The sequence below is a fragment of the Candoia aspera genome, chromosome 7 (genome assembly GCF_035149785.1).
Source record: "Candoia aspera isolate rCanAsp1 chromosome 7, rCanAsp1.hap2, whole genome shotgun sequence".
In the NCBI taxonomy this organism is placed as follows: Eukaryota; Metazoa; Chordata; class Lepidosauria; order Squamata; family Boidae; genus Candoia; species Candoia aspera.
In genome coordinates this window covers 47893410-48143162 of record NC_086159.1, presented here as the reverse complement: position 1 = coordinate 48143162, position 249753 = coordinate 47893410, and the positions used below count along the sequence as shown (strand labels likewise).

The 249753-nt window shown below is 38.7% G+C and overlaps 5 protein-coding genes and 1 non-coding gene across 11 annotated transcripts; 3 read left to right on the top strand and 3 right to left on the bottom strand.

Moving 5' to 3' along the window:
• Positions 1-29547: 29547 nt before the first annotated feature.
• SRGAP1 (SLIT-ROBO Rho GTPase activating protein 1) lies at positions 29548-143741 on the top strand. 2 transcript variants are annotated; one of them, XM_063309261.1, is made up of 22 exons: positions 29548-30477; positions 83395-83590; positions 85131-85293; positions 89128-89190; positions 95481-95663; positions 96689-96817; positions 98651-98872; positions 106809-106910; positions 108293-108490; positions 108618-108702; positions 111828-111855; positions 114128-114158; positions 118490-118550; positions 119219-119296; positions 121362-121496; positions 127918-128023; positions 129875-130099; positions 132563-132642; positions 138623-138803; positions 139597-139731; positions 140068-140413; positions 142811-143741. In XM_063309261.1, the coding sequence occupies exons 1-22, from the start codon at positions 30411-30413 to the stop codon at positions 143186-143188; spliced, it is 3192 nt and encodes a 1063-aa protein (XP_063165331.1). In that variant the 5' UTR covers positions 29548-30410; the 3' UTR covers positions 143189-143741. The 2 variants fall into 2 exon arrangements, with proteins under 2 accessions (XP_063165331.1, XP_063165329.1); XM_063309259.1 differs by having other exon boundaries at positions 114125-114158.
• Positions 143742-150560: 6819 nt separating this feature from the next.
• Positions 150561-160119, bottom strand: KICS2 (KICSTOR subunit 2). The gene is made up of 3 exons (XM_063309258.1): positions 159869-160119; positions 157803-158091; positions 150561-156619 (listed from the first exon to the last, which is right to left on the bottom strand). Exons 1-3 carry the CDS (start codon positions 160101-160103, stop codon positions 155803-155805), a joined length of 1341 nt encoding a protein of 446 aa, XP_063165328.1. The 5' UTR covers positions 160104-160119; the 3' UTR covers positions 150561-155802.
• Positions 160120-162132: 2013 nt separating this feature from the next.
• RPL18A (ribosomal protein L18a) lies at positions 162133-170429 on the bottom strand. Its single transcript, XM_063309257.1, has 5 exons — positions 170322-170429; positions 169353-169532; positions 165972-166101; positions 162982-163091; positions 162133-162279 (listed from the first exon to the last, which is right to left on the bottom strand). The coding sequence occupies exons 1-5, from the start codon at positions 170337-170339 to the stop codon at positions 162187-162189; spliced, it is 531 nt and encodes a 176-aa protein (XP_063165327.1). The 5' UTR covers positions 170340-170429; the 3' UTR covers positions 162133-162186.
• LOC134501693 (small nucleolar RNA SNORA68) lies at positions 163197-163325 on the bottom strand. The gene has a single exon (XR_010068379.1). It is a non-coding gene; the product is annotated as a small nucleolar RNA SNORA68 (small nucleolar RNA).
• Positions 170430-175462: 5033 nt separating the features above from the next.
• Positions 175463-214566, top strand: XPOT (exportin for tRNA). Of its 3 annotated transcripts, none has more exons than XM_063309256.1 (25): positions 175463-175594; positions 182346-182473; positions 183842-183924; positions 185106-185162; positions 185537-185606; positions 185754-185972; positions 194581-194765; positions 195377-195545; positions 196212-196448; positions 196582-196620; positions 197388-197450; positions 199127-199251; positions 200196-200337; positions 200430-200549; positions 203945-204039; positions 204491-204560; positions 207773-208011; positions 208683-208968; positions 209566-209755; positions 211047-211163; positions 211337-211452; positions 212134-212181; positions 212722-212793; positions 213433-213489; positions 213969-214566. In XM_063309256.1, exons 2-25 carry the CDS (start codon positions 182414-182416, stop codon positions 213993-213995), a joined length of 2886 nt encoding a protein of 961 aa, XP_063165326.1. In that variant the 5' UTR covers positions 175463-175594; positions 182346-182413; the 3' UTR covers positions 213996-214566. The 3 variants fall into 3 exon arrangements, with proteins under 3 accessions (XP_063165326.1, XP_063165325.1, XP_063165324.1); XM_063309255.1 differs by lacking the exon at positions 175463-175594 and adding an exon at positions 175606-175921; XM_063309254.1 differs by lacking the exon at positions 175463-175594 and adding an exon at positions 179689-179909.
• Positions 214567-216639: 2073 nt separating this feature from the next.
• TBK1 (TANK binding kinase 1) lies at positions 216640-247548 on the top strand. Of its 3 annotated transcripts, XM_063309252.1 has the most exons (22): positions 221284-221604; positions 222390-222447; positions 223708-223816; positions 224118-224258; positions 224974-225103; positions 226724-226905; positions 228759-228919; positions 230972-231082; positions 232630-232809; positions 232974-233170; positions 235307-235365; positions 236104-236195; positions 237650-237751; positions 239227-239290; positions 240228-240349; positions 240681-240757; positions 241328-241367; positions 242701-242806; positions 242895-242987; positions 243443-243549; positions 244069-244140; positions 246776-247548. In XM_063309252.1, exons 3-22 carry the CDS (start codon positions 223730-223732, stop codon positions 246825-246827), a joined length of 2175 nt encoding a protein of 724 aa, XP_063165322.1. In that variant the 5' UTR covers positions 221284-221604; positions 222390-222447; positions 223708-223729; the 3' UTR covers positions 246828-247548. The 3 variants fall into 3 exon arrangements, with proteins under 3 accessions (XP_063165323.1, XP_063165322.1, XP_063165321.1); XM_063309253.1 differs by lacking the exons at positions 221284-221604; positions 222390-222447 and adding an exon at positions 216640-216774; XM_063309251.1 differs by lacking the exon at positions 222390-222447.
• The last annotated feature ends 2205 nt before the right edge of the window (positions 247549-249753 follow it).

Below are 249753 nucleotides of genomic sequence, written 5' to 3'. Positions count from 1 at the left end.
AGACCCAGATGTGATGATGCAGCTAGCTCAAAGCCAAAAGGACGGCTAGCGGCCGACGGTGCTGGTGGTGAACGGCAAATCCGATGTTCTAAGGATCAACACACCATTGGAACCTGGAATGTTAGATCTATGAGCCAGGGCAAATTGGATGTGGTTATCAGTGAGATGTCAAGATTAAAGATAGACATTTTGGGCGTCAGTGAACTGAAATGGACTGGAATGGGCCACTTCACATCAAATGACCACCAGATCTACTACTGTGGACAAGAGGACCACAGAAGAAATGGAGTAGCCTTCATAATTAATAGTAAAGTGACTAAAGCAGTGCTTGGATACAATCCAAAAAACGATAGAATGATCTCAATTCGAATTCAGGGCAAGCCATCTAACATCGCAGTGATCCAAATATACGCCCCAACCACAGATGCTGAAGAAGCTGAAGTAGAGCAGTTCTATGAGGATCTGCAGCACCTACTGGACAACACACCTAAAAGAGACGTTATTTTCATCACAGGAAACTGGAATGCTAAGGTGGGCAGTCAAATGACACCTGGAATTACAGGTAAGTATGGCCTGGGAGAACAAAACGAAGCAGGACATAGGCTGATAGAATTTTGCCAAGACAACTCACTCTGCATAACAAACACTCTCTTCCAACAACCTAAGAGATGGCTTTATACATGGACTTCACCAGATGGACAACACCGAAATCAGATTGACTACATCCTTTGCAGCCAAAGGTGGCGGACATCTATACAGTCGGTAAAAACAACACCTGGAGCTGACTGTAGTTCAGATCATGAACATCTTCTTGCACAATTTAGGATCAGACTTAAGACATTAGGGAAGACCCACAGATCAGCTAGACATGAGCTCACTAATATTCCTAAGGAATATGCAGTGGAGGTGAAGAACAGATTTAAGGGACCGGACTTAGTAGATAGGGTCCCGGAAGAACTATGGACAGAAGTTCGCAACATTCTTCAGGAGGCAGCAACAAATACATCCCAAAGAAAGAGAAAACCAAGAAGGCAAAATGGCTGTCTGCTGAGACACTAGAAGTAGCCCAAGAAAGAAGGAAAGCAAAAGGCAACAGTGATAGGGGGAGATATGCCCAATTAAATGCAAAATTCCAGAGGTTAGCCAGAAGAGATAAGGAATTATTTTTAAACAAGCAATGCGCGGAAGTGGAAGAAGACAATAGAATAGGAAGGACAAGAGACCTCTTCCAGAAAATTAGAAACATTGGAGGTAAATTCCAGGCCAAAATGGCTATGATCAAAAACAAAGATGGCAAGGACCTAACAGAAGAAGAAGAGATCAAGAAAAGGTGGCAAGAATATACAGAAGACCTGTATAGGAAGGATAACAATATCAGGGATAGCTTTGATGGTGTGGTCAGTGAGCTAGAGCCAGACATCCTGAAGAGTGAGGTTGATTAGGCCTTAAGAAGCATTGCTAATAACAAGGCAGCAGGAGAGGACAGCATCCCAGCTGAACTGTTCAAAATCTTGCAAGATGATGCTGTCAAGGTTATGCATGCTATATGCCAGCAAATTTGGAAAACACAAGAATGGGCATCAGATTGGAAAACATCAACTTATATCCCCATACCACAAAAGGGAGACACTAAAGAATGTTCAAACTATCGAACAGTGGCACTCATTTCACATGCCAGTAAGGTAATGCTCAAGATCCTGCAAGGTAGACTTCAGCAGTTCATGGAGCGAGAATTGCCAGATGTACAAGCTGGGTTTAGAAAAGGCAGAGGAACTAGAGACCAAATTGCCAATATCCGCTGGATAATGGAAAAAGCCAGGGAGTTTCAGAAAAACATCTATTTCTATTTTATTGACTATTCTGAAGCCTTTGACTGTGTGGACCATAACAAATTGTGGCAAGTTCTTAGTGGTATGGGGATTCCAAGTCATCTTGTCTGCCTCCTGAAGAATCTGTATAACGACCAAGTAGCAACAGTAAGAACAGACCACGGAACAACAGACTGGTTTAAGATTGGGAAAGGAGTACGGCGGGGCTGTATACTCTCACCCTACCTATTCAACTTGTACGCAGAACACATCATGCAACAAGCTGGGCTTGAGGAATCCAAGGCTGGAGTTAAAATCTCTGGAAGAAACATTAACAATCTCAGATATGCAGATGATACCCCTTTGATGGCTGAAAGTGAAGAGGAACTGAGGAGCCTTATGATGAAGGTGAAAGAAGAAAGTGCAAAAGCTGGCTTGCAGCTAAACCTCAAAAAAACCAAGATTATGGCAACCAGCTTGATTGATAACTGGCAAATACAGGGAGAAAATGTAGAAGCAGTGAAAGACTTTGTATTCCTAGGTGCAAAGATTACTGCAGATGCTGACTGCAGTCAGGAAATCAGAAGATGCTTAATCCTTGGGAGAAGAGCAATGACAAATCTTGATAAAATAGTTAAGAGCAGAGACATCACACTGACAACAAAGGCCCGCATAGTTAAAGCAATGGTGTTCCCTGTAGTAACATATGGCTGTGAGAGCTGGACCATAAGGAAGGCTGAGAGAAGGAAGATTGATGCTTTGGAACTGTGGTGTTGGAGGAAAATTCTGAGAGTGCCTTGGACTGCAAGAAGATCAAACCAGTCCATCCTCCAGGAAATAAAGCCAGACTGCTCACTTGAGGGAATGATATTAAAGGCAAAACTGAAATACTTTGGCCGCATAATGAGAAGACAGGACACCCTGGAGAAGATGCTGATGCTAGGGAGAGTGGAGGGCAAAAGGAAGAAGGGCCGACCAAGGGCAAGATGGATGGATGACATTCTAGAGGTGACGGACTCATCCCTGGGGGAGCTGGGGGTGCTGACGACCGACAGGAAGCTCTGGCGTGGGCTGGTCCATGAAGTCACGAAGAGTCGGAAGCGACTAAACGAATAAACAACAACATAAACATGTATGACACTCTACCAGTAAAATGCTGTTATTTAACCCTGAAGTTGTCTGCTCAGGATGGCATTAGAGACTGACAGTGTTAAGCATCCACATACTCTATCAAGCATCCCATTGCTAATCCTTGTAATTCCTTCTTTCTCTTGCTGCATGTTAACAGCCTCTCTCAGCTGTGAGCCATAAAAACAGGAAGGAGAAATGACCTGCTCATATGGTCCTTTCCCGTTGGGACTGGGCCAATGAAGAAGACAAAGGAAAAGTGGTAAAAGAGGAAGTATGTCCTGGTGCTCTCAGCTGCTATATAAAATTTAGGAGAAGAATGTTGATGAGACCATACATAAACACTTATAAAATGTCACTAGAAATGGGGGAGGGGGTTAGTTATCTTGCAGAATTGTGCAGGTGAACTATATGCAACTCCTAAGAACTTGCAGAGTCTGCAGAAATTAGAGAATTTTGTCATTGCACTACAGTATTTCATGCACAAGCACGACTGGAAAACAAAAAGTCTGTTCACGCTTTTAAGCAACTTCTATTCATTGCTTTGGTGCTCAGATACAGACTGTTTGTAGTGAATGGTAACTATAGCAAATAAAAAAGGTTATGCCTCTTTTGGAACTGAATAGGTTATGATTCTTTTGACTATTTAGTAAATTCTGTTGCACTCAAAAGCACATCTGAATTCTGTGATGAGGAATAGCTTTGAATGTTTGTCTTGCTATTTCTGGGATGTGGTCATGATGCTTCACGTCAATGCTGACTTCTCTAGGGGTTAACTACTACTATTTGTAGTTGAGGGGTGTTATATTCTTTTATAATGGCAATATGTAAATCTAGTTTTCCAAGTTTGTCCAAGTGTTTCTGATCCTTTTTGTGTCCTTTTCTGACAAAACAGAAAATGCTTGTGTTGCCTTTCTAAGATAAATTTTTACTTCTAAGAAAAACTTAATATTCTTCTTTAGGTCATTTCTAGCAGCAGCTAGAAACATTATGACATTAAGAAAAGAGGACTTAGCTACTTTTCTCACAGTGATTTTGAAAAAGGCTCAAAAGGAAGTTTCTCTTTTCTCTTCAGCTTATTATCCCTTTTCCTTCTTCTAAAAGGTTGTCAAATGGCAAGATAGTAATTTTCTTGTTAGGTATACAACAGCACTTAAAATTGTTATTTCTCTTTGAACAGAAGAACTGTCAGTTCCCTTGATAGATAGATTAGACTCCACCTCCTGAGAAAATAACTTGCTTTAAAATCCCATTCTCACTGGGACATACAAATGGCCAAATCTGCTAAAAATGTGCTGTAAATAAAGAGTGCTTGCTCAGATCATTGCTGATCATTATTTTAGTTTCACTCAATCTAGCAGATCTTTGGGGTTTAGAACAGTATTTGTATTTGGTGTTTTCTAAATAGGTTCCTGAAATTCAGATGGAAAATAACATCTGGTATTTTTAAAAAATAGTCACATGTTTAAAGCATGAACAGGCATTTATGAAGAATATGATAAGGAAACATTAAAACGTCAACTGAGACAAAGATGACACAATAGGAAGCTAAACAGCAAGGCAAGAAAATAACACATGGTGGAATATATGTGGATGGTTTCAAATTTATGTCTCACTGAGGTCCATCTTGAGAGATAGAAGAATAGCAACCATTTGGCCCAACCCTCTCATCTCAAGAAGGGCTAACTCTTGAAGTTAAGCATTCTGCTTAGGATCAGCCCTATCATTAGGCTGACTAGGGTAGTTATGTAAGTTGGATTTTAAGTGTTATGAAAAACTTACAAATGATCATTTCATGTGTTTATTATTTACTTATTGCTGTAAGTCATGGGCAGAAGTGTATTATCTTAGAGATACCAGATAAGTTTTCCCTTACTCCTCTTCAACAACAACAACAACAACAAAACCCTTTTACTCTGAAAATAGGCCTGTGAAAAGGTGTCTCTTCCTACTTTGCCACATGCACAAAATAACCTGGCCCAACCTTGTTAGTGTTTAACAGCAGTTCTAGGGACAAGGTTAAGAACAAACAACTAAAATAAAGCTCTAAAGTAAAAAAAGCATATTTCCATTCTTTGTTTTCTAGTAATTGGTAGAAATAAAGCAATTTTTGTTAGTTTTCCTCTTTTTTTAAAAAATGTTCATCTTTGAGTTAAAGGTTTCAAAGAAAGAATGCAGTAACATAATTCTGAATAGCTGCAAATATTTTGTCAAGTACACAGTGATCCTAGAAGGTAAATTAGACTTAGGAAACAGTAAATTAGGATCTGATTACATAAGGGACCACATTTCTTATGTCATTTCTGACTGACCAGTAAGATCTGGAAGAATTGGTATGCTGCTGGTCCCAGCTGTAAAGCAATGTCATCTAGTAGGAGGTGCAAAATAAAAATGTTCCCATGATATAAGAGTTGCATTAAAAAAGCAGATTCCAATGCTTGGAATCATTAAGAAGGAAAAAAATAGATATTTCCTATCTAAATCTATTGTGATTCATTGTATTCAGTTCTGATCACATTCAGAAAAGGATATTTGGGAGGCTGGAAAGATACAAAAAAGGACAATAAAAAGGTTAAAGGAGCTTCAAGCAGCTTTTCTACAAGGAAAAACTACAACATTTGGATCTTCTTAGCTTGGTGGGAAGGTAAGAAAGGACAATGTGATGGAAGTATATAAAATCATATGTGATATGAGAAAGATGGATAAAGGTTAAGTCTTTTCCTCTCACAATATCAGATAGGAAATCAATATTAAAAATAAATGTGGACAACTTCAGGATCAAAAAAAAGACGAAAGTATACAACACAAAGGTAACCTGTAGAATTCTCTTCCACCAGATATGGAGATGGCCATCAATTTAGACAATTATAGAGGTTGACAATTTAGTTACCAGTGGTTACAAATCTTGATGGCTGTAATCTACCTTCTAAATCACAAGTATAAAATGGCTTCATTTTAAAAAATTGCATTTATAAACATAAAAGAAATAATCAGAAAATGAAAGATGGTTACAATTGCACAAAAACTTGCAATCTTTCTTTAGAACATTTTCCTTTGCATTAAATTAAATTTTAAATATGCAGATTTACAGGCATTTTAATCTCAGTAGACATGCAAAGTATTTCACTGTTAATATTCTAGGCATGTTTAAACATTGTAACACACTTTTTATTTGAGAAAGCTGGTTAAGTGTAATAACTAAAGTTACACAACCTAATTTGTAGATTAATGTCAATATTATAAGAAATATTAGGATTTTAATTATTTTGAATGTTGTATGAGATATCATAGTTGATTTTATGTGTCCATATTGCTGACCTCTTCAGCAAAGGCTCATTACCTTGTCGTGGTGCTGGAGCTTGAGCACCTCAATGATGCCATGAGCTAAACCGTGAAGGGCCACCCAAGACGGGAAGGTCATGACAGAGAGGTCAGACTAAATGCGATCCCTGGGGAAGGTAATGGCAACCCACCCCAGTATTCTTGCCGTGAAAACTAAATGGATCAGTACAAACAGAGATATGTCGGTATACCATCGGAAGATGAGACCCCCAGGTCGGAAGATGGTCAAAATGCTACTGGGGAGGAACAGAGGATGAGTTCAACTAGCCCCAGACGTGATGATGCAGCTAGCTCAAAGCCGAAAGGACGGCTAGCGGCCGACAGTGCTGGTGGTGAACGGCAAATCCGATGTTCTAAGGATCAACACACCATTGGAACCTGGAATGTAAGATCTATGAGCCAGGGCAAATTGGATGTGGTTATTGGTGAGATGTCAAGATTAAAGATAGACATTTTGGGCGTCAGTGAACTGAAATGGATTGGAATGGGCCACTTCACATCAAATGACCACCAGATCTACTACTGTGGACAAGAGGACCACAGAAGAAATGGAGTAGCCTTCATAATTAATAGTAAAGTGGCTAAAGCAGTGCTTGGATACAATCCAAAAAACGACAGAATGATTTCAATTCGAATTCAGGGCAAGCCATCTAACATCACAGTGATCCAAATATATGCCCCAACCACAAATGCTGAAGAAGCTGAAGTAGAGCAGTTCTATGAGGATCTGCAGCACCTACTGGACAACATGCCTAAAGGAGATGTTATTTTCATCACTGGAGACTGGAATGCTAAGGTGGGCAGTCAAATGACACCTGGAATTACAGGTAAGTATGGCCTGGGAGAACAAAACGAAGCAGGACATAGGCTGATAGAATTTTGCCAAGACAACTCACTCTGCATAACAAACACTCTCTTCCAACAACCTAAGAGATGGCTTTATACATGGACTTCACCAGATGGACAACACTGAAATCAGATTGACTACATCCTTTGCAGCCAAAGGTGGCGGACATCTGTACAGTCGGTAAAAACAAGACCTGGAGCTGACTGTAGTTCAGATCATGAACGTCTTCTTGCACAATTTAGGATCAGACTAAAGACATTAGGGAAGACCCACAGATCAGCTAGACATGAGCTCACTAATATTCCTAAGGAATATGCAGTGGAGGTGAAGAATAGATTTAAGGGACCGGACTTAGTAGATAGGGTCCCGGAAGAACTATGAACAGACATTCGTAGCATTGTTCAGGAGGCAGCAACAAAATACATCCCAAAGAAAGAGAAAACCAAGAAGGCAAAATGGCTGTCTGCTGAGACACTAGAAGTAGCCCAAGAAAGAAGGAAAGCAAAAGGCAACAGTGATAGGGGGAGATATGCCCAATTAAATGCAAAATTCCAGAGGTTAGCCAGAAGAGATAAGGAATTATTTTTAAACAAGCAATGCGCGGAAGTGGAAGAAGACAATAGAATAGGAAGGACAAGAGACCTCTTCCAGAAAATTAGAAACATTGGAGGTAAATTCCAGGCAAAAATGGGTATGATCAAAAACAAAGATGGCAAGGACCTAACAGAAGAAAAAGAGATCAAGAAAAGGTGGCAAGAATATACAGAAGACCTGTATAGGAAGGATAACAATATCAGGGATAGCTTTGACGGTGTGGTCAGTGAGCTAGAGCCAGACATCCTGAAGAGTGAGGTTGAGTGGGCCTTAAGAAGCATTGCTAATAACAAGGCAGCAGGAGACGATGGCATCCCAGCTGAACTGTTCAAAATCTTGCAAGATGATGCGGTCAAGGTAATGCATGCTATATGCCAGCAAATGTGGAAAACACAAGAATGGCCATCAGATTGGAAAACATCAACTTATATCCCCATACCACAAAAGGGAGACACTAAAGAATCCTCAAACTATCGAACAGTGGCACTCATTTCACATGCCAGTAAGGTAGTGCTCAAGATCCTGCAAGGTAGACTTCAGCAGTTCATGGAGCGAGAATTGCCAGATGTACAAGCTGGGTTTAGAAAAGGCAGAGGAACTAGAGACCAAATTGCCAATATCCGCTGGATAATGGAAAAAGCCAGGGAGTTTCATAAAAACATCTATTTCTGTTTTATTGACTATTCTAAAGCCTTTGACTGTGTGGACCATAACAAATTGTGGCAAGTTCTTAGTGGTATGAGGATACCAAGTCATCTTGTCTGCCTCCTGAAGAATCTGTATAACGACCAAGTAGCAACAGTAAGAACAGACCACGGAACAACGGACTGGTTTAAGATTGGGAAAGGAGTACGGCAGGGCTGTATACTCTCACCCTACCTATTCAACTTGTACGCAGAACACATCATGCGACAAGCTGGGCTTGAGGAATCCAAGGCTGGAGTTAAAATCTCTGGAAGAAACATTAACAATCTCAGATATGCAGATGATACCCCTTTGATGGCTGAAAGTGAAGAGGAACTGAGGAGCCTTATGATGAAGGTGAAAGAAGAAAGTGCAAAAGCTGGCTTGCAGCTAAACCTCAAAAAAACCAAGATTATGGCAACCAGCTTGATTGATAACTGGCAAATACAGGGAGAAAATGTAGAAGCAGTGAAAGACTTTGTATTCCTAGGTGCAAAGATTACTGCAGATGCTGACTGCAGTCAGGAAATCAGAAGATGCTTAATCCTTGGGAGAGGAGCAATGACCAATCTCGATAAAATAGTTAAGAGCAGAGACATCACACTGACAACAAAGGCCCACATAGTTAAAGCAATAGTGTTCCCCGTAGTAACATATGGCTGTGAGAGCTGGACCATAAGGAAGGCTGAGAGAAGGAAGATCGATGCTTTGGAACTGTGGTGTTGGAGGAAAATTCTGAGAGTGCCTTGGACTGCAAGAAGATCAAACCAGTCCATCCTCCAGGAAATAAAGCCAGACTGCTCACTTGAGGGAATGATATTAAAGGCAAAACTGAAATACTTTGGCCACATAATGAGAAGACAGGACAGCCTGGAGAAGATGTTGATGCTAGGGAGAGTGGAAGGCAAAAGGAAGAGGGGCCAACCAAGGGCAAGATGGATGGATGATATTCTAGAGGTGACGGACTTGTCCCTGGGGGAGCTGGGGGTGCTGACGACCGACAGGAAGCTCTGGCGTGGGCTGGTCCATGAAGTCACGAAGAGTCGGAAGCGACTAAATGAATAAACAACAACATTGCTGACCTAGAATAATAAGAGATAAGAAATAAAGCTCACTCAATAACAATGAAATCTAGTTTGCTATTGGTTTTTTTTATATACATACAAAAGTAGAAGGGAGATGAAAAGGTGCTTTTTCAATTTTCTGACACAACCTTAATGCCACTTGAGGGAGCTATGGTACCCAAAATAGTGTAATAAAGAAACAACTAAAGTTAAGCAGTTTTGAACCTGTTTTATTTAAAAGGCAAATTTATGTAAGTACCTGCTTAATATTTCCATGGAAATGAACAGTACTTTAAAATGCGGTATTATATATGAAAATGTATTTGTTTTTAATGTAAATATGTAACAATGCACGTTCCACAGATCTTAATTTTTTGTCCATGTTCTCTGATCATATTAGCGGATAAAATATTTTAAAACTTGATGATGCAATACTCAGTTGTTAGAAAATATAAGAACATCTGCTGTTATTACCTGTACAATTCTTTTAGTTTGCCAGTAGGTTTTGATTAAATTAGATCTAGGACAAATGGTCCTTTACAGCAACAAAATGGTATTAGAAAAGGGAACATGCAATCAACATTTTACTGCAGTTTATCTTTACCAGGATTTTCTATTTTACTGGAGGACAAACTTCTATTTATAAATTCAGCAGTATTTGTCTTCTTGAATCACAGTGTGCTTAGAGTGAAAACTGTAAAAGAAAACAGAATGGATTAATAGACATGATAAAAGTCACTTAGTGACAACTTCATATGTGGAGGAAAATTTATAATTGATGTAAATATTTATAATTCAAATAAGAATGGAACAAATGTCATAATAAAATAATGTTTGAAAGTACAATTATAATGGATAATATGAAATTGGTATGATGGGTAATACAAAAGGTAACCTCAAATATATTGACCCAAGAAAAAATTTAATAGCTTAATAGGCATATATAAATAGCTATTATTTTAGGAAGTATATTTTTTAAAAGGGTAAAATCCACTTTATAATTGTTATATGATAGCAAAAACATACACATTTCAACAGCTATTATCAGTTATGCATCTCTGGATTACATCATAGATTTGGTGAGGAAAGACACAAAAAATGGTGTTCTTCAACCTTTCATTAAACTAATCGATGGCATATCCTGAAAACATGTATCAGCCTTCCCCAATTCCACAATCTGGTTGAGACTTCTCAGAACATATAAAGAGAACACCTATTTAAGGGAGATGGATATATATACCTTGTTCTGATAAATGAAACCCTTGTTCTATCAGTCTTTTTATGAATGCCACCTCAAAAATTCGAAGTTGCAACAGAACAGAACCATAACAAAGTTCATTATATGCCACAAGATATAAATAACCATTTCTATGTCCCTGGGGTTTCCAGTCTTCACTTACTCTTCCCTCAAACTTGTTTGCCCTGTCACTGTCATTTATGTCCTGCCAATTTCTCTAAACCATAACTATCAAATGCTAAAAGGAAAGAGAAGAAATATGTTTGCATGCCCACAGCTAATTGAGTACAACTACACGTCTTGATTACACATATAGTAGTGCATCTCCCTACAATGGTCTGTAAGGAGCCTCTGCTTGTCTCTTTGTTCAGTTCCATCAGCTGAATTGCTCCCAGCTGCATATATGCTGTAGTTTGACCACTTTTCCACAGTGTATCTGGAAATGTTAACGCAGTGGACACCTCATTGTTCTATTCCACACTGCCTTCTTCTACACATGCTTAATAGACTACTTATTTTTCATTTTTAGGCCGTAATGTTCATTCCAAAAGTAAAGGCTAAGAGAATGCACCATTACTAATCATAAGATTGAGGACTTTGCTATGTGGTCTGAAGCACCTTTATTCACAAGGAAGTCCCGCCCAATTCAGTGGACCTTCCTAAGGAAAACTGTCTTCCCTTTCTGTACAATATTTATGGTCCTTTAATTATTCATTTCCTAATTCATTTTCTCTCTAACAGCCTTCCCTGACCTGGTAGTCTCCAGGTGCACCAGACTTTATGTTCCACAATCCCTATCCAGGTAGAATGACTCTTGCTTGGGAAAAGCTGAATTAGCCCACTTCTATCCTAAAGTAAGTATCTAGGAAAAATTAAACCTCTAATGGCTAGGTACCACAGAGTGCAGGATTGCTCTCTTCCTAGTCAACAAGCCAAATATTGTAGTTAAAGGAACAACACTCAGGAACATGAAACTGTGAATCTCTGCAGTTGCAAGTCTAGGTGAAAAGTGATCCTGCTCTCCAGCAAGTCCTGGCAAGTGGGGACAGATACTTAGGCCTCCCTCTCTTTTTCCTGCCCCAATCTTTTTTGCCAGGTGCAGACTGAGATGTGGCCATAGCTCTTTGCTGACTGTTCCTAGGTTGGGTGAGATAATCAGGTGCTTCCTCCTTCACCCATCCACCCCTTTGTCCCTGCTATTGTTGCTGCTCTCAGCAACAAACACCTGAAGGTGTTTACTATTAACTAAGAGGAAAATATGTGCAGGGTAGAATCAGTTACAGAGAGTGAAGAGGACAATGATTTTATCAGTGACACCCCTAACTGCTTCACCATCCCCTCCTCTACTAAGTGAGCCAACAGTGCTTTGTCAATCCACTCCTGAAAACCTGGCACTATGTTTGCTTTGCAAGTATGAAAGATTACAAGAAAAGTTTTCCAGAAGGTGGAGGAGGGCAGTGGAAAAAGCAGAATGCAACAATAGAGCAGCATTGTCTGGATTGCCCGGAAAACCTCCAGCAGCCAATTGGATTAATCTTAGAGGAAAGGGCTATTTTATGGAAGTAACTGGATACTAGTGGAGCATGTTCTACAATCCAATCACCAGGCAGGGTACCGCCAAGACTTGGTTATGGCAGAAGTGCCCAGTGAAATATTGTTGTGATGAGATCTAAGGAGGCTTCCCCCTTGACACTGTGGTCATGAATACTGGGCACAGGAATCAGTGATGTTCTACGCTGTATATGCCACATTCATATCAGTAAAGGAGAAGATAATTTTAACTGAGAGTAAGTGAACATTAATAATATCCTATCATATAGATACACTTGAGTTCCCTATGCTACAGCTCATTAAACGTTTTGTGATTTGGTCCTTCATGTATTGCACTTTTGCATTCTTTATTTATAAAGACAAAGTAGTCTAAACAGAGAGGAAGGGACAAGCAATTATAAAATAATGTATTCTACACTATGTAAAATAAGAGAGTAAGTGAGCCAGATCAAGGGATTACTAACCCCTAGTGTTAGTCTTGGCCAAATAATTGGTTTTCCATAGATTGCCATGAAAAGAATAATATAAAACATACCTTGTGAAAAATTTGAATAATAATGGTTGTGATGAAAGAGATTTTTTTGCTAAAATTTTCTAGTACTATGATATATATTATTAATAATGAAGCCATAATATTGTGCATTATTAAAGAACTGTGGGTTTTTAAAACCGATAGTGAGAGTTTCATTAATGTATTCATATGATGATAAAAAGAAGAAACTGCTAACACAAACATTTCCAACATTTTCCTGAATAATAGGGGCACAAATAATGGGCCTGCAAAAGGTAATATCTAATAGAAAATTACTGACACTGTAATGGCTTGCACATTTATTTTAAATGCATATCTCTGAAGCTAGTGATGTTAGTATATCCCTATAAATGTGCTTTTATTTTTCTTTCTTTTTTCTTTAATATAGAAAAGAAAGAAATAAACAACAAAAAAGGAGCACTTATCTTCAATCTAGGATTTTAAATCCAGTTTAAAAAAGCTTCTTTCCATTGAATTAAAACAATCTTTGTGACTACACTGCAAGCCCAATAAATCCAGACTTCTTCACAAATTGATAAAGTAACGGTAAAATGACATATTCTATAGCAGTGTTTCTCAACCTTGGCAACTTTAAGAAGTCTGGACTTCAACTCCCAGAATTCCCTAGCCAGACTTCTTAAAGTTGCCAAAGTTGAGAAATACTGCTATAGGAAAAGGCAATAAGACAGCAGGCCAAAAACAAGAAAAGTGACGGGAGGTCTGATTCTTAATTCCCCTATGCTACCACTGGATGCCAAACCAGAGCTAGAGAAGAGAAATCAACAGGGAACTCTTTAAAAACTAAGAGATAACTCTCTTTACATGGAATCTGGAAGAAGATTGCCATCTTTATCCTGTTGAGACAAAATACCATTTTTATCTTTTTTGTGCAGATACTCTTTTGTTTCAAGTGGAAATGACACCTCAATCTCTAGAAGCCATTTATCTACATAGCTGCTAAATATAAATGGAAGAGACTATGTCATAGAAAACATGATAAAATGATACAAACATGTAAGACGTATACTAGTGATTTACTCAGAGGTTTGTTCCATTGAGTTCACTGAGACTCACTATAAGGAAAATTTGTGTTTAAGAAAATCTATTACTTGATTCAGCTGAATGTCATTCCTTGGAATATTTGATTGTTATGTGCCATCAAGTCAGTTTTTAGCAATTCTTATCAATCACACAGATACACCTTCTCCAGGATGATCTGTCCCTGACTTGGCCCTTCAGATGTACTCATTACCACTGCAATCAAGTCCAATCACCATGTTCCTGGACATCCTCCTCTCCTCTTTTTTTCCACATTTCTTAGTGATGAATTTCTCAATAGAGCAGGGTCTTCATGTAATGTGTCCAAAATATGATAATTTCAGCCAGTCATGTGTGCCTCAAGTGAGAACTCTGGACTGATTTGTTCTGTGATCCATTTGCTTATTTTCTTGGCGTTCCATAGTTGTAAGGATGGAGAACCCAGGGGCAATGGTTAATTGCACCTGGGTGCTCTAACCTTACACATCAAAGGGAAGGAAGGATAGAGGAGAGACTACAAGCAATGAAGGGGCAAGGGATAAGAAGAGAGCAGATGACAGCAACCGCATTCACAACTGAGAGACTGAGAGGCCACCATCACACAAGCTGTCAATGCAGAGGAAGGGGTGGGACAAAGAAAAGGTGGGAAGACAAAGGAGGGAGGCAGGAGGAAGTGGAGCCAGTTGTGGCTTTGACAGTCTGAGGTAAAGACCTAATAAAGAACTTCGCATATCCAATGTGGCTTGTGCTGTGAGTTTCTGAAATTAGGCCTTAAAATAAAAACCTCACAGAAGTACTCTAGAGTCTTGTCCAACACCAGAGTTCAACAATGTCAATATTCTTTCCATACTGCTTCTTCAAAGTCTAATTTTCATTTCCATAAATGTGGTAGAGAAAACCATTGCCTGCACAATTCTAATCACTGTAGGTGTAGACATGGCATGGCATCTGAATATCTTTTCCAAGGCCTTTATTTCTACCTACCAAGTGAGCAGCTGTGGTGTATTTCTTGACTGCTGGTTTCTTTACTGTTCCTACTTGATCCTAAAGGGAAAACCTATCCACCCCTTCAATGTCTTTATTGTCAGTTTTAAGGCTGGTTGCTGTACCTGTTGTCATTAGTTTGGTCTTCTTGTATTTAATCATAGTCCCATTTTTTTCAATGTGCTACCTGACTTTCATTGCTATAGCTGGAAGATCATTTACCTTTTCAGCTATCAAAGTAATGCCATCAGCAAAGCTGTAATGGGAAGTAGGAATAACCTTGAGGAATAGGAGGAAGAGCTGCAACCAAGACAATGGTCAGATAAAAGAAATCTGAGTCTTGGGCAGAAATGTAATTTGAGTAAGCATCTCAGACATGACTCTCCTTAGCTGTCATGAAAATAAAGGGAGGGATGGAGGAAACACATCTAGACTTGCACAATTTTGCATGCTTTTGTTACTATGATCTTATAATAAAGTAGTATTAGCATTCATAACTCTGGTGTCCTAGTTTGGACTACCTTAAAGGGCTGACAAAAGCACAGGTTATTGATACTTCTTCCTCTGTCATGTTCACCGTTCCAATGTTACCGTTAGATCGTAATGTTTCGTATGTCCATTTGGCTGATGCATGTTTCGTCTGGGAGGGGAGGAGGATTCCATCTAGTGGGATTGTTATATGTTAGCAGCTGGATTGGAATGTGTTTGGGTTATCTCGTGTGTTCAAGGTTCCTTTCCCAGGACATCAGCAGAAACGGTTAACAGCACCTGGGGGCAGGGAGTTTGCAACGGCAGGGCGAGGGGAGGGATTATGTTTGAGCCGAGGGTTTTTAGTTTGTATTTGGCGCGCTTTTACTCATTCTCAGCTTTCTCTGTATTTGCATACTATTCTTTAATAAATCAGATATCATTAAGTTCCTGCTTGTGAGTCTGAGTCTATTAGAGTAGGCAATCATTACATAAAGCTGAGAATCCAAAAATTTTTTCCGTTAGCCCCTTTCCAAATTTATTTTGTGAGGGAGAAGTGCTAGCGATGAGCAAACCAAATCCCCAAACCACGGAAAGCGAGGAATCGAGCGAGGGGGAACCCAACTCCACAGTGATAAGAATGGAGAAAGTCCCTCCTCGAGAGCCCTCAGAAGTTCAAGAGGGGTTGAACTCCAGCCTAGGAGAAGAGGAGGTTGGAGGTAAAAGAGCCCCTGAACCGACCGGTGAATCACCAGGCGAGCTGCTCACCTGAGATGAAACACAGGGATCCCTACCAGGGACATCCAAAATGTCTTGGAAGCAGCGATACCCGATGTCCCCAACCATGGTGAGGCAGGAGGGAAAGGAGGATTCCCAAACCCCTGATCGTATAAAACTGGTGGAGGCCAAATTGGAGTCACTAGAATTTATGTTCCATAAAATGTCCATGGACTGGGGTCCCCGGGAGAGGAGGAGAGAGGAGTCCAGTAATAGGTATTCGACTCCTTCTTTGCCCCCACCTTCCCCGGGGGAAAGGAGTAGGACCCGGCACAGAGAGGAAGTAAGAGCGCTGAGGGTGAGAATTTCAAGGTCCCCTCCCCGTGAGTGGAGTTCCCTGGGAGCTAAGAGGAAGCCCGACCGGCCAGCTGTGGTGAAGGGACTGCCCGGAGTGGGGGCTAAGGACTTTACCGTTAAATTTGATGGAGATCCAACTAAGCTATCATTCTTCCTTACTAATGCAAGGAGTTATATGGATGAATGGGAACAGTGTTTCCGCTCAGAAAGAGCCAAGATTAATGCCATTGCCACTAAGCTCAAGGGGCGAGCTTCCGATTGGTATGTGCAGCTATGTCAATCGGATGCCCCTGAGCTGGAGGAGTTCAAAGAATTCCTGTGGGCATTGAAACTACACTTTGAAGACCCATTAGCTAAGGAAAGGGCAAAACGGGCATTGAGGGAGCTGTGCCAGGGGCCACGATCGGTGACAGACTACGCTCTGGAATTTAAGGCTCTGGCTGGGAAGGTTGAGGATTGGTCCCAATCCACATTAATAGAACTTTTTAAGGATGGTCTGAATACAGAGGTCCTGAGGTGGTCGCTTGGCAGGGACGACCCAGATACCCTGTATGAATGGATACAGCTGGCAGGGAAGGCTGAGCATGCCCATGAGACTTTTGCTCACCGGAAGGTGATGAGATATGCTGGGCTCAGCAAGGGTTCCCGCACTGCTGCACCCACTGGAAAGACCGGTCAACGTGCCTGGGAAGAGGAGAGAGAGCGCTGCTATGCGAAAGGACAATGCCTCTGATGTGGGAAGGAAGGTCACCGAGCGGCGGTGTGCCTGAAGGGAAAGACCGATGATCGTCTGGGAAAGTCGTCGGGGAAATCTCCCTCTTTAACCAGGAAAATGAAGGCAGCCATGGCTGAAACTGAAGTGGAGGAGATTCCTTACTTCGGGGACGAGGGGGAGCCCGATCTACTCCAGCCGGCGGAAAACGCCAGCCACCTGCTTTAAAGAGTGCCTCTGGGCAGGTGGTGGAGGAGGGGCGTGACCATATTTCGGTGAGTGGCAACTATCCCACACTGACAGTGAAAGTGAAGCTAGGCTCCTGCACAAGAACCATTGAAGTTTGGGCATTGATCGATTCTGGGTGTTCACGTTGCTTGATGCACCCTGACATGGTGGCTGCTTTGGAGTTACCCAGCTTTCCACTAAAACGTCCCATGATTTTTACCCAGCTGGATGGTTCTACGGCGGGGGGGAAGCCAGTCACCCATTCCACGGGCATGGTGGCGTTGCAAATGGGCAGCCACCGTGAAGGGCTGCCGTTTGTAGTGGCGCCTGTGGGGGGTCCCTTAGTCATTCTCGGGATTCCTTGGTTGGTCCAACAAAACCCATATATAAATTGGGTGCACAGGACTTTGACTTTTGGGGATGGTTTCTATCAAGCCCCTGGGGAGGACGACGCTCTGCAGGCTGCAGTGGGGAGGGCGGCGGCAGCAACCCCGCATTTCGCTGTCACCCCACTGGAGGGCTTGCCAGAGCAATACCAAAGCTTTGCGGATGTGTTTAGTGAGAAGGAAGCGGACCAACTTCCACCTCATCGAAAAACTGACTGTGTGATAGAGTTGGTCCCCGACGTGCAACTGCCCAAACCAAAAATTTATGCCATGACGCAAAAGGAACTGGCAGTGTTGCGGGAGTTTGTGGACAAAAACCTGGCCAGGGGTTTTATTGAACCAGCAAATTCGCCAGTGGGCGCCCCCATCTTGTTTCGAGCGAAGAAGGATGGGACATTGAGACTTTGTACAGATTACAGCGGATTAAATGCGGTCTCTATATTAAACAAATATCCTCTGCCAATAATAAAAGGCATGTTAGCACATCTGGCTAAAGGGAAAATCTTCTCTAAGCTAGATTTGAGGGAAGCCTATTTCCGTATCCGCATACGGGAGGAGGATGAGTGGAAGACTGCTTTCAATTGTCCTCTGGGTTCTTTTCAGTACAAGGTTTTGCCTTTTGGGTTGGCGGGGGCGCCAGGGGTGTTCATGCAATTGATCAATGAAGTGTTACATGAACATTTGTTCAAGGGTGTACTGGTCTATTTGGATGATGTTTTAATTTATACTGAAACGGAGGAGGAACATGAGCACTTGGTGAAACAGGTGCTTAGCAAACTGAGAAAGGCTGAGCTTTATGCTAAACTTTCTAAGTGTGAATTTCATCAGACTCAGCTTGACTACCTGGGCTACAGGATCTCTGACAAGGGCATTGAAATGGATCCTGCGAAGATTCAAGCTATTTTGGGGTGGGAGCACCCGCGTACCCACCAGCAGCTCCAAAGTTTTCTTGGCTTTTCCAACTATTACCGCCAATTCATCCAGGGGTTCGCAGAAATTGCATTGCCTCTGACTGATTTGTTATGTACGAAGGGGTTGGGGGACACACGCAAGGTGAAGAACCTGGGGGCATTGCTCAATTGGACACCTGAATGCCAGTTGGCTTTCAACAAACCCAAAAGCCTGTTCACTGCTGAACCCATTCTGCAACACCCTGATCCCACTAGACCCTTTGTGGTTCAAGTGGATGCTTCCAATTTCTCAATTGGAGTGCTCTTGCTGCAAGCGGATGCTGCTGGCCACCTGAAGCCCTGTGCGTATCTGTCCCGGAAATTTTCCGAGATGGAAAGGCGATGGCATGTTTGGGAAAAAGAAGCTTTTGCAGTCAAGGCTGCTTTGGAGGCATGGCACCACCTCTTAGAGGGGGCTAAATGTCCTTTTGAGGTTTGGACTGACCATAAAAATTTGGAAGCGCTCAGCACGCCCCATAAGCTCAGTCCTAAGCAGATCCGCTGGGCTCAATTTTTCAGTTGCTTTGACTTTAAGTTGAAGTTCATTCCAGGCAAGAAAAACTTCCTGGCTGATGCGCTTTCCCGCCTGCCCCAGGACTCGGTCCAGGCACCTGACGTTGTGGGTACGGTGTGGACAGAACCCCAATTGGGGTTGCAAGCTGTCACACGCAGTCAGACTTGTGCACAGCTGCCCCCAGCTTCAGTTTCACCGGCTGGAGGAAGAACACCAATTCCCTCGCAATTGCAACAACAGTTTCTGCTACAGCTGCAATCTGACACTTGGTTGCAAGCGAATAGAGACAATGTTACATTTGACAGAGGCTTCACTTGGAAGCAGAACCGCCTCTATGTCCCTGACAGTTTGTGAAGGGAAATATTGATTTGGTCTCATGATGATAAAGTGACTGGTCATTTTGGGTTTGTCAAAACCTTACACCTCGTGCGCCACCAATTCTGGTGGCCCACATTGAGTTGTGATGTAAAAAGTTATGTTGCTTCTTGTCCTGTCTGTGCCATGTCTAAACGGAAGGGGGGCAAACCACAAGGGCTACTGCAGCCGGTGGCCAGCCCCTCCCGTCCTTGGGAGGAGGTTTCCATGGATTTCATTGTGGATTTGCCTCCTAGTCAGAGAAAGACTGTGATTTGGGTGGTGAAGGACTACTTTTCTAAGCAAGCCCATTTTATTCCATGTGCTTCCATTCCGTCTGCACAGCAATTGGCCCGCCTTTTTCTAGTCCACATCCAGCGGATTCACGGGAGTCCCTCCCGCTTGATCACGGACCGCAGAACACAGTTTACTTCCCAATTTTGGAGGGCATTTTTGTAGCTGGTGGGCACCAAGCAGGCGTTGTCCACTGCGTCGCATCCAGAGACTGATGGATCTACGGAGGCTCTTAATTCGACCCTGGAGCAATTTTTGCAGGCATTTGTCAACTATCAGCAGGACAATTGGGTTGATCTGCTGCCTTTTGCTGAGGTGGCTTATAATAACGCCGTCCATCAGAGCACGGGGCACACCCCTTTCTGTACTGTGTTTGGCCGGGACTTTGTTCCCATTCCTGACTTGCCTCAGCCCTCCACACAGCCTTCCTCCGCTTCTGATTGGGCTGCTCACCTGGCTGATTCATGGCCAGTAATTCAACGAGCGTTGGCTGATGCCCAATCTGCCTATAAACTGCATGCCGATAAGCGACAAGCCCTGCAACCTGCTTTTAAAGTTGGTGATAAGGTCTACCTTTCCACCAAGTTCATTAAATCCCCTCAGCCCTCAAAGAAGTTGGCTCCTAAGTTTGTTGGTCCTTTTCCCATTGTGGGCGTTGTGAACCCTGTCACGTTTAAACTGGATTTGCCACACAATCTGAAGCGTTTACATCCTGTTTTTCATTGCAGCTTGCTCAAGCCTGTCAACCACTCCGATCATTGGCATCCGCAACCCCCACCTCCTGCTCCAATCATGATTGACAGACAGCAACATTTTGAGGTGAAGGAGGTCCTTGATTCTCGCAGACTTCGTGGCACCCTGCAGTACCTCATTCGGTGGAAACACTTTCCCCACCCTGAGTGGGTGTCTTCCTGTGATGTTCAATCTCCTCTTTTAGTTTGACGCTTTCATCTAGCTTATCCTATGAAACCTGCTCCTTGATAATTTGGGGGGGGGGGTATGTTAAGTTCCTGCTTGTGAGTCTGAGTCTATTAGAGTAGGCAATCATCACATCCTCCAATTGTAAAACCACATTCATCTCCTTCCAATCCAGCTTTCACAGTATATATTCAGGAGAGTATACAGATTTCTCTCATTGCTTTGTCAACCTGAAGCTAGTCTATTTCATCATATTTAGTCTAGACTGTGGTTTCCTGTCCTGTGTATAAATTTCCACAAGGACAATGAGATGTTCTTGGATTCCTATTTTCGTAGGGACATTCCACAGCTTGATATGGTCAACACAATCAAAGGCATTTCTATAATCAATGAAACTCATTGACATCTTTTTGGTATTCTTTGGCTTTCTCAATCATTTATTGTGAATCAGCACTAACATCCCTTGTTATCCAACCTTTTCAAAAACAGCTTGAACATCTGGCACTTCCCTTTCCATGGAGGGCTTTAATCTGTGTTGGGTGATCCTAAACTTTATTTTGCTAGTATGTGAAATTGAGGATATTGTATGATACTGTAGCTTGCACACTCTGTTAAGTCTCCTTTTTTTTGGTATTGCTATGTAGACTGACCTCTTCCAATCTCCTCACCACTCTGTCATTCTCCAGATTTCCTGCCATAGTTACTGATATTTTACTGATTTTCTTCTGCTTCTTGCCATATTATTGTAGATATTCCATTAATTTCTCTAGCCTTCCTGCTTGGTAATGACCACAGTGCTGATCCTTCATCCTCTAGCACTAATAATTCTTGTATATAAGGAATGTCTTTTAATGGGTATTGACATCCCTACTGCATGGAATTTGAATATATTTCTATTTTTGTTTGATCTTCTTTGAGTCAGTTACTATCTGTCTATTGGCACCCTTAAGCATACCAATTCAAGATTGGAACCACTTTCTGAGTTTCAAAAGGTTTTGAAAAATGTCCTTTGTTTTTCTGTATCTGTTTCCATATTCAGTGTCTTTATAGATGTCATTACAATATTGTTTCTTGTGTCTTCTAAGAAGTCCTTTAAATTATTTGATAAATTCCTTCTTGAGATCTTTGTCTTTCTTGGCTTTCACTTTTTTTTCCTCTTGGCAATTTCCATTGTCTTTTTTATATCCAGTTTGGTTTCTTCTGTTTCTTGGTCTTGGTCTTTTGACAATTTCTTTTCATATTCATCCTTAACCAAATCATAGCTGATTTCATTCCAGAGTTCCTCTGGTTCCCTACCAATGAGCTTTGGGACTTCAAAGCAGTTCCTGAAGTTTTCCTTGAAAAAGTTGGGCATATGCTTGAGATCATGTAATGGAAGATGATTTGGTTTGTTATTTTGCTTTAGCCCGATTTGGAACTTGCACATGAGCAGTTTGTGATCTGTTCCAGTCAGCCCCTGGCCATATCTTTTCTGTTATAACTGAACTTTTCCACCTTCTTGTACCAGTAATATTGTCAATTTTATTTCTGTTGGTTCTGTCTGGTGACATTGATGTATATAGGCACAGTTCTGGTTGTCTGAAGAATGTGTTAGCAGTGAAAAATTGTTGGATTGGCAAAAACAGATAAGTTGCTCCCCTGTGTCATTTCGGTTTCCTAGGCCATACAGTCCAACTATATTTTTCTCATTATTTCCAACTTTGGCATTGCAGTCTCCAATCCCAAGCAGTACATTCTGCTTGCATGTTCTGTCAATTTCAAATTGAATTTGACCATAAAACTCTTCAACTGCCTCTTCTTCTGCCTCAGTGGTTGGAGCATAAACTTATATAAACATATTATTAAAGGGTTGTCCTTAAGTCTGTACTGTAGCCAAGTACTGCCTTTGCTATATCCTTCATGACTATAAAAGCAGCACTGTTCTTTGTCTTGAGTAGCAAACGGTATGTCCAATTCCAGTCTATTACAATTCACTGATGCCTACATTATCAGTGTATAGTCAATTTCATCTGTTACTGTGTTGAGCTTTCCCATGTTCATGCTTCTTACATTCCATGTTCCTATAATTTTGTCTTTGCAGCTTCAGGTTTTCTTTTCCAGCTTTGGCTTTTCTTTTCTTTCTGTCATGGTAACATCAGTCACTAGATATCCCAAAGGCTTTAGTATAGCCACATCACAAATACTATTAGTATTCTGAAAGATTCTCAGCTTTTCCTCAGTAGCATGTTGAATGCCATCTGGCCTCAGGGGCCCATCATCCAGCAGCATATCGTCAATCACTTTATATTGTCTATCCAGGAAGCTTTCTCGGTAAAATGCAGGAGTAGTTTACCAATGCCTTCTCCCACACAGTATGAAATTATGCCTTTGCCAATGCTTCCAGCCTCTTCCTACATCACTGCTGCCTGATATAAATCCAGGCTTGCTTTAGATGGGCAGCTGTGATGACCTTCATACCTTGGGTGACCCTGCTGTTAGTATACACTTTTGGTGTACTGTCCCAGCATTCTTTGTTCATCCCTCCCAGGAACTACCCTCTCCATCATCAGGGTGAAGAGCAGGATCTGGAGGGGGAGGAGGTTGGAATGGTTCCTCAGAAATAAATGCCATCCATCTCAGATACATTCCCAGCTACCATAGGATTCTTGCTGGAATGTAAAAACTTTCCTGCAATCAATATTAAGGATTCAGTTTGTCATATGTATAGTTTTAGATTATCCATCTAGTTAAAAAGATGAAATTAGTACTTATCCAAACATTCAGTGAATAACATAATTCTCCATTCAGGTTCTAAAACCATTCAGAAAATAACAGTGCTGTGTTACAAACAGAGTTCTGTCTAGTCATTTTTAAAAAAAAATATCCTTAACACTACTGAACTTTTTCAAATCAATTCTAGTTCATTAGTCAATCTTTTCATCTGGCCTACAGACCACTAAATATCTAAGTGGAATGAATGAATGAATGAATGAATGAATGAATGAATGAATGAATATTTCAGTTGAAGTGTCTTGCTAACATTGTCTGAAGAAGAAGGCAATGGCAAATCACTTTATATTGCTGCCCCCAAAAAATTATATGTACATTTTCCAGGAGTTGAGCTTGCCTTGACTTTATTGATTTTATATAAATAGACCTTTCTGGAATGCATTTTAATTTAGCTAACCCACCTGTCAAAAAAATACTGAGGGCATCTTTCCTTATTTTTACATGTCAAAGTTAAATATTAAACTAAAATCCACAGCGCAAAATGAAATGAATAAACTCAAATCTACAGTGCAAATGAAACAAACAAACATCATGTTGCAGATTAGTAAAGTTCTTAATTTTTTTATAATCAACTGAAGGAGTTGTATCCAAACCTGATTGTACAGGAAATCCACTGAAATTAATAGAATTTTCATGAATTATCAATTATTGAATCCCAAACTGAGAACTATATTCTTAGCTTTTTGTTATTTATAGTATTTGTGTATACAATAGAAATTAAATAGAAACATTAGTATTTAAAGAAAAAACTTCATTTTAAACATAAGTAAATCTTTAAGTAAATCTGAATTCTGTTTACATACTGTATATATTAGATGCTTGTTAATTCTGCTAACACTGTACGTGCACATTCCTCATAATAATGCTGACAATTATTTTGGAAATCCTAATAAAATCTAATTAAAGGCCTAAATGACTAAAATTTCTTCTATCATTTCTGCATTCTGCTCCCTTGAAAATCAGTTCCAACTTTCTCTTTTAAGGACGCTAAAGGCTTCATATGATGGAATCTTAGGCAATCCCAGTGATATTTCAGGAAAGGTATTCAGAGGATGTCTTTTTTCTTAATAGCATAACCCATAAACTGTTTCAACAGCTAATGAGAACGTATAATGAAAGAGTGCAATGCAAAAGCTTTTAGCACTATTTTGTTATGCTTATGCATTTATAGTTATGACATCATGTGTTTAAACATAAATCACTGCTTTTATGACAGAGAAATGTGTGCTGATCCCTATAATTTACAGCTCCAGAGTCTAAAGGCACATCCAGGAGGCTGGTTCAACATGTCCTGCTCCAGCCGGTGAGGCGACACAAAGTAGGCCAGCGTAATTTGCTGTCTCAACAGCTGATCTCTATTCTGCCTCAGTAACAAGGCTGGCAAATGGTGCTGTCTCGACAGCTTTAACGTGCCACAAATTAAGGGAAGTGATCAGTAGATTTCCTGCCAACAGCAAAAAAACATTCCCCAGTTCTTCTACCTAATGTTGAGTGGGAGTGGGAAAAGAGATGAGTTTTGACAGATGGGTTTAGCCTTCTCTCTGAACCTGATATATGGGATGGATGGGGATTTCTGCCTCTCCTGCTTTACTGGGAAGTCCACACTTACTCCATGGGTCACTGACTGCAGCTCCTGCCTCATAGGGGATTTACAAATTATCACTCTGTCTCATTGTCTCCCTCACCAATATGCTCAGACATTCTTCTTCACTCAACTCTTTCCTCACCTTCTTCTTCCTTGCTTTTCTTCTCACTTTCTCCCTGTATCTTCACTCATTGTCCTTTCTTTATCACTTTCTCCATCACTCTGTCCATTGCCGCCTCTCCCTCTATTGCTCACTCCATCGGCCCACTCTATCGCTCACTCCGTAGTGTGCTCTCAAAGCAGCTGCTTGGGGTGGGGGCATTAATAGCCACTGGCAATTAGACTCTCTCACTCCAGTCAGCACTGCTCTGATGAGGGAGTTTTTAAAGGTTAATAAAAGAACTCCAAGCAGCAATCTTGCAGAGTAGAAGCATGAACCAAAAAAGAGAACTTGCACATCAAGCTTAATGCTGTTCAGTCTTCACACCGTACTTAGATGAAGAAAAATAGAGATAGCTTACTTTTATTCAGTAGATCTGGATACAGGTAGGTTCATAGTAGAGAGCATTTAATCATTACTGGTTCTTTGTAGACACTTTCTGTGTGGAATAGAAAGGGCAAGGAGCTTCATTCTGCAGCCCCCCTGCTTGCATGTCTGCCCACAAAGTAATGGAGATTGTTAATCCCCAAGCCCAAGAAGAAGGAGGAAGTGGAAATCAGGTGATCCACGTGACATCCCACAAACACAATAGAGATATGTCTTGCTAGAGAGACCCCCCTTATGCTTATGAGACAATGCTGAGTTGACCCCTGATAATTCCAACACCTGACACATTAAGTGACCTGTCAGTTGGGTATTTATCTACCTGCATAGACAAGGAGCCAGCACAGTGAAGCCTTAGTATCAGATGCCTGGTGCCTGATCACTCTTGCTCCTCAAGCAAAGAGGCCACGGACAGAAGTCATCAGTGATCAGTGGGGAGGGACGTCCCTGCTGTAGCTGAAAATGGCCAACAGGAACAAGGCAAATCTCAGTGAAGTAGCACAAACTGTGCTTCAGGAGAAGATGGAAAACACCACTTTAATACTGGATCAAATAAATATGAAATAAGGTGGCCTCAGCAATGGCCTGGGGCTGAAGAGAAGGCTAGTTCACAAGGTTTGTAAGGCATCTTATAGTCATAATTAAAGGGACATGGGGTGAGCTCTTAGATCCCCTTCTCCTATAATCAGATGAAACTACTCCCAAAACACCATATAAGGCCATTATACCAGCCCATGATGTTATGAACACCCCTCCTGAAAACATAAACTAATCCTTTACTGATTGCTAATGAATTCATTATTTATACTAACTTTGAAGAGGGATCACAATTTAATATTAAAATGCATGTTTTGCCTACAGAAACTTGCAGATTTGAAGGGAAAACCCCTGCCTGAACCCAGGGGTGGGAAAGCTGTCTTTCTCAATTAAATTGGCTGCTGGGAGCTGTAGTTTAGCCACATCCAAAAAGCCACATTTCCCATGCCTGGTGTAGGTAATACTGGATAGATAGCCCAATTTCATATCCTTTATAAGGTAGCTTACGCTGTTTCTTCTTGCCATCTTAACAGAATTTTTTATGCATAAACAACAGGCAGATCTTTCATCAGGGAGTTTAATATCTTTAATAGAAGAGCTTATACTTGCATATGCAATCTTCTTTCTGACAGTACAATTATTACTACAACTTACATATAAAGAGTATGTGCAATTTACATTAATGACTAGGGATGCTGCCATGAACTACTCATTCTAGATTTTGCCTACTGATAAAGTGTCTCACTTTTATAGGTCTACCTTGTGTAAATGGAAAAGGATTTAGCAGAAAGTGAAGAGATCTGTCTGTAATGAGATAATCACACTAGGAGGAAAAATACAAAACAAAATAGAATGAGCTAAACTTCAAACAGATCTGCATGTTAATGAAGGTGGGTCAAAAACATAAAAACATAAAAACTTAAAAATAAAAGCTATTTAAGTGAAAGCATTACTTTACAAGATCGCCTTCATGACCTCCACCCCCACCCCATATATATAAATCAAAGTAGGCTTTGAAGAATGTGAGCCAGTTTGGTCTAGTGGTTAAGGCAATGGGCTAGAAACCAGGAGACTATGAGTTCTAGTCCCACCTTAGGCATAAATGCTGGTTGGGTGACTTTAGGCCAGTCACTCTCTCTCAGCCCAACTCACCTCACAGGGTTGTTGTTGTGGGGGAAAATAGGAGGAGGAAGGAGTATTAGGTATGTTGGCTGCCTTGAGTTATTTATAAAAATACTAAAGGTGGGATAGAAAATAAATAAATAACCTTGCAGCTGTCCTCAACATTCTTATCTAAATTCTTTTATGACTTAGATTATATGATCCAAGCATGATTGCTTGTCATGTTAGTCAGAGCTGACTTCAGTCTGAAATCATGAACTTAATAACTCCTTTAAACAGCGTGGAAGAACATTGCATCATTATAACAGCATTCAATCCTTCAATTCTTAGAAGATGGTTATTCTAATTAATTTAGCCAGGCTATCTTAGAATCCACATATAATTTGGCAACTAAGCTTTGCCTTGATTATCTGAAGAAAGATAGCTTCAATCTCAGACATGTTTCCCATGACTATACTGTAACATGAAATGCACACATCAGCCTATGGCTATCTTTGGGAACTATAGCTGTCCCTCATATGCTAATAATCCTGTACTAGAATAAGTAACAATTATTCTGGTATTTAATATAGAATTCCCTGAAAGTGATGGTTCAATTAAAGCCTCCATAGAAACAAAAATCTTTTTAAAATAAAAGCATGTTTGTGCTTTAAATAATATCTCAGTGTATGATGTAGTGCTTCTAATGGGATGAATTTAAATTGGTAGAAGACTCTTCTTCTTGCTTCATCCACTTTTGAGCCCAATTCTGAGGAAATTAATAATGTTTTAAATCCAATTTGGAAAAATAACCCTTATCACAGAAATTCATAGTCTGATTATTACGTTTAAATAGTCAAACTGAAAGCCATGGCCAGATTATAGATATGAGCTGGAATTAGGGTTTTTCTTCTTCTTCTCATGCTGAATGTATATACACTTCCCTTCTATCAACTGCCCAATCTAAAGACCTGGTCAATCTCTTTACAGATAGTGCAGACATAAGAAACAATGCTTCTTTAAATCATTGTCAACTCAGTGGGTGAAATAACCATCACCACCAACCAACATTATTCTGCATTTGATTTTAGTCTTTTCCATACTGCAGCTGTCCGGATACGTTGCATTTCTCAGCCAGCACTGTCAAAATGTAGCGTGTTTAATTGGCAAACTTATATTAGGGAGATTTTGTTTTAACTCTTATTCTGCCATGAAGCCCACTAATGCCGGACACAGCTGAACTCTCACAGAGTTATTGTAAGGGTAAAATTGGTTGAGGAGGTCATCACAGCTCCTTGGAAAAACGGGTTATACATGAGATATATATTGTTAGTATTTTGCTGAATTGCCATAAAACATCAACTTCAATCACCAATCTTGGAAACAGCTTAGAAAAACAAAAAATCTGAAAGATTTCTGTATTCCTATAATTGTCCACAACTTAAGGATAGCAACAGAACAATTATTTTTCCGCCACACACTCCTTTAAGAAGCAAGCTACTTAAAGCAAGCACCAGTGTACTATTGTATTTGGCAAGCCGAGGGCCTTCTCCGTGGCATTAAGTTATTCCTTCGGCTTCGGATCTGGACTGTGCACGCGTGTCTTCCACAAAGATGGGTGTGGTTACTTCGTACACTTCAGGCGCATCAGTGGAAGATATAAATATAGATGGGCGCGCGCGCACACACATTCTTTCTCTGCGTAAGATCATCATAATGCCCTATAGTTTCCCCTCCCAATAGCTATTTAATAGGATACTTAAAAGGGACAAGGGATGGCGGAGACACCTAAATGAACACGGTTTTCAAACGAACAGAAGGAAACAATGCTCTGGTGATCTTGCGACAAGGTTGCAGACGTGATCCCCAAACTAAGCAGCCGCCCTTCTCTTTCCTCCTCCCACCTCCCTCTTCCAGCTTTATGTCTTCCAGACAGAGGCGCATTTAACTTTCCACGCCGGGATCAAGCGCTTTCCAACACCTTATCGTCGCCTCGCATTCCTTTCCCCAGCAAATCCCCGCTCACCAGAGGCTCGCGGGGCGAGGGAAGAGGAGCAACACCGCGCGGCTGAACTGCCGTCCCTCCCCCTTTGCAGCTGCTTTGACTCCCGCTTAGCAGCGCCGCGTTTAGCAAAGCCGGCGCTTAAGCACAGCTTCCAGCGCCAGCCTGGGCACAGGCCGCTCGCTTCTTCACCCCGGGAGGCACTCGGCAACCTCGCTCGCTACGTCCCACCTTCTACTCTCCACCATTGGGCGGCAGCGGAACTTGCGTGGCTGCGGTTGGCTGCGAGAGACGTCGCTCCGCGCAGGGAGGGGAAAGAACCCGATAGGCACTTGGACACCGCTGGGCAGGAGGGTAAAGTCTTTCTCTTTGCTTGAGCGCCTTCGGATGGGCTGTTCGTTTCCCCTTTCCCGTTTCAGGCGAGCAGCTGAGGCGGCGGCGGCGGCAAAGCGGTGGGTCCAGCCGAAAGCTTGGCGGCAGCAGCAGCCGGAGGAGGAGAGGCGAGTGGGAGCCGGCGGAGGAAAGAGCGAAGCGAGTGGGTGCAAGAACTTTGTTTAGAGGGCGAGGCTGCGGACTTCTCCGGGAGACGCTTTGAGGGGCTGCTGGAGATCGAGGTTAGACGGCGCCTCGCCCAGGTCTCTTGGGAGTGGGTCGCCTGCGTAGCTCTTGCTCTCCGGGAGGAGGCGACAACAGCAATAACAGCTGCCGACAGAAATCTGAGTGCCGCCGGACGCGCCGGAGACTAGCCGAGCACGACCCGGGATCCATCCCTTCTCCCCGCGAGAGTCAGGCGATGCTTCGAGGGGCCGCTCGACGGTGCCGCTGACTTAAGCGAGGCTTCGGAGAAGAGCAGCCGCGGGAGGGAGGGAAAGGAGGCGAACGCCCCGCCGCTTGCTGCTCTCCCTTACCCAATTCTTGCTGCTGGAGATGGTGCCCGCCCCAGGATTAGTGTAAAGGCTTATCTTCAGCCCCTCTTTTTTGTGGAGGTGAGCTGGGAGGACCTGCGCCATCAACTCCGAGAACCGGCAGGCTCTGGCGTGGGACGCGTTGCTTAGTGCCGCGCCTAACCCCGTCGGTCCCCCTTTCTCTGTGGGAAGACAATAATCCTGTAATCCCAACTCCGGAGTCTTCTCTAGCGGTGTAAGAAGAAAAAATCGTGTGGATAATGTCATCCTCAAGCAGATTCAAAAAGGACAAAGAGATCGTAGCCGAGTACGAAAGTCAAGTGAAAGGTAAAAAATCTGGGGTGGGTCAGGATGCTTGTAGTTTGTTTCCCTCTCTTCCCCCATCGCCGCCACCACCACCTGTTTGGCTGCGCCTCCCTGCCCTCTTCGCGCCAAGGACAGAGTGCAAATCCGTCCTTCCGGATTAATCAGCCTGGAAAAGATAGCTCCGGCATGGTCTGTGTACACAGATACTAAAGTGGATTACAATCTTGGCACTCTTGAGATAAATTGCATTGGTTGAAAAGGTTGACAGAAAATCCACCTTTGTATCACTCAAGCTGTTGATGGATTGTGGTAGGATAAATTGCTGTTGATGTGGGCAGCTCTGTCATGGGGTAAAATTAAACCATTTTAGGTGATAAGTGCTCCAACTTTCAGGAGAGACTCATCCCAGAGTCATCCAGTTCGTCAGTCAGTCTCAGAGGAAAAGGGGTGGATGGGACACTGGTAAGAGACCCTATACAGGCTTACCAGCCATCTTTACAACAGTTCCTGAGCAGTGATCTGGAAGAGTCTAATTTTTTTGATAGTTCATTATGCATTTATAATGACATGATCACAATTGCTATGCTTAATTTCCCTTTCTTTAAGCGATGTGCATGAATTTGTCTACTTAACCTTATTTTTATTAAATTCTGTTGGATATTAATTTGAGGAAGGGAGGGTTGTAACTGGTTCACATCTCCCATATATATTCAGTGAGTGAGTATTCACTTTTCATTCAATCCATCAGGACTGTTCAAAATTCTCTTAAAATCAAGCCTGTTAGAGCCAAAGAGAAACATAGTGCTTTGGCTATTTTGTATGTTTTTCTTCAGTTGTTACTTTTTTTTCATGTACTGAATGTGTGTTATAAAAATTATATTTGAAGAACTCTACTTTTCATTCTATTTTCTGGGTAGCAGCTGTTCTTCCATACACTGTGGCAGTTTTCCAGTAAATGTATATAGGAAATAATCAAAATCTTCCATCTACTTATCTGGAGTTCACAGAATGGGAAAAATAGAAATACATGCAGTACTGTAGTCACTTTTTAAAATAAAATATATACAATTTGGTTTGCTCACAACATATATTTGATATATACAGTTGGAAAGTTTATCCATTCAGTTACAAATGGAGCTACAAGCTGTGGAACTCTAAGGGTCGTCTCTCCATTTTTGTTTGTTTAAAAGTAAAAAAGTTTAAAGTTAAAAACCAAACAAACTATCAATATTGTAGTAAACACATTGTGTTTTCTGGACTTTGTCCTCCACTGTATCAAATGGCTACAGAAAGCTCATTTTCAGAAAAAAGATAGAAAAAGTAGTGATGGGAAGTTCAGACGACATGAGTTGTCACATAAAGTCTTGTTTAACCGGTTTCATTTCTGAACCTGAAATACTGTCAGCAATTTCTATTGCTTTTGAATGTAGCCATCATTAAGTAAAGATTTTCTACCCTTTCATTTATTAGTTTAGTTCTTAATTTGGTGTATTTTGGACTATTTTGCATTGCATTCAGTTCATAGTAAGAAATACTTCATAAACATTTTTTTTTTCTTTCTGGCTTTCATGTCTCTATTAAAGGATCCAAGATGGTGGTCATTTTGAGTTTTTATAACACTGTTTATCCAAAATCTTAATATATAGCATGTTGATAGAGAGAGTGGTGCAGTAGAGGCTCCTGTTATCCAAGGATTCAAATTGGGATCACAATAACATGCTTTATTAAGAACTATGCTCTGTTCTTTCATTCTACTCCATCTCATTCTGTTCATTCCACCTCCTTTCTGTACAACTCCCTCACTAAAACAGACTTCTAATTCAAAATATAAATGCACACATAACACACATACCATCTTTTTATAACTATTAACAGACCTGCAAGATTCCATTAAAAACTTGTGATGAAATACTGAGAACTCTTTAGCAGCTTTTTATGTATTCTTCTAAACTTTCTTTGTAATAAGATTACTGAATGATTTGTCTTCCTTGGTTAAGATTTGTTTTTTAATTTCGTTTATTTGTTCAGTAAAACTAAAACAAAATTCAGAGCAAAATCCTTTTTAGATTACTCAGTTATTGTTTGCTTGATTAGTCTTAGGCAATTATAAAATGTTTCATATCTAATTTAACTGAATCTCCTGAAATGCCACTGAATTATCTTAGTCCCAAATACTGGGACACCCTTTCTTCATTTTACAGACCAGCTTGACCTCTACCATAACTTTTGTTGGAAGATACGTCTTTGGCACCCTTTTAAAGGACACAGTGCTTGTTTCTCAGCTGTTTCCTCTGGACTCAGTTAGAAATGTCTACTTTGACAGGATAGGTTGTTGTACAAAACCTTGTAAGTTGTTCCTGATGAGTCAGTTGTACAAAGGCTTTATATATTTTCATCAGTTCAAATGGTGATCTTTCTATAGTAGAATGAGTAGTAGTTTAATAGGCAATAGAGTTTCATGAATTAGTGTTGGAATGTGGCTAATGATAAACTATTACAGTTCTCTTCATTCTTTCTACCACCCCTTTGGAAGATATAAAGAAATAGCTTTGTGTTTTACCCCTTTGTGCCAGAAGTATTTTTCCATTTCAAATCAAGTAAGCTGTATCTAATCAGTTGCTATTTTATTAGGAAAATCCTCTCTTGGAAAAAAAAAGCAAGCATGAAATGAACTGAATTGCTTTGTTTATAGGCCATTTGGAATGATGTTCTACCATTATTTGTTTATCAAAAGTCCATTAGGCCCTAAGCAAGATTCTCCTGTGGACCATTATAATATTCTACTGGAGTTAATGGGATATCAAATGTTTCTGAGTTCACCTCTTGAGGTGTAGGTCAGATAGTTCTTAATTGCTTCCATAATGTGCTTGTCCATTTCTGATCATCAGTAGTTTTTCTGGCTCACTGTTTAGTCAAATTAACTACTCTTGCTTGTAAAGAGGCTGGTAGTATTAAGTGATATCTCTGTAGCACCCAGTCATTACAATTAGACAGTTGATGTAACTCAACATCATGTATGTTCAGTTACTGTATAGCATGAAAATCTTTTGAGATATTGTCTAGTATTAACAAATATGTGATCATTCTTCAAGGGTGCTATCTGTTCTGAAGGCAAAATGAATTTACTGTTTCATGCATAACTTCCATAACATTTGTAGAAACAGATTGTCACATATTGCAATTGCCAGGAAGGTATTAAGGTTGGAAATCAAAGTTCATTCATTTGCTAATTCATTCATTTGGCTATCTTTGGAATTGTACAATTCAGTCCTCATATTTTGAATAATTTATTATTTACACAGTTTTTATTTTGCCCCATTTGCAAGATTCTGGGTGGTTGACAAAATACAAAAAAACATGATATAATAACAGTCAATTGAAACCACCAGAAATTACTCATTATAAATAACATTAAAATAGAATATAAAATAAAATAAAATTAACTAGATGATCTCCAAGGAACCTTCAGAATTCCTTATGTTCTGTAATTCTAAAATTAAACAAAATAGCATAAGACACAAATAGCCACAATAGCCCAGTATGATGGCTCTTGAGCCTCAAACACATGGTGGGAGAGCACTGTCTTCACCACCTTTTCTAACTGTTAAGAGCTTTGGAGCCATCTGGGCTTTGTGGAACAATCTGTTCCACTATTGAAAAGGCCTGCTTCCATCCTCTCACATTCCAGGTTGGGAGATCTGAATCTTCCCTTCCCAGATCAAACACACAGGATAGGACAAATTCTATTCAGAGAAGATGGTCCTGCAGGTAACTCAGACCCAAGCCATGAAAAGCTTTGTAGGTCATAACCATCACTTTGAATTGTTCTGGAAACATATTGGTAATCAATGCAACTTCCACAATACAGGTGTTGGTATGAGTGAAGTGTTCTCTAGCCATAATCTCCACCTGCTGATCAAGAAGAAGGAAAATCCTAGACAACTCCCAAGTTGTGGACCTGCTTCTTTGTAAGGAATGTAATCCCATCCAGAGCTATTATTGAAGTCAACAGTAAATCAGTTGGTTTCTGGACAGACAACAACTTCATTTTGTTGGATTCAGTTTAGCTTGCTTCATCCCATCCATTTCCTCAGAACTTCCAGACATGGTAGAAAGGCATCCAGGGTATCTCTTGCTTGACCATAGACATAGGGCTTCACTTGCATACTGATGATACCTCACCCTGAACTGACATATCTTTTCCAGAGGTTTTACTTAGATGTTGAACAACATGGGGAGAAACCCAAGATCTGGAGCACCTCATAAGTAGTGGCCAAGGTTGTTCAGGTGTTCATTCACTATCACTACTGACTGGAACTACTCACTAAGGAAGGCGTAGAGCTACTGTAAAATTGTGGCCCTGATACCTGAACACTTGCAGGCAGTCCAGAGAGATAGTGTGTTTGGTGGTATCACTACTAATTGGACTAGTAGACCCATGGTGGCTACAGTCCCTTCATCCAGGTCCCACTGTAGGTCATCTGTAAGAGCAACAATTGCAGTTTCCATCTATACCCAGGCCTGAAATTTGACTGAAAGGGAACAAAATACAGGTGGTCCTCACTTAATGACCACAATTGGGACTGGATTTTTAGTTGCTAAGTGAAGCAGTCATTAAGCAAATCCTATCCGATTTTATGACCTTTTTTGTGGCAGTCATTAAGGCAATCACCCTGGGTGTTAAGTGAATCATGTGGTCATTAAGCAAATCACATGGTTTCCCATTGATTTTGCTTGCCAGAAGCCAGCTGGGAAGGTCGAAAATGGCGATCACATGACCACGGGATGCTGTGACGGTCATAAATGTGAACTGGTTGCCAAGCTCCCAAATTATGATCTCCTGACTGTGGAGATGCTGCAACGGTCATAAGTAATTTTTTTCAGCACTGTCATAAGTCCGAATTATTGCTAAACAAATGGTTGTTAATCAAGGACTACCTGTAATTTGCTTTGTCCTGTGCAACTGATACCATATTGTATTCTCCAGAATCTTTCCTACAAAAGAAAGGATTGGGCTGAAATTCACCAACATGACTGAATCAAAGAATGGTATCTTTAAGAATGAACAAATCACTGCTTTTAGGGCAGTAGGTATTAGCTCCTCCTTTAACAAAGCATTGACAGTCTCTTGAATCTTCAAATGTGGGTACCTGTGGAGCAGGGTATCTGATCATCACTAGGCCTGTTGTATGATACTCGTCACCTTGGTTCCCAGTCTTCGAATTGTAGCTGCAGGTACACTAAACTCTGTTGGCAGATCTCAAATAGGGCTTATCTGCCATGCTCTGCCAATGCGGGCATGGTTATACATGCCAGCTCTATGTATCTCTCTCAGACAGGGTTGGGAAGGAGTAATATCTTATTACACAAGGAGCTGGCATTCACTAATAGCAGCCTGAGGCTAAGGTCCCTACCAATCCAACAACCAGAATCTAGAAGCAAGGCAGCCGCTGCCTAGAAGAGGAGAACCAGCAACAAATTGCTGATCCCTCCTAGAACAAACTACCTAAGTTAAGGGGCCATCACACTCTGTCCATCACAGTGTAATTCTCCCCTGCACTCCTGATGTTCCCATGATCGGTTCCAGCTAACCGTTGAGGTCCTTAACACTTCCTCAGATACTACCTATGAAGGTTTACCTGGCTGTCTGGCCAAAGGCTGTCTCTGCCAATGGCTCTCTCAACCACTGAAATGACAACATAACCACAGCTTGACATTCCTCCTACTCCTTGGCCCCCTGCTTCCATTAGGACTTCATGAGCTGAGGGAATATTCTCTGTTCTGGCTCTGGGAGGCCCTGTACAGCCACCCTCTGACTCTCACACAATCCCCAATCTAACAGCAGGCAAAAACATGGGAGAAAGCATAGTAGGTCATGGGCAGTGATGGCCTGCAACTATTTTGCATTTCCAAATAAATCCTTTACTTAGCCAAAGGCTATAGTTGCAGCAATGATGGGGAAGACAAGTTTCCAACCAGCACTGTACTGAGCTGTTCTTCCTCCTCCTCCTTCCCTGACTTCAAGTGGCGACAATTGCAGTAGCATCTCCCTCCCCCAGTGACTGCAGTGATACAGTAGCAATAGCAGCAGCTGCCTTGCCTTTCAACAAGGGTGGAGAAAGAGGCACCAGCACTCTTACCTCCACCAAAGCTTATGTCATTGGCCAGTGACATATAAAACCTCCATGACTCTTGGCCCTCCTCTAACTCTTATTCATCCTTTAGCCTCTCTTCTTTTGTTTCTCACTTATTCCACCCATCATGTTCTCATCTCTTTTCTTCCTTTCCCATATTCCTCCATCTTGGTCTCAGTCTTGTTTCTTTCTGCTTTCTGTTCCTCCCTGTTCCTGTCCTTCCTCTGCACACTTGAGTCCTTCCCATTCCATCTTGTACACATTCCTTTCCACGTTATTGATATCCCTCTTCCATGTTCCTCTGAATCCCTTTGCTTCCTGTAAACTGCCTCTTTCTCACCTCCACTTTCCTTCTTTGTTCTATTCCTTCACATATCTTTCTTCTCCACTCATGTGTCTCCTGGTGTTCAGAGAATTCAGCAAGAATTCCAGACTATTATTGTGCCTACAAGCCTTAGTATTTTTCCTCATTATTTTCTCTACCCTACTTCAATACATGTGTGGGAAATGTCAAGGTCAAGTTGTTATTGACTACAAGTGTGATAATAATTTCAAAATAAGTTTATGATCAAAGTGAATTTTCTACCACACAAAGAGGTTCCAAAGTGTCACACAGTCCCAAAACATACTAACAACTTTTTCAAATTTTGTTTTTGTTAATGTTCCTGATAGCACTAGATGCTGAAAAATACAGATTCTCTGTCTTGTTTGTGTCAATATAGCACAAGAGTGTTCAGAATTGTCCATGGTTACAGTTATTTGCGTGATGGCATCAAGAAGAATGAAGTAAAATTTTAGCAGTTGTTAATTAATTTAGAAATTATTTCAAAATCATTATTTATTATGATACTTACGATATATTTCATGCAAGGGTAATTTTCTCTTTACCCTTCAAAAGGAGGCTCAATGGAGTTATCTTAATGGCAATGTATTTAACAAAACTTGAATAATGTAAAGTCCAGAGAGGATAAAAGGCCTCTGTGTTACATGGTTTTGGCAACTCTTAAATAGCTTTCACTAGGTCATAATTACTGTCTTCTGCCCATACACAGTTACATTTTTAAAAAATAAATTCTATTTTTTGTTTCTGTTTTCCTGCAAATTTTGACTATCCTATTACTTCTGGAACATTCTGCACGCTCTTCCATTTGATTTCTAATCAGCGAAATGGGTTGTATATTTTTGAGATATTGTATGTTTTAAGGTATAACCTGTGGAGCTGAGGTATTTAAATTCATATTGTACTCATTTAGTTGTATGATCTCAGCCCTAATTAAGATCACTGGTGAGAGATCAGTGGTCAGCACTTTCATCGTTTCCATGTGGATGACCACTTCAGATGGCCATGCTGCATCCCTTATGTCACTGAAGATATCAGTGGCTTCTGTTAATATGTTTTCTACTACAGATTAAGGTTACTATGGTAACTAATCATTTTGGCCAGGTGAAGAGGTTGAATTTAATTGTCTTTTCGGATGTTAATTTTTGCACCTGGGGGGAAGAACTTGCCTGGACTTGTTTTAGTTTCAGTTTCCCTTCTGTGTAGGCATGTAGAGAGTTAAGCAGCTCTCACTGAGAGCCTGTAAATATGTTTGCTTACTGTAAATAAAATTATTTTTATAGAAATGCCTGGTGTGTGACTTTTCTGATCTCTCCTGGGCCAAATTGCTTTCCTAGCAATCTGCCAACAGCTTCCACATTTTCATCAGCAAAAATTGCATTGTCATCTGTGTATAAGAAGTTGATGATGTTCCTGGCCAAATCAATTCCATGTGATGACATTTCTCAGGATGGTATCTCAGGATGGTGCCTTTTGCATTGGAAAAAGGATGTGTCCTTGGCATCCCCCAGTGCAGACTGGGAGCCCTCTGATAACTCACCTTTGATTCAAAAATCTCAGCTGCATAATACAGGAAAAGAAGATCACCTCGGTAGGTGAAGCAAAAGAACAAATAGGTACCACCACCACAGCTTTTGGTTCATTCATCTGGTGCCTACGGGGAAAGCCTAACATTACCATAATACACCCAAATATGAATGTTTTAGTCACTGATACTACCAGTGCTATTATATGGAGCTGAATCTGGGCTATAGCCAGAGATCCAAAAATGGGAAAGCTTTCATATATGCTGTCTTAGAAGGATCCTTATTACATTGATGGACTGCATAAGAAATGAGAACCATCTGCCAGAGATATAGAGGATCCTTGATAGGATCCTTGGCATGACATTGATGGACTGCATAAGAAATGAAACCATCTGTCAGCAATGCTGACCAACCAACAGTAGCCAATTAAATCCAAAAACAGTGGCTGAAATGGTTTGGGCATATTTGCAGAATGGATCCAGTTTGCTACCTATACAAGTACTCTGGAGAAATGATTCTATGGATAAAAAGTTCAGGGCAGGGCACCAAGGAAAACCTGAATGAGGCAAATTGAAACTGATCTAGTCCATGATAAACTGGATTTGAATCAAGGTAAAATCACAGCAATAGACAAAGCACTTCGACAAGGATAGTGGCCTTGTAGCACCCACAGCAGCACATTGGTTGCAAAACTGTACTCAGCCAATTGTGTGCTAGGAAGAACCAGTAGTAATAATAGTAGTAAATCTGTAACCAAATTTGTGCAAAGCTGATACTTCTATGTGCTAGTTCTGTGTGCATGTTGTCAAAACGTCTTCATACATACGTAGAGAAAGCATCATGCTCAATGGATGGTCTTATCATACACTAAAACATAATACTGGAAGTATGCTAATTTGTTATTATCATAATTACTGTCTTCTGCACATACACAGTTACATTTTTTAAACATAAATTTTATCTTTTGTTTCTGTTTTCCTGCAAATTTTGACTATCCTATTACTTCTGGAACATTCTGCACACTCTTCCATTTGATTTCTGATCAGCAAAATGGGAGAGTCCCTTTCTGAAGAATCCTTAGGGTCTATTATGTCATCACTGTACTGCAAAATCTCATCCTTAAGCAGCTAGTGTATAGTTATAGATACATTCCTCCACTTATATTGGATATAACTTTAACTTATGTCTGATGTCTGAAATGTGTTCCCATGCCCAAAACTTCAGCAATCACTCTGCAGATGGAGGCCCTGGCAAGTTCAGTACTGGGTTTATGCTGTTTGGTTCCAAAAGGTTCCAAAGATCTCTCTGATGATTCCACCCCAATAATGGAGCTCTTTTCTGTGCAAGATCCATTTTTCTTTTGATAGCATACAGTATTCTTTATATCTTAAAAGTGAACTGTAATAGCCTTTTATGCCCATTATTAAGAATATTAAACCATATTCTTATGGTTTAATATCAAGTGGACAGAGACATATATTCAGTGCAGCAAAATGTTTTCAATAAAGTTACAAAAAAAGTAGCATAAGGACAAGATAATCAGCATTACAGTTGAACTTTCTGACAGGGATCGTTGCCTGATGTGTTGGAGAAAACAGATAATATTCTGTGACACTCAAGCCACCCCTGGAGGAGTATTATATTTATTAATATTGGAAGATGTATCCATGAGAGCTTGGACTGTAGATTTGCAAACTTTGACAGGCATGTTTTCTTTTCCTACATGTTCATGTAACATTGTGTGGTAAACAGTGATATGATCTTGCTACATAATGCATTTTTTGGCACTGATAGTAAAGAAGAGGATTTAAGTTGGGCAGATTTGGAGAAGATCACTTGACTCTCAGAAGATAATGGGCTGTAAGGGAAGTAGAGGAAGAGCCCGGCTATTTCATTAGTTTTGTCCAAAGTTAAGTTCCATTTCAATAACAGTTTCTCACACAGTTGGAGGCAATTTGTTTCCATCAGTAAAATTCCCCAGTGGCGCCCAAAACTCTGACATAGTGATTAGTGGGTTCATCTGGCAACTGAGATAAAAAATAAAACTTGGATGTTCAGCAGTGACCTTCAAGGACTAAAACAGTCATATGAACTTCTCTAGTCAGTTCATATGGATCAGTTTCCACTTCTATTTGAAAGGAGAAGAGAAATGATTCTTTGTGTTTTTAGAGCCCAAGCAGTGAAAGAATTGTACGTATTTTTCACCACAGAGAACATACCTGCTACAAATAAGGTGAATAATATGACATCTAATGCTTCCAAAAAATTGGAGGCTCGTTTGGAATAAAATGGAAGAGGAAGAGGTGTTTGAGTCAAGAGCTGCCAAGGAACTAAACCTAACCAAAGAAAAAGACAAGCAAATAAACTGTATTAGTGCAGGGCAAATAGCACTAAGTTAGGCAGTATAGCCCAGAACAAACAGCAAGGCAAACTATTCAACAAAACTATACTCAGAACTTACCAACAATATTACAGGACCCTATTATTTTGTTGCCATCTATATGTGTATAATCTCCTTGCTCTTCCATTTTAATTCAATATCCTAGTATTGCCCTATTTATCTCATAGGAATATGAGTTATTTTCGCCCCACCAAACAATGAGTAAATTGAGGGTGGGGCTTGTCTTCAATTTAGTTAGAATGAGATGCTGCTCAAAATGAGCGATGGTAGCTATTTGTAGCTCAGACCCAAGCAGAGTCACCTCTCTGATATACATGTTTTATTAAAAACTTTATTTTATCAATTCCATCAATTTCTTTCTCTTTTCCTTATCCTCTTCACTAGTTCCCCTGTATGTTTAGTTTATCAAGAAAAATATTTTTTGAGATTTGTGCTGGCGATTGCCTATTTTTAGATTTCTAATATAGAATTGCAGTCAGAAAACATCTCAGTATACAGTATAAGCTGTACCAGTAGTTATTCATGAGTTGAAAACATAGGAGTAACCTGAGACAAATCCAACAGAGCCCTGTCCCTGGTAGCTGACTATTTTATCTCACAATAAGATAAGTGGGGCAAGTCTTCATCAAATTACCATAACTAGAGTAGGGATTTAAACCAAACAACTGTAAACAACTGGGAAATTATAGGATTCCTAAACAATGTACATCTAATGTCTTAAGCATTCCACTTAATATTCATTTTTTAAAGAAACAAGTTTCTAGCCTGTAATCTTGCAAAGATTGCCTTGAAAGTTTAGGATAACTAATAAGGGAAAAGCAGATGTTTCATGAATGGGAGGCATGGTTACAACACTTGGCATCATGAGGTAGAAATCAGTTTCTCAGAGTAATAGTCTTGAAATACTTCACATTTGTTACAAGTCTTTTTAACAAATCCTGAACCAACACTTTTCAGATGTTTTGCAGGGAGATCCTCATTTTCTACCCTTACTGAACCACCAAATCTGCAAAATTAAAAGCATTCTATAGGAGCCTAAAGTAAACTCTAAGTTTACCATACCACTTCACCCCATTTTAGCTTTTTTGATGTTTCAGAAGCCTCATTCATCCTTCTGCACTAAAATGCTACCGCCCTCATCCACAGTGTTACACTGATGCAGTCTGTGGAGACCTGAAGCGGTATCATTGACAGTAGTAACATCATTTGGAATTTGTCAGAATGTCAACTTTTTAAACACAATTTTCAGGAAGACAAGAGTAAGGAGGAAGCAGCCATTTAACCAAACATTTGTGAAATTGATTTACATATTTGTTGAGGAGTGGTTTCAATAAATGGCTTCTCCTTCACCTTTCTTTTTCCAGATAATTTTACTGATTCTTTTGGTTATTTATTTGGGATTTAATACCATTGTATTTATAGGCTGCAGTTTTCTCATTTCCACTTTCTTGTCCATAAGTATATTTCTTGGCTTTACACGTGTCACTGAGCTAGAAAGAGCCACATTCTCAAAAACCTTACATTAATGGCTTTGCATGATATATGAATCTATTTACACACAAGATCAGCATGGAAAAGCATGGATGACTTTTAAGCTTTGAATTTTCTTTGAAATAATTATGATGGAGGGTGGAATTTGCTAGAACATTTTTGCTGTTGGTTTTTTTCCAACCCAATGGAATATTGGATAGAAGTTATGTAAAGGGACTCAAGACTCTTTATCCATCCATCAGTGGTTTGTCTCTTTGTCCATCCATCAGCAGGATAACTCTCAGAAAACAAAATAGAAAGGACCAAATTTAGTATCATGAGAGAAGCCGGTGAAAGAAAGATTGAGTTAAAAACACGGGTCAGATCCAGCTTGGGCTTACATAGAAAAAAATTCCAAAGCTCCCCATGGGAGAGAGATTCGGGCAGTGCCTTGGACTGTTGCCAGATGCTCCATTCTAAGCCCCTACCCTCCTGATCTCATGACCCAGAACATATGCAGCCTCCTCTTTGCTTCCCAGTGCACACATTCACAGAACAGGCAGATGCAATATGAGGGGAAGATGGAAGTACACGTGCGTGTTACTTTGTACCACAACAAACAAACATATATAGATATATAGATATAGATATAGATATAGATATATAATATAATATTATATATAATATATACGTGCTGCATATGGCCACTGCTGGTAAAAGGATTGGAAAGAATTCCAGAACCCAAAGGCTATGCTCTGCATACCTTCCTTACTTTGTTTTTAATACCAGTGTTGGGTAAATGGCAGTAAGATTGTGGGCTCCATTCTGTATATGTCTTTTCCCAAGAGTCTTGCTGGGACTAATATCGTCACACTGATCTTTTCAGCATCATGTAAACACATTTCTCGCATTCCAAGCTTCCATTTCGAGAACATTTTCATATCTTGAATTGATTAGTTATTTTTATATATTATTTGTTGTAATTGTTGTTGGATTTTATTGCATTTTTATTTTGTACCTTCGGGACTTCTATTATCAGGTGAATTAGGAACATGGCAGATAGTTAAAAAAAATACTTTGCCTAATTGTTCAGATGTTAAAATAGGATTGTGTGAAGCAGCACATCAGTGCTCAGATTTGCCTTTTCTCTGCAGAAGTATTTAATAGTGGATACCTTTTAGATTAAAGTTAATGCCTGAGGGAAAAATCCACTCTGTAAAAGTGTTTTTCTGTTTATTAATAAAACAGTTCTCTTCAGTGAAAGGATGAAATAGCCATTTCTTAAAGTTAATTCTTCATTAAGAAAGATTCCCAGGAGTGCTTTCTGGGTAAAAGAAACTGACCACACTAACTCAGCTTCCAAAGTAAACTTTCCTCATTCCTACAATATTGCAAAAATGCCAAGCCAATTTTAAGAAATATATATTTTATTTATTTATTACATTTATATCACCTTTCATTCAGGAGGTCAAGATGGTCTATATTTTTTCCCCACAACAGCAACCCAGTGAATTAGGCTGGACTGAGAGAAAGTGATAGCACAAGTGACCTAGTGGGCTGCTGTAACCAAGGCTGGACTAGAATCTGGGTCACAGCAGTTTAACCCCTACATGAATGAAAAAGATGAGAAGTGCTCCATATTGATATGGGACAGCCCCAAAATAGAGGAAAATGTATTTAAAATATAAAGGATGTGTGTGAGTATTCAACTGGAGCATAGAAAGGAAGATGAATGATTGGAAAGCTACTTCATTGTCTGCAGATGATATAAGCCTAATAACAAGAAGTCTGGCATTTTCATCTTTTAAAGTCTTTGCCAAATTTTGAGATTGACTTTTAAATGAACTGAATGGTGTTTTCACCATAGTTCAAAAAGGTTATAAAATTATAGCAGTATTAAAAAGTGTAAATCAACACATAGCAAGAGCTTTCAACTCCTGTCTATACATGTTGGCACTATATTTGTCAGCTATATCACTGTCTTTATTTTATAACCTGCAATCTTCTAAGTTCAATAATACAAGTAACTTTGAAATCTGTATGAACATAGAGCAAATATTTACAATAAAGATATAGAATAACTTATTACTCTTCATAACAGTGAGTTAGTTATTGACTGAGGCTTTCATAGTTATATATGCATGATTTGAAATCAGTTGTGTTTCCTTATATTGATACTATATCCTAACATGCTATCTGTTCGTAATACCAAACTAATATTTCTTTATTCATTACTGCTATAATATTTTAATATGAAAAGTGGTAGGTATGTAGGATCAGTTTCTCAAGTGCTGCCAATTCTTTATTTTGGCAGGCAAGTCAGCACAGAGCTATAAATGTATTTCTTTCATTGATAAAATACAATCACTGTATGTTCATAGATTAGTCAAATTACTAGAACTCATAGATCACTCAAAATAATAGCAATTCACTTAGCCTTTTCTGTAATGATTCACCTACCTCAGAAAAGTTTTGTCCTTGTTATATAAAAGACTGACACTGATCACAAGGTTAAAATTAATAGCATATAGTCTTCAGAAAGATAAAAGCCTGTGCTATGTTTTACTTCACCATAGAATGGGTTTCTATGTAATCAAAGCAGACACAGGCCAAAATATAAAACAACTGAATGAAGCTGTACAAGACTGTAAATCATGGAGAGAGCTGGCTTATGGAATCGCCAAGGGTCAGATACGACTGAATGGATAATTCAATTTGATTCGAGAATGGCTTTCATGGATAACCTAATAATGAATTATAATCTTGATATACCCTATTATATCATTATTATCAGACTATTTTTTTGTTGTCAATGTCAATGGACTTTATATATTTTATTTAAGATTAGTAACAATTTTACCATAACTTTCAATTAAATGTCTGTGTGTAGCCAAATAGTGTTTTCATCTCTTATGTCCCTCTCAGTGACAGAAAAAGAAATAGTAAGTTATTATACCCACCCTTTCCTTCTATATTATGTAATCATGTTCTGTAGGAGGGGGGGAACTACCTTTTTCACCCTAGGAGTGCCTTTGATCCTGGAAAGGTTACATGTCAGTGGTGGGTAGGGATGAAGCCTAAATTGATTTACTCATGCGCGTACCACCATTCATACACAATCATCCCATTCTTTCTACTTTTCCCTCCCTCCCTGTCTGTCTGTCTGTCTGTCTGTCTCTTTCACATGTATACACATGCAGTCTCTAGGAGTTGGGCAGCATATATGTCATGCGCTGCCTCCCCCTGAATAACATTCAGACACTGTCTTGCGAATCAGGCTCTGGTTTATTGCAGGGCAGGTACAGCGTTGGTAGAAAAAAGCTGAGAGTGACAGGAGCGCGCCGGTGCGGGGTTTAAATACCCCGCGCCGGTCAGCGCCCCCTCGCTCACGGTCACGTCACCCCCCTTTGTCCCATGCGTTGCCCTGCCGGTGGGTGAGGGTTTCCGGGATCGCCCATCATCAGGTTTCCATTCTTCTGCTGATTGCTTTCAGCTGGGCGATCCCCGTTGTATTGCCGCTGATGGTTTGGGTGGCTCCGTGATTCATTTGGCTATTGTTTGTTGGCCGTTAGTCGTTGTAGGTTGATGGCTACTTAACTTGTACCCCTTCACCTATTTCCTTGTCATTGTCATGAGTGCCATTGCGCTGATGACTTTAGCTCAACGGCACTCATGACAATATACATCATGATGATGATGATGATAATGGAGGGCAGTAAGGAGCTGCTGTTTCAGAAACTGTAATTTTAAGACAGAACTCACTTCATTCACCATCTGGTTTTCCTACTGAAAAAGCTGAGGGCAAGCTTAGCCAATAAGAAAAGCTGGAGGTAAACAATGCTGATTGAACTGTAACTTCAAAGCACCTGGAGACAATAGCAGTATGTTAGTTTTGATAAGCTATGGAAAGTGGAGCAAGATGGTAGATCCAGATTGGGACATAAGTGATGTGATTGGGGCAGATTATATGTTGATATATAAGTCAGCAAATGAAATTTATTTGTATCTAAGGTCACTTTCAGATGAGGTCTTGAATCTACTTGCAGAGTAAACTGACACATTCCCAACATACAGTTTAGCCGATGCCACTGCTGGGGGTGTGTGATTGCATCAGGTTATAACTTTCTCTTGCTTTAGTTGCTAGTTTTTTTTTTTGTAAGACATCACACCACTTTTGCAAAAAACTTACCTATTTCCAAGCAGTAGACAGAGGTAGCTGGGTTTTGCTTTGATTTCCATTGCTGGCCTACAGTTTGAACACAGATTGGCTGAAATATCTCTACTAGCTTATTGGCCAGGAAGCACCAAATGATGGGTTGTTGGTTCCCTGGAAGCACTAAAGAGTTGACTATAGCATCCTTTTTTGAGGGGTGGTAATTTGAATAGAATCTTGTCTCTCTCAAATATTAACTTAGAAGACTTGAAGGTGAAAAAGCTTCCTCATCTGGAAATGTTTTAAATGGACCTAGGATTGATACTTGCAAATGGTTGGCTGTGTTTAAACAGAATTATTTTTAGAAAGGATTTTGAAAGAGATCCTTGCAAATTTAATGAATGTGATAGTTATTTTTGCTAGATTTACCACTAGTCAGGTATACACATTCAGCAGCTTCAGGTTTCCAAGAGATTGGTTTTATTTTAGCAATCTGGTATTGTTCAGATGTGAAGGATTAGAAACCAATTATGAACAGTTAGCTTGCTGGGTGGAATTAATGAGAATTTACCCAAAAATATTTCCCTGACTAGGAGGGGCTGATTAAGAATTTGTAACCATAACATACCAAGTTGTTAAACATTTATAGAATTTCCTTTATAGTTTAACCTATGCTAGGAGTTGACTTTCATAATTAAGGGTTTAGAAGTTAATATATACAGTATTATTAAAACCTGAAGTAGCACTGGCCCAAGGGTTAGGGTTCTCTCAGTATGTTAAAGAAGAATAGTAGGGAATGGTTAAAGGAAAGGATAACAGTTTGGAATCTAGCTTGTAAATAACTTGGTAACTATGTGGGACTGTAGAATTAATTTATTGCTTACACAAAGAGTAATTTAAGTCTGGGTGCTATGTTATCCAGGTATGTTATTATTGGACTTTTTGCCTAAACTACTGCCATTATGTTATATTTTAAAATATTTATTATTCCCTCTCAAGACATGATTTATTTTACAAATAGTTCACTAGCTTTTTATGTACGTTCTCTACCCCTGTCCTCCAGTTATTTAGGAGAGGAAGTTGTTCTCAGTAGTCATATCTAGATTATGAAGCCTCCTATTGAAGGACCCCATTTTTATTCCTGTATGAACATCTTTTTAAGGAAGGCACTTAGAATTTAATATCCACCTGTTTTGTTGTATTGTTCAGTGATAAGTTTTTATTGCAATTTGGGATTTTGTTTTTTGGGGGAAGTTGGAAGTTTAGAAGTCAGAAATATCAACATTTTTACGACAAAATATGTTGGCTTTTGACTTCTCCCTTTCTATTGGATGCAAGTCAGAAGATAATACAGTCCATGTGACAGAGAATGAATAATTCCAGAATATGGAGTTTGCTTTAGACAAGTAATCTCAATTTTTTTTTCACCAAGTTGAGGCTATCTTGCATTGAGATGTCTAGTAGCATACATGTTTTCCCTAGTTTTCAGGGTTTTTGGTCAGAGAGAAAATGATACAAAAAATGTAAATTACACATACAGAGATACAAATTTAATTTTCATTTGTATTTCCTTTTTCTTTTACAGTGACTATGCCAGGGTACAGCTATTCTGAGATCTCATATTGATTTTTCATAGGGTTAACAGTAACTGAAATGCTTTGCTGTGGTAATTTCTATATTTATTTTGCTAAATAAGTGATTTAAATAATTAAAGGCATTCTAGGATCCAGAATAAACTTGTCTGAAGAGCTGTCTGATACTTTAAACATTATGTCTATATACTATATATCTCAGAATTCTTTTCTAAGATTTGTTGTTGTGAGGTATATTTACTTTTACTTTGACTGATTTCATGATAACCTGAATTATAAAGGGGAAAGGCAGAGTATAAATATTTCACCTGAATAAATATTTAATACATTTTAAATATTTAATACAAAACTCTACATCTTGTCAGTAGGTAATAAAGTAAGAAAAATATTGGTTTCCTAGTGTTGCACAAGATTTTTGCTTGTGCGTTATCTTAAAAACTATCATTCTTAGGATAAGTTGCTCAAATCAAAGATGTAATAAAAGGAGTATATGTCAAGGAAGAAACAAAGCAATTTATCCTATGTTGTACTCACCTGATTTGTACAATTAATCAAGTTCTGTTTGACATAGACCATCAAACAGGTGCTGGTAATACCACTCAGCTTCCCATGGTAGATAGCCGGAGATACACTCTGGCACCAGCTATGTATCTTACACAAATCAGAGAAGGGCCTTTACCTTAGCCTGATGTAATGCTCTCTCTTCTGGCTGGAAGATATAAAAAGACACCATATCCATTACGAGCATGTCCTTGTGACTCAGGACAGGTAGAAACCATCGAATGTGTTCTTCTGTATTGCCAGTTTTATGCAGGACCTCAAAACACCCCAATTACCCCACTCCTGACCAGCAAAACAGGATACAACAATCAACAGCATAAGTGCTTTCTGCTTTCTGACATCAACCCTGAAATAACACACAAGATTGCCAGGTTTTGCGTGGTGGCATGCAAAATCAGGCAAAGAATAATTAAGAGCAGTTTAACCTGCCTGTGTATGGATAGCCAGAAATGGCTCACACTCAGCATTAACCATTGGCTACTTTTTAACTTATTTTATGCTTTGGTGTATACATGCAATGTCAGCTGTTATACTATATTCTTCCCAGGATTGACGGGATAGAGACTTCTGTAAGAGAAGTTTATAATTCTTAAATCCCTTTTGGATAATTTCATTGTTTTATTTAAAAATATGCATGTGTGTGTGTGTGTGTAAATGTATATGTATGTGTATGAGTAGGTATATGTATTATATTTTGTATTTTGTATAGCTATTTCAAAGTTTATATTACCTGGATTGCTAATTTTAATCTCTTTTTTTCTTGTTGCATATGTGTAGCCTGAACAAGCCTCTTAGCATATTTTGGCCAAAATTCTTTGTCTGTATGTACTTTCCCTAATTATCCTGATAATGTCAATTTAGTTTTGGATATTTTGGATATTTGAATACCAATTCCCTTGTACTGGTTAATGACTGCAATAAAGTTACTTATTTATCAATCAAGTAGCATAAATAAAAACTAGGTTAGTAACATGTATATTCTGTTAAGACTTATGAATCCGAGGTAGCAAAAAAGAATCAGAAATCATATGCATCTGTTTGAAGATGAAAGTAAGCAAAGACCTATTAGCTATGCTGTAAAACAGTGTTTCTTAAACCTGGCAACTTTAAGATGTGTGGACTTTAACTCCCAGAATTCCCTAGCCATGGTGGCTAGGGAATTATGGAAATTGAAATCCAAACATCTTAATGTTGCCAAGTTTGAGAAATACTGCTGTGAATAATGAAGAATTGCTAAGATTCAGGGTCAACAGTGATGAGCCCTTCTTTCTTTCAAATCCAGAATGTATCTAAGTTCTTCAACTTTTCCATAGTTCAGAAATTTTCAGGAGGAATGAATGTGGTGGCACTGATTTCATACAAGCTGCAAGAATATTTCAGAGTTAGTGTTTTGGTCATTAAAGCTGCCGTTCAGATAACATATAAACTAACAGAAAAGAGCATTTTTCTGGCCAGATAAACAGGGTAAGTATTTATAGCCCACATTTTTTAAGTGGCTGTTTTAAAAATGTGTGAGAAAAGACAGCAAATGCATGCTTTTAAAAAGCCCTTATTTCTTAATCCTCATCAGAGGAATAATACTGTCTAAACTAACTGGCTCTCTGGCAGACTTCTTCGGCCAGTTACGTGCTGGCGGTCATATGTCTGACATGGACCTGTTTTTTTCAGTGCTTAAGCAAACTGATCACATCAGAAACTTTTACTGTGCACACCTAAAATTGTTAGGGTCCCTATTATTTATTTAGTTATATTTCATATTTTGTCACCACCCATCTCACTAAGAGCGACTCTGGGTGGTTTACAATAAAATTAAAATAACTACAGATTGCTCACAATTACTAAGTTTACTTCTTAATTTATTTCTTCAAAAACTCAAGGCATCCTTGTATGGTATTCCCTCTTTCTGTTAGTGGCTCAAGACAGTTACAGCATTAAGAAATATTTTAAACAGAACAAAACCCACAATATTTTAAATTTCTTTAACTACAATTATTATATATAAATCAGTGAAATTATCTATTAACCGAATCTGTATGGGTTGACCCTGAACAGGCTCATTCACAGATGCTTGCACAACACATCACTTTTTATCCCTTGATTAATCATAGTTTATCTGTCCTGAATACATGAGCTGATTCAACTGAAAAGCACTGCTGCTGCTGCTGCTTCTTTTTTTTAACTCTTTGCATCATAATTACTGAATAGATTCTCTGTCTCTGTTCATTTGAAACATTCTAGAACTGAGCAAAGTTTAAAATTCCCGACACTACCTTACAGTTCAAGGGATAACAAGTGATGTCTTTCTTGTCTGACAGCTTATCTCTGACCACCCCATCAGCAATATTATTAAGAATATTTTCTCAGCATTTAAAGAGAGAGGCAGATTTTGTTTTTTATTGTGTTAAGGTCACCTTCTTGTACAATTTATTCCTACTTATGAAGCCGTGATAAGGGATGAAACATGCCTCCTGATATGCTGACATATCAAAAGGGAAGCTTATGTCTGCCATGCTAATAATACTTTTTTATAAGTAGGCTGCCTGGTAAGCAAATTGTGCATTGTGGGAAGCTCTTTGTGGATATTTGCTCCTATAGTGAACTAAACAAGGGCACAGGAATACATGCTTCAGGGAGTTCTTTGCTTCAGGACAGCTGCTTGTATACAAGCTGTTTGGCCAATAATACAGCTAAGAATTTTGCAGTAGAGCAAAGTACTTCAACCACTTGCTTGAAGCTTCTAGAAATAGTCATGTCTGCATGTTTTCCCCTCTAGCATGAGTAAGATTCTGCCAGCACTGGAACTTCCAGCCAGTTTTGTAGTAATTGTTGCCATGCTAATGTGAATTGAATGAAGAAAGGGGGGGGGGAAGAAAACAAAGAATCAGAAACAACTCAAAATGTATTTATATATTTATTAAATAAATAAATAAATAAATTTCTGTTGACTTGGTATTTACCTACCTAGAATCAATAGCCATGATCACAGTATCTCTTGCCCTTCTGTTCACTTTTCATCTCTTATATCTTGGATGTCTCTTCTTCAAATGATATTATATAATGACAAAACTAGGAAGTTGTGAGACATTGTGTTTGCTTTGTGATAATTCATTCACACCCAAACGATCAAACCATGAATATCTGTAAATGGATGGAACAGTAGGTAATCCTGGACCAAAAGAGACCTGCTGTTGATCTCTGTAATCCATCTGGTTAGTTACCCTAGAGCAGTGTTTTTCAATCTTGGCAAGTTTAAGATGGGTGGACTTCAACCTGGCTGGGGAATTCTGGGAGTTGAAGTCCACCCATCTTAAACTTGCCAAGGTTGAGAAACACTGCCCTACACAATAGTAATGTTCTGAATGAGAGCTCCTTCATAATATACTGGCATAGGCTTTCACAGCCAGTATCTGTTGGGCAGTGTTGGGCTTCAAGAGACCACTTTGCCTCTGAAGATTCCAGCCACAGTTGCCGATGAAACATCAGGAAATCTGTTGTTTACACCATGCCGCCCAACACTGCCCTCCTTCATAATATTTTTTCTTCCCTTGACTGAAATCCACTAAGTTTTTTGTAAAGCTCAGGAAATAGTTTTGTTGTTCTTTTCCTCTAATCCTCTATATCAACAAGAAAAGACTGGCACAAGATGAATGGCAGAAGGGTGCTTTATTTCTTACTAGCAATAATTTTCAGGACAAAAATGGCAGAATTAATTCATTAGCCAATTAAAGGGGAATATTCATTTTGCCAGGATCATGATGTTTTCTCTCAACTGCAGCTCTGATTTCTGCTGGTTGGAATAATTCTCCTATGGGAGAATAGAGATATCATTGCACATTTTGCTGCATAGACTTCAAAATATTGCAGTATTTACTGCATAGAACTGGAGACTATGTAGACCTAGTAATATGGTTCTACAGTGGATCTACCCAGGATCTGCTGTCTTTATTGGAAGTATCTGGCATATTCTTCAGAATATACCGGAGAAAGTACTCCTTGATTTTTGTAATTAAGATGTGGAAGGTCTGACTTTGTATTAATTAAGATGTGGAAAGTCTGACTTCCAGGTGCAGGAGTCCCTGCACCTGGAAAGGTTCAACTTCTCTGTACCTCCAGACAATACAGAGAGCAGGAATTCATGGTGACAGCTTCCCATTTGCACTATACTTCCTGTTTTTTAAGTCAATATCTTACTATTCCTTTCTGAATATCATTGAACAAAAGTTTTAAATTCAGTTTGTCTTCTGCTTACCCAATATTCATTTCTTTGAGGAATGTTTTAGGACCTACATGACCATTTGAACAAAAATACAGGGTACAAAAGTATTCCCCCCCCCCAATTCCTCTAAATGTGCTTTAGCTGTATGAAAAGAGGTATTCAGCAACATGAAACTGCACTGTGTCTTGCAACTCCATACAGCTGCTTTGCAATGATAAGGAAGCAATGATGCATTCATGCTGACCTTGAATCCAAAGAAACTGTCCTGTAACTACTGAAAATAAGGAATAATTTCCTGTGATGTACAGATAATGTTGGCATTTTAAGGGGAATAGAATTAAATCCCCATGCATGATGTATAGTGTGTCTAACCACACAGGATTTCCTGTGTTGGAAGGGAAGGGAAGCCTTGTGGAAGCCACATTATTTTCCTCCTCTTAATTCATTCAGAAAAGCAGAGGTCAGCAGCATGAATGGATGTGGCTACTGTGGCTGTTAAAAGCTTAATTCAGCAATTGCTAATGGATGCAATGTGATTCCTAGAGGATTTCAGCTGAGTATAATATAATACAGCTACTGCAGGCTGCATTGTTATTGTCCTTTTAGTTTAGGGGTTTTAAAGATTTGTAAGGGAATATTTTTTTTAGATTTTTTTTTTTTCTGCCTTTATTATTTTTATAAATAACTCAAGGCAGGGAACATACCTAACACTCCTTCCTCCTCCTATTTTCCCCACAACAATCCTGTGAAGTGAGTTGGGCTGAGATAGAGTGAGTGGCCCAAAGTCACCCAGCCGGCTTTCATGCCTAAGGCAGGACTAGAACTCACAGTCTCCTGGATTCTGGCTTGGTGCCTTAACCACTAGGCCAAACTGGCTCTTTTCCATTGATCTGTAGTTTATTTTATTTGCAAACATATTTTTAGTTGATTCTTCTTCAGCTATGCATTCCAGGCATCTTAAACTGTCATCCAGAGCAAGTATGTCCTGGTCAAGGATAATGGGAATTGCAGTTCAATGTGTTTGGAGACCATGTAGAGAAAGACTGCCTTAGAGGAATCAGAAATTGTTCACCATCTAATTGCATTTCTTGGTATTTACATTACTTTGCTCTTTATCAAATATACTTTCTGTATTCTCTCATTTCCATCTTTCCTCTAAAACATTTGAAGTAAGCAATAGGCAACCCTATATTTTATTCAGATAGAAACTTTTCCAAGGCAGCTCAGAAACAAAACAGGGATTTAACTTGAAATCTCCTTAATTCATTATATCTTCTCAAACATAAGTATTCCTGCAAGAATAAGTCTGCTTCTTAAACTATCTTTCTCGACAGTGATTCATCTTACCTTAATGTTAATTGTCTTTATTAAGACATTATTTCATTTCATTAAAAGATTATTTTCTCTTCCTTAAATTGGTTATCCAATTCCCAAGAATACAGTTGAGAGTCTTACCTCATTTTACTGGAGCAATTATCCTATGAAGCTCTGCCAAATGACAGCACCCTCTCAACTGCCCCCATCCCACCAGTCTCAGTGTGAGGCAGCTGTAATAAAATTTCTCCACACACACAGTTACAGGACGTACATCCAGAAAACCTAGTCCTGAGCAAATGTGGAAGATGCAACCTCAGTCCTATCTTAATGAAAATAAGAACTGGTCAGTAATGCCATTTGGCAGGCAAGTGAGTTTATGCCTATGTAGAATAAACATAGTCTATAGGCTATGTTTTTTTCTTCCTGCCTTTCTTTATTTAAACAAAAAACAAAAAAAAGGAAAACAAATTTTATACATAAAGGCACGTCATGCATGTATGTACATGTATACAGGTTTACACAAAAGTTCCAATAAAGACTGTTTATTACTGCTTATGTTGGTAATCATTTGTTTTGACTACCAGAGTTCCTGTGGTAGATGGATGGCTTTAATAAATTAAATAAATTAATTAAATAAATAAATAAATAAATAGTCTTACTTGCTTGGCCCTGCAAAAAGTCCCAGCCCTACTGGATGCCTATCATCTCTTCTCTCGGAGCCTTTCTTCACTATAGCTCTTCTCAACTTGGTGCTATCAAGGTCTACTGCATTGCATATGATGCCACTGCAGTAGGTTTGGGTTTATATCTGCCAGGCCTTACACCAGTGTTTGTAGTAAATCTCAGCTCTTGAGACATTTAACCCCTTATTCAGGAATTGACTAGCTTGCAGGCTCTCAAGTCACAATTTAGATTAGATTCTTTACTGCAGAAAGAATAAAGCTACAGAATATACAAGTTTTGTGCTGTGCAGCATAGGTTTAAGCTCTGAGTCCACCCTGGCCTTTTTTTTAAGTGAATGGATAATAGACCATTCTCTTGATGGTCATATTTTTAATCTTTTCAGGACATACAGGGTTTGTTGCTTGCCTTAGTACTACATTTTTTTAATATACTGTGTATTATATGATTGTATTGTACATTAATGCCAGAAGACAAGGCTCTGAGTTCTCCCATTTCTAAAAAATTAAATATTTGGCATTGAACTGTTGTCTGAAGGAAATATCAGTTTGGTTTTTAAGAGCTTTTGCTTCTGGTGACTATTGCTACATCTGTTATTCTGCAGTTCCATGCTCTATGACTCACCGGCTTATTGTTCTTTTTCTCCTTTAAACTTACAGGATGTATGACATGGTTTAAAACTTCATAGGTCATCATTTCTCAATTTTATTTAGCAGGAAATTTTAAATTGAAAAACCTTCTGGTAGTTCCCACTGTATTATTTTTAGATAGTTAACTTCAATTTCCGTTGAAGTGTAAATTTCTCAAAGCTGTGTTTCCTTCCCTACTTATTTTTCAAGCTCTAAAATATTTACTATTAATAAGAATTGTCCATTAGAATAAACACAGTGATTCCACTGTGGTACAAGCATGATGAACCACATCTGTAAAGGGATTTATTTTCTTGTTGGGAATAAAAGAATCTGTATATGAGAAACATTTCTTTTACTTGACAGTTCCATTTCATTCATATATTTAGAAGTCTGTATGCTACTTATTGAAAGAATAGGATATTTTCTTTTCCTTTTTTAAAATAACATGGTACTGTCACTATTTTTTTAAATCATTACCTAAAAGTCATAGTTACTGTTTCAAATTGAATGTTCATTTTATAACCATTAAGCAAAATGACATGATTGAAATAAAGATTGTGTTGTATCAGGTTGGATGCTAGAGAATTGGCTTTTGTGGGGGTGGGGGTATGGGAGTGGGATGCATGTATAATTGCATACCAGGCAGAAAAAAATAATATAAAACCTCTTCATGACTTTATGATCTGCAGTTAATTTTTTACATATGATAGCAATCAGACAGATTTATTACATGTTTATTGATGTAGTTATTTATTTTACTCAGGCTTCTATTTACTCAGGGCCCAGTCAGTCAAAAGAAACTAACATTCCACATGCAGCAGAACTGATAAAAACTCTGGAACCTCAGTCTACCACACTTTGTTCTGCATTTAAGACTCCTCCCACATATTTTGTGAATACCATGTATGACAGGATCTGATCCTTTTGTAGAAATGATAGAAGCAGCATCATGCTATCAACTGCAATTTCTGCGCCTTTCATTTCTGCATGAAACAACATGATGTACTTATTAAAGAGGCAGAGCTTTTATTGCAACAGCATGATACTGGTTTAGTCATTTGCCTCTTTAGACCTTCCTGATGATGCCTCCAGCACATGGGCTGACATAGTGCTTGGTTCCATTCACTATATATAATTCTGCAAATTATATGCCTGCAAGAAATACCAGGGGTTATTACAATGGTTCATGGTTTTTGCCTTCTGGGCTGGTAACATGCTGACACATAAAAGAACCTGCATATAGTAGCAGGTGTGCCTGTCCATCCAAAACTGGAGTATTGTATTCTTAACAAAATATATAAAGGGAACTATCTGATTTGAACAGTCAGACTTTGGAGAATATGAAAGAGCTGCCTTCTCCATGTGATTGGAAGCATTTTCTTAGGTGTGGAATTGTGGTCATTGGAATTCCTGCAATTCAAGGTACTTCTGGAGCATTGCAACTATAGTTTTTATCTTCTGACCTGCTAACATCTATCTTTTAGCAAAGGCACTCAGACAGAAATGCTTCTGGTATATTTCTCTGGAAACCTGGTATAACAGTACATAGACACTTGTAAATGAACAGCAGCAATATGAAAACACATAGCATGTGAAGTGTCTAATGACTAAAAATATCAAATGTGTATTACAAATTTATGTCCAAAGGGAGGAAGCAATTAGATTATTGATGGCATGCAAAATGGTGCCAGTAATCTTCAGTAAAAGGACATAAGTAGTAACTAAAATAAGCCATTTCTAAAAAGCCAACTACTACCACACTGAGCCTGGATGTAACATATAAAATTCCTCTAAGTTTTAAAATGTTAATACAAGTGAGACAGTGATTTAATCAAGCATTCACAGAACTTGAACTGTTGGTGAGTCATCAAGGCAGCAAGCAGCAAACTGATAATAACAGTGAAAACCCTTCAGGGAGAGAAATCAAAAGAAGTTGGTGACAAACTTTTAACTTCTTTTGGTGAGTTAGTAGAAAAATAAAAATATATAGGAATATACTTGAAGCACATTAGTTGTTATAGTTCAGGATGACTTTGCCATTAGTTTGTTGTCACCTGCAGCTAAAAATATTCTCTCCCCTGTTTTTTTGTCTCGCACTGTAAACGTGATTCATATGTCTGCCTTACAATGGTAAAGAATTGGGAAAGCAGCAGATTAGTAGAAGCTGACGTAAATACTGTATTGTGTTCCTTACATGTACATCTCCCTATTCTCAAAGGTATAATGTAAAGTATGTACCTATAAGATGTATAATTTACAAGAGCATCCTAGCCCAAGCCAAATCCAAAAACACTAGGGAATTTCTGGAAGCTTGGCATTCTGACAAATCAGCCATCAATAGACACATAGAGATAAGCCACATTTATACACCATTCAAAACAGACAACAAAAAGTTAAGAAGGAAACAAAAAGACCAGAATACACCATCTTCAGCAGCCAACACCCAGATAAGCAGGGATTAGCACTAGACAAACAAGCAGAAAACAACAGCGTAATCAAGGACTTAGCAAGGAGAAAACCACACCCCACCAACACTTACTTGCAGGGCAAGCTACTGTATATGAACAGGGAGCAAACCCCACACTCTCTCGCACTGATGATGTTACCTGGTTGGGTAATGAAACATCTGCAAGCAAAGAACCAAGCACAAAGAGCACCAAGGGCACTATATATGACTTTGTGCAACTTTTTAAAACCCAAGATTTAGAAATAGACAAATGTTTTTGTAGTTACGTTGCTACAAGATTGCAAAGTGAGAGGCATAGATATCCAGTGACGGGTTTGGGATGGTACAGCATCTAAAATTCTGTAATTTGACAATTTTCTAGTTTTTCAGAATCTGGCATAAAACAAAACAAGACAAAAAATGATGTGCATCAACCTCAAGTCAGTATTTGTGGCTGAACTGTTCATCAGAGTCCTAGGGAGTTCTTTATCTAGAGAATAATTACTTTTCATTCATTGGTAAAATGTCTTTAAACAATTCCTAGAATTAGTTTATTATCCATGATGTTGTATCCTTGTTAATAAAGATTAAACTTTTTAAACTTGTGTTCCACAGTGCAGTATATTGTTTTGTTATCCCTCTTTTTTGTTAAATGCATATACTGAAGACGCACAGGCTTTTTAAAATTGCTGTTTAAGGATAAAACAATTTTGTTTGAATTCATTGCTATTTTTTTCTTTAAACATTTGTAGAAAACCTGTTCTGAAAATGTTGACTGAAGCAGTAGATTGCTAAGGCATACCACATAGCCCACAGCTAGTCATGGCTGCAGTGCCTTCAGTCTGCATTGTGATTTTTCTAAACTGGTTGATATTCTGTAGTAGGCAGTAATGAACTGAAAGGCAGAGTGTATCTATCCATTAGCAATCTTCCTATTTTAAAGGTACATCATTGGCAAAAACATATTCTTTTAAGTAAGCACTTTATATTGGAAAATACTTCACACATCTTTTGTAAATGTAGCTCTGATTACATATTTATAGGTGTATCTCTGAGCATGGAAAATATTGCAAGGGCTTTATGAAATGTTTAATTTGTAAATTTCTTGAAAAATGAAAAAAACTGATTTTGTAAAAGTATCACAGTGATGATTACTCTTGAGTTATTACTTTAAAAATAAAGTGACATGACTCTCAAATCATCCCAGTTCTGGCTGCTTTGGAAATCTAGCTTCCAAATTAGTGAACTTGGCTGTGGGAGCCTCTAAGAATTCCAGAGTTGCTGACCAAATACAGAAGTTGAAAAACATCCCAAGCAATGTAATAGCAAACCACATTCATAGAATTGCGAAGAAAATTGCATGGACGCAGTTAGCAGGAGCTGAACTTAACTTGATGACATCTCTACTTTTTATTATATTTTATTTTTATTATATTTTATTTTTATTATATTTTTAGGAGATATAGTAAGATGCTGCTATTTGTGCTATTTCACAATGGATGGCAAAAGAAAGTAAAGGCAGCTATAACTATTGATTAGTACCTTTTATAAAACAGCCAGAATTGTCCTGATAATATGCTTAAAGGTTGATTCACAGTAAACAGAACCCAGTGGTTTACCAATGCAAGTGGAGTAGGTTGGATGTGCGTGGGAATTAAAAAGGAAAAAATTCTGAATGTCTGAAGCCCAAATTACGTATTTAGCAAATTTATTTATTTCGTAAATTTATATGGCTGCCTATCTCACTGAATGTGACTCTGGGTGGCATACAACCAGCAACAATTAAAACAATATCACGACCATTAAGACCATTAAAACAATAAACATAAATTAAAAGCAAGATTGCAGGAGAATAACAACCATCTAGGTACAATACAACCATCTCTCAGGCTCTCTGTAGGATCCCCAAGATTGCTGGAGAAACCATGTTTTAAGGGCTTTCCAAAAGGCTAGCAGGGATGCGGCTAACCTTACTTCAGGGAATGATGTTCCAGAAGGCGGGAGCTACTGCCAAAAAGGCCTGTTTTCTGGGTCCTGCCCTCAGATGGAACTCTTTAGCAGATGGGACCTACAACATACTCCTCCTGTTGGACCTCATGGGATTGGTAGATGTAATTGGGAAGAGGCGGTTTAAATATATTAAAAACACAGTTCTGTCCTTTCAACTCTAGGCTCCTCACAATAAGGTATATCTTGCTTTCCTTTTTACAGATTTCCACCACCTAACATTTCTACTTTTTGCTTGACTTTCCATTTTCATGCTTCCCTTAATAAATCATCCTGCTTCTTGGAAAGCATTTTTGTTTCCCTTTCTCCTGTATCATACAGCTTCTTCAGGCTTCCATTTCTCTTTTGACGTCTTAAATGCTATATTTCTAATTTCCTCAACTTGGTACTCTCCAGATGTGTACTACAACTCCCACATTTCCCAACTTGGCCAACTGGAAATTCTAGTCTCAGTATATATGGAAGATACCAGGATTCCTAATTTTAAAAAAGCCAAATTGATTTACAGCTAGACAAATTTCAAGCACTGTTGTGTCATAGCCTTTGTGGATGGCCCTTCATCCAGTGAAACATAGAGTCAAATGAACCATTACAGGTTCAGTTCTGGTGAGTCAGAGTCACAGCAGAACAAGGCTCCACAGCTCCTAATTCTGCACCCATGGATTCTGAACTTAATACTGAGACCGAATCTCTGAGCCACTCAGGGTACCAATAGCAACATGTTGAGAAGCAAACAGTAGAGAGGCAAAGGAGTACAAGATTGCCTGGAAGAGCACCTCAGGAGAATCTGCTCAAAATAGATTCTGCAGTCAGAATGCTAGCTACAATCAGATGGAAGCATACAGCTTTGAGCATCAAAATAACCACCTCAAAGCAGTTAGATATTAGTTGTGTTGATTTGTTCTTGTATTTACTATCTGTCCCTTGCAAATCCTGTTGTGCTGCTTCATCATGAAGTGAAATGTTCCTGGGAGGGATGAGTGAAGAATGCTAGAAGTGTATGCCAAGACTGTATGCCCAGCTAAAGGAAGCAAGCACCTATATTGGGCGACAGTGATATAGAAAGATGCTGGAGGTGGAAGACCACTTTAGTGACAATGACAAAGGCATCATTTCATACTGCATAGGAGAAGGCAGTGCTAAACCACTCCTGTATTTTACTAAAAACCACAGATAGAAAACATAAAATGATTGACAATATAGTGCCAGATGATGGGCCCCTCACATTGAATGGGATTCAATATACTACTGAGAAAGAGCTGAGAATCTTTTGGAATATTAATGGTGTTTATGGCATGGCCACATTAAAGCCTTTGGGACATCTAGTTGCTAATGGGCCATGCAAGAAAAGAAAATCTAAAGTTAAAAGACAGAATTATGGTGGGAACATGGGAAAGCTCAACGCAATGATATCTCAAGCATCAGCCAAATGAGATGGACTGGAATCAAACACTTTCAGTCAGAAGATCACACTGTTTATTCCTCGGGACAAAGAAGGATCAGTGTTGCTTTCATAGTTAAGAAGCATATAGCAAGAACAGTAGTTGGCTACAATGCTATCAATGACTGAATAATATCAATTAGATTTTGTAGACAATCCTTTAACGTGACAATTGTCAAAACTTATGTTCTAACCTCTGATGTGGAAGAAGAGGTTAATGAATTTTATGTTCAAATTCAATTTGAAATTGACAGAACATACAAGCAATATCTGCTGCTTGTGGTTGATGACTGGAATGCCAAAGTTGGAAACATTAAAGGGGAAAATGTAATTGGGCTATATGACTTAGAAACCGAAATGAAGCAGGACAACAATTTATCATGCTAATCCAATGATTTCATCATTGCTAGCACAGATTTCACACAATCAAAACAATCCCTATATAGGCATTGTTTTGATTGTGTGAAGTCTGTGTTAGCAATGGCAAATTATACATGGACATCACCAGATGGAGTACACATAAATCAAATTCACTATATTATTGGTTGAAGGAGGTCAAACAACTCAGTCATAACAGCAAAGACATGGCTGAGTCTGACTGTGGAGATCACCAGTTACTCATGTGCAAGTTCCAAGTTAAACTAAAGCTGAAAAAGAAAACCAACCAGTTTCTATGATATAATCTGGAGCACATGTGTGCTGTTCTCAAAGACAGTAAGTCTTCAAAAGTTCTCTAAACTCAGAAGGGCATTCTGGTCTCGAATTGGTATGCTAAAGGATACTAATGGACAGACAGTAACTGATTCCAAGGAGATCAAACGAAGATGAAAGGAATATACTGAAATTCTGCACAGTAGAGTTATCAACATACAAGATACCTTAGAACATATTCCCTACTTACAAGAACCTCTACTACTAGAATATGAAGATAGATCAATACACCGATCATTACCAAATCAAAAGGCTACAGGAATTGATGGAATATCTACAGAAATATGGCAAGTAACAAAAGAAGAATCAGCAAAGTTTCTAACAAACTTTACCAGCAAATCTGGAGAACGACACAGTGGCCAACAGATTGGAGGAAGTTAATCTACATACCAATACCAAAGAAACAAAACTTAATAAAATGTGCTAACTATTGTAATATCCTTAATTTCACATCCTAACCAAACAAGAGATTGAGACAAGATTGTATAGTTTCTCCTTATTTATTCAACCTGTATGTTACATATTGAGGGAAGCTGGCTTGAAAGAAGATAAGTGTGGTTTTAAAATTGGAGGAAGAAACATCAACAACCTGCCCTGTACTGATGATATTAAAAGCTAAAAATGCTGAGGATTTGATAGCTAAAAATACAAAGGATCTGGAGGCTGTAGTAACGAAAGTCCAGGAGCACAATGAAAACATGGGACTAACATTAATATAAAAAAGACCAAACTAATGACAACAGGTTCAGCAACCAGCCTTAGAACTGACAGTGAAGATATTGATGGTATGGCTAGCTCCTGCCTTTTAGGGTCAGCTATCAACATAAAAGAAACCAGCAATCAAGGAATACTCCACAGTCTAGCACTTGGCTAAGTAGCCATGAAGTCCTTGTAAAAAGTATTCAGATACTGGGATGTGTCTATATCTACAGTGATCCAATTGGTGCAGGCGATGGGTTTCATCCTCACCCTCTATGGAAGTGAAAGTTGGACTTTGAAAAGGAGGATAGAAAGAATATTGATGGTTTTGAACGTTGGTGTTGGAAAAAACTCCTAGGAATACTATAGTTAGCCAAGAAAACAAACACTTGGATCATTGAATAAACCAACTGAGAGTTCTTACTCAAGGAACAAAAGACCAGGCTCAAATTATTATACTTCAAACACATTATGCAAAGGCCTAGCTTTCTGGAGAAGTCTATAATACTGTACTGGAAAAGATGGAACAAAAGAGAATAAGAGGAAAACCAGCAGCAAGGTGGATGGATTCAATTACAGCAGCAATGAGTGCACGGTTGGAAGCCTGAAAAACTAGTTTGGGGACAGACCCTCCTGGAAAAAATCTATGTGTATGTTTCTGTGTGTATATAGATATATTAGCCCTAGAAAATCAAAATAGTAAAAGGTATAAAACATGTAGTATAAAACCAGAACTCCTTAAAAAGCATACATATGAGTGTGTGTCTGGCTAAACACAAAATAAAACTATAGAAGGATTTGCCCAGCTGCCAGTAGTAACAACTTGCACACTGTTGTAATTGCTACCAAAACTTTAATGATAGACTTTATTATACTTTTGTGGGTGTTACCAAGTTAAAAAAAATTACCAAACAAATGTTCTTCCAGAATACCAGGCTGATGAAGGAGTAACAAGTCTGTATTTCACAACAAAAAAAGACTTGGCTCTAACATGCAGCAACATTTTCCTTCATAAGCAAAAATAATTATCATTTGGGATGCCATTTAATTTGACCAGCCAGTAGGACAAGAATTGTTTCTTGCCTTAAAGAAGGCAAAATGCAATTTGGGGACAGTTAAGTGATCTTAAAATGTCTAGCACATCTGAACCTGATTACAGCATTTAGGTGCCTTTGGTTAAATGCAATTCTATTCATGCAGAACCTTTTGGAAAACTGAAAATTCTTCAAAATATTATGTACTTTTAATACTTTTTAGTGGCACCTTTAGGTGTTCCTTTAAAATGGCTTTTAACATAAACTATGAATTGGGCACAGGCAGTATCTAGAGCATATGAGAGAATAATTGGACTTGTTATCATAGTGATACTTACATATTGCTTTTACAATATATAAAAACTAGGTTAAATAGTTTTGCCATAAACCAAGACTGTAATTGAAGCTTCAAAAAGTGTAGCTAATATTTCATATGAGTATTTAATGCCTACAATATAAAGTACTACTTTTCAATACCCCTTAGCTATTAGTAAGGTTCATTGATTGCTGGATGTTTCAAAGATGAAAGATTATAATAATTTCTACATTGTTAAAAATAGTTCGTGTTGCATTGTTTTCTTGGGGTAATTTCATTTTAAACTTGCAGTTGTGATCTAACTAAAATTCCACTCCAGATGGGGAGTTGTAACCATGTCCATTTTCATTTGCTGGCCACTATTATGTTTGGTTTTTTAAAAAAATGATATATTTTTAAAGCACATTTTCACCTTCTGGACATTTATTCTTCTGTACTCCTGATACTTGGAGTAAGTTTAATTTTTGCTTTAGTTGCATATCCTTATAGTATATAATTGTTTAAACTGTATATTTCATTATGCGTGGAAGATATTTGTAATGTATAAAACCCTGTACTTCATTAAAACTTAGTCCAATGTCCATTATTTTATGCAAAATATCTGCAAAGTTATACTAAATAAAATTGTTTCTTTAATTTGCATATTTGCTTCTAAAATAAAAATTCACAGTGGAATTAGAATTCCTGAAGCACTTTCATAGGCCTACAAATATATTTGAGTTGAATTTAATAAATAAAAACAAAAGAAAAATTATATTTCATAATGAATGAATAGTAAAATCCAAATATATAGTATATTTTATAATTATTTAAACAAGAGTAGTTTTCTGAAATCCAAAGGAATTTACAGGTAGTTGGAGGGGAGGGGGGAAGATGATCAAATTGGAGTATCAATGACAAATCTGAAAACAACTGAACTTCATATGACTATGGCTATATTCTTGGCTTCCAGGCAGTGAATGTTTAATTTGGCATTTCTTGTCCAAGATCCATTTTCAGCCATAACTCATTACTGCTGGTCTCATTTATCACGGCTGTTATGCTTCAAGTTGAGCTCAACTCCTTACAACTTAATAGATGCATTCCTCCTGCCATATTCCTCGGCAGCAAGAAAAAAGTGGCTTGTCATTGGTTTCTTCTGAGACATTTTCTCCTTTTTTTGGCTCATCAGTCCAGCCTTCAGCCTTAGTTTTTCCCTGGAACTTTTCCATCTAACCAGGCCTATTCTTCCCCCCACCAACCTCAACCTCACTTTTTTGGCAATCCATTCAAAATATTCAGAGAAGAACAAGGTGCACCAGAACAGGGAGCTTCTGTTTCGGTAAAACTTAAACTTGGTCTCACTTCTGATAGCACAAGTTAGTTTCATTTGAAGATGATGTCACAAAGTCAACTAGTATTGGTTGTTTCCATTGTCCAGATTTAAGAGCAAATACTGTAATCAGTGCGGGAATTAGTACTGATCTAAAATACAAAGCAGACTGCCACAGCATTGGTAAGATGAAACAGGTAAGGATTTTTTAAGATGCACTGGATGTGATGAAAAGGTGACTTTTCCACAGTGTTTTAAATATTTATCAGCCTTTGAATGTTCCAAAATACAAATTTAGGGCAGAGTCTATTGGAAGGCTTCATTCCAATTACTCTTTGAAATGGCCTCCTACACATAGTTTCCTTTACAGGAATGAAATACAACATATGCACATCAGATGTAAATTGATACGTTTAGGATCCCATTTCCTTATTCTTTCCTGGGCATTTGGTTAAGATAGGGAGAATACTCCCATTGGCTGACCCCATCCTTAATCACTGTTTTAAAATGAAATTGAGAAAGAGCATCACATTCCTTACGGAATTTTTAGTTACAAATATAGGCTCTAAATGTGGAGTCTTTTCTTCTTCTTTTTGTGCAAAGGCCATGGCTAAGACTAGCATGATCCTATAATTCCAAATATGCTGACTGCATTTGTGAGGGTGAAGATGAAAATAAAGTTCACAAGGGTATCAGCCCTGTGAATTGTTTAGATATGCAGTATTTGTTCCTTATTTGTGCAGGTGGCTTTTGTTATCTATGGTTTCATTATTCACGATTCTAAGTATCTGCATTTGGAAAATGCAGATCAGGCCTATTATCCATGGTAAAGAGTTTAATTTATCCATCATTGGTTTGGGGTACATATTTATGTATTTTATCCATGTGCAAATTGATGGATGGGCTTTTGCAACTCTGTACACTACATTTTTTCATGGTTATGTTATTTCAGTCCTGTTGTTAGGCTGATATGGAATCCATGTGAATAACAAAGGCCATCTGTATTGCATTTCTATCCATCATGCATTATGTGATGGACACTGCCATCTGTAAAGCATTGTTTTTGTGTTAGAGACAGTAACTTGTACAAAAGGTATATGGTAGATATTTGTCCTCTATAAACTTCATAACATCATCACACATAGAAGACTTTAACTGGCTGGTCACATCTTCTACATGGAGAACAACCGGATCCCTAAAGTGGCAATGAGTTGGACTCCTCCTGACGCTAAACGACAACGAGGATGCCCTCAAATAACATGGTGAAGAACACTGACACAAGACCTGAAGGCGTTGAATATCACATGGAAGGATGCCAAAATACTTGCCCAAGACCAAAAGAGCTGGAGAACCCTTACTGCCCGATATGCCACGTAGCATGGACCCGGGAGAAAGAAAGAATAGATCAAAATAAGATCTCACAATTTGCATAATTCATAAAATTACAAACATAAATTGTTGCAGATATTTTTTAAGCTCAACCAATACATACATTACTGTGTTATTTGTTGCCAACAAGCAGCAGAAATATTTCAAGACTCCTGAAAGGCTCCTGTAAAAATTTCAATGCTTTTTTATTGGATCTTTTAATATTAAGTAAAATTGAGGATGACAACTTGCAGATGATCTAATATTGGAGTTAAGTTGTAATAATGGAAAGTGGGAGTCCTTAACTTAGTTTTGTTTTAAAAAGGGGAAATGAATATCTATTCAAAACAGGCTGTCCCTGTGTAATAACTGCAGTTCCACTGGATTAGCAGTTCCACAGCAATCCACTCAATTGCTGACTGTGCAGGTAGACAGCTGCCAGGCACTCCAAACTTGTTTTAAACTTGACAAGCCAGCAGATATTTATGTGTTGGTTGAACTAACAGAAACACTGAATACAACTTTTGACAATTTTCATTACTACTTCTGACAGTCAGCTTGTGTACCTAGACAAAATGCTTCCTGTGTTCATTCTTGAAAGAAAAATAATATATAAAAGCTTTAGGATTGGATATTAGATATGTACTTCTGAAGCAATAGAAGCACTTGAAAGCTTATGGAGATCATTTACCTATCCCTTTTTACTATCTGTTTAGTTGATAGCTCCATTAGTAACTCCATCCCTTTTAACTGTAGCATGTTCTGGAATATATTCTCTAGGCGCTAAAATCTGAAGGAAATGATATAAGGGATGTAACATTCAAAAAATCAGCACTGGCTTTCGTTCTATCAGAAGTAGTGAATAACGGATCCTCAGCAGATACATTTTAGAAATAAGAATATGACATAATTGATACGATTTTTTTTAGACAAAAAATGGGCATGAACTGGCTAGAATAGAATTTTTGTTATGGTCACTGACCAGAATTGAAAATAAACACATTAAAATAAAAATAAAGTAAAAACGAAACAAGAAACAAGTGGGTTCATCAGTGGACAATCGAAGTTTGCCTACTTTTAACAGGCATGAACTGGCTTAAGTTGAGCACTTTTGTGTCTCTTCATTTTCAATGGCAAAGTCTCATTGCACATTTTTCATTAGTATACAGGCTTTTGGCTTTCATGGTCTCTTTTCTTCCCACTGTCCTCCTCTTCTTCTGTCCTACTTCCATCCTCTCTGATGTTCTGATTAATGCAGACCATAGTTATACATACATCTAAATAAAAAAACTATAGTTTGCACTTGTCTCCAGACCACCGTTGGAAACAAAACATAATTTTCAGTTTTGTTCACAAACAATATAACAAAGAGATTAATTTTATTATTTGGGACACAAGTAGAAGTGCTGATTTGTCTGCTCAGGTGTAATGATGATGGCTGGCATTACTGAAGCTAGGGAGGAATAACCTTAACATAATTTGGCATGCCTCCTCTTCAGCTTGTAAGACTTCAGAATGTATAACTAGTTCAGTTTTGCCCAAATATTTTGCTCAACTATTTTGTGCTTAGTTCACACAACATTTATTTCTGCCCAGATTAATTATGTACAACTTACAGTATTTTGTAATAAATTAGAGTATTTTTCTCTGCCTTTATTTTCTTAATGCATAATAACACAATAGCTAAGAATATTCTCCAGTTCATATAGTTTTCTGCACTTTTTGACTTGCTTTTATGATTGTACTTTTCTTCAGAACTTAATCCTATGATAGTTGCTGGATCTCAACAGGCTGTGGCTTCTGTTTCTGTTTCTAATAGTAGTTATTTCTCTGCAATTAAAAAAAAATGTGTGTGTGTGTGTGTGAGTGAGCTATCTGGTGGTTGACTCAGTTAACTAACGCTGAAAATAATGTGTGAAAAAAGTATGTTTTGTTGGAGATTGTACTTTTCCCTGTATGTGAAATCAGGACCCGTATCTGTTATTGCTACTGTAAATTGAAAGTGCCTTCTAGCCTTCTATGGCACTTTCAATTTATCATATGATTGTAGTGGAATCAGGAAATTGGACTTTGACATCAGCAGTACAGAAAGTGTTCGATGCTCCAGCTGTTATCATCAACATATTTATTTGATATGCTCCTTTACTGTGGCACAGAACAAGGCAAAGAGACTTGGTACTTGCAAAAAAAATAATAATCCAATATAAATGATATTTATGATTCACAACTTAAAACCAATCCATAAGGTGACTATTTACCAATAAAACAAACTCAAACACAACCGTACATATGTAAAATGCTGTAATAGAGCAGAGTGCATATATACAACAACAATTAATATAAAATATATAATTTTATGCTTCTAGTATCAATATCCTAAATTGTAATTAATATTGATGTAATACGTATTTCTCTTTCCCATACTCCAAGTTCTCTTTTCTTTATTTCCAATACTCCCAAGTTACCTAAACAATAGAATGTTACTAATTTTAATTAATACTGTACAAATATAATTGAAACAATATAATGCATCAAGATTTGTAACAATATCATAAAAGGGGAAAAAGATTTTCATAGTAGCAAATATATAATTAATATAAGATAGATAAAAAACTAAGTTGCTGTCCCCCTTCTTTGGAATAGCACTCTCCTGGAGATCCGATTGGCCTTTATCCTCCTGAGTTTAGAAAAGCTATTAAAACCTGTCTCTTGAAATGTCTGTAATGCTGGGGAAAGTGGAAGGAAAGAGAAGAGGACGACTGGCAGCAAGGAGGATGGACCTGATTACAGTGGGATTGGTGTACCCTTGGAAGATCCGAAGGGCCAGGTTGAGGACAGATCACCCTGTCTATCTTAGAAGGTCTATCTATGTGGTTGCTAATACTCGACACTAACTTGATGGCACATAATCAAATCAATTAAGACCTGACTTTTCCACCATGCCTTTGGTATTGGGATTAGTTGTTAGTGACATGTGGGGTGTTTTGATATACATTCCTTATGTATTTTGTTTTTAATTCATCACTGTATCAGGTATGTACACAATTCAGAGTCAGTTATGGTGGAAGTGGAAAATAAAATACAGCTACCAGCACTAGTGAGAATAGGTGAGATAGATAGACTCTGCTATAACTCACTAGCGAAATAAAAAGGTCTTTAAATCCCTTCTAAAAGCCATCAAACTATCACAAAGGAGAGAAGAGGAAGCTGATTCCAGATGCCTGAACATTACAACCTTGGAACAAGAAACAGCCTGGTCCAGAGAAATGGAAGGGGAAGTAGGATTGTGAGGAGAAATAAGCACACTCTTAGGCACATCCTTTTTCATCTCTTTAACAAACATCCATTGCTTGCACTAAACCAGATAAAACCCACTGCCTTTCTTTTGCCATTTCCACACATTAAGCCATTTCCCCATCTTTAGTAAATGTTCTAATAAGGTGTGCAAATGCATTTACTTGCTCTAATTCTTTACCATTTATATATAACTTGAAGTTATTTATTCCATGGTTCCTGCCAAAGACTATTTTGATCTTCAAGACATAAATTTTCAAATCCATGTTCCTGGTTGCATCATACAGTCTGTCTAACCTTCACAGTAAATCATTTGGGTTTTCAGCCAATGACATGGAGGATACATCTGCATACCAAGTATGTATACATTCATATCCCAAATAACAGAACTCTGATGTCACCACAGGCATACCTTATACATTTGTTCAAAAATACATTAAAAAAAACATGTCCTTGTCTTATATCATGCTCAGTTTTTAAATATTTGCTAACTATTCATTTATTTTCACATAGACTTTACTTGGATCATCCATATATTTCTCTAAATCAACACACACAATAATCCTCACACTCATACATTTCTCAGTGACCTGCTAAAGAACAAAAATATGGTCTTCACTTTCCCTACTCAGCATAATTCTGGGTTGCACTTTCCAGATTTTGCTCATTCTTACATCTCATTCCCTTTAAGTCAGAATTGTGCTAAATCACCTTCCAAGGAATATTTAACAAATTAATTGCTCTTTAGTTTACATACTCACACTCGTTACCTTTCCATTTGTACAGGAGAATGATAATGGCATTCTTCCAGTCATCAGACACATACAACATGCTCAGCCACTCCATAAGGACTCCATGAGAACACCCATATTTTAACTTTTCTCAGTTACACCACCTACAGCTGCAACTTCATTTTTCAAAAACTGTACAGCATATATGACTTCCTTTTCATCATGTTTAAGTTGGCCACTTACGTTTGTAGTATTAATTTTAATTCCACTCTTTGCCATATCACTATAATACCCCTACAGTTCTAGCACTCCCTCACTTCAGTTTCATCCCAAATCATTTAATCTCATTTATTTTAAATTTTATTCATTTTGCTGAAGATTTTAAACCTTCCAAACAATTTTTATTGTCCTGGAATAAAACTGCCCTGCATTTTCTCTGCCTATTTTAATCTTCATCTTTGTTCTTTGACTATATTATTTGTGACTTTTTTTCCTCCATACAAATTGTTCGATATATTTCATTCTCTTTTCTTGCAGCATTCTCTTATATACATTTTTTCATCCACAGAATCTTTCACTTCATAATTCTACCAACCAAGCATTATTTTTCATACTTCTCATTACTGGAACCCACATACTTCTGTTGTGCTTTATAACATTTTTTTCAATTATTTTCCAGGTAGCTTCCGTATATATACTTCCTATTCATTCCAGTGGAAGATCAATCTATCTGCTGATAGATCATAGGTAGTCCTCACTTACTGACCACAATTGGGACCAGCAACTCTGCTGCTAAGTGATACAGTCATAAAGTGAAAAATCACATGGCCATGCCTGACTTAACAACAGCAGTTCATCAGTCCCAGTTGCTGTCATTAAGCAAGGACTGCATGGGTCATTAAGCAAAGACCTCATATGACTGCGACTTGCAACTTCTTGCTGGCTTCCTCACTGACTTTGCTTGTTGGAAGCCAGCTGTGAAGGTCACAAACGGTGACCACATGATCATGGGACACTATGACTGTCATAAATATCTGCTGGTTGCCACGTGCCCAAATCATGATCACGCGACCGTGGGGACGCGATGCAGCAGCCGCAACTTCAAGGACCAGTTGTAAGTCTCATTATTCAGCACTGTTATAACTTTGAATGGTGGCTGAACAAGTGGTTGGTAAGTGAGGACTACCTGTATAGTTGTTCATACAGGATTCACATTTTCTCTTCCTGTGCTTCTCTACATTCACTCAGTTCTTCCACTTCTTTCCATTCCTTCCATTTTTCTGCAAGATCCACTCATTAAAAACTCATTAAAAAAATCTGTTCCATCTGCTCTTGCAACTTTCATTAATACTCTCAATTCTGCATTATAGATCATCAAATCAGTCATGTTTCTACATTTAGATTAATTCCTTTCCCACATGTATGTATGAATATCACTCACTTGAAACAAACAAACCTTTTTTAAGCAAATGCTCTTCAGCACAATTTTGATTCATTTTTGGTCCTCTGAATGGTGCAGTCAATTCTACTTCACAAGATCAGTTTACCTTCATTGAGAGCTACCACGGTTCCCCCTTTTCTCTTACTTCCACTGACATACATTATTTTTATTTAAATTTTCTTTCAGTTGGTTAATTGATACTCTTTACGATTTCTCCTCTTACATTCCAAGTTGCAATCCTCCATATGCCTTGGTCATCACCAGATGGGCCCATATATATTGTCCTCCGCTGCCCATCGTGGCTTTGGTCAATTAAGGTTCTTACAGAACAGAGATGTTAGGCTTTTCCCATTCTAACACTTGAACTAGAAGGCTCTCAGGCTGGGATTCAAGGACACTAATGGTTTTTTTACAGATACTAAGAAGATATTTGTAACTCAAAACAAATAGCACTTGCACACTGTGAGACTCTAACTACCCTTCTTTTCCTCTCCTCCTTTTTCTTTCTCTATTTTTCTCTCAAACTCAGGGCTCAAATCTTATGTCTCTTTCTCCCATCTGAGCATCTTGGCAGTCAGCAGGAGGAGTTGCTGACGTCTGTGTGTTGTTTTGTAACAGTTCAGTTTGCTCTTAGGCTTCTTGCTTCTGAACTTGCCTGATTTAACACTCACATTAGAAAAGGTATAGACTAGGTTATCGGCCACAGTCATACCTATGCAGCATTCTTTGTTAACATGAAGGATATAATACCAGTCAGTTTTGGTACATGTTAGCTAGTAGGTCTCAAGCAGAAATAAAACCCCAAAAGTTTATCCCCAAAGTTGCTTATCTTACTCTGTGCAAGATAGGATCTCTGATCTATTGACTACCTGGCAAGCCAACATACTGTTGCCTGTATCAAACCAATTAAGAGGTAGATACAGTTTACAGACCCACTCAGGATATATGCATAAACTCTGGGAGAAAAATTGTAGTAAATCGCCAAGTCCTTGATAACAATCTTTTTCAGTTGAGCTGGGTGATTTTAACTGAAAAAGGCAGCAATTCTTTTCTATCACTGATTCTTAATGGCCTATTTAAAACTATTTTTAAGAATTTTAACAGAGTTACAATACAGTTATTGTAGACTGCTGATATCTGTTGCAACTTTGCTTAGGAATATACAATCAGTGAACCATATAGTCTTAACACAGAGCAGTATTTCAGGCAGGGTATGCAGAGTCTGTAGCTTTGATGATTTACCATTCAGATACTCATTGTGTGCAATTGCTCTCCCAGACAAATAGACTAGCAACAAATAATGTCAGTGCTTTAAGCAGAAATAATTGTTGGATTCTTCTCACTGAATCAAAACACTTAATGTGCAATTTCATTTTGAAGGAGAAAATATTCTCTCTGCCCTGATGAAAATAACACTTTCTAATCATGGTGTTGTCAGAACTGTGTTATTCATGACATAAAGCCAATGTGGAACAATCAACTCCAGGATTTCCTGTAGAAGAGGTTACAGAGATTTTGTTGTGGGTATTGTATGCGAACAACTGTTCTTTTGATAGAGAGGCACAAAGAAATGAAAATATAGCATTCTTATCACAAGGGACAGTAGTCAGCTTGGGGAGACAGCAGCTTGTAGAACTCAAGGGCTGAATTCATGTTCTGGAAAAATCATGTTGCGTGGATGATACAAACACAAAATCAGCTTTAGCATGACAGGAGTATTGGCAACAAAAAAGAGAGTAGCCCATATACAGGTATGATCCTGTCACTGGCAGAGTAAAAAGCTGATCACTGCAGAGTAGGCCCTGGAAGTAAGGCAGATAGGTCTGAATGTAAATTCCATATAACTTACATAGCATCTCCTAAAATAGTTTGCAGTCTTCAGGTGTGGTAAAGGATTTATTGACTAAATTAATCTTTGAGGCCAGTTGTTAGCATAAATGTTGTATTTCAGCCTTCTTCAGTGTGCTGCTTTTAAATGCCTTGTTATACATAAACAGATGTTATTCAGTGCTTCGTGACATCTGAAATAGGCACAATATTGAAGCAAATAGCTCTCAATAATCCAGATGAAACTGACATGATGAATGACACCAAGAAAAGGGATACTTTCACATTCTCACTTGGCAGCTGCTAGGCTATGTTCTCTCATGCACACTTAAAAGGAAGAACAAGTGCAAATACTCAGGCTGAGTATCTGTGATATGGCAGAGCACTTTGGAGTGATAAAGTGAATGACTGCTTCAGAAAGAAGGATGTGGTTTCCTTCATTCTGTGGGCAAATGACTCCACTAAAAATGCAGATGGAAAAGATCAAAAAGTGCCTAGAAGTGATGACAGGTTTATAAGCACTCTCCGTGCCAAGCACTAAAATGGCTATCTCTTTGAAAGTGTCCGCACACTTGACATCAAGAGCTGGATGTCTTCGCTTTGCTGGTGGGTTTTTTTGTATTTTACATTGTGAAGTCTTAGAGAATGAAAATTCTGTGTTATCTACAGTACATAACAAATCCAGACAGAGGAGGGGGTTTTTAAACAAAATAATGCTCTAACTTTTTAGTTAATCTGCTAATAATGAAGAATTTCAAAGTACCTGAATGTTTAATATTGCCTATTCTTTTGTTACATGGATACCTTCAGTGCACTTACCTCTTGCTTGTATGAAAGAGGCCTCACGTGCATAAGGTCCTTTTTTGACTCAGGAACTTGGGCATGATTAGGGTTTCTAATACTGCTGTGGAACCTTACACTTGCTTATTTACAAGTATCAGGCCCTTGTACACTAATCCTAAACATAGATGTCAGACATGGAGCCAAGAGGAATTATTTTCTTCATCCACATATTGATTAATAACATGGATTGAGAAAGTTCTGTTTATATCAAAAAGTATATTTATTGTAAACCGCCCAGAGTCCCCCATTGGGGGAGATGGGCAGTGATATAAATTTAATATATTTATTTATTTATTATTCACATTTCTATCACCACCCATCTCCCCCTAAAAGGGGGACTCTGGTTACTAACACTGAATAATGAATATCTGTAGATAACCCATACTACACTATACAATACTGTATATACTCAGTGTGATAAGGTTTTATTTAAATTTTACTTTTACAATTTTGACATAATCTTCAGTGTTGAGATCTATAACCTTCCTATCATAGGTAGCAAAACTTGATTTGATTTGTATTAACTGTACTTTGTGTGTGCGTGTGTGCGCACCTTTGACTTAGTTTTGATTCCTAGTGACTGCCTGGACAAGTCCCTACAGTTTTCTTGGCAAGATTTCGGAAGTGGTTTGCCATTGCCTGCTTTCTAGGGCTTAGAGAGAATGACTGGCCCAAGGTCACCCAGCTGGCTTCGTGCCTAAGGTGGACTAGAACTCATGGTGTCCTGGTTTCTAGCCTGGTGCCTTAACCACTACAGCAAACTGGCTCTCATTAACAGTAATGCACTGCTTATAATTTTTAGGTTTCACTTAGAATTAAAACACCTGACTTTGTAGCTCAAAATACTGAGTATTGAAAACAGGGAAGTTAGTAAAGAGCTATACAGTTTTAAAAGCACGTGTAAAATTGTCAATTTGATTCTTTTTTAAAAATAAATTTCTTAATTTTTAGTTGACTTTCTCCTAAGTAAATCTTTCTCTGTGTACTGGAATATGTTTGTAAGTTAATTTAAGGAAAAAGCAGCCCACATTGCCATTAGGAATGTAATTGGATTGAGTTTTGTGCTTTCTTTCTTCTGCTTTACCAGTGTAATTGTAATGTAAACATTATTGCTAATATTACAGTTGTTCATTTAAAAAAACAACCTCCATTCTGACAGTTAGCTATGACTACGTTGTTTCATTTAGAGCATGACTAATTATTGTTGTTTAATTTACTGCATCATTTACAGTTTTCTTGGAGTTCTGCTTAATGTACATTTCCCCAGAAAGCATTTAAAGGCCACCCTTGGAAATCAGGCTAAAACATCCTCTCCCTCATTGCTTCCATTATGGCTGCTGGAAGTTGGTCTTTGGACGCATCCATTGCCTCCCCACTTCCATATCACAACCAGCCATGGGTTCTGTTTCTCTTATGTCGAAAGTTGTGCAAGGCCTTTAGATGCCAAGGTTAGTGAATCTACTCCTTTGTGTTTTAGTTTCTGAATCCTGACTGAGAAAGCTGTTCCTTCAAAGAAGAAAAAAACTGCTTTTCGAAATGATTTTTTTTCTGTGTTTTGCAATCTCTTACTGTGCCGTGAGGCTGCTCTTTCAGATGGCATTCTCTTCCCCATGGGGTAGTTTTCCTAGCAACAAGGCCAGTGCCTTATAGCTCCTTATTGAGCACAGCAATATGATGTTTGATTATGATATCACTTTGTTTCAAGTGTCTGTTCCATTGTGATTGACCTATAGTATTAATTTGGCTCTACATCTGCACTTAGTTTTTTCCCACATAGACTATACAGAGACTTGGGTGCAGGCAAATGCAAGCTTCTGCTTATTCTTTCCTGCCAAATTAATTGTTAAGGATTGGAGAAGTCTCGGGAATGGTTTTGATATGGCAAGAGAATCAGCCAGGAACAGAGAATTATTATAAATTGGAGAGTCTCCCATTGTGCTTCCAGACATAAAACTCTTTTGGCTTCCTTTTAGATTGCCCGTGTTGGACTTTTGTAAATGGGAAGCAACACTGACTATACTGCCTTGGCTTCTGGCTTATTTGTTCAGTTTGTTTGAGTATTCTCATTCCTTCAACATACATACAAAATCTATTCCTTAGACTCAAAAGATAATTTAAAATAGGGTGGATGTGGTAAAAAGCAGTTGCTTCATTAATGAATTGAAGGTGGCCCCCAAATTTCCACATTCAGATGAACTGAAGCTCATGGGAGCTCACTCACTGAGTTGAGAAGAAACCCACTTCCATTTAGGACCCCTGATTAAAAAGAATATTGATTCTAAACAAATTTATTTTGAAATTGTTTCCAAAACTAAATTGCAGCCCAATAATCCGATCCCATGCATGTTTATGTAGTAGTCTCCCTATATTAATGAGATTTGAGCCCTGGCAATTCTGTATAATATTGCAGCCTAAAGACACAATCCGATGGATGTATATTCAATCCATTGTGTTTAGAGGACCTTACCTCCGGTAAGCATGAGTAGGATTGCAGCCCTAATCTCTAACTGAAGCAATATTTGATTGCATATTTAAGACTAAAAATGTCCTGAACTCCTTGATCATTTATTTTATTCTTCCTGTCATTGGTATGTCATTGAGCCTGCTTTATTCACTGTTTGTCTTTATTCCTCCATTATTTATCCCTTTTATTTTCATTGCCTTTGGCACTGTCACTCTAATGCAGAGAATTTAGTTTGCAGCCTTTACAAAATAAAGAGCTTTTAACAAAATATGTTAAATAATTTAATAAACATAAATCTTATGGCATACTATCAGAGGAGCTGTTCTAAATAACTGCTAATTAAAAATAAGGTTTCACATGTGTTCTGGCAACTCTGCATAATATACGGGGGGGACTGTTAATCCTGTAATTTATCCAAGTTAGCTGTAGGCATAGGATAACATGGAATTAATACTTTCTGTAGTGTTTCACTTTTGCGAATTTTCTTTCCACAATTGTCATTTCAATCTTTAGGGTGTCTATAGAAATCTATTGGATTTACTATATCTGAAAGCATATTTTTACCAGAGACTCTGAAGATTTGTTTCACTCTGTCTCTGAACATAACAGTTCCTGCAAGACATTTGCATTTAGCTACAAAAAACAGAAACAGTTCATTTTTCCATTCTATGTTATTCCTGATTAAAGCAGCATCTCATTCCAATTTAATGTTCAATGTGAATATTAGTGAAAAACATTTTTAATGTAGAAAACTCCTAAGATCCAGTCTTAAATTTAGAATTTGCGAATAAGTAAGAAGGGGTGTCTTTGTACATCTGTGCTTTATTTGAGTGCTCACACTTTGAAATGAGACACAGAGGTTTAAAGCATGAAAAGACCCTGTTCTTTCCCTTGATTTGACCTCAGATTTCCAGGTCCCTCCCTGCAGAGTGCAAAATACAGACTTTGTTGTCTTGTGATGAACAGATGTAGTGCCAACACTTCATTGCTGGCACAGATGGCCGGTTTCCACAGCAGTGATGGTGCTCAAAATGTTACTCAGCATTCTGCTATGATGTTTCAGGCCTACCAGAATGTGGATGGGCCAAGTGCCATCCATTCAGAAGTCTGAGAGAATAGGCAGCCAAATGACTCTCGGCTGTGATTACAAATAGCCAAGAAAAAGAATCAGACCCCTGCAGCTACGTGGAGTATTTTGGCACTCCTATTACTCCAATGAGTAGATCTTCCTACAGTCTAGGCAACAGTACTAAAGCTTCCATGCCAGAATTAAGTTGGTTGTTGGGATACAAGATTAATCCTTAATTCAGAAGAATAGCTGCATTCATCTGTAGCAATAAAATAAACTCCAAGAATTACTATATAATTTCAGAAACAAAGTGGTTGAATTTGGCAACAGTTCTAGCAAATTCTAGCTTTTACTCTCAGTTCATAGCAGAGTCTGAAAAGATGTTCAGTGGGAGGGAGGTGTATCGCATGTGCATATGTCAGGAATAGTACATAGATTGAAAAGGAAGTTACCAAAACAATATTTGAGTAAGAACCATTCTGACAATTTCCAGAAGAAAATAACAGTGCTTTACCACTAGATAACTTGATGGTTTAAAGCCAGAAGCAGCATGGGGGGAGAGAAGGAATCGAGAAACAAAGTCTCTTATAATGTTGACTGGAAATAAAATGAACCAAAGTCCAACACACCTGAGAATACCTATTGAGGAAAATAACTGAACGCCATCCACAGCTTGTGCTCCAGCTGACTTTGAACAATCTAAAACCTAGATTAAGGCATAAATATGCAGTAGTTTTCCTTAAAGCCATCCTTTATAGAATTAAAATACTTGTTCTTAAATAAATATATTGACTAATACTCTTTTTCCAGCTAATTAATTTCCCTATTACATGAGGCAACACATTTGGTTTATCTGAACGTGACAGAATTTAATGTTTACTTCTTTTATGTTTGTTTGTGACTTTAATGAAATAGTGAAGTACTAGAAGCAAAAGGTATGTCAGCCTCAACATTCTGTGTGCCACATGCCTGTGCTACTTCAGAACCTTCTGAAATATTATTTAGGTTAGCTCAATAAATTGGGAGCAGGGAAAATTGTGTGGCACTTGCATGACCCTTATCCTGTATTTTTATTCCAGCTGTGAAGATATAATTGATTGATTGATTGATGCATTCATTATTCATTCAATTTATATCTTGCTTTTTATACTATCTAGGTAGAAAGATTAGTTACTGAAGGTGGATGACAACTTTTAAAAATATAGGCGAAGATAAAAGTTAAAAACATAAATGGGTTATGTAGAACTATTAGATTTACCTGAAAGAGAGAGAACTCTGAATTTAAGACGATTTCTCCCTCCAAAGGAACATTCAACAGGAAAGATACCTCATCTGCCTCCCTTACTGTATTTTCAGCAAATCTAAGTCAACCATTCCATTTTAAAGTAAATTTTCCCCCTTATTTTGGGAAAAAGACTAGTTTTCCATTTATATCACCATAGTGTTACATAAATCAGTTTTTCTTCAGTTACATTCTACGTAACACCATTGTTCTCTGAATATTCAGAAGTATTCTACAAGCTTACCCAGCATAACTCTCATGTTACTCTTGCAGAGCCCTGGCAGGTCCCTCTGAGAAACCCACAGGACAAGCTTGCCCAGAATTCACGGGCAAACCTTATGCCTGCTTTTTTTTTTTTTTAATCCAGGCTTCCATACATGCAATGACTAAATTATGGCAAGCAGTAGAACAAAGCAGGAAATGCCAAATTTGTATTTCATTCAGCATGTCTGACAAGGAAGAACCTGGATTCACATCTCAGGATGATTGTGTCCACAATGTGTTGTTTTGCTGAATGTGCCAGTTTATTATTTTAAAAGGAAAGAAATGATAGAAAGTTCAGATGAAAGTAATTCCAATTATATGGATTGGAACTGAGTCTGCCCTTAGAATGTCATTTTTGATAGCAATTCATCTTGCTACATTTTGGGACTTACTACCCTGAGCTAGCCCCTTAGCATATTTTGATCGAATATCGTCTTTTAGCCAAAATTATGTACTTTTCCTGATTGCCCTGATGTTGTCAATTTGGTTTTAGATATTTTGGATATTTGAATACTAATTTCCTTGTGCTAGTTAATGACCGCAATAAAGACTGTTGTTGTCGTCTCCTTAATAAATGGGACTTACTGTGAATAATGCCAAATATCTGACTAAATTGACTATTATGCTGTCTCTAAGAGGGTTTTTTGATAAATCTCACTTCAAACATTGATGAAATATGCCTTCATGTACAAGCTCATATTCCGTTGTTTTATAATGTATCAAATAAAATAAAAAGTATATTATGAAAAGATTATTCAATATTCCTTTTATTTGCTTTCCTTTAAAAAAAAATTATATTTTTCATTTTTGAAAAAGTCTGGTGTTCCATGGTTTTGAAAAGTTTGAGAAAGACCGATATAAATAACTATGCAGAACAGGTTATTTTTGCTATCAAGCTATTAAAAATGAGAATATTCATGTGATTTTCTTTCACTGCTCAGAGGACTGATTAATGGGAATATAGTCACCTTATCAAAATTAAACAGAATTTGTGGTTGCTAAAAAACCCATAATATTCAGTACTTCGATGTTTAGTTTTCATAGTGAAAGAACTCCTTAGTTTTTCTTCATAGCAGCAACTTAAAAAACAAACCAAGAAACCACAATTTCAAGAACCATTGAAAACCAGGCTTTCATTCTGTCTTTGCACAGTCTTACACCTTGGGTGGTTAAAACTTTGCACCTATTTTTTAAGGAATACGTGCAAGTAAAGAAAAAATAAAAATGATAGGAAGAATCACTGCTTAGGTTTTTCTCTCAAAACAGATGGTGATACTCCCTTAGGAAGGTTCTTACCAGCTCCTCTCCAGGTTATAAACAATTTCTTCAGCATCTGCTGAGCAACCTGCTGCTCAGATATCACCCTGGAGGGTTTGTGTTAAAGTAGATGTTTTGTTGAAAACCCTGAAGAGATGCAGGACACAACACTGGGTTCAGAATGCAGAGGAAAGTCTGGAATCCACAATTCAGAACACACAGCCAAGACAGGAATGCAGGGCTATGTGCAGTAGTGGAAGCGAAGATTAGGTAAAAAAAAAAATCAACAATATGGCTAGGAAAGAAAGTAGACTGGTGATGAATTTGTTTCTGAGTACAGTGAGTCATACATAAAATATAAACTACTTGGTGTTTCATCATTCAGTGAGTTACATCTGTGTGTGTCAGCTTCTTCCACAGAAATGCATTGTTTGGGGGGATGATAGCAGATGATATAAGAGCTCCCTAGAGCTTGGAGAGGTGAGTTCTTTTAATCATGCCGGATTTCTTCACTTAATATTGCAGTCATGGAATCTGATAACTTGACTATGTAAACATACTCTGATTCATGTTTCTCAAATTCCCCAAACTAAATTCTTTTCTATCAAAGACAGATTGGAAGTTCGGTGAATTTTTGTTAACATTTTGAACTTCTACTGTTGTTAACATGTATTACATAATTATATACTATTATAGGATTAATATCCTACTAACATATATATCCATGAGTTATAGAAGATTATGAACAAGTTTTAATAATCAGATGGGGGAAGAGAATCTAAATGTTTAATACCTGAGAGTAACAAATGTATGCTTTCTGGTCCTTTTGTGTGTGTGTTTCATTTGTGTTTGAAAATAAATGCGAAATAAAATATGTATTATAGCATATTTATTTATTAATTATTCTAAATTATTTTCTTTTAGGTAGTCAGAAAAGTACTTAGGGCTCTAATGCCACAGAAATACGAGCATTAAATAAAAGTTACCAGACACTAATGGAAGCATGCCAACTGGTGTGAAACTATAAGGGAAGCATAGATGTTTCTGTTTCATTCTAGATAAAGAAGACATTCCAACAAGCACTACCAGTGTTTAACATTCACTCCGTTTGAGACAAAACTGAATGTTTGTAAGACATGGAGTTGCTACCACTTGAAACCTCCTCTCACTTGCAGTGTGTAAATTAAAGAACACATGACATGTCATTGTGTAATGTGTTCCCTTGTACACATCTGCTAAAGGGAAATGTATGGTGCAGTGACACTTGTTATATTTGATGGTAGATGTTACAAGTAAGTTGTGGGAGAGGTCTGACATAGGAACGTCAGCTTTAAAAAACATTTTCCTTGTTCCTCATTTTGGAATATTAAGTCCAGATCTGGTTTTTTGACTCTCCTTCATTCAGCAAACAAGATACTTAAGTCTTTAGGCTACTTATTTGTCTTATGTTGCTTTTGAGCTTCAGGAGCTGAAGATGCTTTACAATTATAATAAAACATAAAATAAAATGCCAACATTTCCTTTAAAAACAAAGAACCAAGAAGATCAGAAGGAAGAGATTTCCAGATTTACAATTATATCAAGAAAGCCTCAGCAGCTAATTCACTTGAAGGCCACCTGGATTTCAGAATGAAAAGGTCATGACGATCTTCTGAGGCTTGAAAAAATTTCCTGCTGACAAAAGATACGGCACTACAGAAAAGCTTCCACTTTTCATAACAATCAAGGAAGTATAATTGCCCTTCACATTCAAAACAGAATTTATAAAATGATAGAACCATGCCAGGAAATGTACATTTATACAGAAAGCAGTATTTTCCAAGACCTCATGTAATGTGGATACAGAATATTTTTGGCTTTAAATATTGAATGCAACTCCTTTAATTTATCCAAGATTCTTACTGATAACCTATGAAACTCTTTCATTGCAGATTTAACATGTTTCCTTTAACAATCATCAAAGTTACCTTTCCATGAACATTTGAACATTCTAGCTAGTGATCTCATTATTCATAAATTGTATGGTTCAAACTTCATAAAAATATATGTATTAAAAGGGTTATTGGCAAATTAGTAAACTTCTAACCACACTGCTGTATTTCCATCTAGAAATTCGAGCTCAGCTAATAGAACAACAGAAATGTCTCGAGCAGCAGACTGAGATGAGAGTGCAGCTTCTTCAAGACTTGCAAGATTTCTTTCGTAAAAAGGCAGAAATAGAAACGGAATATTCCCGAAATCTAGAGAAGTTAGCTGAAAGGTTCATGGCAAAAACAAGAAGTACTAAAGATCATCAACAGTACAAGTAAGCCAAGGTTCCTTATATAATTGAAGACTGAACTAATTTTCAGAATTGCTGTGTAATCAACCATGGTTTCTCAGGATAGAATTGATCTTGTGTGCTGCTTTTGCTCAACCAAGTTTTTCTGAAGACATCCTAACTTTTAGAAAATATATATTTTCCATGAAATCTGAACTGTAGTCTAAGGATGTCTTCTAAATTATGTGAAACGAGGAACCTTATTTTGGTCTCATAATCTGGTTATTAATAAGCCTTAAGCCAAAGTATTCCTGTCTAGACCTAACAAGGAGTTATGGTAAAGAAACCAGAGTCTGTGAAGACAGGATTTCCTAGAGTGAATATCCAGATATATGACTTGCTTCTAGCCCAGGCCAAGTTTTATCAGACTGATACCATGAATCTGAATAGGACTAACTTATTTCATTTGTAAATGTTTTTCATTTGAGAGTTGTATGCTTGCTTAATTTTGATGTTTATTAAAATAGCAATATTTGTCCTTTTGTCTTTTGATTTTTAATGTGCATAATCACTTCCAAATTTGGTGATTTCAACTCCTCCCTTCCCAGAGAAATCGTGGAACATTCCTTACTATAGTATCCATTATTGATTGATTATCCATTTCAGTGTTAATGCTTAGCGACCATGGAGATAGATTTTCTCTAGGAAGAAAAAAATATTTTAGAGATGAAGAAATGAAGCAGGTATTCTATGTTTTGAATCTGTCTGACACCCAACCACCAACGTTTATGTCAAAAACAGTGTCTTTGTGCTAGTTGTAAAACAACAATCTGGTACATAAGGTGAACAGCAAAATTTGAATTGTTTTTGCAGTATTTATATAATTATGTAAAGTTATGAGGACCTAACACGGAATCATCATTTTCCATTCAGACTTCACAAAAAGTAGAACCAGAAGACAATAATGCATCTGCCTGTTTTCACTTTCTGGTGCCACCTAGAGAATACTGTAGCCTTCCCAGTTTTATTACTTGCTTCCCACAAGGGACCATGGGGATGTCCTGTCCCTGAATTATATCCTATATTTCAAGCTACAGCTCTGAACTGTAAACACTAAAGCATACCATCTGGACAGGGCCTTATTCACTATTGTTTGTTGACTTCCTGCATGGATATGAATGCTGTTGATAAAAGCAAATTTACAGTATAAATGAATATAGCTTACCTTTTAAAAATGGCACATATTTATTTATTTCCTTATTTAAAAAATAATATGCAGACTTAGTTAAGTCTGAGAATATTATTCTCCACTGATTGCAAACCTATAGCCTTTAAAAATATCAACTATCCTTAAATATGCACTGGAAGGATTTACCGTGCTTTCATAATCCTGATTTTCAGCATTGAAAGGGTACTTAATAAATGTTAAGAGATAATTCACACTTAAATACATCACTGAAAATGCTGGCTTTGTTTATATGTTTATGTAATTTAATGGTTGTGAACATTTTAATTAAAATAAATAAAACACAATGTTATATGCCTGCAACAGATACAAACTGTATAAAATATGTATGCTTACTAGGAAAGACCAGAATCTACTATCTCCAGTAAATTGTTGGTATTTACTTCTCAACCAAGTGAGAAGAGAAAGCAAAGACCACGCAACCCTCAGCGATATCTACCTGAACAATGTCATCATGCGTTTTATGCAGATAAGTGAAGATTCCACCAGAATGTTCAAGAAGGTATAACATTTTTATTTCTCTCATTTCAAATCAAGTAGAACTATCTAAAAGACATAATTTTAAAATGAATACTCTGCAGGAGATTGGAAACTGACTTCATTATGACATTCTTTTGCCATAAATATAGAGAAGAGATTTTTTTGGTGAGAGTGACAAGAACATACTATTTTAAATACAGACAAGCTAAATGCAACATGCTTCTTTATTTATACTGTCTTATCCAACAACAGGGAGATAGTCTATAGATAACAAATCTAAGCTAATGTACAATTATATTATTTTAAAATACTTAGGGAGAATTTATATTTTCAGTAAAAAGAAAACTGCTATAATCTTGCTAAAAACTCTACCATAAATTATTGTCCAAATACAAACAATTGCAATGAACTTTGTAAATTCTTTTTAGGTGGCTCTTGAGGATAAAACAAAGGAGATTGCTTAGTTATATCAGGAGATGAGTTTGTCTAAATTAGGAACCTGATGGCAATCTGAAAATCTGTACTCTGTACTGTAATTCTAGCAAAGTGAACTGTAGGCTTGTATAGCTAATATTCTTTACATCTTTCCTTAGATGAACCTCCATTCACCAGATCACATTCTTCTGAGCATTCCATTGCTGACAAATTCTATTAGATTTTATAATACTTTGTGTTCACTTCCAGCTAAGGAAGCATTTTGAGATGATGGCATGCCCATAAGTCTTAACCAGAGCCTACTTTTTAAAGATACTTTTCGTTTTCTGTTTTTATACAGCATATGAAAGAATAAGCACTGACTGAGCATTTTGACAGGGCCTTGCAGCATCTGCCTAGTTGTCAGAGAAATTATCTCTAAAAATCTATGGTACTTTCTGTTCAATTATGTACCATTTACTCTGGGTATGTTTAGCCTGTGGAAGAGACAGCTAAGGGGAGTTATGGTAGAAGTCTTCAAGTACCTGTATGGTTGTAACACAGAGGGAGTGAACTTATTCACTATACCCAGAGGGCAGGACCAGATTAAAAATACAAAGAAGGATTTATGTTCAGTAGGAGAAATTTCCTGATTATACAGACTTTCAGCCAGTGGAACCAGCTGCCACGTGAAGCGGTGAGTTCTTCAACACTGGAAATCTTCAAACAAAAGCTGGATGGCCATCTGCTAGAGATCTCTAATGGATCCTGCATGGAGTAGGTGGTTGAACCAGATGACCTCTAAGGACTTTTCCAACTCTATGATTTGATATTAACTAATTAAAGTCAAATATATGTAGCCTGGGCTATCTTTCCTTGTTAGTGACTTCAAATAATTACTTACTACTTTTAGATACCCATCCAGGCCAAAGTTATAACAAATACACATGTTGGGTGGCAGTTGTACCTATATTTATTTGGGAGCGAGCCTCATTGTACTCAGTGGAATTTAGTTTTGAGTAAACATGTCCTAAATAAAATTGAAATGTTACTTTGATAATAGCTTTTGGTATACACTTAATATTGCCTATTTTCCTGTTAAGAAATCTAATGTTGCTTGGTGAGGGGGGGAAAAGAGCTATATAAGCCCACCACATTTAATTTAATTAGAGTATATTCTCTCTTCAATTAAGATGTTTACCCCAATTGCTCTATTAATTCTGTACCAGTAATAAACATTTCTCTTTTACAACTCACATGCACACAATTAATTTGATTAAATCTGTCTCTGCTCTCTGATTAGGATCAGGGAAAGACACAGTTCTTCAATTTGCAGCCTACTAGAAGAGCTGTGAGATGCTCAGTGGCTATAGGATCCAATTAACTGGAAGTGCTGGCATTTGTTTTCCAGCATAAATGTCAAGTAGATGTTCATAAAAGCTTTTAGGTCATTTCAAAGGTCACTCATTTTTTTAAAATGTATTTTCCCCCTTGGGTTATTATATCCCATAGAAAGAACTTCAGAAAGACATAACATAAATGTGGCTTTTCACTCTAAATACAGTATAGGAATATGTGGGTTTCAAAATCTGTGCTTATACTAGAAAAGTGTTTGAAGCTCCTGGGTCCAAGAATCTCTTCCTTGAAGATTGGGGTATATTTGCAAAAAAAAAAAACAAAAAACCAAGTGGGGAGGAGGAGGAGGAGGAGATGGAGCAGATTTCCTTTGGGTGTCCACGAGCCATAGTTAGTGAAGTAAGACCTGTTGTAGCTGCATGTTGACTGGACGCAGCCCTGCACCCACCTACCCCCACCAAGGAGAGCAAGGCAAAGCCCCCGAATTATATTTACTGTATAAACATTACTTAATTCATGTCAACAAATCATCATCTTTTAGGCTAAGAAAATCCAGGATACCTTCCAATTCTGCGACCCTTTAAAGTTCTGTATACTGTAGCAATTCGCTTAAAACATTTTCTGTATTTGAAGCAATCTGTTTATACCAGCCAATTTTTCTGCAAATCCATGGCTCTTTTTAATAGATACTTCAACCATTGTATTGTCCTTCTCCACTCTATTGGGCTTCTGTTAGTTAAATAAACATTTTAGCTATTCAAGGGCTAGCTGCAGAATGTAAACAGCATTGCCAGTTTAAGGTGCCCAGAAAGTTTCATGAAGGATGAAAGAAGCATGGAGAGCAAGGTGGTATTGTCAGAGAGAAGAAAAGCCAAATGGTGGAAAGATTTAGCAACACAGGAAGAGATGAGAAAACATTGTGATTTGATTCCAGATCTAAGTAGAAATGCAAAGTAATCTATTTCCAGATCTGTGCTAATGCTTGGCATCAGTCACAGCCAGTTTTATTGTCAAATGAAACAAAAATACTGTGAACTTTTGGAAAATGAATTAGATTATAAGGATATATGTACACAACCCCTTTCCCTCCCCAAAACCCTTGGATTTTCCCCATGATACCACAGTGTTACCAAATATACCATCTGTGACTCCTTTTAAAACAATTTTAAAAACCTTTTAAAAAGTTGCCTGCTTGTACTAAATAAAAGTTGCATTTTTAATACAAATGCAGTGACTAAGTTATTGAGTATATCAGCAAACTCATGAATGTACAACTGCCTGCATATAGTAAATTAATATTATGTCCTTGAAAAATTGACCATTATTGTTCTAATTGCATAAAAAAGGGTTAAAAACTTGTGGCCTTCCAGGTATTGAACTACAAATCTCATCCTTGTCAGTCGGAATGTCCGATGAAAAGGGATGTTGGGTGTATGGGCCACTGGGTGCTTTCTAGTTACTCACTTACAAAGAATGCTAAATTGAATGGCCTTAGTTCTGATCCAACAAAGCAGAACCTATTTTTTCAGTAAAAATGCAGTAGCGTAATCAATTAGCATAAAACAGTAATTCTAACTCTTGTGAGAACCTAACACTGATTGGAGTCACAGGGGTTCTAGGTTATTATTTTAAAGTAGCTGAGAAAGCATGGCAGTCAGTCCATTACCAATGGAGTGGCTACAATAATTGTTCAGTTGGCTAATTTGCAAATTTGTAGTGCTACCAAGGGTAAACAAAGCCTCAGTGTCCTTACTATGAAAAAATGTCAGGAAGAAGAAAGAAGGCCTTGTTGTGAAGGGAACCTGTCAACGTTTTCTATTTTGCCATGTTACGGATGATTTAATTGTCAAAGAATAGCAAAATTAGTATTGGCTTAATTGTCTTCACAACAGTCATGTAATGTGTTTTGTTCCCTGACACTTGTCCCTTGACACTTGAACATACATTTCTGCTGTTCACAAGGAAGAACAAAAAATGGGAGAATATGTTTTGTGTCTATAAAAGTTTCAGTGAAAAATCTTTCATCCAGTTTTTGCTCAATATTAGTTTTAAGTTCCTTTTCCTAATAATTCCTTTTTAATTACAGAGCAAAGAAATTGCATTCCAGCTTCATGAGGATTTAATGAGGGTTCTTAATGAGCTTTACACGGTAAGCACATTGATTTGGCTGTAAAGGAAAGAATTATTGATTAAAAATCCACTTTTACATAATTTTAAATGTTTTTAATTGAATCAACTGGTCTTAGAAATAATATTAATCTGGTGATATATAAACAAATAAGATGGTTGATTTAGACTCCAAAGAGACATCTATGGATATGTTTCTAATTGAGCTCAAGACTAACTGCTTTTATTATTCCTTCAAACCCTATGAAACATTGGAAAGAAATAATGTAAAAGGCTCAGGACTCTGTCCATCTGACCATTTGCCAAACAGCAGAATAATATTCCGAAAACAGAATGAGATCAAATTTGGTGTGGTGGGAGAAGCCAACGGAAGAAAGATTGAGTTTGAAAATGGGCTGGATCTGGCCAGGAGCTGCAGAGAAAAAAAATGCAAAACAATTTTTCTTAGTGCATTGCTATGGAAGATGGAGTTGGGCAACTGCTCTATTCTTAAGCTTCCCTCTGTAAGAGTTGAGTCTGACTCTGAGGCTGAGGAAGGGGAAATCGAAACCTGTGCTGACTCTGAGGCAAAATGGGGAAACCGAAATTCCAAATGACTCAGCAGAGCAGGAGAGCCTTGAGCAACTGATTGGGTGAAATCAGGAGTCAAATTCAAAGCAACCAATCAGCGCAAGAGAAAGGTGAGCCGAAAAGTGCGCCAAGCAAAAGGAAGCCTGATTGGCTCTGGAGGAGAAACGGCGCAAAGGGAATGGCTTAAAAAGAAGCCAGCACAAAGACAGAACCGTGGAAGACAAACATTCCATTGAGCTAACAACTTCCTCAGCAGAAGAGAAGCTGGAATTGTCCCTGGAGCCTTGCCCTGTAGCCATTACAGAATCAGAGCCTTTCCAGTCTTCTGAGTCTTGCCTTGTCGTTCTGCCAAGCAGCCCAGCCAAGTCAAGCCCTGCTGCCTTGCCTCAAAGCCCAGTTGAGTCTTGCCTTGCCGTGTCACCTCGAAGCCCAGTCGAGTCTTGCCTTGCTGCATTGCCACGAATCCCAGCCAAGTTGAGTTCCATTGTCTTGCCTCAAAGCCCAGCCGAGTCTTGCCTTGCCTTGTTGCCTCGAAGCCCAGCTGAGTCTTGCCTTGCCTCATTGCCTCAAAGCCCAGTCAAGTCTTGCCTTGCCGCATCGCCATGAAGCCCAGCCAAGTGAGTTCCACCCTCTTGCCTCGAAGCCATCGAGTCTTGCCTTGCCTTGCCTTGCCTTGTCGCCTCGAAGCCCAGTCGAGTCTTGCCTTGCTGTCTTGCCACAAGTTCCAGACGAACCTAGTCTTATCACCTTGCCACAGAATCCAGTCGAGCCTAGCCTTGTTACCTCTTTGTGGTCCATAGCTGAGTTTTGCCTTGCAGTCATGCCATGTCCTCCAGCCCAGGCTGGTTCAGTCGCCTTGTTACCAGTTCCTGCCAGATCTTGTCCTGTTTCTCTGCCACCATCTTCAGTTGAGTCCTGCCTAGCCATCTTGCCGCGAATTCCAGTTGAGTCCAGTCCAGCCGCATTTTTGTGCTCTCTAGCTAAACCTGGTTTTGCTATCTTGTCAAGCACTCTGCCATTGCCCAGTTGTGCTTGAATTGAACTGAGCTAGTAATTAAAGGACAATTGGTAATTGTACATAGTTTCTTGTAAATAAAGAATTCCTTTTTTACTTGCCTGGCCGTCTCATAGTCTAAACAGAACACCCTCCTCCTGTCCCTTGGTCATGAGACCAAAAATGGAGCTGCTTTGAGTTGATCTCCTTTTAAGGGTTGGATAGACTTTCAGAAACTATTCTCTACATGCTTTCCTTAACACATTTAATTGAAATTATCAATTTTCCCACTTCTGCCTCCTCCCATTTCTAAGTGAGGAAGAAGCCAGTGAAGGTTTCTCTACTGTGAGCTGCTTGCTTTTGTTCTTTGCTGTGAGGTGGATTCCACCTCCCATCTACCCCTTTGCTTTCAACAGCATCTTGGGATAGTCTGCATCCATTGCCTAATTCTCTACAAATCTAAAATGATCTTCCCATTTCAGTTGTATGTGTTCCTTATTGCTAAATCTAGTAAATTTGGGGAGGCATTTGTGGGTTGCAAGTACAATGTAGTTAAAATTAAAGGGAGCTGCATTCAGAGAAGCATAAAAATAGAGGAAGCACTAAGTTTACACTAACAAAAATTATGTCTCAGGTCAGTGCAATTTACAGTATGTTGTATCACTGTGTATGTCCATTACAAATTGGATTGGATTGGCATTGCTGTCATAATTAAAATCCTTAAACAGCAATATTGCTATAAATGTATGCTTAAATTTGGGCTTCTACCAGACAGATAGATGTAGAGAGAATTTATTTCAGTTAGTGATCAGATAAAGCATACCTGTATAAGCAAAATGTACAAACACTGTGGATTTGAACATAAGGAAATAAATAATAATACACTACTGCCAAAACTACAGTTCTGTGGTTCTAATGGTTAATTTAAAAAAAAAACCCTCTAAAAATAGGAAGTGAGTGCTCAAGCAAAAGTGCAATGAATTAGCAATGTGAGCATGAATGTAATATGGATTGGGCCTTCCATTTGGAACCTCTGTTTATAGTTTCAAAACTGTCTGATATTGTTTCTTGAATCTGTGAATCCACACATTCTTCCTCAAAAGCATAATTACCACACTGTTATATATTTATATTTGTATGTATATTTATATTTATCTGGAGATACTTCTATTTTATCACTGATTAAATTATTTTTTGTGGACAAGTAATATTGCTGATCCATGCTGGATAATTGAGAAAGCCAAAGAATATCAAAAAGATGCCAGTATGTGCTTCATTGGTTATATAAAGGCCTTTGATTGTGTTGATCATGTCAAATTGAGGACTTTGATTAGAAAAATGGGAATCCCAAAACATCTCATTGACCTCATGAGAAACTTATATACAGGTCAGGAAGCCCCAGTACGGGCAGAACATGGTGAAACAGATTGGCTCCAGATTGGCAAAGGAGTGTGACAAAGCTGTACATATTATAACCTATATGCTAAATATATATTAAGGAAAGCTGGATTAGAAGAAGTGTGATTTTAAAATTGGAGGAAGAAACATCAATCACATCAATAATGCTATGCTTATAACAGTACTCTGATATGCAAAAATGTAAAGGGTATACAAGGTCTAGTAATAAAAGTCAAGCATAGTAAAAAAATGAAATTAAATATAAAGAAGACTAAACTAATGACAAGTAGAAAAACCAGCCTTAGAATTGACAGTGAGGATACCAAAGTGGTGGATAGCTTCTGCCTTTTAGGATGAACCATCAACAGTGAAGGAACAAGCAGTTAAGAAATATGCCACAGTGCAGGACAGATTTAATGCACTGAATGCTTCCCAGAAGGAACTATTTTAAAATTAAAATGTGTAACTTCTGGTTAGTATTCAAGTATATCATGGAGCTACTGTATGGAGTCAATGCATGAGAAAAAGAATTAAATCCTTTCATCTACTGCTGTCAAGTAGGGAGAAAAGTTTTTTGCATGCTATTGTAGCATAGCAAATTATTTTGTACTGAACTACCTGGAATACTAATTAATGTTGTAACTTAAAAAATTGGATTACTTGAAGGCAAATAAAAATATACCAATAGTCAACTATCAGACCAGTACCGCAGATAAAAATATCTATCTTGGGTGAATTATTTCATTTGGCTGAAATTAACAAAATAAATCTTCACAAACATACATGAATTTTAAGTGAATTATTGCTTAAACACAGAATAAAGTCCGCTCTTCAGCCTACTACTTATACTGGGTGTTTTGATATTGGTATTTAGTTATACTGGACATTTTATTTTACAGTTATTAATTTGTAATGCAGCATTAAACTGAAAGTAGTATTAATGTCTTTCTCTTCCACTCACTATTTCTTTTTCATGGGACATGTAATTAATTGTGCAGTGTTTTTAAATTATATGAATTGTATTCGTTTTTTAAAAGTGTGCATTTCCTTTATGGAGGCTATTTATTAATAACTTTGTGTTTAGCTTTGCCTTAGCAAGTGAATTCAACATTGCACACATTTCTCTGTTCCTATATCAAGGTTCTTATCTGTGAAAATGTTTATATCCCTGAAGGATAGAGGAACAGAGTTCAGACTGTGTGTGTTTGGTGTTCTGTCTCTAAAACCAGATACTCCTTTCTCCCATCACCAAGAGGACAAGGCCATCCTCAAAGTGAAATGACATGTGTTGAGAGAGATGGGTGCTTAGGAACTTCACATATTGTAATTTAACCAAATGCATTAGAAATCTGTCAATTTTTCAGGTTGCTTCAGTTGGAGGGAGGTGAGGAAATCAATAAACTTGGTGGGCAAAATTCATAGTTGTGTGGATTATAGCAGAGTGAGTTCTCTGTCCCTCTCATTCTATTTCTGGGTTTGGATAAGATAAAGTAGACTAGAAGCTTGTTGGGGTGGGGGGGTTGATCCATGCCAGCTGGCTGTAGACCCCGTTGGCCTTTTGAACGGCCATGAAAATATAGATGTGTTCCCAGGCATTGGGGTCAGAATGTCAGTCGAAGCTTGTGAGGTGGCTTTTCTGAGGGTTGTTTGCTTTTTTGTCCGAGCTGCCGCTATGTATTTGTTTTGGTGCTGATATATTGTTTTTAATTATTTTTAAATAATTTTTATTTAATTAAGTAAAAAGCAACAGGAAAAACAAAACAAAGAAAAAAGGGGGAAAGAAATAGAACACATACATGTAATTATATACAGTACATAGCAGTATAATCCCTAACCCATCTATGTTACTGATCTTTTTTTTAAAAAAATGCTTCATTTTAATATTGCTGTTGCATAAGCTTTTCACTGAGGTAAGGGTTGAAGTTGCTGTTTTCAGTTGTTACTAGCTGCCCAGAGTTACTCTGTTGAGATGAGCAGCCATATTAATTTGAATAAATAAAGATTACATCTAATAGGGAACAGACAGGACAAGCAGTTTCTTAGCTATCATGATCTAAAGCCATTTAGGACTTAAAACATAAACATAACATAAACTTTAAATTACGTTTGGAAATGGAGTGGCAACCAGGGTAGATGATATAATAAGTAGGTGAAGTCTTCAAGTCTTCAGTTATTCCTGATGACCTCATGGACACATTAAGTTTTCTTGGCTTTGGCATCAAAGGGTTTCAGTTATCTTCATCTGGGATGTTTTTTTCAGCTTCCCAATCTAGCCTACAACCCTTGTATTCCTTGGAGGTCTCCCACATATACTAATCAGGTTTGACTCTGGTAAGTTTTCCAACTCAGACAAGTGAGCTACTTTAAGATGAGTGCAGCTACTTTAAGGATTCATTAAAGTTAATGTGATTCTTAAATAGTTGCACCTTTTTCCAGGTGAACATTAAATATTAATATTGGATGTTCCTTGTTTTCCTCCAGTCTTAGGGTAGAGCACTTTCTATGTCAGTTAGTTGACTGGGGATGGGGATAGCTAGAGTTTCTGCTTCCTATTAGCATGGGAAAGCTGCAGGTGGCAAGGCTGTTGTGTTCATCTCCATATCCTTTCACTGGGGTGATTTTTGAAAAGTATGAACCCTGTTTCTGGTTTTTTGGGGACATTAACAGAACTTGTAGAAATAGTCATCCTCTGTTACCTGAAGTTATGCACCATACAAAATAATAAACTATCTTTCAGTTGCTTTTAGAAGTAATCTGGTTGTATGTATTGAATAAACAGGAGCAGATGTTACAAGCCTGTTTACAGTATACAATTAAAAGTGTGAATTTTGGAATGGGAATGAGAACCTAGAAATTATTAATCATAATTGTATAGACATCTAGGATCTGAAAACAACCAAGTTTGCATATTTGCTATAAACTCTCCAGATATGCATGGCACATGAGTCATTATAAATATTTTAAATCAATGAATAAATAAAATACATACACAGTGGCATACTTTATACATGGCCCTTATTTCTTTTAAGGCCTTACCTTCCTGATAGCTGATGTTGCTGTTCCTAAAATTAGATTTAAAATACTTTATGAAAATAGTTATAAATTTAAACTATAAACCCTGAGGCAAAGTACAGTGCTGTAGAATTATAAATTAAACAAGGCAGACACTTTTAATTGTATACTTTCTAAAATTATGTACCTTTTTTCCTATCAAAGCGTTCATAATGTACCTCAGACTTAGAAGTGGTAACCTGTCCTGAGCTCTAGAATAGACAAGGCCATAAGAAAATAGTGTATGATACAGTTTCCCTCATCTTTTCTGATCTCACTTTTAACTCTCTTGGACCCAGGTCATGAAAACATACCATATGTATCATACTGAGAGCATCAGTGCAGAAAGTAAATTGAAAGAGGCTGAAAAGCAAGAAGAAAAACAAATTGGCAGGTCAGGAGATCCTGTTTTTCACCTTCGACTGGAAGAAAGACACCAAAGACGGAGTTCAGTGAAGAAAATTGAAAAAATGAAAGAAAAAGTAAGGATCAGTTTGCCTTAATTGTTTGGAATTAAAAAGGTAGTAATTCCAAAATTCATTTGCACTTTGGTCATAGATTTGTATTAGAATGGGTAGCTTGTGCTAGAGCTAGAAGAGTTTCATACCCACATGAGTAGTCCTCTACTTTAGAGATGGGGGAGCTGATGTTTCATTGTTGTCTTGAAGGATTGTGATTGTATTTCTGCACCTACAGAAACTAAACGTTTTTGTAAGAACAATATTAGAAATTGAAATCTAAAGCTAAACAAACATACCAGTATAAATGCACGCACATGCGTGCGCGCGCACACACATTATCCAGAACGATAGTCTTTGCTACCCTTTCCATTTTATCCCTGCAGGATTTTTCTCTTCTGCTAAAGGAACTCCTTATTTTTGTCCCCCACTGTTGGATGCTGTGTTGGTGGCTAGTGAGTCAGGACTCCCACTGGTCAATATGGCATGCTATAGTAAGAGAATAGGGCAGATCACACAACCAGTTTGCACACCAATTACTGTACCAACTTTGGCTGTCTGGTTTTGGAATTCTATTCAATTCTATTGAATTCTATTCAGTTTCTTGCAACATCCTGTGATCTGTGTCATATACAGTTTGCAGTTAGATGAAATTTTAAAAAATAATAATATACCAAAAGAATGTTCATTGTAAGAGTATGTTTCTGAAACTCCTGGTAATGTATTATATTTGATTCTTGAATTCTTTCATTGTTTCCATATTTATTTATTTAAAACATGTGCTGTATATGGCTACCCATCATACATCAAACTCTGGGTGGGTCACAACCCATGGATAAAAACAATATATACAAACAATAAACACAACCTCCCCCAGTAAAACCAAAACCAGGTTTGCATATAACTACATAAATTTCTACTTACATCAACATTTACATATAGTGAATATTCCATTTTGTTATTACTTTGTGAAATAGTGTCATAAGTTTATAATTTTTGCAGTTATGTTGATATAATTTTTTGCCATCTTTACGTATTTTTATTCTCAGCGTCAAGCAAAATACTCTGAAAACAAACTGAAATCTATTAAAGCCAGAAATGAGTATCTGCTAACCCTTGAAGCAACGAATGCTTCTGTTTTCAAATATTATATTCATGACCTTTCAGACCTGATTGATGTAAGTAGTTGTGTTTATGAAATTCTTATGCTACAGGATCATGTTTAGAATTCTGGGTCTGCTTTTTGTACTTTAAAATGGTAGGATTAGTGTTATGTTAATCACAATTACAAGAGGCTTATTTTATTTACTGTCACCTTTTGTTCTATTGAAATATACGACATATACTTGCAATGTCCTATACTTCAGGGAAGACATACAACAATGTGGGCATACTCAGGTGCAGGCTTCCAGCCTAACAGCTAAGACTGCTGCAGAGTAAGAAATGTGTTTATTATGAAGATACTTCGGTATAAGTCAAAATTGACGATACCCTCCGTGTTAAAATGGGTCTGATGGCATTTATTGAACCAGGCTGCAGAAAAGTGAAGTAATTAAGAAGTTAACTCTCCTATCTTAATACATGACTTGATTATTAATTCTATTCTGCTTTTTTCATAAAGTATATAATTCTTACTTAAATATTCATATATTTGCCTAAGATAATTTCTCTTACAGAATAAACATTCCTTCCAACAATTTCAATGAGTTAATGTAAAGCTATCAATAAGAAGTGATGTCAGTTGAGAGATAGAATCTAAAAGATATAGAACTACCCAGTGTTAATCTGACAACCTAAGCATGTTTTTCACCAGATCATGAATATTCCTTATAATAAATCTTTAAAATTGCTAATTTACTCCAGGTAGAGTGACATAGATAAATCCATTTAAAGTAGTAGTTGCCCAAGTAAGTCATTTTCATAGCCTTTTATGCTTTTATACATTAAAATATCCTTTTCAAATTCTCCATTCAGGTTTACTGCTAACTTCTAGATTGCCCTGATTTCCACACTTATTTCCCTATTTCTAAACATTCATATTCACCAATTAGTTTATCACCCTGCTCAAGAGGCAGTAATGATGTTTCAAATGTTACATAATAGTAAATTGGGCTTTTGTCATCAGAAGTGCTCTTGTTTGGCAGCCAAAATATCCACACTTAACATTTTAAGGGTACACTTAAAACATATTTAATTCCTATTTGAAATAGCATTGTGTGAAATAGCCTTTATTTCAAAGGTTAGGGAACCTTTTCAGAAAACAGTCAAAATTAAAGAGTTTGTTTACAAGCAAGCTAACTGAAATACATGTACAATAACTTGGAGATTCATTCTGCTAGCTTAGACTAGGAATACAAGCTATGTTTTTGCTATAGAGAATTTTACTTTTATTTGAAATATGTAAAATAATAATTTCAAATTCTTTACAAATTTTATCACAATGTTCTGAACCGAAGTCTGCTGAGCCTGCCAGTCATTACAGAGGAGAGTGTGGATCTGAGATGTCAAAATATTACCAGAACAATAATTATATAAGTCTCTCCTGGATTGGGGTAGATTTCTAAGTGTCATCTTCATACAACCGTTAATATTGACTGATGTGCCTACAGATAGTCAATGCAATAATGTTAGACTATGTGGCATTTCTTCCACATCTCACCATTATCTGCATACAAAGTTAATAAAGGTGATAGAGTGATAAATATTAAGATCAATGTGACAATTTATCATGAAATTATTGTGAAAACCATAGAACACATTATAGCTTTACTAACTTGGTCTCCATTACGGTTGTTCTTCCTTACCCAGTAATTATTCAATAGTTGGAATTACGTTATATATTTTTTAGTCTTTTATTTAAAATATTTAATAACATCAGCCCATTGATTATTAAATAAGCTGTAAAGTTTCATTATGTGTGAATAAAGTAGTTGCTTTTAGCTATTTTGTTGAAATTTGATTTTTATTTCTAAATGTTTACTTCTATTTTCTTCTTTTGGATATTCTGTTAGTGTTGCGATCTTGGATATCATGCAAGCCTGAACAGAGCCTTAAGAACATATCTCTCTGCAGAATATAACCTTGAAACCTCACGACATGAGGGCTTGGACATCATTGAAAGTGCTGTTGACAATCTGGAGCCCCGAAGTGACAAGCAGAGATTCATGGAAATGTATCCAACAGCCTTTTGTCCCCCAATGAAATTTGATTTCCAACCCCATATGGGTGATGAGGTCAGTAATTGGTGACCAAATTTTTGAATAGTCCTCCACTGAAGAATTCCTATGGTAGGAACTTTGTCAAGTTTGGAAAGAGAAGTAAATTCTTCAAGCAGTTGTATAATTTATAGAGAATGGATGTTATTCTATCCTTATAAAGTCTTGTTTTATAGTAGTAAGAATACATAATATCCATTTCCTTGTTTTCCTGTTACTTAACTCCAAAGAAATCTCTAGAAATCTCTAAAATGTAACTTGTAGTCAAAAGGGAGGTCCTGTGATATTAGACTGTATAATATGAACCAGCATTTAAGCATTACTCCTCTTGCCATGTAGAACTGGATCTCCAACAATTAGCTGAATCCCATAATTTCTTCCTAAACAGTGTGTATCTGGTATATATAATACTTTGATTGAATTAATTTTACATTTAAATCTATGGAAATACAACCATGCCAAAATAGTTTTTCCTTGGTATGGATGTACTAGACACTCCAATTCCCTATACCATATCTCCCTATACACTTGAATATATAACTTAGTATGCTAATGAATAATGTGAATTTATTTTGTAGAGACTGTGTTAACTCTTGTATATGAGTACATGCTGAAGCACTTAGGCTGCTGACCCATTTCTAGTTGTCAAATGGAGATATTACCATTTACTGGAAAATGATGCTTCTTGGAAAATGCTATTTATGCTGCATTCGCTCCAATGGCAATAATTCATAGTTTGGTCCAATTAATTAACCTAACAGGTACACTCCACATTCCATCTCTCTAGCTATTTTCAATCCAGGATGTCATCGCCTTAGATACCACTTGTAATGGTTGCCTTATTCTAACATACTCAGCCTCACAAGCAGGTTCTTAATGAAAACTGATTTATTGAAAGAATAGTGTGCAAATACAAAGAAAGCTGAGAATGACCAAAAGCGTGCCAAATACAAACTAAAAACCCTCGCTTCAAACCCGATCCCGCCCCTCGCCCCACCATAGCAACCACCCCCTCCCAGGTGTTGGTAACCGTTACACATCGGCCTGGGAAAGTAACCTTGAACACATGCAATAACCCAAACATACATTCCTCAGTAACAGTAAGGAGATTACAGCCCAGCACAGCTGAAATTCTCCTCCCAGCAAATGACAGACATGGATCAGGAAATTGACATGTGAAACGTTACGATGTATCCAGACCATTGGAACGATGAACATGACATACCGCCTCCCTTTAAGAAACTAAACTAAGAAGCAGGCTTATCAGGATAGGCAGTATGAAAACGGGTAATTAAAACAGGGGAGTTAACATCGCAGGCAGCAACCCACTCAGGATGAGGGAAATGTTTCCAACGGACAAGGTATTGCAGGGTAGAACGAAGTCGAGAATCAAGAATCTCCTTCACTTCAAAGTGCTGCTGGCCATCAATCATAATGGGCTCAGGGGGTGAAGGCTCTGGGTGCCAGCGATCCAATTGGTGGAAAGGCTTGAGCAGGCTGCAATGAAAAACGGGGTGCAAACGTTTAAGATTATGAGGTAAATCCAACTTAAATGTAACAGGATTAATTTGGCCCACAATAGGAAAAGGGCCCACGAACTTGGGTGCCAATTTCTTCGAGGGTTGAGGAGATTTGATAAACTTGGTGGAGAGATAGACTTTATCCCTGACTTTGAAAGCTGGCTGTGGCGCCCGCTTGGTGTCAGCGTGGCGTTTGTAAGCAGCCTGGGCATCTGCAAGAGCCTGTTGGATTTTGGGCCAGGAGTCCCCTAGATGTGTTGCCCAATCCGTAGGGGACGAGGGGGGAGATGTTGGTTGAGGTAGCTCAGGAATGGGAACAAAATCCCGGCCAAAGACGGTACGGAAAGGGACTTGCCCGGTGCTTTGATGCACTGCGTTGTTGTAGGCGACCTCAGCAAAGGGAAGGAGATAGACCCAATTGTCCTGCTGATAATTCACAAAAGCCCGCAGATACTGCTCCAGTGTGGAATTAAGTGCCTCTGTAGATCTGTCAGTCTCAGGATGCGACGCAGTGGATAGTGCCTGTTTAGTGCCCACCAATTTCATAAAAGCCCACCAAAACTGGGAAGTAAATTGTGTGCCTCTGTCAGTCACCAAATGGGCGGGGCTCCCATGGAGCCTGTACACGTGTACAAGGAAGAGGTGGGCCAGCTGTTGAGCAGAGGGAATAGAAGTCCACGGAATGAAATGGGCTTGTTTCGAGAAATAGTCTTTTACCACCCAAATCACAGTTTTCCTAGTCTTTTACCACCCAAATCACAGTTTTCCTCTGGCTTGGAGGTAAATCCACGATAAAATCCATGGAAATTTCCTCCCAGGGTTGAGAGGGACTGGCTACTGGTTGCAATAACCCTTGGGGCTTGCCAAACTTCCTTTTGGATCCTGCGCACACTGGGCAGGAGGCAACGTAGCTTTTGACATCATGCCTCAGCATGGGCCACCAGAATTGGCGCTGAACCAAGTGGAGAGTTTTTACAAAGCCGAAGTGACCAGCCACTTTATCATCATGGGAATGGAGCAAAATGTCTGCGCAAATCGTCAGGGACATAGAGACGGGTGTGCTTCCAAGCAAAGCCCCGGTCCCAAGTAACATTGTTCATATTCGCTTGCAACCAAGTGTCAGATTTCAATTTGGAGAGAAACTGTTGTTGCAAGTCAGAGGGAATTGGCAACCTTCCTGCACGGGGTGAAAGTGAAACGTTGGGCTGCTGTGCACGAGTCTGGCCGCGGGTCACAGCTGCCATGCCCAATTGGGGTTCAGTCCACAATGTACCCACCAGGTCAGGAGCAGAGCTTGAATCCTGGGGCAAGCGGGAAAGGGCATCTGCTAGAAAGTTTTTCTTTCCCGGAATAAACTTTAACTTGAAATCAAAACGGCTGAAGAATTGAGCCCATCTGATTTGCTTTGGGCTGAGCTTCCAAGGCGCACTGAGCGCTTCAAGGTTCTTGTGATCAGTCCAAACCTCGAAGGGGTAGGTAGCCCCCTCCAGTAAGTGCCGCCAAGTGTCTAAAGCAGCCTTAACTGCAAAAGCCTCTTTTTCCCAAACGTGCCACCGCCTTTCAGTCTCAGAAAATTTACGGGATAGGTAAGTGCAGGGCTTTAGACACCCCAACTCATCTGCCTGCAGCAGGAGTGCTCCAATAGAAAAGTCAGAGGCATCCACTTGAACCACAAAAGGTTTGGCTGGATCGGGATGTTGCAGAATGGGTTCAGCAGTGAATAGCTGTTTAAGTTTGTCAAAAGCCACCTGGCATGCAGGCGTCCATTTAAGTAACGCACCAGGGTTCTTTACCCTTCGGGTATCCCCCAACCCTTTTGTTTTGAGTAGCTCAGTGAGGGGCAACACTATCTCAGCAAACCCCTGGATGAACTGGCGATAATAGTTAGCGAACCCCAGGAAACTCTGGAGCTGCCTACGCGTACGTGGCCGCTCCCATTCCAGGATGGCTTGAATCTTATCTGGATCCATCTCAATACCCTTGTCTGAAATTCTGTAGCCCAGAGAGTCAATTTGAGATTTATGAAACGCACATTTAGACAGTTTAGCATACAGTTCAGCCTTTCTTAGTTTGCTGAGCACTTGCCTCACCAGTTTTTCATGTTCCTCCATTGTTTCAGTATAAATCAACACATCATCCAAATACACCAAGACCCCTTTGAATAAATGGTCATGCAAGACCTCATTGATCAATTGCATAAAGACCCCAGGCACTCCCGCCAACCCAAAAGGTAACACTTTATACTGGAAAGAGCCCAGAGGGCAATTGAAAGCAGTTTTCCATTCATCCCCCTCCCGTATGCGAATGCGGAAATATGCCTCCCGCAGATCTAACTTGGAGAATATTTTCCCCTTCACCAGATGTGTTAACATGTCTTTGATTAACGGTATGGGATATTTATTTAATATTGAGACTGCATTTAATCCCCGGAAATCTGTACAAAGTCGCAAAGTTCCATCTTTCTTTGGTCTGAAGAGAACAGGAGCACCTACCGGGGAATTGGCAGGTTCAATAAAACCCCTAGCCAGATTTTTGTCGACAAACTCTCGTAGCATTGCCAGTTCCTTCTGGGTCATAGCATAAATTTTTGGCTTAGGCAATTGTGCATTAGGGATAAACTCTATGGCACAGTCAGTTTTGCGGTGCGGCGGCAGCTGATCCGCCTCCTTTTCGCCAAACACATCTGCAAAGTCCTGGTATTGTTCCGACAGCCCGTCTAGCGGACCGGTGAGGAAATGCGGAGTTGCTGCCGCCTCCCTCCCCACAGCACCATTGTCCAAGTCATCCCCCTCCGGGGCTTTGTAGAACCCATCTGCAAAAGTCACAGTCCTGTGCACCCAGTTTATCTGTGGGTTCTGTTGGACGAACCAAGGCATCCCCAAAATGACAAATGGACCCCCCACAGGCGCCACCACAAAAGGCAGTTTCTCCCAGTGGCTGCCCATTTGCAACGCCACCATCCCTGTGGAGTGAGTCACCGGTTTCCCCCCCACTGTAGATCCGTCCAATTGGGTAAAGATCATGGGCCGTTTCAAAGGGAATGTGGGTAGCTCTAACGCAGCCACCACATCAGGGTGCATTAAACACCGCGAGCACCCTGAATCCACCATTGCCCACACTGCCACAGTTCGTGTCCGGAACCCCAATTTCACCTTCATGGTCAGGGTAGGGAAGTTCCCACTCACCAAAGCGTGATCGCGCCCCTCCTCTACCACCTGCCCAGCGGCGCCTCTTAAGGCAGGTGGCTGGCGTTTCCCGCCGGCTGAGCCAGCTTGAGCTCCCCTTCGTCCCCATAGAAAGGGGCGTTCTCAGCCTCGGTTTCAGCCATCGCTGCCTTCATCTTCCTGGGCACAGAGGGGGATTTCCCTGACGGCTTTGCCGGACGCTCCTCGGTCTTCCTCTGAGGGCACGCCGCTGCTCTGTGCCCCTCCTTCCCACAACGGAGGCATTGCCCTTTCGCAAACCGGCTCTCCTTTTCCTCCTGCCAGGCCATGTGTCCCGCTCTGCCGGTGGTGCCCGGTGGCTTGCCCGTCCTCGTCATGGCCATTTGCTTGGGGCCCCTCCTGGTTTGAGCGAACTTAGCCTGGGCTTGCTCGACATTCCCCGCTAGTTGAATCCAGTCATATAGGGTGATCGGATCTGCCCTTCCTAACGCCCATCTCAGTAAGTTGGGTCTCAGTCCGTCTTTGAACATTTCTATCAGAGTAGTTGGCGACCAATTGACCTTTGCCGCTAGGGCTTGGAATTCTAGGGCATAATCGGCCACGGACTTTGATCCTTGGAACAGTTCTCTCAGAGCCACCTTAGCTTTCTCCTTTGCTAACGGGTCAGCAAAATGCATTTTTAGCGCCCACAGAAAGTCTCTGAAATCATCCAACTCCATGGCATCCATCTCGGTTAATTGGACAAACCAATCAGCTGCCCTCCCCTCCAGTTGAGTGGCTACAGCGTTTATCTTTGCCCTTTCCGAAGAAAACAGCCTCCCAAACTCCTCCATATAGCTTTTTGCATTAGTCAGGAAGAATGACAGCTTCGTGGGATCCCCGTTAAACTTGACAGTGAAATCCCTATACCTGGTCCCTTGTGGGCTTCTCTTCTCTTTCCACCCATCCCTCCTCCTGGGCTCCGGAGACCTTTCTTCTCGAGGAGGGGGGGGGGGAATTCGCAATCCCTCTCTTCTGATCTCTGCTTTGTCCCCTCCCTCTGTCCTCATCCCGCCGTGGAGGCGATGGAGACGCCCGCTGGGGACTGCGCGGTGGGGATCCCCCCCAGTACCTCCTCTGGTCTTTCCTCCTCACACTCGGGGGGGGGGGAGAAACAGATGGGAACAACTGTCTATAGTGATATTCCCTTCTTCCTCTGTCCTGGCTGCCCCTCGCAAATGACATCCTCGCCATCATGTCTTCTAAAGACTTTACCCTGGCTTCCAACCTCTGTGATTTCTCAGTGGCCCTGGAGACATCCGACCCACTCCTCTCCATTATGGCCACATCTGGGGACAGCGGATACCTTGGCTTCACAGGTGCCTGGGGCACTCCGGACAGGGTTCCCTCCTCCTTTCTGACCACCTTGGACTTTACCGCTTTCGCAGTAGCTGAGCTGGAGTCTGAGGTCTCCGACAGTTCCTCCGATTCTGGAGTGAGGGTCCTTTCCCTTCTTTGCCTCATGGAATCCGTTTCCCCCACGCTGGAATCCTCACTCTCTCCCGAGCGGGAAGTAGGTTCAGTCATCACTAACTTTATTTCCTCACAGTAACACTGGAAGGAGGTTAGTGGTAAGAGTTTTAAGATTCTCACCTTTATGTAATGGTTGCCTTATTCTAACATACTCAGCCTCACAAGCAGGTTCTTAATGAAAACTGATTTATTGAAAGAATAGTGTGCAAATACAAAGAAAGCTGAGAATGACCAAAAGCACGCCAAATACAAACTAAAAACCCTCGCTTCAAACCCGATCCCGCCCCTCGCCCCACCATAGCAACCACCCCCTCTCAGGTGTTGGTAACCGTTACACATCGGCCTGGGAAAGTAACCTTGAACACATGCAATAACCCAAACATACATTCCTCAGTAACAGTAAGGAGATTACAGCCCGGCACGGCTGAAATTCTCCTCCCAGCAAATGACAGACACGGATCAGGAAATTGATATGTGAAACGTTACGATGTATCCAGACCATTGGAACGATGAACATGACACCACTGATAATTACCCAAAGAAACTGGTAGTTTCTTCAAATGCATCAATTTCTTATTTAGATCAATTAAGATTCCCAGAAAGGATGAAATTTAAACAGTATTTTTGTCTGCATATAGATAGCTACTTTCCTTTATTGTGATTTCTTTTTGTTAGTTTCCAGCTTTTATCCAGCTAAAGAAAGAGTTGTTAGAGTAAGAGCCAGTATGGTTTTTACAGACACAAGAAGATGGTCAGACAAACTATATCAAGAGTACTGTTCTTTAACATTTTGTGTAGAACTTAATTTACTAGATACTCTATGCAAATTCCAGGCCAGATCAACCATTCATTGCTGACTATTGAACTGTGCCACAAGACTGGTAATCTTTTTATTCCTTGGCCAAATACAGAGGACTTTCATTATTTGCAGTAGTTACATTCTATAAAGTTGCTGCGAACACTGAAACCTCAGCTGGGAACATGCGTGTTGGGTGATGCAAATTTTTCACTGCTCTGCATGACTGTAAAAACACCACGAGTACTGATTTTGCAGTTACAACTAAATCTTAGCCAGTAGGAGAATTCACAAATGCAGAATCTGCAAATAACGAGAATTGACTGTAGCTTGCAACCTGTAAGTAAAGGAAAGGGAAAGTTGGTTTTATAAGTTTCCTATATCATTCAAGCTTCTTCAGAGTGGTCCAGAATCATTCAAAAGTGTAGCAAGACACTAGCTGCAAACAGAAAACTTTTAGAGTGTTTAAGATGGCATTAATTGCCTGCCTAATTATTTATCACTGATACTGTTCTTTGGTCAGGCATAGTGTAGCCAGTGCGTAGGGAGGGCCATATGCTAGAGAAGGTTGCCATGTTTCAAGCAGTGCTGAGAGTCAAGCTTCTGGCAGTTCAGTCAGACAGTTGTGGTGTTTGTGGCTACTGTATAATGAATAACAGTTTGACAACATCCAGGCGTTCCTAGTGAGTACTACCATAGTTTTTCTGTTAGTGACTCATATGTAAGCACCCACAGCAATTTCCATGTTCTCATATTCATAGTGACATGTGTGTATATCCAATTATCCATAAGAATATTTATTTAATGTAAATTGTTGTAGTCTTTTAATTAAAGGAAAACTATTAGCATCATATATTTTATCCTGTGTCTTGATGGTTGCAGATTTGATCCATTATGCAAAAGAGCTGTGCATTTTTTTCTCCTCTTTTCACCTGATTTCTCAGTGTCTACTGCTTTTCCAGGTTTCTCAGGTCAGTGCTCAACAGCCAGTTCAAGGGGAACTCATGCTAAGGTATCAGCAACTTCAGTCTCGACTGACAACATTGAAAATTGAAAATGAAGAGGTAAAATTTGTTCCTGTCCGTACAGTGAAATAGATTGTGTAATGGCTGCCTTCATCGTTTTATCTTTACTTATTTATTTATATATCACATGTGTGCCCTGCTGCAGACTATGGTACCAAATCTTTCCCATGTTAAAATGGAAATATGCACATTGGTCTTTTTAAGGCAAAGTTTTATTTTGATATTATCTGGTGGATAGTGTATCCTTCACTTTTATGCCTTCCATGTATAAGATTCATTCCATACTTCGCAGCCATATTAGTTTCTTTGTGATAACCTTTCCATAAATATATTATAATACTTCTGTTCATACAAATCAGTTTTCTGAAAGTAGGCACTTAGCTCAATTTTTTTTAAAGGTTAGTACCGTCTGTATATAGATACTTTATAAAGAATGAAAGAACAAGTACATGTCCCAAGAGTTTACAAACCAAAAATAAATACAGAGAAGGAAAATAATAGATTTTGGAACAATTCAGCTTTTTTTCCAGTACCACAACATTGAGCTTACTAGTGATGTATATGATACACTTGCTAAGCTGGGATCGCACAACTTGACTCTGAATTGAAATTTATTGGGTTTTTTTAAATTGCATTCTTCTTGCAGTAGTGATTTTGCTTTATAGAAGTTATATGGACCACTCTGAAGTGACTATAGCTTCATCATGCAGAAGTGGTTTGGCAGCTTTTCTCATCTGCTTTAACTGTTTTAGGAGAATGGGACCAGCACAGAGGACATAAGGCTATGCTCTCCATTTGCTAACTGTCTTTAATCAGGCTGGATGCTCATCTATAAAGCTCCCTTTTCAAATTACTTTACATTTAAAAATGGTCCTACAGAATTGAGCAGAATGGAATATGTTTACCAACCTATGGGTAGGAAAAAAAATAGTCTATTTGAAAAGGAGAAAGAACCTCAGCAGAAACTCATCCTAAGTAGGATGAAACTCAGCAAAAAAAAAAAAAGAGGAAAGTGCTTAATGATCTGGTCTCAGGAGATAATCCACTCTTTCTTCCACACATTCATATGTGCCACCAAGAGGAATTAAACACAAATAATGCTGTGCTGTGTGATATTTGTTGCAATGTACCCTCTGAAAAGAATTTAATTCTCACAAGAACCACCAACACAGTAGTACTTCTAAAACAAGAGTCTGAACTGAAGACTATAATTTAATTTGTTAACTGCTTTTTTTGTTGTTTTGATGAGAAGGGTCTACATGTAGGACTTGGTGAAACCTCAAATTTCTTATGTTCACATCCCACAGTTTCATCAGAGATGATGTATCAAAGGATTGATTTCCCCAACCCTTTTCCATTCTCATTCTGAAATAAATTTTGATCTCCCTTTCTGTTTGATGAAATGGACTTGTCAACCCCAGGTTAAGAAGACAACAGAAGCTACTTTACAGACAATACAAGATATGGTCACCATTGAAGACTATGATGTTTCTGAATGTTTCCAGCACAGTCGCTCCACTGAGTCTGTGAAGTCAACAGTTTCTGAAACCTACTTGAGCAAGCCTAGCATTGCTAAAAGAAGAGCTAACCAGCAGGAGACTGAACAGTTCTATTTCATGGTATGTTGAATACTTTTCCAGACATATTATGCAATGTGATTTGATGGTTGTTGTTTTTTTCCTGGAATTCCACTAATTTTGATTACAAATATTCAGGTATGAAACAAATAGATTTGTGTCTCTGCAGAAATTCAGAGAGTACCTGGAAGGAAGCAATCTTATCACAAAGCTTCAGGCAAAACATGATTCACTGCAGCGGACTCTTGGAGAAGGTAAATGATCCAAAATACATTGCAGCCATATGTTGAACATTTGGACTTGATTCAGTTATTGTAGGAAACATAGCTTTCTGCTGCGTGGATAGCTGATTCTTCTCTTTAACATGCCAAAAAAGGCAATTGATGGTAAACTTAAAAAAAAAACACCAAATGAATTTACATATATTCATGCCAGTCACACTACTGCCCTTTGGGGTAAGCAACATTCTCCATAGCACAGAAAGGGAATGAAAAATAGTAATCTAAAGAAATGAAGGCATGAGGTAAGACAAAGAAAAAAATATATGAATCTAGTTCACACGAGCTCCATTCGCTGTACCGCTCCATATTTTTCTAACCTTGAAAATGATTCTTGCTTCCGTCATATCCATACACCAGATTCATGCATTAACTTTTGTTCTTTCAGTTGTAACTTTTCTTTTTCTTTTTAGGATCTCATCAACTCTATCCCCCCATGACCTTCTAGGTCTTTCTTTTCCTCTTCACCGATTCACTCTTCCTTAAGCATATATTTGCTCTGCATTTCACTTTTCACTCATTTATTTCTCTTACATGCACTTTTGTACTCAGTGCACATTCATTCAGGACCTATTCATTCTTGATCATATCACTTCTTGTTTTGCCACACACACTTATTAGAATTCCCATTACCACGGCATGGTATGTTTCTCCTATCATATCCAATTCTCACTGTCAAAAAATAAAAAAATAAAAATCAGTGACTATAAGGCAGAATTAAAGTGTTGCATTCTTGATGTTTTCTGAGCTTGGTTTTCTTCTCGCAAAGGTTTCATTGCCAGACTAGGTAACATCAGCGGAGCTTATATCAGAGCCTGGTTACCAGATTACCTAGCCTGGTAATAAAATGCCTACAAAAAGAAAACCAAGCTTAGAGAACACCAAGAATCCAACAATTCAATTCTGAGCTACACATTTTCTTTACTATTGCAATGGATTTAAATCATGGTTTTAATTTGTGCCGAATTTATTTATTATACTAAGTTATTATGCATTTCTGCTTGTTTGGGAGTTTAGTGTGATGCACAAGCCCATGTATTATAGTTTGTAAACCACGGTTGCTGTTTGATAAGGGATCATGCTAAGCCAAAGGGAAATAAACTGAAAGCCATATAATGTTTAGTACTGTGTGCAAACCCAGACTCATAACAGCAAATTAATCACTATACACTTGGATGAGGAAAAAACCCAAAACCACACACACAAAATAAAACTAACCTTGTTTTTTTATTTATTGAAGCATCGCACATTTTTCTTTTCTTTTTTTAATAAACCAATTACTAATAATTATTGCAGAAAAAACATTAGAGCCCTAATAGGCAGGATGAGATAGAAAATAAGATACATTAGCCATCCCACTGTGCAAGGCCATTTAGTGTCCAATTTACTGTGTGAATTGTTTTATATTATAATTCCTAAGAGTCAAGATATTTCTCTCTTAATAGCGTTACCTTGCATCTTCTGCTGTAGTATTTATTAACTACATCCCTGAAGGCTTAAACAGTGCCTCATAATGAGTAGAATATATTATAAACTTTCTGGGCGAAAGCATGGGGCTGCCAGTTTGTTCATTATATTACCGAGAAAGCACGTCTTTCATTCCAAATGTGCTCCAGCAGAGTAATTCTTCTAACAGTGGGATTTCATGCATTGTCATGAATCACAGCAAATCTCTTTCATACTTTTAAACGGGATTTGTAATCGTGCTGTTGCGGATATGCAAAAATTAAGTTAAAAAACCTCTATTACCCCCAGAATTTAATATTTGACTGTATTGTCTGCCTATGTGTCACGGTCTTTCTACAGACATACTTGCTACTTTGCTACATGGCAAGAGTTTTAAGATCAGTTTATATGAATTTTTAAAAAATTAAATAGCTACTTTTAAGACCAGCTCCTTGGGCCATACTATGTATGTTTTATTTCTTTTTTTCCTTTTACATAGCCAGAGTTGTATTTATGGAAATTAGGGATAATCCTGTTGTCCCACAGGTGTGCTGTGAAACAAAATCTGAGTAATCATTTATGAGCAGAAACAGCTACTTATGCTCTTATGTGGGTGGAGCTGAATGATAGAATAGTTAAGTTTCAGGTTTAACTATAACTAAATAAGCTACATATATTAACTAAATCAAGATGCATAAAACTGAACCTGGTCTATTTGCAGAAAATGTCAGTGTTTATAAGAATTAAACTCAGTTCTTAACCCTTTTCCCATCAAACTGCCATAATTAAGTTTATTGAATACAATATTGGACCATAATTTTCTAATTTGGTAAACTAGAGGAAATCTATTTTGTCCTTGTTATCTTGTGTGTGAAAGGTGGAAGGTCCCCTGCGCAAGCACCGAGTCATGTCTGACCCTTTGGGGGGACGCTGCTTTTGCGACGCTTTCTTGGCAGACCATAGTGGGGTGGTTTGCCATTGCCTTCCCCAGTCCTCACCTTAATTTCTGCAAATCATCCAGCACTGATGGTTTTTATTTATTTATCAATTTTGTCACCACCCATTTCCCTCAAAAGGATTTTGCGTAACCTCTGTTTATTTCAGAGGGACATTTGCAGGATTGCTAAGTTAAAAATAATTGAAATGTATGACGGATATATAGAACATTATTGGGCTCATATGTACCAGATATTTATATTTAACACAAAGTCATATATCTTTATGTGACATCATTAAATATGTACTTTCCTCAGTATAGCTACATCCTAAATTACTTTCTAACTTATGAATGTTGGCAGTATGTTCATTCCCCAAAGCATCCTGGTAAGCTTTTCTCTTTCTGTGAATAATTCATTATATATGCATGCACAGACTGGTACCACTGCTTAAAATTTTGTTTTGCTTAACTTAGTAGCATAAATATTCTTTACTCAGGTAAGAAAGAATGTTTGCTTTCTGAACATTTCAAAACTCTCTGTGGTCATAGGAAACCATTGCTCTTGTATGTAAGCGTAAGTCTTGTGAAATAAATATGAACAGTTACAGTATAAATAATTGAGGATTGAAAATCGGGTTAGCATATGTGTTGTGCAGTTATGCAGGAAAGCTACGTCTGGCTCCATTGGCTTTCAGATTACGTTGCTCTTATCCTTTAGGTCACAGGGCAGAATATATGACTACAAGGTAAGTTATTAAACATTCTCTCAAAGTTTATTTTACAGTAAGCTACAATTTTTGTAAAATAGGAGTATTATGTTTCTGAAAGGCTGAACATATCACTTAAAAAAATAAGGAAGAAACTTTAAGAATAGGACACCAAACCTTCCAGAATATAATCACATCTCCAATAAGCTCCCAATGGGTTTCAGTGCTCCCCACCCATCAAGAAAAATTGTGGCCCCATCTTCAAATTATCGTCCATCTCTTTAATGGCCCATTTATGCCACCACAGGAGCTGATGGTAGATATTTGTCACTAGCATCAGAATTCTAGCCTCTGTGCTCAGTACATACCATGATTTCTTCTGCCATCTTTGTCCACGTAGTGGCAGATTTCTTACTCCTTCCAAAGAAAGCCAGCCTGCTGATCAAAGGTCACCGTTTGTTTTATATGTAGTGAATCTGTGGGGGATACCCTCAGGATTCATAGAAGGGAAGGTCCAGGCGAATAATCTGCATGTGGATATCTTGTGGAAGGAACAATCCTATGGGTGGTCCAGTGCGCTTCCCGAGCATTGATACACCAAGCTGGGGCTGGGAGATAGAGGAGCCGAGGGGCACGTCAGCAGTGTAAGGCCTTCTGGTTTGGCAACTACATGCTACTTACCACTGCCTCCCAATCTCATCTTTGGGAAGGAATTGTGAGGGTTGCAGTTATGTGTGGGGAAACAAACTTGCACAACTTTGGAATATAAATTCACAAAATAACATTATCCTGTTCTTAAGACCCAATGTGCCGAGAAGAAAGGTATAATTATACCTTTAGAAATGGACTGAAATTATAGCAGATTTTACAAAAGAAAATTACTTAATAAATCCATCTTAAATGTTAATATTTGTGAAATTCTTATTTATTTATCAAATTTGTCACCGCCCTTCTCCTCCGCCCATCTCCTCCTCCTATCTTCTTTGTTCTACATAACTTATTTTTACTTAAATCCCCTTCACTAAATTTCTGGATGGATACAACTAGAAATGAACTAAGTTTTCAGTAACTGCTAGGTCCTTTCACTTGATTGGCTAAGTCAGCACTTCTGGTTAAAATGACTTTGTTCAAGCATGTTCTTAATTAACCAATACAGAATGCTCTGAAATCACAAGGAAAGAAAATACAGTATGTACATAGGCACACATACATGCATAACACATGTGGAATAATAAAAATAATAATTGAATTATGAGCTTGATTAGTATGATAAATCCATTAAAAGACTATCATTTTATATACCAATTTTTCTTGCTTTATGCAAATTCCCTTTAATGCAATTTGCGATTTTCATTCAAGAATGTGCTTTATTTTTTAAAAAATGCTATTATAGATTTATGCCACCATAGTCAATTTATGCCAAAGACTTCTTCCCACCAAAACCACTTGAACACTTTCCTACCCAAACCCCACCAAACCCCTTACTCATGCATTTACCATCATGTTGTGTGGTTGTTTTACTTACATACCCTGTCTCCCATTTACAGTACTTCCATATCTGCAATTGCTACTACTGTTACTATGGGATCAGTATGGCCATCAACATCTTATCCAATCCCCTTGCCCAAAATGAAAAAGAAAAGATCCTCCCCAACAAAGTTGGATATAGAATATGATGCCAAAGCTGATGAAGGATTCTCAGTCCTAGGATGGATTTTTAACATGGGAAATCACTGTGTGCAACACAACAAAGAATGTTAATAGAATTTGTAATGCTGTGATGTAATGCTGTGATCCTCTGTTTGCCATGATAATCACCTGCATTAGAAACCCAGCTGTAGAAAAGATTAAAGAAAATGCTGTCACTGTACATAGAATGTGAGACAAGGAAAAAAAAAATTGAACAATACAGTGCTTAAGAATAAGGCTCTAAAAATTTATGTACAGATTTGTCAGTACATTTGGGTTACAGAATACACATTCCCTGCAACCCTCTTTTTTCCATTGGTTAAGTGTCTTGCTTTATACAGATTGCTTTATGCAGGGTTTTCAAGAATATAGCCCTGGTATAAAGCAAGGGGAGCCAATATGTGCATGTACTATATGTATGTTCATATAATATCCTGATTAAATTCACAGAGATTACTCCCAATCAGTATTATGCTACACTGGTTCTAAGAACCCAGTATTTGTTTTATTTTCACATTATTTTAGGAACTCTTTAAGCTTCATGAATATATTTTGTGACTTTGGTATTTACATTCTTCATCCTGTTTTTCTATACTTTTTTTCTAATTGCATTTTACAGCAGAGGACGAAGGAACTCACACACCAGACATCAGGTATGATGCTAATGAACTGATTAGCATTGTTTTGTCTGATATTTTTATTATCTGATTGTTGGGAACTGTTTGCATTCAGAAATGAGAAATGTATGCAAGTGTTTTTAGCTTTTTTTAAAGGCTCAAATATTCTATGCCTAGTATATTTATAGTGTCCACTTTATTCAACAGGAGATGTAGAGACAGCAGTCTTTACAGGGGTGCAAGAAATGAGCACATGCAATGATGCTTTTGTTATTGCTTTTTGTGTAATAATCCTACCTATATTCACCTGTACTATTTTATAAACTGCTTTTTAATATAGGAAAGCAGTTTACAATATCACATTAAGTGTTTATTGTATCAGAAGAATAAACAAAAGGCTTACTTTGCCTTTGAATCCTTCTGTAGGTTTTTTTAAATCGAAGTCATTCATAAGCTATATTTTAATCATCATTCATTAGTAGTGCCAAGATGTTTTCAAGGGTGTATATACTTTCCACAAATTTGTCAAGAAATATAGTGACAGATGTAACATATTTTGTATAAAATATCCTTAAAGTTAATCCTGTTTAATTTTATAGCTTATAACTATTTCTTATACCCATAAGATGGATAGATCTCCCCACCCCCCGAAAAGTAGTGTAAACTCTTTTTGTAATTTATCATGAAGTACTTCACAAAATGCGTTACACAAACAAGTCACATGGGGAATATTTTGATTTCCCAGCTCAGGAATGGGAACTTGCCCAGATGGAGAACCACCTACTCCCCCAGTGCCCCATATCTCACAGCATCTTTTTCTGCAGCAGTGTGGCAATGGAAGAATAGACTAAAATCTTTCATTGCCAGATTGTTGCTGCTGAAAAGAAAAGTACTTCTCTCTTTTGGAGAGAAGTACTCTGACATAAACCTGATCCCCAGAAGATTCCCTAAAGACATTCAAGCCTGTAGACAATTCCTACCCTTCCCTAGTTTTATTTCTGGTCCCAAAAGCTAGCACGCTCTGGCCTATTTCTAGTCAGTTTCCATCCACTGATGGGAGTTCTTTAATTCAGCAGTCATCTGTCAGTGACATAATAGTGAAGTGATTTTTCAGTGATTTCCCATTCTTTCCTACAAGCAGAACAAAGAGTTAAAGAAGTCTAAAATTGTTCCACTTCCCATTCCACTAATAGAACCCTCTGCTGATCAAAGAAGCTTCACAAGTTGGAACCGCTTGGATGCATTCTTTCACTTTGGTATTACATATTTGTTTAAAAGATTGCCATTGCACGCTTCCTCCAAGAGGTCAAGGCAGCTTACATGGAGATCGCCTTTGATGACGGCTAAGTAGGTTGGACTGAGAGAGAGTGAAGGGCCCAAAAGCATCGAGTGAGTTTCTATAGCTAAGGCTGATAACCTGGATCTCCTTGGTCTTAGTCTAACATGTTAACTACTATACCTGTGAGAGATTTGGGGAGGCTGGGAAAGGAATGGCAAAGAAAGTAGAAATAAACAGTCAACAGATAATGAGCCAGTCAGTTGACAGCTTATCTGATAAACAGCAATTTAGCCCAGGTGGAAAGAAACTGGAAAGAAGCATTTCAAATCCTTCAAAGAGACTTCACCTTAATTAACTCACTATAAATGAGAGTTGGATCTTCCTCCAACAGTTTCCAAGATTCTGTATTTACCCCAGACTAGTCTTAAAGGTATCTTACTGAAAATCTGTGTGATTCTTGGTTCCTTGATGTTTCCTAGATGTGTGGGGCTTGACACCTCACTGGCTGTCTCCGTTATCAAATGTACAGGATCTTGGACGCAGTGCCAGAGCATAGACAGTGAAGGTTCCAGTTCCAGGATCATGATCGTTGGTTTTCTAATTATTTTGTTACAACATATTCTGCAAGCAAACACACACATATTTATTCATATGCACACAATGCTCATACCCACAAGAGAGAGAGAGAAGCCCTTTCTCCACTAGCCCAGAAGATGAAAGGGAGTTGTGAGGTGGGAGAATCTCAGGTTTGCTGGACAGTGACGATCTGATTTTATGAGTCAATCCAGTGATTAGCTATGTGTATTTTCCTGTTTTGTTTCATTTATTTATATGTACTTCTTAGCCATCTTGATGAGTGCTTTAAAGGACCAATAGAAATGATACATTTAAAAGAAATAAATGTTAAAATGAAAACCAAAATTCATATGATACCAGAAAGCTAACTGTCATAACTCTGTCCCATATTGACATAATATATTTAGAGGCTAACATGATGAATGTTGGCTTAGTTTTTTACTTGTTCCCATCGAATACTATGGGAAAGAGTGAGTGAACTTTATTTAGAAGAGAAGAATTTGTCCTGTATAGAATGTTTAGTGCTTACTGGAGTAATGTCAATAAGTACACTCCTTTATACTTTCTTCCATAAAAAGTGAATGGCTCACTTTCATTCCTGTGAGAACAATAAAGTACTGTGTTTAGGAGTGAAACTTATTATTTGTCAGTTTCACTGGTGATTGGCCAGATTTACAAAGAATTCTTCTACATGCTGCTAAGTTCCTACTTTTGGAAAAATGTCCCTGCCCACCTATTTTTGTGATAGGAATTTGGAGTTGTAATGCAGAGAAATTAGTATCATTCTGGCCTCATTCAAATTCAAGAATGCTCATGAATATTAAGTGGCAAAACTATCAAGCAGAAAAGAAAAAGAAATAATGCTTTCCCAATAGCGTCTGGTGACTGATTGCAGGATTCCTTCAGACAATGTTCATCATGAGAACAGGAGCTCCCTTGTATTAAGGTTCTAATAAACCTCAGCCGACATTCTTTGGAGAAAAGGTTCATAGTATTCCAATAAAAATTAGCAATTCCAACGGTGCTATGTTAATTCATTAATTTTAAAAGCCCTCTGGAAGAGCTCTGTGTTTTAACCAACTTCTGGGAATCCAGCAGGATCAGGGCATGCTGTTGCCATTCCCCCAAATGGGAGGTGCAACAGGGAAGCATCTCCTCCTGGCCTTGACCCTTCCCACTCCCATTTGCGATAAGGTGGTGAAGGGGTATTTCAGATCATTGCATTACAAGGAATCATGGTAACCCTGGAAACTTATTTCTTCTTGTATTTTTCCCCATAAAACTGGTCAAATATCTGTAAAACGACTTTTGTGATGGGTACTGAAGTAGGTTAAAATGAAAACCAAGATTTTCACTGAGTTGTAGAAGTGCATTAATAATCCATTCATTTTAATGTCTACATTTCTTGTGCAAACAGTACCTTTTTAGCTGGTTTGCATTCTTTGCAGGTATTAGCTAGTAAGCAATGAATACGGTTTATATATTTGAATGAGCTTTCCATTACATTTTGTTAGCCAGGCATTTCCTCTTGAACAATTTGATGGCCACGTGTTTGTGACTAGAAGGAAGAAGGTGGAATGCTGGTCACTCAACCTACAGTTCTGGACTAGTTATACCCATTGATCAAAACAATTACTTAAGTACTTTATCTGATTTAGTTATTGTTACAGTAATATAACACCATTCTAAAGCATATTAAAAATGAAGTAAATAGCATTCTAAGGATTAAAGAAACACAAACATAAGTAGCCAGATTGGTCATATAATCTACAGAACCTGTTCAGGTATCTCAATTTAATAAACTCGGCTTATTACAGCAGGAGTATGCACTGTGCCTATAAGTTCTCATCATTTTTCATTTTTTTTCCTGTATGTTATAATTCAGTACTTCTTTATCCTAAATATGATCTTGGTGTCATATCTTTTTTAATAATCAGACATTAAATAACATTTTCTCAGGTCTGTTGTATCAGAAAATTGTGTTTGAGGAACCCCTCAAATAATAAAATGCTTTAAACAAGTCAAAAGAGGAAAGGGTAAAGCAGAATAAAAATTTGCCTAGCTTTGAAATAAATAAGCCAAGATTTATTAGATCCAATAACAGCAGCACTTCAGCAGGCAAGATTTATTACTTTCAGTGTGGCTTCCTTTATTATTGCATCTAGCAGACAGTTCAGCTTCTGAAGTAGGACTTGCTAGCTACCATCAGTAGAAATATATAGCATTGGTTATGTAGGCTGGGCATTATTGTTTGATTCCTGACCAAACTGAAGGAGATAGTTTAGCTCAAGAGCTTGTTTTACAAAACAGTTAAATGATCAAGAGGCATATCTGGTATAGATATAATTCTAGTGAGATTTGGATGTATAGAGTGTGATACATCTGATACTCTAAGGATGCTGCTGAATCCTAATGGCAATTAAGTAATATTAATTATAGTAATTAATTATAGAGACCACTTATCTCATATAATTTTTATCTCATATATTTGGACTATTTTTCCCCTCAACAGGACTCAGGACAAGTAATCCCCCTCATTGTAGAAAGCTGTATCCGATTTATCAATTTGTATGGTGAGTTCTAAAATGCTTTTCAATTTAATACCACTTGTTGCTGTTTTTCTTAAGAATGTTGTGCTTAATAATGATGCTTTTTTCTGAATGTTCTAATCCCTTTCCAATTACAGTTAGGAAGAATAATGAAACTTTAGTCTTGAATGAAAGAATCTCCCTGTTGAAAAGTGGGAGGAGCACTAAAAAGAGGGAAGGGCTTGGTGGGGAATAAAACAAAACAGTAAGGACAGAATATTAATTCAGACAGCAATAAGAAAGCGATTAATTGGAATGTATGAAGCAATGGAGTGAAGGAATGAAGAGGGGCCAGGATCAAGCAAGAAAAGGAATTCTTGCTCTGGGGAAGAAGTTAGCTTTGTGGAGTCCGTGGTGCTCTCTGAGCTTGGTTGCTTGCTTGCTTGCTTGCTTGCTTGCTTGCTTGCTTGCTTGCCTGCCTGCAAGCAAACAGACAAGCTCAGAGAGCACCAAGGACTCCACAGTTCAATCTTGAGCTACAGGTATTTAGGGAAGTTAGCATTGCATTTCAAAATGCAGTAAGCTGCTTTGAGGAGTCTTAGTGGAAGGTTATATATAAATGTAATAAATAAAGGAGTAAGATGCCAGTATTTCCCCTCATTTGAAACATCACATTGAATTTCATGTATTTCTTTATTACTATTATTTTTCAGGTCTTCAACACCAGGGCATTTTCAGGGTCTCGGGCTCTCAGGTGGAGGTCAATGATATTAAAAATTCATTTGAGAGAGGTGATTTATCATTTTTCCTGTGCATATGTACCATCATAAAAACTCTTCTTCTCAATTATTATTTGTGAAGGGGAGGGAACCTTTTATTCACTGAGAAGAACAGAAAAACAAAGAAATTGGCATAATTGATCTTAAAAAACGTAGATAGCTTTGGAGATTGGCTTCAAATATGACTACTGTATCTGAACTTCATAGGCACTAGCTGGCAGCAAAAAGAGTTTACTGTAGCTCTGCTGTCATCTTCTGACCATCCATATTATCGCAGCCCAGATATGGAAGCCTTAACTATTGCTGAAGAGATTTGTAATTGAACTTAATTTATTTTATAATTCTTAAACAGGCAGCTTCTTCTTTCTTTGTTCAGTTACTTCTTCCCGCATCTTACATCAGAAAAATCCAGTCGTATTCCATTTTTCCATTTATTTTCTTCCCTTCTTCCTCCTCTTTTTTTTGGAAAAATAATGTTTGAAAAATTCTTTCAGATATATTTACAAATTACACATTAAAAAATTATGCACACGTTTATTAGGAAAAAGTAAAATCTCATGACTGGTTTCAGCTGGAATTGGCAGTCCTAGATGGAGAAAGTTGGGAATCAGGGCATTGGACAGGATTTTTGTCTGTGTTTATCATTTTATTTACTGTGAGATTGTCTAAATTTACAGTTGTCTTCCTTTGGGGTAAATAGATTAATTCATGGAGAATGAAGTAGTAATGTAGCCGGTAGTTATGATAGGTTTCAACTGCATCTTTATCAGAAAAAGACCTTCTGAATATAGGTTGCTGTCACTGACATGTCTTCCTGTTGGGTTTTTCACAAATACTTTGTTGATCATTGTGGAAAAAAAAAAGAATTAATTGCTAGACTAGATTAACCTGCTTCTGCAAAGTTTTTTCTATATGCTTAAATTTTATGTGGTATTATTTTGGTGAGGTAAAACCCCCTCAAAGAATACATTATTTTTCCAGGTTATTTAATGAATAGAACCTGCTGTCTTAATTACTTATTATTACCAGTCAAGTTCTAAAGTTTTGTTTAAATTAGTTAATAAATGAATTTACTAAAATGGAGGTGTGAAAACTCTATTTCAATCTTGTAGCAGTCCTTTTTTAAAATACATATGTAGTCCTTAAAATCTTCATCTTTTCTATTGAAGTTTGGCTTTAGAATCCATTCTTTGTAATCATAATGCAATGCAGAGCACATTTTCTTAAAATCTCTTTAATTACTTTTTCACCTCAAAGAAAGGCGTAAGTCAGTATTTGTATAATATACAACTTGAATGAAAATAGTTGTAAAGACTTATTTAACCAGTGCAGTTCTCAGCTTCTCAGGAGTACTGGAATTCCATTCAGCCTGATTATAATAGATTAATTTAGCCCATAAATAAACCCAATCAACCTTTCCCAAGTGCTGTCCATATATGAGGACTTCAGCTCCCAGAATTTTTAGCAACCTTGCATTTGTTGAGAAGTCTGAGAATTCTGATGTCTACACATCTGGATCATTCTCACGTTAAGGATGACTGAGTTTAGTATTGCATGAGTAATCTAGTATATTTTTTTGTATCTGACATTCTACTGAACACTTACTTATTTATTTAATCAGTCAATAATTAATATGGCCACCCAACTTGCAAGTCACAACTCTGGGTGCCTAACATGAGGTTAAAATAGATTTTAAAAATAACCAAAACCAAACTAAAAGCAACAATAAGAACATAGTACATCCAAGAACAACTGCAATTATTCTCCTAAAACATTACAAAAGAGGCGTATCTAAACTCCAGCCCCGTACTCAAGTGTACATTTTTCTTTGCGCTGAAAAAGTATGAGATTTCAAGACAGCTGTATATGCTCTACACTGTATTATAATTACAAAGAATGGAGTCAAAGTCCATACCCCAGTGGGAAAGATATATATTTGAGAAATATTTTAGTCCCTGTTACATTCATTCTAATTTCAGGATGACCATTATTTATCTAGTATAGCTCAGACTCTTATATAGAAGAATGCTGTCAAGATCAAATGCCTGTAAGTATTTAATCTGATTTATTTTTGTAGGTGAAAATCCTTTGGCAGACGACCAAAGTAACCATGATATTAACTCAGTTGCTGGAGTATTGAAGCTCTATTTCCGAGGGCTGGAGAATCCTATTTTTCCTAAGGAAAGATTTAATGATCTTATTTCTTGTGTCAGTAAGTTAAATTTGCTTCTTTCATGTGTTTTGAATGGTCATTTTAATCAGTGAAATTTTATAATTTGCCCAGAAACATCTATTCTAACACAGCTTTACATAAGACAGCTTACTTAGTTGTCTTAGTTATTTATGCGCATCCATTTTAACAAATGTGTTTTTGAATTTGCATTCTCCCTTCAGTAAGAACAAGATATACTGTCTGTGTAGCACCCGGACTGTCTCTTTTGTATAGATATTTAAACTAGCTTGTTAGGTGAACCTCCCTCTGAGTACCATTGGTTAATGTACTATATTATGTCTATACAAAGGACAGGGCTGTTTTTATGATATCACTCTGATTTCACAGCATTCTTCTGTAGGAAATTCAGTTGGCACCAACATTAGAATATTTTTTGACACACATACATATATACACATTATATCATTCCCTTCCCAGATAAGCAGTATTATGCAAAGCACAGAAAAGAAATAAGAAAAATGAAGCTAAAGAAATTGAAGGCATTAATTTTGAAAGAAGAAAAGGAAATCTAATTAAATCTTGTTTATACCAGCATGATGCAGTATTTTATTTATTTATTTATTATTTTCTATCTCGCCTTTATTATTTAATAAATAACTCAAGGTGAAGGAATATCTTATATTACTTCTTCCTCCTATTTTCCCCACAACAACCCTGTGAGGTGAATTGGGCTGAGGGAGAGTGACTGGCTCAAAGTCACCCAGCCAGCTTTCATGCCTAAAGCAGGACCAGAACTCACAGTCTCCTGATTTATTTTTATTTATTTATCAAATTTGTCACCGCCCATCTCCTCTTGGCAGTTTCTAGCCTGGTGCCTTAGCCACATAGTACCCTTGCAAACCATCCTTGCTTCCATCACTCCCATATGCCACTTCATACATTGCCTGTTGTTTTTTAAGCCTTACCTCTCTCTTTCTGAGAATCTCACCTGTTCCATCCAACTAAAACTTCCTTTTCATTTTGATCCATTCACTCTTCTTTGTGTATTTAGTTTGAATCAGTTGTCATTTATTTATTCTATATAGTCATAGCACAACATACTTCATCGTAATGCAGTGTCTGGAAAGGATGGCACTCCCACACATACAACCCAAAGTATGGATCTGGTATGTAGATGACACTAAACAACTGGAAGAAACCCACAAAACCATCAATAACATCTTTAATGGAATAAAATTCACAACTCACTACCATTCCTGGACATCCTCATCAGTAGAGGAAATGATGGTAAGTCAGAAACACAAGTCTACAGGAAAGCTACCCACACCAACCAAGTGCTCCACTACCAAAGTAACAATCCAACCTCCCACAAGAGAAGCTGTGTAAGAACATTATTCAGATGAGCACTTACACACTGCAGCAACCCAGAACACCAGAAAAAAGAAAGAGAACATCTGCACAGCATCTTCCAACAAAATGGATACCTCAACTTCATCAAAAAATGCCTCACCACCCAACCCACTACAACCCAACCAATGGAAACTATGAAAAGGATAACACTGCCATACATCAGAAACATCTCAGAAACTACCAACAGACTGTTACAACCACATGCATCACCGTAGCACATAAACCAACTAAAACTCTTCAAAATATATTAAGCATGCCAAAAGACCCAATAGCCCAAGAAGAAAAAATAGGAGTTATTTACAACCTACAGTGCAAAGACTGTAACAGCCACTATGTAGGACAGACAGGCAGAAGATTAGCAGAGCGCATCCACGAACACCAACTAGCAGTCAGAAGACACGATGAGAACTCCTTAATCTCACAACACATGGACAGACTCAACCATAGTTTCACCTGGGAAACTGTGAGCATCCTAAACCAAGCCAAATCCAAAAACGCCAGAGAATTCCTGGAAGCCTGGCACTCAGACAAAGCAGCCATCAACAGACACACAGAGGTAAACAACATTTACATACCATTCAAAAGAGACAATAGAAAAGCCAAAAGACCAGTACACTCCCTTGCCAGCAATCAACACCCAGATAGGCAAAAATCAACACTAGGATTGACACCAGATGAACCATCAAACAGCACAATACACCCTAACCAAGGAGCTATTAACTCAGGCAATCAACCAAGCAGCAAACAACAGCCTAATCAAAGAACTCCCAAGGAGAGAACAACACCCCCACCAACACAAGCTGGACAAGCCACAGTATATAAACTGAGAGCAAGGCCCACTCCCTCTTTGCATTGAAGATGTTGCCTAGTCTGGCAATGAAACGTCTGCAAGAAAACAACAAGGCTCAGAGAGCACCAAGGACTCCACAGTTCAACCCTGAGCTACAAATATTTGCTTCGATATATTTAGCTACATATCTCTAATGTCCTTCAGCAAAGGATCGTTACCTTGTCGTGGTGCTGGTGCTTGAGCACCTCAATGATGCCATGAGCTAAACCGTGAAGGGCCACCCAAGACGGGAAGGTCATGACAGAGAGGTCAGACTAAATGCGATCCCTGGGGAAGGTAATGGCAACCCACCTCAGTATTCTTGCCGTGAAAACTAAATGGATCAGTACAACCAGAGATATGTCGGTATACCATCGGAAGATGAGACCCCCAGGTCGGAAGATGGTCAAAATGCTACTGGGGAGGAACAGAGGATGAGCTCAACTAGCCCCAGACGTGATGACGCAGCTAGCTCAAAGCCGAAAGGACGGCTAGCGGCCGACGGTGCTGGTGGTGAACGGCGAATCCGATGTTCTAAGGATCAACACACCATCGGAACCTGGAATGTAAGATCTATGAGCCAGGGCAAATTGGATGTGGTTATTGGTGAGATGTCAAGATTAAAGATAGACATTCTGGGCGTCAGTGAACTGAAATGGACTGGAATGGGCCACTTCACATCAAATGACCACCAGATCTACTACTGCGGACAAGAGGACCACAGAAGAAATGGAGTAGCCTTCATAATTAATAGTAAAGTGGCTAAAGCAGTGCTTGGATACAACCCAAAAAACGACAGAATGATCTCAATTCGAATTCAGGGCAAGCCATCTAACATCACAGTGATCCAAATATACGCCCCAACCACAAATGCTGAAGAAGCTGAAGTAGAGCAGTTCTATGAGGATCTGCAGCACCTACTGGACAATACGCCTAAAAGAGATGTTATTTTCATCACAGGAGACTGGAATGCTAAGGTAGGCAGTCAAATGACACCTCGAATTACAGGTAAGTATGGCCTGGGAGAACAAAACGAAGCAGGACACAGGCTGATAGAATTTTGCCAAGACAATTCACTCTGCATAACAAACACTCTCTTCCAACAACCTAAGAGACGGCTTTATACATGGACTTCACCAGATGGACAACACCAAAATCAGATTGATTACATCCTTTGCAGCCAAAGGTGGCGGACATCTGTACAGTCGGTAAAAACAAGGCCTGGAGCTGACTGTAGTTCAGATCACGAACTTCTTCTTGCACAATTTAGGATCAGACTAAAGAGATTAGGGAAGACCCACAGATCAGCTAGATATGAGCTCACTAATATTCCTAAAGAATATGCAGTGGAGGTGAAGAATAGATTTAAGGGACTGGACTTAGTAGATAGGGTCCCGGAAGAACTCTGGACAGAAGTTGGCAGCATTGTTCAGGAGGCGGCAACAAAATACATCCCAAAGAAAGAGAAAACCAAGAAGGCAAAATGGCTGTCTGCTGAGACACTAGAAGTAGCCCAAGAAAGAAGGAAAGCAAAAGGCAACAGTGATAGGGGGAGATATGCCCAATTAAATGCAAAATTCCAGAGGTTAGCCAGAAGAGATAAGGAATTATTTTTAAACAAGCAATGCGCGGAAGTGGAAGAAGACAATAGAATAGGAAGGACAAGAGACCTCTTCCAGAAAATTAGAAACATTGGAGGTAAATTCCAGGCAAAAATGGGTATGATCAAAAACAAAGATGGCAAGGACCTAACAGAAGAAGAAGAGATCAAGAAAAGGTGGCAAGAATATACAGAAAACCTGTATAGGAAAGATAACAATATCGGGGATAGCTTTGACGGTGTGGTCGGTGAGCTAGAGCCAGACATCCTGAAGAGTGAGGTTGAGTGGGCCTTAAGAAGCATTGCTAATAACAAGGCAACAGGAGACGACGGCATCCCAGCTGAACTGTTCAAAATCTTGCAAGATGATGCTGTCAAGGTAATGCATGCTATATGCCAGCAAATTTGGAAAACACAAGAATGGCCATCAGACTGGAAAAAATCAACTTATATCCCCATACCAAAAAAGGGAAACACTAAAGAATGTTCAAACTATCGAACAGTGGCACTCATTTCACATGCCAGTAAGGTAATGCTCAAGATCCTGCAAGGTAGACTTCAGCAGTTCATGGAGCGAGAATTGCCAGATGTACAAGCTGGGTTTAGAAAAGGCAGAGGAACTAGAGATCAAATTGCCAATATCCGCTGGATAATGGAAAAAGCCAGGGAGTTTCAGAAAAACATCTATTTCTGTTTTATTGACTATTCTAAAGCCTTTGACTGTGTGGACCATAACAAATTGTGGCAAGTTCTTAGTGGTATGGGGATACCAAGTCATCTTGTATGCCTCCTGAAGAATCTGTATAACGACCAAGTAGCAACAGTAAGAACAGACCACGGAACAACAGACTGGTTTAAGATTGGGAAAGGAGTACGGCAGGGCTGTATACTCTCACCCTACCTATTCAACTTGTATGCAGAACACATCATGCGACAAGCTGGCCTTGAGGAATCCAAGGCTGGAGTTAAAATCTCTGGAAGAAACATTAACAATCTCAGATATGCAGATGATACCACTTTGATGGCTGAAAGTGAAGAGGAACTGAGGAGCCTTATGATGAAGGTGAAAGAAGAAAGTGCAAAAGCTGGTTTGCAGCTAAACCTAAAAAAAACCAAGATTATGGCAACCAGCTTGATTGATAACTGGCAAATAGAGGGAGAAAATGTAGAAGCAGTGAAAGACTTTGTATTCCTAGGTGCAAAGATTACTGCAGATGCTGACTGCAGTCAAGAAATCAGAAGACGCTTAATCCTTGGAAGAAGAGCAATGACAAATCTCGATAAAATAGTTAAGAGCAGAGACATCACACTGACAACAAAGGCCCGCATAGTTAAAGCAATGGTGTTCCCTGTAGTAACATATGGCTGCGAGAGCTGGACCATAAGGAAGGCTGAGCGAAGGAAGATCGATGCTTTTGAACTGTGGTGTTGGAGGAAAATTCTGAGAGTGCCTTGGACTGCAAGAAGATCCAACCAGTCCATCCTCCAGGAAATAAAGCCAGACTGCTCACTTGAGGGAATGATATTAAAGGCAAAACTGAAATACTTTGGCCACATAATGAGAAGACAGGACACCCTGGAGAAGATGCTGATGCTAGGGAGAGTGGAAGGCAAAAGGAAGAGGGGCCGACCAAGGGCAAGATGGATGGATGATATTCTAGAGGTGACGGACTCGTCCCTGGGGGAGCTGGGGGTGTTGACGACCGACAGGAAGCTCTGGCGTGGGCTGGTCCATGAAGTCACGAAGAGTCGGAAGCGACTAAACGAATAAACAACAACTCTAATGTCACCTACAACTGTTCTTCTACATTTATCCATAAATACATTCATCCACCAAGGGAACATTATACATTTTTTACTTATTCTCTGCTCAAAGTTGAACTATTGACTGAGCATTCTGTTGATTCTCACATACAGTATGCTTTACATTCATCATAAACCACTCTTACTGTGTCCAGCAACCAACTTCCACCTCCATATTTATATAAGAGATTCCATAAACATAAAAGTATGTTTACTTTATCATATACTTAGTTTCTTTTTTACATGTATGCATATTTCAGTGACCTCTTAAAGAGCAAAAATGTGGTCTGTGCACCTCCTGCCTGGCATAAAGCTGCACTGCAGTTCCCAAAATTTGTCATTGTTACCTCTTGTTGTCTGTCAAACAGAATTCTGCCAAAGCAAACTAATCCCATGTAGCTTTTGCCTTCGTTCCTGCAGTCATCACCTTGAGCATATGGAATGAAACAGTTCAACAATCTTATAAATTAGTATATAAATATATTTCTCTTTGTGTAAGGGAATAATAATGGCATCCATTCAGTTATCAGGCACAGATACAGCCTTCATATACATAGTAAACAAGTTGAACAGGCACTCATAAGCAAACCATACCGGAGTTGTAACATTTCTCAGGGATACCATCTATAGTAGCATTAGCATTTTCTTCAGTTCAGCACAAATGAGAAGAATGTCCTCCAAATGTGTTGAAGTACAATTCCCATAATTGCCAAATGCCATATAATTCAACACATCTTGAGTTGTGGCCCAACATAGTGGTAAGTTATTCTATTCTTTCAGTAGCCAATCATAACTAATTTGTCTACTTGATGTTACAGGAACAGAAAATCTCTATGAGAGAGCTCTTCACATACGTAAACTCTTGCTGACATTGCCCAGATCAGTCCTTATATTACTAAGATATCTCTTTGCCTTCCTCAATCAGTAAGTAGCTTTAACTTCCTATAAGAATATTTCAGATATTTTGAGAAGGGTGTGTGTGGGTGTGGGTGTGAGAAAGAGAAAGAATTTGATTTTAACAGAGACTGTGTTGTTTTAATTGGCAGAAGAGGAATGATTTTCAAGCAAACTAGAATTAGCTGTTTAAGTGACAGTGTCATAGAAATAGGGAGGAATTGAAAATCAAAGCTATAGCAATGCTTGTACATTTGCATGACAGCAGAATGTTGGGGTTTTTTTTTAAGAAAGCTTCAGTAATTTCTTCAGATATACTTTAGGATGGGATAACAATGTATGAGGTTCTCATTTCCATCATCACAGAATACATTGGACGCTGAATGATTAATGTTAATTAATACAAGGCCATATTCATGTGAATGAAATGTACAGTAAATTTCAAGCACAACTTGTTTCTTTTTCCAAATCTCACTTATAAATGTGGATTCAGTTAGTGTAAAATTTAAAGAATCCCTAAACTTTTTGGGCCAGTGGGCACATTTGGAATTTTGAGCAGGTGTTACAGAAACTTGCCATAATGGTGCAGTAAATCAGAATGTATCTGTTGTTCCCCATCTCTCTCTCTAGCCCAGTGTTTCTCAACCTCAGCAACTTAAGATGTGTGGAGTTCAACTCTCAGAATTCTGGGAGTTGAAGTCCACACGTCTTAAAGTTGACAAGGTTGAGAAACACTGTTCTAGCTTACGAGGATGCTCTCTGTCACCCCGTTTACTTTGTTTTCAACCTGGGAAGGTGGGCACAGTTTCAAAACAAGCCTTGGACTGCACACACACAAACACATATATTTACAATGCCAGAGGCATTGTTGGTGCAGCAGATTATGTTTGAGATTGGGGTTTTTCTTTGTTAACTTCCTATTCACTTGGTAAAATAAGATTGGGTATATAAGCCAAGGAGTTTGGCAGGCACCAAGGAACATGTTGTGGACATATTGTTGCCCTTGAGGACTACCTTTGGAATCCAGGCTTTCAAAAATAAATAAGCTGACATCTCAGTCTCCTAAGATAAGATGGTGAATATTTAGGTCTGGGCAATGTTTGCAAACTTTTTAAGACAAAAATTTTCTAAATCACAGAATGTATATGCAGTATTTCTATGCTTGGATTACCAATAACTTGTAAAATAACAACATTGTATTGTTGTTATTTTTTAGACATCAGAGGTCTAAGTTTCAAAATAGCAATTTAGCAAAAAGTACGCACCCACATTGCTAATACAGAATTAGATCATAAAGTACATTTCAGCTATTACTTTCAGCAGCTTGCATCTGTCAATTTAAGTCTAATTACAGAGCACACTGGGAATCCTGTCTGGCACAGGCATCAATCAACATATTTCAAAAAGTTCTCAATATGTAAAGAGCTTCATTTAAGACTTCATTTTAACTTTCATGCATTGCCCATTAAAATCAAGAGCCTATGATCTTTCCTTCAAGTTAGAGAACAGCTCTTTCTTTTCCATATCCTATTCCATATCCTTCAGCTGTATAAACATTATCATGATTACCTGAGGTTCAAGTCTTTTTTTGAAGGGGGAGGGTGTTAATCTTGAATTACCTCAAAGTTGTTGATCTGCTTTAGATACATTGTCTAAGTATAGTGTTACTATACGTTACCATATATTCGTCATTATGTACCTTAATGGAATTACCAGCCTGGAAAAGATGTTTTAATTAAATTGGTTGTTTAATAGTTCAGTGTACAGTTCAATGACGTTCATGGAACAAGTACAGTGAAAGTTGTAAGTATGCAGTTTCATTGCAGCAGAGTAAGCAAAGACCATAAAAATACTTATTTTATTTCATTTTTTTTTAAACAGCCTTTCTCAGTACAGTGATGAAAACATGATGGATCCTTATAATCTGGCCATTTGTTTTGGCCCAACATTAATGCCCATTCCAGATATACAAGAACAAGTGTCATGCCAGGCTCATGTAAATGAAATAATCAAAACCATTATCATTCACCAGGAGATCATTTTCCCAGATACCAAGGAACTAGATGGCCCAGTATATGAAAAGTGTATGGCAGGTGATGACTACTGGTAAGTCCTTCAGTCTTTTGCCCAAATGAACTTGTTGCATTTTTATGTGAGCAGCTCTTGAGCTTGTAGAGTCTTGCTCCCATCTGCCACAAAAAACCCTGCAATTTGCCTGCCACTCTAGGTAAATTATATGTAGGAATTTGCCAACAGTTCAACCATTCTTTTTAATATGATGTAAGGCCTGAAGCTGGTGGAGCAGGAGTCACTAATTCTTATGCCAGAGAAAAGCATTTTGTAAACAAGGGACAGATGGCAGAAACATTCAGGGCTGGAAAATGTGCAGCAGTTACACTCAAAAATGCAGGAATGGGAGACCTAGGATTTAAATCCTAGGACTAACATATATAAACAGCAGAATTCTGGAGTGGTGGAACTTATTGGTATGTATGGTTTCCTAACTTTCTGCAATAAATCTGTTTTTCTAACCTTTTTTGCTGGCTTGGGAAAGAAAGTTTAATCAACAAACCTGGTATGAAGCCTTACCACGTGGCTTTTTTATATTGGAAAAAGGTGCATTAGATTAGTCTAGAACATGATCCTTTCTTGGACCAGAGACCAACATTTGATTGAAGACCATCCACAAAATAGCTGTCATTTTTTTCAGGGGCAAATAATAGCCAAGAAGGAAAAGAGTGGTTTTTAAATCACATTGGCCTACGACTGTGCTGTGGATCAGGAGGAAATTTTAGATTGGGGACTGGCTTTGTAGGCTTGGCCTAATTCACTTTAAAATGCGCACAGTGCCTTCTTCCTATTGGTATCTTGGTGTCAAATTGATTCTTTTGTATGGTGGTTTCCCATCACTGGATGTTTGAAATCAAGGTGCAAGGTATCACTATTTCGGCCCAACTGGATGTTATATATAGATATTTGGAAATACTCCATATTTTTTTAAAAATATCATTGTGAAGAAGCAATGGTTAGGAGTGAGGATACGGACAGTAGAAAAGGTTAAGCATCTCATTTTCCTCTTCTCTCCCTCACTGCTATCCCAGTCATCCCTTTCTAAGACTTGTGAAAAAAGCACTTACAAATATTTTCATATAACTAAAAGGTCTTCTTGTTAGCCCTAAGCAGCACCCCATTGATGCTGCCCTTTGCTTGTACATATTAGTAGAATACTGACTGTTAGCCACCTAAAATTAAAAAAAAAGGGAGAGAGAGAAATATACCCAGGTCTACATATTATCATACATCTTGATTTTTAAATATGATTTAAACATTAGTACATGTGTGATGGCATGGCTGAGCCTATATGATAAAAAGTTGGAGTTTTCAACCTCCTCTCACAGAAACCATCTAGATTTGCATACCTTAACTGTGTCCTCTGCCGTAAGATAATGTTTTGGTAGTTTCCGCTGCCACCACCAAACTTCCAGGGGGCGCCTCACTTAGTATCCTCCTCTAACCTGGATGAATGACAGAAATAGGGCTGTCACCACCCGTGCTGTCTTTCTGGTGGTTAAAAGGGAAAAATGGTAAAAAATGAAATAATTTCATTAATGGAATTTCCAGGGTGTGTAACTTACAAGTATGTGACTAAAGGATCTACCACTTCCCTCCCCATTTTGGAAAATAGACCTATCTTATAAGAGATATATAAAATCAAATTTTATAAAAGAAGACATAGAAACCCTTTTTAACTTATCTTAAAAGACAAACACTAGTAGATGACCTGATGAGATTGTGATGATACAGCTTACAAATCAGTTGAAAAGAAGGAAAAGATACCAAAGGCAAATGTCACACATGTACTAAACCTCCAAAGGGTCCTGATCTGTGGCAAGAGATTTGCACTGCTTGCCAAAAACTTTGCAGAGAAGGGCCTGGAGAGCATTAAAGATATCATTACAGATTGCAAGACAGTAACATCTTCGTCATGCCCAGCTTGACTGGCTAGAGACTGAGCTTTAAACACTCAATTCTACAATTTATATGGAGAAATACAGGAGACATAACACCACACAGTAAAAGGAATTAATCTTCAAATAAACTTGTTGCCTATTAGTTAAAAACTAGAATTCCATTGAAATAGATATCCTCTCTATCTCAATTACCTGGATATGCTCCAAATTCCTGTTATATCCAGATTGTGTCAGACACTGGGAAGCCATGTGGATCCCATTTCTCTCTTGGGCCCCAGCTTATGCAATTCTGCCTTACTTTAAAAAGTTTCAAAATTTTCCTTCCCTTCCTTCAGAGAGGGAGTTGCTGAGATTACCTCTTTGTGCATACATTACAAAGTGCATCTCCTTCTCTTGAAAAAGTAGATTCTGTCTGAGTTAAGGATGTATATTCTGTATCTAGCATGGGGGTATCAGGGTGGAGAGCAGGCAAATTGCTTAACCAAGTGTTATTGAAATCTTAAATTAGATTTTAAGAAGTAATAGCAGCTTCTTGGAATTTTAAATGATAGTTCTGTCCAGCCCTAAAATATAAATACATGTGCTCCTGTCCCTACAGTGACAGCCCTTATAGTGAACATGGTACCTTAGAAGAAGTGGATCTGGATGCTGGGACAGAAGTACAAACCAGTGATGATGGTATGCTTTGTTACGCTCTTTCCCATAACCTTGTGTCTCTGTTGAATTCCGTGTGTATGCCATTCACAAAGGAAATGCTTTTTTTTCATTGTCTGTAATATTAAATGAAAAACCTTTGGCATAATACTCTTACCTGTTTATTTGCTTTTTTTTCCTGATTGTCAGTGGAAGTAATTGGAAGTAATTTCTGCAGCAAAAATAACTTTCTGCTGCCAGTATAAAGGGCGTAGTACCATTTTTTATTTTCAGCTATGCATTAATAGGTTCATGGGCAAGAGGAAGCTGCCAGATTTCTAGGCACCATCTTCCTTATAATGAAGACCAGCCTAGAATCAGCGCCAGATGTGCATGGGACTTGGGTATGGGCTTGTCCTGTTACACTATGGACACCGGGAACTCAGAGCACTCTGATTCTTTCAGTCATCTGTATGAAATTTGTAGATAAGAAGGCAGGCACACTATTTTTGCCAACAGCAAGGACTTAAAGAAGTATGTGTGACACTTTCAAGAGAGGAACCAGAACTATTGGTGGCTGCATCAGCATTGGAATAACCCTGCTGGATCAGTCCAAGACCCATCTTGGTCCACCATTTTGTTTCTCACACTGGCCACCAGATGCCTCTGGTTTGCTCAGAAGCAAGGGATGGAGATATACCCGTCTCCCACTACTGTATGGTTCCCTTGTAACTAATATATGGTAGCATGCTACCTCCCATTCAAAAATAACATTGATTCTTGAAAGACCAGGCTTTCGGGCTTTCATGAATTTATCCAATCCCCCTTTAAAGCCATCTAGGTTAGTGGCCACATCTAGTAATGAATATCAGAGGTTAATTATATGCTATATAATGAATTATTTTCTTTTATGTGTTCTAAATCTTTTTCCCATTATTCCCTTTCTCAATGATCTTTAGTATGGATTCTACCTTTTTCTCAACTACCACACACTGAGTTGACATTTTTAATAGATCACCCTAAGATCTATTTCCTGGTTTGTTAGAGATTGCACAGACCCCATCAGTGTATATGAGAAGTTAGGATTTTTTCCTCAGGATGTATCATTTTACACCTACTTACATTAAGCAATATTTTCCATTTGCTTAATCATTCAGCTGTTTTTCAGAGATCTTTCTGGAGCTCTTCACAATCCTCTTTTGATTTTACCACCATAATCAAGCTTGGTCAGCTCATTGCTCACTTTTAAGTGAAGTTTATTTATTATCAAGTTTTAAAAACACTGATTCCCACCCTGATTTCTTATCTCCCTCCACTGAGATAATTGCCCATTTATTCTTACTCACCTTCATAATATACAATATTAACAGAGATTCCTCCATCCATATACCTGTGATGCTATCAAAAAATTCTAGAAGCAAGACAGAAAGGAAGATAGTGAAAGTATTCTGGCATCAGCAGCTCCCCAGGCAAGATGTCACCAGGTCTGGATCAGTTTCCTTGCCAAAATTAGGCTCATGGCTAACAAGCCACTTAGGCTTATTGCATCTGATAAAATGAGGTCTTGCCTATGAACATTTATGCTGCGATAAGCAATACAGCTTCTTCAAAGCCGATGCTTGAAGAATCCACAGGACCCTTGACATTCTGTTACAAGCATGTGAATGTTAGGATTCTCTATTGCTGAAAGGGAAGTGTGTACAATGGAGTACCTGCTATATATACAAGTGGTCCCCAGTTGCAATTACTTCCTTATTCTCTGCGGAACTATTTTTCTGTTGATACTGCATAATTAAAATAGATGCTGCACCTAATGAAATTTATGAGAGCTTTGATTTGACTAAATATGTATATTTTTGGTACAAGTTCATATAGCATCCCTGGATTATTTTTTCTCTAAAACCAATTTTTAAGAAATAAAAATAAGAGGCACAACTTCACATTTTCTTCATAGTATATTTCGTAATGTATTCAGTACAGTGCTGCCTGGCTTTGGGTCTTCATAACTGAATAGATATGTCAAGCAAGCAGCCAGGTGGGAGGCAGGAACACTGGACCAGGATCAGGACTACAGCACATATAGACACATTTTAAATTTTCTCCTACTACAATCCTAAAATACTCCTGCAGGTTGTTGTTAGCCCTGGAAAGCCTGCTTCTATTCATGCAATTTTGTAAAACAGGTAATTTTGAGGAGCTGTTTCACAATCTTTTTAGTGGAACATTCTCTTTTAAATAGCACAATTGATCCAGAAATTTTTGCAATACCATCATGTTTTGAAGACTGGAAATCTAGGGAACTGAATAGAGAGTTGTTGTATATTGAATAGTAGTATGCAACTGCATAGCATGCAGTTTTCTCTTACTCTGAAGCACAAAGGACTTACAAGTGGGATAAGTTACTATAGCTCTTTCCAAAGGAAATCAGAAGGAATTTCCTGAGGAAACTCCAAACAGATAAATAGTTGCTGAAGTAGAATTCACACAAAAGATGTTGTTCATGTGTTATGCTGTCATGTTATATGTGTTGGATTACATTGACAGATATAAATGAAGAAAAGTACAACATTGTTGAGGAAACCATTATTTTATTGTTATCCAAAAGAGCTATATCGTATTGTGTGGCATTATGACATTCTGCATTTATTTATTTATTATTATTTATTAAAAAGATTTATATGGCCGCTGATCTTAAGCAACTCTGGACAGTTCACAACAATAAAACCAATAAATAAAACAATCATAAAACAGCAAAAACAGTGAAACAATAAAACAATAAAACAAAAATCTATATTCCCTTGGGATGCCCCACAGCAGGCTCAGCTGCCCTCCTTCCATACTATCTGCCTATACAATCCTAAGCCAGGTATTAACGGCCTTCCAAAAGGCTAAAAGGGTGAGGGCCTGTTGAATCTCCAGTAGGAGGGTATTCCACAAGGAAGGGGCAGCCATGGAAAAGGCGTGCTTCCAAGGTCCCACTAGATGGCAAGATTTCAGGGAGGGGACCTGGAGTGTGCCACCCTATCTGATCTAGTGGGATAGGCAGATATTCTTAGGAAGATGCGGTCCTGCAAATAACCAGGTCCCATGCCTTGTAGGGCTTTCCAGTGATTACCAGCACCTTGAATTGCACCTGGAAGAAAACTGGGAGCCAGTGCAGCTTGTGCAATAAAGGTGTAACATGGGCAAACCTATGGGCACCCAATACTGCACACACCGCTGCATTCTGGACCAGTTGTAACCGGGAAGTGACTAAGGCATGAGTGACCATGAGGAAGGTCTCCCGGTCCAGGAAAGGGCACAATTGGTGCACAAGACGGATCTGCACAATGCCCCCCCAGCCATGGCTGCCACCTGCTTATCAAGTCCAGGAGGACCCTTAAATACGCACCAGCTCAGTCCAGGGGAGTGCAACCCCATCCAGAGTCAAAGACAACAAGTCACCAGACCCTGGGGGGCCAAAAACACAAAGCCACTCCAGTCTTGCTAGGGTTGAGCCAAAGTCACTTTATCCCCATCCAGACCCTTTCAGCCTCCAGGCACTCAGGCAGCACCACAACAGCATCACCTGTCTGGCCTGGGGTTGAGATGTATAGCTGGGTATCATCAGTATACTGATGATATCGTACCCCATGCTGTCGGATGACCTCGCCAGTTGTTTCATGTAAATGTTAAAGAGGAGAGGGGAGAGACCTGAGCCCTGGGGCACCCCACACTGCAGTGGCCTAGGGCTTGAGCTCTCCTCACCCACCAGCGCTGACTGGAACCAGCCACAGAGAAAGGAGAACCACTGCAAAATGGTGCCTCCCATTCCCAACCTCCAGAGCGAGTCCAGAAGGATATCCATGGTCCATGGTATCGGAAGCCACTGAGAGAACCAGGAGAGCCAGGACAGTGGCAAACTCCCATCCTGGGCCCCCCCAAAGGTCATCAGCAAGCGCAACCAATGCCATCTCAGTGCTACACCCTGGCTGAACCCAGACTGTAAAGGGTCCAGATAATCTGCTTCATCCAGGGCCCTCTGAAGCTGCATGCCAACCACCCACATGCCAACCACCAAAAAAGTGAAGGTTGGAGACTGGACGAAAGTTACCTAACACAGCTGGGTCCAAGGATGGCCTCTTGGAAAGGGGACACACCACCGTGTCCTTCAAGGCAGGCAGTACTACCCCCTCCCACAAAGAGGCATTAACCACCACTTGGACTCAGCCATGTGCCATCTCCCAGGAGGCCTTGACTAACCAGGAGGGACATGTGACCAGAACACAGGTGGCTGAGCTCACAGCCACGAGGACCCTGTCCACTTCCTCAAGATCAGCCAGCTATAACTCCTCCCAAATAGCAAGGCCCAGATGTGCCTCGGTCACCTTCAAAGGATCTGCCCAGCCAGAGTCCAACTCTGAGCAGTCAAGCGATTTTATCTGCCAGATGCCAAGAATATTCCTCACAGTGGCCCTGCAGGGGCTCTCCTGGCTCCTCCTTACCTAGGAGGGACCTGGTCACCAAAAACAGGGCTGCCGGGTGGCTGTCCGCCAATGCAATAAGGGTGGAGAAGCCATCACATGAAATACTGTTGTAAATTAATGCTAGAATTATCAGTACAAGTGCCATTTCTGCTTCTCTAGAGATCTTGGGCCTGAACCTAAAGCCTGAGGGCAGAATTGCAAAGGCAGAGATATTTCTCATTTATGTATGCAGCTAACACCAAAAGTATATGCAAATCTGGAAGTCTTTTTCTTACATCTAGCTTTATTAGAGTTCCCAATCATTTTTTCTATCTTTCCTTCTAGAAAGAAAGAAGATAGAAAAAGAAACTTTCTATTGAAAAACATCATGTGGGCTTGTCACAAAATTTCATATTTCACTTAGATTTTACATAAGATCCATGGAGAATCAGGCCATAGCCCTATGTAGGCAAGCATTCGACATCCAACTGGATTGAAGAAACTCACAAGCTTGAACTGGAGAGTGATGGCCCACTTAAATTTATGCTTCCCAGCAACTTGTATTGAAGACATACTGATTAGGATTTGGGAAGTAATTCACATACATAGTATTTGAAGTTTTGATTGCTTGATCCTCCATGAATCTGTCCAGACCCTTTTTAAAGCATACCAAATTGTTATTACCATGACTGCTGGCAGTGCATTTTGCAATTTTACTGTAAAAAAGTATTTTCCTCTGTAGTCCTGAATCTCTCTGCATTTATTTTCAGTTGTTAACCTCAAGTTGTAACACTGTAAAAGAGGTAGAAAGAGCTTTCTCTCCACATTATATATGTTGGTACATCTCAATGTTGTCTTCTATTACTTTCCTTCATTCCAATCTAAAGAGCTACAGTTGGTTGATGTCAGCACCTGCTCATTCAAGCATTCACACACACAGTCAATAAACTGGATTTCTTTGAACTGTTTTATTGAAGCGTAATGAACGGTACAGAAGGCAAGCTGCGAATAAAGACTTCCCGCCAAAACCTACTTTAAACTACATTCCCTTAGCTAGTCCCCTTTCCCATGAAGCGTGTCACTTCCCCTCCCATCCAGATGGTATTCCTATTGTATCTCAGCCTCACGTCCTTGATGTGCTTATAGCCAAAACAACCCCTTACATTTCAACTTCACACACTCCCTCCCATCCTGCAACTTGTGAGAATGACAGTGAAACCCTTGATCAGGGAATCTGACAGTTGATCTCTCCTGATAGGGTAGATGTTCTTGTTCTCTAGTCTTCTTGATTGTGCTTTTTTGCTGTTTTCCAACCTATTATGAATTCCTTAAGACAGAGTGACCAGAACTATGCACAATACTCTAAGGTGGTCTTACCATAGATTTGTATAAGAGCATTTTATGAAAAGGAGTCCTTAAGTCCTGGCCAGCTAGCTTTATTTCTCAGAGATCATTGGGTTCCAAAATGTACCATTTGAATGATAACATTTTCTTCATTCAGCTTTGCTAATACTTATTATGTACTCATGTCCCTTGCTGTTATAAGCTATTTTTAAAGTCTTGTGGTTTGTCTTTAACAGAATGTGATCCAATAGAAGCTATAGCCAAGTTTGACTATGTTGGAAGATCTGCACGAGAACTCTCTTTTAAGAAAGGAGCCTCACTGCTTTTATATCATCGAGCTTCTGATGATTGGTGGGAAGGAAGACATAATGGAATTGATGGCCTTGTACCCCACCAATATATAGTGGTTCAAGATATGTAAGGAACAGCTAATTGAATTGTCATACCAGAGGTACTGTTTTCAGACCAGCATTGTCCACTGATGAGAGAAGTTCTACAGGTTCTAAATTCCAAAGTATGGGATACCAGAAATCTTAATGGCAAAACTGTTGTGAATTCAATTAAGGATTACTCTCTCCTGGCCATTATCTCATAAATATAAGATAGAATATTTCCTGTTCTGTGATCTTTAATTTTAATGGGTCTTGGAAAGCAAGTTTCCTGCCTACTAATGTCAGCATTCCTGTAAGGCTAATTTGAAGTTATACCTTATTTACTCAACAACTAAGAAACAATTATATTATTTTGAATACATCAAATCATTTAGGAGGACATCTAAAATGAAGGCTGTATCCAGAAACAGTGAATAGTGAAATGAAGATTCCTCTGGCCAGAGGCTTTTGATAGCCGTATATTGGCCAACATTTGATTATGCATTTAGCAAATGCCTCTGAAAATAGTAACTATAACAGTGGCAACCACAGCAAACTACAGTCACAGCAAAATAACACAAACACAATGACATCATCATGCAAATACTGCCATGATATATCCTGATCTCTGATGCAAGTACGTAAGTCATAGAATTGTCATGACGGCACCACCATGGAAGTGTCATTTGCCTCCCATTGCGACTCCTTGTGAATGCCCATGCAAAACGGTTATTAGTGAAGAGAAGATAGAAAAACAGGGCTGAAATAAAGCATGCTCTTCTTGTTTTGAAGCTATATGCCCTAATTTCTTAACAATAAGATTTTTTTTTAATGTTTAGGGATGATACATTCTCGGATACACTGAGCCAAAAAGCAGATAGTGAAACCAGCAGTGGGCCAATACTCGAAGACAAATCTTCTTCCAAAGATATGAGTTCACCAACAGATTGTAATCCTGATGTATATTTAGGAAGGTAAATGTAATCGATTATTTGTTGTTAACTGAATCTGTTTCATTTATATTTCACTTCAAAACATTGAAATCTTTTATTCCTCACATGCACTAGCTCACTAATGTCTCCTACATCCCCATAAGATATATCAGTTTTGTTGCACATGGAGTTTGGGAATTAAGGAATAATGACTAGCCAGAAGTTTTCACGGGTGAGACAACATTTGAAGGGGCAACTTGCTTCAGAGGTCAAATTCTACACAATGTCACACTGCACCATCATTTGCCAGGGGCGGGAGGGTCTTGAAAGAATTATTTACACGTTCTTTATTTTGTTTTCTGTGACTTTTCTTTGCAGGCAGCGCAAGAGATCTGAACTCCCACTTTCTGGCAGACGTCCTGGCAGGACCAGCGATGGACACTGCCCGGTACACCCACCACATGGCCTTGCCAATTCCACACTGGAATTAGTTTCCTCCAGTATGGCAAGTCACAATACTTCTCGAGCTGCCCTTCAGAACCACAGCCTCACGACAGATAGCCCAGAAAGGAGACGGAAACCTGGCCACAGCAGCCTCACCAATATTAGCAGACACGAATCGCTGAAAAAAAGTGACAGCCCTCCAATTAGAAGATCAACCTCATCTGGCCAGTACCCAGTTTTCAATGACCACAAACCACTTGACCCCGAGTCAATTGCTCAGGTATATATAGTTAGCATATAAACAATTGGGGGAGGTGAACAGTATCAGGCAATATGTTTGTCTTCACTATCGTAGGACTTTTCAGATATGTTGGGGCAATAATCCCCAATTTGGTGGGTGGGGAGCAGGTATGTTGGCTAGGACTTCTGAGAGTTGAAATTCCAGCACATCCAGAGGATGCCAGTTTAGGGAGGGCTGCATTGTATCATAAGCATCCTGTAAATAGGTTTGGGTGAATAGCTTCTGCCTTTTAGGATCAACATCAACAGTAAAGTGACAAGCAGTCAAGAAATACGCCACAGACTAGCACTTGGTACAGCAGCCATGAAGGGCTTGGAAAAGATACTCAAGTGCCATGATGTGTCTATATCTACAAAGATCAGAATCATGCAAGCCATGGTATTCCTTGTGACACTCTATGGAAGTGAAAGTTGAACTTTAAAGAAGCAGGGGAGTATTGAACTTTGGTATTGGAGAAGACTCCTGAGAATACCATGGACAGCCAAGAAAACAAACCAATGGATCATTGAACAAATCAGCCCAGAGTTCTCACCCGAGGCACAAGTGACCAGGCTTTAATTATCCTACTTTGGACACATTATGCGAAGGGTCAGCTCTCTGGAAAAGGTTCTAATACTGGAAAAGGTGGAAGGAAAGAGAAGAAGAGGACAACCAGCAGCAAGGTGGATGGACTCAGTTATGGTGGCAACGAATGTACCATTGAGGGACTTGAAAGAACCGTTTAGGGATAGATTGTCATGGAGAAAATCTACTGTATGTGGTCACTAGGAGTTGAAAACGACTTGATGGCACATAATTACTCTCTAGCACGTTTTTCTGTCTCATTTCTCTCTGAATTGTAACTTAGTTTTGAATTCCCATGCCCATATTTGTGCAGCTGCATTACTATTTGCAAAGATAGACCTTTTTAATTTACTTAGATAGCCATTTTTATTGTATAAAAATACAGTAGATCATCAGTGCCTAAGTTTTATTCAAGTATTGCATAAATTTATGTAAGAAAGCTCTCTTTTTGGGGGTACGAAATTCAGCTTTCTAATATTGTGTTCTCGACATTTTGCTGTTAAGGAAAATATGGTTGTGACCCTAACTAGACATGTAATACTGTGCAGAACATGATTGCACAACTGCGTTAGCTCCAACTATTGTTCTTCAGTGTAGACTTTAACCTTATGTACGTGCATGTGTATCTGTGTCTTCTTACATGACCTTATATCCCTACAACCACAGCTTGAAAATGCTTGGATAATGTCAGTTTTTTAAATCTGAAAGACTGCCCCCATTCTCATCTTGCACAAGCATAAAGGAAGCTCCCAAACAGAACATTAAAGATAAAGCTCTATCTGGAAAGGTCCTCAAAGTTTGATCAAAGCATCAGTATTGTATTTCAGCTAGGCAGGAAACACCTGGTATTGTTCCATGTATTTGCACCTTGCTGTGAGTAAACAGTACTAAACCCGCTTTCTGTTTAATCTACAAAGCCAGTTTTAAAGAAAATGAAATAGATATATCCTTCTTCCTTGTCTTCCATGAAAATTTGTTTGCTGTCTTCCCAAGTTAAAGGTTTTTAACTCACTGTCTGGGGTGGACTTTCCTACTTCTTCTTTCAGCTCTCTTTCCTTTCAAAATCATTATCACTCCAAAGCTTTTCCTCAAAACATTCATGCCTGTCATTTTACTTCATGTTACTCAATCATTCTTTTATCCTTGCTTTTCAGTTTTCTAATTCAGGTTGTACGACTTAAATGACTTGGGATCGTTTCTTTCTTTCAGAGGGTTTGAGTGATCACATCTCATCATATTAAACCAAAATATATACATGCCTTTTAACTGTGCACTTAGAACCATAATGCCTCTTTTTCACAGTGAAAGTAAATGAACGAAATCTTACGTTAATTTTGATTTTTCATTCATCCAACTGCTGAGCACCTACATTTTACAGTGGACAACTCCAGAGTACACAGAATATTAAGCAGTTCATACGTCAATTTGTTTTGAAATTGGTAGTTTCCAAATTAAAAAAATAGAAACCTTTTATTAACAAGTGGGACATGTGACAAAATATTGCAGCATAAAACCCTTTTACTCAGGGTTTCAGTAATTTAATCCCTCCCTCATTCTTTTATTTTAAATATGATTTTATAAGCTGGTTTGTTTTTGAATTGAGTGTTGGTAGGCTTCTGTGTATGTGTGTGTATGAGAGAGACAAACTAAATGATTGTATTTTGGACGTGGTTTGTGTGGATTATTCAGAGTGCACATGCAGGATTTATCTGTGTCTCTTTTGCTTCATATAAATGTAAGGAATATTTACGAAGCTTGAATTTCCTTATTTCTGTAGTAATTGTCAACAAATTTGCTTCTTCCTCTTAATAGGATATTGAGGAAACAATGAATACGGCTCTAAATGAACTCCGGGAACTGGAACGCCAGAGTTCTGCAAAACATGCTCCAGATGTTGTCCTTGATACCTTGGAACAAGTGAAGAATCCTCCCACCAGCACCAGCTCAACAGAATCCTTGAGCCCTCTTCACAACATCACGTTAAGAAGGGCTGAACCTCAGATTCGTCGTAGCACTAGTTCTTCCAGTGATACTATGAGTACCTTCAAGCCCATGGTAACACCAAGAATGGGGGTGCAGCTGAAGCCACCTGCACTGAGACCAAAGCCAGTCGTTCTTCCAAAAACAAACCCAAGCATAGGCCCCTCTTCTCCTTCCCAAGGCCCAGCTGACAAGTCTTGCACGATGTAAAAAACAAGAAGCCAAGTGTGGAGTGAGCTACTGAAAGAATGGATCGGTGATAGTTGTCTGAATTCCAGTGTACTATTAGTTTATATTTAGAAAAGGAGAGGCTTGTTTTTTAAATGTTAAAGTCTCAAGCTACCTACTTTAACATGGGTATTTAATAGGTGTTGGGTTCAATTTTTAAACTGGAGCAGTGTCCTCATTTGCAATATATGCTTAACACAGTCAGTTAAAGACCCAGTGGGTGCATTTGTACAACATGCTGAGCTTGGTTAGATTGGGTTGGGGGAGTATAGTTTAGCACATTGCACAAACCCAGTCTATTTAGTTAGTTAATGATCCAATGGAAAGGCATAAAATCACATGTGTTGTGTATGCCATTTTAAAGCAGCAGGGATACACACTTTTACTTGAAACCTCCACACTGCACCTTTTCTAATGAAAGCACCACAAGTCACTGCCAGCCTCCCACTAATTTAATCATGACTGTAGTTTTAAGACTTCACAAAGAATTGTGGTTATTTGAAATGAATTTGTTAATAAATAGGGCTTATTTTTAGTGTTGTTGCCTGGTTCCAGTTCATCTTTCAGAAGGTCTGAGGGTGCGTCTTAAGCATTACTAAGCAGCCTGTCAAAGTCAATGCAGAAAGGACGCTCACCTTGACACTGCCTTCTGTGGTAGCTACTCAGTATGCATAGGACAGTCTTAGTGCAGCTCACTGGCAGGATATGAGGAATTAAATTGCTTCTAGGAAACAGCAGTTTTCTAAACCAGTGAAAGCCTGTGGTCAGAATGACAATTGCAGTCTTCGTCTGGTTGGTATCCAGCAGATAACTTCACCATGCTGACCAGGAATGATAAGAGTTGTATTCTGACATACTGTAGTTAAAGGACTATGTATTGAGGAAAGCTATTCAGTGGGATTGTTTCTAATGCCACCACTCAGGCCTATTGCACTGCAATAAAACTAGACATTTACCACTGAATCTTTCACATCACTCTTTGCTACCAATTCAACTCAAAAACTGTTTACATTCCTATGAGCCACTTGTTTGGATATTGTGCAGGTAGAAAGTTTTAGTTAACCAGTGATCTGTAGCACAACATTCCTGGACAGTTGCAAAGAAAATGAGTAACTTGTTAATAGTTTAAAGCTGCTGTATCTTCAAGATTATGAAACACAGTGCATACCAAGGAAGTGTGTTCTTTTTGTTAGCTTGTTTATTTAAATTGAATTATCTATTTTTCAACTGGAATAGCTCCTTCAATTAAGGCAAGAGTTTACTCACAGAACAAAACATAGTTTTCTACTGTTCTACAATCTGAATAAAACATGTCAGAACTCCTTTTTTTCTAGTTACGTCAGTACCTTTTTCATGTGTGAGTGAAAGCTCTGAACTTGCATAGTGCTACATCATTAGGAACTTTTCTATTATATGTGACCTGTCTTGACAACTCTTGCACAAACTGACACTAAGCCATGTCATTTCTTTGAATGTTTTATAGGTTACCTTTGCACTCTAAAGGAGACTTTATTGTCTGTTATTAATCAAAAATAATCTAACAAAAAATTAAAATTTTAGTCTGGGGAATGTGGGGTGTGGGAAAAGTCAGTCTATATCCATCAACAAATATAAAATTGAATCCAAATACTTATTTTCACATAGCTCTTGTCACAATAGAAGCTTATAGTTCTTCCAGTTGAGTATTTTTCTCTGGTTTCTTACACTATATGAAATTCTAAAAAGTAGAAGACCAGCCATGTGAAAAGACTTGTTACTGTATAACATTTGAAAGGCATTGTTCCCTGCTACTGTGTGAAGTTGACTCATTTTGTTAAGTGATCATGAATACTAAAACTTAAAGAGATTATGTCCAGTGAAGAAGTTCACAAAAGTTGCTCTTTCCCAATGTATTGTCAATCAGCTGCTCAATAGTTATTTCTGATCTAAAGAAAAACTGTTAAGTATTATATTTTGTAAAGCTTGCAGGCCTAATTTTTTGGGACCAATTTTTGTGTGCCCTGGATGATGCAGTTAATAGCTATTTAGCAAACAAAATTAGAAATTAATGATATTCATTAATGTGAAGTAAAGAATCCACTTAGGGATTTTCAGATATGGTATGCTGAATTATTTTGTTTGCCTCAATGGACTGAAACAATAGAAAATGTCATAATTTCCAGTGGTGTCACCAAAATGAACTATGACATATCTTCACCCTAGAAACTTAACTAAGGCCATACGATCAGTAATGAGGCTTCAGCTAATACTAAACTTGTGAAACATAGCAGTGACCCGTGTAAGGTTGGGAATTGTTTGCTTAACTAAACCAAATCTGAGATCTGTGGGACAAACTTGAAAATGTCAGCTTTCTTTTAAGTGCATTCTAGCCTAGTGATTGTTGTTATTAAGAGGCCATATGGCGTAACTAAGGTGGGTGCCTGTATCTTGAAAGTGCATAGGGAAATTATGTATGTCTGAACATAATTGTACTGGCCTCCATACTGCTTATATTAGAAATTGTTTAGTGAAGAAAAATATTAGGAACAGTGAGTTTAGTGAATGCTTCTAGTTAGAGCATTCACTTGAGTTAAAATGTGTGTAGTTTGATGGTATGTTGTAGCTACTTCAAGTATAGTGAGTGATATGTAAAAGGAAACATGGATACAACTACAGGCATAGTGAAGGCTAAATGCCTTATACTAATCAAGTCAGTATTGTCCTTGACTGTCAGTTAGATAGATTGCAGTGCTGGTAGCTCCTGCTTGTTGACTGTTACCTAATTGTGTCAATGTACATCTGTAAGTATGTACATGTGAAAGTGCCTTTACATTTTTAGAGAAGCTGCTTTGGCTTAGCTTCTTGTACTGTTGCATTTCCATTTCCATGTTCTGTTGCTTTTGTCCTGCTGCATTCCCATGATGTTACTTCCATTCTGGAAAAAAGGAGTTACAATTGCACAGTCCTGAAAGAAGAAAAAGAAAACATACTGTTAAGCTGTTGTGACAATGCACTTTGATGTATAGTACTGTACATTTTGGCATGTACCATATACCTTCAAAATTGTTTCTCATAGTGTAACTTTATAATAAATAAGGATAGTTCTGTCAGAGTATGTTTTTGTTGAATGATGTCTTTTTCTTTCCCCCTTGGATGCCCTCTAAACCCTTTCTCCTTGTTCAGTAAGAGCTGCTTGTCACAGTTGCAACACATTTGTGTTTTGTGCTCCAACATCTCCTAAATGGAAGTTTTGGAGTAGCTTTACAGTGTCAGATTCTCTACTTGAGGGTTTGTTGTTTATTTACATGAGTACACAAGTTAAGCAGGCAGCCAACATGTGAAGGTGGTGCAGCATCAGACCTAATACTTCTGAAGTGCGCAAGCAGCTGCCAAAAGACTAGAACTGTCCCTGCCCAAATTTAAACTGAAGAAACTTTTTAAAATTCCAGTTCATCTTGATGTAAGCCATGAATAGGTAAGTCACAAAGGTTGCCAGAACTGTGGATAAACTACCCTTAAAATGTTAAACCTAGACTTGGCATACTAGACTAGAGGTTATTGCATATCCACACACAGCTATTTCTTATAGGTAGTACTGCTGAAATATTACTCCAAATTTCTACCAGGCTTATCCATAATTATTCATTGCCTTGTTTTATTAACAATTACAAATATTTTATACCATTTTTCATTACCAATGGTTCTAAAGCAATTTACAATAACAAAAACAGGCAGAACAATCCATTTAAAATAGGCATGGGAATAGGGGTGGGCTGGGAATTGCCAATATAAAAGTTGGGTTTAAAAAATGCTCGAAATACTTCAGCATTTGTACCACTGCTTGTGTTGCTGAAGGCAAGTTCATTCCAGAGGTGAGATAGCACCTCATTTATTATAGAAATTAATGGGCAATTCTCGGTGGTGAAATATCTGGAGTGAGTTCCACAGGGATGGATTTTGGTACCAATGCTTTTTCACTTGTATATAAATGAAGTGCAGTTAGCACTGAGCAGTGAACTAGCCATGTTTGCTGATGATTCCAAACTCTTCCTGGTTATCAAACCAAGAAGGGATTGTGAATGTGAAACAATCTCTCTAAACTGGGTGAATGGGCTTTAAAATGGCAAAGACAGTACAATGTAAGTAAGGACTCCATTCTGGAATACTGTAATCCAATACACCAATATCTTCAGCAAAGGATCGTTACCTTGTCGTGGTGCTGGAGCTTGAGCACCTCAATGATGCCATGAGCTAAACCGTGAAGGGCCACCCAAGACGGGAAGGTCATGACAGAGAGGTCAGACCAAATGCGATCCCTGGGGAAGGTAATGGCAACCCACCCCAGTATTCTTGCCGTGAAAACTAAATGGATCAGTACAACCAGAGATATGTCGGTATACCATCGGAAGATGAGACCCCCAGGTTGGAAGATGGTCAAAATGCTACTGGGGAGGAACAGAGGATGAGCTCAACTAGCCCCAGACGTGATGACGCAGCTAGCTCAAAGCCGAAAGGACGGCTAGCGGCCGACGGTGCTGGTGGTGAACGGCGAATCCGATGTTCTAAGGATCAACACACCATCGGAACCTGGAATGTAAGATCTATGAGCCAGGGCAAATTGGATGTGGTTATTGGTGAGATGACAAGATTAAAGATAGACATTCTAGGCGTCAGTGAACTGAAATGGACTGGAATGGGCCACTTCACATCAAATGACCACCAGATCTACTACTGCGGACAAGAGGACCACAGAAGAAATGGAGTAGCCTTCATAATTAATATGAAGTAAAGTGGCTAAAGCAGTGCTTGGATACAACCCAAAAAACGACAGAATGATCTCAATTCGAATTCAGGGCAAGCCATCTAACATCACAGTGATCCAAATATACGCCCCAACCACAGATGCTGAAGAAGCTGAAGTAGAGCAGTTCTATGAGGATCTGCAGCACCTACTGGACAACACGCCTAAAAGAGATGTTATTTTCATCACAGGAGACTGGAATGCTAAGGTGGGCAGTCAAATGACACCTCGAATTACAGGTAAGTATGGCCTGGGAGAACAAAACGAAGCAGGACATAGGCTGATAGAATTTTGCCAAGACAACTCACTCTGCATAACAAACACTCTCTTCCAACAACCTAAGAGACGGCTTTATACATGGACTTCACCAGATGGACAACACCGAAATCAGATTGATTACATCCTTTGCAGCCAAAGGTGGCGGACATCTGTACAGTCGGTAAAAACAAGGCCTGGAGCTGACTGTAGTTCAGATCACGAACTTCTTCTTGCACAATTTAGGATCAGACTAAAGAGATTAGGGAAGACCCACAGATCAGCTAGATATGAGCTCACTAATATTCCTAACGAATATGCAGTGGAGGTGAGGAATCGATTTAAGGGTCTGGACTTAGTAGATAGGGTCCCAGAAGAACTCTGGACAGAAGTTGGCAGCATTGTTCAGGAGGCGGCAACAAAATACATCCCAAAGAAAGAGAAAACCAAGAAGGCAAAATGGCTGTCTGCTGAGACACTAGAAGTAGCCCAAGAAAGAAGGAAAGCAAAAGGCAACAGTGATAGGGGGAGATATGCCCAATTAAATGCAAAATTCCAGAGATTAGCCAGAAGAGATAAGGAATTATTTTTAAACAAGCAATGCGCGGAAGTGGAAGAAGACAATAGAATAGGAAGGACAAGAGACCTCTTCCAGAAAATTAGAAACATTGGAGGTAAATTCCAGGCCAAAATGGGTATGATCAAAAACAAAGATGGCAAGGACCTAACAGAAGAAGAAGAGATCAAGAAAAGGTGGCAAGAATATACAGAAGACCTGTATAGGAAGGATAACAATATCGGGGATAGCTTTGACGGTGTGGTCAGTGAGCTAGAGCCAGACATCCTGAAGAGTGAGGTTGAGTGGGCCTTAAGAAGCATTGCTAATAGCAAGGCAGCAGGAGACGACGGCATCCCAGCTGAACTGTTCAAAATCTTGCAAGATGATGCTGTCAAGGTTATGCATGCTATATGCCAGCAAATTTGGAAAACACAAGAATGGCCATCAGATTGGAAAAAATAAATTTATATCCCCATACCAAAAAAGGGAAACACTAAAGAATGTTCAAACTATCGAACAGTGGCACTCATTTCACATGCCAGTAAGGTAATGCTCAAGATCCTGCAAGGTAGACTTCAGCAATTCATGGAGCGAGAATTGCCAGATGTACAATCTGGGTTTAGAAAAGGCAGAGGAACTAGAGACCAAATTGCCAATATCCGCTGGATAATGGAAAAAGCCAGGGAGTTTCAGAAAAACATCTATTTCTGTTTTATTGACTATTCTAAAGCCTTTGACTGTGTGGACCATAACAAATTGTGGCAAGTTCTTAGCGGTATGGGGATACCAAGTCATCTTGTATGCCTCCTGAAGAATCTGTATAACGACCAAGTAGCAACAGTAAGAACAGACCACGGAACAACGGACTGGTTTAAGATTGGGAAAGGAGTACGGCAGGGCTGTATCCTCTCACCCTACCTATTCAACTTGTATGCAGAACACATCATGCGACAAGCTGGCCTTGAGGAATCCAAGGCTGGAGTTAAAATCTCTGGAAGAAACATTAACAATCTCAGATATGCAGATGATACCACTTTGATGGCTGAAAGTGAAGAGGAACTGAGGAGCCTTATGATGAAGGTGAAAGAAGAAAGTGCAAAAGCTGGCTTGCAGCTAAACCTCAAGAAAACCAAGATTATGGCAACCAGCTTGATTGATAACTGGCAAATAGAGGGAGAAAATGTAGAAGCAGTGAAAGACTTTGTATTCCTAGGTGCAAAGATTACTGCAGATGCTGACTGCAGTCAGGAAATCAGAAGACGCTTAATCCTTGGGAGAAGAGCAATGACAAATCTCGATAAAATAGTTAAGAGCAGAGACATCACACTGACAACAAAGGCCCGCATAGTTAAAGCAATGGTGTTCCCTGTAGTAACATATGGCTGTGAGAGCTGGACCATAAGGAAGGCTGAGCGAAGGAAGATCGATGCTTTTGAACTGTGGTGTTGGAGGAAAATTCTGAGAGTGCCTTGGACTGCAAGAAGATCAAACCAGTCCATCCTCCAGGCAATAAAGCCAGACTGCTCACTTGAGGGAATGATATTAAAGGCAAAACTGAAATACTTTGGCCACATAATGAGAAGACAGGACACCCTGGAGAAGATGCTGATGCTGGGGAGAGTGGAAGGCAAAAGGAAGAGGGGCCGACCAAGGGCAAGATGGATGGATGATATTCTAGAGGTGACAGACTCGTCCCTGGGGGAGCTGGGGGTGTTGACGACCGACAGGAAGCTCTGGCGTGGGCTGGTCCATGAAGTCACGAAGAGTCGGAAGCGACTAAACGAATAAACAACAACAACAACAATACACCAATATAAGGCTAGGAAAAAGTAATTCTTGAATACCTGCTATTTTCCTTGTGGGTGTACTCCAGGTCCCCTCTATTAAATGTTGTCATCTTGTGGGACTGAGGAAGCATGCCTTCTCTGTGGCTCCTCCACCCTCTGGAACAGCATCCCCGAGGCAAGGACAGCACCCTCTCTCCTGGGGTTCTGGAAAACCCCTAAACCTTAGCTTTGGTCCCAGGCCTGGGGTTAATGCATTGTTATATGCGGAAGGGGGCTTGTTTTCATTTAGGTCACTTTTAGATCGTTTTAGTCTGGGCTATCTGTGTGGTTTCATGGTTTATCTGTTTTTATGAATTTCTATGGCTTTGTATGCCACCCAGCATCCATCCAAGTTAGGCAGCTATAACAAATTTAAAGAAAGAAACTCTGAAATGTTCTGTTCTTTCTCCTGGTCATGTGAAACTCCTCTGGATCATGCTGTTCTGAGGGCAGTTTGGACACTGAGCTGCCCCTAGAGAATGGTCCAGAGAAGATTTACATGGTCTGGAGGGGAAACAGTACTTTTCAGAGTTCCCCAGAATGTTTTATTCCCAAATCTGTGAGTTTTGCACATCCTTAAATACAAATTTTTGTCAGCATAAAGATGGATAAATTATCAGCAGTCATTCAAACCAAACCTGCCCTAAAAAACAAAGGGAAAAACAAATTCTGTACTTTCAATAATTGTTTTGAAACCAATTTTGACAGACAGCAATTTCTTAAAAGAATAAACTGATATCAACCCAAAGCAAGCATTAATTTTTGTGGATTTTGACAGCATGTGTTGTTACTGTCAACCACCAGCAAAATAGCCACAGCTGCAGACAGGGAAGAAAATAATAATTGTCTATTTTGGTATAGTACATATTGTGCATGACCAGAAGGTCCACATTTTTTTAAGACAATCTTCTAAAACGGCATTTAAAAGTGTTCAGATTATTCTGTTAAGCTTCCTTGTTTATTGCTTTCTTTTTAATGTTTGTCCTTGGAATGTTACATAATCTTTCAATTTTATTTTAATAAAAGTTAAAATTAAAAAAAGTGTATCACAACACTTAAATCTGACATGCTCGTGGTTACATAGCTGCAGACAATTATTCAGATCCTGAAGGGGTGTTCTAGACAACTGTTCAAGCAATAAATGCAGTATAGTTGATAAGAGATTTGTCATACAAGTCTGAAGTACCTGGTTGCAATATGTAGCCACACTAAGGAAATGCAATTAATTTGTCAAATAAGAAGGATGCTGCAATTTACTGTGTGGATTGTGGTACCAGCACCCTAGAAATTGCAAGAGCTCATGACATAATTAATGCTTCCCCCCATATAAATGTCCTGTCTTAATTCATTTTTCTTTAAAAAATGTATGTTGGCTTTTCCCCAGCACCAGAACATATATATTACATGGATCTTTGGGGTGAAAATAGTAATAAACTACTTCCAATCATCATGATGGATAAGATAGTGTACAACTATTACTAAATGTTGGCTAGTGTGATTTCAGACCTAAGGGGATGTCTGGAACGGCAGTTATCATGATAAACTTCAAAACACCAAGGAACAATTTAGACACTTCTTCTTAATTGCACCAATCCATCCATCCTTTGCTGTACTCAGCAATATAATTCTCAAGGTCATATTTACAATATTGGACATGGTGCTAAGATCCACTAAGGTCCCCTGACCTTCCCAATTATTATTTATTTTGAGCAACTAGCACAGAGATTTGCCTTCTTTTCCCTCCTGGGCTCAGAACTTTTGTGCCAACTCCTGGAAGCAGAAGAATAGTGCTTACCTTCTAACTAGGCACGTGAAACTAAAATTGAAAGAGGAAAATTAAATAACGAGGAAGGCAGTGGTATCAAGGAGGAACCTAGGAAACCCACCAGGGGAAGAGAGGCATTAAAAGGACACAGCAGTGGAGCAACACTCAGGTACATTTTTTGTAAAACATCTGCATGGGTTCAGAATTGATTTTCTATTAAGGTGATGGTGCCTGTTTAAAAGAGAAAGCATTTAAGGTGATCCAGAGAGAAATAACTTGTGATCAGATTGGATTAAGAAAGGATTGTATGGATTGACACTATTATTATTTATTAAATGTATATGCTGCCTGACTCCTAGCAACTCTGGGCAGTTTACAAATGATTTAAAGCATGTAAAACAGGACAAGAAAATGACAAGAAACAAAAGAAGGGTAGAGATGACAGAACAACAAACTGGGTAGAAACAAAACAAAACAACCTAGATTAAAAGGAGGTTTCAATCATGCCCATGAAAGGCCTGGGTCAGGTCTTCAGGTTCCTTTGAAACACCAGCAGGGTGGGGTCTGTTCACATCTCAGGGGGAACCTCATTCCAGAGGCAAACTGTATCCCATATTATCTGTTCATGCAACATTATTTTTAAATAAAGTTTTAACTGTTTACAATCAACTATTCCTCTGAGCAAATGAGGGCTAGAATACCCTCTTCCTCACATCTAAAATACTACACTTGGAAAATAAGTGAGAAGATACTTGCGTACAAATGTTGTCTCAGGCAATGGCAATTTATCTCTTCCCGAAATCTATCTATTTTCAAAATAAACTTAGAAGAAATGCTATCACTTCCAAAACAAATCATTGTTTGCTGCACCAAGACAAAGCAGGGCAGCCGTTTTACTTCTGTGTATTTTCAAAAGCAGCATGTGGAACTCTACACGTGTATTGTCCTTGTCCTATTGACAACACCCAATATTAAATCCACAATACTCTAATATCAAGGGGATGAAGACACATGAAGTTTCAGAAACAAAGATTATGTAGACATTCTCATTCTTTTCCTCTGTATTGGGTCTAAAGTTAGATTAAAAGAAGCATGTTCATCCATACTTCCTAGCTGACATTCATCAGTCCCGGCTTCCATTGCAGATAGCTGCTTTATGCTCATCTGATGACTGGCAAGCACTTAGTGGATTCAAAAAATAAATAAAAGAAATGAAACAACTGAAACATTTGGTGTTTAGCACCAGGTAGAAGCAAAATATTTCATTACAGTAATTCGCTTTACATAGGGCTTACCTTGAATACCACCCAAAAATATCAGAAAGGTACAAAATGCAGAAGCCTGCGTGCTTGCTTACAAGCTACACAGTTGTGGTGGGAGTTGCATGACCAGTAAAATCCTTAATGGCTTGGGTTTTGAGTATCTAACAAACTACAGCACCTGATAAATACTACCTACCTCATCCAGTCAGAGAATGCCTGTTCATCATCCCCACCTACCAGGTGGACTGATGGGAAGAGGCCCAATGGTAGGCATTCTCTGTAGGGGCTCCCCTCCAATGGAAGAGCTTATCTTCACCTTTCAAGGTGACGATGGCTCCCACCCTTATAGCCTTCCAGGAATTTGTAAAGACCTGGCTTTTCCAGAGAGCATTTCAGGAGTCATTCCCAAGCTGCCAATGTAGACTTGGCTCTATAGTACTGACATGTTATTTTATTTTCTGCATTATTGTATTTTATTATATACACTACAAACTATCTAGAATCCAATTGGACTGAAGCAGTGTAGTAGTATAAATATAAAAATAAATGTTTTCAGGTACTCTGCATCCTAGTAATGCTTTGCAAATAATGAACAAAAATGGACACTTTCACATTTTGTTTGTGAGCTTCCCAGAAAATCTAGGTAGGAACAGGATTACAGATCTCTGGTTTCATGCAACAGAATTATTATGTCGCCTGCAGGTATCCACAGCTAGCCACAATGATGCCAAAATATGCATGATGACATGATGCAAACTCTGCCATTTCATATTTGCATTACAACATCACACACAAGTACAGTGTGAGGCACACAGTAATTCAACTTGCAATGTCATGATGTACATTTTATCATTCCTCCCCTCAAAACAGTGGTTGCCAATTATCAGTGAAATGCAGCTGAAGTATTGGAAATAGTTTCATTTAAACAATCATGCCTTAGTTTAATTAGCTAGGATATGATTCTTTCAACTGCACATTAGCTCTTTATATGAACTGGCAAACAAATCAGAAAGTCTTCTATTATTTTGTTTTCCACATTGTATAAAAAAGAGCAGCTTAAATAAACCAAGATTCTAACCCAATCCAATGGCTTAATATCCAAGCTTGTTTTGAAGCTGCTAATTGTACTTTGAATGAAATGGAAAACTACAGACAACAGAAGAGCTGATTTATTTGCCTGCCTATACAAAGAACTGTTAACCAAACTGCTTAACCAAAATGTTTTCATACATAATTTATCTTATTAATCTGAAATAAAATCATCCAGAGCCAACATAGCATTATTTTAATCAGCACTTAGCATTTTAAATATTAATTCTGATTTCTAATTTTTGTCCTGATGGTCATTTTACCAGATTTCCATAATATAGTTCATTCTGTCTTGTTTTCCATATCCTTATGCTTCTATTTTTCCTTTTTAATTTTTAATTAAAATTTAATAAAGAATGTCATTAATTTAATGAGGAATACTGCTTGCTAATCCTCAATACTTAGTTTTAGAAGTGAAAGCTACTGCTTCCCAACAGTAATGCTGTAGCTTTAAAATACACAAAACAGTCCCTTCTTTTCTTACATAATAAGTAAATATAAGGAATTCCAGAATAACAACCTTCAGGACTGGGATCATGTTAGAAAGACAGAATGCCAGACCAAGCTTGTACAACCATTTTAAAGCTGCGGTAGTAATGTAAAATTAAAATTCTTTATTCTACAATGCACTTAATTTATTGCAATTATTTTTTTCAAAGTTCTAACACTTTCCAGTGAATATGACTGAAAAATACCTTAAGAGAAGACATGGGCTTTGGGTTGAAATCTACAACCAGATCTTCAGCAGATGCTAAACAAAAAAATAACAAAAGATAAAGTGCATATATTCCATTTAGGCAAGGAGAATGAAGTGTCACAGACTTAAAAAAAATGAGACAGAAGTTGATCAAAACACCCATACTGATTAATTTTAGTGCACATTTGTGTAATTATCATGTTCCCATTCAATTTTACATAATTCTGATTTTCCATTCCAAAAATGCTTATTAAATATTAATTTTCATCATTAAATACTTCTTAAAATACTTCTTAAAATAATGACAACATACACAAATGCATATTGCTGTAAGCCTGGAACTCGTTGTCTTACTTAGTACTCTTATCCTTTGGATCCAGGTTTCAGGCTTGCAAAAGCTTTAGAGTTCTTAAGAGAATAGGAAGTTTCATTGAGGAAAGAGATAAAATGAGAGTCTCTCTCAGACTTTTTGGATTCAAAAATAACCACAATGGTAAAATGAGGTTCAGGTCGGGTTAAGAAGTACGTGCTCTGAACTTTGTCATCGTAGAAATGGACCACCTTTTCCAAAGTATTCAGTTCAGAAGCTCTGTCAGTCATGATCATAATGACGTTAGGCCAGTGCATGACAGGCCTGTCACTGGGCAGAGATACCACTGCTGGATATTGGTCTACACCCTTTGGGGCTTCCCTATAGGACTGGGGGTGATGATAACCATGTCCCTGAAAGCTCTCTGAGCCACGATTGTCAAAGATTAATGAAACATTAACAGCATCGTATTTCCTGATGAAGCTGGAGATTTTCCCAAAGTAATCTGGATTAGCTTTTGCAGTCAAAGCCTTCATTTCAGATAGGGTTGTTTGTCGACTAAGTGCCTCATGGAAGTAAAAGCTAAATTTGGCAAGGAGAATATTTTTGAGCTTCATTAGCCACAGGAAAAGGTGTGGAGGTTGAACAGCTTTCTGAGACTGGCCACCAAAGAGATGTTTCTTCGTTTCCCGCTGCTTCTCAAAAATCTGTCCCCAGGACTGCAGCTTTGTGTGAGCATTGTGCAAGTGGACCAAGGATGGGAGGAACTTCCACTCAGAGATCTGTGCCTGAGCCTTCAGAAGATGCATCAGCACATCAGTTTCTAACTGGAAACTACCCTCCAGAGGACTAAGGATTGGATGATGAAATCTAGAGAAGGGAAAACAATTTAGTTTATAGAAGACATTATCTCAACAAGCTATTTATTATTTTATTTATCATATATATTTAATATTTATTATTTATAGTAATATTTACTATAAATAATAAATATTATATAGTAATATTTATTCTTTATAGTGTGAAAGTGGAATGCTATCATTCCTTGATATTATTTCTAAGCAAGCAATTAATGAACACTTTTTTTCACTATGTCTAACAAAATTTTAATATTTACCAGGCAGTTCTATATTTATTACAACAATCATGCATTAAGTATGCTGAATGATCATTCTTATACCACTCACTGAATTTATACCAACTCAGCATTGAATACCCTTGGCACCAGAGACTCAACATCTCAAGTACTACATATTATTATATTTACTTGGATGGCAAATCTCAAAAGACCACATCCAACACTCATTATCCATCCTACCTCATTCATGTGTGTAGCTACAGTCTTAAGAACAGAGCACACTCCAATTGCCTAAGAGATAAGACCTAAGGTCAGCATCAGTTATGTAATTAAATTATATGACATCACTTTTTCTTCCTCTTTTCCCCATTCCTCAAAATCATTTTTGCCTATAAAAACCACATTTTGGCCTATATTATATTACATGAATTTCAGTTTTATGCTGATCGTCTGATTATATTCTGCATTTAAGCAACTGTGTACACATTTACTGGTTTTCTGGTTAAAAATGTAAAGATGAAAACAGTGATATATTTGCTATAGAATTGTAACTCTAAATATTTTAATATATATAATTGAACACTGAAAAACTAATTGCCTAGACTCTTTTGATACTATGAACATGTTACCTATTTTGCAAGAATGGGAGCTAAACACTGTCTTAATTTTTGGAATTTAAAACATGCTTTCGTTTTGTCCAGGCTGATCTCAAAAGCTAAGTATGGTGAGTCCTAATGAGAGCTTAGATAGTAGACAACTGGACAATTTTAGCACTGTTGGCTAGTCTGGGAAGTCTTAAAAACATCCCAGAAGCATAGGAAATAGCTTCCTTATTGTTGCCAAAATGATAATGTAGATGAAGTCGCCAAGAGCTCAACATGAAGGTATTGTTTCCACTTCACCACATTGACAAGGGTCTTCCAGATTTCCAGTCATCCCAAAGACAGCCACAGCATACAATGTACACACACTAACCTTGAGCTGTATCTTTTGAGGATGGATTCCAAGACATTTATCAGTTCCTCAGAATTTATATACTTTTGGGTACTGAGGCTGTACATTTTTTCATAGAAGTCAGCAATTTCCATCCGAGCCTGGACAAAGAAACACAGCTGTTCAGAAAGATGAGAAAGTAGTTCTTCTAGGTGAGGAGCTGTTCCTCCCACTGCATTCCGACCTGTTGCTACCACCTTCTTCAGTTCATTATGCAGAGATGTATAGATAGTTCGTATAGAATCCTTGCGGCTGAAGAATGACTGCCCACCTATCATTCGTTGTTGAAGAATAAGGTGTTACTCAAAGATAGGGATGGAACTATAAAGAATAACATAATACAATAATATTCATGCAAATTTTCTTTGGTTTATTATCAGTTATACATTCAAGTGCACACTTGCACAGCTGCTTTCATTATTCCTTAATAGCTATTCAGTTAAAATATTAACTTATATTGATTTATCAACATGATTTATCTATTAATCAAGACTTCCTCCACATCTCCCATGATCCTGCCTTTGTTTCCAATAATATTTAGAAATCTGCTTGTAAGACTACTTGTAACAAAAGCAACATCTTTCCTCGAGATGGATTTATATGAAGGTCTTCTGATACATATGGCCATGACTGTACAGATCACATTGCAGTACAGCTCTACAAAGTTTCTTTCATGTTTTGTTTGGTCAGAAAGCTGAACCGTCTAGAGCTTTTAGTAGCAATGTGAAGTATTAACATTTAACAATGTCTTTTGCTATTCCTGTGCAATCCTTAGTGCATATTAGGCAATATTATAAATTTTGATAATGGTAATTATCATCCATGCTGAGAGCCAGTTTGGTCTAGTGGTTAAGGTTCTGGGCTGGAAACCAGGAGCCTGTGAACTCTGGTCCCGCCTTACGCATGAAAGCCAGCTGGGTGACCTCAGGCCAGTCCCTCTCCTCAGCCCAACTCGGTGCAATGTAGGCTAGCCTCCTCATGGTGCACCCCGGGCAACATGACTTGTAACAGCTAAATAGTCTACACATCTGGCTGCTGGACCTCACAGGGATTTCCCAGCAAGAAAAAGCAGCATGAACACTGAACTGCTATGCCATAAGATTTAAAAAAAATAATCATCCATGCTACACATACAAAGCAATAAAATATATAAGCATTTCCAGAACAAAGCCTTTTGATAATAACAACACATCTAGTTTTCAGGTGCTACTTAGCCTTAAAAATATGAATAAAATTTGCATTACATTAGTAGGCAACCTGTTCTTACTACATTTCATCACATATCAGACCTATTATTTGCTACTCACTTAAAGCTGTCATTTTTGCTCAGCTAAACTTAAATTTGACAAAATTTAAATTCACTGCCCAAAATGTTGCCTATTAGATTTCTCTAAAACTGTAACATCTCTCCCCAAATATTATTCTACATGGAAGACACATGGTTAACCGGGACTGGGGGGGATACTGTTTCTGTTCCATGTCTCAAGCCAACATTGACTTTTCTATGTAATCTGTACATTCTGTCCACAAGTAACACATCTGCACCGTAAGCAAAAGTACCAAAGACAGTGAGGCACATCTTAAATATTGTATTTACTTAAATATTGTATTGTATTTAAGATGTATTTAACATCTTAAATATATTTGAGGTTGTATTGGCTACAGAGGTAGAGGAGAATGAAGAGAGATAGGTGTGCGGAAGTCATTCTGAAGGGAGCGATGGTGCTTCGGATACGTGTTCAGGAATGCACAGATTTGGAAAACTGAACTGGATCTGTAAGAAAAGTCGGGATTCAAGCCTCCTGAGCACTGGCTGTTGGCAAGCCTTGAACGGGGTTCAGCAGATGCTTCGTAGATGAAGAAAAGGCTTCTTCCCCGGACTTAACCAACTTCCCCCAGCCCTCCGCCGTCTTCCTCTAGCCCCGCAAGGGCTGACATGCCCATGACTCATGACTCCTTCCCAGGGAAGCGCCCCCAAAGCAGAACGGGGAAGGGAGGGGGAAAGGTGGACTGCAGCGTCCAGCAGCGGCAGCCGGAGGTTTTGATACCTAGCTTCTGGCCCAGGAAGGTCATGCTATGGTAGGCTTTTTCAGCCGCCGCCAGATGGGCCAGCCCCGCCAGGAGCGAAAGCCAGCTGCTTCCGGCGTTCTTGTTGGCTTCGCGCTCCTTCTCCACATTGTCCTTGGCCTTGTCGTAGGAGAAAATGCCCAAATGAGAGAAAAATGTCTCCAGCACTGCCTGCTCCACCGGCACTGGCGCTCCCACAGGCATCGGCTCCCCCATTCGCCGCCCGCCGCCACCTCCGCTCGCCGTTCTTCGCCCCCAGAGCCACAGGAACGACAATCACGTGAGCGGGAGGTAAGGCCATAACATGCGTAAGCTCCGCCCCTTCCCTTTCAGGAGCCATTCCGGAGAGGCGGTTTTGAAAGGGTCAGCCCCACGTGATCTATCAGGGACGGGAAGGGTGTGGCAATGGGGTGGCCGTCGAGGTAACCGATCAGTTTAGTTATTCGCCCTTGGTGTGGGTGGAGTTCAGTTAATGTGGCATAGCTGGGGGAACAGCGAAGGTTTATATGTATTTTTTATTTATATATATACACACACACACAGTATTTATTTTGGACACCGATTTTATCAAGGAATCAATGCAATTGGCAATAAACCCGAGTCAGAATAAAAAGTATGAAAAAATAAAGAGCAAATTGTATTTGCAGCTCTTTTTCCATTTAGTCTGACAAAGCCCATAGAAAAGAAAGTGGGGTCACAGAAAGCGTGTATAGAATTCCACGAATTAGTGTTGTCCCGATGCGTTCAATCATGGCCAGTTTGGGTGATAAGGATTGTGCAGCCCGATGCAATGAGGGCTACCAGATATCTGAACAGGCAAAAGAGGACAGGGACAATTGGAAAGGAGGTCAAATGAGAGGGAAAAGAGGACATGCTAATTGTTTAACTTTCCTGGCATCTGTGACAAAAATTAGCAAAAAAGAGTACAGTGCTTAGGCCTACAAAATGTGCTAGAACTGCTTAGGAGGCAAAAGCCTTCTGGGTGTAACTGATTAAAGTCTTGTCAATTTCAGACAGCTACAAAAGAGGGTACTAACCAACTAATTTAAGGTCACAGAGCTGAGCTTCTTAACTTGGGGTTAGCACTTACTATGGAAGCACTGCGAAAAGCAAAGGAAACTTTTTAGATAATCGAAAAGCCAGGAAATTCCAGAGGAGGGCATCATCAGAGGTCTGGTTAACGAGATGCAACAGAAGGGCATCAAGTTTGGGTAAGACTGATGGCTCTTCTTCCCCATCTTATTCAGTTTGGCTACATTATTATACACAATTTTCATGTATTCTAGACATTCTCTGGGAATGAAAGCAGGACGACTTATTTCCAGGACAAGCAGGACTGAAGTAAAACTATGCCTGAAAGAAAAGTGACAAGAAAGTGACTATTCTGGCTTTACCTGATCTGCTTTCAGTGTGTAAAGGTGTTGTCAGAACACAAAGAATTGCAATGCTGTAATAGTGGATTTTTCCCCTAAACAGGGTGCATTACACGATCTCTGATGTACCTTCCAAGTCTTAAAATTGTATTTCTGTATTGAGGCGCATTCTTCCAGAATTCTAATAATGTAGTGGCTTTTTTCCCTCTTTCGAGAAGAATGTACTTTTCAACCGAACATTGCTATTAAGTTCTCTGCATCTTTATTTATCTAGGATACTGCCAGATAGAAATGAAGTTTTGCTTTTTATAAAAAGGAAGTTGAAATTGCAAAGGAAGGAAAGTGGTTGATGTAAATATACCTCATGAGCATTTGTGCAAAATCTAAAAGTCTCAGCACATCAGTCTTCTGTACAATTAAGAGTACAGTAGCGCTGGGAACAGAATATATCACGTTCTGAGATGATGTATTAGAAGGTTCAATTTTTGATGTAGCATTTTATTTGCAAAGCCAGGATCACCTCTACCTGATTGTGTCCACCTGTCCCATCAAATCTGGCAAGAAAGGCATGCTATGGATTTTGTCAATTAGAGTGTCATCTGGCAGGTTCCAGGAAGAGAGCCTTTTGTGTTGTGGCACCTGCTCTGTGGAACATCATCCCCTGAAAATCAGATTGGCCCAGGCCCCCTTGGCCTATGCAAGGCCCTGAAGGATTGTAGAGCTTGTAAAGTGGTTGTGTTGATGTCTGTTTATCTTGACTGCTAGTTATGTGTTCATTGTTGGTTTTAACTGCTGTTAGCCATTCAGAGTCTCTTTGATGAGATGGAGAGCCATATAAATTTAATAAAATAAATATGCTTTAAAACACACAATCAAATGTTCAAAAAACTTTATTGATATATGGAATATATCAATCAAGCCTACATTTAGAAGAATGTATTTGGTCTCTTGGTAGTGAAGCGTGGCTTATGCTGACGGCGCAGCACTCTGTGTGGCAGAGGGAACTTAATTTTAGAATCCTGTAAAAAGAGGTTAAATTTTATTAGAAGCCCAGATAAAATTTCATCAGTTTGGGTACTATTCAGAAGATTTAAAAAAAGATACTTCCTACTGCATTAGCACATATCCTTTAAGATTTCTAATGTAAGTACAGAGAAATTAATCTACACAAAATACAGGATGGACTCAAACAAGCTCTTTAAAAGAATAAGGCAAGTGACTATTTTTTTTTAGCAAGTATAACACTTGCTTAATGGTACGAAACAGGATCATTTTGGAAAACTATTTTGCTGTTTTTAGAAAATAAAATACTACGTATTAGAATTGTAATAAATAGAATTGTATAAACTGTTAGTATTGAATATATGTATTTGTTAGGTTTATACCTCACTTTTCCTCTAGGAATTCAAATTGGTGTACATACATTCTTCAGCTTTTTCCCAATAAACTGGAGTAGGTTGGGCTGAGAGACAGTGACCCAATTGTTTTGTAGCTCCCTGAATAGAATATGTCTGTGACTCCAAACTAAAGGAGGATTCTCAATACATATGTATCCAATCAATCAATCTTCTTATAGTCACTGACCAGAATTATAAACAGTTTCATAGAAAGTTACAGGGCTCAGAGAAAATTTTCCAAATTACACAGCTTGATTAAAAAAATAAACAAAAAAGCATATTTTAATACATATAAACATAGACATTTAAATTTGCTCTACTTACATGGAACTGTTTGACAGCAGGTCTGCGGCATTTGCTAGCAGCAATCTCTTCAACCTTCATGATCTGAATAGAATGAGCACGGGCTCTATGACGTGCTCCCATATCACGATCTGCAATTCATCAGTGGAATTATACAACATTTTAATAAAAGAATTGAGATGTATTCAGCTTTGATCTAAATACTCTTATACCAATCTCCATATAAGAACAGTATTTATTGTACAATCTTCAATTTCACTTTCAAAAACACTTCAGCTCTTGAAAGGCGACAAGATATATTTAATATCTGCACACATGACAAGAACATTTTATTACAAACAATGTTCTTTGGGTTTGTATGCAATTAAAATTTCAAAACCAGTAATTATTTGTGGGTCTACTGTATAAGCTGAGAAAGCTTAGAAAAGAATCAACAGATTCTGGAAATGAAAAATATTAATAATAGCTACATTCAATCATTTGTATCCAGAACATAAGAATGTTTAGAATTTTAAAAATAAAACGTATGGCATGACATGTTATTTCTACTTCTTTTCAAATCAGGTGGACTTGTATTGCAGAGTTTAAGGGAAGCTAAATATGCAACAAACATATTTATCGGGGAATTCAACTTAATCAGATATAGAGTTGAATTTATTTGGGAAGGCTTAAATTATGTTTAGTGATATAATCTTTGATATGCCTACCTTAAGATATCCAAATTTAACTGCTTTTACAAGGAAGTGTATGGATCTCCAAACTTTTGAGTTTTTAATTTTTTTTTTTACAAACTTTATATTTCACGTTTTTTTAAAAAGCATTAGTTATTAATGTGTAATGTGTAATATATATATATATAAACTAATTACCAATATAACCATATTGTTATTGTATAAAATACTATACACCTTTAAAAAGAAACCTATTACTCAAGAAACCTGGGAGGGAAAAAGACAAAAAAAACCCCAAACTCTTAAGAAGACATTAAAAAATGAGCAACTAAAAAAAAACAAAAAAACCCCCCACACTTAATTCTAAATACATATATTTTAAAAGACCATTTAAAGAATATATACATATATATCAAGCTATTCAATTATATAACTTTCTTCAAATGAAACATTCAATTTTTAAACAATGAATTAAACCTAGACCACAGAGAATGATATTGTCCATTCTTGCCTCTCCTTGTGTACAAAGCTAATTCAAAGACTGACAGCTGACAAATTTTGTTAAATCAGTTTTTAATGTCTGGGGCACAAGTATTCTTCCATGACTACATCTTCACCATTTCTGCAGCAAGTCCAACACCAATATATCCAAAGTTCTTCACAGATTGAAAGATTACAAATTTTTGGGATATTAGTTTAACAAAACACTAACATCTATCCAAGAATGTGCTTCACCATTAATATACAACTGAGAAGGAATTACAAGTGGACATATCCATTTCTTATGTAACGAAGTTTCTTCAAATTTATTACATCCCCAGCATAGACGGGCAACCTTTTTAAAGCATTGAGAGGTCTAATTGGGCTCTATTAAAATGTTTTGCTGAACTGAATGAATTTTTAGGACACTAGAAACATACCTAGCATTCAAGCCTGAAGCCATTGATTGGGTAATACAGGAGGATACTCCAAGTCTCTATACCAAATTTCTTGCATATCATCCAAATTTGTTTTTGAACTTTTTATTTATTTGGAAATAATTGTCAGTTTAGTCCCAATAAAGGCCTTCGCCAATACACTCAATTGCTCTTGAGTTGATGGACAATTTGGATTTTGAAATACTGTCAGGGGGCTAGCCAAAAGTAAATAACTCAAGGAAAACTTTACCTATCCAAATGGGCACTATACAAAATGACTGTACAACAGATATGGCTAATCACTCATTTCAGACAGATAAAACTAGTAAGGCTAAAATACAAGTACTCATCCAAGTATCTGAATTCAAGGCCAATTATCATTTTGTTTGGCAAATATGGGGTCAATAATTTAATTATTAAAAAAATATTCTTTCTTGCTAAGTTCAAATAGTCAAGTGATTTGACAGTTTAATTTATAAAGTATTTAACACAGAACTATTCTACGATATGAGGTTTGGGTGATAGGCTTTTTTGTTCTAATTAAATAGGGCTTTTTCTTACTCTGTGGCTCCCAAACTGTGCACAATGAATTTACAGGGGCACAGAGGCATATTTTAAATTTTCAAGGGAAACACAGCGATATTCGACACTGTTGAACACTGTGAGAACTACTAGCTTAGGGTAGTTCACACTTCTGATCTAGGGGCACCATGAAAAGATTAGCGAGACACTAACAGCACCTTGAACCAAGAAAGTTTGGGAACCTGTTCTAACTGGTATTTGTTAACACTCAAGAGTCCTTTTTATCCTACAAGGCAGAAAATTACATTTAATATGGGAAGCATTGCTAGCCACAATATCAACTGGAATGTACTTTGATCCAATACTAGTTATGGTTATAGCAGAAAACAATTAAAATCTTTGCATAAATACATAAGAGTCAATCAAGTTCCAATATATAACGTATTTTCAACAATTCCATTTTAACACTCCGTATTACTACTATTTGAGAGCCGGCTTGGTGTAGTCATGGCTAGAAACCAGGAGACCATGAGTTCTAGTCGCGCCTTAAGCACGAAAGCCAACTGGGCAAGTTTGGGCCAGTCACTCTGTCTCAGCCCTAGGAAGGAGGCAATGGCAAACCACTTCCAAAATCTTGCCAAGAAAACTGCTGGTATTTGTCCAGGCAGTTGCTAGGAGTCAAAACTGACTTGAAGGCACAAAAAAACAAAAACAAAACCCATCCTACTATTTACTATCACCTCAGTAAAAAGACAGATTAATATATTAGCTACTTATTTACAAGAGTCAAAATAATAGAAGCATTATATAAAAACAACACTAAAGAATAATTCTGCAACACACATTCTCCTTTATGATAGTGGTATAAGATGATCTTATACTCTGGACGTCTTCTACTTACAGCACTGTGTAACAGCTCCAGCAGTTGTTAAGTCCCTGTATTCCCTGTACATATTGTGAGTTCCACTACGAGAATCATAGCGCAGCCAGATACCAAAGTTTTTCACCTTCAGAGGAGACTTCTCAAAAACCTAAGAGTATACAATTACCCATATTAGAATAGAAAAGGAATCAGTGTTGCTTTAATTAACATTTTTAATTAACATTGTGCCACCCTGCTCTGCAGGGAGGCTGGACCCATTTGATTGGTCCGCCCCCGGCGACTGATGGACCCAGTAGTTTCAGAGGGAGCTGGGGGTTATTCCCGAGGGCCTGCAGCGCGGTCCAGTGGAGGTCCTAGTCATGGCCTGGAATAGGGCTGGGCCTTGGACAGGATCGTGCCTGTGCGACCTCTCTTGCCTCATTCGACCCTTCACTCCCTGTGGTTTACGGAGGAGTTGAGAGTTTTGAAGAGGGTTAAGAGACGTCTGGAGCATCACTGGAGGAAGACGAAGACTGAATCTGACCGAACACAAGCTAGAGCCGCTATTAAGGCCTACCTTGTGGCGGTAAGAGCGGCGAAACATGAATATTTCTCCGCTCTTATTGCATCCGCAGAATGCCGTCCAACGGCCCTGTTCAAGATCCCTCGATCTCTTCTGGGTCAGGTAGATCCAGGGAACCACCTACAGGGCCGTTCGGATGCCGCATTCACAGCATCTGCAGGATAAAATCGCTCAGATCCATTCTAAGTTGGACTCTTAAGCGTGAAGCAGAGTCTGGGGAGATGCCAGGGGAATGTACTTACCCTGTTATCTGGGAACGGTTTGATCCTGTTGGGCCTGAGGAAGTGGACAGGATTCTCCGGACTGTGAATGCAACCACATGTCAGCTTGACCCATGCCCTTCCTGGCTGATAAAATCTGCCTGGGAAGTGACTTGTGGTTGGGTCCAGGCGATGGTTAATGCATCCTTGAGGGAGGGGGTGTTTCTGGCTGCCTTTAAGGAGGCGCTGGTGTACCCGCTCCTCAAGAAGCCATCCTTGGACCCTACCATACTGGGCAATTTTCGCCCTGTCTCCCACCTTCCTTTCTTTTGAAAGGTGGTTGGGAAAGCGGTTGCATTGCAGCTCTGGAGAATTTTGGAGGAAACGGATTATCTGGACCCCTTTCAGTCAGGTTTCAGGCCAGGATACGGGATGGAGACCGCATTGGTTGCACTTATGGATGATCTCTGGAGGGAGCGGGATGGAGGGAGTGCATCCATCCTGGCTCTCTTGGACCTCTCAGCAGCTTTCGATACCATCAACCATGGTATCCTTCTGGGGCGGCTCAGGGGGCTGGAGGTGGGCGGTGTAGTTTTGCGCTGGTTCACCTCCTTCCTCCAGGGCCGTTCCCAATTGGTGGTGATAGGACAGATCCGGCTGACCCCTTTATTGTGGGGTGCCGCAGGATTCGGTACTCTCTCCTGTCCTATTTAACATCTACATGAAGCCACTGGGTGAGATCATCCATCACCATGGGATGAGGTATTATCAATATGATGATGATACCCAGTTATATATCTCCATCCTGGGTGAAGTAAGTGATTCCACCCTTCACAGGTGCCTGGAGGCTGTGGTGGCCTGGATGGGGAACAACAGGCTTCAACTGAACCCTGGTAAGACAGAGTGGCAGTGGATTGATGGCTCCTTGGGTTCCAGGAAGTTGTCATCTTTGGTTCGGAACCAGTGCGGAACCTGGGGGTCCTCCTGGACTCACAACTCCTGCTCAAAGAGCAGGTGGCAGTCGCGGCCAGGAGGGCCTTTGCACATCTTTGGGTGGTGCGCCAGCTACTCCCATTCCTGGACCGAGATGCCCTCCAAACAGTCACTCATGCCCTTGTCATCTCCCATATAGACTACTGCAATGCGCTCTACATGGGGCTACCCTTGAAAAGCATTCGGAAGCTTCAGCTGGTCCAGAATGTGGCTGCGCGGACAGTTATCGGGCTGTAAAATCAGCCCACGTGACCCATTACGCGAGCTGCATTGGGTACAGTTTGCTTCCGGGTCCAATTCAAGGTGTTGGTTATCACCTTTAAAGCCCCACATGGCATGGGACCAGGGTACCTGAGGGACCGTCTCGTCCCCATAACATTGACCCATCCCACCCAGTCAGGCAGGGAGGGCATACTACCGACCCCATCAGTAAATGAATTTCATCTAGTGGGGTTGAGGCGATCCTTCTCTGCAGTGGCACCCGCCCTTTGGAACATCTTGCCCCCAGAGCTGAGACAGGTTTCCTCTCTCTCAGACTTCCAGAAGAAACTGAAGACCTGGCTCTGCTGCTTTGCTTGGGAGGGGGAGAGTGATAGCTCCACCTGGGGATGGCTGGCGCCATAGCACCTCTTAGTGATTGTGTTCCATCTCCACTTGGATTTTACATTTGTTTTTATGTATATTTTAATGGTAATTTTTAGGTGGTTATGTTTTTAGTGTTATTTTATTGTAAACTGCCCAGAGTCCCCCATTGGGGGAGATGGGCGGTGATATAAATTTAATAAATAAATAAATAAAATATCAAGTCTACAATTGAATCAGAATATCCTAAAGCTGCAATCCAATTTCCATAAAATACATTAGGTTTTCTCTGGATCAGAATATAAAGGCTAAAAATGCAGTAAGTGCCTACAAGATTACATGAATCTAATGCTGGAACAAGCTAAAATCTTTATGGAGAAGTCAGTTGTGTTGTGTTCAAAAGGTTTGCTCCTTAATAATTATGTTTACGATTGCAACTTCAGGAATGTTCACTTGTCTAGCGTTCTATCCAAAGTAGTGATCAACTAGATACCTCCACATGCAGTACATGAAATTGATGGCCATTTACTCTTAATTATTGCTAATTATCAGTGTGCTGCCTTACAAAGGTTCCATTTTATTATTATCCATCTACATAGGAAGCACTACCTTACCTTGTAGTAGAAACTTAGCTACGGTTTGTGCAGAGTTTAGCTTCCTTTTGCCTCTCTGCCAAGTTCAATGAGAAAAACTAAAAAGGAAAACTAGGAACTTTCCATACTATTTCTAATTTTAAAACAATTTTATAACTTGTATCCCATCCTATTCCTGGAACAATGGAATAGGGCACAGAAACACTCCTACTATTTCTTACATGAATCTTAAATAAATATGTCATTCATTTCATCAACAGGGGCATGAAATGAAACAGGGGTAAGGTAATCTAAAGCATTTTATAAGATATGACAGAATCAACAGTACTGAAAATTTTAAGACAAATTTTCTGGAAAAAAAATGTCTTAGTCCAAACAGTTTAGATACTTGAGAATATTAGGAATAAGCAGTATTACAAAATAAATATATTTTCAATATTTAAAACTATTCAATTTCCTATTACAATACCTGTCCACAGTACACAATTTCCCCAGAAGATTTTTTCATCTTCTTCAGCTGAGAAACAAAATACCAGAAACGGGACTTTGCAACAACATGGTTAGGAGCAAAGATGCGCATACGATAGAGAGGTGGTGTTGGACATTTGGGAGTAGGAAGACATCTCCCAACAACTTTATACTCCCTCAGCTGAAAGGAAAAAAGAGAAAGAAACAGTAATAAAAATCCATTCTACCGTTAAGAGTCAAAATAGTTTGAAGCATTCTCTACAGCAATAAAGGGGGCTAGCTATTTAACTGCCTCACTAAATTATTCTTGAAAGAATAAAAAAAGACTGATCGCTGAATTTATGTTTGGCTCACAGGCACTCAGCAAGGTAAGTTAAAATAATTCTTATCTAGATCTTAATTCAATAATTAACACAACTTTTTTTAAGCACAAAAAAGTATTTAGCCTTAAAGTAATTCACTAAATCAAACTAAGCTCACTCCTCCCCAATTTTCAGTAAGTTATATTCTGTAGAGTCAGCTATAAAGATTTTCAAAAATATTTATCGAGGTAGAACACCTATTGCCTATTTGAAACCCACCTGAAATCAGTCTTGGAAACCGACACGAGGATTACAGAGAGGAGAACTTAAGGATGACATGAGTAGAATAGCTACAGTTGCATTTTCTTCCCCTCTCTCTCTCTCCTACATTGCAGCCTGGACACGAGAAAGAAGCTGCGAGCTGAATCCGCCGACTTGAGCAGCGATAAATTTACAGCCAAACCCGGGCCCACGCTACAGGAAGCTGGCGCGGCGGAGACAGCCATATTGGGTTCAAACTCGTGGCAGAAAAAAAGACGACTGCAGGAAGGTTCCCGAACTGGGATTCCTTCCCCGCGTTTCTATCGTTCTTTGGCGCGCTCACGTTCCTTCAGGCAGGTAGGAGCCTCTCCCCGCGCGAGACTCCCGCAAGGCCGCACAACACTCACCGTACCCGACGCCTTCATGGTCTCACCTCTCTCCCGGCCGCCCAGAAAAGGAAGTTTCGCAGGCGCAGCGCGCTCACGTGACCACCACCGACGCGAAATACCGCCTTACCGGAGAAGGACTATCGACCATTGGACTTAAGGAGCACACTCTTATTGGATGTAGGAAACGTCTGTCTTTGAAAGCCGGATTTCGATTCGTCCTCTTTTAACCACTCTAGCGCATTTTTTAAGGCGGTGGCTAAAGCTTAATTCGTGTCCGAATGATTGGTGTAAGCGTGCTTGTTCTCTTGCTTGGTGAAATGCATTGGTGTATTCGGAAGCGACCGGCAGTGCTACAGTATTCTTATTTTTTTGTGTTCGCTGGTTTGTTTGCTGTTTGCTATAATGCTGTTTAAACATCTGTAAGGAACCTTATTCCTACATAATATGAAATTCTGGTTTGCTTAAGTATAGCATTACTGAGCACACCACAGTTAACGGGGTGCCTGGAGCACGCGAAAGATAGTTTCAGGTGGGTCTTCCTTTGCGCCGGTGCACACTATCGGTTGGGGGAAGCGAAGGCAACGGTGGGTTCAGAACAAGCTGCTGTGCGATTGGACGCGACTAGGCAGGGCAACCTGTTCTCCAGCAAGCCGCTTTGGAGGTGAAGGCTGGGTTACGCGAAGGCTCCCTAATGAAAGCCATCGTGGTGCAACCGCGAAAGCTCACTGGGCGACTTGGGGCTAGTCGCTCTGGCTCTGCTAGCCTACTTCACAGGGTTGTTGTGGGGAAATATTGGAGAGAACACCATGCTATCTTGAAGGAAAGATGGTCTATCAGTTTAACAAATGTATGCATAATTTGGAAAAGTGCATAGCCTTATCTCTGCCCTTGGACGAATCCCAGAGTCGAAAGTCACAAACTCATTATTTGAGGGAAGGGGAACCCTCAGACCTAACCATATTTTATAACTAGAATACTGTGCCTAATAAAAATTAAGCAATATTTTGTGTGCTTCCTTCCCTTCACAATAATTGTTGGATGCAGGCTCTATTTTTAGGGAAGTCTGCTGCCCAATTTCATGCATGCTTACAGTAGAGTAAGTTGTTACAAGGATTCCCATTTTGGTTTTTCTCCAAAGTGAGGGTCCATGAGATATTGTAGTGACAATATCTCAGCCTAACTGAAGTTGCTGAGTTACATTCTTATTAATCTCTGATTATCTGCCATCAAGTTGTCAACTCAGAGCAACCACACTGATTTTCTCCATGTTTTTTTTTTTAATCATATGGTATAGCAGTTCTGTGTTCGTGCTACTTTTCTTGCTGGGAAATCCTTGTGAGGTCCAGCAGCCAGATGTGTAGACTATTTAGCCGTGACCAACAAGTCACGTTGCCGGGGTGCCCCACTGTGAGGCTGGTCTACGTTGCACCATGTTGGGCTGAGAAAGAGTGACTGGCCTTAGGTCACCCAGCTGGCTTTCGTGCCTAAGGCGGGACTAGAACTCACAGGCTCCTGGTTTCTAGCCCAGAACATTAACCATGAGACCAAACTGGCTCTCATTTCTCCATGATGATCTATCCCTAATCTGGTCTGGCAATGGTGTACTCATTGCCACAAGAATCTTTCCACCTTGCTGCTCGTCGTCCTCTTGTTTTTCCTACCACCTTTTCTAGCGTTAGAGCCTTTTCCAGAGACTGAGGTGTTTGCATAATGCATCCAAAGTAGGATAATGTAAGCTTGGTTATTTGTGCTTTGAATGAGAACTCTGGGTTGATTTGTTCAGTGATCCATTTATTTGTTTTCTTGTCCACAGTATTCTCAGGAGTCTTTTCCAACACCAAGAGTCACTACTCTTCCTATCTTGCTTTTTCAAAGTCCAACTTTCTCTCTAGACTGCATAATATTACCAGTTGTTTCCTCTAGAGATGTCCTCAAAAATGAACAATACTGTGACAAAATGCAAATATGCTACAGTACCTCCAGCAGGAATTAACCTCTAACTGGCCTAGTTCAAATATTAGATGATCTCTAACTTAATTGGGTTCCAATTTATAAATGTAATTACAGTAACATATATAGAAAAATAATTTTCCAAATGGTATAAGAGATATCTTTGAACTTGTAACTATAATTTAGTCAGCATTAAAATATATTGAGAATTTACTGCTTTCCTGATTACAATGAGCAGAAACTGTAATGGATATTAAAGATTCAAGCATATATTATAGTCCTGACTTGTAATTTGATTTTATTTAGACTGAAAGATTTTGGAGTGTTTTGTGTTGTACATTGAATGTGGTTTTTAGGATGCTTACTGTCATAACTAAAGCAGAAGAGGTGCTAAAAACTTAAGATTTCAAAACTCAACCGCTGTAGCTAAGCATATTCTTAAAAATGTCTTTAAATCTTTAAATAGATGGTTAAAAATATATTAGCTTCAGCATGTAAGGAAAGGTGTCAAGGTAATGCATGCTATATGCCAGCAAATTTGGAAAACACAAGAATGGCCATCAGATTGGAAAAAATCAACTTATATCCCCATACCAAAAAAGGGAAACACTAAAGAATGTTCAAACTATCGAACAGTGGCACTCATTTCACATGCCAGTAAGGTAATGCTCAAGATCCTGCAAGGTAGACTCAGCAATTCATGGAGTGAGAATTGCCAGATGTACAAGCTGGGTTTAGAAAAGTCAGAGGAACTAGGGACCAAATTGTCGATATCCACTGGATAATGGAAAAAGCCAGGAAGTTTCAGAAAAACATCTATTTCTGTTTGATTGACTATTCTGAAGCCTTTGACTGTGTGGACCATAACAAATTGTGGCAAGTTCTTAGTGGTATGGGGATACCAAGTCATCTTGTCTGCCTCCTGAGGAATCTGTATAACGACCAAGTAGCAACAGTAAGAACAGACCACGGAACAACGGACTGGTTTAAGATTGGGAAAGGAGTATCGCAGGGCTGTATACTCTCACCCTACCTATTCAACTTGTATGCAGAACACATCATGCAACATGCTGGGCTTGAGGAATCCAAGGCTGGAGTTAAAATCACTGGAAGAAACATTAACAATCTCAGATATGCAGATGATACCACTTTGATGGCTGAAAGCGAAGAGGAACTGAGGAGCTTTATGGTGAAGGTGAAAGAAGAAAGTGCAAAAGCTGGCTTGCAGCTAAACCTCAAAAAAACCAAGATTATGGCAACCAGCTTGACTGATAACTGGCAAATACAGGGAGAAAATGTAGAAGCAGGGAAGGACTTTGTATTTCTAGCTGCGAAGATTACTGCAGATGCTGACTGCAGTCAGGAAATCCGAAGACGCTTAGTCCTTGGGAGAAGAGCAATGACCAATCTCGATAAAATAGTTAAGAGCAGAGACATCACACTGACAACAAAGGTCCACATAGTTAAAGCAATGGTGTTCCCCGTAGTAACATATGGCTGCGAGAGCTGGACCATAAGGAAGGCTGAGAGAAGGAAGATCGATGCTTTGGAACTGTGGTGTTGGAGGAAAATTCTGAGAGTGCCTTGGACTGCAAGAAGATCAAACCAGTCCATCCTCCAGGAAATAAAGCCAGACTGCTCACTTGAGGGAATGATATTAAAGGCAAAACTGAAATACTTTGGCCACATAATGAGAAGACAGGACACCCTGGAGAAGATGCTGATGCTAGGGAGAGTGGAGGGCAAAAGGAAGAGGGTCCGACCAAGGGCAAGGTGGATGGATGATATTCTAGAGGTGACGGACTCGTCCCTGGGGGAGCTGGGGGTGCTGACGACCGACAGGAAGCTCTGGCGTGGGCTGGTCCATGAAGTCATGAAGAGTCGGAAGCGACCAAACGAATAAACAACAACAATGTAAGGAAAGAGCTGTTGTTAGATATCAAGAAACTATAGGAAAATATGTCATTATTTGGAGCCTATTTTTAGAGTTTTGAAACTAATTATTAGAACGGTGATATATCACTAGAGATCATAGTTTCCCATTTATTTGTATTAGGGCTGATATTTTCTCCTTCTGGATACTTTCCTCTTTGTATTAATTTTTAAAAAGCATTATTTTGGCCTTACCTTTGCTGATTTAATTTTTTTCAGGTTTTAGCAGATTTCTATGTACTGTTTATTTTTTGTGGTTTTTAAACTTGAAGAAATATTCCCCACATTGAACTTTATCTAAATTTATTCATTTATCTAAATTCATGCACTTTTGATGAATTTACATTATTGAATGGACTAAGAAATCCTAATCCAACTGGATGTGATGGGGCTGCATTTTGTCTAGTCTAAAGGTCGCTATACATGGATAGCATAGTTTATTATATGGAGCTACCATGCATTGCATTTTTATGTATACATTTGACGTTATTATATTGAATTATTCTTTAGCTTGAACAGAGTATTCTACTCAAACTGATATACAGTATGTCATCATTTAGTTCTATGCTTAATTATTTGTTCATTTCCAGTTTTTATATTGGAATTTAGGTCTATATTCACTTTAATGTTTGCCTCTTTTGGGGAAATTTTGTGCAGATAAGGAATTGGGAATAAGCCATTAGCTTCAGCCTGTGCTTGGGCTTAGGCGATAGACCGGTGGTGCTAGCTGTTAACAAATACGGGATTAACAAAGCAGGAGTGTACCTTTCGCATTGCAGGAACATATCCTCAAATCCCTTACAGCAGAAGTACTGTAAACCCTCTCACTGAAGATTTGTCCCAGCCTCGCATTGCTTTCTTTTCCAACTAAAGCCTCAGGCACGGACCTGTTTTATATCACTTTTAGGCTGTAATCGTACGCACACAACGTTGGAAGTGAGGCCCCATCGAAATAATCGGATAGGTAGGTTAACGATTGCCCTGGTTTCTTCGAGGAAAGTTTATGTGGACATTGCATTTAGGGATTCTGAAACCGGTTAAATGAGCGCTTTACAGAACTACAATTCCCAGCATCCATTTAGAGAAGCCATGATAGTTAAACCAAAGTTATGTGTAGCGTTGGCATACCGCAAGTGTGTCAGTTGTCAGCTGCACGCGGTCGATGAAAAGTAACGGAGGTAAAGCGATTCAACGCGATTCTCATTCAAGGCCGTAGTGATTGGCCACAGCTAAAGATCTGGGTTATTGGTAGGGACGCAAAACGATCAGAAAGGCTGGTGGAATAGCTCGTCTTCTCTGACTTAGGCAGCACCTTGCGAACTACGCCTCCCAGCATCAACTGCGCCTAGCAGAAAACATTTTTTTCCCAGTGTGCAACGCGCTTTCTTCCCCTGACTGGTGAGCTTGAAGTAAGGATCGAAAAACCTGTTTCTGGCGTCCAGGTTTTCTCTGAGGCGGTTTATTGCCGGGCGAATCCCGGGTCTGGTGTCGCGGGGCATGCTGGGAGCTGTAGTCTAGGTCTTTAAGCAATTTCCCGAGCGGAACTGGGTGACGAGAGACCGGGGTGCTGCGGAACCCCCAGACGCGCGTTGGCCGCGTTGCGTGTTTCCTGGCGGAGCGGCAACTCTGCCGTGGGTGGCCTTTCCTGGCTTCCTCTGTCCGGGCGCCCTGCGGTTGTAGCGGCCTCCCAGCAGTGCGGGAAAGCACAACTCCTCCTTGATGGAATAGTTGGGAAGGTAATGAAATGGGACCGGGGCTGTTGGAGGGCTGAGTGCGTTTCCAGGGTGGCCGTATTTGCAGACTCGGGAGGGGACGGAGGCTGCCCAACTTTTCTTTAAATACAGAAGGGAGAAATCGGAAGAGGCCCCATGGTGCAGTGGCGTCGCCGCCTCGTGTTCCAAGTCCCATGGCCGGGCTTGGAGGTTGTGCTGCTTTGGGATGGATCCTCCTTCTCTCGGGGCCCTACTAAAGTCGCATAGGTTGGCCCCTATTCTTTGGCCTTTACTTCTGTGCCCTTCAGTTCGTCCCGTGCCGCCTCTGCTAAAGTATTTTCTCGCTCTTTGCTCAACTTTGGTTCTCTACTAACGTACTGGGATGTTATCTTCCAAAATTCCTGGCCAGCTGCCTGGAAAGTCTAAGATTAGTTAGTTATCCCAATGCATCTAAAAGATCTCCGTTTGGGGAAGAGACCTATGCAGAACAGATTTGTGTCAGTTTCCAAGTAATCAGCCTACTTTTATCACTACCAATACAAGAAGGGTATTATGATGGGAAAAATAAGTTATTTGTGCATTATGGAGAGGAAAACAGACTTTACTTTTATTTGGTAACTGAAATATATTTACTGTTTCATATTCTTCTATTGCTTTATGTTGAAAAGCATTGTTTGAAATAATACGTCACTCAAGTCATTTTATGATAGTGCAGTCGAATGGTGAATCGGAATGTGCAAATTAAAGTGAACAGTTCAGTATTCTTGTGTTCTGGATTCACTTTGGGAGAAAGCATAAAAAATACAAGAACATTAATAGCATGTGCTTAAGTTCATTGAGAGAGCCAGTTCGGTGTGGTGGTTAAGGCACCAGACTAGAAAATGGGAGACTGTGAATTCTAGTCCCACTTAGGCACAAAGCCATCTGGGTGACCTTAGGCCAGTCACCTTCTCTCAGCCCTAGGAAGGAGGCAATGGCAAACCACTTCCGAAAAGTGCCAAGAAAACTGCAGGGACTTATCCAGGGAGTCTCCAAGAATCAGACTTGATTGAATGGATTAGAAAAAAGTTCATTGAAATCAATAAATTGAGACATATTTATTTCTGCATAGAAACTATATATATATTCGATGTAAACATAGATAGCCATATACATACCTTTCATGGACTTGGGTAGGGGGTTAGACTAGAAGACCTCCAAGGTCCCCTCCAACCCTAATGATTCTATGATTCTATTCTCTTTTGAGGTAAGTAATGTGCTTATCTAAAAGTCACTGCAAATCATTCAAGTGTCAGTCAACAGCACAGCATCATCTGTCTACAAAAGTACATTTTCATTCACATCCTGAATCCTGAATCAATATCACTCTGGTGTTGTCACAAGCATTACTTGCACATTTATCCATAAAGACATATTAAAAAACCAAGGGAACATAACACATCCTTGTCTTACTCCTTGCTCAAGGATGAACTGTTCGTTTATTCTCACACGTTTTACTTCTATCATATATTGTTGCATTAAGTATATGTACATTTTCACACATAATCCATAATTCAACTTCCTTTCACACTGTCATACATTTCTCAGTCACCTTGTGAAGAGTAAAAAAATTGGTCTAACGGGTTTGAGGTATTCCCAAAGACCTAGTGGGTATCTTCTGGAAGATGAATCATTCTTCCTATTATCATATGCTATTGGAAACATTATTTTGAATGCAGAAAGGAAGACAAATTTGTTGTTTAAAAAAGTTCAAGCTAAAACTGCCAGGAGATACTGATTTTGGTCTTCTGGTATTGAATCTTGACTCCTAGAACCTACATGGGCAAGTCCCTGCAGTTTTCATGGCATTATTTTTTAGAAGTGGATTGATAATACCTAGGGCTGAGAGAGAGTGACTGGTGCAAAGTCACTCAGTTGGCTTTGGGCCTAAAGCAGGACTAGAAATCATCGTTCCCTGGTTTCTAGCCCAATGCCTTTAACCACTACACCAAATAGGCTTCACTATTTATTCCTCTTGCATTCCAAATTGAAACTTCTATATGCCATCGTTCTTACCAGATGGGCTCAAAGTTATTTGTTGTCCCTAATGGTTTTGACCAAGTGAGGATTTCACATCATGTTTTTCAGTAAAATGTGAGTAGATCAATAGGTACCGCTTCGGCGGGAAGGTAACGGCGTTCCGAGTAGTCATGCTGGCCACATGACCCGGAAGTGTCTATGACAACGCCGGCTCTAAGGCTTAGAAACGGAGATGAGCACCACCCCCTAGAGTCGGACACGACTGGACTTTACGTCAAGGGAAACCTTTACCTTTACTTTAGAGAAGGTGAGACCTAGTTACCAGCCTTGGTGGTATCTGTGCCACATGCAGCATTCCTGCTAGCTGTAAGGACAATTCTGGGCACATTTTGACCAGTCTGTCACAGGTGGAACCAAAACCCCATTTTACCTGAAGCATGTTCATCCTATTCTATGCAAAGTAGATTCTCTAATATATACACTGTTGTGGAAGCTAACATCCTTTCGCCCACATACCATAATCTAGAACGTACATGCAGTGTACTAATAGATACTCAGATATAAGATTTTACTGGTAATATTTTTTAAACAGAAACAACAACCTCAACAAAACTCTTTCTACTCACTTTATCTATATTAGTGATACCTTGCATGTATGAGTGAATCATAGAATATCAAAGATTTATGATAATGGACTAATTTATTATATAACTTTTCTTGCATTACATCCAACTTCAAACATAATCTGCTATCTAAAGTATACGCACTTGTCATTTTGTGTGTGAGAAGATTGTAAATAATGAAGTCAAAAGATAATGAAATGTAGTCAGGAAAGAAAATGTTATTTATTTACAGTGACAGTTTGCAAAACTGATAAATAGTACAACAATAAGTTGTATAATACATTATCTGCCATTGGGTGACACTCCCTAGTACATAGTGAATTCCCAAACTACATTAAACTATAATTTGTTTAATCATCGACTATTTAATAATTCAGGACGCGGTGGCGCTGCGGGTTAAACCGCTGAGCTGTCGATCGGAAGGTCGGCGGTTCGAAACCGCGCGGTGGGGTGAGCTCCCGTTGTTAATCCCAGCTCCTGCTCACCTAGCAGTTCGAAAACATGCAAATGTGAGTAGATCAATAGGTACCGCTTCGGCGGGAAGGTAACGGCATTCCGAGTCGTCATGCTGGCCACATGACCTGGAAGTGTCTATGACAACGCCGGCTCCAAGGCTTAGAAACGGAGATGAGCACCGCCCCCTAGAGTCGGATTCGACTGGACTTTACGTCAAGGGAAACCTTTACCTTTACCTTTATTTAATAATTCAATGATCCACAAAAGATATGCCATAAATAATGGTTTACATTATAGTGGATGGGTTTGCAGAAGAGAGTATGCAAAAACCAAACAAACCACATTATACAATAACTAATGTGATGTGTGGGCCTAGCAATAACATGATAAATGGAAACTATCCTGGTTGAAGCCTTAGGAGACAGATTGGAATCTCTTTATTAATTTTAACTCTCTCTCACACACGCATCTCATCATTTTCTCCATCCCAGAAGCTCATTGGAGATTGCTGATTTTCTACTATCGTTAGCAGCAGGAAAACAGTGGTCTAATTCCAACCAGCCAACTGTCCACTAGAAACAGTAAACAGGGCTTCCCACAGAGCCAAGCACTGCAATTTATATGGATGAGGACACTATGCAAACCCTGAACAAAAGGCTGACCCATTCTTTAGCTGATCTGAGTGAATGTTTTATATACAGTACTGAAATGGGTTGATGTTTTGGTGTGGTTAAGCTTTAGAATTCTTCAAGCCCTTTGCACTTAGTTTAATACAGACAATATTGTACTTTTAGACTTTTCCTACTCTATACCCTTCTTTTCAGATCTTCTTGAACCACAAAAAATTGGCCTACGGATACAACAAATTGGTAGATGGTAGGATTTTTAAAAATCCTCCTGATCACTTATGACAGGTGAGCATTTAAATGTCCCTCCATTCTAAGAATAATCTTTAATAGCAGAAAGATTATGTATTTGTGGTACCCCAGCTGTTGAAGATACTGCACATATCTTATTTGACTGCAAATTATAGAAAGGACTGACCACTTGGATTTATATTTAAAAAACAAAAAATATTGGAGCAGCCAGCAGAAACTATCTTATTTTTTACAGGGTAAGAACCAGCTCATTACCAGCAAAACTGCACTCTTCATATCAAAGGCAGTCTTAAAGAGGACAGATTGCTTAGATCAGATTGGAGTTGACTGTAGGGGTGATGGTTTGATATGAATTTGTATTACCGTTTTATTTGTATCTACTAGTTTTTACGTGCATGTTTATAATGGCTTTTATTTTATTTTATTTCATATTTGATATGGTCAAAAGACTAAATCAATAAAGGATCCATCTATCTAATAGCAGGGATGACAAGGAGCTAAAGAAGAGCATGATAGATATCCTCTTTGGGACCATTTACTGAGACTATTCAGTGACGGCTGTGCATCTCTAAAAATATCCCCCAGATAGTACACAAGTTTTATCTGTTTCTCCATTGGTCTGTTCACATCCTCTTCAGACAAACCACAAAGCTCATAGCCAGATTTTTTTTAAGGACACATTCATTTTCTATTCAGAGAAAGAAATTGATGAGGATATTGGGTAACTCTTGAAAAACGTGTATGACAATAGTAGGCAATATGTCTTGATTAAGAAACCTAACTTATATAATCTAAACTGCTGTATTATTTAATAAAGCTGATGTAATTGCAGTATTTACTGTATTTGCACTTACCTTCACTCATTACATGGTTGTAACTCAGAGGCTGTAATCTTATATTTCCATACCTGAGAATAATTACCACAGAATTCTATTGAACTATATTTCAAGACACAGGTGCCTAGAGAATTCTCTTGTGTCACATTCATTTTTGGTCAAGTGTCCTCCTTAGTTTCTCAGTTTCTGAATTATTGTTATAATTATATATTGTTGGCAGGGTTGTCATTTATAGCCTATCCATCCTCTTTATTGGTTGTTATACAGGATTCTCATTTGCTTTTGTTTATCGGTCTCTTCTTTACCAGCTTTTAAAAGGGTTTTAAACATCTTTTTGCTTTCTTCTATTTTTAATTAAAGGTGGCTATCCATCTGATGTTTTATTGTTAATACCTGTGCTGAATTTTATATTATATTAATTATATGATATGCCTCCTCGGAAGGGCTTGGACCCTAAAAGGTGACATAGGTATACTGGGAAATGTTAAAAAGTGATATCTTCAATATGTACAACCCATGGTCTTTAGCATCACTCTGTGCTGCCCTAAGAATTCCTGAGCACCACACTTTTCAAGTTGTCCTTGGCTTAATCAGCCATCAGCTATGTGATGGAGTTCTTACCTGCATCAGAAAACCTGGGATGGTGTGAGAGTTAGGCAGTAACTTTTGGAAGGCCTTTGGGATTCAAATGCTGTAATACATACGGTGCCAGGAAGATTATATGAATTATAATGTTTACAGTAATTATATATTATATTTTGATTATTGTATGTTGTTGTTATGACTGCATTTTCTGTGGATGTTACTTTGCTTAGAGTAGCCTTGACTACTTCATGAATATATAAAGTAAATTTCTTTTTCCCAGTAATCCTGATTTAGGTAGCAGTTTCACTACTAATGGCCATTTTTTGTATGACAGGATTGTGTGTGTGTAGAAAAGATGTAAACAAGTTTCTTCCCCTGCAAATCTGATCAAAATTTGGTACGTCAGCCCATTGTTGCTTCCTATTTGTATCTAGATTGTCAGAGTTGGAGGAGGGCTAGAGAGATGTGTGTCAGAATCCACGATCAAAGGATTGATGAATTGTTTGACTGTGTTCATCTGCCATGATGAGACAATGTGTCAAAGAGCCAGCAGAGATGGGAAACATCAAGGAGTATGAAAGTATGCTGTTTGGACTAGTTGGACTAAGTCAAGGTCGTACCAACTGAAGGCATACATGGCCGTTAGAACTGGCGGGAAGAATAGAAGGGGGAGTGAGGTGACTGCTTGCTTTGAATTAGGTAGCTTAAGATTCTTCAATCGCAGCTTTTTCTCTTGGTCTGTACACATTCTCAATAAATCTGATCTCTGCATAATTCACCTATGCATGAGTCGGACCATTATTGGGATTAAAAGTGTCAGATTCTTACATTGTGTGTGTAAGAGAAAGAAAAAGAATGTGAACCCTTGTTCTGCTCGTCACTTTTGCTTTGCCCCCCTAGTACGGTAAAAAGGAACAAGTGTACAGAAAGATTTTCTGTTAACTGATCTTTTTGTCTAAGATGTAGTTCATCTATATTGCAGTAAAATTACTTTTAAATCTTGCCTTTAATTTAGAATTTTGCTATTGTCTTCATTTTATTTCATCTGTAGATGTTTGCATCTCCTATTGTGTATGAATGGGATAATCCTGTTAAAGAAGCTGGAGAATAGCAGCAGAAATGGATGAGCAAGCTCTTCTAGGATTAAATCCAAATGCTGACTTAGATTTCAGGCAGCGAGTAAGTTTATGCTTTTCTTATAATCTTTGTTTTTACAAGAAATACCTAGGGAAAAGCAGTTTAATTTCAACTTGCTGTAAATATTTCTGACCTGCAGCCATGACATGGCTGTTTTTTAAAGCTATAGAACATTTATCAAGCCTTTTTCATCTCTAGTTCATGATTCTCTAGACCAGTCCTTGTCATTTCATTGCTCTGTGTGAAGATTTCACCAACTGCTTCATAGACCTGGTCACCTTTTTCTTAATGTCTTTGCTCATCTCTCAAGCCTTCCTCTTTCATGCATACTTTCCTATTTTTTCACAACACAGTGTTTATATTACTGCATTGTCATCACCAATCCAATTCTGACTCATTGTTTTTCCTTTTACCTTTTTGTTTGTTTCCTTTTGTGACCTGGGTATTCTTCTCTGTCCTGCTAGGACATGGGTGGTATTGTTCAATTAAGTTAAAATGGCTGTTCCTTGCAGTCTATTTTTTTGAGAGGCAGAAGACAGTGTCAGAAAGTGAAAATTTTAAAAAATGTGTCAAAGAGGGAATGGATTTCTCCACACCCTTTTAGCTTTGGACCCATCTCTGGCTTTGCATTAGTACCATCTGTCATATGTCCCCCAGCAGATTATTCTGGAGGGGACTTGACCCTCAACAGGAAGACGCTTGCCCACCCCTGCATTAAATTAATACTAAATCCTCCTTCAGGCTTTTATCTGAATATATGAGATCTTGAAAGTTGATAGTGGTCTTAATTGTGTACATGGCCTGCAACCAATGTTCTTTCTGACCTCCACATGTTCAGTTAGAAATGGAAAGGGGAGATAAACTTATATTTGCTTGTTTGAAAATATACCTCTCTGCACTGTCTGCAGAATCCTTGATCATATGAAGATCTATTCATATTTAAGGAACTGTACACAGATCTCACAGGTGAAAATATGGATGACAGAGAGAGTAGGTGTCAGGCCAACATGCACATCTTGCCTTCCACTCATTTTTAAGCCCTCACATGCTCAAACATCTTGTTTTTTCTCTCTGCTTTCTATCATTAATATTTAGCTGTATTGGGTGTAAGATTTCCTTTCTTTCTTGTTTATTCTGTTTTTTTCAGTTTTCTACCAAAGTGCTATTCCTCAGACCTCTACTTCCACTTACTTTCCTTCAGATTTCCCTCTGTGCCTTTAGCAACCTTGCACTGATTAAAATAACATGGCCTCTAAAATTTACTTAGTTATTTCAAAGTCATCAAGAATGAGCATAGCTATTTTTTATTTTATTATGCCAATTTCTGTTTATTAAATGATAGTTTGGCAACTTCTTTACTTTTTCTTCTTTTGTTGTAAAAATAAACCTTTTTTAAAAAAATAATTTCAGGCATTGGCCTATTTTGAACAGTTGAAGATATCTCCCGATGCTTGGCAGGTGTGTGCTGAAGCTTTAGCCCAAAGAATCTACAGGTAGCAAACATTTAAGTTGTTTCCTTTTTAAACAGAATGAGAAGAGATACTGTATAGTGTAAATGCCACTCTCATGCACCATATAATTCATGATAGCAAGATAATAGTTTATATTTTTGTAGTCATACTAAAATTGCATAACAAGTAGAAACACTACTTTCTGTATATGCAGTGGTTGTAAGTATAAATTTCAAGCAGATAACCAGATCTATTTATTATTTTTTGGTACGGTTATATCCTGATCAATCCACACATATAGTGACTAGTGGAAGGTGACTAGTGGAAGTTGAATTCTCAGGAAGCTTGCCAGCCCTCAATAAAGTCTTCTCTGAAGTTAGATAGCTTTGCTTAACGATATGGGCTAGGATTACAGTGGAGAGAACTGGAGAATTAGCTAAAACTTGGGCAAAGGCTGTGCTTTTGAATGATATGTGTGATTTTTACAGGTGCTGTTATATTTAGTGCTTTCAGTTAAGTTATTCTATGCCACTGAACACTGCTATTCCTCCCTTTATATGTGTGGATCCAAGCCAAGGTTAATCTGTTATTAGTCAGAGCAGATGTGCTCTGTGGCAGCATGGCCATAACAGAACCTGCATGTTCCAATAGAGATCATGTACATCTCTTGAACAGCATTACAACAACTAGACATTGTAGGAGAAATTATTCATGCCACTAGTTCACTTATGCTAGACTTTGAATAGTTTGAGCAACTTGCTAACAGCTCAACGTGATCTATGTTGTAACATATGAGTTACATCACCATAATGTCTAGTTTATCTTGAGACATCTCTGTGGTAGTCTGAAGTATCTACACCCAACCCTGTGGAAAACCTTTAGGAATATAGCTTAAAAATGAAATCTCTTGCTTGAGTTTCTATTTTTTTAATGTTTTACCACTTTGCTTGGAGTATTGAAGGCAGTGTGTAGTTTGTAGTAAATATAGCTAAATTTTGTATCCTGACAGTTAAACAGAAAATGGTTTGGAGCAATGTCTTCTGCTGCAAAACCTATGCAATTTTGTCATTTGTCTATATTTTTATATTTGTCTACTTTTATAGTTATAAAGAAAGCAAAATTTTAATCAGGCACTAGAGTCCCACCCAAACCATCTTCACATGAAAAACATATAAAACAAACAGTTTCATTCTGTATTTGTTGGACTGTTTTCTCTATTTCAGTGATGATCACATCAAGTTCTTCTGCTTTCAAGTTCTGGAACATCAAATTAAATACAAGTAAGATAGTCACTTTACATATATGAAAGGTTGAAGTAGATAATCCTTGTAGTCCTTTCAAAATTCACATTTTTTGTTTATGTCTGAATTGGAGGAAAGGTAAACTTAAGAGGAAATATATACTAGTGTTTGCGTGTATACACACACACACATATAATGCATATATAAATCAAATGACTTATTTCTGGCTCTGTGTGTGTTTTATTTTACATATTAAACTCCTGTGTAATCCTCCAATGCATTTATTCCTATCTATAGTACAGTACTTAAAAACCCAAAACTTAATCTGTGCAGCCAGTAGGATAATGGAAGCTTCTGCAGGAAAGTTTCTCTGAAAGGTTTGTAAATATTTTAATATTAATGCTGTGTTTCAGGTATTCTCAACTAACTGAAGTACAGCAACAGCTAATTAGGGAAACACTTATAACATGGCTACAGGCACAGGTAGGTTTTCTCAAATAATGTATTATCATTGCCATCTGCTTCAATAATTTTCCAAGTAGTTTACTTTATCTGCAATGTAAAAATATAGCTGCTTATTTCATACATAATAATATTTTGAAAGATTATAGAAATGCATTTTTTTTCCAGATGGTGAATTCTCAATCAGAGAAGACATTTATACGAAACAAAGCAGCTCAGGTCTTTGCTTTGCTGTTTGTTACAGAGTATCTCACAAAATGGCCCAAGTTTTTCTTTGATATTCTGTCTGTGGTAGGCCTGAATCCTCGAGGTGTGGATCTTTATCTCAGAATTCTTATGGCAGTTGATGCTGAACTGGTAGATAGGGATGTTGTTCATACATCAGAGGTTAGTTCCCTTTTTATAAAACAAATGTACCCATTGATTTAAGTGTTATGTAATATTAACCTTGACATAGGAAGGTGGTTTTTGGTGACATTCAGTTTCATAACCAATGCTAGCTTGTAAACAAGTTGGGGGGAAAGGGGGAGATGGGCGGTGATAGAAATGTGAATAATAAATATAAATAAATAAAATAACACTCTGTTTTGTTAAACAAGGCAGCTTTAGAAGCCATTTAAAATGGCATATTTAGAAACAGTAGAAAAACCTTCTTCAACCTAGTGCCATCCAGATATATTGGATTTTTTTCAGAATCTTTTTCAGTCATGCTGTCATGCGCTGCCTACCTCCGAATAATACTCAGACGCTGATTCTGTGGAACAGGCTCTGATTTATTCGCAGTGTAGGTACAGTATAGGAAAAAAGCTGAGAGTGACAGGAGCGCGCCGGTGCGGGGTTTAAATACCCCGCGCCGGTCAGCGCCCCCTCACTCGTGGTTACGTCACCCCCCTTTGTCCAACACGTCCTGCCGGTAGGTGAGGGGTTGCGAGGCCCCGCTGGCGTTCCGGGATCGCCCATCATCGGTTTCTCTATTCCTCCGGTGATTGCTGTCAGCTGGGCGATCTCCGTTGCGTTAGCGCTAACAGCTTGGGTGTGCCTCGCGATCCGTTTAGCCATTGTTTCTTGTCCTTCCGTCTTTGTCCGTTGATGGCTACTTATCTTGAGCCCCTTCCCCTGTTTCCTTGTTATTGTCATGTGTGCCATTGCGCTGATGTGTTCAGCTCAACGGCACTCATGACATACTGCCCCCTGTCCGAATAGTGCCCCCCCCGGTTTTTTTTTTGTTTTTTTTTTTCAGGAGAGCTGTCAAAATGGTTTTTTGAAATTCCCGCCGGAGTATTTTTCGCCCCTCCCTTTGTTCCGCCCACTACCACGTGCCTTCCTAGGGTGTGTTCTTAGTGCGCATGCCCAGGTCACGCCCTGGCGTGCGCATGCTCCGGCCACACCCTGTTTGTTTGGCTCAGTTCGACGAGGAGAGAGGCGTGGCTGGTCGGGTGCTTATCAGCTCCAGGTAGGGCCCTTCTTTTTTATTTAAAGTGCGTCGCCTTTGTTATGTGTGCTCCTGGGCGTTGCCCCCAGGATGCCCTGTTGACTTGCTTGCCACTCCCCCGTGGGCCCGGGGTGGGGGGAGGGTGCTGGCGACGGCTTGTTACTGCCTCGTGGGCCCGGGGCGGGGGGGGTGAGTCCTGGGGGGGGAGGTCCACCCAAGTCGCGGGCTTGGGGGGGCCCTTTCCCTTGGGGCACGGTAGGCGGGGGGGCGCGGGGGAGGGGTTTTGCAGGTGACGGTTTGCTAGCCTTGGTTTTGGCTTGTTGGGGTATGCCCGGTGAAAAGTCCGGGTCAGGTCAGGCGCGTTAACGTTGTGCGCCGCCACCCATTCTGGGTGGGGGAAGTGTTTCCACTTGACCAAATAGTGTAAAGTTCCCCGTTGCCTGCGAGAGTCGAGTATGTCCCTTACGTCAAAGTGATGTTGCCCGTCGATCATCACCGGTGAGGGCTGTGGCGTGCTTGGGTGCCATCGAGAGGTGGTTGCCGGTTTCAGGAGGCTGGTGTGGAACACCGGATGGAGTCTCCATAGGTTGTGTGGCAGGTCCAAGCGTATTGCCACCGGGTTCACTATCTGCGTGACTCGGAACGGCCCGATGTACTTAGGCCCCAGTTTTTTCGAGGGTTGGGGTGACTTTAGGAATTTGGTGGATAGGTAGACCATATCCCCCGCCTGGAACGTCGGTTGTTGGCGCCGGTGCTTGTCGGCCTGCTCTTTGTAGGCCGCCTGTGCATCCTTCAGCGCTGCCGTGATTATTGGCCACGATTCCGCAATCTTCCGTCCCCAGTCGCTAGCGTCCACCTAGGGTTCCGGGGGTTGTGGTAGCTCCGGTATGGGGACGAAGTCGCGTCCCGAGACTACCTCGAACGGAGTTTTCCCCGTGCTCGTGTGGACGGCGTTGTTGTATGCGACTTCGGCGAACGGGAGCAGTTCAGCCCAGTCGTCTTGATGATAGTTGGTATATGAGCGTATGAATTGCTCTAGGGTGGCATTGAGGACCTCTGTGGCTCCGTCCGTCTGGGGGTGCCAGGCAGTGGATAGGGCCTGTTGGGTCCCCGTCAGCTTTAGGAAGGCCCGCCAGAATTTAGAAGTCAACTGTGTGCCCCTGTCGGTCACCACATGTGCGGGACATCCGTGTAACCTGTACACGTGGATGAGGAAGAGTTTGGCGAGTTGTTGTGCGGACGGGACCGACGTGCAGGGGATGAAGTGGGCCTGTTTCGAGAAGTAATCCTTCACCACCCAAATGGCCGTTTTCTTCTGGCTGGGTGGGAGGTCCACTATAAAATCCATGGAGATTTCCTCCCATGGGCGGGAGGGTTCTGCCACCTGTTGTAAAAGCCCCGCGGGTTTGCCTGGTGCCCGTTTGGCCCTAGCGCACGTTGGGCAGGACGCTACGTATGCTTTCACATCTCGTCTTAGCGCGGGCCACCAGAATTGACGCCTTGTTAGGTGTAGGGTCTTGAGGAACCCAAAGTGTCCCGCTTGCTTGGCGTCGTGTGACCTATGCAAGATCGCTTGGCGTTGCGAGTCCGGGACATAGATTCTGCCTTCCCCCCATGCCAGGTCCTGTGCCATCGTTACCTTGTCGAGGTTTGCCAGGAACCAGGGGTCGGTTTTGAGGGCGGCGGCGAGGTCCGTGCGTATCCCCCCTGGTAGTTGCGGTTGGCTTCGTCTGGTCACAGGTTGTCCCGCCGTCGGTTGCGCCGTAGAGTCGAGCTGCCTCCGAGCGCCGCTTCAGGTGGTCACGGCCATCCCCAGTTGCGATGCGGATAGGACCGTCCCAATGGTGTCTGGGGCGGGCTCTTCGTCTTGGGGCAGTCGGGAGAGGGCGTCGGCCAGGAAGTTCTTTTTGCCCGGCATGAACTTCAGCTGGAAGTTGAAGCGGCTGAAGAATTGGGCCCATCGGACCTGTTTTGGGCTAAGGCGTCTGGGCGTTCGGAGGGCCTCGAGGTTCCGGTGGTCAGTCCAGACCTCGAATGGTTGGGTGGCTCCCTCGAGTAGGTGTCGCCATGTTTCTAGCGCCGATTTTACCGCGAAGGCTTCTTTCTCCCAGACGTGCCATCGCCTTTCTGTCTCGGAAAATTTCCTCGACAGGTAGGCGCATGGTTTCAGGAGTCCCGTGGGGTCCTTTTGGAGCAGGATGGCCCCCAGGGAGAAGTCTGAGGCGTCGGCTTGGACCACGAACGGCCGTTCTGGGTCCGGGTGCGCGAGGATTGGCTCCGTGGTGAACAGCGCTTTCAGCTTGTCGAATGTGGTCTGGCACGCGGGAGTCCAATTCAATACTGTGCCCGGGTTCTTGGCGCGTCGGGTGTCCCCCACCCCTTTGGTTTTGAGGAGGTCCGTTAGGGGGAGGGCTATCTCTGCGAACCCCCGGGCGAATGACCTGTAAAAATTCGCGAAGCCGAGGAAGCTCTGGAGTTGGCATCTGTTGCGGGGGCGTTCCCAGTTCAGCACCACCTCGACTTTTGCGGGGTCCATTTCTATGCCGTCTCCGGAGATTCGGTACCCCAGGTAGTCTAGGCGCGCTTTATGAAATTCGCACTTTGTAGGTTTGGCATAGAGCTGCGCCCTTCTGAGCTTGTCGAGGACTTGCCTGACTAGGGTCACATGTTCCTTGTGCGTTTTAGTGTAGATAAGGACGTCGTCTATGTAGACAAGGACCCCTTTGAACAGGTGTTCATGCAGTACCTCATTGATGAGCTGCATAAACACCCCGGGGGCCCCCGCGAGTCCGAACGGCAGCACTTTGTACTGGAAGGCGCCTAGGGGGCAGTTGAACGCAGTCTTCCATTCGTCCCCCTCCCTGATTCGGATGCGGTAGTACGCCTCGCGAAGGTCCAATTTGGAAAAGACTTTGCCCGTGGACAGGTGGGCGAGCATGTCTTTCACCAGGGGTAAGGGGTATTTGTTGGACAGGGAAGCCGCGTTTAGGCCCCGGTAGTCGGTGCAGAGCCGTAGGGTGCCGTCTTTCTTCTCCCGGAATAAGACGGGGGCTCCGACCGGTGAGCATGCTGGCTCTATGAATCCCCTCTCTAAGTTTTTATCGATGAACTCCCGGATGGTTGCCATCTCCTTCGGGGTCATCGAGTAGATCTTCGGTCTAGGTAAGGGGACATCGGGCAGCAGGTCGATCCGGCAGTCCGTCTTGCGGTGGGGGGGTAGTTGGTCAGCTTCCGCCTCTCCGAAGACCTCGGAGAAGTCGGCGTATTGTTCCGGTAGGTCTGCTGTGGTAGCGGCGTTGTCCTGTGTAGTCGCCTCTGCTCGTCCCACAGTGGGGTTGGTTCTGCCCACTGGAACTGGTGCCCGATACTCTCCATCGCCAAATGTGAAGGTGCGGGTCTCCCAGTTGATGCGCGGGTTGTTTGTCGCGAGCCATGGCATTCCCAGGACTGCAATGGGCCGTCCGATGTGGGTGACGACGAACGATGTGTGTTCGGTGTGAGTGCCCATTTGCAGGGTGACCGGCTCGGTTTGCATCGTAGCTGGTTTCCCTCCCGCTGTAGAGCCGTCCAGCTGGTGGAATGCCAACGGCGTGGGGAGGGGGAAGCAGCGGAGGTCGAGTTTGGCGACTAAGTCGGGGTGGATGAGGTTTTTTGAGCACCCCGAGTCCACTAGTGCCGCGGCCGTGGTGGCTCCATTGCCGGCAGAGAGTTTAATTGCCGCCATTATCACGGAGCTTTCGCCGTTCCGTCGAGGTGGTCCGCGCTGCTGTCCCACCGCCTGCCTCGCAACGCGTTTCAGGGCAGGCGGGGAGCGTTTCCCGCCGGCTGGTCTGGGTCTACGTTGTCCTCTTCCCCCCAGTAGGCGTCCCAGCCTTCCTCTGGTGTCGTTGTGGCTCCGGTCATTCGGCGGTGAGGGGGCGGCGCCGGGTTAGGTGGTTTGGGGCTAGTTTTCGGGGTGGGTTTAGGCGCACTGGTCGGCAGTTGGTTGGCGAAGCAATCTGCCGTCTTGTGCCCTAGTTTTCCACACCTCCCGCAGGGCTCCCGATTAAATTTCTTCTTTGGGTATGTGGGGCCGGCCGTCCCCACGTGTGGTGCGGGTACCTTTTTGCAGGTGTAGTTCGTGTCTTCCGTAGTTGTCATGAGGAAGGTGCGGTGCGCGTGTTCGGCTTTCCCCGCGAGGTGGATCCACCCGTGTAGAGTTTCTGGGTCGTCGCGGTAGAGGGCCCATTGAAGTACATCACGGTTGAGCCCCCTTTTGAACATTTCCAGCAGGGTGGTCTCGGACCAGTCGTTGACCTTCCCCGCGAGGGCTTTGAACTCGAGGGCGTAGTCTGGGACAGTGCGTGTGCCCTGTTTAAGTCGTTGGAGTGCGCTTTTCGCCCTCACTTTGGCTAGTGGGTCCTCGAAGTAGCTTTTCATCTCATTGATGAAGGCGGGGAAGTTGGCGAGGGCGGGGGAGCTGGACTCGTACAGTTGGACGTACCAGTCCGCCGCCCGGTCTTGTAACTTGATCGCCACGGCAGCGATCTTGTCCGCTTCGGAGTCGTAGGAGTGTCCGTGCCTCCCCATGAACTCCCTGGCGTTCGTGATAAAGAACGACAGTTTCGCGGGGTTCCCATCAAAGAAGATGGGGAAGTCCTTTGGGGCCCGGGCGTTTTGTGCGCCCCTTCCTCTCGCTTCCCGGCCTGTGGTGTCGTCCGCCTGGGCCGTCTGTTGGCCTTCATTTGGCCCGTGGGGGTTCGCCGCTTCGCTCGGGGTGTGGACCTGTGCGGGGACGTCGTTGGGCGGCGCGGGGGGCATGAGCGACTGAAGCATGGTCTGGAGTTCCTTCAGTTGGGTCTCCATGGCCGCGAGTCTAGCTCGTGCGTCCTCGTCCACGATCCGCGCCACCGCTGGGGCCGGTTCCGTCGGTGTGTCGGCGGGGGTGGGTTGCCGGTGGGGTTCAGTCTCTCTCGGCCATTGGTCCGCTTCCTCCGCCATCTGCTGGGTTGCTCCATCTTCCTCCTCCATGCTTACCGCCGTTGGGCTGTCGCTCCACGCCCGTTGCTGGGGTGCGATGTGGGGCGTGGGGTTCTCCGCTGGTCCCGGGAGGTATGTTGCTCCCTCCCGTGGTCAGGTTGCCTCCGTCGCCATCTCCCCTTGGGGTTGGAGCTGAGGCTCGGGTTGGGTCGGGTGGGCGTCCATGGCTCCGGGAGTCCGCGGTGCCTCTGGCCTCGGTCGGTCCTCCTCTGCCTCTTGCCGTGCGGCTCGCCCTCCTTGTCCGCGTCGCGCCGGCCTCATCTTCCTGGTCTTCTCGCCGTCTACTCCTCCCGCGGCTCGTTGTCGTCCGGTGGGGCTCGGCGAGGCTGAGTTTATGACTCTCAGCTTTATGTCATGCGCTGCCTACCTCCGAATAATACTCAGACGCTGATTCTGTGGAACAGGCTCTGATTTATTCGCAGTGTAGGTACAGTATAGGAAAAAAGCTGAGAGTGACAGGAGCACGCCGGTGCGGGGTTTAAATACCCCGTGCCGGTCAGCGCCCCCTCACTCGTGGTTACGTCACCCCCCTTTGTCCAACACGTTGTCCTGCCGGTAGGTGAGGGGTTGCGAGGCCCCGCTGGCGTTCCGGGATCGCCCATCATCGGTTTCTCTATTCCTCCGGTGATTGCTGTCAGCTGGGCGATCTCCGTTGCGTTAGCGCTAACAGCTTGGGTGTGCCTCGCGATCCGTTTAGCCATTGTTTCTTGTCCTTCCGTCTTTGTCCGTTGATGGCTACTTATCTTGAGCCCCTTCCCCTGTTTCCTTGTTATTGTCATGTGTGCCATTGCGCTGATGTCTTCAGCTCAACAGCACTCATGACACATGCTAGCTGGGGAATTCAGAAAGTTGGAGTCCCAACACATCTGCCGAGCACTAGGTTGGGAAAAACTGCAGTAGAGTTTGTGATACAGTATGAGCTCCAGCTCTTATTTATATTTATATATACAGTATATATATATATATATATGAGAACTAACTGTTAAATATAAGATGCAAGAAAAAGATTGTTTAAATTTCCACTTCAGAAACACAGGAAACTGAAAAAAATAAATGTTTTATGTGTTGAACCACAGAAGCTGTTAAGACTTGGTTCAGTTGCACAGGCCATTATGGATTTAGAAATCAGGGTTCACGTATCCACAGTTTGCACTGGTCTTTCAGGTTAACAATGGTAGAGGACATATATTGAAAAGATTCAGCTTCTAAAGTCACTTGCTATAAATGCCTCTGATGAAATTTTGCCTAATGCAGCTATAAAAATCATAGTGCCTCCCCAAATTCCGTCTGCTCTAATAATTCTGTAGGGGAAACACAAGAGATCCACAGACCATTCAAAGCCACTTCCTACTGTTGTACCTGGTGTAGTGATATCTGACATATATTGACAATAATTCTCATTATTACAAACAAGTTCTATGTTTTTTAACCCTAATATGTAAGTTGCCTAGTGTTAGGTAGGCAGTTAAGACAGCATACAAATTGATTAGTGGGTAAATGAATGAATAAAAAAGAAATGGTGCAGGCAAAAGTTAAAAATTTCTGCGATTCAGCCACACAGAGATACACATGCATTCTCACATGTACTAAAAGGTAAAAAAACACCACCACCAGAAACAAAAACACAAAATATCACCCACCTACATGCATAGTGTAACAAAGTAAAAAAAAGTATACATCAATTCATGTATGCAGAAAGGCAAAGTAACTCACACGGATTCACCAAATACATAGACAATAGCAGTCAAACCCAAACTAATACATAGATGGATGCTCCAACTCACATGCTCTAAAGCAGAAGGTAATGCATACATATGCAGAAACACTCAGACAAAAATAATGCACAGACACACACATTGCATCACCAATGGAAAAGAAAGGTTGGAAAGGCCAGGGTGATGAAATGTGTCAGGGAATTGAAAGGCAGAAGGCATGAAAAAAGCAAAGGAAAGCAAGGCAGGGAGAGAAAGACATTGGGAAAGAGGAGGCATGAGTAGACAGGATAGAACAAATCACAGCTACAAGCAGGGCAGGGAGTTAAAGAAAAAAGTGGGAGATACGAAAAAGCATAAAGCATGGTGGAGAAGGAATGTAGAGGTTGATGGGGCTTTGAGTAGAGTTACCTAGTCAATGCCATAGTTCCTTGATGATCTCTCCCAGGAAAGCTGCTTTGGGTAAGGCTGTGCTAGGAGAGAGAACCAGCCTATGTGTTCGGCATGAGGCCCCAGGGAGACTTTAGGCTTCCTCTCTTTTACACATGCCCAGACCACTATTTGAAATTTAAAAAAAAAGTGTTATGCACTTCTTCCCTAATACATGATTTTTTTAACATTTAAGCAAAGCATAATACAGCATTTGAAATAAATATTAAGCGTTTGAGATAAGATATTGATGATGAAGGGATATCAACCACACAGATGCATTTTATGATGAAGTAGTAGATTACTGCTACTCTTTACTGCCCCAACATTTTCAGTTTTCAAAGAACTGACACAAGCACCTCGGCTTTAATTTTAAAGACTAACATCCTTGTTATACTTCTAGGAGGCTCGCAGAAATACCTTATTAAAAGATACTATGAGGGAGCAATGCATTCCGAGTTTGGTCGAATCATGGTATCAAATCTTGCAAACATATCAATATACAAATTCAGAATTGACCTGTCAGTGCCTTGAAGTAGTTGGAGCCTATGTCTCTTGGATAGAATTAAGTCTAATTGCAAATGAAAGGTAATGCTTTTATTCATTAAAAATGCATTAATGAACTTAGTGTGTGTTAAAACTGTAGTGAAATTTTAGGATGACCTACATTAAAAAAATAAGCCTTTTTTGTAATTGTTTGGAAAACTGGCCACTATAAAAATAATTAGCTGTCTTGCAAGTACAGTGAAACCTAATTTTAAAGGACTAGTTGTGAGGAGACTGTGTCTGTTACTTCTTAATATCCATTAAATATAGCAGTATCTCATTGTGGCAATTTACAACATTTGTATAATTGTGTCATTTTATGGCATTTGCATAATGATGTCATTATACAAATAGCATAAATTGACACAGATGTAAAGTTAAGGTAGAATTAATGTCCTGACTACCTCACTGCAATGGACTTGGGTGTGTGTGTGATTGGATGGGAATCTGGTCTGTTGCATCTGATATCTGGTAAATGAGGGGGATTATTAAAATAAGGTTTTACTTACACTAGTACAGTATATATGTAGCTTTTGCATTTCTTATACAAGAATATAAGCATAAGCAAAAGTAAGCACTGGCTAATAAATAAAGTACTATCTACTCTCAATTTCTGTTTTTACCCACAAAGCAAAACTTTTGTCTTTTTTTAGGTTTATAAATATGCTGCTAGGTCACATGTCCATAGAAGTTTTACGGGAGGAAGCATGTGACTGCTTGTTTGAAATTGTAAATAAGGGAATGGATCCAATTGATAAAACTAAGTTGGTAGAAACTTTGTGTCAAGTTTTGCAGTCTGCTGGCTTATTTATAGTTGACCAGGTTAGTTATTTCTAGTGAAAGAAATGTTATATTACTATGGCTTGTATGACTCTGCATGCGTTCAGTACCTTGTAAAAGCCATTTAAGTTGCTTGCTCTAAACTGCATCTTATGGTAGTTTCTCCAGTAGTTTAACTGTGTCCTGTGTGATGAAGCATTTCTTTTCATCTGTGATAAGACTCCCATCATCCAGCTTCACTGTATAACACTGGGACTCCATCTGAAGTTTCTCTACACTGTATAATTTTATAAGCTTGTCAGTTGAGCAGAAAAACAGAAAGTATTTAAGGAGAAACTGTTTAAATTTTCTCATTCCCATATGCTGAGATGGTTTTGAGGTGTGTGTGAGTGAAAAGTACATTTGAGTGAAAGAGAGTTGGGAGTGCTGTTAATCCAGGCCACAGACACTAACATCATTATGAAACTCGATTTTTGTAGATGGTCTTTGGGGAAATAATAGTAACAACAACAGTGGCTTTTATTCATTGCATTCTATCTAGTTAGTACAAATAGTATTGCTGCCTAAGTGATCATTTTGATCCCTAGTAATCTACCGAAACAGTATCCATCATGGATATCTTAATTTTTACAGGGATACAATCTGAACTAAGCAAATAATATTTCTTTGAAAATGTTCAATTATTTAATTAATGCTTAACCGTTTTAGGAAGAAGATGTGGACTTTCTAGCTAGATTCTCTAAACTGATAAATGGAATGGGGCAGGCATTAATAGCTAGCTGGACTAAACTTGTGAAGATTGGAGATTTGAAGAATGCTCAAGATACTCTACAAGCAATTGAAGCAAAAGTAGCTCTAATGTTACAACTTTTGATACATGAGGATGATGATATATCTTCAAATATTATAGGGTTTTGTTATGATTATCTGCACATATTGAAACAGGTAAATATTAAGAAATTTTGCATTCTGAAAATCCAATTTGTTTTTTTTTCCTCAACCATTTCAGCATTAGTATGTGTAAATTGCTTGAGACATTTCAAAACTAGGCTTTGTTCCTTTTTTTTTTTTTTTGCAGCTTCCTATGCTTTCAGAACAACAAAAAGCTAATGTAGAGGTAAGAACAATTGAATACCTTTTTGAAGCTATTTGTTTTATTAGTGAATAAACCTGCCAAGGGAAGCCATTTTCATATCTGCAGTAAAACAAACATATTTTAACATTAAGAATTTAAATTAAAAAATGAAATAATCTCCAAAGTTATTTCAATTCTTAGCAGATAATAACTTGTTTACCAACAAGTCATGAAATCACTATATGTTATTTAATTTGGAAGAGGACCCCTTCCCCAAAATGCAGTCATATGCCATTTTAATACATAATGTGATAAAACTGATATTTTCTTTCACTATCATCCCATCACCAGTTAAACACAATGACAGTGATTGGAAAAAAAAACTTCAAGTCATAGTTTTTAGCATTATGAGAGGAGAAGAGGAAGTTCACTACTCAGGGGAGAGGGAGTAGAAGGCAGTAGTCAGAGGTAGAGGGGAGGGAGAAGGATAAGTGTATTCTAAAAAAATTAATTAATTATTCTGATGTCCAGACCAGCTCAGTCAAAATATATACATCAAATGCTAAGCAAGGGTTGTTTTGAGTTCTATGCAGCTGAACGTTTTGTTCTTAAAATTACTGTTTCTTTCCTTGAACTCTTTTTAATTAGATTTATAGTGGTGTAATATAGAACAGCACTCACATTGCTTTAACAGTATATTTCATTACTTCTGCTCTACATTACTTCTACTGAATCCTGCTTTCTTTTACTATTTTAATAAGTATAAGCTTATATTAGATGATAACTTTATCACTGATTTATCTTTCTAGGCAATTATGCTGGCGGTAATGAAAAAATTAACATACGATGAAGAATACAATTTTGAAAATGAGGTTAGAAGTCACACTTGGATAATTAAGTGGCAATTTCAGTTCATGGGCTACCTGTACCTTAACTCCAGTTAGCAGTCTAGCTCCACAAATTGCAGCTTCCATTTTGGACTAATCTGGATACAGTTCTAAGATAACCTCATATAATACTGTGTGTGCCACATTGGGCCAAAATAAGATGTAACCACACTGTAGATAAATTTCACCAAATCTGACAGGTTCAGGATAGGGCACAGTGGACTCATTAGTGCTCTTGCCACATCTGCCCCACTGTCAGTCCAGAGAGCTGAGAATCAAGGAGCATTCTTTCAAGGGTGGTGCAGCCCTGTCCAAAACAGGCTGAATCTCATTCCCAACTCCAGTTTCTTATTTACCAGCAGCACTTCCTTGTCTGGATTTAATTTAATTTTTCTCTTCTTCATCTAACCCATAAGCAAACTTAGGCTACCTTTTAAAGTCATTGACAGCTTCACTGGAATTGGATGGTAACAAAGAGTAGCCTGGATGTCATAACTGAACTCTTTCCAAATGACATTCTCCAGCAGTTTCAGATAGATGAAATAATGTGGAGAACAAAGTGGATCCCTGTAGGAGGCTTAGTGTTGAATATTAGAACCTCAAGACCACCATCTGGATATGTTTCAGCAGGAAGGATAACAACCACTGCAGAACAGTGCCCACAAGACCCAATCTTGTCAAATCGTTCTGAAGAATGCAACGGTTGACCAAGGACAACTAATAGGGCTAAACTCCTTTTACTGTGTATGCAGGAAGGCAAAACTGTCTCAGTATCATATTCCAAACAGTTTTGTCACTAAAATTTTTCAGAATTTCAGGGCTTTGTTAAGCAAGACTGACTTGTCAAATGCTTATGAAGACCAATAGCAGGAATTAGAGGCAATAATATGTGAACTTTTCTTTTGAGAAGTTATACTGGCAAATACTTGTAAGTAGTCTTAAAAACAGTGTGAGTTTTTCATTAGTAAGTTTCTCATAAAGGTGGGAACAGTTGTGAGGTAGATAATTCTTTATTTTAGCATTCAAGTTTAAAACAAGCTTTTAAATAATTTTCATAGGCATGTCTTAGAAATGAGAAATTTTTGATCCTTTGGTTTCTTTTTGGAGGGAAAGAATACATAATATTGTAGATGGTAGAAATGATGTGAGTTCAACCTTTTCCTTCTATTCCCCCCCCCCATCAGCATACATGGTACAAGAGGTCAAGTTCCTGTTCCTGCTTTTAAAATAAGAACAGGAACAGTCATTTTGTAGTGGTTAAAGGTACCAGGCTAGAAACCAGGAAACCATGCATCCTATCCTGCCTTGAGCACAAACACAGCTGCGTGACTTTGAAAAGTTCCTCTCTCTCAATGCTAGTGAAAAGGCAAGGGCAAATCACATCCAGAAATGTTGCCAATAAAAGTGTGTGGACTTGTGGACATAGTCACCAGGAATCAAGAGTGACACAAAAGTCAGTAAGAGTGGTAGTGATGATGATAATGACATTTATGTAGCTGCAATCTAGCAGGACAACTTTAACAGATAGTAAGATTACAGGCACAACAAGGATGATAGATCTACTAAGATATGTTGGTTAATCATCTAGCAAGAAATGCCTTGCATTATCCAAATACTGGTATATTACGGAACTGATCTGTTCATACTATATATGTTGACAGGGTGAAGATGAAGCCATGTTTGTAGAATATCGGAAACAGCTAAAACTGTTGTTGGACAGACTTGCACAAGTCTCACCTGAATTACTATTAGTTTCTGTTCGCAGAGTTTTTAACACTACATTGCAGTAAGTTTCAAATGAACCTCTGATAGTGGTTTTCATTGTCCATACTTAAATGCTTCTTTCTTTTTAGTGACAGTTTCTGTTGATACTTAAGCCATGCTTTCCAGTTGGCTGATTGGTCATGACTACATTTCGGTAACTAAAATCTGATTACTGGAAAAAAATGTAGATATGGATTTCATAGGGTTTTCTGCCATGTAGCTCCTTTGTTAATTGTTAATAAATTTGCAAGCTTGTGTGGTTTCATTAGCCTGAGGAAAGAAAACTGGTTAAAGGCAATATGTTTCTTCCCCTTTGTCACAACTCTGTTCTCCTAGAAGGGAGAAAAGGAAATGCTGTTGCTACTAAATTGGAAAGAATTAAGTGGTATCAGCTTTAAAAACACTTGACAATTTAAAATAAGAGTTCAGAATTTTAATGTGGGGGAAGGAGGATTGCACACCACTAATAGGAAAAATTTATTTCATTATAATATTAGCCTTGCCAAATTAAGTTTGTCCTTGTTCACAAAAAACTGTATGTGAAAAATACTTGAATATTGTTCCATATTTTAGAATTTATATTCTGTAGTGCATACTATAAAAATATAAATATAATAAGTATATTTATACTTAATATAAATGTACTTAATATAAAAAGTATTTTAGTAAAATGTAAAGAGTTTAGACCAAATTAACCAATCCAATTGAATTTCAAATTTTGTTATCCATTATCACCATAACCAAAGACTGGTGGCTGGGAGAAGGAGTTTGTGTGAAAGATCTAGAAGACAAGTTTAGGGAAGACTGATGTGGTTGATAAACCCAGAAATTGATTAATGCTTAGTTTGTCTGTTGATGAAACATGCATGTTTGTATAAATACATTGAATTCCATTGAATTCTAAAAAATTATTCATAAAACAATTGCAGATTTCATTAATGTTTTTTAACCTATTCTTTCTTGTAGGAATTGGCAAACCAAACCATTTATGGAAGTAGAAGTAGCAATAAGATTGTTGTATATGTTGGCTGAAGCTCTTCCAGTATCTCATGGTGCTCACTTTACAGGTGATACAAAAGCTAATGCCCTGCAGGATATGATGCGGACTGTAAGTGAGAATTAAAATCAGTGTGATTTGTTACAAGTTTCATATCAACAAAATTGACTCAGTATTTTTTTCTCTTTTCCTGCCTTCTTTAGTTGGTTACATCAGGTATTAGCACCTACCAGCATACATCAGTAACTCTGGAATTCTTTGAGACGGTGGTCAGATACGAAAAATTTTTCTCTACGGAACCTCAGCACGTTCCGAACGTTTTAGTAAGTTCACACTAGTAACCTATTTGTTTATGCATTGGAAATAGTATTATTGTCCCGCTCTTCCATTTTATTAAAAAAAAAAAAAGTTAGATCGCTTTTATTCATCTATTTGGCTCTTTTAGTATGTTAGACTTCAGCAAAGGATCGTTACCTTGTCGTGGTGCTGGAGCTTGAGCACCTCAATGATGCCATGAGCTAAACCGTGAAGGGCCACCCAAGACGGGAAGGTCATGACAGAGAGGTCAGACTAAATGCGATCCCTGGGGAAGGTAATGGCAACCCACCTCAGTATTCTTGCCGTGAAAACTAAATGGATCAGTACAACCAGAGATATGTCGGTATACCATCGGAAGATGAGACCCCCAGGTTGGAAGATGGTCAAAATGCTACTGGGGAGGAACAGAGGATGAGCTCAACTAGCCCCAGACGTGATGACGCAGCTAGCTCAAAGCCGAAAGGACGGCTAGCGGCCGACGGTGCTGGTGGTGAACGGCGAATCCGATGTTCTAAGGATCAACACACCATCGGAACCTGGAATGTAAGATCTATGAGCCAGGGCAAATTGGATGTGGTTATTGGTGAGATGACAAGATTAAAGATAGACATTCTAGGCGTCAGTGAACTGAAATGGACTGGAATGGGCCACTTCACATCAAATGACCACCAGATCTACTACTGCGGACAAGAGGACCACAGAAGAAATGGAGTAGCCTTCATAATTAATAGTAAAGTGGCTAAAGCAGTGCTTGGATACAACCCAAAAAACGACAGAATGATCTCAATTCGAATTCAGGGCAAGCCATCTAACATCACAGTGATCCAAATATACGCCCCAACCACAAATGCTGAAGAAGCTGAAGTAGAGCAGTTCTATGAGGATCTGCAGCACCTACTGGACAACACGCCTAAAAGAGATGTTATTTTCATCACAGGAGACTGGAATGCTAAGGTGGGCAGTCAAATGACACCTCGAATTACAGGTAAGTATGGCCTGGGAGAACAAAACGAAGCAGGACACAGGCTGATAGAATTTTGCCAAGACAATTCACTCTGCATAACAAACACTCTCTTCCAACAACCTAAGAGACGGCTTTATACATGGACTTCACCAGATGGACAACACCGAAATCAGATTGATTACATCCTTTGCAGCCAAAGGTGGCGGACATCTGTACAGTCAGTAAAAACAAGGCCTGGAGCTGACTGTAGTTCAGATCACGAACTTCTTCTTGCACAATTTAGGATCAGACTAAAGAGATTAGGGAAGACCCACAGATCAGCTAGATATGAGCTCACTAATATTCCTAAGGAATATGCAGTGGAGGTGAAGAATAGATTTAAGGGACTGGACTTAGTAGATAGGGTCCCGGAAGAACTCTGGACAGAAGTTGGCAGCATTGTTCAGGAGGCGGCAACAAAATACATCCCAAAGAAAGAGAAAACCAAGAAGGCAAAATGGCTGAGACACTAGAAGTAGCCCAAGAAAGAAGGAAAGCAAAAGGCAACAGTGATAGGGGGAGATATGCCCAATTAAATGCAAAATTCCAGAGGTTAGCCAGAAGAGATAAAGAATTATTTTTAAACAAGCAATGCGCGGAAGTGGAAGAAGACAATAGAATAGGAAGGACAAGAGACCTCTTCCAGACAATTAGAAACATTGGAGGTAAATTCCAGGCAAAAATGGGTATGATCAAAAACAAAGATGGCAAGGACCTAACAGAAGAAGAAGAGATCAAGAAAAGGTGGCAAGAATATACAGAAAACCTGTATAGGAAGGATAACAATATCGGGGATAGCTTTGACAGTGTGGTCGGTGAGCTAGAGCCAGACATCCTGAAGAGTGAGGTTGAGTGGGCCTTAAGAAGCATTGCTAATAACAAGGCAACAGGAGACGACGGCATCCCAGCTGAACTGTTCAAAATCTTGCAAGATGATGCTGTCAAGGTAATGCATGCTATATGCCAGCAAATTTGGAAAACACAAGAATGGCCATCAGACTGGAAAAAATCAACTTATATCCCCATACCAAAAAAGGGAAACACTAAAGAATGTTCAAACTATCGAACAGTGGCACTCATTTCACATGCCAGTAAGGTAATGCTCAAAATCCTGCAAGGTAGAATTCAGCAGTTCATGGAGCGAGAATTGCCAGATGTACAAGCTGGGTTTAGAAAAGGCAGAGGAACTAGAGACCAAATTGCCAATATCCGCTGGATAATGGAAAAAGCCAGGGAGTTTCAGAAAAACATCTATTTCTGTTTTATTGACTATTCTAAAGCCTTTGACTGTGTGGACCATAACAAATTGTGGCAAGTTCTTAGCGGTATGGGGATACCAAGTCATCTTGTATGCCTCCTGAAGAATCTGTATAACGACCAAGTAGCAACAGTAAGAACAGACCACGGAACAACAGACTGGTTTAAGATTGGGAAAGGAGTACGGCAGGGCTGTATACTCTCACCCTACCTATTCAACTTGTATGCAGAACACATCATGCGACAAGCTGGCCTTGAGGAATCCAAGGCTGGAGTTAAAATCTCTGGAAGAAACATTAACAATCTCAGATATGCAGATGATACCACTTTGATGGCTGAAAGTGAAGAGGAACTGAGGAGCCTTATGATGAAGGTGAAAGAAGAAAGTGCAAAAGCTGGTTTGCAGCTAAACCTCAAAAAAACCAAGATTATGGCAACCAGCTTGATTGATAACTGGCAAATAGAGGGAGAAAATGTAGAAGCAGTGAAAGACTTTGTATTCCTAGGTGCAAAGATTACTGCAGATGCTGACTGCAGTCAGGAAATCAAAAGACGCTTAATCCTGGGGAGAAGAGCAATGACAAATCTCGATAAAATAGTTAAGAGCAGAGACATCACACTGACAACAAAGGCCCGCATAGTTAAAGCAATGGTGTTCCCTGTAGTAACATATGGCTGCGAGAGCTGGACCATAAGGAAGGCTGAGCGAAGGAAGATCGATGCTTTTGAACTGTGGTGTTGGAGGAAAATTCTGAGAGTGCCTTGGACTGCAAGAAGATCCAACTAGTCCATCCTCCAGGAAATAAAGCCAGACTGCTCACTTGAGGGAATGATATTAAAGGCAAAACTGAAATACTTTGGCCACATAATGAGAAGACAGGACACCCTGGAGAAGATGCTGATGCTAGGGAGAGTGGAAGGCAAAAGGAAGAGGGGCCGACCAAGGGCAAGATGGATGGATGATATTCTAGAGGTGACGGACTCGTCCCTGGGGGAGCTGGGGGTGTTGACGACCGACAGGAAGCTCTGGCGTGGGCTGGTCCATGAAGTCACGAAGAGTCGGAAGCGACTAAACGAATAAACAACAACAACAGTATGTTAGAAATTCAAATGGCTAAATTGTTCCCTTTTTAATTGCAGATAGCTTTCTTGGATCATAGAGGTCTTCGCCATACTAATCCGAAAGTACGAAGCAGAATAGCATACCTTTTCTCCAGATTTGTCAAATCTCTCAAGTAAGCTTAATGACAGTTAATAAAAGGAATTCTCTGAATAGAATATGATGGGTTTGGTACATAAAGGAGACTGTTAAATACACTCAGAAATATGTTTTCCAGCACAAATAACAGGAAACGTCTTAATTTCTAAGACTAATTTTACCTCCAAAGTTATGAATTTATAATTTACCTTTCTCTTTGATTATAAATTATGCTAAAACTAGAGCTAGAAAATCACGGTTTTCTTAGTTCCACATTAATGAAAATCTAAGCTATATGATGATGATCAATTCATTCAGTAAATACTAGGTTTGTCTCTTGCTCTGCCATTAGAGTACAAGATAGGTTGGTTTCATTGGTGCTATAACTTCTAAACTGATACACTTTAATAAAGGGAACTGTTATAATGTTTGAGCTATTTAAAATATTTGTAAGACTGTTTAATGTGGTTTACGTTCTTACGCTTTAGTAAACAAATGAACCCTTTTATTGAAGATGTATTGAACAGAATACAAGATCTGCTGGAGCTTTCTCCACCTGTGAGTATTTTGTATTACTGTTAATGACCACTGAAGGAGGGAGGGAGAGCTTAGTTTACTGAGTTGCCACCTAAGTATTGGAGATAGTTATGGGGTTTATGCATTTATAATGCATCTTTTCTCTGAGAACTCAAGGTGGCAAACATGAGGATCTTCCCTTGTATTATCTCCATAATATAGTCCATTGGTTGAACTAATAGAATGTGATTGTCCTGAAATCATCTGATGAGCACTGTAAATAAATATGGACTTGAAACTGGATCTCCCTGTCCCAAGTCCAACACGTTAACCTCTGTAGTATATTGGGTTCTAATGTATACGTATATCTGGTTTATATGTTCATCAGGTAAGCACATTGTCTGAAATTAGCCACATATGATATATTCGGTTTGTTCTTCCAATTATCATAGGGTATGTCAGGTCTGTGTCTCATCTGCAATGGTCTTGGATCCAGGTTTACATTTTTACTTTATGTTTTATAAGTATAGTAGGTATCTGCAAGCTCAGTTGGTCTCTATTCTGTCTCAGTGCTTGTGGAGATTGTCCAGATGTTTTTGGAGTAACACAGCATATCATCCTGTTTCTTAAAAACACCAGTTAACTCCTTCAAGTCATCTCTAGATAGTAAAATACAAGAAATGTTAAAATATGGAAGTGGTTTGCTTATAGAGAGTTGTGTGACTGGTTTAAAATGTGTGAAAGCTGTGCCTGTGCCTGACAGTTGGAAGAATGCTGTTATTGCCTTGTACAAAAAGAGAAAGGTAGCAAATAGAACGCAAAAACATCATGGGGTTAGTTTCTTGTGTGCCTGTACAGGCGTTTGGCAGAATTCTGGTGGAAAAGATACAGGAAGTGACAATAAGCACAATTAGGGAGGTGCTGTACATTTTTATGCCTGTAAAGGATATACAAACTACATTTTTTTTTATTTTAGTAGGTCATTGAGAAATGAATCCATGTGAGAAAGCTTATTGTACATTTCTTGATTTAAAGAAAGTTGAAAGTGAATAGGGTTGAATTGTGGAGTGATTTGTACAGATATGTATTGAAGGTTGGATGCTGATTATAAGAGCAGTCTATAGTGGAAATAAAGCATGTTTGAAAACAAATGTAATACTTAGCAAATGGTTCAACACTAACTAGGAGGTAAGACAAGGATATGTGATGTCTCCCTTGCTTAATATATTTATAGATAAATGTATGAAGAATGGTTGTGGTTGACAGTAGAGGTGTGTTCATTGGGGTTTTGAATATATGTGTACTGTTAGAATAATTGGTTGCAAGTTATACATACATGGCAAAAACTAGAGGAAGTATGTAAATTTGAGTATTTTGGTAGCATGTTAATTTAAAATGGGAAAATGGATGGAGAAATTTTAATATGTGCAATTGGCAGAAGGTTGCTGGATGGTCTATGTTCTGAATGATTGTTAAAACCAAAATGACTGTGTCTAAGAACATGCTTCTGCCTATGTTATTATATGCCAGTAAGACTTGGGCACGTCAGAGGAACATATAAAGAGAATCACTGCTGTGAGATGGGTGGGTCTGTGAATCAAATAAATAAATAAATAGTGAATGGGTCAAGAAGGGAAAGACCAAGAAAGTTGTAGATGGATGAAGTTTATGATATTCTCCAAAAGATTGGTGAGAAGTTTAAAGACAAAAAGCAATATATGAAGCAGTGTATGGTCAGAGTGAAAAAAGTATTCGCAAGGACAGAAAGATATAAAGGGGTATGGTAAATGCTGTTGCTATAAACAGTTGTGCGTGTGTGTCTTTGAGTTAGTGTTGATTCCTGGCGATTGCCTTGACAAGTGCCTGCAGTTTTCTTGGCAAGATTTTCAGAAGTGGTTTGCCATTGTTTTCTTTCTAGGACTGAGAGTGAGTGATTGGCCCAAAGTCACTCAGCTAGCTTCATGCCTAAGGCAGGGCTAGAGCTCACAATCCCCTGGTTTTTAACCTGGTGCCTTAACAACTACACTAAACTGGCTCTGCTATAAACTAGATTTAGATAAATATAGATTTAATTTCCTTAATTAATGTCTTTAGCTTACCATTTCTTACTCCCTTTCTGTGTTGGTATGTATGTATAACTCCTTCAAAAGTGATAAAAATTTAGAAACTATATACAATCATCTTCAGATGGTAGACAGTACTGTATCTCTATTTATAGAAGCTAGTAATAATTTAGGAAACTGAGTCATCTTTTGTTAATCTTTGGCCTGTTAAATTATATAGCATATTAATTGTTTCACACAGGTTGCTGAAGTAGAATCCAGTCAGCATGTCAGGCTAGTTCCTCAGAATAAGATGCAGCATGGGATGCAGCCAATCCATCCACTTAAACAAGAACTGTCAAAACTTCCATTTTGAACCTATTGCATTGAGATTTATTTTATTTAAATTATTTATTTAAATTATTTTTTGGGGTGGCATACGAAGATTAAATCTACCATAACACCACACAACAATATAAACCTATGACACCCTGGATAACCCCCAAAAGAAAAAGCCACATCTTCAACAGAGTTCACTTAACTTCCTGTCCAAATGCATGGGGGACCAGCTGGATCTTCAGAGCCTTACAAAAACTAATAGGGTTGGGACCATCTGGATCTCTGGGCAGATGTTGTTCCACAGGTCAGGCACAGCCAGAGAGAATGCATGGCTATGGGGTCTAACAAGATGACATTCTTTGATGGAGGGGCCCCTACTAGACTTGGTGGGGCAGGCAGAAACAGTGGGGGACAGGAGGTCCCACAAATAGCCTGGTCCCATGCCACATAGGGCTTTATAGTTGGTAACCAGCACCTTGAATTGGATCTGGAAGCATACTGGGAGCCAGTGCAGCTCACTGAGCAGCAGTGTTATATTAAAGTATTGAGAGACACCAAAACTAGTCTCAGTTTTATAGGTTTATAGCCTGAACCCATAATACCTCAGTGGAGTACTGAAATGTAATATTTGTGCAATGAAGCTACTGTAATTAGAATGCACTGTTGGAAGAGAGCATTTTCAAAAAAATCATAGCTACACTGGTTACCAGCAATCATGCAGGATTTGGGGCAACATACTGTAGAGTGTTCTGTGCAAATTAGATTGGTGTTTTGTTATAAAACTTGGGGAGATTGTAGTACTCAGCAAGTAGAATAATTAGCAGGAGAAAATATTTAAATGTTAAACACCCTTCTCATGTTTTTTGGTTCCAGGAGAATGGTTACCAGGCTTTATTAAGCAGTGATGATCAACTCTTTATTTATGAGACTGCTGGAGTATTGATTGTGAACAGTGAATACTCTACGGAACGCAAGCAGGCTTTAATGAGGAATCTTTTGACTCCCCTAATGGAGAGATTCAAAGTGCTGCTAGAAAAACTTATGATGGCACAGGATGAAGACAGACAGGTGGCATTAGCTGATTGCCTGAATCATGCTGTAGGCTTTGCAAGGTGGGACTTGTGTAGCCTATTTGAATTATATTTAAAAGCGGTGTAGTTGTCAGCATAAAAATATGAGGTTGGAACTAGACTTGTTTTTACATGTAGTTAATTATCACCTCAGCTCTTCCCTTCAAGGTGTTCTACTTCTACTTTGGACAAACTCGCTAAGATACAACGATAGGTGGTAATGAAAGCCACTGAGTGGTCCAGGATAATCAAGTAGGCTGTAGTCCTCCATCAGTCTTCTGGTAAAGATCATCCAGTGGGGTTAACAAGGCAGTTTCAGTGCCCAAACCCAGTTGAAATGGAACTAAAAAATCTATTACTTTCAAAAGTGTCTGGATCTAATCAGCCACTACACACTTAAGCCTCTTGCCCAGGAAGAAAATGTTGGCTATAATTGTAATTATAAAATAAGGCTATAATTGTTTAGATCTTCTGAGTCAATTGATATTTTATTTTAATACTAAACTTCTAAAATGATGCTGACTGCTTCATCTTGTTCAGAGGAATTTATAACTTCCTGGACCAAGCTGAGTACCCCTTTTCTACTAGAAGAAATAAACATAAGGGTAAAGGAGGAAAGAATCCAACTTATCATTTCAAATAACTCATCCTAGGAATCTGTTTTGTATGGCATACAGAAAACATAGTGTAATAGATCTTTTTTATTTGCATAGCCGTACTAGCAAAGCTTTCAGCAACAAGCAGACAGTCAAACAGTGTGGGTGCTCAGAAGTGTATCTGGACTGCTTACAAACATTTCTACCAGCTCTCAGCTGCCCCTTGCAGAAGGAAGTTCTTAGAAGTGGTGTCCGCACCTTTCTTCACCGAATGATTATTTGCTTAGAGGAAGAAGTTCTCCCATACATTCCTTCAGCCTCTGAACATATGCTTAAGGATTGCGAAGCAAAAGATCTTCAAGAATTTATTCCCCTCATAAATCAGATCACAGCAAAGTTCAAGGTAAGAGTCTGTCTTAAATGTCTCAATCTTTTTTGTATCTACTGATCCATTTCAAATTTAATAAAATAGCTGGTCTGAGGAAAGCCTATTTTAAAAAATAGGTTGGTTGCAGCTAGTTACAAAACATCCATTTCATATACTAAAATACTAAAGTAATACTAAAAGAAAAATGCTAAAAAACCAGAATGCAAGGCACATGTGGCATCTGAGCTTCAGATAACATCAAAATACAAAACTGCAATTCTAAATCCACATGTTGTTGCTGTTGAGACTACTTGAGAAGCAAACCATAAGTTCATGAGTATGTAGCAATGCCTCCACATAGAGGACTGAAACCCACTTCAAATCACAATGTTAATGTCCAGGGTGCAGGCAAACCACATTGTTTCCCACTTGGCCTGGATATAATAATAAATTGTTAAAGCACAAATAGGAAATGACTGAAGAGCGCAGAGTTAGATTCAAGCCATGGAGTTACAGCGGAACTTATTTTATGGAACAGTGACAAACTCCGTTTTATAACTTTTTCCATTTTTATTATTGCATTATGTATTTGCTCATCATAAACTTAATTAGCCGTATTTTTCATATCCGTAGACCCAAGTCTCCCCATTTCTCCAACAAATGTTTATGCCATTACTGCACGCTATTTTTGAAGTGTTGCACCAACCTGCTGAAGACAATGACCAATCTGCTGCTTTAGAAAAGCAAATGTTGCGAAGGAGTTACTTTGCCTTTCTACAAACAGTCACTGGCAGTGGAATGAGTGAAGTCATAGCAAATCAGGGTAAGGCGTGTGTCATAACAGGAGTCTGTTTTCACACGGATGCGTTAACTGTGATAGAATTAGAAGACTGGGGGTGGGGAATGCCCTAGTCATCAGTTTGCTTTGTTAGGAGACACATTTACGTGAATGGAACTTCCTCAAAATAAATGCATTTAGATTTATGGCCTTTTATATTGCTCGATTCTGTATGCATACAGTCTTATCAGGAACAAATTACATTTTCCACTATAAATCATATATCCTTGTTTAAATAGACGTTAGGGGGTTTTATTTTTATGTTTTAACATACAGAAAGGAAAGAGACTGGGAAAACAGGAGTATAAAAATCTCTCTCTCTCTCTCTCTCTCTATATATATATATATATTTAAATGCATTTTAAAAACATAAATTTTTAAGCATGCTACTTAACCTTATTCCCATGGAATCATATTGTTCAGTCTTTCCATTAAGGTCACCAGAAAGCCATTTTTCAGGCAGAGAGCAGAGAGCAGTCCAAAATTCCAAATCCAGAGTGAGATTGTTTTCCATCATAAAAGATATCCTGTAAAATTCTACATGCTTGCTAACTATGTAATTCTTCATATACTGATAAAATTCTAAATTTGAAGAATATAATCAAAATTATATCACATCTTTACACCATAGTACTTTTCCCACAACCATATTAACATATTTTTTAATGTTAAACTAAACAACGGGGCCAGCCACTATGTGTAAGTGGCTGCTCCATCTTTTTATACTTCCTACATATGAAGTTGACAACCACTCCTTTTAAAATATTCTCTGAGGTGTCCAATAAACAAGAAAAAACTTGCATTGAATTAATGTCATCTTAAAATAAGAGACATATTTAATATTCTTTAAGACACTTTATGACCCGTAAATATATATTAAAAAGTTTTACCTGCAATTTTCAAACCAGAATTATCCCAAAGTGTATTCAAAGTATCATTTGAATAAGGCTCAGAATTAGGACTTTTAATTCTGGAAGCACAAGATGATTATCATTAAAAAAAGAACTAAGCCCCTGTGATGATATAGTACCATGAATTCTAATTGTACCCATAATGTTTGTTGAACTACGACTTGTAATTCAAAACAGTTTTGAACTGAACTGTTTAAGAAGATGGAAACAGTCCTTAATATAAAATTGTGTTTATGTTCCTTGGAGGAGGGACATTTTGTATCAGTTTATATGTAGAAAACTTTTCTGTCTTTGCAAATATCTTTTTATGATTCAGAAGAATTAATCACAAATTATTAAATTGTACTATTTCTCTTTGTTTCTAGGTGCAGAGAATGTAGAGCGTGTGCTGTTTACAATCATCCAAGGAGCAGTTGACTATCCTGATCCTATTGCTCAGAAAACCTGCTTTATCATTCTTTCAAAATTGGTGGAACTTTGGGGTAAGCCTGCATATTACAATGGTTTAAACTTAATGCAGACTTTTTCTTACCATGTGCATGCAATATATGTATTTGGAGTACACTGACAAGTTGATATAATAATGCATTGTTGCAAGCCTGTTTCCTAAATAGCAGATGAAGGAATTGATAAGAACATTCATAATTTTTTTTAGGAGGCAAAGATGGACCTGTCGGTTTTGCTGACTTTGTCTATAAACATATTGTTCCTGCATGTTTCTTAGCACCTTTGAAACAAACATTTGACTTAGCAGATGCACAGACGGTATTGGTAGGTATTCTGTCATCTGATTTTATTGAGAAATTGCTAAATGTGTCCAAGCAATTTGCTGGTAACTTATGCGTGGGGTTGCATGAAAACTAGAAATCTTGGATAACATTTGTTGCCTAGAAAACATTTTTCATGACCCCTAAATTCTGCCCAAATCCAGACGCTTAAGAGTTATCTCAAGAATTCTAGGTTTCCACATTTTTTCTGTATGAGGTATATTCACAACTATTTGGTAGCCTTAAAATACTGTTTCCACATGGGCAAATTAATGCAGAGTTTCTGCTGATTTCAGTCTGCCAAGTTTGGATTGGGATCTCACCAGGGAAACTAAACCCTGCTCAAAAAATGTTGGGCTTTAAGTCCAAATGATATTACTGATACGTGCAAATTAAATTTCCACCCCAAAGCGTGGCTTCAAAGCTCTAGAAAGTCCTTTGTCTGGAAGACCTTATAATCTCATGGCAGAATTTCCATCTGCCGTAGATGGAACAGATAGCTGCCATAGTAACACTTACAGGTTTCTTGAATAACTCAGATCTTTTAAAGCTGAGCATGTCATTTTTTTTCTGCATAATTTGGGGTTTTTTTCCTCTTGGTCCCCTAAAATGTTAAGGTTATTAAAAACATTTTAACTATAATATTCAAGCATTTGAATTAAATCCTTTTGTTTTGTTTTAATAGGCTTTATCGGAATGTGCAGTGACATTAAAAACAATTCATCTCAAAAGGGTAAGGCTCCTGAAAATAATTACTATTTTATTTAAAACTTGTCTTACTCAGTGTTTTGGATCACTTATTTTGACATAGTTTGCTTTTGGTTTTTCATTTTGTTCTGACAATACTATCCAGACAGAAAACTGCAGTTGTACTTCCTCAATGTAGCCTTTTGAAATAAATTACTCAGTGTGCTTATTTAAGCTTAATTTGCATAATGGCTGGTTGCAAAAATTGTGAATTTCCTTCATCATCTGCCATTAGTCAAGTCCATGTCATAGTTGCTGAATAATACCATATATAATTGAAAGAAGCACTTTTCTGTTGGAATCTCCCTGTAGGAATTTTACTTTAAAAATGGCAAATTTCCACTGTCACAATGATTAAAGTGACTGAAATATCTTTTATCTTTTTTTTTATCATCTTCAGCCTTGACTGGCATTACTCTTAATCTATACTCTTATAAAGAGTGGGGCGATCAAGTAAAATGGAGCAGATTTGAAATAACAAAATATCTAATCGCTGTCAAATCACTGCTTATATTTTCTTTTCTAGGGTCTTGAATGTATCCAGTATCTGCAACAGGAGTATCTGCCTTCATTGCAAGTAGCTCCTGAAATAATACAGGTTAGGAGTTTTTTTACCCAATGCATGTGGCTTTGGGGATAGATGGGGGCATATTCTGAAGCTGATCTAGTTTAAAGTTGTTCTAAGTGTTACAAAGTTTTTCTTTTTAGGAGTATCAGCTCAATGTGATTGCAAGAAGTTTACTGCTGTTTATAATCTTGGAGCAGAATATTAATCTGAGTTTTTAAGGAATCAGCATTGTATGTCCTAATAGATAACCTAATTAGATAAAAATGTGAGTTTAATATATTATTGACCCTGGCTAGTTGGGGTTAGTGCATGAATGCCCTAAAACTCACTTAGTGTTATCTGATTATGATGACTGAACCCAGATTTCTTGCCCTCTGCCTCCTCACATGAAGCTAATTGGTACAAACATGGATAGCAGTTTTATCCAAAGAACAGTTGTTTCCATTTAGCAGTATAAACAAAAATGCTCTTACATCCTTAGATTACCAATTAGATTACAAAGAACTAGTTATATTTTGCATCTAGTAGTAGAGGTACTGTCACAGCAGGCAGCAGCATCTAACCAATCCTAGTTCTTCTTGAAAAAGGTAAGCTTGCAACAGATTGTATAATTTTCAGGTATATATTTTTCTAATTTTGCATTCATGAAATAAGGATTTTTTTTAATAGGAGTTCTGTCAAGCACTTCAGCAGCCTGATGCTAAAGTTTTTAAAAACTACTTAAAGGTAGGTTAAATTCATATTTATATTTTGACTTTCAAGGGTGAAAGCTTGTATTTTTCCTTAAATAAGCATGTGAATTGTATGGTGAACATTCAAGCAATTCAGCTGTGCTTATTGTCTCCCTGCCTTGTTGTTTTTGTATTGCCCTTGAAAAAGGTGGAACTGAGTGATGGTTGAGATGAGGGATGACCGCTCCATAATAAGTTGCAATAGATGTACCAATGTGGCTCAAACCATTAAAATCATTCTTCTTGTAGTAAGAAAGATGAGTGTGTCAATACAGAAGCTTTCTTGCATCACATGAAGAGGCTTAGTATAGTAAAAAATGGGCCACAAGCCTCATTCTTAGTGTTACAAGCTAGGTCACTCTGGCTACTCAGATTCACATGTTCAGCAGGGATGCCAATAACAACATCCTTTTCTATTTGATTTTTTTCAGTAGTGTTTTCTTAAACTCTAATGTGATACATTTTCTTAAACAGGTATTCTTTCAAAGAGCAAAACCCTAAGGAATCTGCTGGAATTTCTGCCTACTTTCCTTAATCAGGAACTCCAGATATTAATTTCTAGGAATGCTAACTTCTGTGCCATTCAAATTACTTTTTTTTTTAGTTTCTCTGGGCATAAATCATATGTGTATTAGCCTTTTTATGTAATACAGGAGAATTGCCTTTACTTTGCTGGTTGATGCACATAAAGGCATAAAGACAACACAAGTTGCCTGATAGTCTGTTTCAAATAATGTGTTGGATAACTGTATGCTGTAATTAAAAGGGCAAAAATAAAATGCTGTTTTTTAATTTTGAAATTAAACAATGTATACATTTCTCCAAATTACATAGCAATGGTTATAAATTGTGTACATTTTTAAATAAAATATGTGCATATTAGAAACAAGATTCATTTGTTCATGTATTGTGGAATAAAATAAAACAATCAAGCTCTATTTGTAGATAGATGTTTCATTGGATGGCCTAAACACAGGAAAAAAATACAGTTATTAATAGATATGATAAGGAACAGGATGTGGCACTACCTTTTTATAGAAACAAATAAATGTTATTCAATGAAATTGTTAAATTGTCTTAAATTATTTTTATATGTTGGCCATTAAATCATCTGTGTGTGTACTTTATAGAATTGTTGCTTAACTCTTATTTTTTTTCCAAAGGTGATATCTGAACAGAATTTTTGTATTAATTTTAAAAGCATTGTAAACAGATTAATGGACAGAATTTGTCTTGCATACATACAGCTCTATTTACAAGACTCAATAAAGCTTTCTTGTAGTTATGTGTCAAACTTTGTTTTGGGAACTCCAGAATGTTTAATTTTTCTCCTGGACCCTGCCTATTAGGGAATGGTCTAGAGGAGGAACAGAACATTCCAGCGTTCCCTGGACTTTTAGAATAAAACATTGTTATAGTTGTTTTCTTCCCACTTTTACTGAATGTCTGTTGACTACCATAACAGTGGCTTTTCAGAGCACGATCCTAAGGAAGACTCTCAAAGAAACGGTGGCTCTGCTGAAGCAAAGTTCTGGTCACCTCCTTATCTGGAAGGGTTCTCTTCCAACATACAATCACAGATAACACAATAAAAAATATTAAGACCTTAATGACCTTTTCAATTTTTCATCCTGCACCTTGTCCTAGCATTTTACTCACTATAATTTGGCATTATTAGGTTGTCACCAACTGTGTGACTGACTTTTTATTTTCTGGGCAATAAACTCTGCTACTAAATAACCTTCCTGAGCCCTTCCATTGACTTGTGACATTTTCAACCAAAGCTTTATTCTGTTTCGTTTGATATTCCAATAGCTGTTTAAAATAATACCTTTACTTTCAAAGGGCTATGTTTTGCAGCTAGGTATCTTTGATTTTGCGGAGGCCATTGCTACATTTGTGTTTGCCACAGATGAGGGACAGTGGAATAGGATAGTTGGATAACCAGTCCATGTAAAACCCATTGATAAGTTGCTTTCTTTGTAAAGATGGATTTTTATTATTTTAGTTGTTGCACTAGTGCAGTGAAATGACCCAGAAGATTGTCAGTATGACCCTTCTCTTCCATTTCACTCATTTCAAAAATTGCCATAGAGGGCCATCCAACGTTTTAAAATACTAATGCTAATAAAAAAGTTAAACAGAACAACATAACAACTAAAGGAGAAAATCACAAAAAAAACCACTCAACAATTCACTTCTAATCTACATAATCCATGTTTTGCAACATTTACAACAAAACAATGTGGTAGGACTGCAGCTGAGTTTCAGTGCATAAAAATTCCCACCACTGTGTTAGCATTGCTCAGTACGCAAATTCAAAAAACCATGTTAATTTTTTTTCCCAGTCACATTCTCTTGCAGGACCCTAGAGAGAGGTTTACTACAGCTAGCTACTTTATTAGGCTGATTGCAGTAAGTCAGAAGAGTCCTGACACAACACAATTTAATCTATCTCCATCAACACCTTAGCCCTCAGATAATACACTTGGATTATATACTGCACATGTGATGACATTGAATCGACAGCTGAATATTGATACTGTGCTGCTGGGAGTTGGGCTTAACAAATTTAGTAACTATACAATTATTGAATCCGCTTCAGCTAAGACCGCAGAGAGGACTGAAGTAAACAATTCTTACTAGATCAGATGACCAGAAAAAATGAGGAAAGTAACCATTCTTCTGTGTGAAAGCATGCCCAATATATAAAACAACTATATACACGCAACTATTATAAATATGTGTTGCTGTTTCCTTTGCTGTGTTTTCTGTGATCAACAATAATACTTAATGGAACATTTTCTTGGGAGCAAGTCCTAGCTGAATAGAGAGCAATGATTTTACTGTTAAAATACGTGTTCGTAGAAATGTGTCCCCCCCCCCCGCATTTCCTGTGTCTGTTTCTATGCAATAAAAGCCGCAACCCTATACACGCGCGTCGGTCGCGATTCCCACTGAACGCTCTGGGGCTTTTGCGTGGGGAAAGCTGCGTCGGGTGGAGCGTGGATCCTGCCAGCGGGAACCTTCAGGAAGGCCGAGGAGGAGGCGTGCGCCCAAGAACAGCCCGCCGCAGCTTCGGCCGGCTCCACTCCGCCTCCTACGCGGCCAGGAAGCCGGAAACGAAGGGGAAGCTGGGCGACGAGCGAGAGCCGGCGTGGGCTTTGGAGTAGGGGAGGAGGTGGTTGCTGCGCTCGCCGTCCGCGGGGGTCGGGCGAAGGCGCCGCAGGAGGAAGGTCGAGCCGCGCGCCGTCGCTTGGACGGTCCGGACGGGGTGCAGGTAAAGAGGAGCAAAGGCCAGTTAGCGCGTCGCAGAGCTGAGCCCTCCGGTGGCCAGGACTGAATTACGAATCTCTTTGAAAGGGAGGGCACTTGGCCAGCTTGGTAGGCCTGAGGTGGGAAGGCTGGCACCGCGCCTCGGCAGCACCAGCTGCTCTTTGGGGTGGGGGAGAGCTTCTCCCAGAAATAAAATCGCTGAGGCTTTGGAGAGAACGGTTGTGGCACTTCCGGGGACTCATTCCAGCCGGTCTGTCGTGACGAAGCTTTCCAGAAAACAAAACCAGCCTTCTCTTTTCTGCGGGTCTAGTTCGAGCTCGTGCCTCGAGCTCGTGCCTGGCTAGTCTGAGTAATAGGGCTTACTTCTAGATGACTGCGGCGGGTGAAGCGATTCGGTGTTTTTGTGCTTCTCCTCCAGCCTGGTGGCCTCAAACCGTGCTGGATTAGAGCTGCCATCCCCCTAACCTCGGGCTTCCTACTGATTGATGGCCTGCTGCAAAGCCTTACTCTCCTTTGTTTGCCTTGGTTGTCCAGAGTCGCACACAATATTGTGATAATGTTCACTTCTCCTGTTCCGAACCTTGTGCATCTGCATCTTGACTCCTGCATCTCGTGGCCTGGTGCATATTCTCACATGCATAATATAATAAGGTAGCTTGTTCTAAGAAGTAGCCTTCATGCTTTTAGCTCTGTAATGGAGAGTTCGTGTTGCCTAAGTGCAAGCATAATATTTTGTAACAGATGATTCACAGGCCTAGCTGTAAGGCATGGGATGATTTGCATATAAATGTCTACATCAGTTTTAAATTTAAGCATTTGCCTAAGTGTGCGCAGATGCAGCCATGTATATGTGTGCGAAGAAGTCACCTTGCTTACACTCTATTACCCTCTTGTTCTCTATTATTACCAGTGTTCTTTCTCACATTCACAATCCTGGAAGAAAGGAAAAGTACCTGCCTACTACAAGTGGTCCTCACTTAACAACTGCAGTTGGAACCAGCAACTCTGTCGCTGAGCAATGGGGTCAAGTGAAACGTGACCACATTGGACTTACCACATCTGTTCCGCTGCAGTCGTTAAGCAAATCACCCAAGGTCGTTTAGCGAGACATCACATGACTGTGACTTGTGACTTACTGCTGGCTTCTCCGTTGACTTTGTTGTGAAGCTCACAAATGGCAATCATGTGACTGCAGGGATGCTGTGATAGCCATAAGTTTGAGGACTAGTTGTAAAGCTACGTTTTCAGCATCGACGTAAGTTCAAACTGTCATTAGACAGGGCAGTTGTTAACCAAGGACTACCCATACTGTGCTGTCTTCCTGAATGGATGCAAAGTGATGACTGTAATCTGTTTATCTTTTGGGATGGTGGATATTTTGAATTGGTAACATTGCAGCATTTGGCCACCAAACTGCAAGGTGAAGTGTCCATTTCCAATCATCCTCTGTCTTCTTTTCCTAAGAATATGTTTGGCCTCTGTTGAAGATAAAGGCTGTTTGGTGCTAATGAGGCAACTCTTTAATTTTCTAAAAAAAAATTACTAGAAAAAACTTGTGTGATATAACCTTTATACATATGGATTCAGGCTCAATAATACATGTAGATTTCATTTTAGAAGATATGTGTGCTATATGGAAAGTAACTACTTTTGTTTTTCAGCTTGATTCATTAAAAAATGTTAAGTTATTAACTGAAATAGCTCTAGTTCAGCTAATTATAGATGGAGAATATGTAGTTGCTTTGATATCCTAGAATATATTTAATTAATAGAAAATATTATTAGAATGGGATACTTGTTTCCCCCAATATTGCTTCCAAATAAATCTACCTGGGATGACGTTAGATAGATTGTAAAGTTAGCAGTTTGTGGTACTTTACAATTCAGCCTTTATTCGTTGCTAATAAGTGGCAGCACGTAGAAAAAAAGAAGCATGTCTTTTTTAAAAAAACACAACACCTTAATGTTGCTGTCATTTTTGTGTTTTGAATTTTCAATTTAGGGAGCTGATTGATATGGTTAGTAGATTGTCTCTAAGAAGAGATAGATGGCATACATGCCTACATATTTACATAGTTAATTGTTTTGACAAGCTATTGATTTCTTGCCCTTAGTTCATATAAGAAGCTAAGTCATAATGTGGTTTGCTTCATTTTGGCTTAGAGAGATGCTATATTACACAAATAATTTTAAAGCTAGCCATAGTTTACACAAGTCATAGTTTACAAATTGCTATAGTTGGATTCACCTAACACACTAAGGTAAAACCAATTTTATAACAAATATTGTGACAAATAAAAACAAATATTATAGATTCCTGTGAAATGTGAACCAGGTCTGAGTAACACAGAATCTTGCATACCATTACATAATTTTGGTTGTTCTTAATAAAAGTATTGCTCCTAACTATAGATTGTTTCCCCTCATGAGCCACCAGAATTGGGTTTATTTATTATATGTATAATATTGACCCTTAAAACAATAGTTGCAATATTCTCATTAATAGAAACAATGCTCTTGAAATATAGAAGATCGAAGTTACATTCTTGTTGGGGGAAAAAAATCAGTGAAATCAGTGGCACACACTGTCCAAAGTCACCTTCTTGTGAGATGGGTGGCTATACAAATACGATCAATAAATAAAAATAAAATAAATCATGAAATGGTTCTTGGCTAAATGTAGTGTCCTAATTTTAGTAAATAGTTTACATTTTAAACTATGCATACAATACATGGATACATACCTATCACACTATTCCCTTTCAGGATAAACAATATTATGCAAAGCAGAGAAAACAAGTGAGAAATAGTGAGTAAAAGAAATAAGGTCAGGAAACAAGAGAAGGCAAAAAGAAATAAAATTAGGAGATACCAACAACCATTCATTATTTCTATATTTTTCTATCCTTGAAGACCATCCTTGTTTTCACCGTGTCCACGCCCTGATTCATATATTGCCCTTTGTTTTTTAACTTATCTCTCTCTATGAGGTTCTTATCAACTCCATCCATTCCAAGTCTCCTAGTCTTCCCTTTCCTCTCAGTTTATTCTTTCGTACGTTACAATTGTTTTGCAATTTGTTCTCATTCATTCAGTTTGTATGACCAAACCATTTCTCTACACTTGTTTCATACTGCTCACTCACTTTTGCATTCAGTCCACATTCATCACCCCCTTATTCTAGATCCTGTAAACTTTCTGCATCCATTCTACCAAATTCCACCAAAGTTTACTCTAGTTTTACATGATTTATATACCATTTGCAATCAGTCACTAGGTTTTCTTTGTCAAAAGCAACTGAGTTGTGAATATAAAGTAGCCTATAAGTTTGACTAAATAAAATAAATACATTAGCATTTGATACACTAATTTTCATCTCTACATTCTTGTGTCATAACTCTAACATTTACTGTGTATCATTCACTTTCTCAGCCAACAGCATGGCGTTATCAGCATACAAGGGTGTACATACGTTCACATCCCCAAGCAACACAGGACTTACGTCTCTACAGAAATGTCTTGTACTTTTATCCATTAATATATTAAGCAACCAAGTGGATATCAGACTTCCTTGTTGTATTTCCTCCTCAGTGTTGAATTATTTTCTAAGCATTCCATTTATTCTCATGCATGCTTTACTCCCATTTTTTATTTATTGATAGTGTTACTGATATTTTGATTGTTGCTGACTGTTTATTATATTTGATCTTGTCAGCTGCTGTGAATCTTGTAGGAGTTGGTAGCATATAAATTTAATAAATCACTGCCACTACCATCATCTACTAGTCTTACTGCATTCAGCAACCAATCTTAAATTCCATTTGTGCACAAAACATTACATAATTTGAGTATGTTCAGTTTATTGTACATTTCCTCTAAGTCAAAGTCATGCAATAAACTTTTATTTCTCATATTCATATAGTTGCTGAAGAGCAAAAATCTGGTTTGCACACCTCTGATGAGGATAAAGCTACACTACAGTTCCCAAATGTTGCTTATTATCACCTCTCATATTTTTTCAATATAAGAAAGAATTCTTCCAAACATTTTCCCAGTCCCACTTAATTAAGTTATTTTTCCTTTTTTATAGAAAAGTGATGGCATTCTTCCAATCATTGAGCACAGATGGAGCCTTTGCACACATTAAACAATTGGCACAGCCCATGCAGCAAATCACACCCATATTTTACAGATTCTCCAGTTATCCTGTCAACACCTGAAGCATTAACTATTTTCAACATTCTCACAACTTTCATGACTCCTTTTCCTTGTTTTTTTTCTTGGACATTAGCACTTACAGCATTTTCAGTTCTATTCTTTGAAAAATAACTATCACTTCCATACAAATCACTGAAATTCTCATTCTAGAATTCTCTCACTTCATTTTTATCCCAAATAATTTTGTCACTTCTGTTCCTTCTGCTGGAGCTCCCTTGTTTTATCCCTTTTTGCCCACTTCCACACCTTTTTTTCTTTCCATCAAAACTGCTTGGTTTATTGAATGTGTTTCAGTATACTACTGACACCTCCAAGTTGGTGGTATGTGGCCAACAGCATGTTGGCTTGCAAGATTGCCTATAGATTAGAGTTCCTACCTTGCATAGAATAGCATGAGCATACATGGTATAAATCGGGGCTTGGTTATGCTTGCAGCATGCTGCCAAGATGTACCCAATTTGGCTGTCTTATATTTAATGCTAGCAGGGAATGTTGTATCTGGCAGGGGTTCAACTCAGGCGAGTAACGTAGTATGCACCTTTTCTACATACTGTAGGTGTCTCTTCCAAACTATGACAACACCAAAATAATGAAACACTGCACACAAATATGCAAGGTATGTCATTTTTATTGTGATACAAATGTCTGTGCTTCTCCATCTTACTAAAAAGGGTATTGTGAAAGCCTCATTGACAAAAGCCAATCTGCTCAGAAACTGGTAATAGATGAAGATGAATATCTTTCTGTCTACTTTTGTGGGTGGGTGGGAGAATATTCAATTCAGTGAAAAGAAAACCAGGACTTTTTGACTAAATTTAATGGACTTAATGATAGTGTTTTGGAGTACAGCTATCAGGTTGAACGTTGATTGAAAGAAAATTTTCTTAGGAAAGAGGTCAAAGTCTCTTTAGCAACTAAAATCCAGTCCCCAAGTTATCCTTAGCATTTAACATAGAACAAGTGATGATACATTATTATGTGAGCTGCACATCATCACTTTGTCTGCTAACCATGTTTCAAATGTCACTTTGTTTTTAATGTACTTATTTATTTACTATAAGTCCAAAAGAAGTTATTTTTCCAGTGGGACTCCTTTATCTCATGAAGTTTTACTTTACCCATAATTACCAATATATTTCTTCATAATGATTAAATGGTAAGAATCCAGCACTCAGTAGCAAACTACTTCTCTGAGGAGTGTTATTGTTAGAAACAATGGTATGATTTGTGACATTGTAGCTATTTTTATGGACTGCTTGATACAGAACTTTGCCAAAACAAATTGCAGTGTAAGTTTTCAAAATAAACAAAAAGAAGCACAGTTAGGAAGCACTGCTTTCTCTGATATATCAGGCCTCAAATGAAAATCCTAAATGGTGTATTTTTTCCCATTTAATGCAGCTGCACAATGTACATCCCATTTTGTGCATGGAACTACAATCTTAATACATTTGAGAATGTTAGGTTTTCTGCATAGAACACAGAACTTATGATGAAGTTGTGCAGATATGTTTTATCAGAATGCTTTAAGCAGCATTCATACAATATAATTGTGACACATATGTAGATTGAAGACATGAAAAGATGACACATCTGCTTTTACTGTCCTCAGTTCAAGTTTATGATAATTGTTCGTAACACAATTTTAACTTGTAGAATTCCTTAAGACCTTTAATGAATGGGAGTTGAGAATAAGTCAGTAGATGCAGTTTATAGCAGTGATAATTATTTGAAAAAAACGTGCTTCTCTGTGTTAATTCTTTAAGGGTATCTCTAAATCTCAGTAACAGCAGGTGGCAGCATCTAACCGATTTTTAGAAAGCTAAACAGGTTTACATCTGATTAGTATTTGGGAGAAAGAAATTCCATGGCTGTAAACTAGACTGGGTAGTTCAGAGGACATCCTGAGAGAAGGCAGTGACAAAGCAGTTTTGTATTGTTGCCAAGAAAACAACATGGATGTGCTCATGTAGTCAGTAGGAGTCAGGCTGAGTTAAGAGGAGACTTTATGATGTCTAAAGGCTTTAACTATGACTGTTAGGCTGGGACGAAGAACATGCTCGATTTGTTTTTATGTGGAAACTGCTTTTTGGACTTTTTGCTTGTATCTAAAAAAAAACGAAGCTTTGATTTTGAGTTTTGATGATTAGTATATTATAGCTTACAGAAATAATGTTTACTATGGTCTGAATTAGAGTAAGAGATTAATGTATTAATTCCTTGCATTTGTATCTGTGCTGGAAAAGGTCAGAAGTCATTCTTTTTGTATTTCTATCTATTTCTGTACTTTTTAGTTTGTCATTTTTCTTTTAGTCTTCTCTCTGATCTTTTCTATATTTTGTATTTTATCTGTACTTTGAAACTTTAATAAAGTGTGTATGTGTGTGTTTATATATATAGAGAGAAACAGACAGACAGACAAAGGACACATACATGGTCCAGGTGGTGTTTGTTTATACCCACACAATGAGTTTATGCTTTTTGATTCTTCAGTTTTTAATAAAAAAGATAAATGCCATGGCAATGACTTGTTTAAGCTAGAGTTATTAAGTGTTTGCCTTTTTCTATGAATAGGAAAAAAGCTATTTTAGAATTCAGTTAAAATTATCTTACAGGGATATTTGCCTGTAGATCTAAAATAAGAACAGTTCATGCTGTATCCTGGACATATTGGCATCTTAATTCATGAAGTTATGTTTTGTTTTTCAACCCCAATAAGATTTGACTAATTGGGAGCAAATATGCAGAGCACTTCAAATTATCTGTGGCTTCTATCAGACATCCTGGGACAAGGAGCTACTGCAAATGTTTTCCGTGGACGACACAAGGTTCGTATAAAGATAAAAATCCTGCCAGTTGAAAAGATTTTTGCTTAGACTTTGGGTAGGATCTTTCCTTAAGTTTTCATATTGAATGGCATCTCTGTGTTTACCCATCAGAGGTGAAGCGATGTGTCTTGATAACAACTGTACTGTAGCTTTTGTCAGATGAATATTCTGTATAACTTCTTAAAAAATGTTATAAACATTTCATTAGAAATTTAAATGGACAGGAACAAGAGTTGTTTTCCAGAGATCATCATTTTAATGATTTTGGGCTCTTTCTAAATAAACCATATATTTCTTACAGAAAACTGGAGACTTGTATGCTGTCAAAGTATTTAATAACTTCAGCTTCCTTCGTCCTTTGGATGTTCAGATGAGGGAGTTTGAAGTGTTAAAGAAACTAAATCACAAGAACATTGTCAAATTATTTGCCATAGAAGAAGAGGTAATTATTATCTATTGTGTGTATATTTTACTGAGGAGCAATTGATGTTTTACAGTTTGTATGTTAGGTTTCAATATGCAACCTTTTTTTCTTAATTATATGTTGAGATGCACAAGAACAAGGATGATGTTCAAATATAATAATGGTAATGTTATAAAAATGAACTTAATCTCCCTGTTTCCTCTTTTCGAATGGCCACAAGAAAGAGATTAAAAAAATTCTACATACTTTAAATTGGCTACAGATTAATGTATAATTCAGTGCCTAAACTGGTTGATCTTAATTTTGTTTAGTGAAAGTAAGTAAAGTTTTTGCATTGACTTGTTTCCATTAACCTTACTTAAGATCAATAATAATTTGTTTTGATTCAAACAATATGGCAAGCTGTCATTAAGATGAAACAAAATCGAAAACTTCTCAGTTCCAGAAGAAGGAAAGGGGCTAGAGACCCCAAGAAGAGACTGCACTTGGTTTTGTAATGCTAAGTGTTTGACACTGAATCCAAACCCACAATATGCAACCTTTTCTGATATTGTTTGTGCAGAATTGCACGATTAAATTAATTACATTTCAATTAATAAACTATAATCAAGGAAATCCTTCTCTCAAGCTTTGTTCATAGGTTAGCTCATTAGTCTAAAGCATAATTTATCTTTCACTATACTTCTGACTTTGTAACTTCCTCAATGTAAATTAAAACTTTTTTTTTTCCTAGACAACTTCTAGACATAAAGTCCTTGTTATGGAATTTTGTCCATGTGGCAGTTTATATACAGTTTTAGAAGAGCCATCTAATGCCTATGGGTTGCCAGAAACAGAATTCTTAATTGTATTGAGAGATGTTGGTATGTGAAAGTTATATCCTTAGATTCTAAAATGTTTGTTGTACTTGTTCCCAACTTGCAGCCTCCAAGAGTTCTTAGACGGTGATTTTCATTTTGGGATTTCTGGCCCAATAACACCTGAGGACTTAAAGTTGAAAACCACTAGTATAGTGTTTGGGTTTGAGTTTTGGCATGCTATATTCATCTACTTTACTTAATTAGAATGTGTTTAAACTGTACATCGTATAAAATAACAATTTGGGTGTAGTTTCATTTAACTGCAGTATATGCACATTTTCCAAGCTGTGCAGCAGGAGTTTACTTCTAACATGTAAAAGTGTGAAGCATGTAAACCACAAACGTATGTTCCCACAATAGCCAGATTCATTCATTCCAGGTAACTTTATTGTAGCAGTTGTGTGCTTGCTTAGGTAAAGCAAATGCAGACAGGGTGACACATACCTCAGTTATATCTAGGTTAGATATATCTAAATAGTTTCATTTAACTAAATATCTAAATAGGATGTATTCTTGGCAAGATTTCAGAAGTGGTTTGCCATTGCCTGCTTCCTACGGTGGAGAGAGAGTGACTGGCCCAAGGTCACCCAGCTGGCTTTGTGCTTAAGGTGGGACTAGAACTCACAGTCTCCTGGTTTCTAGCCTGATGCCTTAACCACCACACCAAACTGGCTCTCATTCTCTCTTAGGCATACCATATCTGGGTTGCAAAATTCCACACAACACTGTATGGTGGCAAAGACAGCTTTCTGTATCTTTTTCCTGCCATTTGTGGTTTTCTAGATTTTTTGTAACCGAGGTAGAATATGCCTGTCTGCCTCTCCTCATTCCTGCATAAGAAGGAGAGGTACTAAGAAGAGGACTAAACCAGCCAGCAACCTGGAGGAGCCAGTAAGGTCTCTGAGGACTCCTACTTACAGTGCATGCTATTGCTGCTTGACAATAGCCTTGTGAGTTGTAGCAGCAACAGTGGCTCTTCCCAAATGGCTCCTATTTGGGCCCAATGCTTAGGCTATCATGTCTGAGTTGCAAAGGCGGAAGTGATAAAAGTGTAGTAGTGTAAATGCATCTACAGTCATATTTAACAGTAATAAGTCCACTATACTTAGTCAGACTGAACATCTACAGACTTGCACTGTAAATAAAATTGCTTTTCTGGCAGTGGTGTTTTTGGAACATTTGTTTCCATAAATTATCTTTTCTATACCTCAGCTTGTCGCTGTTGGTAATACTTGATCAAGATCTTAGAGTGCTATCATACATGTTAGAAACCAAATATTTGAAGTCTTGTTTCAGATATTTACTCTTTTTCAAAAAACGTTTCTTTGGTATAGATAAGATTCCCATCCCATCCGAATAATGCATTGGGGAAGTCATGCCTCCCTGTCTCTTGACATTGCAGGACATTAGAATCTGCCTTTGAGTGTGAACATTAGTGCAAAATCACATTCTAATGTTGAGCTTGGCCAGTTGTTCATTCCTTCTTGGCATTTACTAATACATAAAGAAATAGTAATTGAAAATAAGTATGCACTCCCATAATTGTAATAAGGTATCATGTTTCTTATCAAACCTACATGATTTTGCAATCTACATATATTTATTTTTAATTTATTGTTTAAGTGGCTGGTATGAATCATCTTCGAGAAAATGGAATAGTGCATCGTGACATCAAACCAGGCAATATAATGCGTGTTATAGGTGAAGATGGTCAATCAGTTTACAAACTGACAGATTTTGGGGCTGCTAGGGAGTTGGATGATGATGAACAGTTTGTCTCCCTCTATGGAACAGAAGAATATTTGGTAAGCCCAATATTTTTTCTTTTCTGTAATGACTGCTAGGTAGAATTTTTATTCATGGTTTATTAAACGAACTATAATGATCGGTTTGAAATAATACTGAACTATAATGGCTGGTTCACAAACAACAAGCAAACCAAATTACATATCAGTTTTTAAAAGTCCAGGATCGAAATTCACAAGAGGATCATATTTTAGAAGGCACAGGTGAATCAAAAGGTGGTTTTGTGCCAAAATTATCACAATAGAAGCTCAAGGCAAGTCTGCCAAGCATTCTATATAAAAAAATATTCCATTAAAAAAATCTCCCTAATTTCACTTGTGTAGAGAAGAAAATCTCAAATGAATGTGACCAAATTTGTTTTAATTATTCTTTCTTTTGACAAGATAATAGACTGTGAGCCTTGTTCATGTTAGAGTTTGTTTTGATACAGAAAGCTACTGTCAGGGTTGGTGGTAGTATATAAAAGCCAGTAGCTTCTGTTTATGGCAAGTCTTGTTTGCCTCATTTAATTTGTATTCTGCCACTATGGCATTTTTGTGAAATAAAATACTCAAGCCTGTAGAATTTCACCCTTATATTGTAAAAAAAGTGTTATATTCTATTTTATGAAGATAACATATAGCAAGTTATGACCTCTGGTGCTCCGTTGCTAAGTGATGAGGTCATAAAGTGCAACCACATCACTTAGGGACGGCAATCCCTGCAGTCCCGGTTGCTGTTACTAACTGAATCCCATGGTCGTTAGGTGAGGTAGCTTCTTGCCGGCTTCTCCCAATCAAAGTCAATGGGGAAGCCAGCAGGAAGTTGCAAGTCCCAGGCCTGCAAGTAGGTAAGTAGTTGCTGCTGGGTGGGGGAGGGAGTGTGGGGCTGGGCAGGGGTGTAGGGGAAGGTCAGGGAGGGTGCGCATGTGGTTTGGGGAGAGGGTGCAAGGGGTGCATAAGAGGTGCTGTGCAGGTTAGGGAGTGTATGAGTGGGTGTGCGAGTAGCCTGCACAGCGCGAGCACATGGTGTGGGGAGAGTGGCAAGGGTTCAGAGGGTGTATGAGAAGTATTGCACAGGTTGGGGAGGGTGTGTGGGGGATGTGAGTAGCTGGCACAGTGCAAGCGCAGAGGGGCTGGGGGAAGGTGCGCATGTGGGGAAGACTTACCCCAGCGACTTGCGATCTTTCCTGCTGGTTTCCCTTTCTGGGGAAGCCAGCACAGAAGGTTGCAAATGGCAATCCTGTGATTGTGGGGTGCTTGGCAACCAGTCGTAAGTGTGAATGGGTTGCCGAGCACACAGATCGCAATCTCGTGACCCTGGGGGTGCTGGGACAGCCGGAACTCCAAGGACCGGTCATAACCACCATTTATTCAGTGCCGTCGTAACTTCAAGCGGTGTCAGCCTTCTCAGGCAGACCAGACAGGAAACATGATCAGATGAGCTAATTCTACTTTATTGTAAGGCTACGTTAACAGAATCTTCCAAGTCTGAAAGTACAAATCTCCTGTCATCTCTTTTACAGCCTGATACATTAGGGAGGTTCCTTTCTGAGTTTCTTCCTTTGCCTATTATGCAGCTGTGGGCTATGCCCCCTCTTATCTGATCATTCCCTAGGCAGAATCTCTTCCTCCTGTCTCCCAAGGTCACTCCCACATACCATTACATCCAGTCACTGAATGAATGGCTGTAAGTCAAGGACTACCTAGGTGAGGGACACTTACTCCTGCCACTTGCTAGTTTTCCTGCTGGCTTTCCCTTTGACTTTCTGGGAAAGCCAGCATGGAAGGTTGCAAATGGCAATCGTATGATTGTGCGGCACTGGGCAACTGGTCTTTTATATCTTGCATTGCTTTCCCTTTTTGCACCCTAGCATCCTGACATGTACGAGCGAGCAGTATTGCGGAAAGAGCACCAAAAGAAGTATGGGGCAACAGTTGATTTGTGGAGCATTGGAGTGACCTTTTATCATGCTGCAACTGGAAGTCTACCATTTCGACCTTTTGAAGGGCCACGTAGAAATAAGGAAGTGATGTAGGTAATTTAGAAGAAATCTGTCTACAAATTGTTCTATCAACCAAATTATCCACATAAAATTTGAGAAAATACAGACAATATCTAGAAAGGTTTTCTTTGGGGATTCTGCTACACTTTTGTATTCTTACTATGTTATTTGCTTTGCAATTTATTTTACTTCTTTTTGATATGATGTAACAAATATAATTTGTAACATTGCTAAACCCAGAAAGTACTGCCTTTAGATATGTAGAACTGATGTTTTCTAGTTGTGTTGAAGGCAGATTTCATTTGGCATATTTACAAAGCACAATGCTTCTGTTTATGTCTGAATATTAGAATGTTGAGAGCATGTAGGACATACCTGGCTTCCAAAGACAATATTATTAAAATATTGTTGGCTGGCCTAAGTAGGCAATTTGGGATAGATTTAATGTATCAGTTCCAGAAATATGCAACTGAAAGACATTTTGTTTATGGCAATGCTCTCCATATTTGTTGGCCTAGGAAGAGATATTCGTTTGCAGAAGAAAGTTAACATAAAAGAGCTCTGCTCTAAATTAAAAGCCTGTGATCATGTTTCTGCAGTAGCTAACCAAATGCCTATGGAATAAATATGAGTAGAATAATAGATTCCCACTCATCTTCACTTTCTAATGATGGAGGTGATATATAAAATGAGAGACACCTAATAGCTGTTGTTTTATTATAATTTTAAAACCCAACTCATAAATTACTGTTTTGTTATGGGAATTGCCAAGAAAGTTTTGCTGCATTTAATATGAGTCTATTACAATGTTTCTCAACCTTAGCAACTTTAAGATATGTGGACTTCACCTTCCAAAATTCCTCAGCCAGCATATCTTAAAGTTGCTAAGGTTGAGAAATACCCTTAAAGCTTTAATATACAGTATTTTCACCTCAGCCAAAGTTGTCTGTCTGGACAAAATTACTTTTGAGAAACAACCAGGCCATTGAATTATGTACATATTATTTGCTTTCTTCAGTTTGAGGTAGAGTATGATACTTCAGTAACTACAGATGATTGAGGCAAACAAATGATCCTCTTTTGGATCTTCACTTTTTGCAAATGAAATTCTATTTACGAAATGCTTCCACTGCAAGAATGAGAAGTAGATCTGATTTTCACCAGTTCTTTTGTCCCATGTTCCTCTTGAAAAGAAGCTCTGGAAGATTGGTGGGACACCTGGAGTGGTATAGGAAATGTGGGGACTGCAGATGAAAAAGAGATAGTGGAGATTGCTTCTCTCCTTCCTTTTAATGGATTTCTGCCCACACTATACAAGTAATCCTCAACTTAACATCATTCGTTTAACAACTGTTCGAAGTTGCGACAGCACTGAAAAAGTTACAACCATTTCTTGCACTTACAACTGTTGCAGCATCCTCACGGTCACATAATCAAAATTCGTGTGCTTGGCAACTGACGTGTATTTATGACGGTTGCAGCATCCCAGGGTCACATGATTGCTATTTGTGACCTTCCCAGCTGGTTCCTGACAAGCTAAATCGGTAGGGGACCGCATGATTCACTTAACAACCGTGGCAAAAAAGATCGTACAATTGTGCGCAACTCACTTAACGACAGCACTGTTTAGTGACAGACGTTCTGCTCCCAATTGTAAGTTGAGGACTACCTGTAAATAGAAAGATCTCTATCATTACCAGCAATAATCCAATATAGAAATATATATTGGATTTAATATTTAATAAATTTAATAAATATTGCCCATGTATTGTCTCATAGATACTAGTTTTAATATCTGTATGTATAAATCAACTGAACATTTTTTTTAAATACTTTGTTCAAAATTTGTAATGGTCCCAAACTTTCTCTGTTTATACAGGTGATAAAAAATGTATTCTTCCCTGTTATAGTTGGTAAATGGTTCAACAACAGTTAACATGTCACATCTTTGGAAGTGTAATTAGTTGTTCTATATTTCACTGGTGTACTGGAAAGCTGCCTTTGTTTGGAATTCACATTACTATTACATTGTTTTATTATAGAACGTGTTTGCTGATGATGGTATCTCTTATATTTCAAAGGTATAAAATTATAACTGGAAAGCCTTCTGGTGCAATATCTGGAGTACAGAAAGCAGAAAATGGTCCCATTGAATGGAGTCGTGATATGCCTGTTTCCTGTAGTCTTTCTAAGTAAGTTTTGTCAAACCATTGATTTGCTTAAATAATCTAATACTGATTCCCACGTCTCATAAGATCTCATTTGAGTATAAAAAAATTCTTGTGTGATTTTAGCAATTTGGGGAAGAGGTGATGCACAGGGCTTGAAATGATTGAGAATTCTTTCTTAGACTAATCTGCATTGCTGGATTATGGGTGGAAAAGAGGAGAATTTGGGTTGCAGTAAGATTTAATCTTTCTTCAGTAGTATTGCTTGAACATAAAGAGTTTTTGCATGACTATACTATTTTATTCATTATTTACTTATTATTGCAATTTATATGCCACACAATCCCAGAAAGACTTAAACTTTTCAAGTAGTATTTATTTATTTATTTATTTATTTTTATCCTTCCTTTATTATTTTATGAATATAAATATACTCAGGTGTAGGTTACTTCTACCTGAAAGTAGATAAACCATGATCCTAATTAAAATCCCAAGTTTATCTAGCTTGTAATGCTTTACTCTATTCTTGAAGGACATTTTTATTTTTCTTGACAACAGTCAAACTAGGGAAACTACCTGTTAATGAATGAAGCAAATATATAAATTATGGTATGCAAGCCACATCCTAATTTGGTAACTCAATAACCAAGGCAGCACTTAATTAGTAAAATACACTATGAAATTGGCACAATATTACTGATTTACTAAATATTACTAATTTAGTAAATTTTACTAAAATTCCATAATTTTAATTTCCTTTAAAGTAAGTGCCATTAGAATTATAATGCTCCTTCCCTTTTTCTTTTGTTGGGCTATCAGAATAAATTATGTATTATTGAATTCTCCAGGAACTCTTAAACAAGTCCAAGTAGCCTCAACAATGGTCTAGAAAGAAGGCTTGTATTGCAATTACAAAGCAAATGCATGTCTTATAGTAAGCCTGCATCATATTGTGCTGGATGTGAACTTAAGTTTACCATTCCAATCAAAGGTCACTATCTGTCTTGCCATTAGAAGAGGGACAAAAAACATTTTGATGGTTGGGGCCATGATCTTTTTTCATTTTTTGACATGATTGAGGACTACAGAGGATAGAGGTAATGATGTCTTAGAGGGGGCAAGGCTAGGATTTCTATGCTAGCTATGCTCTGTAAGGGGTTTGTCTTTTTTTTAGCTTTGTTGTGCTTTCCATATCATTTAGATGCCTATTATGTGTTGTTTCTATAAGACATGCATTTGAAAATTGGCATGTAATTTCATATCTGTGATTTATCACTGAATATCAGCTTTTCAAATGGTTTGCCATTGTATCTCAGTAGCACAATTTCAGTAAGCTCAATGGACTGGATAAAGAACTTTGGAACTGTATTGAAACTAAAGGTTGTCTGGTAATGGCGAGGGGATTGATTGACTGCCAACAAGTTAGTTTTGATTCTTAGCAGTCACATAGATAGATATTCTCCAGCATGTTTGTATATATTAAAAATTAGAATATTTAAGTTTGGCTGAAGGAGAAAGAATACCCTCATACTTTATCCAATGTAATATTTGTTTTCTGTGTAACTTTATAGGGGGTTGCAGGTACTACTCACACCTGTCCTTGCAAATATCCTTGAAGCGGATCAAGAGAAATGTTGGGGATTTGATCAGTTTTTTGCAGAGACAAGTGACATACTTCATCGGATAATTATTCATGTCTTCTCTCTTCAACAAATGACCGCACACAAAATTTATATTCACAATCATAATAAGTAAGTATTTCTGTAGTTTTATTTTCTTCATAAATCAACCACTAGGTCTATGGTCTCTGTTTGCCTTTAAACAGAATGTATTTTTCTTTTCTCCCCTGCCCCTCTGGATATTTTAATGCATTAGGAGCTCTTTCTTAAATACGTTTTTTTTTCCATTTTAACAGTGCTGCCATATTTAATGAACTTGTCTACAAACAGACAAAAATACCTTCACACAATCAAGAATTGATATATGAAGGCCGGCGTTTAGTATTAGAGCCCAGCAGATTGGCACAAGTTTTCCCTAAAACCACAGAGGAAAATCCTATCATTGTAGTAAGCAGAGAAGCTGTAAACATCATAGGATTACTCTATGAAGAAAGTATGATGGAGTCTTTTTTTTTTAAGTATTAAAAATATTTTTAATTGTATTTAATTTGTAACTTTTTAAAGCTACACTAAAATATTTTTTCATATGTCTTTAGCAATTATTATTTTTAAATAATAATATGATTATTTTTTTACTGTTGTATCCCTCAAAAGCATTGCCCTGATGTTTTCTTAAGTAGTAATGCCTTTATATTTCTTAAGTAGTTATTACTGTTCATCAGGCCACATCAATTAATTTTTCCTTGGCTGTGAACAGCTAATAATTTAGTATAACTGAAGGTGCAAATATGATCTACAAGGTATTATTGAAACAAGTATAGCTTTAAATAAATATAATTGTAGGATCATAGTCATATGTGTTTGTTTAAGTTTTGAATGAAAAGTAAAGAATCCTATGTCAGACTTAAGTCTGGTGACTATGTGGGCATGCCCATGTAGATTTCTTGGCAGGAAGTGATTTGCCATTGTCTTCTTCCAGGATTTTTTTTTTCAATTTCAGCTTTGAGATTTGCTTGTGTTTCCCATCCAAGTAATAGCCAGGTCCAATCCTATCTAGCTTCTACTGAGATAGGCCAAGGCCCACTAAGCACTTCCATCTGATGTGGGCAAATTTTGAATTAATTCAATTTTTATTTGGAATGTATCCTGACTCAAAATTCTATTTCACTTATAGGATTATATGTGTAATTAAAAATTAAATGGGGGATTTTTCATTGGAAATTAATTTCTAAAATAATTAATTAGCTTTTATTTCTGTTTGAGAAATGTCTTAGTCTTGAGTTGATACAACATTCCATCTTCATGCATTTCAAAAAGGATTATTACTTATTTATCTTACTTTTTACTATCATTCAAGTTACCATAACAGCGAATTTTCAAAATAAAAAAATAAGCAGTTCTGAAAACACAGCAAAATACTATAATAAGAAAGCAGAAATTACATAAAATAAGCAGCAGGGGCATCACCTGTGGTCAAAATCCGCAAGATGATGAATGCTATCTTGTGATCCAGGCCCATTCCTCTACTATCTCCATCATTCATTGAACACACATACAAAAGGAGTGGGACTTGGATTGTGACACTGTACCCGCCATCTTGCAAATTTTGACAGATGCAATACCCTGTGGCAACCCCTGGCCAATAACAGTCAATTTGAAATGTAACAATACCACTTAATAGAATGTAAATGAACTTTTACAAATAAGGTAGAACTTAAGAAGAATAGTTTAATTTACCATGCATTCCAATATCTAGTTACATGGACATAGCCCCTAAGGCCTGTTTCACATATAACAATAAACCTAGATTTTTTTTTCACCAAGATTTATTTGTTGAACTAGTTGTAGTAAGCTGATCCATGCAAAATACCATGTTATAATGATGATGATGATGATGATGATGATGATGATGATGATGTTGGTTAGCGTTAAATGTTATTTTTAAATTTATAAAAATATTATTTGTATTTTTAAGTGCAGTAAATCACCTTACATGTTGCATGAACAAAAAGGCAAGATGCAAATCTGATAAACACAAATACTCGGAATGCATAAGTGCCAGACCAACAAGCTTAGTTTGAAAATACATAGAATTTTATTCATAGCTTCCAGTCCTATGGAACCTTAAATCTATTATGTCCATCTATTACTTCTAAATAATGTTCAACAGGTTCTAGCACACGTTTCATACATTTTGAATCATTTTTGTGTCTGAGTGTTTCTGAAAGAGTTTAGTTTTACAGATAGAGTCAGTAATTTCTATTCCATATTATGAAAGTCCAAAAATTCTTCTATTCCAAGTTGAGTGTAAGAATTAATTTTTCCTTTGTTAGGAGCAGCTAAAAATATTCTGGCAAACAAATGGACGCTAGTAGAAAAGGCTGTTCACCATTATATGATTTTATTTTAAAAAATGGAATAGTTAAGAGATTAGTTGGAAAAATAAATTCTATTTACAATGAATTCATTTTTTCCCAAAACCATTCTGTGATGATGCTTATAATAGTTCCTCTGTTTCCATTTTCTCAGATTATATCAAGGATGTGTTCAGGTTTTTTTTTTTGGTTTTTTTAAATTCTGACTTTGTGTTGCTTTTAATTTTCTTTTTTAACCTTCTGCTCTATTCCAGTTTTACTTCCTAAGGTTCATCAACGTTATGACTTGGACAGTGATGCAAGTATGGCAAAAGTGAGTATCTCATTAATTATAATTGCCTCTATAAGAATGAATGCTTCAGAGTCAGTGTGATGTTGTGGTTAAGGTTGTAGGGACAGGTAGGATTGGGGAGTCCTAGGTTCTAGCCCTCGCTTAGGCATGAAGCCTAGCTGGGTCACTGTGGGCCAGGCACTCCCTTTCTGCCATAATCAGTGTCAGGCTCTGTAGCAAACTGGCTGACAACAAAAGCTCCTGCTGAATCTTGCTTTCAAAAAGCTTCCCTGTAAGAACTAGGGGAGTGCAGTGCAAAATAAGCAATCCTGCAACTAAGTGGGACAAACATTAAGAACAGCAACAGCATGCTTAGGAGCGAAATAAATTAATGGCATTAAATGCAGATAATATAGGGCAGAATGATATAAGTAGTCATTTTGATAGTGTCTCTTCAGAAAACTTTAATGAAGATATAAATAAGAACTTACTTACCTTATATCTTAAACTGGGGTTCTTTGGTAACCTCTATTGCCACTCTTTGTCCCAGTAACATAATGCACAGTCTTCAAGTTGTGTCTGCTTCTTACTTTATTAAGAGCTTGTATTATAACATTCTAACCTAATGCTACAGAAACTTAACTGATCTATATTTATGCTTGATGTTAGGTTTATTGGATTGTATTTCCATCCACCTTGTGATCTGTTTTCATCTAAACATTAAATAAAATTACTGTAGCAATTTATGCACTGATGCATTTTATTTTATTTTTCTTATAGGCAGTGACAGGGGTTGTATGTTATGCCTGCAGAGTTGCCAGAGCTTTACTGCTTTATCAAGAACTCATGCGAAAAGGAATCAGATGGCTAATGTAAGTGATGCTGTTGATCAAACTTTGCTCATTGTCATTCCCACAGATAACAGTTCTGACCCTGGATAATAAGTAAGAGTTGGAGGTATGGGAAAACTCCATTGGAGTTGGGCAGTTAATAAATTCAAATAAATAAAATAAATGAATAGATAAATATTCAGTATGTGCTTTTTAATGTCTACCTGGAACCGCTGGGTGAAGTCAGTAGGCCCAGTTCAAAATGCTCATTTTAACTGTTAAAGCCTATATGCTGTGGTGCCCATATACCTGCAAGATGGTCTTTTCTGACCCAGAATTAGCCTGCTCTGTGCATTTATTCATCCCAAAAGTGGATGTTTCGGATCCCTACCCAACCAGAGTTTAAGGGAATGGGGACCCACGTTACTCTCTTAGATAAAGGGAGCCCTCACCTTGCATAAATTTTGCAAAGCTGTGAAAACTCTATTCTGATATTCTTTGGGGTTTGACAGTGGTTCTGAGTTGCTTCTAAGTTTCTAAGTGTTATTGTATTTGATTATATTTCATGATTATATAATCAGCTGAGTCATGACCATTTAGGGAGATATAGAAATATTGTAATAAAGAAATATGTGCACTATTCATCCAGTTGTAAGCAAACATGTACAATAATTGGATGATACTACTTCATGCGAAGTAGATGGTATTTATATGAGTTAAGTTTTCCTGTTCATCAAAGGAAACAAATGAATCAAGTGCCTGCTAAAAATGATACCAAATTTCGTATGTTTATAAAGCATATAGGTGAAACATTTAAGACTTAGCATGTTTCTCTCAACCTGCTGTAAGTCATAGGTTCAAAGCAACATGAATTCTTTTTTCTATTATCGATGAGAAAGATGAAGGGCAAGTAAAATTGTTCAGTCAGGAGGCCTCATTCAAGGTGTCTAAAGGAATTTTAAGTGATGGTTCCCCAAGAAACAGCTTCCTCTTTAGGTTGATGCAGCATTGAAGAAGGGGCTTCTTTGATAACTTCTGGGTGGGTGCATAAAGGAAGAGATTTTGGATTTTGGCTCCATCCACTGTGGATATGCAGTCTTGAACATCCTTCTCCATAACCGAGGTAGCCTTCAAAATTAAAAAAGACTCCTCACCCCCAATTTGTACTAAAAGTGAATTGAAATTAGGCAAGTCAAAAATAAATATCTTTTCACATTTCTATTTTTTGGGGACTGAAAAAGCTGAACGAATGTTCTTTCTGTATAAGCCATGTACATTGTTGTATTTGAACACCAGAGACTGAATATAATGAAGAATATAATGGGTTGAACTGCCATTTTAAAATAAGAACTGTTTTTTGTTATAGTACTATATTGCAGTGTCTCTTCCTCCTCTGGGGACTGATGATAAGCATTTTAATTTTTCTACAAGACCAAGAAAAACTTGCATGATGTTTTCATCTCTATGTGTCTTGTTTCAATTGCTATGTTTTCCAGTGAAATCATCAAAGACGATTACAATGAAACATTTCACAAAAAGATAGAGGTTGTTATCAAGCTGGAATTCTGTAACAGAAATACAGAGAAAGCTATGAAAATGTGAGTATTTTTAGAATAAATTATCTACACTGCGGTCATCTACTTTTCCAGGCAAAAAAACTGGAGTGCTACTCTTAACCACACAAATGCAGTAGAAGCTAATTGATTATGAATGTAGTATCCCAGAATTGTATGGCTGGAATGCTCCATGGAGGCCATCCAGCTCTTGGTTCAATTCAAGAATCCAAAATAAATCATTCTCAAAAGATGTTAGTCCAGCCTCAGCTCAAAAGCAAACACATCTAATGGAAAGCCTGCCATCTCTCTGGATAATTGGATCCACTGTCAGATTGCTATCCCACTATTAAATCATTGAGACTTTTTTTCTGAATGTTCAGTTAGATTCTGCATTCCTGTAATTTAATTCCATTATTCCTTGTCTTACACTCTGGTATGATAGAGAACGGATCTTGACCTTCTGTGTGACATCCATTTAGGTATTTAAAGAATGCTATCATATCCTTTTTGGTCTTCTCAAGTTAAATATGGGCAGCTCCTTCAGTCTCTCAAGGAACTTGAGAGAGTTTCTAGTTCATCCTTGTTGAGAGAGTTTCTAGTTCTTCCTTGTTGCCCTTCTCTGGATGATGACTATTGTTGTTGTTAGCAACATACCATGATGTCCTAGTAAAGGTCTAGGCTAAAAGAAGCCCCATGGAGTGTTTGTCCACAAATAATTTTAAGCAAGGAGGATCTATGAGCATACATGTGAACCTCCAGCCCATCTCCCCAATGTTTGTTCATGCATATGTGTATCTGCAGTGGGTCATAATGCATGGTGTTTATGCAATTACTATGGTGTTCTTTGTGGTAAATCTGTTTTGATCTGATTTCTAATGTAACCTAGTTCATTGAAACAATTATTTTGAGTTGCATTTTGACACAATAGATTATTTTATTTTGTTTTGTTTTACTTTTGTTACAGCCATGTTTACATAATTGTTTCATACTACAAACCCTGGTCATAGTTATTCAGATTGAAATCAGAGTATTTGGAAGAAACAAGATTGACTGCTCACATAATTTAAGGAAAAGCTTTGAAGCTAAACAACATTCTTGTAACATGATCATCACATGGAATCCAGCCATTTATCTCATACTTGTTTATGTTTTGGAAGCTTTGTAAACCAGGGAAACCTGAGCAGAGAAGAGCAGAATAGATCACGTGGCAGATATTATTTCAGTCACACAATGATTAATCTGCTAGCATAAAAAGTTGAACCAGTGTTCTGCTGTTTATGTCTACTGGAATTTATCCACAGATTTTTTAATTACCTAATTAGAGCCACATATCAGTAGAGAAAGACTTTTTAAATAATACTAGCAAGTACATATATGTCTTGTACTTAAAAGTAAGTTTCCAGTTGGATCCAGAATAATGTTATTCAAGAATGTTACATTTTTTAAAAAAATGATTATAATAAAATTATAAACCATTGGTCATTCATTTTGTGTTTGTCTTCTCTTTCTGTGAACAGATATCAAAGTCTGGCACCATCAGAAGTGGATGAAATTTCAGACATACACTCAAAACTGTTACTGGTAAAACTTAATATTACAATATTGTAGCACTCAGTAGTGTTCCACATTTCAGGTGTATTGAAATTTACTTGCAAAGGAAATGTTTTTGACTATTTAATCAGTTTATTAAAACTGTTTACAGACATTTGTATTTTTCTTGGGGATAGCAATAATAATGTATTATTTATTGCTCTTATGCAAATTTCAAATGTCTAATTTTAATATAAGGAATACGTGGAAAATATCCATATATGTGGATATCTATGCATACCTTGCATAGATGTTCACATATAGAGAAAATTAAAAAATGTGAAACAGCTCTTGATGTCATATGAATTTTCATTATCTCTAAATCTACAGAATCTATTACTATTATCTAATATCATTCAGTTAGTGTAATCTAGTATTGCAAGTATTATAGCATGGTTTAATTTATGACTCCTTAAGTCATATCACTTTTTGAAATTACAATTTTTACAGCTCCTTTTTTTTATGCTTATAATTTATTGCATACTTATAACATCTATATTGACTCCCAAAGCACATACAGATTGCCCTACAAACAAAATGTATAACACTAAAAATATAGTAGCAATGCAGGAAAATTAACCAGATATAAATATTTACAATTAACACATAGTAGACACAGATTCTTAGATACCATAGAAATTCTTTTCTCCAGTGAAATTATTTTTGAAGTATTTTGACTTCTAAAATAGGTTATTTAGTTTTTAAAAGACAGAGTTGTGTGGCTAGCTTCTGGCAGTAGTCCTATTTTCAGTTTTTTCTAGTTCCTGGGATTTCTTGGTGTACAGGCTGCAAATTATAGTTCTTTGTTAAGTTGTAGAAGAACCATATTTTGTTGGTTGATATATATATATATACATACATACATACATATATATATGTGTATATATATATATATATATATATTGTTGAATTTGTTGTATTTTTGTAGCTTTCTAGTTCTCAGGGAACAATAGAGACCAGTCTTCAAGATATCAAAAACAAACTTTCTCCTAGTGGCTTACTGTCTGACAGCTGGACCAACCAGGATGGTACACATCCAAAAGATAGAAAGTAAGAAGAGTTCATACTGAATTTTTAATCTGTTATTTAAGCTTTTAAACCCTGGCAGAGCAGCACTTCCAAATAGAAAGCAAAATGGTACTTTGGAAGGTACAAGGAAACAAGTTTGAAGCTTCTTAAAGGAGCTGTATCTTTTCCTGGGATTGTGTAGCTACTCTCCACAGCTGCTGTATGTTTCTGGGAAAATAAACGTTTGGTTTAAGTTGCAGACAGGTGCTGCATTCATGCCCCAGGAGCTTAAAGTCATACTTTGACTTTGAATAAGAAGCACTGCACAACAGCATTTATCTTTATATCTTTATGCTGTTCTGTTTTCTTCTAGTCCAGAAAGGCTGCAAGTCCTTCTGAGTTCCATAACAGACATTTATTATCAATTCAAAAAAGACAAAGCAGAAAGAAGTAAGTATGTTTAAACAGTTTTTGTTTTTAGTTTAGTTTCAGCTATTTACAAAACATTCTTAAATCTCTGGGTTGACTTGATGAGCAGAAATTCCAAAAGCAATGAGAAAAGTTTTTTTTAAGCATTGAAGTAGAAAAAGTACAATTCTAATAAAGAAGGCTATTGAGAATACCATGGATAGTCAGGAAAACAAATGGTCATAGAACAAATTGATCCAGAGACCTCACTTGAAGCATAAATGAGCAGGCTCAAACTATTATATTTGGGGCAGATTATGGAAGACCCTGTCTCTTGAGGAGTCCATAATGCTAGGAAAGGGGTGAAGGAAAGAGAAGAGGACGATCACCAGCAAAGTGGATGGATTTAGATTATAACAGCAGTGAATGCACCATTGAGAGTCCTAAAAGTCCAAGTTGAGGACAGATCATCTTGGAAAAAGTCTGCCTAGGTAATCACTAAGAGTTGACACCAACTTGCTGGCACTTAATCACTATATTAGTAAGGAGAGTTTAATTGCTTGAAAAAGATTACTTGGCTACCCAATCTGATTTAAGTGGTTTCTTCTTTAGGACTTCCTTATAATGAAGAACAAATTCACAAATTTGACAAGTAAGTCCATTTTATAAGGATTTTATGTTTGCAGTGTATTGTACTTTCTTTGTTTCCTGTCTTCAACAATGTAATTGAGGGATGTAAGTTCTGTGAAGCTAGGGATGAGGTGGCAGGTGGCTGCTTTGGCTTGCTCTGTGTACTGTTCCATATGCTGTATTCCTTTACTGAACAGTCTTTTAGGCTGTACCTGTATAAAATACACAACATATATAAGCAATGTGCATGTCTGTTGATGTATGCAGAGACTGGAATGGGTCTTCTGTACTATACAAATCTAGGACTCATAATTACAGACTTTTAGAAAAAATGATGGCAAAAAATACAAATCAGACATTGAAGAACAAACTGGTTGTTCTGCAACTCTGTAGGTGTAGAAATCCTCATGTGCATCAAGATTTATTAAATGCTAAATTGTTAATAAACTTAAACAAAAGGATTAAGAATTGTATAACTGGAAAATAAGCACCTAACATTTTAGAACATCCAACCAAACAGGAAGCGGATTAAAAAGTTCTTTAAAGCTTTTTGTTTGTTTGCATTTTAGGGCAGGTACCATGCACATCCTTCTTCATTTATTTGTTATTTATACTTTATGTATAATTGAGAAGGGCGTGATCTATCAATCTTGAAGGTTACAGTAGTATACATAGTACAGTAAAAAGGTAAAGGTTTCCCTTGACGTAAAGTCCAGTCGTGTCCGACTCTAGGGGGCGGTGCTCATCTCCGTTTCTAAGCCTTGGAGCCGGCGTTGTCCCTAAGGACCCGTCCGTGGTCATGTGGCCGGCATGACTCACGGAACGCCGTTACCTTCCCCCGAAGCGGTACCAATTAATCTACTCACATTTGCATGTTTTCGAACTGCTTGGTGTGCAGGAGCTGGGACGAGCAACGGGAGCTCACCCCGCCGCGCGGTTTCGAACCGCCGACCTTCCGATCGGCAGCTCAGCGGTTTAACCCGCAGCGCCACCGCGTCCCTTATACATAGTACAGTAGTTACATAGTAAAGAAGCAATTTAGAGCCAACCCATTACGATGAATCCATTCAAAATAAAGCATACTACTATAATTTGCATCAAGGTTGAGTTATCATGAAAAGAACAGAATATACAAGATACTAAAATATGTTACTTGACTACATCCCCCGATGTGTTCTCTCTCTCGCGCTCGCTCTCTACACACACACACACACACGAAAGGCTTATTGTTGAAATGTTTCCTTTTTCCTGAACGTTAGCTACATCCCTGTTCTATAGGTTTTTAAACTCCCAAGTAAGTTGGGAGAATTCAGTACCTTGAAGTGTTCTGATTCTTATTTTTTTTTGTGTTACAGGCAGAAGCTGTTTTTGCATGCCTCAAAAGCCATGACTCTGTTCAAGGAAGAATGTGTCAGCAAATATGAAACTTTCTTAGACAAGGCAGAGGATTGGATGAGGCAAGTTGCTCCTTTTTTGAGTAGCATTTAACATTATTATAGCAGCACATATTAACAGAAGCATTATATAAATTGTATTTCTTTCCAGAAAGATGCTCCTTCTAAGGAAACAATTACTAGCTCTTAGAAAACTATGTTTTGATATTGAAGAAGAGGTGTCCAAATACCAAGACTATGTAAATGAGGTGAAGTTCTTAATTATTCTATATTAATAGAGAGTACAATGATATGTATGTCACATGCCTCTTCCACTGCACCTTGAGCTTTTATTGTATGCATAACAGACTCCAATACTGCCTTGATAACTTCACTCACCTTTTGTTATAAGAAATGTTAAAGCAAAGAAACAATTTGCAGTGTTTTAATATGGAAAAATTGCCCCAGTCATTACTACACTGCATTTCCATAATGTAATCTGGTGGATGAACAATTTGCTTGGAGACCCCTGTAACATGTGATTGGGATCATCACTCGTTTTAATGGGGTATGTAAAAAATAGTAATAATCAGATCAAATTAATGAGCATCCAGTGATAACACCAGGGTGGAATACCAATTTATATCCAGTGATTATTTATGGGAAATATATGGTCGTAATATGTTGGTTTTGTAATTTACATGGATTGATGCATTCATTGCAGTTACAAGAAACTTTGCCCCAAAAGATGTTTGCTTCTTCCGGTGGGATCAAACATACAATTAATCCAGTTTATCCAAGTTCAAACACCTTGGTGGAAATGACTCTTGGGTAAGAATTTTTACTTGAGCAAATAGGAAACTTTATGCTTTCTTCATAATTATGCTAAAACTTAAACTGGTTGATCTCACCAATTTCAGATACTCTATGTCAGGAAAGTCTGTTCACTAACTTAATTTGTGACCTATTATAGTTACCAGATTAATTTGCATTGCAGAAAGAGAAGTTGGGCTGCTTTAGATATCTGGATTTTTTCCCCCTGCAGTTGGCAGAGAATTGCACATATACTCCCTGTTCAAATCTGTCATCTTGCAGGAGAACAAAATTATTAAATAGTCACCTAGCCCTACCCATAGCCACATTTTAATAGTAACATTCAGCTGAATAATGGTTCATAGTTTATGGTTCCAAAAAAACCCCAAACCAACCCCACCATTCTACATGTGCATTTATTTCTTTCATATCTGCTTTTCCTAAGTCACTTCTATTACGATGTTCAATTAATAATACCAGAAAGAATTCTATCATTTTAACATGGATTTATTTATTTGTTTATTTGTTTATTTATAGTATGAAGAAACTGAAAGAAGAAATGGAGGGTGTTGTTAAAGAATTAGCTGAAAATAATCATCTTTTAGAAAGGTCAGTGGGTATATCAATACACTTTATTTAGAATGTAGCATACCAAGTGGCTTCATTGAGCAAGCCACAAATTATACAGCTTCTGAAAATGTCTTGTGCATGTGTTGAACTTTTTGCATCTGTATATAAATTGCTCTGCAGAATCAGTATTTCAAATGATAGCCCTGTACTGCAGATGCATTTTTACAACTATTGGGTGATAATTTGAATCTTTTCCATGTAAAAATCATCCCAGTGGGGGAAAAGACAGGTAATTTACTTCTGCACTCCTGTGTTAACACCATATAGTAGTGATTCTCATACATTTAGCTGCATGATGGAAGAGGCTTACTTTTGTTCTTTTTCAGAAAGCGTATTGTTTTTTAGATACGTTTTTAGAAATTCAGATTAAAAAGTTCAACGGTTTGCATAGATTTATTTATTTGTTTGTTTGTTTGTTTGATTTCTATAGCCGCCCATCTCAGCGAGTGACTCTGGGCGGCTTACAACAATAAAACTATAAAACAATTAAAACAATTACAATTAAAACAGTTCAAATATAAAATAAATACGAAATAAATATACATGGCTGCCAAGTGAGCAATGCATGTGTCCTAACAGTGCATGTGTCCTAACAGTGAGACACACACTGAGACGAGGAGTAGTTCTCTAGTGTTTATTACTGCTACATAAACAGAATCCTAACAAATTGAATAAGCGTGGGAAAAACCCAGACATATAAACCCCAAAAGCTAATGCGGGCCTGATCTGTGTCTCTTTGAATAGCTGCTTAATTCCTCAGTACTACGCATGCGCTTTCCACCCTGGATGGGAGCCCCTTCCTGCTCACCATCATTACTCATGACAGCATGGATGTTAATACAGCCAAGAGACGGGACCATCCACACGCTCAAGGCCCCAGGCCTGGGCACAAAGCCAGGTCTTAACGGCCTTATGAAAGGCCAACAGGGTCGTGGACATCCTAATTTCTGGAGGGAGGATTTTCCAGAGGGCAAGCTCTATGAAACAGAATGCACGCTTTCTAGTTCCCGCCAACCGACACTCCCTGGTTGACAGGACCCAGAGCATACCCAACCTACTAGATAGAATTGGACGGGGAGAAACAACTGAGTGAAGGCGGTCCCTTAGGTAACCCGGCCCCGAGCCATGAAGGGCTTTAAAGGTGACAACCAGCACCTTGAATTGCACCCAGAAGCACACCGGCAACCAATGCAGTTCATGTAGTAATGCTGTTACATGTGTCGAGTACCCAACACCATTTACCAGTTGAAGCTTCCAAATGCTCTTCAAGGGCAGCCCCATGTAGAGCACATTACAGTAGTCCAGACGGGAGGTCACGAGGGTGTGAGTGACTGAGCAAAGCCTCTCGGTCTAGGAATGGGCGCAGATGGATTGCTTTTGTAACAGCTAGTGAATACCTAACTATGACAGTATTTGGTCTCTGTGGATTCTTTAAATGCAAGTCATGAAGATCTTTTGATTGTTAGGTTTTCCAGCAAACAAAACTGGTGTTCCCAGTCCATTTGTTCATTCCTGAAACAGATCAGCTAATTTGATACTATTTCAGAATTAGGTAGCTTGAAGCTTTCATGCACATCTCAGTTCCTTTCAGTGGAGCTTATATAAAAAGCAAAACAAAACACGTGATTTCTACATAGACATGCACTTGGCATTATAAAGGCAAATAATAAAGGAAAATTATTTCATTACTGCAGGTCCTGTGTTTATAACTTAATCACACAATAATGGAGTTTTTCTTGTAATTCTTACACTATGGTAATTCTTTGAAAGGACAGAATTATAAATAGATTCAAAGCCAAGAGAAAACTCACTCATCTCCTTATAAAAGCTTGATTTATCAATTTATACCCAGTTTTTATAAATTTTATAAATACAGATTTAACAATTAATTAATGAATTAATCTGCTATTTTCTGTATTATTTATTGTGGTAAGATTATTTCACAGTGTGGCTTTCTTCGAGACATGAATAGCCCAAAACCATCCTTGAAGACACGAAGAAACCACAGCTAGTTTCATTATTTGCTAGGGGAAAAAAAAACACTGCTACAATGGTGGCAGTGGTCTTTAGCTGTGTCTGTAATTAGCCATACCACACTATAGCATACATCCACAGAACTGTGAAGTCATATTTCAAGGGAATTATCTGAATGGAATACAGAACCACCTGGGGAGAGAGTGCCTGTGGGAAAAGACTCTTAGAAATTTGGAGTTTCCCCACATGCTGGAGTGAATGTTGTGTTTGACCAGAGTAGGAGTATTTCTGCATGACATTCGGAGTAGTTTTCTTCTACAGGTAGCTCAATAGATATGCAAAGAAACAGTGGGTTGAATTAAGTGGGCTTGTAGCCCCAGGAGAGGAAACCTGAGGTTCTCCAAAGTTGCAGTTCTTGTAATCTGCGGCCATTACCCATAACCATTGCTGTGTCCGTTAGGTCTTACCAGAATTGTAATCCAAAATACCTGGAAGACACTAGATTGCCTACAAGGCTCTACAGGCTTATTTGGTACCAGCAGGTGTTATTTATTTATTTATTTATTTGCATTCACATTAGGCTATGCTATAATATTTAGCATAGTGTTACCTGTTAGTAACTGAACTGTTTTTTATTTAGGTTTGGTGCTTTGACAATGGATGGTGGCCCACGAAATGTAGATTGTATGTAGCTATATATTTACCATCATACGCTTTATTGTCTTTGCACAGCAAGAACATTTATATGCAAAAAGAATATTCTGTATTTGCATTTCCCTCGGTATTTAACAAAAATGTGTAAATATGTATATACTGTAAATATGTAGACTTTCTGTTTTGGTAATGTTTAAAGTAGTCTTAACATTTTCCATAACATCAAGAATTTCCCTGTAAAAATGTCCATAGCTGCATATTGTGGTGAGCACACTGATATAATTTCAAAAGTTCTTGCTTTGTTTTTGTAAGAATTCCTGGAAAAATTGTGGCCTTTTGAACTATTCTGTTCTTTGAAAAGTGATGTGGGTTTCCTTTAAATCACCTTAATAATGAATATCTCAGTAATGATAATCTAGAATTGCCCATTTGATTGGGAATAGATATTTGTCACCAGTGACAGAAATATTTTTGGATTTTTAAATCATGCCAATGTTGATTGTGTTGATACTTTATTAAAATTATAATTTTCCTAATTGGCCCTTAGAGCTAAATTCAGCCTTCATTTGCTAAATTACAAGTGAACTACAAAATTGTAACCTTTTTAAACTATTTTCTTTAAGACAACACTGTGTTTCAAATTCAGCGAATCGTGTTAATCTTCATTGTTAAGATGTTTGTGTTTTTAAATATAATTTTAAAACCTAACCCTAACATTAAACCATGCAAATTCATAATAAACAACTTTGGTACAGAGCATGTATTGATTTTAGTAATTCACACATTCTAATAAAATAGTAGAACATTGTTTCCTTTTTATTAAAGTAATATTAAAATGTTTGACCATCTTAAAACAGTTACAGAAGTTTGTAAAAATATGTTTATGCAGTTGCCCAATATACAGAGTTGAATCCAGATGGCACGCTTAGCCATGCTTACAACTAATCCACTAGAACTACTGGGAGTTTAATCTATAGTTTAATCAACTACAGAATCAACGACAGATTCAGCTCCTACAAGAGTTTAATCAGCTCTTGTAGGAGTTGATTCTGACTAGGTCTGAACCCAGCCCACAATAACGTTCGAAGTTTCATTCCCAGTGCTTAATACCTGCAGACCTACTAAACCACAGTAATGACATCCTGTTGACTTCAGTGATAACTTGTTTTCCTGCTTTTCAGGGAAACAAAACTGGTGTTCCCAGTCCATTTGTCCGGGATCATTCCTGGAACAGATCAGCTAATTTGATACTATTTCAGAATTAGGTAGCTTGAAGCTTTCATGCACATCTCAGTTCCTTTCAGTGGAGCTTATATAAAAAGCAAAACAAAACACCTGATATCTACATAGACATGCACTTGGCATTATAAAGGCAAATAATAAAGGAAAATTATTTCATTACTGCAGATCCTGTGTTTATAACTTAATCACACAATAATGGAGTTTTTCTTGTAATTCTTCCATTTTTAGCAGATTGAATACAGATGTGGTAACATTTTTCTTCTTGTTGATATTTCCAAAATGTCCCTTTATGAAAAGCACAGGCAAATAATCTATAATGAGCAAAACTGCAATTTTGTACATGAATGTGTAGAGCTGGCCTGGCTTGGAAGGATCAGTCAAACTCCAGTAGTAAGTCTATGCAATGTTATTGCTTTGCTGTACATAAATGTCTAGTGAGACTTATTGATAGCTATTGTAATGTAGTTATTTTTGGAATAACTGTGTTCTTTGACAATCATTATTTTGCATAATTGCTTTTACATAGAACATATATATTTACAGAAATAGGAAATATATTTTCTTTATTTCACTTAATAGTATGAAGTAACATACTTAATATACTGTGGATACACAACAATTTTATTAGTGTCGTACAGCTCCCTATTATTATATTTTTATCCTGCTTTCCTCTCTCTCTCTCTCTCTCTCTCAGCAGCAAACATACCTAATACTCCTGCCTCCTTTTTGCCCCACAACCACTACCCTGTCAGGTAGGTTGGACTGAGAGAGTGAGACTGCCCCAAAGTCACCAAGCTGACTTTCATGCCTAAGGAAGACCTAGATCTCAGTCTCCTGGTTTCTAGGCCAGCACCTTAACCACTACACCAAGCTGCTCCTTACAAAGTATTTAATATTTTTATTATATTTTGTGAGAGCCAGTTTGGTGTAGTGTTTAAGGCATCAGGCTAGAAACTGGGAGACTGTGAATTCTAGTCCCGCCTTAGGCACAAAGCCAGCTGGGTGACCTTGAGCCAGTCACTTTCTCTCAGCCGTAGGAAGAAGGCAATGACAAACCACTTCCAAAAAATCTTGCCAAGAAAACTGCAGAGACTTGTCCAGCCATGCTCCGAGAATTGGACACTATTGAACAGATTTTAAAGAGTTATATTTTAATGTTCATTGTTCTTAATTCCATCAATAACGGTTCTGGGGTTTATTATTTTAGTGTACTAAAATTAGGGAAGTAAAAAATCTCTCTTCACATTTCTGTTTTCTTCAAATTGAAAAAGTTGAATGTTATTTCTGTGCAAGGCATGTATTTGTATTTCCAGACCAGATACTGAATATAATGACTTAAAATGCAGTTTTAAAATAGGAGCAGTCTTTTGTTATAGTACAATACTGCAGTATTCCCAGTTCCCACTGCACTTATTGTATGTCGTAAAGCATGATATGATTCCTTTGCATAAATACAATACATGCTACCTGATCTGCAGTCTCAGTCTTTAAAAAAATGTAAATGGAATGTTATAATGTATAATTAATGTTAAGGAGCTCACTCAAGTTATTAAATGTAAAGACGAGCAGCTTTAAAATTGCAGTTTACATATACCCTATAGCCCAAAAAGATATAGAGTATGTGCCAAATCTGTGGAATGGTAAACCTTTCATTCAAGAATTTCAAGTGTGTGTAATTTCCTCAGTCAAAATACTTCTTTAATTTCCTACTGCATTACTTGC

Excerpts from the sequence above, each read along its gene's own strand:
- TBK1 (XM_063309253.1), top strand. The coding sequence starts at position 223,730 with ATGCAGAGCACTTCAAATTATCTGTGGCTTCTATCAGACATCCTGGGA. Across the intron at positions 223,817-224,117 it reads TTTTCCGTGGACGACACAAG|AAAACTGGAGACTTGTATGC; the intron begins GTTCGTATAAAG and ends TATTTCTTACAG. Across the intron at positions 236,196-237,649 it reads AAAGGAATCAGATGGCTAAT|TGAAATCATCAAAGACGATT; the intron begins GTAAGTGATGCT and ends TATGTTTTCCAG.
- RPL18A (XM_063309257.1), bottom strand. Across the intron at positions 166,102-169,352 it reads AAATTGTGTACTGTGGACAG|GTTTTTGAGAAGTCTCCTCT; the intron begins GTATTGTAATAG and ends GTATACTCTTAG. Across the intron at positions 162,280-162,981 it reads CTGCTGTCAAACAGTTCCAT|GATTCTAAAATTAAGTTCCC; the intron begins GTAAGTAGAGCA and ends CTCTTTTTACAG.
- KICS2 (XM_063309258.1), bottom strand. The coding sequence starts at position 160,103 with ATGGGGGAGCCGATGCCTGTGGGAGCGCCAGTGCCGGTGGAGCAGGCA. Across the intron at positions 158,092-159,868 it reads CTTCCTGGGCCAGAAGCTAG|GTGGGCAGTCATTCTTCAGC; the intron begins GTATCAAAACCT and ends AACGAATGATAG. Across the intron at positions 156,620-157,802 it reads CTCAAAAGATACAGCTCAAG|ATTTCATCATCCAATCCTTA; the intron begins GTTAGTGTGTGT and ends TCCCTTCTCTAG.
- XPOT (XM_063309256.1), top strand. The coding sequence starts at position 182,414 with ATGGATGAGCAAGCTCTTCTAGGATTAAATCCAAATGCTGACTTAGAT. Across the intron at positions 185,607-185,753 it reads TAACATGGCTACAGGCACAG|ATGGTGAATTCTCAATCAGA; the intron begins GTAGGTTTTCTC and ends TTTTTTTTCCAG. Across the intron at positions 195,546-196,211 it reads GCTTATTTATAGTTGACCAG|GAAGAAGATGTGGACTTTCT; the intron begins GTTAGTTATTTC and ends TAACCGTTTTAG.
- SRGAP1 (XM_063309259.1), top strand. The coding sequence starts at position 30,411 with ATGTCATCCTCAAGCAGATTCAAAAAGGACAAAGAGATCGTAGCCGAG. Across the intron at positions 114,159-118,489 it reads ACTCACACACCAGACATCAG|GACTCAGGACAAGTAATCCC; the intron begins GTATGATGCTAA and ends TCCCCTCAACAG. Across the intron at positions 132,643-138,622 it reads AGTACAAACCAGTGATGATG|AATGTGATCCAATAGAAGCT; the intron begins GTATGCTTTGTT and ends TGTCTTTAACAG.